This window comes from Eumetopias jubatus, unplaced genomic scaffold, assembly GCF_037043125.1.
Source record: "Eumetopias jubatus isolate StellerSeaLion01/CBP00866 unplaced genomic scaffold, mEumJub1_p1.0 scaffold_7, whole genome shotgun sequence".
In the NCBI taxonomy this organism is placed as follows: Eukaryota; Metazoa; Chordata; class Mammalia; order Carnivora; family Otariidae; genus Eumetopias; species Eumetopias jubatus.
In genome coordinates this window covers 58,951,095-59,194,887 of record NW_028274813.1, presented here as the reverse complement: position 1 = coordinate 59,194,887, position 243,793 = coordinate 58,951,095, and the positions used below count along the sequence as shown (strand labels likewise).

The 243,793-nt window shown below is 37.2% G+C and overlaps 1 protein-coding gene across 2 annotated transcripts; it reads left to right on the top strand.

Moving 5' to 3' along the window:
* Positions 1-4,927: 4,927 nt before the first annotated feature.
* Positions 4,928-197,726, top strand: TTC6 (tetratricopeptide repeat domain 6). 2 transcript variants are annotated; one of them, XM_088025049.1, is made up of 31 exons: positions 4,928-5,875; positions 60,793-60,885; positions 70,134-70,343; positions 76,854-76,987; positions 81,725-81,919; positions 95,134-95,275; positions 107,775-107,879; positions 117,821-117,913; positions 120,032-120,106; positions 127,632-128,002; positions 133,493-133,955; positions 134,288-134,417; positions 135,278-135,450; positions 141,004-141,140; positions 144,044-144,213; positions 146,961-147,081; positions 148,478-148,628; positions 151,570-151,652; positions 154,794-154,870; positions 155,307-155,467; positions 158,442-158,576; positions 159,721-159,870; positions 160,921-161,061; positions 162,309-162,422; positions 166,301-166,420; positions 172,852-172,925; positions 183,376-183,586; positions 186,423-186,575; positions 187,605-187,775; positions 196,915-197,140; positions 197,590-197,726. In XM_088025049.1, the coding sequence occupies exons 1-31, from the start codon at positions 4,928-4,930 to the stop codon at positions 197,724-197,726; spliced, it is 5,664 nt and encodes a 1,887-aa protein (XP_087881175.1). The 2 variants fall into 2 exon arrangements, with proteins under 2 accessions (XP_087881175.1, XP_027959666.1); XM_028103865.1 differs by lacking the exons at positions 4,928-5,875; positions 60,793-60,885; positions 70,134-70,343; ... (15 more) ...; positions 159,721-159,870; positions 160,921-161,061 and having other exon boundaries at positions 154,810-154,870.
* Positions 197,727-243,793: the final 46,067 nt, after the last annotated feature.

The following is a 243,793-nucleotide window of genomic DNA, read 5'->3' as shown; positions in this document are numbered from 1 at the left end:
GGGATTTTCTGTAGGTGTAGATGTGGAACTCAAGCAAATTATTTTGAAATTGAAAGCATGCAACATTTAACATGTCAAAAACATGGTAATAATATAAAAACTTTTATTTTCCTATTTTGGCTATTTAAGTAAATTAGAAGAAGGAAGTTCAAGAAGGAAAGACAGAACATGGGGAGAAGAAAAAGGCAGGGAGATGTTTTGTTGTTCCATTGTCTGTTATGTATTTATGTTTGTATGTATATATGTATATCACAAAGTCTATGGGCGTATTCTAGGTACTGGTTTTAACAGTAGAATAAGTTTTAGAGTCTTGAAATTTCTATGGGCTTCTGAATAGTTTAGAAAAGAGCTTTTTGTGAGTTTGAAAACAGATTTTCTCTATTTTCTATATCATTTTTAACCAGCACAATATAAGTGTGAGTTACTATTATTGATATTATTAAGATTAAAGACAGCAAAACAAATATTACAGAAAGTATCAAAAAATAGAAAAAATACCATTATCTTATTCTTTTAGCAAAGTTGTTAAAATGATTATATACTACCTATTAAGCTTTTTCATAAATTATGATCAGTGTAAAAACAGATCTCACTTGTACCACTGCTATTTCAAAAACAAGTAATTGTTTTCAGAATATTTTTGTTTTTCTTGCAATGTGAAGATTTTACCAGATGTGATAGACTTTCCTTGGACTTAGATATTTCTTTTGGAACTTTTGTGTGCATTGGAAGTTGAGGTTGATATGAAATTTAGGAAGTTAATCAAGATGATATTTGCCCATGGACCCAAGAGAACCTAAATCTTGTCCTTAATGTGTCACTCCTCCCACTGAGGTGCCCATGACTATATATAGAAGAGATCAAGGCCTCCATCTAACCAGCTGGCACTTTGGCCCGATTCTCAGTATAATAATCTGGTGAACTAGGCCTAACATATGAAGGATTCCTTTTCCCGTGTGAGGTGGTTCCACGTAACTTAGAACCGAATTATCTGGTGGTCTGCTCTGTTCATTTCTACCTTAGTTGATGTATAGAGCAGAGTATGGATATTCTGTTCCAATAGGAGGAACAGACACGCCTGCAAGAACCAGAGAGCAACCTGCCCCAGAATCTAGAGAATCCACTAGTTTGCTCTCTTTGGGTTTCTAGCCATTTGTGGTTGGAGAAGTTGATTCTCATGTCTGATCACACCTTGTAGGAGAGGAAAGAAGGCTGGCTCTTGGCCTTTCTGACTACCTCACTGTTCAGGCACTGAACCTCCTGGGAGAGGAAAAAGAAAAAGGCTCAGAATTCCAATAATTGGGAAAGAAGCCAGAGAGTAAAATTACTGCTCAGGTTGTAAAGATTTCAAGCATGTTCTGTCCCATTTTAAAGTGTAAAGTAAACTTAACCTGGATTGTGAGCAGCAGGCTTGACACCGTAAAACTTTTGGGGACAGCTACATTATTTTTCCTTGAGACTCTCCAAACCAGAACTAGTCTCTTTCTTTTAATAAACTGCTAAAAATAAAATAAATTTAAACATGCTAAAAAAGAGAACATGTTATTTTCCCATGAGATTGGATGTTTAAAAGTCATTTTACATATTTTGTAGTGTTGAGGGGTGGGTGGGGGGAAGAAAGGCACCAAGCTTTGATGGACTGCCCCATTAGCTTTGAGATACCACCTGCCTTGAAAACACAAAAGAAGTTCCTGTCAAAGTTAGAAGTTCTATACCCTATTGGTTTATTTTTACATGTGAAGAGCAACTTTCCTTTAAAGAACTCAAGGGAATGTACTGAGAAATGTTGAACAATGAACACTTGATAAACTTCAATAGCAAACCAAGAGCCTGAGAAAAGTTGGGATGGGAATACAAAGCAGGAACTAAGAAACAAAAGGGAAGTGCAGTTGGGAGACTCAAGTCAGATTCTCATCAGGTATTAATGTGCTTCTGTTCTGTGCTCTCTTCCAGTCACAGCCTTTTGTAGGAAGAAATGCAGATGGTGTCAGTGTGAGCATATTACCACCTGTGCAAACAATAATAGCCAAAACCCTATGAGGATGATTATACAGCATGTTTTATAAAAAGGGAAACTTCCTTAAGGGTTTTAGAAATCATTTCTAATATTCATATAGTATGGTGCAAAAAAGAACAAACAGTATATTATTTTCACTTTTTAATATGAAATCTGGTTATGGATAGAACTGAACTCTTCAAGGTCTAGGCATTGATGGGGATGGGTAGAGAAAGAAAGCCTATTGATTCCCAGGTGAGAGCTCTGCCATGTAGCAGGGTCTTCTGTTTGAGAATCACCGGCAGATATTAGAGATTAAAAGCAATATGATTCTATTTAGAGGCTAAATAAGATGTTTTGTTCATATTGACCATACTGCATGGTAAATGAATAAATCTAATTGTGAAGGTAATTTTTTTAATGAATTAATCTTAAATCCAACCAAGAATGTGGATAAGATGATAAGCAAAGAAATGCAAAGTAAAATAAGATTTTTTCCAGTCTTAAATCCATCTTATTTTGGTATATGGCATAAAATTAGGTATAATTCCCTCCCCACCCCCAAATAATCAACCAATTGCCTCAGCACAACTTATTGAATAATTCTTATTGCCAATTTAATGCTGTCTTTACAATATAACTCATAGTGTTTTTAATTCTTTTGCTCAGTCTACATGATGATTCTAGCAGTAGTATATCCGTTTTAATTCTTATATCTGTGTAAGTTTTAATTATCTTGTTAGACAAGTGCTCCCTCATTTCCCTTTTTCAAAATTTTGCCTAATCTATCCTGTTTGTTTATTTTTATTTTTGTTTTTTTTTAAAGATTTTATTTATTTATTTGACACACAGAGAGAGATATAGTGAGAGAGAGAGAGAGAGAGCACAAGCAGGGGGAGCAGCAGGCAGGGGGAGAGGGAGAAGCAAGCTCTCCGCTGAGCAGGGAGCCCGATGTGGGACTTGATCCCAGGACGCTGGGATCATGACTGAGCCTGAAGGCAGCTGCTTAACTGACTGAGCCACCCAGGTGCCCTAATCTATCCTGTTTATTACTTCAAATGAGTCCAGAATTACTTTTCAGAGTTCAAAAATAGAATTTTTAGATTTTGATTATGATGGCATTAAACCAATACAGTATTTTGGAAAGACCTTATATGATTAAAATATTTGATTTTTTTCACCATGGACATTAACTATTTAGTCACATCTTTCCTTTATGTCCGGTAAAATTGTAATAATTTATTCATGCAGTTTCAGTACATTTCTCATTATGTTTATTGCTAGATACTTATTCTTTTAAAAAATTGTAAATGGAATTTTAATCACTGTGTTTTTGAATGGATCATTTTGGTATAAAGGAAGTTATTGGGTTTTGCATAAAATTAAAAAAAAATTAAAGCCTTGCAGAAGTCTATTATAATTCTAAATAGTTCTTTGGTTTAGATCTTCTAGGTAGATAATCATATTTGCAAATAATGATATTCCGGAGGTGTTTCTGCTTTATTATTTTTTTTCAAAGAACCTTGGCCTTGGGTTTCCTAAAAATAAACAAATTGGTTTTTCTAATTCATTATTCTCTACTTTTATTTTCATTGTTTTACTCTTATTTCTTAAAACTCCTCTCTTCTTGGCTTCTGTGGAACTCTTCTCCCCATTTTCCTCTGTGTTGCTCCTGCTCAGCCCACCTCCCAGAGATGAATCTCACCTACCAAAGAATCTGTCATTGGGCCCTTCCTTCTCTATTTATATTTCCTGTTAGCCTGGCTTTTGTTAATGACCTCTGATCTCTCAGGATCTGAAAATCCACTTAATGATCATAGATGAACTGTCCCTGATGAATACCAGTTTTTTAAAAATTATGGTCATAAATACACATTACATAAAATTTACCATTTTAACCATTTTTAAGTGTACAAGTCACTGAATAGCAGAAGCTTTATTGTGTACTTGGCTATGACCAAGACTTCATCAAGATGATTCAAATTCCTATTTTATGAACGATCTTTAATTGCTTCCATTTATTTCTTCTCATTGGCCAGATCCTATCAGTTTTACCTTGTTATGTCTCTGTTTTCACTCTGCTCTGTTACCAAGGCCAGGTCTTATGCTCAAGCTGTGGAGACTCTTACTGGCCTCCTTCCCTTTATTCTTTGTCCCATTCAATATCCCTCAAGCACCAGATCCTATCAAGCCATATTCTGTTAAAAGTTTTTGAATGGTTTTCAGTAGCCAAGAGAAAAAGTACAAATATTTGGCATTCAAGGCCTCATGATCTGGCTGTAGCCTACCTTGTTGCTGATCACCTCTCTCCCTTCATACAGTCTGCTCTAGCTCAGGAGACATATTGAGGGAAGTGGGCTGGGTAAGGGATGGAGACACTCAGGACCAGTTGGAGAAGGAAGAGGAAACTGCCATCTTGCCCCAAGAATAAGGATTTGGCCTTTGCATTGCCAGAGCCTTCATTTTTTTTTTTCTCCCCAGAGAACCTGCTAATCTGGAATTTTATGTGAAAATCTCTCAATTTAAAATTGTTGTTACAAATTAGTATCTTGGAGCAATTGAAAAACCTCTTTGTGGGCTAGATCCATGTCACAGTTGATGGCAGGGTTTCTTTAGATTCTCTGTGTCTGTCTCTCTTGTCTGGAATTGGGACATTACATTATAGTCTAAAGAAATGTTAAATCCAATAAGAGTTTCAAAAATTCCCACTGTAAAAAGGTTACTGCTTTAAAGGTTTTCCATGGTTTCTGTGAAAAGGCCAATAGTCGGATTTAAAATGATAAAAACTAATACCACCCACTTGTGCCTCTGGGAGCACACCGAGCGTTCTACCCTAAGAGGCTTTTTTTTTGAGCTGGATTTGCATTTATTGACATGAGTTTTGTTATAGGTATGTAATATATTGTTATTTCACAGGACAAATTAGTCAAGATGTCCACAGTTTCGAAGCATTTTCGACTGAAATACAAAGAAGAATCGTACATCTTTAAAGAGCTGGGGAAGATGCGACAGGAAACTAAAAAGGATCTTCTTCGATTCAAGCAGAAGTTGGCCTCCAAGCCGGCTGTGGATGAAGCCTCAGTGTGCGGCCTCCAGGCCCCCTGCCCTGCTCCTCCTGGGGAGAAGGTCAGCGCCACCTACGATGGACCCCAAAAGCCATCACGGTCCCCTCGAGCTAAAGGCCCTACGACCCCCGCTGCGGCCCTCCTGCAGCAGGCGCCCCGAGGCGCAGTGCGGCCCTCGGCCCCGAGCGAGGTGGCCGCTCCCGGGAAGACCCGGCCGTTTCGCCCGCACGACTTCTACTTGCGGAGTTCTGCGTTCCTCCGGCACCAGCCCCAGAAAAAGCCGCCGGTCATCGCCTCCAGGGCTGGCACATCGAGACCGTTAGTCCCGATGCCGCCACCTGCGGCAAGGGAGAGGGCCGGGGCGCGCCTGGGCCCAAGGAGCCCGCGGCCCACGGGCCCCAAGCCCGTCCTGTACCCAGGCCGGGAGCGCGCCGCGAAACGGGAGACGGCCGCGCTCGCAGAGGCCCGCCAGGCCAAACCCAGGAAGGGCAGCTCCGTTTCCAGCCAGGAGGGCGACGCGGAGTCGGGCGGCCGGCGGAGGAGAGCCCGGAGTCATGCCCTCTCCGTGAGCTCAGGCTCAGCCAGCCAGCGGCGGGAAGCGCGCGGATCAGTTTCCGAAAGCCATCCGGGGAGCATTCCGCAGGGCGACTCGTGGGAGGCCGCCCCGCAGGCCGCGCAGCCGGTGCGAGTGATCCCGACATCCATAGAGGAGATCATCGCCTCACGGCAGTCGGAGGCCCAGGTGGCCTCCGACCAGACTATCAAAGAGCTCATACAGAGTGTCCTCGGCCAGAACTACGACATTAACATGGAAGTAGGTGAACCAGAAGAAGAGTTAATATTTCTCCTGGGTAAATGCAACTTTAGGAAACATTCATAGCATATTTAAGTGCATATGGTGTGTTACAAGCTAGACAAGCTAGACAAAACACTGGGGTGTTATTCAAGCGCTTTGAATTTGGAATTCGAATTTTTGAATATTCCATCGAGGGGGAGTGTCCACTGTTTCAGTGAAAGAAATTGAGAGGTTATCTCAAAAATTAGCTCAAAGCACATTGGTTGTAGACCTGAGTAAGACATCACTGGTAACCTTTCGTTTCAAAGTCTTTGTGACTATCTAGTATTGAAATAACAGAACAGATGTTTTATATGGAAAACTCAGTCATTTTCTGTTATAACTTAACATTAGCAGTACATTTTTATACTAAGCAGATCAATATATTACTACTAAGAAGTTGAATTTGTAGTTCTGTGACATTTTTAGTGAAAATCACTCTCTTAAAATATATATATTTTTAAGATTTTATTTATTTGACAGAGAGAGAGGTGAGAGAAAGCAGGAGGCAGGGAGGAGGGAGGGGCAGAGAGAAGGGGAGAGGGAGAGGGAGAGGCAGGCTCCACGCTGAGCAGGGAGCCCAGGATCATGACCTGAGCCAAAGGCAGACACTTAACTTACTGAGCCCCCCAGGCGCCCCTCTCTTAAAATGTTTTTTAAAAATTTACTTCCTAGGCCTTCCCAGTTATAGAGATTATAAGTGATTCTTGTGTGCCAAGCAAAATGAGACACAGTTTGTGTGCATTTTGTCCCAAGAACCTCATTAGGTGGATACCTGTAAAAGCCCCATTTTACATAGGATCTTTCCTAGCTTTAGTGATGTTAAAGGATTGGCTCAGTGTCCAAACTAAGGAATGGCAGAGCTGGGATTCTACCCAGGTGGACATACCCCAGAGACTGGACTGGAAACACGCCAGAACTGTCCATTTCTTGATTGTGATATGTCCCCAGGAGGGAGCAAAGCTAGATAGGGTTATAGGTTATGATATTTTGTCCATTACATAGACTGCTGTGGCAGGGACATTCAAAGCAAAAATAGTAACAAGGGAATCTGAGTCCCACAGAAAGAGAGAGGGAGAAGGGAAGGGGGGAGAGTGGAGGGAAGGGGAGGGAAAAAGAAAAAAAGAGACATAGGTTTTTTGAGAATGGCAATGAGGATGACCGTAAGAGGGAAGATTCTGTTACTGTTCTTGGCTGTGGCACCAAACTTCTTGTTAGTACACAGAATCCTGCTGCCACATTTTGTCTTTAAAAAAGTTTCAGCCCCAAAATACACTCTAGGCTGTAAGGAATGTGATCATAAAGCCCATTAGGGAACAAAAACATGTAAGGACAAGAGTCCCCAGTGTCGTCTTTGACCTAATGTTTGTCAGCAGAATAGGACAAATGTTTTCAGTTAAGACCGACATCTCCTCACAGTTACTCAACAGATCAGTGTGGCTGCTTTAGGGCTGTGTCAAAATGAGGATTTCTTTTCTTTTCTTTTTTTATTATCTTCAGTTAGTCACTGTGTAGTACATCATTAGTTTTTGATGTAGTATTCAACCATTCATTAGTTGCTTATAACACCCAGTGCTCATCATAACACGTGCCCTCTTTTTTTTTTTTAAAGATTTTATTTATTTATTTGACAGAGAGGGAGACAGCTAGAGAGGAAACACAAGCAGAGGGAGCAGGAGAGGGAGAAGCAGGCTTCCCGCCGAGCAGGGAGCCCGATGCGGGGCTCGATCCCAGGACCCTGGGATCATGACCTGAGCCGAAGGCAGACGCTTAACGACTGAGCCACCCAGGTGCCCCAACATGTGCCCTCTTTAATACCTATCACCCGGTTACCCCACTCCTCTCGAAAACCTCTGTTTGTTTCCTGGAGTCCAGAGTCTCACATGGTTTGTCTCCCTCTCTGATTTCTCCCCCTTCAGTTTTCCCTCCCTTCCCCTGTGGTCCTCCGTACTGTTCCCTATGTTCCCCATATCAGTGAGACCATATGATAATTGACTTTCTCTGCTTGACTTATTTCACGTAGCATAATCCCTTCCAGTTCCATCCATGTCGCTGCAAATGGTGGGTATTCATCCTTTCTGATGGCTGAGTCATATTCCATTGTATATATGGACCACATCTTGTTTATCCATTCATCTGTTGAAGGGCATCTTAGCTCCTTCCACAGTTTGGCTATTGTGGACATTGCTGCTATGAACATTGGGGTGCATGAGCCCCCTTTTTTCACTACATCTGTATCTTTGGGATAAATACCTAGTAGTGTACTGCTGGGTCGTAGGGTAGCTCTATTTTTAACATCTCGTGGAACCTCTGTACTGTTTTCCAGAGTGGCTGTACCAGCTTGCATTCCCACCAAAAGTTTAAGAAGGTTCTGCTTTCTCCACATCCTCACCAACATTTGTTGTTTGCTGTCTTGTTAATTTTTGCCATTCTAACTGGTGTAAGGTGGTATCTCACTGTGGTTTTGATTTGTATTTCCCTGATGGCTAGTGATGTTTAGCATTTTTTCATGTGTCTGTTAGCCATTTGTATGTCTTCTTTGGAGAAGTGTCTGTTCATGTCTTCTGCCCATTTTTTGACTGTATTATCTGTTTTTGAGTGTTGAGTTTGAGAAGTTCTTTATAGATCTTGGATACAAGCCCTTTATCTGTAATGTCATTTGCAAATATCTTCTCCCATTCCATGGGTTGCCTCTTAGTTTTGTTGACTGTTTCCTTTGCTGTGCAGAAGCTTTTTATCTTGATGAAGTTTCAAAATGGGGATTTCTAATTAGCTTTTGTGTGGGTCTCACAGAAAAAAGGCATTAGGGATGTGCACTGGCGAGCCTTAATAGAGAGAACAGAGGTCTCAGTGCCTGCCCCTGTACGAAATAACTCTGTGACATAGTCAAGGTACTTGACACGGAGAGGGGCCCGTATTAGAAACTGGCTCAGAGTCCTGCACAGTTGGGAAAAGTTACCTTTTCAGAGCAAGGGCCATAAGAGAGGAATGCCCTTGCTCTGAAATCCATTTTGGAGGGTTCAAATAGAGTAAAATGTAAGAAGAAATGAGGAATGAATACCAGGACAGTGAGTTCTGTTCTTTCTGACATTTTATTTGTTTTGTGTATCCATTTGTGGTGCTGCAGCCACCTGAATTGTTCAATGTAGAGGAGGGGCCTGGAGCATTAGAGTCAGGAACCAGGGGCACTAGCGCTGTGTTACAGGACTTAGCCTGTATCAAATGCCTTAGTCCACCCCTCTTTTCCCTTATATTGATTTTTAGTGCTTTCATGGTTTTTAGTGCTTTGGTGATTTCATTCTTCCTTTTTAAATTTTGCCTTTCTCCACCCCAACAATTCCAGAGGACAGAGCTCTGCATTATTTTGAATAAAAGTGCTTTCAAAAGTTTTATTAGGATAAGAAATGGCTGTGGCTGCCTGGGTAGGTGATAGATTGTAATAAAAAATACAGGTGTAAAAGTGGTGTCTAAGTTATGATTTTAAAAAATTCCTAAGATTAGAATAAGGACATTTGTTTGAAACATTTGTAATTTATATAAACAACATCCTTTCCAGGATAAGCAAGGAATATGGCTCTTCACTTTAGATATTTTACCTTGGAATCACACAGCAATTCTCAGAGGGAAAGCCGGAGGTAAAGACAATATTGGCAGGCTGTGTTGTCTTTGTTTAGAGCTTGGGCGAGGCCATTCCAGACCTGACATTCAGAATTTCACAAACAATAGGTCAAAAGTTGCACAGAATACCTGAAGATTGAATTTAGCTGTCAAATGTAGGTCAAACATCTAAACCAAGTTTTCTCATCCTTAACACTACTTACATTTTGGGTTAAATAATTCTTTGTTGTGGGTGGCTGATCTGTGAATTGTAGGTTATGGATGCCAGTAGCATAATCCTCTTGCTCTCCTTCCTCACCCCCTGCCCAAGTCATGACAATCAGAATATATATATGTTGCTAAATGAGACCCTGGAGAGTAGGGCACCCTCCCTCCGCACATTGAGAATCACTGGCCTAAACAGTATGAATACACCATGGCAGGAAGAATAGAAATGTTATATGGTCCTATGTTTGCTTTACCGAGGAATCAGTTACTCACAACATACATTCTGATTATATGAGACTAAAGTTCAGAGACTATCTTCCAGATGTTAACTGAGGTTGAAGGAACCAGCCCATCCTTGCTCCTTTCATGTGTAGCTGCTTTTTGCCGCAAAGCTCAAAAGAAAAATGGCTTTAACGTGACCTAGGTAAGAAAGAATTCATGTTCCAAGATCTTTCATGAACAAATAATATGTAGCCCACAAATGTTATATCACGAAATTTATACCTACTTCCACTTCAGGAAAGATGAAATAGATGTACTTTCCCCTATTTCTTCCATACAACTAAATATGCTATATATAAGACAAATATGAGAGTCCTCCAAAAGGTGGAGAGGGGAAGACAGATTGGCTAGGGACTTTGGGTTCCAAGGAATCACAAGCATCACAAAGAAGTGATGCTTCTTTGGGCTTTCTTTTTTGCTTCATATCCTCTGGACTTGAGATAAAGAAGCTGGCAAACTAGGAATGTCAATGGATGCAGAAAACGCCCCAGCAAAAGCCAGCTCTCTTTAGCCAAGGGATCAAGAAAGGCAAAGACTAGAAAGACAAAATTTTTAGACTTTCTACTACTCAAACCAGAAACAGCAGGAAAAAAAATCTATGGCCCCATCCCCACACCCACCAGCCATTGCTGAATGGGGATCCTGGACTGTCAGTCTCACCAGGCTGTAACAAGTTACCCCAACCTTCTCCCCACTGAGGTGGTGTCAGTGGAAAGTTAAGACTTTCAACAATGCTCAGCAGTAAAGAGGCTGCCCTCTCCACTTTCCCTGTGTCACTGGAGGCCATTTGGGGAACAGTAAGGAGATACCCCTATCCCTTACAACTAGGATGGTGTCAGTAGACGCCTAGTGGGACCCAGAACTCCTACTCCCACTCAGCAATAACAAGGAAGCCCCCACCCCTGGTGTCAACAGAGACAAAGTTGGAACCTGGACTACTACCCCTACCTGGCAGTAATGCCCTCCCCCCAACTACCCCTTTTAGAGTAATGCCATAGGAAGCCAGCTAAAATAGGAAGTTTAAATGAGATCCAGACTCTCATAATACCCAAATGTCTAGGTTTCAGTAGAAAATAATTTGTCATACTAAGAACCAGGAATATCTTGACTTGAAAGAAAAAATGATAATTAATAGATGCCAACACTGAGATGGCAGAGATGTTAGAATTATCTGACAAAGATTTTAAAATGGCCCTCAAAAAAATGCTTCAGTGAGCAATTATGAGCACACTTGAAACAATGAAAAAATAGAGTTAGCAGAGAAATAGAAAGTCACAGTAAAATCAAAGATATAAAGAGGAACCAAAGGAAATTTTTAAAGATTTTATTTATTTATTTGAGAAAGAGAGAGAGAGAGCATGCGAGCACATGAATGCAAGCAGGGGGAGGGGCAGAAGGAGAGGGAGAAGAAGAGGAAAAGGATCCCAAACAGACTCTGTGCTGAGCATGGAGCCCAACGCAGGGCTCAATCCCACAACGCTGAGATCATGACCTGAGCTGAAATCAAGAGTCAGATGCTCAACTGACTCAACCACCCAGGTGCCCAATCAAAGGAAATTTTTAGAACTGAAAATACAATAAGTGAAACAAAACCCCAGTTGATGGCTAAACAGCTGAATGGAGAGGATAGAGGAAAGAAACAGTGAATTTGAAGATGGAATTTGAAGATGGAATACAACTTACTCAATTGGAACAACAGAGAGACAATAGACTGAGAAAAAAAATGCATACAACCTGAGAGACCTATGGGACTATCACAAAAGATCTAACTTTGTGTCATCAAGATCCTGGAAACTAAGTGAACCCCAAACCAAAGAAACCCAAAAGAATCCACAAAATAGTCAAACTATATATAACAGTCAAACTTCTGAAAATTAAAGAAAACAATGAAGCCTTTAAAGCAGTGAAGAGAGAAACAGTGTGTTACCTATGGAGGAAAACAACTTGAATGACAGTGATTTCTCATTAGAAACCATGAAAGCCAGAAGAAATAGGTACAATATTTTTCAAGTGCTGAAAAAAAAGCACTGTATATCCAGAATTCTGTATCCAGTGAAATTATTCTTCAGGAATTGAAGGGGAGATCAAGACATTCTCAGAGAATTTGTCAATAGCAGTCCTACCTTAAAGAATGGCTAAAATAAATTCTCTAAAGAGAAAGGAAATTATTCAAAAAAAGGACACCAAGAAGGAATAACACAATAAACAAAAACTATGGCTAAATACAACAGATTTTCCTTCTCCTCTTGAGCTTTCTAAATTGTGTTTGATGGCTGATGCTAAAATTATAACACTGCCTGATGTGGTTCTAAATGTATGTAGAAGAAATTTAATTTAATTTAAGACAATTATAAAGAGGGGAGGGTAAACAGATATCAAGGGAGAGAATGTTTCTATGCTTCACTCTAATTGGAAAATGACAATACCAGTAGACTGTGTGGTAAGTTATGTATATATAATATAATGCCTCGAGCAGTGACTAAAAAAGCTATACACATTCACTCAAAAAACACTATAGATAAGTCAAAATAGAGTTTTAAAAACTGTTAACTCATAGGAAGGCAGGTAAACAGAAATGAAAAACAGAAAAAAGAAAACAAAAAAATAAAGTGACAGCTTCAAATTCTAACATATCAATAACTACATAAAATATAAATTGTTTAAATACACCAATTGAAAGAGATAGGCAAGTGATTAAATACATAACCCAACTATATATTGTCTACAAGAAACTTCTAATATGATGATATAGGCAGGTTGAAAAAAAAGATGAAAAATATGTCATACACACATTAATTAAAAGAAAGCAGGAGTGGCTATATTAAGTTCAGATAAAGTGGACTTCAGAACAACAAAAATTACCAGAGACATAGAGGGGATTACAATACAGTAAGAGGGTCAATCCACCACGGAAACAAAGCAATCCTAAATATGTACACACCAAATAATAGAGCTGAAAACTATGTGAAATAAAAACTGAAAGGAGAAACAGGAAAATCTACAATTGTTTTTATTTTTATTTTTTTTAAGATTTTATTTATTTATTTGACAGAGAGAGGCACAGCGAGAGAGGAAACACAAGCCAGGAGAGCAGGAGAGGGAGAAGCAGGCTTCCCCTTGAGCAGGGAGCCCGACACGGGGCTTGACGCGGGGCTCGATGCAGGGCTCGATCCCAGGACCCTGGGACCACGACCTGAGCCGAAGGCAGACGCTTAACTACTGAGCCACCCGGGTGCCCCCAAATCTACAATTATAGTTGAAGACTTCAACATCCTTCTTTTAACAGCTGGTAGAAAAGCTAGACAGAAATTCCCCAAGAATATAGAAGAACTCAACAATACCATTACCATCAGGATCTAATCAATATTTATAAAACACTGCACCCAACAATAACAAAATACACATTCTTGTCAACTGTCCATGGAACATATACTAAGACCGTATCTGGATCGTAGAAATGAACTTCAATACATTTAAAAGAACTGACATCACACAGAGTGTCTTCTCTGACCATAATGGAACAAAACTAGAAATTAATACCAAAACGGTAATAGGAAAATCTCCAAACACTTGGAAACTAAACAACACAGTTTTAAATAATACATGGATCAACAAGGAAATCTTAGGGGAAAAAAAGACATTGAACTAAGTTAAAATAAAAATGTAACATGTCAAAATTTGTGGGACAAAATCAAAGCAGTACACTTATCCACTGAAACGAAAACTTACATTCAAATAAAAATCCGAGATGAATGTTCATAGCAGATTTTATTATTTAGTGACCAAAAACTAGGAACAAAGCAGATGTCTTTCATGGAGTAAATGGATATATTAATCAGCAATAAAAAGAAATGAAGTACTGATACCTGTAACAACTTGGATGAATCTCCAGAAAATTATGCTGAGGTAACAAACGAACCAACCAACAAAAAATCAACAAAAAACAACACCCCCTCCCCCAAAAGAAAAACAATCTGTCAACATTAGATACTGTAAAATTCCACTTATATAACATTCTTAGAAGGACAAAATTATAGGAATGGAGAATAGATTTGTGGTTGTCAGGGGCTAAGGACAGGTTTGTGGTAGGGGAGGGTGGGAGGAAAGTGTGTGTGGCTTGAGAAAGGCAACGTGAGAAATCCTTGTGGTGATGGAAATGTGTGTATCTTGACTGTATCAGTGTAAGTGTTCTGGTCATGATATTGTATTAGAGTTTTGCAACATATTACCATTGGGGCAAGGCAGACAAAGAGTACTTAGGATATATCTGTATTATTTGTAACAGTGAATATGAGTCTACAAGGGTCTCAAAATAAAAACTTTAAAATGTTATCAGATTCTTGATAAAAATGTGTTTCTTTTTATAAATTATAAGAAGAAACACAAGGAAACAATATATTCCCTTCTAAACCCTCCTTAGCTCCCCATAGTAACCAATGCTTATTGTTGTTTTTCCTTCTACACTTATTTTAATATTTTAGTGCAAATGTGTATACATATATGCACACAAAGTTTTTTCTTTACAAAAATAAGAACGTAGGGTATACATTATTCTGCAACATACTCTGTGACACATATCAATATGTATAGCTTCTAAGTTGTTCCTTTAAAGAGCTGCTTATTATTTCATAATCCTTAAACATTTCTTTGGCTCTTTGCTTTTAAAATTTCATCTTTCCCTATCCTAGGAATAAATTTTTGCTCATTGGAGGTATAAATTAGGGAACCTACCAGGATCTGGGGCAAGAAAAGCAATTTATATTGTTTGAATGACATAATACAATTGGGAGGGACTAGTTTGGACAAATCTTTTCTATTCAAGATGACAGACACATTTATTACATTTTTCTCTTACACATTCCCTCTGTGCAGTAACTTTTTGTCCTCATAGACATAACAGCTTAAGCTAGTACAAATGAAATAATGATTAAGAAGTTTCTTGATTTACACCTTTTTTTTTCTATGAAGTTTTAAAATCTCAGATAACATTTGGGTACTCTCCATAGGTACCAAATGCTTATGTATTTAATTTACATTCATTTTTAGAAGATGGAAAATATTATATTAGTTTTTGAAGGAAAATTCCTATTCCTTTAGTCAGTTTGATTTGTAGTCATGATCTTGAACCAAGTTAGAAGTTGTGCCTTCAAAATAAGCTTATTCTTTTTGGATATAAGTGCAGTTTATTTTCCATGAGGATTTTCTTTCAAGATTGAATACCAAGTTACTTGAAAAATGAAATGCTAATTTATTGTAGAATTCAGATGTTATTTTCTGATTCTTAGCACAGATGCCGCTCAGCAATAATTTTTTCTTTTGCCTGTTTGTATAATAACGTCCCTTAATTTAGACTGTACAGGACAAATGCATTTGAATCTTGAAAGTGATCCATTTTCGCATATACCAGGGTTTAAAGACATGTGAGGAAAAGTAAAGAAGTTTTAAATGTTGGCAAAATAATTGCTTTTTCTGAACATCTCTCATCCCAAATCAAGGCAGCCTACTAGACTGTGTAGCACATTATCTAGTTGTACTGAATATATATTTCATTTTGGGAGGGTATTACTTTATGAGTACTTGGTTTCCCTAGTCCCCTAAAAAGTGCACCGCATCTTCATCCCACCATAGTGGAAAAGGATGGCTTGACAAAATCTGTCATATTTTTTATCTTTATGAGTTTTTATGAGCACAGTAGAAAAAGGTTAAATTTTTAGCTTATTGCATTGAAACTGAAAATAATATATTCTCACTTAAATAGATTTTCTTTGACATGTTTTACTTTGTGTTTTTATCATATGGAAAAGAACTTTTAGAGTGTTGGTGATAAACTTTTCCATAGTGTTTCCTTACCCTCATTTTTCAGTAAAATATGTCTGGAGCTGGAAGATAACCTAATTAACTATGTATTTAAATAACAAAACTGAGACCAGTTGAGAGCAAGTGACTGTTGCAAGGCCATGTAGCTAACTAGCGTAATGGAGGCTGGATCCCTTTAGTTTTTCTGACAGCCAGACCAGAATTGTTTTTATTCTTATTACATCATGTTGATGGCACTTCCTTTCTCTCTTTCCCCCCCATCGGTCCCTTCCTTTTCTCCTTCACTATCGTAAGACCTAGACCGCAGGTATCCAGAATCTTTTTTCACCATGGTTTCTCCCTTCTCAGATTTCTGTGATGATTGCATTAGTGGGAGGACCATCACACTCTCCTGTTCAGGGATGGTCACCCTGGTGACCTCTGAGCCCAGCACATTTAGGTCAAGAAGCAAGGATCTACTGCTCACAGAGCCCTGTGGTGATGGTAGAGATGGTGACTGTGGGATGGGGCTCAGAATGGACACCTAAGATTCATATTGAGTCAGAACATTAAAGGATAGAGGTGGGATGAATTAACAGGTATTGACGACACTAGTAGTTGATTATATAACACTAGCCAGTTACAGTCAGCCAAGTACCACTGATTCTGCCAACTTAAGTTGTTGTTAATATGAACAAAAGGTAAAATCTCCGTTATCTGCCATCTCTCATGTCAAATAAAGGCAGAGTAACAGATTGACCTACTTCTACTTCATCTTATTAGCTGTACTTTATTTTATTTATTTTATTTTTAAATCTTTGAGCTATTCTCAAAGTGAAAAAAATACCCTCAAACACTTTCTCTTTTTAGCCCAGTGGGTATAGGTAGAGTCCCCGTCCTTTTGGGGAACTTTTTACATACTTGAAATTTTATTATCTGTGGTGGTCTGGGGTCTTGTTGAGAACCCTTGACTTGAGAGAATGAAGTGTGTCAGTGGCCTTACCAGGAATTCCCTTAAAAGCTAGGATGAAGAGCCAGTGCTTTGGATATTATCTAAGGAAGGATGCAGGATTGCCATGATCACGTGGGTAAGTATTAATTGGCATACTGGTCATCAAATTTGGCCAGTCTTGGTAATAAGTAAAATCCCCTGCACCCGCCACCCCTTCTGCACCTTTTAAGTTGGTAGTCTATCTTCTCTGGAGATCTCAGAGATAATGCAGTAAATAAAATTCCTATTCTTTGCTTGGCTTACTGCAAATTTATTAAGCACACAAGAGAAGATTATAATAAAGCTAGACCTCATCATCTCAGCCAGATTTCCCCTCAAGAACATCTCCAGTCTCAAGCTCTTCATCTCTTAATCATTTGAAATAAAGTTCTGAAGAAATGAAAGATTGAGACAGCTGAGACACTTTTCATTGTTCTGATTTCATTATGCTGTTGAGACCTGCCTAGATGTACAGTCTTTGACAATCATTTATTGCTTTGGAAAGTGATTATTAAACAGTTCACTAAATTATGGCTTTTTATGCATGACTATTCTGTTGCTCTTTAGGGTTAAGTGAGAAAGCTTATTAAATATCCATTTACAGTGGAACCTTTGAAAGTGCTAAATAGCATGCATAATTCATATAGGCTGTCACCAGTGCAATGCCAAATTAGTTTAGCCAAATATCAAGTAACAAGGAAATGGGAGTAAGTAGCAGTCCTAATAGAACTTATTCTGGGCAGCTAATGGGTGCAGATAATCAGAAAACCCCAAGTAAAAGTGACTTAGATAAGATGGAAGTTTATTTCTCCCTTGTAAAATGTCATGTAAAAGGTAATATAGGACTGATATAATGTTCTGCAGAGTCAGGAATCCTACCTGCCATCTTATTGCTTCACTGACTGTGACCCTCATTACCAAGGTCATCTCAAGGTCCAGTGTGGCTGCTGCAGCCATCGCATCTGCATTCCAGTCAGCAGGAAGGTGTAAATAAAATAAGAAAAGCATGTGCTTGAATTTGCTCACCACTTCTGCTTATATTTCAATAGCCAGAACATAGCCACATGACCACATCTAGCTACAAAAAAAGGATGACGAATGAAGTCACTATTCTGGGCAGCTGTGTACCATGATTCACATACTATTACTATGGAAGAGGGTAAAAGAGGTATTGGGGCAGTTTCTGTCATAGTCTCTATGTGTGATGCATCTTCTATGGAGACTTACCTTTCCAGCAAAGTTTTATTGAGCACCTGCAGTGTTTAGCATTGTGCTGGGCTGAGAATTTAAAGTTTTTATTTGTGACCCAATTTTTAGCTTTAAGCAGTTAGGTAATACACAAGAGAATTGGCTGACAATGAAAAATGGTGGAAAAAGCCTTGGAATTGCAGTTTGATGACTTTGACAGGGATTCTTGGTTTAATTTATTTGTTTCTTAAAATTATTGGTGTGTGAGTTTTCTCATCCCTGCAGTTAGAGTTTATATTTGCCTTATAATACTGTGAGAGTAAAATGATCTTAAATAAAGCAACACATGTTAAATATACTGCATTTTTAAAAAGGTTTTTAGTATATACTTTCACATTGCCTTTCAGTAAGTTTGAACCACCTACATTCCCGCCAGTAGTGAGTACCAATCTGTTTCCCTACGGCCCACAGCCTTATTGTGTTTTTGAATCTATGCTTATTTGAAAGGCCAATGGCTTTCCAATGCTTTTCAGTTGTGGGAACCTTTCTTCAAATGAAATATTCAATGAACGTTAAATATCCCAAGAATTTAATAGCATGGCAGCAGTGTCTCAGTAGGGAATGAGGGACCTGGAACCTACCTGCTGGATCCAGGCTCACATCAGAACCCTCTGGCCATTAAGACATTTGGCTGTCCATTCAGTTTTATTGGATACCTGTACCAGACATGGGGAAACAACAACGTACAAATGAAGTTCCTGCTTTCTCGGAGTTTACATTCTAGAGAGAGGAGGCAGAGGATAAACAAATTGGTAATGTCTCAGGTGGTGATAAGTGACATAAAAAAGAATAATGCTGGATAGGAGAGATAGACAGTGATGGTGTGGAGAGATATTTAAATCAGATGGTCAGGAATGTACCGTAGAATGTGACATTTAAGCAGAGGTCTTGAAAGAATGGGGCAAGGCACAATTCCTATAAATGGAAAGAACATTCCAAGCAGAGGGAAGAAACATTGCGAATCTCCAAGGCAGGAATGTTCTTGTGCAGCTTGAGGAACAGCAGGAGGGGCTTTGAATGGGGGTATGGTAGGAGATAAAGTCGGAGAGGTAGCCCGGAGCCAGGTCAGCCAGGACAGTTGTTCTCAATACTGTCAGACTCAGTGCTCTTTTCTTATTATATATACGTTGCATGTATTTTGCCCCTTTTACTATCCTGAAATAAAATTCATAGATAATTATCATCTCCCGACTCACATAATGTCAAACATTGATATAATGCCTTATTTGTAACATAAAGGAAAAGTGAGAGTAATTTATAATTGAATCATAATTATAAACAACTACACTGGAAGATATAATGAAGTTGTTAGCTGCTTTTGTCTACCGATAGTGGATAATGAATGTGCTCTTGGTAGGAATATAAGCAGCTATAATGTATAAGAAGGACCAGAAAATGGAAACAGAGTGCGGGTGGCACTAGAATGCGTGTAAGGATAAATAATAGCAGATTAGATTTTTGAGTATATGATAAAAGAAAATGAGAAATGACAAGTGAAATAGGGATGCATGCTAAGACCAATTAAGGACTTTTAAAATGGAGAAAATGAGCTAAGCCTCTTTATAAGGGTAGTGTCAAAATAAATCTGTTTCAACATGGAACAAAGTGAAAAAGTATCAGCCGCACCCCTTCCCCCCATATCTTCCAAGTTGAAATCTCAACATATGTCAGTGTACATCAGTCTCTGGAACTTAAAAGACCTTGGAATCCATCTCCTTTGATAGATTATGAGACTACAGAAAAAAGAGTAATCCAAGAAGGTATGGAGAAATAGGCCTCTGTAAACAATCTGAGAGCAAAACAAAACTAAATAACTTTAATATGTAATTTTCATGACAAATTTATTATTTTGCTAAAATATTTAAAAATCATACAGATTGGCAATACTGTAGTTAAAACTTTTCCTTTATAATTAAATATTCATTATTCCTGTGTTTCACATGTGTCTGCTTTATTGTGTTTAGTTCTAAAGTTAATGGAATGGATTTCATATATCCTCTGTTCATATCTGCATGCAACTGCTACAATGCAGAATGAGGCAGGTGTGTTGCTTTCATGGATAAACTGCTTGTGCAGTTGCCTTGGTTGACCTGATATCTAAGATAGTAAATAACTCTTATTGAATTTCCCAAGAAAACGAAGTATAGTTTGCAACTCTGTTTACACAGTAGTTGCATTCCTGGAAAATATAATGTGGGTTAAATGAGGGGGAATATTTTGTGCTTAAATATATAGAATGGAGTTAGATTCTGGTCTCAGACATTTGTAAAATGTCTTTTACCCATATGAAAGCCTTTTAGGACATTTGACATTCAAGCTAATGTGGGGTGTTTCTTTGTTTTGTGGGACTGTCCCACGAAGTGCCGGCTATCTAATACACCCCATAGTCCTTCCTTGCCCGCTAAATGCCAGTAGCACATTCCCATCCTAACAACCAAAAATGCTGCTCTCCTCCCCCAGGCAATTTCTAAATGTTCCCTAGGGAGCAGTACTGTCCCTGCTGAGAATCACTGATAGGTTGTCTTGTAGCCATGCTAAGAACTTTGGATTTCACCCTGAGTGGTGTGGGAGGACATTGGAGGGTTTTGAACAGAGGCATGACATGATCTGATCTTGTTTTAAAATTATCATCTACCTTCTGTGTGGACAATAGATTTTAGGGGAAGGAAGGAAGACCAGTTAGGCACCTATTATGATAATCCAGGTAAGAGGTGATGGTGGCTTGGGTCAACTATAGTATAAGGAGATGAAAAATAGTCTGATTCAGCATACATTTTGAAGGTTGCTTATGGATTGAGAGAGAGAGAGAGAGAGTGTGTGTGTGTGTGTGTGTGAAGAGAGAGAGAAAGAGAAAGAAATCAAGAATGACTCCATGGTTTTTGGTGGGTGTAGCTAATATAGAATATAGGTATTTTTTTTTCCGAGATGGTGAAGACCATAGGTAAGCCAGGTTGTGGGGTTCATTTTGGACATGTTAAGTTTGAGGTGCCTAATACACTCTCAAGTGGAGATATTGAATAGGCATTTAGTTATAATTCTAGAGTTCAGTGGGGAGGTTAGGGTTAGAAAGATTGGAAGTCATCAGTGACCAGACGGTGTTTAAAATTCATTAAACTGTAAGAGATGATGAAGAGGAAGAGTGTAGCTGGAAAGGAGAATAAATCTAAGGACCAGGAGCCTGGGGGCACACCGTTGTTTAGAGGCAGAGGGAAGAGAGAATGAAAAAGAGGGAAGGAGTGCTAGGTGTAGAAGTACAACTAGGAGAAGGTGTTATGGTTATTTGGAAACCATGCGAAGAAAGTATTTCTAGAAGGATGTGATAACTGTGTAAAATCCTGCTAAATCAAGTAAGATGAGGACTTGTAAGGTTTAACCATAGTGTTATAATATTTAACTACACACACGTACCTATGTTATAGATTTTATTGATTTGGTGAATGAGATTTTTTTCTATTTACATTTTCAAATTGCTTATTACCATATTGGTTTTAACCAGTGTTGACCATTTATCCCATAATCTCTCTGAATTCTCTTCTCTGTTCCAATAGTTTGCCTGTAGAATTTCTTGTTTAATAAAATCTGTGTTGAATAAAAGTGGTGGTAGTGAGCATCCCTATTTTATTCCTGACTTTAAAACAAAGGCTTGGTTCTTAATTTCACCCCTAAGTATGATGTTTATTATAGCTTTTTGAGAGATTTCTTTATTAGGTTCCCTTCTTTTCTCAGCTTGCTAAGAATTTTTAAATCATGAATGAGTGTTGAATTTTGTTGAATACTTCTGCTTCTTAAATCTATTATAATGTTGATCCATCTGAACTGTCTCTGCAATCTGGGAGAAATGTTTTTGGTTATGTTACAGTATGTTTTTATACATTGAGGATTTCCATTAGGGTTTTTGCATTTGTGTCTATACATGAGATTGGTGTATACTATTTTTTTCTTCTAATGTGTTTGTCCATTTTTTTTGGTGCTTGTTCATTTTTGGTATCAAGGTTGTACTAACCACTAAAATTGGATGCTTTCTTTTTCTGTTCTCTAAAAACAGTTTGTATAAACTTGTTTTTGTTCCTTGAAAGTTTGGTAATTTTCATCTGTTATGTTGTTTGGCTGGTTACATGGGTAAAGAGAGATTTAAAAAAATTATCTCAGTATTTTTAATGATTATTAATTTTTTTCAGGCTTTCAATCCCCTCCTTTACCCCTAGGTCAATTTTGTGACATGTATTTCTTAGACAGTAATTCTTTTTATCCAAGTTTTCCCGCATTTATTGGCCTGATGCTATTCATAGATTATTTCTTCTTATTCTTTGCTTAATCTTTTGATTTCATAGCTGTGGAGTTTGTCTCAGTGTGTAGTAGGCATGAATCTTAATCTCCAAACACAGATGTGCAAGAAATATGTTTATTTCTCTAGAATTCAATTTAGTCTTTATTTGGCGTTCCCATTCCATCAGGACCACAGAAATTTGGTCTTAAGCAATTTGGGGATTCCCCTCTCCATCCCTGGGATATTTACAGAGTTCCTTAAGCTCATGTGCCATGCTGACCTCTGCTAAAACATCCATACTTCCATCTGGAGGTCCACTTAGGTCTTGTTGGGAAAGGAAGTCTTGTTCATGCAGTCTTTTGACCCCCCCACTTGGCCCATTAGGCCTGGAACACTTCTTTACCAAGAGATAAAGAATCCCAACAGCTAGTGCTGGGCTGGTAGCCTTTTGTGGGAATATGTTTTCCTGTTTCAGATTCAATGTGTGCTTCTTTGTTTTGCTTAGTATGTGTGTCATATGGCACCTGGCCAGTGCCGTACTATATCTGTCTCCTATAGGGAGGGGATGAGGTCCTTAGTTCTGCATCACAGGAGGGGAGTGTGAAGGCCACTGGTCCTGCACTGGCTGTCAGAGGGACTTTGCTGGCCAGGATGGACTGATGGCCACTACTGAAGCTGACCTTGCTCTGTGTCTTCTTTATGTGACATTCTTCCATCCAGAGCTTGACTGCATTGTTTTCTGCTGTCTTTAGTACCAAAAAACAGGGTTAAAAGTATCTGTACTTCTACTCCTGGTAGATGCCACTTGCTTGATAGGTGTCCCCTCCATTGTCAGTCCACACAGGCCCCTGCTAAGTTGCCTCTTGTTCCCATCTCTGAGGCTCCTTCGGTTTCCCCAGCTGTCCCATCTGTGTTTGCCACTCTTGGGCATACAGAAGTCATTTTGCCATTCTCAAGACTTGCTGGGGCCTGTAAACTCTGCAAGGTTATATAATGCTCCATCTGCTTCAGTACTCCCACATGGCCATGTCTTCTCTGGGATCTTGCTGCTTCTTGGATTCTCCATGGGAAATGGCCCCCCAATTTTTTTTTCTCTCCATTCGGAACACTTTCCGCTTTTGTTTCCTAGGGGCTTAGCCATGGAGAGCTGGGTATGAGACCTCATAGGGACCCAGCAGCATCTATGTTTTCATCACCTCCCCACCAGCTTTCTCTGTCCCAGGAATTCAATTGATTTCTAGCTGCAGAATGAGGATATATTACTCAAATAAACTCATCTTATTTTCTACCAGATCAGTTGTCATTGTTCAGTGTTCTTTGGCTCCAAAAGATTCTCAGGCTTTTGAAACCTGAAAGCCAGAAAAAGACTCTTGTTTTATCATTTTATGTTCTGGGATGGCACTTTTTACCCGAGTCCGTGGGCCCAGAATGGCCAACCTGAGTAAAGGGAGAGAGAATTTTGGGAGTGTGGGTTGGAGCGAAACATTGGTGGATACTTCAAAACTATCTCTCCAGACCCTTCATTTGACAGAGGAGGAGACAGTCTCAGAGAAGTAACTGATTTACCAAGGCCACATACAGTTAGTGGTGGAGCAGAGAGACCAAACTCCAGATACACTAACTACTATTCTTGTGTTCTTTTTTAAAAAATATTTTATTTATTTATTTATTTAAGAGAGAGAGAGAGAGAGAGAGAGAGAGCATGAGCAGAGGAGGAGCAGAGAGAGAGGGACAAGCAGACTCCCAGCTGAGTGAGGAGCCAGATGCAGGGCTTGATCCTGCCACCCTGAGTTCATGACCTGAGCCAAAACCAAGAGTCAGACACTTAACAGACTGAGCCACCCAGGTGCCCCTATTCTTGTGTTCTTTGAAATTATAAGCTGTATAACGGTTATTTGAAACACGTATGGAGTTTAGGTTCTACAAACCAATATATATTTCACCTAGATTTTTTTTTAATTTGGGTATAGTTGACACAGAATGTTACATTACTTTTAGGTGTACAACATAGTGATTTGACAATTTTATACATTATGCTATGTTCACCACAAGTAGAGGTATCCTGGGTCACTATACAACACCACTGACTATATTCTTTATGCTGTGCCTTTTATTCCATGACTTATTCATTCTGTAACCAGAAGCCTGTATCTTCCATTTTGCCCAACCCCTGTCTCTCCTTCCCTGCAGCACCTATCAGTTCGTTCTCTATATTTGTAGGTCAGGTTCTGCTTTTTGCTTGTTTATTTTTATATTTTATTTTATTATGGTATGTTAGTCACCATACAGTACATCATTAGTTTTTGATGTAGTGTTCCATGATTCATTGTTTGCATATAACACCCAGTACTCCATGCAATACGTGCCCTCCTTAATACCAAAATTGTTTCTGATAACAAGACCCTTTAAGTGTTATTTTCTATGCAAATAGCATTTTTTGAGCTTTGTTGGAAATTCTTAGACCAAGATAAGAAGAACGGAAGTGACTTTGCTTAGGGACTTCTTAACTGGTGGTGGCTTAGAAAGAAGGAGCCTAGCAGAAGACTGGGAAAGATGAAGGCCTCAGATCAGAGAACAAAGCCCACCTATTTCTCTTTTCCAGGGCTGTGCTTGTTTATTCATGGTTTTTGTTTTGTTTTATTTTGATCCCACTTATGAGTGAAATCATATGGTATTGTTTTTCTCAGTCTGATTTATTTCACTTAACATAATACCATCTAGGTCCATCCATGTTGTATCAAATGGCATGATCTCATCTTTTTTTATTGCTGTGTAATATTCCATTGTACACACATACACACATGCATGCACGTGCGTGCGCGCGCGCGCGCACACACACACACACTGCACCTTTCTTATCCGTTTGTCTTTTGATGGGCACTTAGGTTGCTTCCATATCTTGGCTTATTGTCAATAATGCTGCAATAAACTTAGGATACATATATCTTTTCAAATTAATGCTTTCATTTTCTTTGGGTAAATACTCAATAGTTATTTCACCTAGATTTTTAGATACATTATAATTGCCATCTAAGGGTCCCTTAGCAAATGAATCATTTTCTTTTTTGTTAAATATTTTATTTATTTTTGAGAGAGAGAGAATGACAGAGAGAGAGAGAATGAGAGGGAGGAGGGTCAGAGGGAGAAGCAAAGTCCCCGCTGAGCAGGGAGCCCAATGTGGGACTCGATCCTGGCACTCCAGGATCATGACCTGAGCCGAAGGCAGTCGCTTAACCGACTGAGCCACCCAGGTGCCCCGTAAATGAATCATTTTCTTAATAATTATGTGTTCAATACCTTAAGGGTAAATATGCCCTTTTTAATTTTTACTCTTTCAGAAGAAACACTTTCTAAAATCTTTTATACTGTTTTCCTTTTGTAAAAGCAGGTGTGATTTGTTCTCCTTGCCTTCTAGTTACCTAGCTCAGGTGCTAAGTTAATCCTTTTCTTGAGGACAAAGGACACCATTTTGGATGTCAGTTCCTTTCACTAGCCTATGATCTAGTGATGTCCAGGGTCTTACTGGGTGAGTGAAGTGTTTGCCCTACACCTTAGATTCAGCTGTGCTTTGAGTTCTTTTGTTTTCTTTTTATAATTTTTGTTTCCTCCTTCCCATTAGGCTGACAGCTGTCTCTGTTTTGCAGTCAGTATTTCAGTGTGTTGTAAGTAGCCCCTCTCCCATAGTTCTCTTCTTAATATCTTATTTCTATTCTGCCCTAGGCTTCAAAACTAGATAAATAAGCCTGGTAATATTGTTTGTAAAGTGAGAGTAAATAGCCTCTGAGGGAGGGCCTCAAAAGCTTTCCTATGGGAAAGTGTGTGAGCTTCCTCTGTGTGGGCCTTTGCTGACATCTCTTTTGCCTGCTCTAAGGCCTTTTTTGCTTATATCCTGCTTCTGGTCTGCTAGATCCGCCAGGTTGCAGGATTTCTGCAAGGTGAACAGTTGAAGAATAACTGCTTTTTTTTTAAATTGATTCAGAGATAATGTAAAAAATATTTTGCATTTGAATGAACCATATTGGTAGAAGAGAGCTATTAACTAGATTCGTTGCAAATCAGAATAAAAAATAACCACCACAGAACCACAGAATTCCTTTGGGCAATTTGATTATTTAAGATGCAAACTATACCCTGACCTTGGGGGCTTTTTGAACCACAGCTGTCAGTTTAAACAAAACTCCAAACCTAATTAAACTTCTGTTGAATGGGGTGCTAGTTTGAGAACTGGTTGGACAGCTTTTAAAACCTAAGGATGCAATTCTTTCACCAGTATTAGTACATAGAAGTACTAATACTTAGTACATATCTTCTTTAAGGCTAACCATACGGCCCTGGTTTTATCACTTTTTGGAAAATGGAGAACAATTTTCTGCATACAGATTAATTGTGATATTTACAAATTTTCTTCATGTAGGTGTTACATTGTAAAATTGAGATGACACATTTTTTCCAGATTCCTCTCCTCTCCTCCCGTTCCCTCTCTGTAACAGTTATTTCACATTTTCTCTTTTCTCCTCAGAACTCCTAGGCACCCTGTCCCCCCTTTTTAAGAGTCCATGCCACTCTTACTGATAACTGATACTCATATCCCATAGAGAAAATGTAGTCAATAAGTAGAAATGCCTACTCGTCAAAGTCTGCCTGTCTGCATTCAACTGTGCCCCAACTCTCTGCCTTCCCTCACGACATAATCCATGGTGTGTCCTGCTCCCTTCAAAGGCCACTCCATCAACTTCCAAACTTTAACCTCAGTTCTCAAAGATTTCCATCCTAATTATTTCTGCCACTTTCTCCTGCCCCAACAATTTCTTCTTTTCTACTACATTTTTTATTAACATAGGAGCATGAATCACTATCCTTCATATTTACAGAATAAAGAGAACTTCTTACCTCACTCTACCTCATTTCACTACTTCTTGTCACAGAACTTCCTGAACCAGTTGAACTGCTCTAATTCTTCAACTCACATTTCCTCCACAACCCTTACCTACTCAAGGCTCTGTCTCACCGCTGCCGCAACAATGTTCTTGCCAAAATCATCAGGGACTTCCTCCAAGCTCCTCTTCCTTGACCTTTCCCAACAGCGTTTGACTCAGGACACTTTTCCCTTCTTAAAGCACATGATTCTCAAGGTGTTATCAGACTCTGCTGTTTTTCTTCCCATCACCCTGGCTGGATGCTCTCTTCTCGGCCTACTCTCTGACATCTCCTCTCTGCTTCACTCTTAAACATTGGTGTTCCCCCAGAGCTTGCTCCTTGAACCCCTTCTCTCCACCCAGGCACTCTCAATCTCTTAGAGTCCCACACATGTGCTCAGACTGATAGAATAATGCTCTTGTGAGACTGTATTTGATGTTCATCACTACTAATATTTTCTTGTTTATTTTCTATTTCTTCCTCCAATAAAAAGTAAGTTCCATCAGAAAAAAAAGCCTTTCTTATCTTGTTTAGCTCCGCATCCTCAGGGTATTATTAATGCCTCATACGTGGCAGGTACATCATAAATATATGGAGATTGAAGGAATGAAGAGCTAAGTGGTATAAGGAAGTATTTGCTGAACTTTTCCAGCAAAATAGAGACAAGAACCATAGCCTCTTGGTACATAAAGATGACCCAATGATCATTTTATTAAGGAATATGGTGGCAGCATTAGGAGGCACAAGAGAACACAGAGGTTACAGGTCTTGGAAAATGCAAGCAATAAAAACAACTTTTTAAAATGAGTACGTCAGGGACGCCTGGGTGGCTCAGTCGGTTAAGCATCTGCCTTCGGCTCAGGTCATGATCCCAGGGTCCTGGGATCGAGTCCTACATTGGGCTCCCTGCTCAGTGGGAAGCCTGCTTCCCCCTCTCTCTCTGCCTCTCCACCCACTTGTGCTCTCTCTCTCTCTCTAATAAATAAAATCTTTAAAATAAATAAATAAATAAAATGAGTACGTCAGGGGCTCCTGGGTGGCTCAGTCAGTTAAGCGTCTGCCTTTGGCTCAGGTCATGATCCTGGGGTCCTGGGATGGAGCCCCAGGTTGGGCTCCCTGCTCTGTGGGAAGCCTGCTTCTCCCTCTCCTTCTGCTGCCCCCCCTGCTTGTGCTCTCTCACTCTCTGTCAAATAAATAAATAAAATCTTAAAAATAAAATACAATGAGTATATCATCTTAGAAGGCAAGGATTGTGAAAAGTTGTGGGAAACACAGAGCTTGTGGTAGAAGCCTTCCCAGACCAGCTAGGCTAGAGAGGACATTTTGTAAAGTCCTTTGCCATAGCATCAAAGGGAGCACAACTTGGACATTTACCATGGCTCATCACCCTGCTTCCCATAAGAATCTCTGCTATTAAGCAAGGAACAAAATTTATCTCCTCCAAATGTGAGAAACGGAAAAGTAATTTGCCTGCCTTCGTTGTAAAAACAAGGATGAAAAATAATAGCTTAATTTTTGGAAAGAGAATAAGAACTCACCAGATAAAAAAGTATTGCTACAACATAGATAAAAATTATAATATAATGTTTCAAAATGAAGTAGAAAAAAATTGCTAAGGGAGCAATTGCATTTAAGAAAAAATAAATCAGAAATGAAGGATCTCAGAAATTAGGTGGGCAGGAAGGTATGACATGAGAATGAGATGAAACTAGAAAAAAAAATTTTTTTTTTAAAAAAACCTAATCTATAAGGTCCACAGGGGACAATAGAGATTTCAGAGAACACAGGAAAGATTTAGAAGAGAAATGCAAAAAAGGCAAAGAAAATGAAAGAAAAACTAAGATAAAAAACATGAGAAAAAATAATTGGTATATAAAAGTCAAAAGGCATCTTATATATAATAATTGGCATTTATTCCCAGTGAAGAGAATAGTGAAACAAAAAAAATTTTATACTGAATTCACCAAGACTTTTCTGAAATCTACATATTAAAAATGCACACTGTCTATTGAGATGTACCTTGGCAAAACTTTTTATTTTACTTAAAAAAAAAGAAATCTTTGGTGATCTTGACAAAAAGTCACGGATGAAAGAATGAAAATCAGGTTTGCATCAAAAAGATAATTTTTTGACACTAACATACAACACCAGAAAATAGTGAAACAACACCTAAAACACTCAAAAGAAAAAGTGAGTCAGATTTTTAAACCCAGACAAGCTGCCTCGAATTGTAAACACCGCAGAATTTGTGGTGGCAATGACAGTAAACCACTAGGTTGAACCATATGAAATGCTCTTTTCATAGGTAAAAAAATGGCCAAATCAACCTTTCATATGGTTCAACTTATTCCATTGCAGCAGATGGAGGAGTGATGGTGAGGACCTGATTAGGGAATAATTTGTAGTAATATTGGCTGTGATGGAAAGAAAAGAAATTGGACTATATTTGGAAGAAGTTATATAAGGATTCTCTTTGAAAGGATGTTTATGTGCTGAGGGGAAGACCTAGGGGAGAGAAAAATTGAAGATGGGAGAAGAAATGGGTTTAATGCTGTTGTTTTGTTTCATTTTTAACTTAATTTTGGTCAAAATGATACATAAATATAGTTTAGAAAGTCATATAGCACCACTAGGCTTATAACAGCAGTTCCTTTGCAAACCTTTCCATACCTCCCATTCCAACTCCCCATAGAAAACCTACGGTCTAACTTTTTAACTGTTTCATCTTCTATATATCTTTATATTTCTAAATCATATTAAATGCTTCTATTTCTAGTTCTTCTTTTTTTAAAAGATTTTATTTATTCATAGAACACTACATCAAAAACTAATGATGAATTGTATGGTGACTAATATAAAATGAAATTAAAAAAAGATTTTATTTATTTATTTGAGAGAGAGAGTGGGAGAGAGAGCACGAACAGGGGTAGCAGCAGGCAGAGGGAGAAGCAGGCTCCCCACTGAGCAGGGAGCCTGATGTGGGACTCGATCCAGGACCCTGAGATCATGATCTGAGCCGAAGGCAGACACTTAATTGACTGAACCACCCAGGCGCCCCCTAATTTTTCTTCATATTAGATAGCATTTATCGATTTCCTTTATGGAACATGACAGTTTAGTGCTTTTACTACTACTTACCCCCTGACCCCATGGTACATACAGTTTCATATCTTCTCAATATATTTAATCATAATTTTTGGTATTTGTAGTATTATATCTAGGAAGATATCACAAGTAACATTTCCTTTATTGAGTAACTGCTTCTTGCTAGAGTTAATGATTGCAAAGGTTTTTTTTTTTTCAGTTAGTTTTCTATGTATACATTACTAATTTATCCCTAAGCTCTTTTTGTTTTCTTTAAGTGAGAGAGAGTAAGTAGAGGGGCAGAAGGAGAGGGAGAGAGAATCTTTTTATTTTTTTATTTATTTTTAAATTTGTTAGAGAGAGAGTGTGTGAGAGAGCTGGAGTGGGGCAGAGGGAGAGGGAGAAGCAGACTCCCTGCTGAGCAAAGAGCCCAATGTGGGGCTCGATACTAGGACCCTGGGATCATGACCTGAGCCAAAGGCAGACGGACGCCTAACCGACTGAGCCACCCAGGAGCGCCAAGGGAGAGAGAATCTTAAGCAGGCCCCATGCCTAGTGCAGAGCTGGATGCCCAGCTCAGTCGTACAACACTGATACCAGGGCCTGAGCTGAAACCAAGAGTTGGGCGGTTAGCTGACTGAGCCACCCAGGCCCCCCAACACCCTAAACTCTTTGATAGAAGCATAAATATCCTCTTAATATGTGTTTACACACATCAAATAATCTTTCATGTTCTTTTTTTTTTTTTTAAATTAGACCCAACACCCAACGTGGAGCTTGAACTCATGACCCTGAAATCGAGTCACATGTTCTACCAACTGAGCCAGCCAGGCGCCCCTCGTGTTCTTTTATTGAGACATTCTTTTTGGAGCTCTTTGCTTTCCTGGTATAGTCAGGATTGATTGCCCTCTGGGCCACTACTTAGCTGTGGCCCTCTCATTTGCCTTCATTGTAGATTGATTGCATCCCATATTTTCCTTTCTTGATTTACTATCAAGAGAGGATAGGTGGGAGGTACTTTTTTTTTTTTTTTAAGATCTCACCTCTGAAAATTTTATTATTTTAATTTCACTTAAAATAATAGTTTGGCTGGTCCCAGGATGCCAGTTTGGAAATTTTTACTCAGAACTTTGGAAGTATTGTTTCATCTTCTAACATCTGTGGTTGCAGGTGAGAAATCCAATGATGTTTTCATTTCTGTTCCTTTTCAGTCACCTTTTCCCCACCTGCTCTCTAAAAGCTTTTTACCCCAAATTTTCTGGAATTTCACAATGACATGATGTGGTTCTTTTATCACTCACTTGTGGTGAGCCCTCAGTAGCCTTTTCAACTCCAGTGATTTATTTCTGTCATTGATGGGAAATTTCTTTTTACTATTTTTAAAAAAATATCTTCCCCTCTGATTTCTCAATTCTCTCCTTCTGAAACTTCTATTATTTGAATGTTGGTCCTCTGGAGTAATTCTTTTAATTTTTTATATTTCTCTCTTATTTTCCTCCTCATTGTCTCCTCTTTCTTCTGGGAGAATTTTCTCAATTTTTGCTTCTTTCTTTGTGTTTGAAGTAAACATTCCTGTCGACATATTTTACTTTCAGCCCTTTTTGTCTTCTGCTCTGGTGTGGGAGAGAGATTTGGCTGCATGGAGGGGAATCTAGGGAGGCATTTTCAGCCTCAATTGCACCCTAACTTTTGGAGATTGTTGCCTCCAACTCCTAAATCATTCTGAGGTTCTACAATATGACTTGTTTTGCTTCTGGGCTTTTATTTTTGTAAAATGTGGTTACATTCCATAGAGAGTTTTTGATGAAATAGTAAAGTATTTACAAGACATCCTTGTGTCAGTTTATCAATTTTATTTATTTTTTTACACACATGCTCACATTTATATACTGGCAACTTAACTATATGCATTATAATAGTGAGATATAATAATAAATAACTGTCTTGTAGAATATATTTTGAGGTTCTTATTGTCTATCAAATCATGTCCAAAGTAAACTTCTTCTACTATATTTGTTCCCAGTTAGAAAAATGTTTATTTAAAAGCAATGTCTTCTTATAGTTAAAGTTTGTCTAAGATAACTTTTTCTATGGATACTTTTTAGAAATCCTCTTTTTATTGAGAAGATAGTGAACATAATTTTAAGAAAATGAAGTTGGAACTGACAGAATTGTCAGGGAGTAAAGCAGCTCAGGGATAAATAGTTTTTCTCCTGTTTTTCTTAGTCTGGAAGAAGATCTATAAGAATTTTCTTTGAAAGGATGGTTGGTACCTAGACAAAAGTTAAATTGGAATAATAGTGCTCCCAGAAATAGGGGTAAGTCAGATACTTGAGTTATTGAAAAATTTTGTTTTCTAATCCACAGAGAATGATGTTAGATGTTATACTTGACTGTAATCTATTAATGTTAATCTGGAGATTATACTTTTTCATTTATCAACTTGTTCCTTAAATAACTTTTGAATCAATACTGAGTATATGATTCAGTTTCATCCTGTGGATGGGTTTGTGAACACTATGAATGAGTTGTTTGGGCTGCTTTTAGGGTGTGTGTTACTGTTACTGCCACTGCCACCCATTGCACCCCCCCAGCTGTTAACCACTTCTTGTCTAGTGTAGCAGGCCTAGAGGTTTTAACATAAAGGTTGGAAAAACAAGAATTATGGCCAAACACCACTGTTGAATTTTGATACTGTTAAAGATGAAAATTTGTGACAAAACACAAACTGAGAAATATGTTTACCTAAAGAGAAAACCTGAATGATACCCAGAAGAGCAAAGGCTAGAAAACAAAAAAATCTGAATATAGAATGGATAATTTATCATATTAATTATATTTTCACTTTAACTTTTTGTATTTTAAGATATTTCCAGCAGTTTTAAAATAAAACCTCCTGTTTTAGTTTCTATATTGCTACTCTGCCACCATGCTATTTATATAAGTCATGATATCTTGAATTTATAGAATATGAATAACCAACCAGGATTGATCTTTCCTTCCAGAACTACTTTTGTGTCAATTTTTGAAGTAACCTGCTTTCCCTTGAACTATTTACTAGCTCAATAAAGAAGGTATGTGATACCCCTGTCTTAGGTTTTTCTTTTTCTAACAATTCTTCTCAGGCTTATTCAGCATGACTCAGCATCATGAAGGGCACCAAATACTTTGAAGAGGGACCAACAAAAGATAATGAAGTAAGACTTTGGATTCCTGGGAAATGCAAAGACAAACAATCCGATAGATCCTACCACCATTCAACATTTTATTTATGGGCATTTATAAGGGACTTCACTACAAAATCACTCTGCTTTGGAGTCTAAAACTGAAGGCTGCCTTTTTAGTTTCCAGTTTACCACATAGTGATTCAACAAGTCTATTTTTATGCTATGCTCACCGTAATTATAGCTACCAACCATCACCACACAAAATTATTACAGTACTATTGACTATATTCCCTATTCTGTGCCTTTTATTCCTGTGACTTATTCATTCCATATGAATAGAGGAGGTTTCCAACTGGAAACCTCTATCTCCTACTTCCCGTCACCCATTTTGCCCATCCTCCCACCCCCACCCGTCTGGCAACTGTCAGGCAACCGTCAGTTTGTTGCCTGCATTTATGGGTCTGTTTCTGCTTTTTGTTTGTTTTGTTTTTTTAGATTTCACATATAAGTGAACTCATTTGTCTTTATTAGTCTGACTTCTTTCACTTAGCATAACACCTTCTAGGTCCATCTATGTTCTTGCAATGGCAAGATCTCATTCTTTTTTTTTATGACTATGTAATATTCTATTGTGTGTATATATACACACCACATCTTTCTTATCCATTCACCTATTGATGGACACTTAGGTTGCTTCTATATCTTGGCTATTGTAAATAATGTTGCAACAAACATCGGGGTGCATGAATCTTTTCAAACTTGTATTTTCATTTTCTTTTGGTAAATAGTAATGGAATTGTTGGATCATATGGTATTTTCTATTTTTAATTTTTTGAGAAACCTCCCTACTGTTTTCCACAGTGTTTGAACTGATTTACATTCCTACCAACAGTGCACGATGGTTCCTTTTCCTCTACATCTTCATCAACACTTATTATTTCTTATCTTTTTTATTCTAGCCATCCTGACAGGTATAAAGTGATAACTCAATGTGGTTTTGATTTGCATTTCCCTAATTATTAGTGATGTTGAGCATATTTTCATGTCTGTTGGTCATCTGTATGTCTTTGGAGAAATATCTATTCAGGTCTTCTGCCCATTTTCTTTGTTGTTGTTTTTTCTTTTTTTGGGGTGTTGACCTGTATGTATCTTTATGTATTTTGGATTTTAACCCCTTATCAGATATATCATTTGCAAATATCTTCTCCAATTCAATAGGTCACCATTTGTTTATTGATGGTTTCCTTTGTTGTGCAAAAACTTTTTATTATGATGTAGTCCCAATAGTTTATTTTTGCTTTAGTTTTGCCTTGCCTTAGGAGACATATCTAGAAAAATATTGCTGTGGCTAATGTCAGAGAAATTATTGCCTGTGCTCTCTTCTAGGATGTTTATGGTCTCAGGGCTCACATTTAGGTCTTTAATCCATTTTGAGTTGATTATTATGTATGGTGTTAAGTAGTGGCCCAGTTCCATTCTTTTGCATGTAGTTAGCTGTACAGCTGTCCAGTTTTCCCAGCACCATTTATTAAAGAGACTCTCTTTTCCTCATTGTAATTTCTTGCCTTCTTTGTCATAGATTAATTGACCTTAAAAGTGTGGGTATAGGGGTACCTGGGTGGCTCAGTTGTTAAGTGTCTGCCTTTGGCTCAGGTCATGATTGCAGTGTCCTGGGATCGAGCCCTGCGTCGGGCTCCCTGCTCCACAGGAGGCCTGCTTCTCCCTCTCCCACTCCCCCTGCTTGTGTTCCCTCTCTTGCTGTGTCTCTCTCTGTCAAATAAATAAATAAAATATTTTTTTAAAAAGTGTGGGTGTATTTCTGGGCTCTCTATTCTGCTCCAATGTGTCTCTTTCTGTGCTGATACCATACTGTTTTGATTACTCCAGCTTTGTAGTTTATCTTAAAATCAGTACATCCCTCCAGCTTTGTTCTTCTTTCTCAAAATTGCTTTGGCCATTTGGGTTTTTTTGTGGTTCCATACAAATTTTAGTTACTTGTTCTAGTTCTATGAAAAATGCTGTTGGTATTTTTGTAGGGATTGCATTAAATCTGTAGATTGCTTTGGGATTATAGTCCATTTACATTCAAAGTAATTATCAATAGAAATATACTTACTGCATTTTGTTACTTGTTTTGTGGTTGTTTTGTAGTTTATTTCTGATCCTTTCTTCTCTTGCTCTTTCATGGTTTGTTGACTTTCTTTAGTGATATACTTGGATTCTTTTCTCTTTATTCTTTGCATATCTATTACTGGTTTTTGATTTGTGGTGACCATTGGGTTTGTATATGACATGTGCATATAGCAGTCTATATTAAGTTGATGGTCACTTAAGTTTGAACCCTTTCTTTACTCCTCTCCCCCACTCCCATGTTTTAGGCATAGAGTCATATTTTGCATCCTTTTATTTTATGAATTCCTTGACTGATTTTTACAGAGATACTTATTTTTACTGCTTTTGCGTTTTTTACTCTTATACTCTCACTTATGGTCTTTCCATTCAAAAAATTTAATATTTCTTGTACGGCTTGTTTAGTGGTCATGAACTCCTTAATTTTTGTTTGTCTGAGAAACTATCTATCCTATTCTGACGATAGCCTTGAATATTCTTGGCTGAAGATTTTTCCCTTTCAGCACTTTGAATGTATCATGCCACTCTCTGCTGGCCTGCAAAATTTCTGCTGAAAAATCCGCTGATACTCTTATGGAGTTTTTCTTGTATGTAACTGTCTTCTTTTCTCTTCTTCCTTTTAAAATTTGTTCTTTATCAGTACTTTTTGTCATTTTAATTACTATGTGTCTTGGTGTGGACCTCCTCAGGGTGATTTTTGGGGGATCTCTGTGCCTTCTGGATCAGGATATCTGTTTTTCTTCCCTAGATTTCCCTAGCTGAAGTTTTCAGCTATTATTTCCTCAAATAAATTTTCTGCCCCCCTTTCTCCCTCTTCTGGGATCCCTCTAATGCAAATGTTATTATGCTTGATGGAGTCAATGAGTTCCCTAAGACTATTCTCAATTTACATAAAATTTTTTCTCTCATTTGCTCAGTTGGTTACTTTCCATTCCTCTGTCTTCTAGGTCATTAATTTGTTCCTCTGTTTCATCTGGCCTGCTATTTATTACATCAAATTATCTAGTTGTAGTCATGGGATGAGATGAGCTTAGGGTCCTTCTAGTCCATGAGCTTCCCAGCCTCTGATCTTTTAAGGGAGTATAGATATTTTAATAATATTAATTCTTCCAATCCATGAGCATGGAATGCCTTTCCATTTGTGTTGTCTTCAGTTTTTTCATCAGTGTTTTCAGAGTACAGGTCTTTCACCTCCTTGGTTAAGTTTATTCCTGGGTATTTTATTATTTTTGGAGCAATTGTAAATGGAATTGTTTTCTTAACTTCTCTTTCTGCTGCTTCATTATTAGTATATACTAACCAACCAATTTCTGTGTATTAGTTTTGTATCTTGCAACTTTAGTGAATTTATGTATTACTTCTAATAGTTTTTTGGTGGGGTTTTAGGGTTTTCTATGTATAGTATCATGTCATCTGCAAACAGTGACAGTTTTACTTCTTCCTTACCAATATGGATATATTTTATTTTATTTTTTTCTGATTGCTGTGGCTAGGACTTCCAATACTATGTTGAATGAAAGTGGCAAGGTGGACATCTTTGTTCTTGATGTTAGAGGATAAGCTCTCAGTTTTTAACCATTGCATCTGATATTAGTTATGGGTTTTTCATTTATGACCTCTCTTATGTTGAGGTATGTTCTCTCTAAATCTACTTTGTTGATTTTTTATCATGAATGGATACTGAATTTTGTCAAATGTTTTTTTCTGCACCTATTGAGGTTATCATATGATTTTCATCCTTCATTTTGTCAATGCGGTGTATCGTGTTGATTGATTTGAGAATGTTGAATCATCCTTGTATCCCTGGAATAAATCCCACTTGATTGTGATGAGTGGTCCTTTTAATGTATTGTTGAATTCAGTCTGTTAATATTTTGTTGAGGATTTTTGTTTCTATGTTCATCAGAGATATTGGCTTATAGTTTTCTTTTTTTGTGGTGTCTTTGTCTGGTTTTGGTATCAGGGTAATATTGACCTTATATATTGTATTTGAAAGCTTTCCTTTCTCTTCTATTTTTTGAAATAATCTGAGGAGAATAGCTTTTAATTGTTCATTGAATGTTTGGTACAGCTTATGTTTTTTTTTTTTAAATCTGTGAAGTTGGAATGATAATAGACATTATCATATGGGTTTTTTGTGAGAACTAAGTGAAATAATATTTGTAAAATATTCACCAATACCTGGCATACTGTGAACATTCAGTAATTGTTAGCATTCATTATCCATGGTACATTCTTTTGCTTATCTTTTGTCAACTATCTAGTCTTCAGGGTTGGGTTGGATTTTTTGAAACAACCAAATGTCAAGCAATGTCTTTTGAATAAAATGGGTGAACACTTTGGAGTAAAACCACTCTGGGTCAAAAATTCAGCTGTAGCAATGAAGAAGAAAGTTTTTCTTTTGTGGATGGTATATAGTCTCTGAAGGCAATTCTAAAAGATATTCCAAAAATCGTAGAATTGAGTGTAGAACTTCCAAAATGGACTCCTTTAAAGTAGTTGGCAACCTGGAGAATACAAAGAATAATAAGATGTTGTGCAGCATTAATTCAATCATGAAACATCTTTGAGCAGCTACACTTATGATCCACTTATGGTGGGAGTACAGGCTTCAAACTCTAATATAATTTTGTAAGCCACATAGGGCTATGATTCCTTGGACTGTGGTTAAATGAACTAGTCAGGGATGTCAGAATATGAGTATATCTGTGACAGTTGATTTGAGAGGACTTCCCGACTGTTTTGTGGGGAATCAATGGCTATAGTGGGAGGTGGTTAGATTGGTTGTGGTTTATAATACTTAAGAGGCTACAGTGGGGGTTCTAGAAATATTGAGGTAGCAATTTAATGATTTGGTGATGAATTGGATTTGGGAGGTGAGGGAAGGAGAAGTGTCAAAGATGGCTCCTCCTATCTGGCATTTGCACTTGACAGTACCATTCCAGAGGTGAAGAACACCAGAAGATAACCAGCTTCTTGAAATCTGTAAAGAACTAGGTGGTTGATTCTAAAATCACATTCCAGTTGGATATAATGGCATAAATAATAAATAGAAATACAAGTAATGAGGAGACAATGAATTCTGAGTGAATGTTCAAGGAGGAGAGACATTTCGGTAAAAAAATAGTTTTCAAAAGGTTTAGAAAGTTTGAAAGCTATCTAATTAAAAAAAGGACCCCTCTCCTTTTCCCCCCATAAACTCCAAAATATCTTGCTTATCTACCTGTGCTACCTAAAGAAAACTACTGCAGGGGGTTATTTGGGAAGAGAATTCATGATGGAGGACAAACATAAGTAAGGATGCTGAGGCAAAAAAGGGCCTAGTATTTTGGGAAACTATTCCGGTATGAATGATTTGAGCAATTTATGAAGAAAAATACAATGTTTATTGGTATGCTTCATGAATTGAAAATTACATAATATATTACCTGTCAGTAAGTAGATTTTTCACAGATACTAATTTTGTAAGATATTATTTTCATTAATAAAAATCTTAAATTGAAGTGGAAGGATAAAATATAGTGGTTGCTGAATTCTTAGGCTTAAACTTTCAATGAACTTAATTTTGAGAGGAGATCCCACTTTATCTTGTTTTTCAGACAATATGGTATGTAATGAGGTGATAAAATCAGTGTAACCCATGTAACTCTACATAAGGAAATAGTTTGATTTCTTTTTGTGATATGTACCAACTCTTAACAGTATTTGCTTTGTCTGAAATTCCAGAGTGAAAAATTCATTCCCTTGGTCTTTTTTAGCAATGCATTTTTCCCACAGAGTTGTGATTTCTTATTACCTATCAGTCATTTACATCAGGGGTTACCAAACTTTTCTGTAAAGGACTAGATAGTAAATAGTTTAAGCTTTGTGAGCCAAGAGGCAAAATCAAGGATAGTATGTAGGTATTTATATAATGAGAGAAGACAAATTTCCACAAATATTTATTGATGAAATTCAAAATGATATAATGAATGTTGAAATTTGAATTTCATATAATTTTCACTTATGAAATATTCTTTTGACCTTTTAGAAAAAAACATTGAAAAATGTAAAAACCATTCTTAGTTCATGGGCCAAACAAAAACAGGTAGCTGGCCAGATTTGGTTGGTAGGCCATCGTTTGCCAACTCTTGATTTATATCATGTTGTGAAAGTATGTCAGTCATTTTATGTGATCATATTTTCCTCTTTTGAATAAAAACGAGAACATGAAGACCGTGGCATTGTTATTTGAAAGTGTATGTGAGGTGGTGGAGCTTCTGGTGGAGGTAATTTTGGTTTGGTTAGTCTTGGCTTTCTGTTTTTATAGAAGCCCTGGATAAAGAAAATGTCTGAAAAGTTCTTATTTCATCTCCACTTTTGAAATGTAGGTAAAATGAAATGATTGTGGAAACTCATGAAATTTCTGAGAATATATCTGTGTTTCCACTCTGAAATTTAGATATTAGTCTCACAAAGCTATAATCATTGTGTGGTGCAGAGTTTGTTTTTCTTTGAAATATAAATTATATGATGATTATTACCAAGATTTACAAGTCGATTTCAAGTGTTAATCTAAATTCTTAATTCTCTTACTCATATTATCGAATCAAAATCTTTTTACTTCATTACTTATGCTAATTACTTCAGACATGATGTCCATGGTATTAACGTAGATAAAGGCTTGAGAAAACAGTGGCATTTGTGACACTACTGAAAACCAAAGAGTTGCCATGATGAAAGTTAATGTGAAGTTTTATCTTATGAGGGGTCCAGTTTCCCAAATCAGCACATAAGCTGAAAATGATGAACAGTCGAAATTATTGTTGAGCATCTCTGAGGCAAAGGGACCATGTGAGGCAGCTACATGATCTCCAAGCAAGCCCAGAGGAGCTAGACTGAGCCCAAGATGACCTGGCTGGTTTATATTTGGGACTGTACAACACCTTAAAACCAGAATCATTTTCCTTAGGTGAGATGCTCATACTCCCAGGCTGTACCAGCAACTGAGACTGACCTAGGCAGCAGCAAGTCAAGCTTGTCATCTCATGGACACGCCAGAGCCTTGGTTTAAATAGATTTATTTTTTTCTTTCCCTTTTCCCCACGTAAAGAGTTGAATCTGTGGGAGCTAAATGAACATTTGATTACAAAGCAGTTTACAAATGAAATGAGTTCCAAATGTAAATTTGTTCTTAGATGAGCCCATCTATATTATTAACTTAGTACAAGAAGTGATTTCTAGTGTTCCAGAGAATCCTGAGGTCCCGTGGAGGGGGGGAGAAGGAATGAGTGGGCAGGACACTGGTCCTCCCATCAGCCCTTACCTTACTGCAACATTTCCTATTGATCCACTTTATAGGATGAAGCTCCAAGTATGAATTTGCTTGACAAAAGGATCCTGCTTTTAAAAAGTTGGAAACCACTGATTTAAAGAGTATTTCTGATAGTGTTAATTCTCCAGTGCCTATCACTCCCACAGCCATTTTCTCAAGCAATGCAGGTGGAGTGCCTGTTCAAGCTCCTAGGCAGATTTCTTCCTTCTCTCAGGTGGTGGCTCTCTTGTCATACTTCTCATGGGATGCCTTGTTGTGGGGCAGAGGCTCCCTTAGGAGAGAAGGGGAGAGGAATTGAGAAAAGATACCCCAAACTCCTTTGCTTTCAATCTGCTAAATTCCCTGTCCACCTCTCACCTTGTGATTTACTACTCATGTCTTCTGCGAGGGTAGGTGGGGGAAGGACAGTTAGCCAACCCCCGTCCTGGTAATCTCCACCACACTTTAGGGCTCTCAGGGCTCCAGAGTTACACTGTGGTGGCGCCAGAGCTGCATTATGACTTTTGTAGGCCCTATGTACTTTTGCCTTTGGGGATGCTTAAGCCATAAAAAATATTAAAGGCTGAATTCATTATTACATATTCATCACTATTACATTTATTTTTTTCTTCTGATTTTAAAGGAATTAAAATGAAAACATCTTTGTAGGTCCTTAAAATATCATGCCCCCCTTCCCAGACCCCCCCCCCCCCGGCACTGAGTCTACTGGATAAGTCAGCCCTGGTTAAGACAAGAGGACTGGGTTGGGGGAGGACGACTCTTCTTCATTCCTTAGTGGAATATGTTAAGTTAGCTAATTCATTGTTTCCTTATAGCATCCATCTTCATTTTCTGGCGTTCCCTCCCGACCCCCGATCACATACCTACTGTGCATCAGACATGAATCCCGCTGGGCTGGACCAGGAGACAAATCTGGGAGGCAGAATTGTCACCTCTCTCAGAAGACCAAGGCTTTCTAATGGGGTTCTGTGCATCATGCCTAACTCTTTCATTCCTTGGGTTTTTTTCTTCATTCCCCAAGGAACTCTCCATATTTATGCAAATGAGATTTTGGGAAGTGTATCCCATTAGACTTTGTCAGACATGTCCAAACATATCCGAATCCCATTTAGACTCAAGGTATGGCTACTTATATTTCAAAAACTTGAGGGTTATTTTTATTAATCTTTTCCTTTGATCTGTAATAATAGCCTTAAGGAATGGAGAATGAGAATTAAGAAGGAATATTCTTTTTTTTTTTTTTTTTTTTTTGAGAGAGAGAGAGAGAGGAAGAGAGAGAATGCCCACATGAGCAGGGGCAGGGGGAGAGAGAGAATCCCAAGCAGGTTCCATGCCTAGTGTGGAGCCCAATGCAGAGCTGAGTCCCATGATTCTGAGATGATGACCTGAGCCAAAATCAAGAGATGCTTAACCAACTGAGCCACTCAGGCACACCAGTAAGGAATATTCTTTTAAACCTTCTCCTTATTTATACTGACTGTACCTTAAATTAAACCCTCATCAACTTTCACTTGGATCCTTTCATCATCTTCAGGAACAACTTCCAGTTCTTACCCCCACAAAAGTTTATTCACCAAACACTTGTAATATGTTATTTTCTCATTAAAAATTTGGTTGGATCCCTACTAATCACAGGATAAAGTCCAACTCCAAAACATAGATAGCATAGAGGGTTTTTCATGATTTGACTTTACTAGCTTGATACTTTTCCCTTGCAATCTAATGGGCATTTACCAGATGTATCAGTCAGCAAATGCTGTGTAACAAACAAAACCCCAAATCCACTGGCTTAAGACAATATTATTATAGCTCTCACATCTGTGGATTGGCCTAAATCAGCTGATTTAGGCTGGGCTTGCACATGTATCTGTGGTTCATTTGGCTTGTTCATGTGTTGTTGGCTCAGCTGGAGACTTCAGGTAGGACAGCTCTGTTTCATGTGTCTCCCCTCTGGAACCAACATATAGACCAGGCACTTCCATGTGTGTTTTCGCCCTGGAACCATTGGTTTGACGAGGCATTTTTTTTTTTTAAGATTTATCTATTTATTTGCGGGGGGAGCACATGAGTGGGGGGAGGGGGCAGAGGGAGTGAATCTCAAGCAGATTCCCCACTGAATGCAGAGCCCAATGAGGTGCTTGATCCCAGGACCCATGGGATCATTACTTGTGCCAAAACTGAGTCAGATGCTCAACTGACTGAGCCACACAGGCACCCCCAGGCATACCTTCCTTATAGTGACAATAGAAGCTCAAGAAAATAACATTCAAGAACTCTTGAGCCCTAAATTCCGAATTGGCATTACTTCTGCCTCATTTTACTGGCCAAAGCAAGTCACATAGATGAATTTAGAGTCAAGAGATAGGAAAATATATTTTGCTTCTTGATGGGAAAACTGAAAGGTTACATAGCAAAGTGTGTGGATAGAGTGAGAGGTAAAGAATTGAGACCATTAGTATGATTTGACACACCAGACATCCACTGCACTTTTAAAACTTCCTGAACATACCACGTCTGCTTGAGAAAGGGATTGCAAAAATTCATTCTGAGCCACTATGTCATGAGGAAGACTGGCAAGTCTATTCTTGCTATAACATTATTATGAGGCTTCCTGCTCCTTAATCTTGTGACTCCTTTGGTTTCTCTCCCACTGGTTCTATGAGTCTTGCCAGCCTTTCAATGCCACCTACATGAAAAGAGTCTGTTTCTGATGCTCCCAACTGAGAACATTGATCGAATCACTTGAAGACCTGGATAAGCTCTTTGCTTCCACCCACAGATGAATTTTATTGCTTTAAAAGTGAGAGGAGGGAAATTAAGGACATAGGTAATGTGGTACAAGTTATCACAACTTCATATAAACCAAATGAATAGAATGATTTCCCCTTTAAATTGGAATCTGGCTGTCAGTACAGCTATTCTAGAGAAGAAAGTATGCACAAACGTAGTGTTCCTCACCACCCCTTGGAAGCAGACCTGGCTGTAGGGAGTGAAGGGGCCAATATGAAGCTACCTCCCGCCCTCATCTTATCTATCTGCAGGAAGTGGCACGTGTGCACCTCCCCCAGGGGAAGAGAAAGGACTTGAAAATATGACCAAGAAGTCTTTCTCCACATGAAATGCCCTTTGCATCCACTGGGAAATTTTAACTACTACATTTCTCTTAAGGCCTATTTTATGGAAATACTGCCTTCTATTTTAAATCTATTTAATCTGCCCTCTCACTCCAACTCCATGGTGCAGATTAAATTACTGTGTCTTTTATGTCATGAATTATTGTTATTTATCTACACACCAATATATATGTTTGTCCAGACTATGAATACCTAAGTGATCAGAATCAAGTCTTACTTGTCTTTCTATTTTTAGTAGGATAGATCAAATGAATGCTGAATCTGTCCTTTCAGATCATAAACAACCCGGAGGCCAGATTATTCATTTTTATTCCTCACATCACCCTGCATAATTCTGAGGACTTTGTAGTCATTCCTTAAATAAATATTTGTTGAATGATATAAATTAAAATATTCTTACTCTTGGAGACCTGAATTTTATTATTGAAATATTTACTTGTTATTAAATCATGTCTGAGATTAGGAGGGTTCAAGAATATTCTTATGGATATTTTTCTTATGGATATATTTCTTCTGAAAATTTATCATTTCTACTCCCAGATCCATACAAGAAAATTTTGGAGGAGCTGGAATTTAGTGTGGAGAAAGGATAACTTAAGGCTGACAATTAATGCTCCTCTATGGGTGATATTAGTTATTCTTCATCTTAACTAATGAAAGTGTATGTGTCTATATTGCCTAAAATATAAACATAGATTAGATGTTATTATTTATAGACTTGTGTTAGGGCACTTACAGAATTTCCTTCATTGGCTTTGTTTAATAATAGGACAAAGAACCATTTCTTGGTGTGGGCTTGTGGCACCTGCTTCTAGTAAGCTCTTTATTTCTCTGTGATTCAGTAGTTTTTATAACTACTGTAGCAATGGTTCATGGGATGTGTTTTTTTTTTTTAAGTTTTAACTTTAATTCCAGTTAGTTAACATACAGTGTTACATTAGTTTCAGGGTTACAATATAATGATTCAACACTTCCATGCATCATCTGTGCTCATCACAAGTACACTCCTTAATCCCCATCACCTATTTCACCCATCCTCTCACCCACCTCCCTCTGGTAACCATCAGATTGTTCTCTATAATTAAGAGTCTGTTTCTTGACTTTTCCCTTTGTTTTGTTTCTTAAATTCCACATATGAATGAAATCATATGGTGTTTGTCGTCTTTTGACTCATTTCACTTAGTATTATACTCTCTAGCTCTAGCCATGTTGCAAATGGCAAGATTTCATTCTTTTTTATGGCTGAATAATATTCCATTATATATATATATATACCATATCTTCTTTATCCATTCATCAATTGGTGGACACTTGGGTTGCTTCCATATCTTGGCTATTGTAAATAATGTTGCCATAAACATAGGGGTGCATGTATCCCTTTGAATTAGTTTTTGTATTCTTTACCCGGTAGTGAGATTGCTGGATGATAGAATAATTCTCTTTTTAACTTTTTGAGAACTCTCCATACTGTTTTTCAGGATGGCTGTACCAGTTTGCATTCCCACCAACAGTGCACAAGTGTTCCTTTTTACTCACATCCTCACCAACACTTGTTTTCTCTTGTGTTGTTGATTTTAGCCATTTTGACAGGTGTGAGTGAAATGGCATATGTCTTTTAAAGTTGCTGACATATGTAATGAAATGTTAGATGATAATATTTCATAATGTTTGTGGAATAATTATGTGGGACAAAGAAGTGTATATTAAATATATGTTGCTAATGCACATATTTTTGTTTTGATTAAAAATCCAGCACAAAATACTTCATGTTTTAATGGATTTTCTTAAACAGAACGGCTAACAAAAATTATGTAATAATAGGTAATAAGGAAGAAAACACAGACTTGCTTAAAAATATGGTAATTGTTATGTGATTTAGAGATCTTAGGTTCTCTAGGAAATGTCATGAAATACCTGAAGAGCTAGAGTTTTACCTTTAGAATGCTTTCAGTTATTTGTTTCTTTGTGACAAATTACCCCAAACCTTAGCAGCTTAAAATAATGAAGACTTGTTATTTCATATAGTTTCTATGGGTCAGGCATCCAGGAGCAGCTTAACTGTGATTCTGGCTTGAGGTTCCTCATGGGGTTGTCATCAAGATCTTGTTGGGGCTGCCATTATTTGAAGACTCGACTGGGGCTGAAGGATCTCAATCACAAGACTGGCAATTTGGTGCTGGTAGTTGGCAGGAGATCTCAATTTCTTACCATGTTGCCTCTTCATTTGCTGCTTGAGTGTTAACGCAACAGTTGGTTTCTCCTAGAATGAGTGATCTAAGAGAGAGCAAGGTGGAAGTTGCAGTATCTTTTATGACATAGCCATATACTATCATTTCTGCTATATCTTACTGATTACACGGGTTAGCCCTATTCACTGAGGGAGAGGACTACTCAGGGGCATGAATACCAGGAGGTGGAAATCACTGGGGACCATCTTGGACACTGGCTACCAGAACTTTTTTGTAATAAGATCTGCATGTATGTTACTACAAATTTTTTGCTGAATATTAAGATAGGTTAGTTGTATGTTAACTTGTTGAGTTTTAAATTTTTTGAATGATTTTACAATAGAAGACATTTAAGAAAATTAATTAAACTTATTATTTGATTTAGGGATAGCAAAAACTGATAGTTTCTCAGATTTAGTGTCATTTGAGAAACAATAAGAAAAATGTTTTCATCCTTCTTCAGATTGTGTCTTGGAATTTTTAGTATTACAAATTCCTGTTGACTAAATAAACTAAAGAGGTACAAGAAATTTCAAAGTCAATTGACACAGGCACATAATTATTCAGGTGGTCTTATGGTAAGATATGAAATGAGAACCACTGTTCTTCCTTCCCTCTTTCTCTGCCTCCAGCTCAAGCATCAGTCCATCTCTTCCCCAAATTTATTTTTCATGGCATAATTGGAACTGGTGCATATTCTCATATTTATACTCTTAACCTCATCTCTCTTTATAAACTGAATGAATCCCTGTTGAACTTGGGTCCTGCCCATAATAATTATGCTTGCTTGAATACATTGCTTTGGATTAAAACAATTATTTCTAGGCTGTTATTTTAATTTTCCTAATTAGATTGTAAACTTCTTGAGGAAAAGAACCTTCCCTCATATTTCTCTTGGATTCCTGGCCCTAAAGCACTGTAGCACAATGGTGGTCACATAGCTGGTCCTAATTCACCAAATAGTCAGTGCTTAATTCAAAGGAAATGTCATATCTGATATGGTAGACACCATAACCTAGAAGCAGGCATATTCACTAAAATTTATCTATAGGTTTCTGAAAAAAAAAAATCCCAGGTATGTGTTGCCTTCCTTGGTATGAGTGTCAAGGAGTAAAGGATAGTGCATTGTTTGACTGCAGGCTTGATCATATTTTGGAAATATTTTTCTGATTGCATCTGTTTTGGACGACCTGGATTAAACAAGCTTTTCATGAATGCTTCAATAATTTTTTTCTAAAAGTTCTGTATAGTTTTATGGCATAGGACACCTATTAGAAAAGTGATATAAAAAGTGGAAATCTACTTGAAACACAGTGATTCTGGAAATATTTGTAGGTTTTGTTTTTGTTTTTTTTTTCGAACAGGCTTAAGGATGGACTATATTCTGTTAGGACTTTGTGGAAAAGATAGCAACATATTTAGTTACAGTGTTTGTAGCAATCTTGATATTTAAATTTATGTGGCAGCCATTCAAATTCTGGTTTTTTAATCCTATTTTTTAGAATTGACAGTTTACTGAATACAGGGTCCAGCCATCCAGAACAATCATATAAAATGTTTTTTAAAAAAGTCAAATATGGTTGAGAATGATTGCAAAGCAGCCCTGACACATTCTTGGGCCTATAAGCAGGACTCTACAGGCCAATGCCGGCAGGGTTTTGCCTGCGGGAAGCAAGAAAAAGTCAATGCAAATCACGGCAGTTTCTCAAGAGAATAACCTGTGTGGACAAGTATTTGTTTAGGGCCATAAAAATGCCTTTTCTTTCCTTCTTTCTGAAACTTGAACTTCATAGTAAAGGCAGGGCACCTTGAATAAGTGCTGATGTAATCATGAAAGGGTATATGTTAAAAACACTGTTTTGGCCCACGTCTTTGCAGCCAGTGTCCTTTGGGAAGAACCTGGATTGCATGAGGAAGAGTGGGGTGGAGGCTGGAAGTTGTTCTCCCCACCTCTCTTCTTTTGAAGATGATTGAAAAAAATACTGGGTAATACTGGCCTGCCTAACAGGCCAAAGGAACACTGCTGCTTCTGTTGCAGGTCCATCTGCTTGAAGCAGTTTAGGGGAAAGGCCATGGACTCTGTTTGTTTTGAATACTACGCAGCACACTTTGGGGCTCAGAGCTCTGGTTTCAGTGGCTGAAATTTGGGCTTCCTTCAGACTTCACTGATCTTTTCAAGTTCCTTCCAGCTCTGACATTCTGGATTCTAAGACACCAGAGGTAGAAACTGCTCTGTGAAACACATGAAACATGTATCCAAGATTGTCAAGTTGGACTGCTCATGGCCTTATAAATTTTCAGGTATTTAAAAATTTACTCAACACTGTGCCAGACCATGTAAGAGATGGAGAAATATGTTACTCATTGTCGTTTCTGACCCAGGGAGACAAGATAGAACTTACCATACATGTTAGGCAAAAGACAAGAGCAGTCCCCCCTTTTCCTGGGGGCTGTTTTCTGCAGTTCCAGGTACCCGCAGTCAACCACAATCTGGAAGCAGATGATCCCTCTTCAGACATATTGTCAGAAGGTCAATAGTAGGCCACTTGGATGGCTCAGTTGGTTGAGCGACTGCCTTCAGCTCAGGTCATGATTCTGGAGTCCCAGGATCGAGCCCCACATCAGGCTCCCAGCTCAGCGAGGAGTCTGCTTCTGCCTCTGACCCTCTCCCCTCTGATGCTCTCTCTCTCTCAAATAAATAAATAGAATCTTTAAAAAAAAAAAAAGGTCAGTAGTAGCCTAATGCCTACGTTGTTCACCTCACTTCACCTTCACATAGACATTTTATCATATCATCACAAGAAGGTGAGTACAGTATAGTAAGGTATTTCAACAGAGACAGGGGCCATATACACATGAATTTTATTACAGTATATTGTTATAATTGCTCTATTTTATTATTAGTTATTGCTGGTAATCTCTTATGGTCCCTACTTTATAAATTAAACCTTATCATAGGTATATCTGTATAGGAAAAAACACTATATATATATATATATATATATATATATATACACTACCCATGGTTTTAGGCATGTTGGATCATATCCCCTATGGATAAGTAGGGACTACTGTAATTGTATTTCTTTTAAAAATTTTCTGTGATTTTTTCTTAGTCCCAAATCCAAGATTTCTCATTCAAGTCCATTTTTGTATCTTGGTAAAGTTTTTTTAGTTTTTCTCACATTTCTTAAGGCACTGTTTTGGTAGTATATTTTTTGTTGCTTCTGTGATTTTGTTCCTTTTCTCATTTTTCTCACTTTTTTTTAAGTAGGCTCCATGCCTAATGTGGGATTTGAACTCATGACCCTGAGATCAAGAGTCACACGCTCCACTGACTGAGACAGCCAGGCACCCCCCCTTTTCTCATTTCCTAAATTTGGTTTTTGGTAATGGATTTACTGCTAAATAACATTATTTCTAATACTTTTGCAATAGATTCTTTTGGGGCCTAAAGTAACAGAGTCAAGACTTGAATCCAAGCAATTGGACTATAGAGCATATGTGCTCAATCAACTTATCAGACTACCTTCCATGTGATTTTCACTTGATGCTAGCATGGAGATGATTTTCTTGACTTATAAATTAATGAATTTCCTGTGGTTAGATGAAGCAACTATTTTATTATATTTTTTTTCATTTGACTTATGAAATCATGTATTTCCTAAAGTTAAATGAAGCATTTTTTTTCTCTTATCTGTTACCTCCACATCCATTCATTGTGTTCATAAGGAAAATGGGCTATCATTTTCTTTTCTTGCAGTGTATTTATCTGGCTTTGGTATTAGAGTTATGCTGGCCTTGTAGAATTAGTTAGGAAGTGCTCCCTCCTCTTTTATATTTTGGAAATTTTGAGAAGGATTGATGTTAATTTTTCTTTATGTTCTGGAAAAGTTTGATAAATGTTAAATGTTTGGTAGAATTCACCAGAGAAGCCATCTGGTCCTGGACTTTTTTTTGTAAGGAGGTTTTTTGATTACTGATTCAATCTCTCTACTTGTTACAGGCCTGATCAAATGTTCACCTTTTTCTTGGGTCAGTTTTGGTAGTTTACTTGTCTTTTTAAAGATAATTACTGACATTCACACTCAGTTTTGTGAGTCATTTTAAAATTATTTGACTATTACTTATGTTTAAATGGTGTCATTGCATACCACCATTACTTATTTATTTTTTATACTTTAACTAACTTTCTAGTTTGGAGCTGTTAATTGCATCTTCAAATAATTTTTTCCAGAAGGTAAGTACATGTGTGGTATGTTTTCTGAGTGGGGTATATATGTGATCCCTACTGCAAAGGAGATATACAGAGTCCTGAGCCAAGAAGGGAGGATGTCCTTGTTCTCTACTTGGTGTAGGCTCATTGTCAAGGAGTCCTAAGAAGTTTCTACAGACAGAAGTTGAAGAAACACTTTTCAGTGAGGCTTAGGACCAGGGGCCAGTGCTTAAGATAGATTCTGCTGTCTTCCTAATCCAACCTATCTTCCCACTGTTTGCCTGAAACACCTTCTTGGATTTTCTGCCCCAATTGACCATTTCTGCTACCAGGTTATTATTTCCAGAATATGTCAGAACACCCTTTTTTTTTTTTGGATACATACTCAGACATCAGCTCTATTTCTAATGAAATATTTTACAGACTATGTTTAGGTATGCTTTTACTTTCACTGATTTTTTCCCCTGGAATATAACATGCAAACCTTTTAATTTACCTTCAGGTTTTGTGTGTGTGTGTGTGTGTGTGTGTGTGTGTGTGTGTATGTGAATCAGTTAAGTCATTTTCTAATAAGCTACAGATTTTTGCTTGTATTTCATTTATTTTTGTGTTCGGAAACATCAGGCATCCCCATATTGTCTCTCTTTGCTTTTATCACTATCTTCCTGCTGCTTCTCCCCTACCCTCTTTGGTCATGTCCCTCTATATTTTGGAAGATTTTATTATTTTTCCTCTACCTTCTGACTTAATTTTCTTGATCAATATATTAGAAACTCTGCTTTTGGGGTGTCTGGCTGGCTCATTTGGTAGAGTACATGACTCTTGATCTTGGGGTCATGAATTTGAGCCCCATGGTGGGTGTAGAGATTACCTAAAAAAATTAATAAAAGCTAGAATTTAGAAAAAAATAAAAACTCTGCCTTTAAAAATATGTTTAAATATTTTAATACTATCACAGTTTATTTTCCTTCATACCTTCCTATTTTATTCAGTTTGTTTCATTTTTACCTTGCTGTTTTTCAACTCATTCTTTTACTCTGCATGAATTTCTAAATGTTTTGATAGAATTCATATCTTCTTGCATCTTTTGAACACATCACACAATTTATTAAAACTTATTACTTTGAAGTTTCAGGGTATTGTCCCCATTCCTTATCCTGTGATGGTTTTTCTTAGGCCTTAAGTTGTCTTCTTCTCTTGGGGCACCTGGGTGGCTCAGTCAGTTAAGTGTCTAACTTTGGCTCAGGTCATGATCTCAGGGTCCTGGTATTGAGCCCCAAGTTGGGCTCCCTGCTCAGTGGAGAGTCTGCTTGTCCCTCTCTCTGCTCCTCCCCTTCTCCCCCACTCACTTTTTCTCTCTTTCTCTCTCAAGTAAATAAATAAAATCTTTAAAAAAAGTTGTTCTTTTCTCTTTACTCATGCACTAAATAAATGTAGATGTTTATGAACTGAATGGGTTTGTGGATAGCTTTTACCCTGCATTCTTTCCCAGAGACCCATCTACCAAGTAGGTTGATGGTACCCATGGTATGGTTTTCTGAAATGTTGAGTAATGAAAAGCATGAAAAACTAGTTTTCTTTTTGCTCTTTTGATTTCCTTATTTATTTTACTGTATTTTTTTTACTTATTTTCTTAGTGGTTACTTTTGGGATTACAATTACCATCTTAATTTATAAAAATCTGATTCAGATTCATACCAACTGAATTTCAATAACATACAAAAATTTTGCTTCTATATAGCTCTGTTGCTTCTCTCTGCAATGCTACTGTCATTTACATGTCATTACATGTTTATACATTATGCATCCATCAAAATATATTTATAATTATTGCTTTATGCATTTGTCCTTTAAATCATATTGGAGAAAAAAAGAATTATGAAAAAACATTCAATATTGTCTTTTATATTTGCCTATCTAGTTACTTTTACCAGTGCCCTTTATTTTTCATTTGAGTTATTATCTAGTGTCCTTTCATTTTGGCCTGAAGACTCCTGTTAGTATTTCTTGTAGGGTAATTATGATAGTGACAAATCCTCTACATTTTGTTTATTTTGGAGTGTTTTTATTCCCCCATCTTTTTTGGAGGATACTTTTGCTGGATTTAGAATTCTTAGTTGACAGTTTTATCTTTTAGCACTCCAAATATGTCATCCTACTGCCTTCTAGCCACAATAATTTCTAATGAGAAATCAGCTGTTAATCATATTGAGGCTCTCTTACACGTGATGAGTTTCTTTTCTCTTGCTGCTTTCAAGATCCTCTCTTTGTCTTAATAATTTAACAGTTTGGTTATGATGCGTCTGGCTTCTTGGATATGTAGGTTAATGTATTTCATCAACTTTGGGAAGTTTTCTGCCATTATTTCTTCCAACATCCTTTCCGCCCTCCCCTCTTCCTCTGGGACTCCCATTTTGTTTGATGATGTCCCACAGGTCTCTAAGGTTCTGCTGAAGTTTCTTCATTCTTTTTTCTTTTTGTTCTTCAAATTGGATAACCACAGTATATCTATTTTCAAGCTCACTGTATTTTTTCTTCTATATCTGTTCAAATTTACTACTGAGCACCTCTATGGAATTTTTCATTTCAGTTAATGAACTTTTCAACTCCAGAATTTTTATTTGATTCATTTCATAACTTCTAGTTCTTTATTGATATTATTTTTTTGATGAGACATTGTCATATTTTCCTTCATTTGTTTTGACATGGTTTCCTTTAGCTCTTTTAACATATTTAAAAAGGTGATTTAAAGTGTTTGTGTAATAGGTCCAATCTCTGGGCTTTCTATTGATTGTCTTGTTTCCTATGTTGAGCCATGTTTTTTTGTTTTTTTGCATGTCTCATATATTTTTTTGGTTGTTGTTATAAACTGGACATTTATTTATTTATTAAAAGATTTTATTTATTTATTTGAGAGAGAGAGAGAGCATGAGCCTGGGGGGGTAGGGGCAGAAGGAGAGGGAGAGGCAGACTCCTTGGTGAGCAGGGAGGCCAATGTAGGGCTCAATCCCAGGACCCTGGGATCATGACCAGAGCTGAAGGCAGACACTTACCTCACTGAGCCACCCAGGTACCCCTAAACTGAACATTTAAAATTATGTAATGTGATAATTGTGGAAATAAGATCCTTCTTTTCCCCCAAGGTTTGTTATTATTGCTGTTTTTTCTTGTTGTTCTTATTTTTATTGTTGTCATTTTAAAAAATTAGTGACTTTCTTGAACTAATTTTGTAAAGCCTGTTTTCTTTGTTGTGTGTGGCCACTGAAGTCTCTGCTTGGTTAGCTTAGTGGCCAGGTAATGACTGAATATAGGTTTTCTTGGATGCCTGGAACCAGTGTCTCTCAAATTTTGCTGAGGGGTTCTTTTGTGTGTTGGGACATACCTTAGTATTCAGGCAGACAATTTACAACCCAGCGTTAGTCCTAACTTCCAGCTTGCCTAGAACCTCAGTGTTGTCAGAGGTGAAAACTTAGGGCTTCTAGTCTTTTCTGAGCATGTGTACAGCCTGTGGTGTGCATATCAATGTAGTATAGGCACCTGACAATTGGTTTTTTTTTATTGTAATTTAAGTACCTGACATTAAGCTTTTGATTGTTGAGGCATTCATTTCAAAGACATCCATCTTGAATAAACACATTGCCAACTACACAACTAAATAAAGAGTGAGGATACCTTCCTCATGAATTTCTTTTTTTTTTTTGGAAAGTTCTGGTTGCCTAGATAACCATTTGACTGATTGCTTGCATTTTCCTTCCTGTGCTTTAATTTCCACACTTATATTTTAAATTCACTGATAAAGAGTGAACCTGCTAAACCTTGGATATCCCACCCTCAACTCCAATAAAGTCAGAACCCCAGGTCCATGCACTCACTCACTCTCCCTCTCTCTCTCTCTTTCCTCACAAACTCACTGTGTGCTCTTGAGCATGCCATGTACCCTTTAGAATTCATAAATAATAAACCTTGTTTTTTTCAAAGTTCCTTGACAGTTGTTGCTGAGGTACATTTTGTAGTCATAATAAGAACTATAGGATTGGTCCTGCCACAACATTTGCTGTGGCTAGGGAAATGTCTGTGGGGGCCCACCACAAATAGTGTGGGCCCAGGTGGTTGCCCACAGGCATTTCCAGTTGATAACATCACTAATGATAGGTTGAGAGTGACCCTAAACAACCAATACACATTCATATGGCTGAAAGTTACTAAAATATTTATTTTGTTATCTTTATTTTTCAAGGCTACTGCTTAGCTGGATAGCAGATTATGGGAATAAGGCAAGTTAAAACACTAAAATACTTACTGTTTTTACTTACATTCATTAGTAATCATTGAATAAGTGCTCCCTGGGTTGCTATAAGTCTTTCAACAATCAATTATGAGACATACAAATAAACAAGGAAGTATGGCCCATAGAAAAGAAGAAACTATTCTTGAAAAAGCCCAGGCATTGGATTTTTTTTTCAGTTTTTATTTATTTTTATTTTTTATTGTTATGTTAATCACCATACATTACATCATTAGTTTTTGATGTAGTGTTCCATGATTCATTATACATAACACCCAGTGCTCCATTCAATACATCCCCTCTTTAATACCCATCACCAGGCTAACCCATCCTCCTACCCCCCTCCCCTCTAGAACCCTCAGGTTGTTTTTCAGAGTCCATCATCTCTCATGGTTCGTCTCCCCCTCCGATTTCCCCCCCTTCATTCTTCCCCTCCTGCTATCTTCTTTTTTTTTTTTCTTAACATATATTGCATTATTTGTTTCAGAGGTACAGATCTGTGATTCAATAGTCTTGCACAATTCACAGCGCTCACCATTGCACATACCCTCCCCAATGTCTATCACCCAGCTACCCCATCCCTCCTACCCCCCACCACTCCAGCAACCCTCAGTTTATTTTCTGAGATTGAGAATTCCTCATATCAGTGAGGCCATATGATACATGTCTTTCTCTAATTGACTTATTTCGCTCAGCATAACACCCTCCAGTTCCATCCACATTGTTGCAAATGACAAGATCTCATTTCTTTTGATGGCTGCATAATATTCCATTGTATATATATACTACATCTTCTTTATCCATTCATCTGTCGATGGACATCTTGGCTCTTTACACAGTTTGGCTATTATGGACATTGCTGCTATACACATCGGGGTGCACACACACCTTCAGATCCCTACATTTGTATCTTTGGGGTAAATACCCAGTAGTGCAATTGCTGGGTCATATAGTAGCTCTATTTTCAACTTTTGAGGACCCTCCATACTGTTTTCCAGAGTGGCTGCACCAGCTTGCATTCCCACCAACAGTGTAGGAGAGTTCCCCTTTCTCTGCATCCCCGCCAACATCTGTCGTTTCCTGACTTATTAATTTTAGCCATTCTGACTGGTGTGAGGTGGTATCTCATTGAGGTTTTGATTTGGATTTCCCTGATGCCGAGTGATGTTGAGCACTTTTTAATGTGTCTGTTGGCCATTTGGATGTCTTCTTTGGAAAAATGTCTGTTCATGTCTTCCAGGCATTGGATTTTAACTAGACAAATACTTTAGGTTTTCATATATTTTTGTCTTTATATTTACTTTATTGGGTGGTTTGGAGATGCTATTTTTGGCTATTCTGATGCCATTTTAACCTGGCTTTTCCTGCTTAGCATAATGTTTTTGATATTCACTCATTTTGTATATTAGTAGCTTGTTTTTAAGAATGGAATCTTAACTGGTTATTGCTAGTATGAAATTTTATTTGTTGAATTTATTAGGTATGCTTTGGCCTGCTAGTTTTTTTCAGTTAATTTTCTTTTTTCCACCAAATATATGATTACATAATCTATTAATTGTAACATTTTGGTCTTCTCCCTTATTTATACATGTACTATTTCTTTTCATGTTGTATTGGGCCTCATCTGTCTAATGTTTTATTATGAAATATATTTTGCAGGAATCTGCAAATATCTCTTGTGGGTTAAGTTTTTTTCTGTTTCTAGTTACTCTTTACTCAGATATAGGTGTTGAATTTTATTGAAGGTTATCCTTAGCAGTTACTGAGTTGATCATATGAATTTCCATGTTAATCTGTTCATTTTATAAACTAGGAATGAATTACCCATGCAGTTTTGGGAAAAAATTTCCTTGGTCCAGATTTATTGTTTCTAAATATGCTGATTAATTTCATTTGCAAATATTTTAATTGGGATTTTTGCATTTTTGTTCACAAGTAAGGTAAACTATAGGTTTCTTTATTAAGATATTTTTAATCCATATTTGATATTGCTACATTACCTACATGAAATGTGTTGAGAAATTTCTTTATTATGAAATATTTTCAATTGTAGAACAAGTGCTCATCACTCAGATTTTTCAAAATTTAATATTTTTGTCATATTCACTTCAGATTGTTTAAACAAATAGAAAATTACAAGTAGAGATCCCCTTTGTACATCTTTCCAATCAATCTCTCCCTCCTCAGATGTGAACAATATCCTGAATTTGGTGTTCATTATTGTTGGATTTTTATACTTTAATGATATATTTATAAACCCAAAATGTTGTAAAGAATTTTTTTTTTGGCAGGATTTCACATTTACTAGTTAGTACATTTATTTTATTTATTTTTTAAAGATTTCTGTATTTATTTGAGGGTGGGAGAAACACAAGTGGGAGGGGCAGAGGGAGAAGGAGAGAGAATCTCAAGCAGACTCCATGCCAAGTGTGGAGCCTGATTCCGGCTCAATTGCAGGACCCTGAGATAATGACCCCAGCTGAAACCAAGAGTCAGACACTTAAATGACTGTGCCACTCAGGTGCCCTGAGTTAGTATATTAATGAAAAGCTAAGTTTCAGGAGCCAGATAGTCTTGGTTTGAAATTCCCAACTATAATAATGAAATTTTCTATTTCTCTTTTCAGTTTTATTATTTTTTTAAAAAATGTCCTTTGAAGCATTGTCATTAGTGCATACTCGTATGTTTTCTGAGGGACTTGACTCTTGTATTATTATGAAATGATCTTGCTAGTATTTCTTGTTTGAAGTGAAGTCTGCCTTTTCTGATATTAATATAGCCACTCCAGTTTTCTTATGATTAATGTTTGTATGTTGTAACAACCTTCATCCTTTTAATTTTGACCTATTTGTGTCTTTATACTTAAAGTAGGTTTCCTATAGCAATCATATTGCAGGATCTTGTCTTTTTCTGCAGTGACAGTCTGTGTCTTTTAACTGGAGTGTCATTCACATGTAATTATTGACAAGGTTGGGTTTACATTTACTATCTTGCTATTTGGTTTCTATTTGTTACATTTGTTTATGTTTTTTTCTCCTCTTTACCTGCCTTCTTTTAATTATATTTTTAAGCATTTTAAGGTATTTTGTACTATTAGCTTATTTACTTCTTTATTGTTTTAGTGGGTGTTATGGAGTTTACACTGTGCATATTTAACATATCCTTATCAGTAATATGCCATTTCACATATGATATAAGAAATTTACAGAAATATATTTCTTTTCCTTTCTCCCATCATTGTGCTATTATTAATGCATGCTTCATATCTATGTATGTTGTAAAACAATGCATTATTAATTTTATTTAAACCATCCATTATATTTTTAAAAATCTTTAAAAAGAGAAAATCTTTTTTTTACACACATTTTAAATCATTCTATTACTTATTTCCATTGTGTGCATTCAAGTTTTGATCTGATATCATTTTGCTTCTACTGAAAGAATTTCCTTTAACATTTCTTATAATGTAGTTTTGATGGCAATGATTTTTTTCACTTTTTGTTTGCTGAAAAAGTATTTCACCATCAGTTTTGAAAGATATTTTTGCTGGGGCACCTGGGTGGTTCAGATGGTTAAGCATCTGCCTTCGGCTCAGGTCATGATCCCAGGGTCCTGGGATCGAGCCCCACATCGGGCTCCTGGCTCAGCAAGGAGCCTGTTTCTTCCTCTCCCTCTGCCTCTCTCCCTGCTCATGCTCTCTTTCTCTATATATATCTCTGTGTCTCAAATGAATAAATAAATAAATAAATAAATAAATAAATAAATAAATAAATAAAAGATATTTTTGCTGGATATAGAATTTTATGTGGACAGTGTTTTTATTCAGTATAGGTACTCTAAATATTTTGCTTCATTGTCTTCTGGCCTACGTAATTCTGATAGGAAGCCTGCAATGTTAGTTTGTGGTAATTAGTTGCCAGGAATTATTAGTTTCTTTGTACTTAATGTTTCTCTGGATGCTTATAAGATTTTTTTCTTTATTATTAGTTTTCTTTATTTGATTATAATGTGCTTGGCATGGTGTTCTTTGTGTGTTTCTGCTTAGAATTCATGGAAATTTTTGGCTCGGGTTTATAGCTGTCATCAAATTTGGAAAAATTTGTCCATTTTTTGGTAGAAATATTTTCTGCTCCCTTCACACTGCCCTTTCTGGGACTCTAATTAAATATTATGTTAGACTGAGTATTAATTTTATTTCAGTTTTTATTTTTCTCTGTGATTCATTTTATGTTGTTTCTATTGCTATGTCTTCTAGTTAACAAATATTTTCTTCTATAATTCTACTCTGTTATTAATGCCACTTAGTGAAATTTTTATTTCAGATAATGTGTTTTATCTAGATATTCCATTTGATTCTCTTTTTATATCTTACATTTGCTTCTCATTATATTTACATCTTTGAACATTTTAATATTTAAATTAGAAATTTCAAGATCCTTATCTGCTAATTCCAATATATCTATCATTTCTGGGTCTTTTTCTAATGATTTTTCTCCTGGTTATGTGCTACATATTTATGCTTCTCCATGTGACTAGTAAAATTTGATTGAGTGCTGAACATTGTGAATTTTACCTTGTGGAATATGGGATTTTGTTATCTTCCTTTAAAAAGTGTTGGAGTTTGTTCAATAGTCTGTTAAACTGCTTGAAGATCAGCTTGATATTTTCAAGTATAATTTTAAAATGTTGTTAAAGTCCTAAGAAGCCTTTACTCTAGAGCTAATTTAGTACCACTATTAATGTCTAACCCTTCTGAGTTTATAATGAATGTACCATGTATTCAGCATGTCTGGTGGGGAGCTAATGATTCCCAGCCTTGTGTGAGCTTTGGGAATTGTGGTTATAGTTGTTTGGTAATTGTCTCCTCCCCCGCCCTGGCAGTCTGCCCTCATGGGTTTCATTATTGTATGAACAGATTAGTATTCAGTCAATAACTCCAATACCTGATGCAAATTTCTGGAGCTCTTTTTCTATGCTATTTCTTCCTCTCCATACTATGTCCTACAAATTCTATCCTCTTTGTCTTCCCCTCACTCTAATTTCTGTTTCTTCAACTTAGTGAGATACTTGGGTTCTATGTTGTTTCTCTCACCTTGTGTTGTGGTCTGGGAATTGTGAAAGGCAGAAATCTGGGTTGATTTGCCTCTTAACCTTTTTTGGTTTCCATTATCTTAGTCATTATCGTTGTACACTGCTTGTTGCCCAGTCCAAAAAGAGTTGTTCTTATATTTTGCCCAATTTTATAGTTATTTGTGTTAGAAAGGCTGAAGTTGAAGCTAACAGCCTCAGTTGGATCTTTTCAATAAAGCAAAGAAAAAGTAGTGTGTTAAAATACAATGAATGTTTATATCTTGCTATTGATGTTATTAAAGTCTAGAGGAGAAAGGGGCTGTCAAAAGTTATGTAGTTGAATCCCCATTTTAAAGATGATAAAACTGAGGTAAAGAGCAAAATAACTTGCCTATTGATACCTGGTCTGTGACTTTACAGTTTGGGCAAGAGCTGGGTCTCTTTATTTCTATTCATTGTTAGATGTTGTGGTGTGCTATCTTCTTACTGCTTCAGCTGAATGAGATTTTATTATAGCAATTAACATTAGTAATGATAAAAATGATATTAACAGTTATACTCATTAGAATTTAAAGTACATTAATATTCCTTCTTGCTTTGGGTTAGATTAAATTTTAGTTTTGATATTATCTTTCTGTGTGGCCATTTAATGGCAGTGTTTTCCAGAATCTGTACCTTTACCTAATTGTCTTATTAAATCTGATGTTATATCTATAGATATCAATAATTTATAAAGCCATGAAATTGGAATAATGGACAAAATATTTTTATTGTATCTTCTGTTTTATATTTCCTATTTACTACATAATATTACCTAGCTTAAATTTCTCTTTTATATATTCCTCACTGATTAAATGCCTGGAATTTTGTTGCATTGACTAATACACCTCTATGATTTTAAAAACTGGCATTATTTTAACTGTTTTCTTTTTCTTCTTCAAGGATATATCTTTAATGGGGAAAGCATACTGGCACAAGCCATCTCAAGTGCAAGCAGAACAAGGATTACAGATAAATCTTGAGGAACCTCAAATGGTAAAGTTTTTAATAAAAATCCTCCTTGCCTATATTGAAGTAGTGGTCTGTCTCTTGTTGCTTGAATGCTTATCTAGATAATTTAAAAAACAAAACCTCCTCTAATTTATTTTAGAAGTGTGTTTAGCTGTAAGATCATCTAATCCAATATCACATCGGGACTCTTGGTTGTTTTCGCTCACCATTGCTGCCTATCATAGACCTTCTGAGCTAAGGCAACAAACTCTTTTCCGAAGGGAAAGATTTTAACAATTCCTCTGGTCTAGGCATTAGATTCAGAAGGTAGTTGGAGAGTTAATTAAAAGTTATTAGCTTGTAAGAAAGCATCACCTTATTTTTTATTTAGCTAGCAAAATTGTTTATAGCATTGATGAGGGAAAGTTTTATAGAGAAACTTTGGGGACTGGTGGACTGTTGGTGACTGAAGTTTGTTTCAGAAATAAAGCTTCCTTTTTGTCCATCATTGGCAAAGTATTTATAGGATTCAAAGCAATCTGGAATATATTCCCTATGGATAGGACATGTCTCCCTGTATATAGAAATCCACATTTACATAAAACAAATCATTGCACCATGATCATTTCCTTTATAAAGGATTTGTAAAATATTGTTAAATAGCAAGCTCCTTTAGTTCCTGAAAATATGAGTCCACACACATAAAAATTCAGATTATACTTCATTTTTATCATCATATGTTATGGTTAGAAAATATATGGAATCTTTTCACAAAAACCATGGATCTTATGATGTTAGAGTTTCTGCAACTGGTTGAACTACCAGAGTTTGAAATGCTTCTGGGTTGAGACCATGGCTTTTTCTGCTTTGTATTCTCATCTCTTACCTCAGGACCCCTGCATGTGTGATGCTAATATGTATGTACATCAATTTTGAAGCCTTCCCACATATGCTTTGGACTTAAAACAGACATGTAGGGTAACTTCCTCTAGGGAACACCATTTACAGGTAGATATCGAAACCTCTGATATGTAAGCTTCTAATAGGTATAGTAAATTGAAAATGAAAGATTAATCAGGTATAGAAAAATAGAAATTCTTCATTAATACCATCTGACTTAAAACTATTCACTACACTTGTGTAAAGTATAAGAAAAGATAACATTTTTCAGGAAAATATGAAAAAGGCCAAATATCAGGTACCTAACTTAGACCTCATCTTGACTATTTAAAATAAGATTTAAACAAAATTATTGATTTCTTTGTAATTCTGTGGGAACCATTCTCTCAGCTTTGACATTTACAAGCAATCACTGGACCTCTTCTGGCCACTGGCTTTTTATTTTTATTTTTTTAAGATTTATTTATTTATTTTAGAGAGGGAGAGAGAGAAAGAGAGAGAATGTGCAAGTGCATGGGGGGAGGGACAGAGGGAGAGAGAGGAGAGGGAGTCTTAAGCAGCCTCTGAACTGAGCATGGAGCCTGATGCAGGACTCGATCTCATGACCCTGAAATCATGACCTGAGCTGAAACCAAGAGTTAAATGCTTAACTGACTGAACCACCCAGGCACTCCTGGCCACTGGCTTTTTAAAAGGTAAAATACCTTTTAACTTACTACCTGGCCATGGTAAAAAGGCTTCTCTGTGATATCTTTCATTCCAGACACTCTGTCAGAGAGCAGAACTCTGTCCGTCCTACCTGTCCCTTAGACTTCTAGAAGTTTCCTGGGTTGAGATTTATCTGGGGAACATTGGCCAACATGCTGTCATCTGGTTGTGCTGGCATCCTACCCTCAGAGCATGGCAGCCTCACTTGTGAACATCTCAGTGCCACAGGTCAGAGGGCTCTTAGTTCTTTGATGCAACTTATTTTCTTTAAGTACCCACCATTTAAATATAATAGTTTTTGAATCATCATGGAGAATGACTGCCTCACATACTTATTAAAAAAATCAAAGAGTTTATTCATTCATTCCTTTTCCTACAATGTGGTAAGCATTGTTTTAGACATGGTTAATACAATGATAGAAAAGACAGTTCTTGACCTTGAAGAACTCATTGTATGGAGTAGACCAATATATAAAGAGACAAAGTATAATACTGTTTAATGATTAGTCTAAATAGAGACTAAGTACCTAGCAGAGAAAAAATTGATATAATTTTCTTTCATTTATTTACTCATTCACTTACTCACAAATAATTGCAGATGGTATAAATGCACTAAGTACTTGAGATATAAAGATGGGTAAGACACAATTACTTTTTTAAGGAATTCTCAGACTTTAAAGTTTTAAAGTACTTAAACTTTCTGGTCTCAGGATGCCTTTTTTTTTAGAGTTTAAATATTCTTTTTTAAAAAATTTAAATTCAATTAATTAACATATAATGTATTATTGGTTTCAGAGGTACAGCTCTGTGATTCATCGGTCTTATATAATACCCAGTACTCATTACATCACATGTTCTTCTTAATGTCTATCATCCAGTTACTGGAGGATGCCTTTAAACTCTTGAAAAATATCTTAAGGACTCAAAGGAGTTTTTGTTTATGTGGATTGTATCAACCAATGTTTACCATAATAGAAATTAAAACTGAGAGAAATATAAAATATTTATTCATTCATTTAAAATAATAATAAGCCAATTACATATAAACATATAATATATTGTTTTAGAAAAAATAGTATCCCCCTGAAATTTAGCAAGAACATTTTTTTGCAAATCTGTATAATACCTGGTTTAATAGAGAGCTAGAGTCTCAGATCTGTTTCTTCATTCAATGTGTTGTGTATGTTCTTTTGGTTGAAATATATTATGTAAGCCTGGTCTCATACATATTAAAAAGGGAATAATATTTTAATAGCTTCTTAACATAATTATGGATACTATTCTTTATTAATACACCAAAACTGTGCAAGTGGTAGTTTCTTAAAGATGAGTTGCAATGAGGACTCTGAAACAAGATAAATTAACTTATTGTATATCATGACAGTAAAGTCCATTGGTCTACCTTGTGCTTTGAATGGTTCTTTAACCTCTGCATGCTTTTGTAATCTCATGTGTTAATCATATGGGAAAAGTATTGGTTCACTGTTTTACCCACTGCTGCTTTTCCATCATCAGTGCAAAGGTCAACACAGTGAAAAAGGCAAATAAGGCTTAGTATTATTATGAAAATAGCCTTGACATTGCAGATCCACTAGAAGGGTCTCAAAGGTTGTCAGGAGTCTGTGGACCACACTTTGAGAAGTGCTAGTTGATTGGAAGTAGGAGAAAGAGGGTAAGAGAGTGCAGTTTGGATTCAGGTTGTCTAGGTTCAAACAGAGCACTGCTACTGCACTCTCAGTGTGACCTTGGGCAGGTTTCTTAACTTTTTGAGCCTCAGTTTCTTCATCCACAGAATGGGGTTGCAAACAGTTCCTGCTTCATGGTGTTGTGGTGAAGATTAAGCTTAAATGAGATAATGCTCATATATGTCGATGATTATGATTATGATAATGATTACTTAGACAATTACAATAGTGTGATGCATGCTGAAACAGAGGCAGGGCACAGAGTAATGACAGGATCAGTAAAGGTTTGGTGGCAGAAGGAAGGCTGGGCAGAGTCCTGAAAAGGGTCAGTTGCAGCTACAGAATTGCCACTGCCCTCTCCTCAAGCTCCTCTTCCTCCATTTTCTGTTTTGGAGGGTGGTACCTTCATCTGTTTACTCTCCCAAAGCAGAGCCCTGGGAGTGTGCATTGAAGCCAGGAGAAGAAGGCAATTGAAAAGAGAGGGAGAGGGAGGAGCAAGATGGGAGAGGAGTAGGAGACCTAAATTTCATCTGGTCCCAGGAATTCAGCTGGGTAGGGATCAAACCATTCTGAACACCTACAAACTCAACAGGAGATCGAAGAAAAGAATAGCAGCAATTCTCTGAACAGAAAAGCGACCACTTTCTGGAAGGTAGGATGTGTGGAGAAGTGAATCTGAGGCAATATTCGGGAGGATAGACGGTGGGGGAGGGGGCCTCGGTCAGCTGCTACCGGCAAGTGATAGAGCAGCAGAGCACAAAATCAGAACTTTTAAGAAATTGGCTCCGTTGAGGGACATCACTCCAGTGACTAAGTGGGGGGTGGAACCCTCGCTGGGACAGTGTGGTCTCAGGACACTCGGGGTCACAGAAAGACTGGGGGGGTGCCTGAGTGCAGCAGAGCTCCCAGGTATTGGAGAGGGGAAACCAGCTGCAGAGACAGAGCCGAGAAATGGGCTCTCAGCTCAGGGTTGCCATAAACTGTGATCCGCGGCATAGTTGGGCCACTGCTCTTCCAGCAGGGACCCAACAAGCGGCAGATCCGGGGAGACTCCCCTTCCTCCCCCAGGAGGAGCGGCACGGGCGCACACCGCAGGGATCTGCTGGGTTTGGAGACTCTACACCCAGTCGGGTGCCAGAGATAGAAACGCTTGGTCACAGGCCGGGTGAGCATGGAGTGCAGCCAGAGACAGGGGAGACAGGAGTGACTGACTGCTTTTCTCTGGGGGCGCACTGAGGAGTGGGGCCCCGAGTTCTTGGCTCCTTCGGGGTGGAGATTGGGAGGTCGCCATTTTCACTCTCGTCCTCCAAAGCTGTACCGAAAGCTTGCAGGGAACAAAAAGCTCTGGAGAGCAAACCTGAGCAGATTACTTACCCGGACTGGCAAGGGCGGGGCAATTCCGCCTCCTGCAAAGACATTTGGGAACCATGGCAACAGGCACCTCCCCCAGAAGATCAGCAAGAACAGCCAGCCAAGACTAAGTTTACCGATCAATGAGAACAGCAGAACTCCAGCGCTAGGGGAATACAGCACATAGAACTCATGGCTTTTTCCCCCTGATTCTTTAGTCTTTCAAAGTTAATTTTTTTAATTTTCTTTTTGAATTATTCTTTTTCCCTTTTCCAACCAACATCTTATCAATCCCTTTTAAAAAAATCTTTTTTATTTTTCATTTTTAGAGTCATATTCTGTCCCTTCATAGTAGTTAACCTTATTTTTGGTATATATATATATATATATATATATATATATATATATATATATATATATATGTTGTTCTTTCTTTAAAATTTGGGATACAGTTTCTTCTCACAGACCAAAATATACCCTAAATCTCTAGTGTATGGCTTTGTTCTAGTCTCCTGCCTGATCACATTCTTCCCCCCCTTTTTTAAATGTCTCTTCTTTCTTTTTTCAACTAACTTCTTATCTTATCAATTCCTTTTATAAAATCTTTTATAATTTTCATCTTTACATTCATATTCCATCCCTTCATCATACTTACCTTTATTTTTGTACGTATATAAGCTTTTCTTTCTTTAAAATTTTGGGAGGCAGTTTCTTCTAACAGACCAAAATACACCCAAAATCTCATGTGTGGCACTGACCTATTTACAGCCTGATCATATTTGATCATATTCTTTTTTTTAAATTTTTTTTTTCTTTCTTTCCCTTTTCCCCCCAGGTTTCAGGTCTCTTCTGATTTGTTTAGTGTATATTTTTCTGGGGTCGTTGTTACTCTGTTAGCATTTTATTCTCTCATTCATCTATTATCCTCTGGACAAAATGACAAGATGAAAAAAATCACCTCAAAAAAAAAGAACAAGAGGCAGTACCAACTGCCAGGGACCTAATCAATATGGACATTAGTAAGATGTTGGAACCAGAGTTCAGAATGACAATTATAAAGATATTAGCTGGGCTTGAATAAAGCATGGAAGATATTAGAGAAACCCTTTCTGGAGAAATAAAAGAACTAAAATCTAACCAAGTCAAAATCAAAAAGGCTATCAATGAGGTGTAGTAAAAAATGGAGGCTCTAACTGCTAGGATAAATGAGGCAGAAGAGAGAATTAGTGATACAGAAGACCAAATGATGGAAAATAAAGAAGCTGAGAAAAAGAGAGATAAACAACTACTGGATCACGAGGGCAGAATTCGAGATATAAGTGATACCATAAGACAAAACAATATTGGAGTACTTGGGATCCCAGAAGAAGAAGAAAGAGAGAGAGGGGCAGAAGGTGTATTGGAGCAAATTATAGCAGAGAACTTCCCAAATTTGGGGAAGGAAACAGGCATCAAAATCCAGGAGGCACAGAGAACCCCCCTCAAAATCAATAAAAATAGGTCAACAGCCCGACATCTAATAGTAAAACTTATGAGTCTCAGAGACAAAGAGAAAATCCTGAAAGCAGCTCGGGAGAAGAGATCTGTAACCTACAATGGTAGAAACATTAGATTGGCAACAGACCTATCCACAGAGACCTGGCAGGCCAGAAAGGACTGGCATGATACCTTCAGAGCACTAAATGAGAAAAATATGCAGCCAAGAATACTATATCCAGCTAGGCTGACAATGAAAATAGAAGGAGAGATAAAAAACTGCCAGGACAAACAAAAACTAAAGGAATTTGCAAATATTTCCTTATACCACACACAAAAATACACTCAAAATCGTTGAAAGACCTAAATGTGAGACAGGAGTCCATCAAAATCCTAAAGGGGAACACAGGCAGCAACCTCTTCACCCTCAGCCACAGCAACTTCTTCCTAGAAACATCGCCAAAGGCAAGGGAAGCAAGGGCAAAAATGAACTATTGGGACTTCATCAAGATAAAAGCTTTTGCACAGCAAGGGAAACAGTCAACAAAACCAAAAGACAACCGACAGAATGGAAGACGATATTTGCAAATGACATATCAGCTAGTATCCAAAATCTAGAAAGAACTTATCAAACTCAACACCCAAAGAACAAATGATCCAATCAAGAAATGGGCAGAAGACATGAACAGACATTTTTCCAAAGAAGACATCCAAATGGCCAACAGACACATGAAAAAGTGCTCAACATTGCTTGGCATCAGGGAAATCCAAATCAAAACCTCAATGAGATACCACCTCACACCAGTCAGAATTTCTAAAATTAACAAGTCAGGAAACGACAGATGTTGGCGGGGATGCGGAGAAAGGGGGACCCTCTTATACTGTTGGTGGGAATGCAAGCTGGTGCAGCCACTCTGGAAAACAGTATGGAGGTTATGGAGGTTCCTCAAAAAGTTGAAAATAGAACTACCATACAACCCAGCAATTGCACTACTGGGTATTTACCACAAAGATACAAATGTAGGGATCCGAAGGGGTACATGCACCCTGATGTTTATAGCAGCAATATCCACAATAGCCAAACTGTGTAAAGAGCTAAGATGTCCATTGACAGATGAATGGATAAAGAAGAGGTGGTATATATACACAAATGAATATTATGCAGCCATCAAAAGGAATGAAATCTTGCCATTGGCAATGACATGGATGGAACCGGAGGGTATTATGCTGAGCGAAATAAGTCAATCAGAGAAAGACATGTATCATATGATCTCACTGATATGAGGAATTCTTAATCTCAAGAAACAAACTGAGGGTTGCTGGAGTGGTGGGGGGTGGGAGGGATGCGGTGGCTGGGTGATAGACGTTGGTGAGGGTATGTGCTATGTTGAGTGCTGTGAATTGTGTAAGACTGTTGAATCACAGACCTGTACCTCTGAAACAAATAATTCATTTTATGTTAAAAAAAGAAGAAGATAGCAGGAAGGGAAAAATGAAGGGGGGGAAAATCGGAGGGGGAGAAGAACCATGAGAGACTATGGACTCTGAGAAACAAACTGAGGGTTCTAGAGGGGAGGGTTTGGGGGGATAGGTTAGTCTGGTGATAGGTATTAAAGAGGGGATGTATTGAATGGTGCACTGGGTGTTATATGCAAACAATGAATCATGGAACACTACATCAAAAACTAATGATGTAATGTATGGTGATTAACATAACATAATAAAATTAAAAAAAAAAAGAAAAGAAAGCGAGAGATTAACAGGGCCAAATCTATGGAGAATGCAATGAATGAGCTTGCCATAGTAAGCACAGGGCCCCTAACACATATTGCCCGAATATATCTATTCTGCTATTATATGAAAAAGGTTTTATTAAGCCCCCTTTTTACTGATGAGGAGAATGAAGCTAAAAAGGGTTAAGTAACTTGACCAAAATCACACTTTTATTAATTGACAGATCCAGGATTTGAATAGTGTCCCATCTAGTTGCAAAGCTTTTACTCTTTTCACAGTACCATCCAATAAGTAGTTTTATAGAAATATGAGCTCTGGATTAAAGTTTCATTTTACAAATGGAAATTTCTTGGTTTAGCCATCCCTTTTTGCATAATAAAGATATATAGTATTTGGTGCTGTATGACATTTTTACCCTTTATTTTACTTATTCACAAATGAATGTATCAAAGAACAAAGAGATGCAATTGCATTTTGAAGTCATTCTCTAGAATCCAGATTTTTATATACATCAGAATGGTTTTATTATCTGTTAATTTGAGACAGTGAAGCTTTAACTGCCAGTACTCCATAATCCCAAATCGTTCTGGTTTAAAATTGGGTAATATCCAAATATGGCTATAAAGATACTTTACCTAAGACTTGGTGAGATTAAGTCAGTGAGACATTTTTAAGGAACACAAAATAGTTTTAAGAGTAATATTTTGTGAGAGTTTTTCATTAGGGCTTGGTATGGAGCAGGGATATCTGGGTGGTCTTCTTGAGGCCTCTTGGTCAGCTCTTCTTTGAGGACTTGGAGTCAGGCTTCTGGAAGAGCATCTGGTTAGCAGAAATCCCATTTCTCAGGACCAAAGAACCTCAGAGGTCAGATGTTTCGGTGGGCCTTGATCTGTGTGAGTATGGGGTGAAGTCAGGGTAAGATTGGTGTCTTATGATTACCTTAGAGTTGGTGCATAGTAACTGTGGGGGAGCCATATTTTCTTTCTTTTTTTAAAAATTTTTTATTGTTATGTTAATCACCATACATTACATCATTAGTTTTTGATGTAGTGTTCCATGATTCATTGTTTGTGCATAACACCCAGTACTCCACGCAGAATGTGACCTCTTTAATACCCATCACCAGGCTAACCCATCCCCCCACCCCCCTCCCCTCTAGAACCCTCAGTTTGTTTTTCAGAGTCCATTGTCTCTCATGGTTCGTCTAGGGGAGCTATATTTTCTGAGACAAGAGCCAGAGAAAATAATTTGCTAGGCTTTACATTGTTCTTAAGTCAATTTGAATTTCTTTCTAAATCTTCAGAGGAAACTTACTACCTTTGCTTAATTTCAGTTATGCATTTTAATCATCATTTTATGGTTAGAAAAAACATTGTGTGACTTAAAACTTTGGAAGGACCAATAAGTAGAACATTCTTGTACATCTGTGTTTTCTCACAGAATGTGCTTGAGGAACTTCCCAAAGCTATCTCAAGTATTTTCCAGCTCGAACAAGAGGATGTATTAGAGTGGGGAGTCTCCGAAGCAGAAAGCACAGTATTTAAATCTCAGGAAACTCTGGAAGCTCGACTAGCAGATGAATCCAGTAAACCTTTGAAAGATGAACAGCCCACAGGTGATTCCAAAGCAGCCAAATGGGCATCCTTACAGGTAAAGCACTATTTGTTTGGAAAGAGTTACGATTGTTGGGGATGTGCAAGTGTGAAGAAATGGACCAGGCAAGGGCCACAGCATGGAGGTGGGTTCACCCTGAAAAAGGGCCTTCTATTTGCAAATTGCTCATTTGCAAAAAGGGGACATCTGTGTGTTGAGGGCTTTTAGTCTCAGCCCTGATTACAACTCTGTGGAGAGAAGACACATTTGTAAGGAGGGAAGGAACCTCAGGGCTTTCAGAAATTGACCAAGAGCCCTCACATTTCCATCTGGAGGGAGTCAGAAATTGTAACCCAGGGACCAGGACTGGGTGAATTTTGTATATTTTATAACTTTGCCCTGTTTAGGTTTATTCTAACCCTAAGTCTTTTCCTATTGTGAGAATGTTTCTCAGATTCATTTTATATATGTATAATTTAAATAATTTTTTACCATATCTGTGTATTGCCTTACTGCTATTCAATTAGTACTTTTCTTTGAGTTACCTTTTGACTTTAATGAATTTATTTAAAATGGATACATTATTATTAGGATTAAAAAAAAGCCACTTTTCCCTGAACCACAAAATATTATCTTGATTATCACCACGGGTCCTCTCTCTAACTGATTCAAATGGTACAACTTCTTGGGTAAACAACCTTCCCTCTCCTGTTGGGTCCCCTCTCCCCATCAAAGACCATGTTCCTGCTAAAATGTTTCACCCATGTCAACTGGCCGTTCTTCAACTTGTGCCCAAAACTCCCAACTCTGAAACCTTTGGGTTTATATGTGACCTCCCCTTCCCTTGCCTTTCACCCACATTGAGTCTCCAAGGTCTAGATTCCTCCTAACATTATTGCTTGTAATTTTTTCATTCTCTTTTCCAGTTGCCTTCATCCTAGTCTGGGTCCTAGTGACCTTATGTTTGGATTAACGCAGTTGCCTCCTGGCTTTTCTTCATTTCTCAAGTCCTACTTTCTTAAATTCATCTTGCATGATGCTAGCATATTGATCTATTGGGAATAATGGGTAATAAGGAAGATGCACAAATAATAATTGACCAGAGAAAATCCACGACTGCTGTGAAGGAGAAGGGACTGTATCTTATGATGGGTTATGGACCCCATCAGAAGTCATGCTGTCTTTCTAAAGCATGCACTTGGGGGTATGAAGTGAATCCTGCCAAGGCTAAGTGAACCCACTCTTTGCTAACTACTCCAGGTGAATCCTCTGTTTCAGCCTGACACCTTCTAGGTGTGGAGCCCTTAGATAGCGTCTTTTTCTTTCTTTCCTTTTTTTTAAAGTGTCGTTTTAAAAAAGATTTTATTCATTTATTTGAGAGAGAGGGAGAGACAGAGATAGCAAGAGAGGGCATGAGTGGGGAGGAGAGGGAGAAGCAGGCTCCCACTGAGCAGGGAGCCCGACTTGGGACTCAATCCCAGGATCCTGAGATCATGACCTGAACTGAAAGCAGACGCTTAACCAACTGAGCCACCTAGGTGTCCCTTAAACAGTATCTTTAAAGACCATGGCATCTTGATGAAAAAGTGTTAGGCTGGTGAGTGTAGACAGTGTTTTCACCCATACTTCTATCTGAACATTGGGACTTTGGAAATAAAATGTGGGCATGAGAGGCAAATAGTTAGCTACTAAATGTGTAAAACAATGACCTGGATTTCTGGACAGTGATTTAACAATGATGGCCTGGCAGGAATTCAAATCTCTCATTAGAAAAGTTTCACATTAATTCTTTTGGATTGTTGTGGCTGCTGTTAAATATTATTAAGAAATTATAGAAATTTATTTATTTTTAGTAAAAAGAGGCAGCCCTTCCCTAAGGTAAGTAGCATTTATTATTTACCACATGCCAACCACTTTGCTAAGTATTTTGCATATATTATCCTACTTTTTCCTAAAAATAGATTTCTTAACAAGACTGTATTTGAAGAAACTATCATAAAGAAGATAAATAACTTGTCCAAGTACAAATATCTAGTTAGGTTGTAAAGGAAGGACCTGAAATGAGATGGTCTAATTCTGGAAACTTTACTCTTTACAACCCTTTGCAACAGTGCTCTTTCATAACAACAATTAACAGGTATGTGGTTAAGTATAAGAACAAACACAAATGACTAGGAATAGAGTGTCCCTCACAAAACTAGAAGGAATGTTGGACAAGAATGACTTGGGAGAATGGATTAAGAGAGCTCTAAACCAGAACCAGAAGTGTTTCAAGAGGAGGAGAAGAGAAGACCATAAAAGACTTTATGGTTTATTGTTTTGCATAGTGTGGGACATATTAGAAATGCCATAGAAAGGCAATAGTCCTGTGACTCATACCACCAAGTGTCTTGTATTTATTTGCATTAACATGTCAAGATCAGTTATAATCCATGAACTTTACTTTGGACACTTGAGGCCCAAAATTAGTCTCTAGAATCTCTGGCACAGGAATGAGGAATAATGTACTCCAGCAAGGCAGGCCAGACTGGGGGTACAAGAAGACCTCTTTTTTTTTTGAGGCCAAAGAATGAGTTTTATTAATGATTGCTGCCTGGTTTTATATACATATCTCAGTTCATATCCTGAGAAATTCTTTTCCACTCAATCTATTTCTATTACAGTCCTGTATTTTGTTACCATCTCATTATCTGTCTGAGAGACTGATTCAAAGTGAGGTTTAACATGCTGAGCATTTGGACAGCAAAGAGCAAGAATTTTTCTTTTCCTTTTTTTAAAATTTAATTTATTATGTTATGTTAATCACCATACAATACATCATTAGTTTTTGATGTAGTGATCCACGATTCATTGTTTTTGTATAACACCCAGTGCTTCATGCAGTACGTGCCCTCTTTAATACCCATCACCAGGCTAACCCATCCCCCCCACCCTCCCCTCTAGAACCCTCAGTTTGTTTCTCAGAGTCCATAGTCTCTCATGGTTCATCTCCCCCTCTGATTTCCCCCCCTTCATTTTTCCCTTCCTTCTCCTAATGTCCTCCATGCTATTCCTATGTTCCACAAATAAGTGAAACCATATGATAATTGACTTTCTCTGCTTGACTTATTTCACTTAGCATAATCTCCTCCAGTCCCATCCATGTTGATGTAAAAGTTGGGTATTCATCCTTTCTGATGGCTGAGTAATACTCCATTGTATATATGGACCACATCTTCTTTTTCCGTTCATCTGTTGAAGGGCATCTCGGCTCTTTCTTAGAAGCTCATTAGTATAATAAAGGTTATTAGGACTCTCTTCTCAATCATGACCAACATGACTTAGATAAATTAAATGGAAAAGAGAAATGAGGAAATGGTGACCGTGAAGAAATGTCTGACACAAGGGCCTGTGAGAGGATTGTTGAGCATTTTAGGAGGGAAAAGGGTAAAAAGTCTGTAAAAATATAGATACCACATGTCTTGAGATTCTAAATGGAAGGAAGTTTAAGAGATGCGGGATGCCCTTAATCCCCTCAGATTCTCACAAAAACAGTTATGAGTGATCTATTGCATTCACAGTTTTAAAAATATACAAAGATGAAAGAAGAAATACACATCCATAGATAAATGTAAAAGTGACATGTGGCTGTAATAATTATATCAAAAATCCTAAGATCCAGAATGGGTTGAGGCCTGTGAATCATGCTAAGAATAAAAAAAGTTTTTTTTTTCATATTAGTTTAAGAGCAAAGAGAGAAAAAAGGAAGGATAACCCCATCATTATGGATGAATAGTGTGATGACAACAGATGACAGAGTTGCCTTAATTTAATTTTGAAAAAAGGTTGAGGTTTTAAGTAAACAGAAATATGACAAAGAGAAAAGGAAGCTGATAAACTTGTACTTTGCTTCTCTTAAATCTGACAAGGAGAATAATCTTTCATTTAGAAAGAAGGGAAAAAGAAGTGATAAAAGAAACTTGAAGCCCCAGATTGGTAAAAGATTGTAAGAGTTAACTTAGATACCTGAGCCTATCAGCTCAGATAGATAGGTTGAAGCCAGTTGCCCCCCTGCCTGCAGCAGCTTTGAGGAGGTGCTGCAATGAGAGGAGAGCTAGAAGCCTGGGGACGGGCAACTGCAAATCTGAGATTTATTTTTTTAAGGATAAGGGTGATAATTTCTGTAATGTATGTACTGATCTTGGACAAAACTCTGGAATGATTAAATGAATCACTAAAAGAATTGTAAAAACTTTAGAAGAACACTTTATATATATGGCTTATAAGGGGAAGCAGTAATCACTTGGAGCCAGCATGGGCTTCCTAAGGATAAGCCACAGAAGACCAACCTTAGTTCTTTTTTAGACTTACTAGACTGAGCATCTGAAAAGTGTCAGACCTGGAGTTCAATGCAAGGCTATCATGGTGAAGAACTTGGCCTACAAGAAAGCTCATTAAACATTAGTTATTTTTATTAGCCTTTGAATTTCAGCAATCCATTTATGCAAGACTCCCAATGACAGTTTTGTAGACAAGACTGCAATCAGGTGAACTGCTAGATGGATTTGTAATTAGTTATGTAAAGGATGCACAGCTAGTCATGAAAGTCCCTAGTGGACTGTGATAGGCCTGTGCCCATTTCAGCATATTTCCCAATAATTTGGATGAGAATATGGAAGATTTACTGATTGTATTTATAGATAACATCCAAGTGTGATTGGTAAGATTTGGTTGGTCAGACCTCAGATAAAATTTAATTGGGATAAATGTGTGTATGGTTCTGCCCTTGGGTCCACAAGCTAAGTGCATAGATATGGGATGACATGACTCAGAGCAAATGTGAAAGACTTCAGAGTTTTAGGCCATGATTTAGTTTTGTGAGAGGAAGACAAGTGCAATCATAGTTTGCACTGATTGACGAATACCATAAAAGAGGATCATCTTTCTCCTGGTTGATCTGATCATATACACCTCACATGTCATGTTCAGATCTGGCTATCCAATCCCAGGAGCAACACTGACAAATTGGAGACCATTTGGAAGAGAGCTTTCAAGATGACAAAGCACAGTATCTCAGAAACATGTCACATAAGGTAGAATTGAAGGGACTGGTGATGTTTATCTGGGGGAAAAGCAGACCCAGGAAAGTCAGCTGTATTCAAATATTTGATTGTCAGTCAGATGGAAGGAGCTAGACCGTACCTGTATGATCCTGAGGTTCGAATTGAGACTGGTGGATGAGAGTTGTTAGGCTCTATAACAAAAAAACAACTGGGAGAGTTTCAGAGAGAAAGTGACTGCTTTTGGATGTATCCAAGTCCTCTGTTCCTCACCATGTTCAAGCCAGGATGGATGACCATTTGGTGGAGAAACTGTAGGGAAAATTCAAACATTAACTGAGTGGTGAGATAGAATGGCCTGTACTCTGAGCTTTCCTTATTCATCATCATTTCTTTACCAAAGAAATCACAATAGCTCTCTCCTTTCTGCTGCTGGGAGCCCAAACCCTCTACCTAATTTACGAGAACCTCCCTTATCTGGCCTCCTTCTATTTATTCAATCATATCTCTCTGCTTTCCCCCAAGGAAAGCTTCCCTGCTTTCCTCCTTAAATCTAGTCTCAAAAAAAAAAAAAAAAAAATACAGAGCATCCCACCAAGAAAAAAATCTTTTGATGACCTATTACCATGAATTCTGCAAATTTTCTAGGAAATCTAGGAAAACAATACTTCTAATACCTATAATGATTAAAAGGCAATTATTTAAGAGACAGAAATGCATTTGATTTTTCCCAAGCAGTAGAAATAGAAAACAGTACAAGTCTAAGAAGTACAAATTGATAAACATTGCTCAAAACAGTTATATGAAACATTAAAATTCATTTTGGCTTGTGCTTGCAACCACCAGTCATGCCAAACTTTTAAGACTAAGGGCAAATTCTATTAAAAATATCAACCAAAAGGAAACTGGCTGGCTCAGTTGGTGGAGCATGTGACTCTTGATCTCAAGGTTTTATGTTTGAGCCCCACGTTGGCTGTAGAGATTACTTAAAAAAATAAAATCTTAGAAAAAAAATCAAGAAGAGTAGATCTACGGAGGGAAAAATCTTATTTTTCTTCTTTAATAGTTTTAAGGCAATAAATAAAATACATTTTTAAAAGATTTTATTTATTTATGAGAGAGAGAGAGAGAGTGGGGTGGAGGGGCAGAGGAAAAGGGAGAAGCAGATTCCCTGCTGAGCAGGAAGCCAGACATGGGGCTCTGGGTCTCGATCCCAGGACCTGGAGATGATGATCTGAGCCAAAGGCAGACGCTTTAACTGACTGAGCTATGCAGGTGCCCCAGGCAATAAATAAAATATTATAGATAAATATGGTACTAATATTTTTATTGCTATGAAGGTGTATATGTAAAAATTTAGAAAAGGATTTAGAGGAAAATACCAACTTACCGTTAGGATTTATATTATGTTATAAAATATACATAGAAATTAGGAGTTTAAATATAAGATAGACCATTAAATATGAGAGAAAGATTTAATTCTCATGTTACAACTTTCGTTAACAGCCTACTTTATATTTTCTTAAAGGTGAAATCATCAGAATTTTTGCAAATCAGAGGAAAAGAAGTTAAGCAAACACAAAAAAGTAAATTAGAAATTCCACAACAGAGACAAGGAAGGTGTCCAAAACCCCAGTGGCATCAAAAACTACCTAAAAACAAGTAACTTCCTTAAGTTTACAAATTTTACTGCCTGAAGAGAAGTTATTTAATAGCACTGATACCTGAAAATGCAATTTTAAAGGAAAATTAAATATTTTAGAAATTCATATATATGAGGTCTAAGTTAAATTTTCCCACAGGAAGGGTTGGTGTCAGATATTATGGTTGGGGTATATGTTCTCTACTTCACCCTTCTTTCTATTACTGTTTTTGGCCAATGTACTTAGTTTAATGATATAACAATGATATAACTAGAATTAAAGATAGCTCTTTGTGAGACTAAGGAAAATTAAATGTTAGATTTGATATTTTTGGTCACAGTAATGACTAATTTGGATTAACTGCTTACTATATTCATTAATTTTGTTATGACGAAATAAAATAAAATTCAACCCAACACAAAATGTTCATAGGCCAATCAGTTTGGTAATTTAGATGACCTTATTTTTCTCTACTGTCATTTCATGTTTTATTTCCCCTCCTCCCAATTTTTAATAGAGATTCTTATGCAGGGATACAACCACAATTTTGAATAATACGTGTGAATGCAATTTAGATTTAGGGGTTTATCTTTTGCCAATCACCTTGTTGAAACTGGTTTTCTCCTTATTTTACCACTAGGTTTTTATGGGTTGGTTTATTCTAGATTCTTCTTCATTTGACTCTTTATTGGGGCTTAAAGAAGCTTTAATTATTAGCTTTTGTTGTTGCTTAGGGCATTGAAAGGTGTGCTGGACATGGAAGACAACCTTTTTATGGCCAGCCTAAACTTTGTAAATGGATATTACTCACAATTTAGTAGCTGAGAATAGACTCATGGGAAAAGAATTCCAAAGTTTATGAAAGAGTCGAATTGGCATTTAAGTGACCCTGTACATGCCATTGCTTATCTGCATTGCTTTAAGCTCATTTAGTTAGCAAGATTATGTATTAAAACAAATAGTGACAGCAGACAACAAGTATTTTACCTTCAATAAATAGTTACTGTCAGATTATCAATGAAGCAGAAACTTCTTGATTTTTTTTCCTAAAAAACCTTGCATTTAGTGCATTAAGCAAAGTAGTGTGGCCACACACAGAGTCAGAGTCTTTTCTTTTTTATGTCTTAGTGTTTCAAAGAATGACAAATAGTCCTGTTGAAGGAGAGTGTGCTATAAAAACATACAGCCTTTCTCGAGCATGCCAAAAATATTTGTAGATCTTTTTGATATATATAGTACTGTGTTAATCCATTAAAATTGAAATGAGAAATTTCCATTAAAGAGAAATAAGAATAAGATGCAGAGGAAGGAAAATGTGAGAGTTAAGAAATTTGTATAATGAAAGAGAATTTTGGAAAAATGTTTCTAAAAATCTTTTAGTCACTGCTCCTTTTTCTTTAAACAATTTTTTTTACCTCACTTTTCTCACCAGTGACTAGCTCCCAAACTAAATTGTTTTCTTGGAAATTCAGCCATCTCTTGGAAATATAATGTTATTTAGCTCAATGACCTAGGGAGATTCACTTGCAAATCTGTTATTAGAGTATGATGGGAGCATAGGAATTCAGATTGGTTGTGGTGCTTTTTCAAGGAAAAAAAATTGGTAATGTAATCTCAAGTACATTCCACTAGCCAGGACCTGTTCTAGACCGAATGATGATGTAGATGAGCTTGACTTCAGAGCTCACCTTTTTCTCTCCTCTTTTTTTTTTTTTCCCCCAGTCCTAAGACTTTCTTAGGATCCCTGGCTTTCTGGACACCCATTCTCACTCCTTTAGTTAGGTTTCTTTGTCTCAGGCATTTCCAAATGCTTTGGTTTTACCTCCTCCCAAACCCCGCCCTACTCAAATGTGTACAGATTTTATGTCCTGTTCTTGTTGAGCCCCATGCTGCTTATATTAGTGATTCAATAATGCCATATTGTGCATAGCGATGGGTTAGGTGCTGCCCAGTACAAATTAATGACAACAGAAATAAAAATAAAACAAGCATTTCTTGAGACTTCCACAGGCCAGGGACTGTTTGTTTATTATTATCCATTTTACAAAGGCAATGGTTAGGGATTGTTTTTAAGAGTTAGGGATTTTTATTTTCATCTTATAGAAGACCTTCAGAGAAGCCAGTGATACAGCTTGCAAGTGTTAGAACTGAGATTCTGATCTAGGCCCAGCCAACTCTAAAGTCTAAATTCTTTATACGATGCTACTATCTAGAATACATGGAGCAGTTGCTGGACAGATCAGCATTAACCCATTAGATAAAGGGTCAGAAGGGGTGGCACAAGAAGAAGGAGATGTATGAAAAGAGATATTTGTAAAAAAAAAAACCCAGCAAATTTTGCAGGGAAGTTTGTGTTGGAAGTATTGTTTGAAGGGTGTTTAAACATGGACAAAAAGATAGGCAGCATTTGATCCATAACTGAAGGAACTGACAGGTATTGCTGTCCCCATGAATTGTCCTGGAGACAGATAATAATAGCTAATACCTGCCATGTGAGAGACACTATTTTAAATGCATTCAATCCTTTCTTTCTTTTCTTTGAATTGAAGTATTGTTGACATACAATGTTATATTAGTTTCAGGTATACAACCTAGTGATTCAACAATTCTATATGTTATGCTGTGCTCACCACAAGTGTAGCTACCATCTGTCACCACACAATGCTATTACAATATTACTGACTATATTCCCTCTCCTGTGCCTTTCATTCCCATGACTTATTCAGTCCATAATTGGAAGTCTGTATATCTCAGTCCCCTTCCCCTATTTTGCCCACCCCTCCACCCTGTCCCCTCTGACAACCATCAGTTTGCTCTCAACTCCTTTCTTTCTTAAAGTAACTTTATCCAGGATGTGCTAATGTTGTTATTTCCAGTTTGCCAAGGTATAAATAAATTAATTGACTTGCTTATTACCTAGTGATAATTTTAAATAGGATTTGAACAGAGGCAGTCTGACCCTAACCCCTGTGTTAGAAGTACAACCAGATATTAAGAGCCTTGAAACTTAGAGAAAGGAAGTTAGATGAATGCAGCAAGCAACAGAGAAGTGTTGTGCCAGGCAAAGGAGAATTTAAAGACCAATGCGATAGAATTTTGCAGGAGGAATAGAAGAGAAGGAGAGACAGAGTGTGCAGTGCTCAATCCAACTCTCAGACCCTTGTGAATGCAAGCTGAAATGATGAGGACCTGGACTTAAGTGTGTTGGAAGTGAGGAGGGAGAAGTAGCAGCCCTGGGCACCAGAGAGGCTCATTTTCTCCTAGGATGTGCAAGTGAAGGGAAGAGGAGTCAAAGATGGCTCAGCGTTTTGTATCTTACAGGCCCAGGGATCTAGGTGAGATAGTGCTACTGAGATGAAATTTGGGAGGTCTCAGCACAAGAGCAAATAGAAACACTGAAACTTACTTTACCCATGTACAAAGGGGAGTTCAACCTTGGAAGTCATCCCCTGTTTGGAAGATGGAGAAAGAAAATCGAGTGACTAAATCAAATCATGATGAATTTGAGAGGTAGATGGAAAGCTAGGACAGCACAGGTTTAAAAAATCTCACAAAGAAAGAGCAATTTCAGGAAGGATCGGCGATATTGTCAGCTGTGTCTTGGAGGTCCTAGAGAACATGATCTAAAGTTCATTGGATTTGATTTGATGAAAAGGTCATCATTTTGTTAATGTAAGAGTATAATTTTAGTTATTTATTTTTAAATTTTTAAAAAAGATTTTATTTATTTATTATGACCGAGAGAGAGGGAGAGAGAGAGAGAGCAAGCACACAAGCAGGGGTATTGGCAGTCAGAGGCAGAGGGAGAGGGAGAAGCAGGCTCCCCGCTGAGCAGGGAACCCAATGCGGGGCTCGATCCCAGGATGCTGGGATCATGACCTGAGCCAAAGGCAGACAAAGGCAGATGCTTAACCGACTGGCCACTCAGGTGCCCCAAGGGATGGAGTGGTACTGGATAGGGGCCACTTCTACCTCAGGGGCCATTAACAGTCAGTAATAGGAAAAAAAAAATGGCTTATAGTCAGCAGCATTGTATTAGATCCTAGTAGTTACTAATTTTATGACCGCTTCAAAATAAGCCTGCTCTAAAATAAGGATTATAATACATCCCATATAATAAGTTCATTGTGGGAGTTAGAATGTGTATAAATCATCTAGCACAGAATAGTATTAGTGGTACATGATAGGTACTTGATACATATTTGTTGATTGGATGGCAAGTGACAATGGGAATTAAGAAAGCTCTTCATGCCTTCTTCTCTACTTTGGAAAGGCAAGAGACAGGCAAGTTCTAGCATAGTGGGAAGGAAGATGCTGCATAAACTTCAGAGACCTGGGTTCCACTGATGCTGGTTAATGGATAATGCACTACATTGTTCTATTTCTTCAGGGACATTAGCATTTGAGCAGAGTAGCAAAGATGTAATGCATGATAGCTGGATATGATGTCACCAACTGAGTTACAGAAATCAGGAGAAAAGAGATGTGGGGTGAGGTGGCAATGAGTTTGCTTTTATACCTGTTGTTTCTTAGGTATCTGTAAGTCATATAGGTTGAGATCTTCAGCAGAAAGTTGGATGTATAACTTTGAAGATCTAGTTAATGGTGATATTAAATTTGTTATAAACCAGCATTATAGTTTTAAATCTTATACATTTAGACACTCCTTTTAGAGCCTCTATTAAACTGTCAATGTATTTTATACCAAAAAGACCGAAAATGATCAAAGAAGCCCACTTTCTTTTCTCTGTTGCAGAATTCTGCAAGACTACCCCTCTCCTACCCTTCATGATCTGTGCACCACTGTCCCAGCCCAGGAGCTGCCTGTTAACTTGCACTTGGCTTCTCGAGTGTACCATACAGCTGACAAGAAAGGTCATAATACTTTGCTTGCGGTATTGGGAACCTCTTTCTTAGATAATCACTTTACAGATGAAGAACGAAGAGACAGGTAAGAGTTCCACTGGTGATTTTCTTTTAAAATAGATTTAAACTGTCAAAGAAATTCTGCCTTTGAGGTTTAGATTTTGAAGACTCAGTTCTGTTTTTAGACACTAGAGAGGAGCCGTTTTCATCCTTTTCCATCTCTTCCCAGTACATACACAGGCTAGGACACCGTCTTCATTTCCTGCTATTAACAGCATGAACCGTGGCCTATCATAGGGTAACGTTAGTTTAGTGGTGTCTAGTTACCAAAGGGTGTCCCATACATTAGCTCATTTGTTCTCTGTAACAACTCTGTGGGGTACAGATGTGAAAATTGAGGCTCATAAAAATCAGGCTGTGTTGCTAGGCTTATACAATTAAGAAAATCACAGATTTGAGATTCAAAGTCAGTCTTTTAGATTTCACACCACCTTTGGGCATACTTGAGTCCATGGATCATGTACAAAAGTCATTGCCTCTGGAGTTTCTTCCATTTCTCTTCATGTCTCACTTTCCTTTGGCATCTGAGTATTCTTTTGTGGAGAGTATGTAATTTATAGCACCCTCAAAAAAGAGGAGAGAAGGGAATGGAGGTCACACTTATTTAGCATTGTGTGGTGTGCTTTGCACCTTTTCTTTTTAAATCTTCAACTATAAGAAGTCATAATTTCCATTTTATTCTTTAAGAAGCTTAGACTCCATAATATCAGGCTGCTTGCCCAAGTTCTCATCTTTGGATAATGATAAAAATCCAGATGTGTCTAACATAGTTTTTCTCAAACTCTTTTTCACTACCATCCCTTTAAGGAAGGCTTTTAGACTTCTCCTCCTAATTGCCTTTCCCCGTTAAATTTGAATAACCTGGATATACGTTGCATCTCTTTATAGTACTATATCTTATTTACACACACATATGTACATATGTATATGTATATGTATCTATATATACATATAGATATATGTATGTATACATATACATATACATATATATGTGTGTGGATATATATGCCATATATATAGGAAGAGTAAGTTTTCATCATCCCCCTCCCCAGGCACCTACTTTCACTCCTTTGGGGGCGATATCACCTGCCCATTGAAACTGCATATTCGTAAGTCTCTTGCCTTTCAGAAGAGCTCATAGGAATCCTGAAAAACCATCTCTGACACATTTGAGAATATTGAAAACATTAAATATTTAAATAGAAATAGAAATATTTTAAGTATTTTAAGTATTTCATTAAAATATGAGAATATTTTAAAAGACCACTTTTAATTACATGAACTATCACAGAATTATTGGTAACTTACCCACTCTTTTCATGGTATATTCTGAGCTCATTTCCTCAAACTTGACTTTTAGTAAAAATTATAACACTTTACTGCATTCTTTCATGATTTAAAATCATCCAGTTTCCCTGAGTTCAGTAATCTCAATGAAATGCAATTTGAATTCCTGTAAGAGGGTCATTCTTACGTTTATTTTCTATTTAGGCAAAAATATTTTTCAAGGATTTATTTGCTATTCATAATCTTATACGTCTAAGTCTTTTAGTTTTGATTTAGCAAGTAAGTGTTTTGAAATTTTTGAAACAAATTGTATATGAAGAATTTCAGAAATTTCAAAACTTCCTGCTTCTCTAGTAGAAAGTAACAGTTCTGTATGACATTCTTTGGAATATCTTTTAAAAGCTAAAGCTGAGAGTGGAAAATAAAGACATAAACATAATCTAGTAATCATGAAACTACTATTTTGAGTAATTTCCGTTAGCACTGTAAGGTAAGCAACATTTTGAGGAGTTATAGCTTCTATTAGTCATGCAAAGTGTTAAAAATACTGGTTTCTTTCCAATTCTGAATTTTTTTTTCTTCAAGTAGATCATTCTTTTTCCAACAGAGTCAATAAATGTTCTATTTGATGATGATAATTCTTGGCAATTTGTTCCTAAGTACCAAATAAGAAGTTAATTTAAGTACTGAATATTTAATTCTCTGGCACCCATCTCTTGAGGATTACCTTGCTAAACATAGCTTAACCTTTTCAAAATATATCTGTCTGCTGAGCCTACAAGTTGGGAGAAATGTATAATTTTTTCTGCACTAATAAGTGTTCTCAAGAAAGGTAATTGTAAACACAAAATGAATACCCTTTCATTTGGTGGTTTTTGGTTTTTCTGTGAGATGAACAGTCAACTACAAAGCATAACAATATTTGTGGTAATATAGTTTTAATGCTTTCCTAATTCTGCATATAGTAATTGTTATTTGTGGCAAACACCAAGGATATTTTAATGGACGAGCATAGGTACATACTTAAGTTTATTTAAAATAGCAATATATTGTTCAAACTTACATTTATCTTGCTAGATAGCAATTTTGATGAGAACTATAAAAATGTTTCATATTGATTATAATTTTGCTTTTAAAGTTTCTATATTCTAAAGAGAAGTTTATAGTTGTTTAGTTAAATAAGGTAAATCATTAAAGGTGTTTAAACCCTTAGATTAAGTTAATAGTTTGGTGAATAGTCTTCTAACATCTCTTGTATGTGCATGTGTTTAAACCATGTATTGCATTCTATAGATTTGATTTTTCACCCAAGGTTATGTGTAAACATTTAAATATTTTCATATTATTCACTAACTTAACCAGGCTGCAATGTAAGAAGACTCCAAATGTGGAATAATTTATTAAACTTTTTGCTCTAAAGTTTTTGATGCATATTGCCAGACTTCTCCCCCCAAAAATTATACAGACTTACACTGCTTTCAACAATTTATGATGCTGTTCATTTCCTTTTACCCTTATCAGACAACTAATTGTCAATCTTCTTGATTTTTTTTTCTAATCTGATGAAGAAACATATCTTTTTATTATCATGTTTTTATTCATTTCTAGTGAAGGTGAACACATTTTTAGATGTCTTTTGGCCATTTTTCTCCTTTTGAGAACTATCAATTCATATTCTCTTGTCATCATTCATTTCTTCCTTATTGATTTATAAATGATCTTTTTATATTAAAGATTTTAATTATATGTCATAGATATTAGACATTTTCTTTTAATTTGTTGTTTGCTTTCTAGTTTTGTTTATGGTATTTTTTGCTATCCAGAAGTCTTAATTTTTATGTAGTAAAAACTATAGCAATTATTCTCCATGTGTCCTAGTCTTGGTATAATTCTTAGAAAGGGCTTTTCTACACTTAAATTTAAATGTATTTTCTCATATTTTCTTCTAGTAATATCATAGCTTTCCTTGATCCATCTGTAATTAATTTGATAAAATAAGCATTATTTTTTCCCAAATGACTGGTCAATTGCATATCATTTATTCAATAAATCCTCTTTCCTTACTAATTTGAAATGCCAACTTCTCATACCTTAAATTCCAGTGTGTTACTGAGTCTATTTATGGACTTATGTTCTATTTCACTGACTTGTCTATGTAAAATTGCTTGTGTATTTTGTTGATCCACCATCAATAAAGAGAGAGCTAGCAAAAAATGCTGTCCTACAAACATTGGCTGACCTTCTCAAGTCAGGTTCACCTTATAGCCAAGCTTCCTCGTGGTAAGCAGCGCTTAGGCTATAGATCCCAGACCTAATCCTCCACTTGGCTTCAGATTACAAGAGAAAATCTTAGTCACATTTTGAAAAAATATGGACAGACTGTTAGTTCTATACATTAAAACAGTGGCAACTGCAACAGTTGGAAAACCAAAGGCTGTCAGAATTTAATGTTTAATTTCATTTATTATTTTGTTACAAATTAATAATAAAAACAGTACTTTAGCAAATATGCAAGAAAATGCAAAAAACCCTTCAATTATTCAAAATCTTGCCATCCAGAGATAGTACTGTTTACATTCTTAAATAGATGATTCCAGACTTTTTAAATTTAATTTAATTTTATTATGTTATGTTGGTCCCCATACAGTACATCATTAGTATTTTTTAAAAATTTTTATTGTTATGTTGATCACCATACATTACATCATTAGTTTCTGATGTAGTGTTCCATGATTCATTGTTTTCGAATAACACCCACTGCTCCATGCAGTTAGTGCCCTCCTTCATACCCATCACCGGTCTAACCCATCCCCCCACCCCCGTCCCCTCTAGAACCCTCAGTTTGTTTCTCAGAGTCCATAGTCTCTCATGGTTCAGATTCCAGACTTTTCTGTATGCAAATAAATTGCATAGAAAAAACTGGGATAATGCTGTGTACCTAATATGTTGTAACCTGATCTTAAACTGTGTTGTAATTATCTTTTCATGTCAAGGAAAACAGATCTGAATAATCACTTAAATCGATCAGCAAATATTTTTTGTGTACCTACTGTGTGGCAGGCATAGAGTTAGGCACTAGGGAAGCATGTGCTAACATAATCCCTGCCCTCAGGGAATGTGGAGATTAGCAGAAAAGAACGGTGGTAAATTACTTATCAGGAATGTAACAATTAATATGCAGATGTGCAGGGTGCTGTGGAAACTTGGAAGATTTCCTGATTATCTTGGAGGTTTGAGGAAATGATAACTTACACTGCAACCTGAAGAGTGAATCAACATCACTTGGGAACTTGTTAGAAATGTAGATGATTTGAATGCATGTTGAAGTTTGAGAGTCCCTGCTGTGGACAGTTGGAACTCATCTAAGAATTGGAAGGAAGTCTAGCGTTGGAGAACAGGAGGAGCAGTGGTGCAATGGAGGCTGAGTGGAGGCATGAATAAGATCATGTAGGATTTCATAGATGCCCTATATGTGTGTGTGAGGGCATGTATATGGAGCCTTGGGGGAGAGATTCTTATTCACAGTGTATTGGGAAGCCATTGATAAGAGTTTTTTGAGGAAGAATGACATGATCAGATTTGCTGTAAAATACACAGTCCTCAACTTGACTTTTTAGTAGGATTTTGCACAGTTGCATTAACTCTTCCTTAAAACACTTTAATCTCTTAACCTTTGGGACTATACTGTTTTATGGTTCTCTTTCTGCCTCCCTGACTATGTCTTCTCAAGTCTCCCTTGCTGGTGTCTCCTCATCTCTTAACTTCAAACTACTGGAGTGCCCAAACTTATACTGGGACCTCTTTTCTCCCCTACTTACCAAGGTGATCTTATCCAAGACCATGGCTTTAAATACTGTCTATATGCTGATGCTATCATTTACTAAGATACATGCAGAAGGATGTTCATTGTCCTTATAATAGTTAAAAACTGGCAACAACTTGGGTATTTATCAATGGAAGATTTTTTTATGGCACATCCAATGATGAGATGCAATGCAACCTCGATTAAGAATAAGGTAGTGTTCTGTGTGCTGAAAGGAGGTAGAACTAAATATATAAACAGATATATGATTATATACAAATTTGTGTGTGTGTGGAAGGAAGAAACTGTTAACTGTGGTCCTTTTGTTTTCATTATAGATTGTATACTAATTCCATAAAAAATGAAACTCTGTCCTATTTTTTGTGTGCTTTATATGGTATATGTTTGCCCTTTTATTTTTAATCTTTTTTAGTTGTGTCCCTTGTAGATTGCATAGACTAGAATAGTTCTTAAGCCAATCAAAAATTTTCTTATAATAGGTTGGATCACTCCTTATTCATTTATTATTATATCAGATATACTTGATATTATTCTTGTCATCTTACTTTATATTCTCTTTCTCTTGCTATTTCCTATAATCTATCATATTAGCCAATATTTATCCATGTGTTTTTTTTTTGTTTGCATCATTATCTGAGATCTAACATTATGAGATAGAAATCTGAAGCCAGCCTATTTTTATTTTATTTGCAAGTAATCTGTTTCCTCTCTACTCCTCCTAGATTCTTCTAGGACTTTAAATTTTGCCTTAAATAATGTCACTAGCACATGTTTGGGAGGGGATTGCTTTTCAATTAATTTTTCCTGATACACAAAAAACCCTTTTAATACGCAAATACACTTCTTCAGTTTAGGACTTTTTCTATTTTATTTTAAGTAGTATTTCCATTCTATTTATCTAATGACTTTCTTCAGATATATCAATTAGCCATATGTTGGATCTTTATTATCTATCCTTTACATTTATCATCACTTTGTGTACATTCATCTCTCAAACTTTTGTTACAAATCAATTGTTTCATTTTCTGTGGTATAAATTTTAAAAATTTCTTCTAACTACCATTTTATTTATTTATTTAAAGATTTTATCTATTTATCTGAGAGAGAGAGATAGCGAGTGGCTCAGTTGGTTGAGCAGTGACTCTTGAGTTTGACTCAGGTCATGATCTCTGGGTGGTGGGATCGAGCCCTGAGTTGGGCTCCCCCCTCAGTGGGGTGTCTGTTTCTCTCACTCTCTCTCTGCTCCTCCCTCTGCTCACATGCTCTCTCTCTCTCTCTCAAATAATAAATCTTAAAAAATACTTTTTGAGTTCTATAATAAATTTTTTTCAAAAGAATGTTCTTCATATAACTTTTGGATGCTATATTTCTTTCTTATACATTTCAGACTCTCTTCATAGAATTTATATTTGATTTTTCTGTGTACTCAGTTTGAATGAAGATAGGTCATTTCTGGTTGCCCAAAGTTAATATCAGATAGATTTACCTGGCATTTCTTGACTGCTCATCTTGGAGGCATTAGAATACTATGTTTAGATCTTAAGTAGGAGCACCAGAAGATGCAGTTTTATATTACTAATTTAGTCATTCAGAATCCTGAAACGTGTTGGGGGGTGGGATGGACCAGGTTCTGAGAATTTTGCCTCTACATATTTTTTCTGTGATTGTTAACTATTATACTAGAGGCCGGCCTTTTCCATTGTTTTTTCTATATGATAAAGATTATTCTAGGCTTTTTTTTTTCTGTGCATGCACATATATTATATATACATACATCTTATGAAAATAATATTAAAGATGTTGTTTTTGCAGTTTATATTCCTTCGAGGATTTTTATTTTAAAACTGAAATACAGACACATGAGTAATGATCTTGATTACTATCTCTACTACTTATAGTTTACAAATGAACTATATAAAGTGTGCTTGCATTTCAAAGATTTTATCTGAATCTTCTAAATATTGTAGTGATATTTGCCTATGAAAACAGAAAATTATCTAATAGAAAACGTGTTGAGATGCATTTATTATATAATTTAGTATTTTTTATAAGATTTATTTGAGAGAGAGTGAGAGAGAACATGAATGGAGGGAGTGGCAGAGGGAGAGGGAGAGAGAGTCCCCAAGCAGATTCCCCACTGAACTTGGATCTTGACATGGGGCTCCATCCCAGGACCCTGAGATCATGACCTGAGCTGAAATCAAGAGGCGGTTGCTTAACCAACTGAGCCACCCAGGCACCCCTTTATTATTTAGTATTAACAACAACTCTATATAGACAGATAAAACCATTCCATTTCCCAAATGAAGAAAATGTAGTTCAGAGATTCGGTGACTAATCCATGTATATAGGGCTGGTAAGCTAAGATTCAGATCTAGATCTCTCTGACTCTAAATGTGATTTCCATTATATCCTACTGTTTTGTGAACTTGTGAAGACCCTCTCACTTTTTCTTTTCATGCTTCATTTTGAATACTTGTTCTTATCTTGTTTTCAGAACCAGTCTTGATATAAGCCAGAAAGAATCTGAGAAGCTCTAGTTGAGTAATTTGAGATATTCTTATTTTATTTAACCCTGCTGTTTTATATTTGATCCATTGCAACCCAACATTGGAAGCAGGGCTTCTGCTTATATTAGGGTGGAGGTTCTTACATTGCTTGTTCCCTCTTGCCAACTGAAATCCTATTTCTGAGTACTGGGCCAAGGCTGGGGCCTTGCTAACTGTGGTAGACTTCTCTGATATTAATTGCTTAATTACTGAAAGCTTTCACTGAATACTGCCTGGCAACCCATTACCGGTTGCCCCCCACTAGAACGTGCCATTGTCCAAAGCCAGAATTTTCTGATGCCACTTCTAGTCCACTACCACCTGTGGTCTGTCCTATGTTTGGAATATTGTGTTCTATCTTCTGCTCTATATTTCCTTCCAATGTGGGTATCTGGAACTGACTTTTCCCCGCTATGCCCCATTTCCTGCATTGTCTTCCATTCCTCAATGGTTAGGTTTAATCTTGGCCCCACCCCCATACCTTAGTTAGCCTTGTTCCTTGCTACATAATCCAGACAATGACCCAAGATACACAAAGCACATAAGACTTAATTCCTGTCTGAGGTCTAGCTGGGGATATGTCACAGAAGCACAAGGATCTTACCCTTCTCCTAGCCTAAACTTCTCATATTTATGGATGAGGAAACTGAGGGTAAATTTCACACTCCAAATCACAGTTGGTGGCAGAGTTAGAAGTAGAATCAATAGTAACCTCAATTAGACTTCTATTATATTCATTTTTTGATAAATAACCCTTATACCTAGGTAAGCCTTAAGCATATTTAAAAAATACAGATTGGGATTACAGAAGTCATTTTATTATGCACTATCAATGTTTCATGAGATATTAGATTAGTGTATTTTTGATTTTATATGGAAGTATAAAAAAAGGAATTATTTGGACATTTATCTGATTTCATAACTCAATATGTGAAAGCCGAAATTTTTTTTAAAGCAAAGCAATGTCATTCCACCAGATGTCACTGTTTGCATGTAACAATGAAGTTACAATGATTAAAAATAAAATCCACTTCCTTAATCATATTTTGTAATAAAAGAAAATCTATATAGTTTTATTCTTATTCTTCTTTAGATTTATTATTTTATTAAGCCTATATTCCCTGAATTTTTAAAAAGTATTCAAAGTGTTCATTACTTCTGCTACAAATTTTGAAGACTATACTAAAGAAAATTATTTGTAATCTTCAAGAAGACAAACCCTTAAAGTTTTTTCTAGATCTAGGAGTTTGCTTTGCCAACAACATTCTTTGTAAGTTACTATTAACTAAATTGTGGATTGTGACCCAATAAGGGGCTGTGAAATCAATTTTGTGGCTTGCTGCAAGCACTTGAAAAAACTGTTGTGTAGAATAGAATACTCTATTGCATGTAAGTATTATTTTGGCAAAACTTTACACATGAACATTCTTAAAATATCCCTGTACACATCTTCTTTGAGTTGTATAAAAGCAACTGTGAGCTCCATCCTGTGAAGCCTCTTCCAGGTTTTGTACCCCAAGGAGAAAGATAAATTCACTAAGGAAGGGATAGCAAAGATGTCGTGGGGGGACTTCTGTGTTAGAGTAACATGGAGGAGGGTAGAAGGGTGCTGGAGGGAGACCCTTTCTCTATGCATCAAAGGATGGAGCTCATGTTCACTTTTATGTAGCTCATAGAGTATGTATGCAGAGATTTTATTTTTATTTTTTAAAGATTTTATTTATTTGACAGAGCGAGAGAGAGACAGCAAGAGAGGGAACACAAGCAAGGGGAGTGGGAGAAGAAGAAGCAGGCTTCTCACTGAGCAGGGAGCCCGATGCAGGGCTCAATGCGGGGCTTGATCCCAGGACCCTGGGATCATGACCTGAGCCGAAGGCAGACGATTAATCACTGAGCCACCCAGGCGCCCCAGTATGCAGAGATTTTAAAAGAGTACTCACAGCTTAGAGCAAATGTTTTCTAAGCTTCTTTGATAGCAATCTACAATAAGAAATACATTTTATATCTCTGGCCCATAGGAGACAAGGAAAGAGGTTTAACTCACTCTGAGAGAGGTGGGCATGTTTCCTTCATTCAATACCCTCAATAAAAGCAATAATAATTATAATATCAACCACTTAGTGAGCATGCACTAAGTGCAAACTCTCACATATGTTATTTAGAAGCATTAGACCCTGAAAGACCTGATCACTGTTGCTGTAGATAGAGGAAGAAACAGACCTAGGAAGGAAAAGTGACCTACCCCACATAGAACACCAAGTGCCCAAAGTGGGGCTAAAATCCTGGTTTTTAGCCTCATTCCAAAAGCTAGCTCTTCTCACTATATCAGTGCATTTTAGGCTCCCCCCCCCCCCCCCGCCGATAAGGACCACTTGGAGTCTATGATAAGTGTATAAATTCCTAGGCTCTATCCCTAACCCACTGAATCAGAATCTCTAGAGGAGGAATCTGGGAGGCCATAGATTTGACAACCTCCCAGAATATTCTTATGATCAGACTGTTTTAGGAAAGACTTTAGTACATCAGTGGTTTTCACACTTAAGTGTACATCAGAATCGCCTGCAGGGCTGGTTAAAACACAGATGAACAGGTCCACCATGAGATTCTGATTCATTGAGTATAATGGGGGTCCAAGAGTTTGCATTTCCTAGCATGTTTCTATGTGATGTTAATGATGCTGGTTAGGGAACACCCTTTGAGAACCACCACAGTACCTGTGATTCTCAGTGCCCCAGGACAGAGTGTGGGACTGGCTTTGGCTGTGAGACTTCTTGTGCTGAGCCAAAATACAACAATTCTTATTCAGTACTTACTACATTTGCCTCCACAGAAGAAAGAAAATGAGTAAGACTCCCTTTTTCTTCAGACCAGTCTATGTCTACTGTGAAAAAGATACACAGAATTAGAAGTAGTATATTCTACAATGAAAGATCAGATCAAATGCAGCAGGAAAACTAGGGAAGGAAGGATGAATTTTGACTGGGTAGAGGGGGATTTATAAAGGTGTCATGAGGGAGTTGTGATCTGAAAGTCTTCTTTTCATCATTTTTTACAGCCACACTGTATTGTCATTTGGTTTGCCTGTCTTCCCTGCCGCCCCTTAGTAATCTTGGCCCCTTAGGCACCTTTTGTATAGTGAATGTAGGTTCAGCCAGGAGTTAGGGAAGGGAAGTGGGATTGGCAAGTAGACGGTGCCCAGACTGTGGAGGAGCCTGAATGTGGGGTTCAGGAACTTGAGTTTATACAGTGTGTGTAGTCATTAAAGTATTTGGAAAGGGGTGACTGGTGACACCTCTGGCAGGGTATATGGCATGGATTGGAGGTGGGAGAGTCTGAGGTAAGGGGCTAGTAACGATGATATCATAGGACTCAGATGAGAGAAAATGCAATGGACAGGACAGACACCATGGAAGGAGAAGGAGCAGAACCAGTGATGACTGCTGGGAGTGAAGGAGACGTTGGTTATGAAGAGATTTTCCATCTGAAATGGTGTTTTCCAAAGGATTAAGTTCTTCTCTCTGGAAATAAAGAAAGAAGTAGGGAAAGTCTGGAGAAAATTTTCAAATAATTCATTTTTGTCATACAGAACCAGTTGCTAATCTTGCATACGCTTTCACTAAGCTTCTCTGCACACATCTACCAGAGCACAGCTATTCATTCTAAAATATCCAATGGCTTCTTTCACTTCTCTTCCTGTCAACCAGAATGTCTGTTTCTTTAGTGAACATTTAGAATGTAAAAAGACAATAAGATGGGAATGACTCTTACTACCTTGTTTTTGGTATAGAGCTAGATAAAATTATAGCAGTATCTCAAGATGGCTTCTTAAGGTCACACCTCTCCTTCCTGATCTTAGAAATACTTTACTGATCTTGACGTATGTGCTTTCTTGGCTCATTATTGCAACCAACAGACTTTGCCCTGTTCTTTGTTTTCCTATATGTATCCTATATGTATCCTATATGTATCAGTCAGGATTCAGTTGAAGAAAACAAATATTTTTAGTTATTTTAAGCAAAAAGGGAGTTATTAATGAGAATTTGATGCTTATAAAATCAATGGAAGGATTGGGAAAATGGGCTCTAGGCAGGAAGGGCTTCCAGAGATTACTCACAAAACATGCTTAACTGGCTGCCAAGGGAGCTGCTCCTTCTAGTATAGTCAGGAAGGTGGTAAATCTGGAAGCCAGTACTGGCAACATACCACCTTAGTTCTGATTCAGGGATCCAGTGGCCTCTACTGTCCCGCTTTTGACTCTGGAACCACAGTATTTCTGTTTGATATGCTCATTGCCCCCCCACCCCCACCAAAAAAGGAAAGGCAACCTACAAAGTACTATTAACTGAAACACTGCTACAGCAGACCTCAATGTTGCCATAACTGTTTGCCAACAAAAACATGGGAACCTTCTGCCTTCCAAATTGTAAGTGAGTGCATCTGATTAGAGGATCCTAAGTCACATCTAGGACACTGGCTGCTGGAGAGTTTTACCTCAGTAGTTCAGGAAAGCACATTAGAAGGAGGATAATTTGGGAGTTGAGGGGCAGTCTACTATATTCACCATAATGGCAGTTGAACTTTATCTTCTCTTTGAATTAAAATATTTGACTAGTTGAGCTAGGAGGCTTTTCTCCATGACTCTACTTTGGCAAGCCCTATCTCCACAAGCCTAGCTTTGGGTGGGCCTGTTTCTTTAAGAGCAGGTATGGTAGGATCTGATAGGATCTGAGGGTTTCAGCATCTTATTAAGTAACTAAGGTCAGTTGGGTGCTTTGTGTACTCTTAGTCTTCACATTTCATGGCTCATAAAGTGATTGTTCATATAATGGTATATCAAAAAGAGGGACCGTTGGCTCTAAATACTTCCACGTGAAATTGATACAGCCATTGTCGGTGCAGGCCCATTTTGTACTCGTTTTATAGTTCTTTTATAGCAAGTGCAAAAATTAGTACAAATTAATACACAATTTAATACACAATTAACGTTATTTTAAAGCAGTTTGTAAGTCAATCATAAATAACACATTTTGCCTTCAAATTTTCACTTAACTCATCTCTTTGGCTTAATTAAGGCCTTTGCTTATAAGTTTTGTATCTCATGTATATCTTAACATATATGTATAGTGTGTAGCCTAGAGGGGAAGACTTAATGCCATAGTTTTTTGGTTCATCCTGGCAAGATATGATTCAAGAAGAGAAAACTTCACTGTGAGAAGGCAGTTCTGCTTGGGCTGACACTTTACCTCACTCTAAGAAATGAGACCATTTCCTGTGGGCCTGGAGTGGGGAATAGGTCAGTGATCAGAAAGTAGAGACCTTTTTACTTCTTTTGTAATTAAGCTTTCACAGTGTGAATTTCTTATTTTAATATAATAAAATCATCATAAAGGTTACTACTAAAATGTATACAGAACCAAAGAGAAATTATTTTGAATTATTTCCCATTTCTAATTATCTGACTTCTGCACTATTTCTGCCTAGTACAGATATCAAATGTTAACGTGTTTATTTCAGCAGAGATATGAAATGAGACTCATCAGTGACCTAAAAAACCAATGTATTGTTTTTATCATACTATAGAATACTGCAAGGAATTCCTGTTATGGATCGCAATCAAGAATGTGTTCCTGTCCTCCCACCACCACCAGTGGTACTACCTCATTTGACCCAAAGACCTAGACAGCTTGCTCACAAACCATACCTACAACTCTTGGGAGAGGAAGTAAGAACTTCCTTTAAATATTACTTTTCTCTATCTTACAGTTCTCAAACTTTTTGGTTTCAGGACCCTTTTTATAATCTTAGGAGTCACTGAGGACCTCAATAATTATTTATGTGGGTTATATCTTTTTAAAAAAGATTTTATTTGTTTATTTGAGAGAGAGAGAGAGAGAGAGAGAACACGTGCATGAGTGGGGGATGGGGGAGAGGGAGAAGCAGGCTCTCTGCTGAGCAGGGAGCTGGGCACAGAGCTCGATGCCAGGACCCGGGGATCATGACCCAAGCCGAAGGCAGAAACTTAATCAACTGAGCCACCCAGGTGCCCCTGTGTGGGTTATATCTATTGACATTTACAAATATTGGGAATTAAAACTGAGAAAATGCTAAGTGTTTATTTTCTAAAAATAACAGTAACAAAATATTAGCATAAAATGTGTTTTTATGAAAAATAATTATATTTTTGAAAACAAAAAATTTAAGGAGAAAACTAGGGTTGTTTCACATGTTTTGCAATCTCTTTAATGTGTGGCTTACTGGAAGATGGCTGTCTGCTTCTGCATTCAATTTTGTGGTAGGTTGTTTTGGTTGAAACATATGAGGAAAATTCTGGTCTCACACAGCTGCGTAGTTGGAAAATATTATTTTAATATATTTTTAATGTAATTATGGATATATTTTTTAGATAATATACCAAAACTTAAGTAGTAGTTTCTTGAAAGTTGTTGCAAGCCTTGTACTTCTGGGGAAGATGGAGAAAAAGTACTTTTACTCCTCCCTGTTCTTCCTGCTAAGTACAACTAAAAATGCTGATTTACAAACATAAAAGGCTCTTGAAAAGTGGAGAACAAAGCACATTAACTAGAAACTTTGGCACCCAAGAAATGACATGGCAGTGAGTTCGTTCCTTGGGTTTTCTTTTTTTGCTACATATATACTAGACTTGGTGCTGAGAAATCTGTTAACCTAGAAACAAAAAATTGGCAAAGGAAAAAAAGCTCCAACAAAAACCTACTCTCTTTAGCCAAAAAAAAAAAACAGGAAAGGGATAGGCAAGCAAGACAGAAAAATTTTTAGACAATAACTGCTCCATTCCAGCTAAATACCACAGAAAAAAGTGGCCCCACCCTCACCATCAAAAGCCTACTGGGAAATTGAAACCTTACTCTTGCCAGAAAATAATGAGGCACTCTTACACCCTGCCAGGGTGGAATCAAAGAAGGCTGAATGTGGAGCTGGGACTTTCATCTTAACAGAGTGTTAATGAGATTCCTCCTCCATATTGTCATTTGCAACCACATGGGGATCTTGGAATTCTATCCTCAAGTAGTGGTAATGACCACATCTCCCCTTCTCCACTGCGATTGTATCAGAGGAAGCCTAGTGGAGTGTCAGCTAAAACAGAAGCATTAAATAAGATCAAGAGTAAAATGGCATTTTTCACGTAAATAGAACAAACAATCCTGAAATATGTGTGGAGCCACAAAAGATACTGAATAGTCAAAGCAGTCTTGAGAAAGAACAAAGCTAGAGGTATCATGCTCCCTGATTTCAAACTATATTATAAAGTTCTAGTAATCAAAACAGTGTGGTATCACCATAAAAACAGACACATAGATCCATGGAGCAGAATAGAGAGCCTAGTAATAAACCCATGCTTACATGGTCAATTAATTGTTGGCAAAGGAGCCAAGAATATACAGTTGGGAAAGGACAGTCTCTTCAATAAATGGTGTTAAAACTGGACAGCAACATGGAAAAGAATGAAATTGTACCACTATCTTACACCATACATAAAAATTAACTCAAAATGGATTAAAGACCTGAGTGTAAAACCTGAAACCATAAAACTCCTAGAAGAAAACAGATGGTAAGCTCCTTGACATTGGTCTCGACAATGATTTCTTGGATTTAACACCAAAAGCAAAGGCAACAGAAGCAAAAGTGAACAAGTAGGATTATGTCAAACTAAAAAGCTTCTGCACAGCAAAGGAAACTATCAATAAAATGTAAAGGCAACTGGGGCACCTGGGTGTCTTAGTCAGTTAAGCCTCTGGGCCTTTGGCTCAGGTCACGATCCGAGGGTCCTGCTCATTCTATTTCTCTTTCTTTCTTTCTCTTTCTCAAGTGAATAAATGAAATCTCAAAAAAAAAATGAAAAGGCAACCTACTAAATGGGAGAAAATATTTATAAATCATATATCTGATAAGGCATTAATATCCAAAATATATAAAGAACTTATACAACTCAATAACAAAAAACAAGAACAAAAACAAAGCCCCCCAAAAAATCCAATTAAAAAATGGGAGGATCTAAGTAGAATTTTTCCAGAAAAGATACAGATGGCCAACAGCTACATGAGAGGATGCTCAACATCACTAATCATCAGGGAAATGCAAACTGAAACCACAATGAGATATCACCTCACACCTGTTAGAATGGCTATCATCAAAAAGACAAGAAATAACAAGTGTCGATGAGGATGTGGAGAATAGGGAATCCTTGTGCTCTGTTGGTGGGAATGTAAATTGGTACAGCCACAATGGAAAACAGTTTCCTTAAAAAATTAAAAATAGAACTACCACATGATTCAACAATCCTACTTCTGGATATTTGCCCAAAGAAAATGAAAACACTAGAAAAGATACATGCAACCCCCTCACGTTCATTGCAACATTATTTACAATAGCCACGATATGGAAACATCTTAAATGTCCACTGATGGATGAATGGATAAAGAAAATGTGACAGCATACACACACACACACATACACACACACACACATATGCATGCACACACTGACAGAGCAATATTATCCAGCCATAAAAATGAAATCTTGCCATCTGTGACAACTTGGACGGACTTTGAAGGCATTATGCTAAGTGAAATAACCATACAGAGAAAGACAAATGATCTCGCTTATATGCAGAATCTAAAAACAACCCACCACCTCCAAAACAAGGTCATAGATACAGAGAACAGAGTGGTGGTTGACAGAGATGAGGGGTGGGGAGGTGGGAGATATGGGTGAAGGGAGTCAAAATGTACAAGCTTCTAGTTATAAAATAAAAAAGTAATGGAGATGTATAACATGGAGACTATAGTTAACAATACTGCATTGCATATTTGAAAGTTGCTTAGACAGTAGATCTTGAAAGTTTCTTTTCATAAGAAAAGAAATTGTGTAACTATATATGGTGATGAATATTGACTAGACTTATTGTGGTGATCATTTTGCAACATATACAAATATCAAATCATTATATTGTACACTTGAAACCAATATAATGTTATATGTCAATTATACTTCAAATAACAAAAATAAACAGAAAAGAAATAGAAAGTCTTAGGAAAGAAATTGAAAACATCGGGAAGAAACACAAACATTTTAGAATTGAAAAATATAATTGAAATAAAAAGCTTAGTGGATGGGCTCAAAAGTAGGGTGGAGGAGAACAGGAATCAGTGAACTTGAAGATAGAAGAATAGAATTTATCCAGTCTGAACAACAAAGAGAGATAGATTAAAAAAATTTTTACAGGCTTGTGGGAACAGGTCCTTAGGGACCTGTGGGCGTAAATAAAAAATCTAGCATATGTGTTATTGAAGTCCTGTAAGGAGAAGAAAAAGAAGAGGAGGTGGTGGTGGCTGAAAATGTGTAGGAGGAAATAATGGCTGAAAACTTTCCAAATTTAGAAAAAGACAAACATACTTAGGAAGCTGAGCAAACCCCAAGCAGGAAAAAATCTAAGGAAATTTGTACTAAGCCACATAATAGTCAAACTTCTGAGAAGTAATGACATAGAAAAAACCTTGAAAGCACCAAGAGAGAAACAACATGTTATCTATAGGAGAAAAACAATTTGAATGGCAGTGGATTTCTCATCAGAAACTAGGGAGGCCAGAAATCAGTCCTATATCCAGAGAAAATATCCTTTGGGAATGAAGGGGAATCAAGACGTTTTCAGATGAAAGGAAAGAGAATTTGTTGCTGGCAGATTTGACCTAAAAGAATGACTAGAGGAAGTTCTCTAAATAGGAGGAAAATGATAAAAAGAAGAAATCTTGGAATATCTAGAAGGAACAAAAACGTGTAAAGCAAAAATATGATTAAAGCATTAGTTTCCTTCACCTTTTGAGTATTCCAAATTATGTTTGTCAGTTGAAGCACAAAATTATCATGTTGTTAAATGTATATAGAGGAAATGTTTAAAATAATTATAAATGGGGAAGGGCATACAGGGAGGTAAGGTTTCATATCACTTGAACTGGTAAAATGATGACATTTGTAGACTTTGACAAATTATGTTTATATAATGTAATTCCTAGAGAAAAACTAAAAAGCTATACAAAGAGATACACTCAAAAACACCATAGATAAATAAAAGTGGAATTTAAAAATATATCCAGGTAACAGGAAGGCAGGAAAAAGAAAACAGAGAAACAAAAGATACCGGAGAGAACAAACAAAACAAAAAATGAAATGTTAGACTAAATCCCCAAGTTAAATATAAATTGTCTGGATACACCAATTAAGTGAATGGAGATTGCAGAGTAGACTGAAAAACATAACCCAAGTAACTGACTTCAAATATAATGATATAGGAGGTTGAAAACAAAGGTGTAAAAAAAAGGTATATCATGCAAACATAAAGAAAAGCAGATTATTAGTTAATATTAATATCATTAATATCAGGTAAAGCAGACTTTCAAGCAAAGAAAATTATCAGAGGGGCATTATATTATGATAAAAGTGTCAATCTGCCAGGAAGACATAGCAGTCTTAAGAAGCATGTGCACCAAAGAACAGACCTGCAAACTATATGAAGCAAAAACTGGAATGAGAAATAGGCAATTCCACAATTACAGTTAGAGATGTCACCACCTCTCTAAATAATTGATGAAAACACTTAGAAAATCAGCAGAGATATAGGAGAACTCAAAAACTCCATTAACCAATAGAATCTAGTTGAAATTATAGAACATTATACCCAATGAAAGCAGGATCACACATTCTTTTCAAGTTCCCAAAGGACATATACCAAGATAGAGCAAATCCATAATGGAATCAAATTAGAGAACAATAACAAAGATAACCAAAAAAATCTCCAAATATTTGGAAGCTAAACAATAAAGTTAAAAGTAACTGCATTAACAAGAAAGTCTCAAGAGATTAAATATATATATATATATATACACATATTTTAAGATTTTATTTATTTGATAGAGAGCAAGCATGAGCAGGGGGGAGGGGCAGAGGGACAAGCATACTCCCCACTGAGTGTGGAGCCCAATGGACACAGGGCTTGATCCCAGGACCCTGAGATAATGACCTGAGCCAAAATCAGACACTTAACCAACTGAGCCACCCGGGTGCTCCCCCCACCTTTTTAAAAAACTGAACATGCACCTACCACTCAGCAATAAAAAGGAAGGAACTCTTAATATGTGCAACTATAAGGATGAATCTTCAGAGAATTACACTGAAAAAGCCAATTTTAAAAGATTACATACTGTATGGTTTCCTTATATAACATTCTTGAAATAACAAAATTATAGAAATGGAAGACAGATTAGTGGTTTCTAGGGTTTCAGGTTGGGGGGCTCAGATGAGTGTGTCTATAAAAGGACAACATGAGGGATCCTTGTGATGAAAATATTTTGTATTTTGACTGTGTTATTGTACTGTAGTTTTGCAAGATGTTACCTTTGAGGGAAACTGGGTAAAGGATAGATGGGATCTCTCTTACTATTTCTTAAAACTGCATGTGAATCTATAATTATCTCAAAATAAAAAAAGTTTAATAAAAAATTGTGATCATTAGAGCAAAAAAAAAGAGCAACTAAACTTAGTTATAAAGGTAATCTTGAGTGATAATTTGTATAGCTAAACGAGAATGTATTAAGTGATAATTCCCACAGCTAAAGGCACATCAATGACTTTCATGCCTTGATACATTAAAATCTATTGTTATAATGTTGGAGAGGTTAGGGAGAAAGGGGAACCCTCTTACACTGTTGGTGGGAATGCAAGTTGGCAACAGCCACTTTGGAAAACAGTGTGGAGGTGCCTCAAAAAATTAAAAATAGAGCTACCCTATGAGCCAGCAATTGCATTCCTGGGTATTTACCCCAAAGACACAGATGTAGTGAAAAGAAGGGCCATATGCACCCCAATGTCCATTGCAGCAATGTCCGCAATAGCCAAACTGTAGAAAGAGCCGAGATGCCCTTCAACAGACGAATGGATAAAGAAGATGTGGTCCATATATACAATGGAGTATTACTCAGCCATCAGAAAGGACGAATACCCAACTTTTACATCAACATGGATGGGACTGGAGGAGATTATGCTAAGTGAAATAACTCCGGCAGAGAAAGTCAATTATCATATGGTTTCACTTATTTGTGGAACATAAGGAAGAGCATGGAGGACACTAGGAGAAGGAAGGGAAGAATGAAGGGGGGGAATCGGAGGGAGGGGGACAAACCATGAGAGACGATAGACTCTGAGAAACAAACTGAGGGTTCTAGAGGGGAGGGGGGGTGGGGATGGGTTAGCCTGGTGATGGGTATTAAGGAGGGCGCGTACTGCGTGGAGCACTGGGTGTTATACGAAAACAATGAAGCATGGATCACTACATCAAGAACTAATGATGTAATGTATGGTGACTAACATAATAAAATAAAATTAAATGAAAAAAACAAAAAAAATCTATTGTTGTTTTGTACTTTGAGTGAATTTTTTACCCATTTATGATTTGTGAATTTTTAAAAAATATTTTATTTATTTATTTGACAGAGAGAGACACAGTGAGAGAGGGAACACAAGCAGGGGGAGTGGGAGAGGGAGAAGCAGGCCTCCCGGTGAGCAGGGAGCCCGATGCGGGGCTTGATGCGGGGCTTGATCCCAGAACGCTGGGATCACCACCCGAGATAAGGCAGACGCTTAACGACTGAGCCACCCAGGCGCCCCGATTTGTAACATTGTACATCGGTTATTTGTTCGAGTTATGTAACTCTTCAAATGTATCAACATTTTACTATATATATAATATCAAAATATCTTATTTTTAATATTATCAGATAAAGATTTTAGCATTGTGTTAGAAGGTGGAGGAGGGACAGTAAAGTATCCTCCAGACTGAGAAGGCACATTGAGACTGAAAAACGAAGCAAACAACTGCATACTATTCACACAGTTTTATTCAGGGTAACTTGCTGACAGGAGGGATAGGGCACACAAATGACTCAGGTACTATGCGGCTACTCTCCGTCCAATCTGGACCTTAACCCTTACCTTTTACAGAGCGAGGGGCATGGTGATAAGGTCAAAGAGTAGTTCTCTAAAGTGACGCCATCTGTGCACCAGTCATCTCTACTGGTTACCTAAAGTGGAGCCTTTCGTGCACCGCTTTACGGAAGATCAGGGTGAGCCTTCCCACATTCCCGTCAGAGTATACATTAACCTCCATGAGGCCTGGAACATGTGGTACTGAGGGAGGTCCTTGCGTGGGCATGAACAAGATGGAGAGCCAAACATGGAGTTGGTGTTCTCCGCACTCCTACACACTGGGAACCTGACAGATTCATGGTGAGAGACACACATTTTCCAAATTTCTCATTTTTGCTAACAGCTTAAATTTTTTCATTGGCACAAATACTCTGAAGGGTTTTATTCGAAATGACAGGATTGCTTCATTCATTTTCAAGATAATGCTTGCCATATACTCATCTGAATGAACAGTTTGATGTTTGTCCTCTCAAATGAAAATGGTGGCTAGTTCAGTTCACAACTCTAACAGTAGCACATGTGTTTTTCCTCAAAACCACCATCCTACTTCACTGTGGCCACAGGAACACTTTATGTGTACTTCTCATTTAGTCGCATTGATGTGTACTTAAAAAAAGATGTGTGCTTAAAAGTTGAGATGTAATAAAATTAACAATTTTTCCTGCTTTCTGGTGGGCACTTTTAAGGAGCAGCTGCCTTGATTCATGCTAAGGTGCCATCAGTTTTGTTCAATTTTTTTGTTTTTTAACCATCAGTGCAAATTTCAACACAGAGGAAAGGCAAATAGCCTCTAAATATTATTGAGTGAATAGTTTTCAATTGTGGAAAGGTATTGCAAAGGTCTTGAAAAGCCCTTTGTAAAGATCTTGAGCTCTTTAGAGTCTCAGACCACATTTTGAAAAGTCTCATTCATCCTTATGTTTCACTTATATGAAGCTTAATTTACCCCTAGGAACTAATTTGCATGTCTCTCTCCCTTATTGAACAGAATATTCTGATTTTGGCTCTTCAATGTGAACGTGAGTTATTGTATTGGCTTGTAATATTACATAGTAACCATAGGGGTTGTGCAGGTGCTATTATACTGAGTCAAGCTTGTTGCTTCATAGTAATTCAGTTTGCTGTGCAATCTCGATTCTCCTGTTAAGTACCAACAGCTACCAACCCTGTCATTTCTGACCGTTTTTCCTTGTTCTTAGAAAGTTCTGAGAATTGCAGGGGAAATCAATTTACCACAATGAGTGTTTCTTCACTAGTTTAATTTGATAAATTCTCTCCTGAAGGTGCACCTGTGCTTTTCCTTAATAGCATAGTTTCTGCTTGCTTAGTGATACATTTTCCTCTCTTCCCACTTGGAGGGTTGTATCTTGCTTACTTCTAGGGAAATCATTTTATTCTGGAGGCTTACGCTGCTGGACATCTATCTACTACATGGAAGGAATTACTGTATTGTATGTGTCCTATCATTTGAAAGTCTGAAATTTTCTTAATTTCTAGGTGATCTTTGGAAGAAGAGTTGTCAGCTGATTTTGGAAAATTTTATTCATCTTTTAGCAATGACTTCCTGGCTCTAGGTCTATACAGCATAAAGTGATACAGTGTGCCCAGCAAAACAGAGGGCAAGTGAGATGGAAACTTAATTTTGAATTCATATGGTGGACAAATTAACCTGGCAACTACAAAATCTGCTTTTCTCTAAATACTCTCTTGGTACTTAGGAAATGTGATCAAGTGTATAGAATGGTTGAAATATACCTGACTAGACATAAAAGTGGTCAAGACTCAATGTCACCTTATAATTGTGGATCTTTATTTACTGTGTTTAGGTCTTTGTATATTACTCTAAAAAGTGTGTAACATCCATACTCCAGGAGATTTCACTCTTAAGGCTTCATAGTTAATGCTATAGTAATGCTTGCAAATTGATGCTTTAAAATTATTTGAGGTCATTTTTCTGGTGAAAAATCTTTTGGGGGAAAATGAATAGTCCAAGTAAGTGTTATTAAAAGTCAATGGAAATATAATTACCAATAATACCATGCTTTCAAGCAGCCATTATTTTTAGAATCTTACCACATTTTCTTGAAGATTTTGTCATGAATGCCTGATTAATTTTTATGCCTCCAACTATTTTTTTAAAGATTTATCCATTCATTTGAGAGAGAAAGAGGGCGCATGCATGCATGTTCAGGGGAAGGGGAGTGGGTAGGGGGAGAGAATCTCCAGCAGAATCCCCACCGAGTGCACAGCCCAACATGGGGCTCGATCCCAAGACCCTAAGATCACCACCTGAGCCATAATCAAGAGTTGGACGCTCAACCGACTGAGCCATCCAGTCACCTGAATGCCTCCGACTATTTTTAAAAATAATTTTGTCTTTTATTGTTTGCTTTATTATTATTTATTGATAATGAACTTTATTTTGTAGAATTGTTTTAGAGTACAGACAAGTTACAAAGGTAGTATAGAGGTTTCCCATATATTATATATCCTGTTTCCCCTGTTATTAATATGATAATATTGGATTGAATAGTGGCCCCAAAGAGATATGTTCAAGTCCTAACCCACAGTACCTGTGAATGTTACCTTATTTGGAAACAGGGTCTTTGCAGATATAATTCAGGGTCTTGGGATGAATCCTGGATTTAGAGTGGGCCCTAAATCCAATAGGACAGGGTCCATATAAGAGGAAAATGCCGCTCGAACACACAGGGAGGAAGACCATGTGACAGCAGAGGCAGAGATTGGAATGATGCAGCTGCAAGCTAAGAAATGCCAAGGACTGATGACAACCACTTGAAGCTAGAAAGAAGCAAGGAAGGATTCTTCCCTAGAAACTTCAAAGGAGCATGGACCTTCCTACAACTTGCTTTTGGACTTCTATCTCCAGAGCAGTGAGAGAATACATTTCTGTTAGTTTAAACCACCCAGTGGTAATTTGTTATGGCAGCCTTAGGAGATTAATACAGCCTACAGTACCATGACCCAATATTTATACAGTATCATTAACTAAGGTCCATACTTCATTCACATTTCTTTAGTTTTTATATAATGTCCATTTTCTTTTCCAGGATCCCATCCAGGATACCACATTATATTTAGTTGTCATATTTAGTTGCCTTAGGTTTCTCCTGGCTGTGACAATTTCTGAGACTTTGAGGGGGTAGTGGTCAGATATTTTGTAGAATGTCCTCCAATTGGGATTTGCCTGATGTGATTTTGGAATTAAGACAACTGAGGTAAAGTGCCATTTTAATCACATCATATCAAAGGTACATATTATCAACATTGTTATCACTGTTGATGTGAACCTTAATCATCTCAGGTAGTGTTTGCCAAGTTTCTTCATTGTGTAGTTTCCCTTTTTCCCCGTTTCCATACTGTAGTCTTTGGAATGTGGAGTTGTGCTCTACCTTCTTAAGAACAGAGTATAACAAAAAAATTAATCTGTATTTGTGCAAATTTGTCTATTCTTATTTATTTATTCATTCAATTATTTATATCAGTATGACTCGTGGATATTTATGTTGTACTTTGAGTTATACTCCAATAATACTTTATTATTATTTTGTTAATATATTTTGAGCTTTGGTTATTAAAAGTTCCTTCGGTTGTCTCCTATGTCCCTTCTACATAACCCATTACTGTGGGATCTTTTTTTTAAAAACAGGCTCATCTTGTATATTTCCTGCCCCAGTCCATAGAATCAGCCATTTATATAAGAAACCCTAGTTGCCTTTATTGGAGAATGTGATTAGAAACCAAGATCTAGGCATTAGGTGTGCCTGGGCATTGTTGCTTCCAGGCCTTATCAACTGACACAGCAAGGAAATATGTATGGTATACTAACTCCTGTAAATATTTCTATATGTGATCATCTATGTTTAAATTAAGCTAAACATGAGTTCATAATGATGTCTTCAACTCTAATCCATTACCACATGATCCTTCTAACCTCCTCTCTTGCTTTTCTTTAAACTCCCAATCAAACAGCGATAACCCTGGCTTCTACCGTCTTCCATCCATTTACTTAACTGTTCAATTCCAGTGTAGAAGTATCAGAATTATTAACCCATATTTCTGTGGTATACAACTTCACCAACTAAAGTACAGTGTTATGTACCATTTCTTTTGCCTTTACTTTTGTAGACTATACTCGTTTCCAAGGCTGCTAAGGTCAGCAACTTCCCCCCCCCCCCCGCCCACTTCAGTGAGGTGGTTTCATATTTTATAATACAGTTAGGTTGTTTTGTTATATTCTGCATTCCATACTGGGATTCCTCTTGATTTCCTAAATGATTTTTTAAAATTTACATACACAAAAATTCACTCTTTGTGCTCTAAAGTTCAGTAGCTTTTGACAAACACATAATGTTATATAGCCACAATTCCAGTATCATATAGAATAATTTCACCTCCCTAAAAAGTCACCTATGCCTGATTAAGTTTTATTTTGAAAAAACAAACAGTTATAGAAACCAAACTAACATACACCTGGGGACACTTTATCAAGAATTGATGCTAATTTTTTTGTCATACTTGTTCCAGATTTTTTAAAGTAAAAGAAATTTAAAAAATAAGAAGTCCTTTTGTACTTTTTTCTAATTCCATTTCCCTTCCTTCTCATTCAAGGGCAGTTACTGTTACAGTTGCAGTCTTTCTAGTCCATGATTTTATACTTTAATAGATGTATTTGTGACACTAAACAATAAATACTATAGTTCTGCATGTTCTAGAGACATTTATATATGGGGCACTATTTTGTATGCATCTTTCTAAAATTTACTTATTATACTGTCAATAGTATGCTTCTAAGATCCATCTGTGGTTTATAATTTTTGGGCTTGAATAACCTTATAGTATTAGTTATATGACTATGCCATATTTTATTCATCTGTTTTTCTATTAATGGACATTTGGATTGGGCTTTGTTTTTTGCTATTTCATATGCTGTATGAACATCCTTGTACATATCTCTTCATGAAATGTGTAAGAATTTTCTTAAAATATATAGCTGGAATTGAAATTCCTGGGTCATAAGGCATGTACATTTTTTCTTTTCCTAGAAATGGCCAGTTTGCCTCCAGTGTGGTTCTAGTAGTTTCAATTAACTCCCTATCTAGGCCACTAGAAACACTTTTGATGGGAGTTGGGGTTTTTACACTAGAGATCATTTGTTAGTTTCTAATAGCTTTTTATTTTCAAAGGTGTCTGCTTATCCAGGATGTACGAAGTTGTTTTGGAATCTAACTCCACCCAAATTCTCTGTTCCAGTATCTGTTATGAAGGAAACGCTATATCCAAAATATGAGGTAACACACAGAATGACTTTTCTCTGTTGTTGTTGTTTAATAATTAAATTGTATAATTGATTATGACATTAAATTGTACTGGACAGTTGCTGTGTAAATTGCCAGACAACTATTGCCATAATTGAGAATGACTGGATGGTACTATAGCATTGCACTTAATCCATATTACTTTAGCCAGTCAAGATTATTCTGTTTTCTTTTTGAAAAAATAGTTCATTTGACTGAAGTTTCAAGATATAGAACTACTCAGGTTGTTTAGAAGATCTTCATGTCATTTTCATTTGCTTTTAAAGTGAACTTTTAGGGGCGCCTGGGTGACTTAGTTGTTAAGTGCCTGCCTTATTTTTTTAAAAAAATGAAGTGAACTTTTAGTTAGTTTAATGTTAAAAAAAGCTTAACATCACCGAATACAGTTATTGCTCTTTTTTCTTCTTCCCTTAAAGCGTGTTTGCTCTCATTTTATGTTATATTGATTATTTTAAAACTTAGAAAAGTCAAGAGAAGAAAACCAAGTTCACTTATTATTCTTCTGCAGACAATTACTGTCCACTTTTTTGGTCCATTTTCTTTCATTGTTAAAAATTTTTCTTCCTCCTCCTTTTCTCTTTTCCCCCCTTTCTTCCTTTTAATTTTTTTCCTCTTAAAACAATTCTGTGATGAACATTATTGTGCATAATTTTTTAATGGTACTTAGGATTATTTTATTTGCACAGGATTTTAGGCAGCTTACTAAAACTCATACCAGAAAACAATAAAACAGAGGCACCTGGGTGGCTCAGTCGTTAGGTGTCTGCCTTCGGCTCAGGTCATGAACCCGGGGTCCTGGGATCGAGCCCCACATCGGGCTCCCTGCTCAGCGGGAAGCCTGCTTCTCCCTCTCCCACTCCCCCTGCTTGTGTTCCCTCTTTCGCTGTGTCTCTCTCTGTCAGATAAATAAATAAAATCTTAAAAAAAAATAAAAAAGGAAAACAATAAAACAAAACGTTGAAGAAATCATAGGGAGAACATAAGAAGGGTAATAGTGTAATTGAGTCAGAGGTAAAATTAAATTAAAAATTTCTGTCCATATATGCTGTTGCTTGAAATGGAATAATCAATTTACCTTTTACTTTCCTTGCAACCAAGGTAGGGATGGAATCACATTCATATTTGACTGATTCTGAATGTTAATGTTGAAACATCTTTACATTTTTTAGATTACTTGGTCATGGTGTATTATGCTTAAATATTATGTTGAATTCTGTTAGGCAATATTTTATTTTTAATATATATTCATGGTGAAATATGTATGTAGTATCTTTTTTTCCTTTGTTGAACTCTCCTATTAGGTTTATTCTTGCTTCATAAAGTTAATTGGGTAACATTTCATTTTTTTTAAATACCCTGAAATTAATATAACATAAAAATAATCTAGAAAATTCAGAAGAACTCAGTGGAAACATTTGAACCTTTTGGGAAGGTAATTGTTTGACAATTAGAATGTTTTCTTTTCTATAATATTACACTGTATGTTAACTAACTGGAATTTAAACAAAAACTTTAAAAAAAGAGTCCTGTGCTTAGCTCTTTGAAACTACACTGAGTATAATATGCTTTCGAGCATATCTTCCTTCATTAAGATGTAAATGTTTGCAAAAATATGTAGAAGAATATCGGAACAAATTTATGCTTAACTCATTGAAAAAAAAGATTGGCTGTTCAGTGTTTTTTATTTGTTTTAATTTATTTTTTATTTTAATTCCAGTATAGTTAACATACAGTGTTATATTGGTTTCAAGTGTACCATATAGTGACTTAACGATTCTATAAATTACTCAGTGCTCATCATGATAAGTGTGCTCTTTAACCCCTGTCACCTGTTTCACACATCCCCCCACCCCCCACCCGGTCCCCAGTAACCATCAGTTTGTTCTCTATAGTTAAGAGTCTGTTTCTTGGTTTGTCTCTCCCTTTTTTTCCTTTGTTCATTTTGTTTCTTAAATTCCACATATGAGTGAAATCATATGGTATTTCTCTGACTGACTTATGTCACTTAGCATAATACTCTCTAGCTCCAGCCACATTGTTGCAAATGGCCACGCTTTCATTCTTTTTCATGGCTGAGTAATATTCCATTGTGTGTGTGTGTGTGTGTGTGTGTGTGTGTGTGTGTGTGTGTGTACACATACACATCTCACCTCTTCTTTATCCATTCATATATCGATGGACACGGGCTGTTTCTATAAACTGGCTATTGTGGATAATGCTGCAATAAACATAGAGGAGCATATATCTTTTTGAATTAGTGTTTCACATTCTTTGAGTAAATACCCAGTAGTGCAATTACTGGATCATATGGTATTCTATTTTTAATTTTTTAAAAAATAGTCCCTATGCCCACTATGGGCCTCAAACTCATCATCCTCAGATCAAGAATTACTTGCTATACTGACTGAACCAGTGAGGCACCCCTCTATTTTCAATTTTTTTATCCACACTTGTTTTCCATAATGGCTGCCTCAGTTTGCATTCCCACCAACAGTGCACGAGGGTTCCTTTTTCTTGGGTTGTTCAATGTTAAGTATTTTTTCTTGAGTCAATTGTTAATGTGTATTCTTATAGAAAGCCACCTATTTGATTGAAATGTATAAATTTTATGCAGTGTTTGTAGTCTCTCTAGTCTTCATCTCCATTTCTAATTTTGCATCATTTTCTTTCCTATTTCTAATCATATTTTTGAGAATTTTTTCTTCCCCAAAAATAATTTTTAGAAATGAGTTTAATTTTTTTGTCTTCTCTTGTTTTCAGTTACAAATGCTTTAGTCTCTAATTGTCAAATTACTATGCTCACCCCAGTATAAAACCATATTTAATTATTTTTAGCAAGATTTATAATGTAGGATCCCCTAGCTATTAGAAATCATGGCCTGTCAGCCAGAAAAACAAATAAGTTCAACCTAGCATCTTTGACCAAAAAAAACTTCTGGATTAATTCATTTTTGCCCCTCTGAATTTTTGTTACTTCTCTTTTTGTAAATTTTTTGGTTGTTGGCTTCCTGCTTTCTATAGACGGTTGACATTTCTATTGGGCATTTTTCTAATTTCTTGCATTGATTTACAATTTAATGAATTTCTTTATTTTTCTTCTTTTTAAGTAATATAAGTACTTCATGAATTTTCTTCTATGTAAGAGTTTGATCTTATTTCATAAATTTTTGTTTATAGTGTGTTCATTTATTTTCTAAATAATTTCTATTAATTATTCATTTTCATTATCTTTATGAGACATGATTTATGTGGGAAAGTGTTTTTAAACACTGTTTTGACTTGGCATTATTTTGTTTTAATTCTTTTCTTTATCCTTATTAACATAAGAAAATATAGTCTTTAGAATACCAGTTTCCCATCCAAGTACTATTGGTATTTGCTTTACAGTTTTCTATATGTTCCAATATTGTCTATTAATTCAATGGTATTCTAAGTTGTAACCATTTTTACATTGTGGCAGCACTAAGCAGAGCATAGACTTTCCATTCCATCTTGGATTTGAATCCCACTTACTTTCTGGATAATCTTTACTAGTATCTTAGTTTCTTGAAGCCTCAGTTTTTTTTTAATGTAAAATAGGTGTTCTGAGAATTTAGTGAGAGACTATATAGCGTATTGCCTAATGAATAATAAGTGGTCAATTAACAATAGATATAGCTGTTATATTGTCATATAATTCCATTCTTCTGTGGCATATTTCTTTCATTTGATCTATAAAACACTGTGTGTATGTGTTGTGGGGAGATGCCTGGCTGGCTCAATTGGAAGAGCATGTGACTCTTGATTTCCAGGTTGTGGGTTCAAGCTCCATGTTGGATGTAGAGATTACTAAAAAAGAAAATAAATAAATAAACTTAAAAAAATAAGAATAAAAAACACTGTTGGGGATTTTTCAGTGGTTGTGTTTTACTTATTTCTCCATGTGTTACCAGTAGTTTTTACTTTAGGTGATTAGAAGCTGTTTTATCTTTATTATGAATTTAGCAATGTTTTACCTTTATTATGAATTCTTTCTCTTATCAATTTTAAATGACCTACTTTAGCTTTTTTAATGCTGGAATTCTACTGTAATAGGGCTAGCCCTGTATTCTTTTCTGTCTGTGTTCAAGAATATTATCATTTTAATCCTCTGTTGTTTTTCTTTGTTTTTGTTTTGTTTCAGATGAACCGTATATGTAGCATATCATTTATTTGGTATTATTATTATTATTATTTTGTGCTTTCTATCTTTTAAAAATTTTCTTTCTATTCTGTCTTTTGTTAAACCACCATTATTTTCTTTAGCAATATTATTGTTTTTGCTGTTTTGAGTAACAAGGCAAAATAAATTACTTAAGAACTTGCATGAGTAGTATATGAATACTTTAGTGTAGAAAAAATTCAAATGATACAGCCATGTATGGCATAAAGAGCACTCCCCACCTTGAATGCTATCCTTTCCCAGTTCTCTTCTCTCTGAAGTTTACTAATATTAAATGTATTGTATGTATCCTTTCAGACATGTTTTTCATTTATGTAATGCAAGTGTTTTTATTTTTTTTTTACATGTGTGGAATCATGTAATCTATATTATTCTGCATCTTGAGTTTTTTGCTTAAAACATACTTCTGTTGATTCTCATTTATTGAATATTTACTATGAGCCAGACACTGCCAGGCACTTCACTTGTATTATTTCATTTGACCCTCCTATGAACCCAGAGAGGTACTAATTATGTCCCCAATCAAAAAAAGTCCCCTTCTCCCCATTTGTTCTGTTACCCTATTCCTTACCTCTTCCTGGTGCTAAAAGTCACTAACCCAGTTTAGAAGGGTATATTATATTTATTGCTGGAGATCAAATTATCCCCAAATTTAGCAGTTTAAAACAAACTATTATTATCTCACACAGTTTCTGAGGATCTGGAATCCACAGTTTCTGGCCTAACGGGGAGGTTCTGGCTCAAGATCTCTCATGTGGTTTTAGTCAGGATCTCAGCTGAGGCTGCATCATAAAAAACAAAAAACGAAACAAAGACAAACCTTCCCACAAACCACACTTGCACATATATCTTTGTATACAGATGTGTATTTTTCTATTTGGAATTCCTGGTCAAAGTATATGTGTAATTTAAATCTTGAAAGATTGTTGTGTATATTTGCATTTCCTTTTCTTAAGTGTAATCTAAACTTTTCATTTACTTAAGAAGATAATATTTTTGGGGGGGAAATATGTAATGAGTTAAAGAAGAAGGTTCATAACATAAAGTATACTTAAGGATTGCCTTAGTGTAAGATTGGTGAATATTAATTTGCATAAGTAGTCATGGTATCCATGAAAATGTGATACTCACATCTCCTTCAAGGGAATCTGTTGACATAAGCTTGACTGCCAGCCTCCAGCTGTTGTCCTGTAGATCTATCATGGCATTCACTCTAAGGCCATTTTTCCTCTGGGCAGCTTCTAGCCAATGACCGCACACAACAGGTTTGCTAGAGGGGACCCATACCTGCTTGCTGTGGGATTGTTTCAACAGGCAGCTTTGGCTCAGGAACTTTCCATCTGCCTGGCTGAATCTCAGAACTACTCTGTGATCTGAAGCTCTTCCTACTCGCTCCTTCCTCTCTTCACCTTTCGCAGGTGTCAGCTGCATCATGGTCTGAAGTTTTCCTACTGCTCCCTCTCTTTGTTGCCTCCACTGGTAGCATCTGCTTCTAACTGAATTGACCCAGCTGGGGGGTAATATGAGTAATATGTAATTGAGTAATCAATATACTGTAGTGAGTACAATATTTTCCAAATTCTATGTTTATAAGTAGGGCATGTATTTTTCTCTCTTTGTATTTAGAAAATGTGAGTATAGAGAATTGAAAGTAGGCAGAAGTTTCTGAACAGAAGTAAGAACTGTAGTAAGACTCAGATTGGTTTCTAACCAGGACTGGTTACAACTGGTGATGATAGAGTAACCCATTAGAAAGATGGTCCAAAAGTCAGTCAGTGCTGGTGGTTGTTCATACCCAATGACTAGAAGAAAAAGGATCCAAAAGGACTTCTGGCATAAAAAGATGGCCCAGGACACTTTTCATGCATCCTAACTGGAATCAGACCTTTGTTCAAAGAATCCTTTGTTCAAAGGTTCCTTTGAATGGGAAATAGTATGTAGATACAAAGGTCTGTATGCCCTATGTTTTAAAGGTAAATTTAGCTGTTTATATATATTGTGATAACTCATATTTTTTGTTTTATCCTGATGTATAATTTATGTTTTTTTATTGGCTCTGCCTTTGTTTGTTTCATTTTCTTCTTTTATTCCTTTTCTTAAATTTATCTTTTTTGTTGTTCCTTTTTAAAAAAAATTCAGTGATCTAGATATAATATATTCTGTTTTTTTTACTTTTTCAACTATTTTGATAAATTGTGTTTTATTAACCCTATTTTGGAAGTATATATACTATTTCTTATTCTTATGGTGGTTTCTCTGGATAGACATCTTTAACTTATCAAAATCTTGTGCTAATCAGTAACTTTATACTCTTCTAGGAAAATACAATGACCTTAAAACCTTTCAATTCCATTTACCCCTTTTGACTTAATATGTTTTTACTTTGTTATATCTTAGATCTTTATCTTTTAAAACCCCCAAAACACTATTATCATTTTATACAATATTTCTTATATTTTACCCATATGTTTATCCTTCTCTTTTTTTCTTTTCTTTTTTTTCCCCCTAGCATCTCAGAACTTTGTCTGGAATCATTTTACCCTTTGCCGGAAATATAGCTTTAGAATTTGCCTTAGGGGAAGTAGGAAGTCTGCAATTAGTGAAAATATTGGTTTTTCTGTTTCAAATGTCTTTATATTAGCTCATTCTTGAGAGAGATTATACCTGGGTATGATGTATATTGCAGGTGTTTTCTTTTAGCACACTAATGATGTTCTAATATTCTCCAGCATCCACTGTTGCTATTGGGAAGTAAGTCTTAAATGTGAATTTTTTTGAGGATAACAGATTCCTTGCTTCCTCCCAAACTGGCTACTTTTAAGTTTTTCTCTTTTCTTCCCTATTTTCATTATGATGTGGCTAGCTGCAGATTTTTTAAAAATTTATGCTGTGGAATCATTGGGATTTTTGAATATGTGATTGGATGTCTTTCATCAACTATGGAGAATTTTTAATCATTATCTCTTCAAATGTTGCCTCTGTTCATTCTCTCTTTCATTTTCTGGGACTTTAATCATAAGGTATTAGCTACCTTTTTTCTCTTGATGCTGGATTCTGGATAATTTCCCTTCTGATCTGTCTTATAGTTCAAGTTTATAAATTCTTTCTTCAGTTGTGTCTAAGATACTGTTAAACTTGTTTATTGTATTTTTAAATTTGCTTTTGTATTTTTCTTTTTAGAATATTTATTTTTTTTCTCCAAATCTATTTTGTTTTGGTGTTTTCTTTCTTTTTTTTTTAAAGATTTTATTTATTTATGTGAGAGAGAGAGAGAATGAGAGACAGAGGGCACAAGAGGGAAGAGGGTCAGAGGGAGAAGCAGACTACCCGCCAAGCGGGGAGCCCGATGCGGGACTCGATCCCAGGACTCCAGGATCATGACCTGAGCAGAAGGCAGTTGCCCAACCAACTGAGCCACCCAGGCGCCCGGTGTTTTATTTTTTTATGTACCTGTCTGTCTTTAAATGTTTACTATTGTATTTAAAACATTATTTTTAGGAAACCTTTGAGACCAAGAATGACAGTTTCTTTCTCCAGAGAAATTTTTTTGTCAAATTTTTTAGTACTCAGAAACAGTCTTAGTCTAAGGTTGAGGCTTGAGTTTCTTTGACCACCCTTGTGATGGAACCCAGTCTACACAAAGGCTGATTTACTCCCCCTCCCTCTTTTTTTCTTTTTTAAAGAGGTTTAAAAAAAATTTTTTTTTTAAAGCAGGCTCCACACCCAACATGGGACTTGAACTCAGGACTTGATCTCTCGAGATCAAGAATCACATGGTCTACTGACTAAGCCAGCCAGGCACCCCTACATCTATTCACTCTTAATCTGTTGGTGTAGCATCCTTGTAGCCTTGGATACTTGCATATTTTGTATATGTATAATATTATACAGTATATGACATATATATAAATATATATAAATAAATCAGTCTCCATGCCACAGGTAAGTTTTGGGCTTTAAATCTATCACCCTTGCCCCAAGAAGTTGTCAGTCTGCAGCTCAGACTTGCAGCTGCTTTGGCAAATATCGTGAGAACAAAAGCTTCTTGAATACTGGGCTTACTTTTCTAGGTTCTTGCCTTTTCTTAGATTTTGGCTCAGTATCTCTTCATCATCATGTTGGCTTTTTGATGCTTTGAAGATTGCAGTTTTTGTATTATAAGTAGCTTTCTTAGTTTTCCTCAGTAGAATTACCTAGCCTGCCATAATTAGAAGCAGAGTCATAATTGACTTTTAAAGTAGCAAAACTGGTTCCATTTCTATCTGCATCCCAGCTTATTGGGTGCATACCAGTTTTAGCAATATCTCTGGAGTAGAGCAGGAGGATTTTTACATCAGATATCATATAAGCAATGGTTGCTCTCTCAAGACACATTAGTTTGGTCAATATCTTGGCAGTTTCCAAGATAAGGTTCCATATGAACCATGTTCTCTTTTAAAAAAGCAACCATTGGGGCACCTGGGTGGCTCAGTCAGTTAAGCATTTGACTCTTGATTTCAGCTCAGGTCATGATCTCAGGGTTGTGAGATTGAGACCCATGTTGGGCTCTGCCCTGGGCATGAAGCCTGCTTGAGATTCTCTCTCCCTCTCTCTCTGCCTCTCCGCATCTCTCTCTCTCTAAAGGAAAAAGAAAATAAAAGAAAAAAAAAGCAACCATTGATAATTAGCAAGTTTCGCTGTTTTGATATCTGTAAAATACAGTAGTAAGGCTTTTGTCCTTGTTATTGTTAAAAGCATTTCCTTATATATACAATAGCTGCCATTCCGTCATATTTGAATATTTTATGTAAACATATGACAAAATAGTTCCATAGTCTCTTGTGTATCACATAGTTTATCTTTGAAGAACAACAGTGACCAATTATCCTTCTGCTATGTTTAGTAATTCTCTTAATTTACACTGTGCTATAGCTGCATTATAAAAATACAATAGAAGATGAATAAAAAGCAATGCTGGTGATTCCTAAATTACCCATAGCCTTTTCCATATCTGTTCCATTTTCAGTGATAATTTCATGGTATTTTTAAAAGCTAATTTTCTATTGAACAAATATTTTTTGAATTTGAAATGTTAGTTGTTTGAGACCTAAACATTTAAGCAAAGTAGCAGCATGATTTAATTCATCATAAATACACCAGGATGTCAAACTTAGATCTTCTAGTTGTTTCTCTATATCCAAATCACTGGTTATAAGATAGATGAATAACACATTTAATAATAATTGTAATGATTGCAGCAGTTCACCCTTACAACAACAAATACACATATATAACTTAATTGATGGAGTTTGAATTATAAGGCATTTAAAGAGAATTTCATTCCAATAAAAATTTAGAGTGCTTACCTGTGTTTGACGGTGAATAGTCCTATATTGACAATAAATCCAAATAAGTCTTATTCATAATTCTGATATTTGTATACTAAATCGATTCAATGCTAACTATGAGATCACAGTATCATTGATTGCTTCTAAGATTAGTGATGCCAAAAAAATGTAGAAGTATCTATTTGGCTGACGGCCAACACGGAAGCCAAATTATGGGCTTGGGCCAAATACTAAGGCTATCCCTGGACTTTCGATGTGTCTGGTAAATGTTGTCTATACTTCTACTTTTCTATTCATTTTTCTTTTGGTAATAATGTGTACTATGAACTAACAGTGATCATAAGCTTTTTAAAGTATAATTTAAAACTGTTATCTTCTTATTACAGAGTATTCAAGCAAGCAAAATTTTAACTGAGAGATTTTCAGCTGAAAGCAAGGAAAGTGTCATTATTTTAAATCAGCATAGCAGAAGTACTAGGGTATGTACAATTTTTATTCTAAATTGTGGGTTCGTTGCTTTATCTGTCTATAGCTCAGATATATTATTTCTAGTAGTTCTGGAAATTGTTTCTTGGTGCTTCTTCAATCAGGGAAATGCCTCAGAACATTCACTTCTGGTGTCTTTGCTGAGGACACATTTCCTCTTTTTCAAATATGTTGCCTTTGTGACACTTAGAAGATGTTATTACTAATTAATAGCAAAATATCTGATTTTCCTAAAATTTTGAAAATTTCTGGTCTTGCACTCATTTATCACTTCTTGCCTAGGTCTTAAATGATTAAAGAAACATGTTTGTGAATGTTTGGACCAAATGGGGGGATTGGTTATGGCCATGAAACAGTAAAACTAAATTCTCTAAACGGTGATTAGACTCATGCTCATGACTTTGTTATCATTGTAGTGTATCCAAGTAAGCTAATTAAATAATAAACATAATTGGAGAGAAAAGAGATAGTGATTGAGAGAAGTTGAAAGAAGAAGAAAAGTTGGAAGTATACATAACTGGTTTAATAGATGTCCTGAACTTTATGGGGGACAAACAAGAAACAGTTTTATTTTTCTCCCATTAGTGCCTTCAGGCCTCTGCTCCCCTTGATGGTATCTTGGGATGCTGAATGGCACATAGTACAAAGTCTTAGGGCAGTGGGACAAATCACATCCTATTCTCGTCAGTTAACTAGGTTAAAGATATGTCTATGCTTCCCCCCTTATCCCCCATACAGTTTAATACTTTTTTTGGGGGGGGGAGGGGATAATGTTTCTAATTAATACAGATCTCTTTTTTTTCTCTTTTCCTTATAGCACTTACTAAATATTTGTCCTTATGTGTGTTTGATCTTTTTATTCCTCACCAGCCTGGGGTCACAGCATTCTTCATCACTGTTTTATCTGTATCACCTAGAGTAGCAGGCATCACATAAAAAATAACTGAACCAATAAATGTCCCTTTCTAGTTTGGAATGCCATTTATACTTTCTGGACTATTGTAGTAGCACTACTTACACCTACCTGTCACATATTCCATTTTTAGTAGCTGCTTCTTCCAATACATCCTCCTACTGCCTTCTGCTATATTCTTAAAACACAGGCATAATTATATCACTCATGTCTCAAACTGGTGAGTAACTCCACCTACCAAATAAAGTCAAAGTACTTCATTGAGCCTCATAACCTGGCCTCAACTATACTTTCTATCTTATCTCCCATTGTACTTCTGCTTTTGTGTCACCCCCACATACCCTGTACTCCACCTGCACCCAGGTCCTTGGGAACTAAAACCCCCTTCATTTTGACGTTTCTCTGGGCTTGTTTAGGCTGTTCCGTTGGCCTGGAATATTCTCAGCTCTATCTCAGTCTACGGAAATGTTACCTTTCACAGGCCCGCCCTGTGTTACCTCTTCCAACCAGTCCATCCAGGTGCCATCTCATTGAGAATTGACCTCTCCCTACCCTATGTTCTCTTCACGCTGCATCCATTTGTGCCATCTTTAGTCAGGGCCACAGCTGCTTTGGATTACAGTTACTTCTTTTCTTTCTGTTTCCACCGTTATATTGGTTGAGGATATGGAACATGTCAATTTTTTCTGTACTTTCTACACTATTTAGTATAGTAGTATTTCCCAGCTCTTTCAGTATAATAGCTCACGTCGTAAGTGATGGTATTTGTATGGTCCGGTGGAGTAAAATGTTGAGGTTGCTTATAATTAGAGGTGATTGTTCAGAGGACAGTAGCTGCTTCGTGTCCCACTTGTGCAGCCCCTGTGCTAAGGAGATTCATGGTCAGGATATTTATGGCACATTTATACATACCTGTGCCACTTGCACCAGCCAGAACACTTTGTTAAGTGGTTGTTGTATCAAGTTGAATTTTAAAATTTAAGATAGTTTCTATTATTAGACAGTTTTCTAAATTAATTGATGGATTTTCAGTAAATCCATCCAATAAGAACGTGTATTTTAATTAGCATTTCACTAAATTTACCTAAGCATTTCATTAATTTACCCAAGCAGCTATCATTAGTCAATTGTCATATGATATTTTACTTTACCAAATAGTATCTATAGTCAATGCATATTTATTATTTGATTATTTCAGTTTATTTTCCTAAGAAAATCTGCATCATTTGAAAATATCCAAAAATGTTTCAGCACATCATCTCCACAATTAAAGGTATGATAATTTTTTAGTTTTTATTATTCAAAGGAAATGTTTATATTTTTAGTAATAATCACTATTGATGCTTTTTTTGTTTGCTTTCCTGAAATAATGTAGTCAGTTGATTCATTCAGAATTGATTAAAAGTTTGGATTCAAGTGTGTACTTGGTAGCTACTGTAAAATTGGTTGGTCGTGCCAATTTAAGATTTTCAATAGCTCTTGGGAGTATCTCATATTCATAGTTTGACTTTACCTGGTATATTATAAGTCAAGTCGTTATAATATTGACCTACATTTGTATTGGGCTCCCAATTTCAAAGCATTTTCATGGACGCTATTCCAGTCTGGTCTTGAGCTTCACAAGATTCCGAGAGAAGGAAGGCGAGCAGATATTATCTTTGTTTTATGTGTGAAAAAGCAAAGGTCAGAAAGTGATAAATGGCAGAGCTAGAACTTCGACCCACACCCCCTCTTACTAAATGCAATGTACCTTCCTCTGCACCAATAATCCATAGGCTTTTTGGAACAGCTAGTTCTTACCTCCATGGCATTGACATCTAGCTTCCAGCTTTTTTCTCCCTGAAATCTTACAAATCTTTCTTGATTCTTTGTTACTTGCTTGTAACTTGCTTTTAACCTGCTTCATGTTAGCCTGCTTCCTGTCATTTCTGAGATTCTCTTTTCTTACTGGCCTTTTGATTCCTCTGTTTTATATCCCTGTACAATCACACTATCCTTAAGATTTTTTATTGGCCTATATGTGACATATAGCATTATATTAGTTTCAAGTGTAAAACATAATGATTCAATATTTGTATGTATTGTAATATGATCACCACAATAAGTCTAGTTAACATCCATCACCACACACAATTACACATTTTTTTTTCTTGTGATGAGAATATTTAAGATCTACTCTCTTGGCAAGTTTCAAATACACAATACAGTATTTTAAGTATAGTCACTATGGTGTATTATATCCCCAGGACTTACTTATTTTATAATTGAATTTGGTACCTTTTGACTATTATTACCCATTTCATCCATCACCCACTCCTTGCCTCTGGCAACCACCAATCTATTTTCTGTATCTATGAGTTGTTGTTGTTGTTGTTGTTGTTTTTAAGATGCCACATACAAGTGAGATCATGTAGTAATTGTCTTTCACTGTCTGACTTATTTATTTTACTTAGCATGATGTCCTCAGAGTCCATCCATGTTATTGCAAATGGCAGAATTTCCTTTTTTTTTAAATGGCTGAATAATATTCCATTGCATATATATATATGTATATATATATATATATATACATATATATATACACACATATATATATATATGACATTTTCTTTACCCATTCATCCATTGATGAGCACTTAGGTTGTTTCTATATCTTAGCTATTGTGACTAATGCTGTAAGGAATAAGGGAGTGAAGATATCTCTTCAAGATCCTGATTTCATTTCCTTTGTGTATATTCCCAGATGTGGGATTAGATCTAGGGTAGTTCTATTTTTAATTCTTTGAAACTCCATACTGTTTTCTGTAGTGGCTGCACCAATTTACATTTGCATCAATAGTGCACAAGTTTCCCTTTTCCCCATAGCTTTGCCAACACTGGATATCTCTTGTCTTTTTTATAATAGCCATTCTACCTCTTTATTTTTTGTGTATCTGTCATAGGTTTTGGGTTTGTGGTTACCTATAGGTTCATATATAACACCCAAAGTAAATAGCAGTCTATACAAATTTGATGGCCATTTAAGTTCAAGGACATTCTGAAAAACAAACAAACAAACAAAAAACAGAAAAAGAAAAATAACTTCTTTCTTTTCCCTTTTTACTCCCTCCTCCACATTTTATGCATACGTTGCCATATTTTACATCTTTTTGTTCATAATTTTCCTATGTCTAATTCTGGCCATTTCTGTTCCACTTAAGGAAGTCACTTTAGCATTTCTCGCAAGGATGGTTTAGTGGTGATAAAGCCCTTTATCTTTCGTTTGTCTAGGAAACTCTTCATCTTTCCTTTAAATCTGAATGATAACTTTGTGGGGGTAGAGTGTTCTTGGTTATAGGTTTTTTCCTTTCAGCACTTTGAATGTATTATGCCACTTTCTTCAGGCCTGCAAAGTTTCTGCTGAAAAATCAGGTGATAGCCATATAGGTTTTCTCCTGTTGGTAACTTTTTGTTTCTGTCTTGCTGCTTTTAAGATTCTCTTTTTATCTTTAACCTTTGACATTTTCATTATTATGGGCTGTGGCATGGGCCTCTTTGGGTTCATCTTGTTTGGAACTCTCTGTGCTTCTTGGACTTGGATGTCTATTTCCCTCCCTAGGTTACGGGAGTTTTCAGTTATTATTTCTTCAAATAAGTTCTCTACACCTTTCTCTCTCTTCTTCTTCTGGGACCCCTATCATGTGAATGTTTGTTTGCTTGAGATCTCTTAATCTATCCTCATTTTAAAAATTCTTTTCTCTTTTTGCTGTTCATCTTCAATGCTTTCCATTACCCTGTCTTCCAGATCACTGATACATTCTTCTGCATCCTCTAATCTACTGTTGATTCCCTCTACTATGTTTTTTATTTCCATTATTGTATTCTTCAACTCTATTGGTTCTTTTTTTATATTTTCTATCTCTTTATTGAATATTTCATTGAGTTCTTCCACTCTTTTGTCCAGCCCAGTGAGTACTCAAGGATCATTACTTTAAATTCTTTATCAAGCATATTGCTTATCTCTCTTTCATTTATTTTTTTTTCTGAGTTTTTTTCTTGTTCTTTCTTTTGGAGCATATTCCTCTGTCTCCACATATTGCTTGACTTTCTGCCTTTGTTTCTATGGACTAGATGGAACAGCTACTTCTCCTAAATTTGAAGGAATGGTCTTGTGTACAGTGTCCCCTGTGTTGACTGTGTGTGCTTGGTGGCTTTTGCTGGCTGGCTGTATCTGTGGCTGTATATGTCAGTTGCTCTTTTAAACAGTGGCTTTTTACAGAAAGAAGAAAATAATAATAAAATAAGAAAGAAAAAAGGAGAAAGAGAAAAGAAGGAAAAAAGAAGAAAAAAGAAAAAACCCCCAAAAGGACAAAAATAAAAGCAAAACAAGACAAATAAAAAGTACTAAAAGAATTAATGAAAGATCAAAAAAAACTAAAACAAACAAACAAAAATCTTGGTTTATTTTCTGTGCCCCAGAACCACAGGGGCTGGTGTGGACTTGTGGACTCTGGGCTTACTGAGGTAATAAGCTCACTGTGATGACTGGACCCACCAGTTATGGTATCCAGACCCTGCTCCTGTCTAGGCTTTTAAGGTGGTGGATGGATGTAAACTGTGTTGTCCTCCTGACTGGAGAGCTTCCCAATGCTCCTCCTCCATTTGGCAGAGTTCCAGTGTTGTCTCTTTTATATGCTAGTTGCTTTTTTAAACCATGGCTTTTTTTCTGTGTCCAAGGATAGATGAATCTGTTTCCAGTTCCTCAGTACTATCCTTCCCCACTGCTGTTTACAAGATCAGGGGTAGAGGTTCCCTCTGTTACCATGTCTCCATCTCTCTTGCTGTTCTTTTTTTGTCATTCTATCTTTGATTGTTCAGAAGCTGTTCAGATGGCCCTCAGTTCTTCAGGAGAAATTGTTCTGTAAAAAGGTATAATTTGGGGGGGGTGCCTGGGTGGCTCAGTTGTTAAGCGTCTGCCTTTGGCTCAGGGTCCTGGGATTGAGCCCCATATCAGGCTCCCTGCTCAGTGGGAAGCCTGCATCTCCCTCTCCCACTCCCTCTGCTTATGTTCCCTCTCTCACTGTCAAGTAAATAAATAAAATCTTTAAAAAAAAAAGGTATAATTTGGTGCGTTCTGTGGAGGAAGTGAGTTCAGGGTCTTGCTATGTTGTCATCTTGGATGGGAAACCCTCCCTATAATAGCCATTGTAACAGGTTTAAGGTGATATCTCATTGTGTGGGTTTTTTTTTTTAATTTTATTTATTTGAGAGAGAGACAGACACAGAGATAGCAAGAGAGAGCAAGAGCAGAGAGCAGAGCAGGTTCATCTTTTTATGAACCCATTGACCATTTGTATGTCTTTGGAAAAAAATCACTATTCAGTTGCTCTGGCCATTTTTTAATTGGATTTTTTGATTTTTTTCCTATTGAGTTATAAGAATTCCTTATATATTTTGGATATTAACCCCTGATCAGATAGATGGTTTGCAAATATTTTTCCCATTTTATAGGTTGCCTTTTCATTTTGCTGATTGTTTATTTTGCTGTGCAGAAGCTTTTTAGTTTGATGTAGTCCCACTTGTTTATTTTTGCTTTTATTGTTTGTACTTTCAGTGTCATAGCCAAAAAAGCATTACTAAGGCCAATATGAAATAGCTTTTCCTTATGTTTTCTTCTAGTAGTTTTATTTTTTAAGAATTAAAATTTAAATCTTTAATTTATTTTGAGTTAATTTTTGTGAGTAGTGTGAGATAGGAAATTTCATTCTTTTGCATATGAATATCTAGTTTTCTCAACATAATTTATTGGAGATGGTCATTTCCTCATTGAGTATTTTGGCTTCTTTGTCAAATATTAGTTGACCATACATGCATGGGATATTTCTGGACTGTTGATTCTGTTCCATTAGTCTATGTGTTTGTTTTTATGCCAGTACCATACAGTTTTGACTACTGTAGTTTTGTAATAAAGTTCAAATTCTGGAATTGTGAAGCCGCCATCTTTGTTCTTCTTTCTCAGGAGTGCTTTGACTATTCAGGGTCTTTCATGGTTCCATATGAAGTTTAGGATTATTTTTGCTATTTCTGTGAAAAGTGACATTGGAATTTTGGTAGGGATTGTATTGAATCTATTAATGGCTTTGGTAGTGTGGACATTTTAAAATACTAATTTTTCTGATTTATGAGCATGAAATATCTTTCATTTATTTGTATCTTCTTCAGTTTCTTTCATCATTGTATTTTAATTTTCTGTATACAAATGCTTCACCTCTTTGAATAAATTTATTCCTAACTAATTTTGCTGTTTTTGATGCTATTATAAATGGAATTACTTTATTTCTTTTTCAGATAATTCATTGTTAGTGTACAGAAATGCAATTGACTTTTGTATGTTGATTTTGTAACCTACAAGTTTACTGAATTCATTAATTCGTTCTAACAGTTTTTTGGTGGAGCCTTTGGAGTTTTGTCTATATAAGATTATGTCATCTGCAAATAAAATTGTCAGAGACAATTTTACTACTTTCTTTCTAATGTGGATGCCTGTTTTCCAGATTGCTTTGGCTAAGACTTCCAGTACTAAGAGCAAGAGTGAGTATTCTTGTCTTGTTCCTGATCTTAGCAGGAAAGTTTTCAGTCTTCTGTTGATCATGATATTAGCTGTGTGTTTTACATGGACTTTATTATGTTGAGGTATGTTCCTTCTATATCGAATCTATTGAGAGTTTTTATCATGAGAGAATGTTGAATTTTGTCAAATGCTTTATCTATGTCTATTGAAACAATCATACATGGTCTTTATCTTTCATTCTGTTAATATGGTATATCACATTTATTGATTTGTGTATGTTGAATCATCTTTGCATCTGAGGGATAAATCCCACATGATCATGTTGTATGATCTTTTTAATGTGCTGTTGAATTCAGTTTGCTGGTATTTTTTTGAGTATTTTCCATTTGTATTAATCAGGGATATTGGGCTGCAGTTTTCTTTTCTTGTAGTGTGTGTGTGTGTGTGTGTGTGTGTGTGTGTGTGTACACATATACATACATATATACACATATATAAATAATGGAATATTAACTATAAAAAAGAAGGAAATTTTACCTTTTGTAAGTACATGGCTGGACCTTGGGACATTATGCAACATGACAGAGGAAGAGAAATACTGTCTGTTCTCATTTATATGAGGAATCCAAAAAAGCAGAACTTATAGAAACATAGAGTAGACAGTGGGGCTACAATGGAGAGGAGAGGACTGAGATGTTGGTCAGAGGGTACAAACTTCCAGTTATAGGATACATAAATTCTAGGGTTCCAATGTACAGCATGGTGACTATAACTAACAATACTGTATATACTTGAAAGTTGTTAAGAGAATAGATCTTAAATGCTATCACCACACAAAAACAATGGTAATTACGTGAGGGGGTGGAAGTGTTAACTAACCTTATTGTAGTAATCATTTCACAATATATACATGTATCATATCATCACACTGTATACCTTAAACTTACATATGTTATGTGTCAGTAATAGTTCAGTAAAAGTGGGAAAGAACCCCAAGCCTGTTCTGGCAGCTCTGCTTTATAATTATAGATTCTGTCAGTGATTCCTTCCTAAGTGTTTGACAGAGCTGCATATGGCCTCTTCGTGTAATTCATATCTAGTCAGCAAGTGGGGAGTATGAGTATCTTATGTTCTACTTTTTTTTCAGGCACATGTTTTCCTGAGATATATATATCACACCTTTTTTTTTCAGGCACATGTTTTCCTGAGCACGCTGTCTCTCTCTCTCTCTATATATATATCTCACACCTACAGACATATGTGCCTATATTTCTTGATATATACCTATATTATACATACATATATTCTACAGTCTATGTATTACCCTATTCTCTATTTTAATTATATAATAAGTTACATATAGTTTCTAGAGATGGGGAAGTATGATAAATTATGGAGGGTCAATATCTCTATTGTACTTTAGTATATCTTAAAGAATACAACTAGCTTGTGTGAAATTGTTATTTTTGGAATTTGAGCCTAACTTCACTATAAAGAAAAACATTTGTATAACAAATGATTATTTATTAACAAACTTAAATGCAGTTAATTTATTGACAATGGCTCAATAAGCTGGAAATGTTATATAAAAGGATTGGAACTAATCTCTTTTATTAATAATGAGTTGTTAGAATTTCAAGTACTAATGCATAGTTATTGCAAATTATTTATAATTATTAGTACATTATAATATTGATATTATTATTAAAAGTTAAGTTGATTCTCTGATGATTGGATAAAAATATTAGGCTGGAATTCTGTTCTTAAGCTTATAAATATTGAATTGAAAATATTGTAGAGGATACTTGAATACTATTGTATAGAAATTCAGTGTTGTTAAAGTGCTTTTGTGAAAATAGACTCACAAATTGGTTTTATAGGATAAGGCATTTTAAGAATTTTTACCCATTTTACCAATTCTTTTCATTAAGAGTAAAAGTAGAGTATGTACTTTATTTGAATATGTAAAAAGCATTGTCTTTTAATTAAGAATACATAAAATCACAGTTAATGCCTATCTACTTTATAGTGTTATTTTTAAGTAGCTAACAAAATGTCACATAACCAAATTATTGTACTTTGCTTTAACCAACTTACTATTAACTTTATAAGCTGACTTTGAAAAACATTAAGAATACAATTTAAAATTTTCAAACTACGTTAATAATAATTGTAACTGAATTAGTTTAAAACATATAGCAACTAGCTTGATTTTAAGTTTTTCTATCTTTGTTTCCTTGCTAATAAGAGAGTAAAATCTGCAGTTGAATTGAAGAAAGAGGAGGCCACAACTCCAATAAAGATTAAGGATGACATGCAAAGCAATATAAAAGACATGATATTTCAGAAAGCAAAGCAGTTGGAGCATTGGATGACTCAGCAAAATGAAACTGAGGAAACTTCTGAGAAAGAAAATATAGATACCATCTTAGATAACATGCAGGAGAGAAGAAGTTTGAGAAATCTGTCTCTCTCTCTCATTGAAGCATCTAAAAAAGCTGGCATTAGTTATATTGTTTATCCCAAGAAAAAGAAGATAAGACTGAAGAAAAGATTGAAGCGCAGTAAACTTACAGCCGTGTATGATGAATTAGCCAAGTCTCCAAAAGTTCTTAAAAGGTCTTGTTTAATCAATAATTGTTACAGTTTATGAAATGTATTGTGGTTTTGGTCTTAATCTTATAATTTCACTAACTGAAGTTGTTATTATTTTATTCAGCATTGAAAATATGTTAAAGTCTCAGCTAAAGGAGAATCCCTTGTTTTTTAATATATGGGTATTCAACAATAAAAAAATTTAAAAAAATATGGGTATTCAATAGTATAAATATATGACTGGTTTAAACTATATTTTAAAGTTGGGGCTGACTTAAGGACATGAAGTAAAACTAAGTCAATTTGATAGTTAAATGAAATCTTTCAATAGAAAGAAATAAAATCTAAGTTATTTTTATGAAGTGATTTAACACCAAAAAAACAACCTCTGCTCCAAACAAATATCACCCATTCAGAAGTTGAAATAGATGGCTGAGATTTAACTGTTTTCAAATTTGGACTTAATGAATTGAGTAATCTAGATAGACAAACTGTTTTTGTATGTTGTGTGAGCCCTTATTCAGGGATCAACATATAGAAATAATTTTTCTCCTTACTTAGAAGTAATAGTATCTAGCATGTTTAAAAATGTGTAAGGACATGGGGCACCTGAGTGCCTCAGTCGATTGAGCATCCAGCTTTTGATTTCTGCTCAGGTCATGATATCAGGGGCGTGAGATGGAGCCCGGCGTTGGACTCCCCACTTAGCAGGGAGTCTGCTTAAGAATCTCTCTCACCCTTTGCCCCTTGCCCTGTTTTCGTGATCTCTCTCTCTCTCTAAAGTAAATAAATAAATCTTAAAAAAATGTGCAAGAACCTAAGATGACAGCAACTGAAGTTCCAGGTATGCTCATATTTAAGTGTCCAGGGTGTAACTTTCTTATAACTGAAGGGTTGTGCAAAATAGTTTGCAAAAAGCTCTGGGCTTTATTTCTCTTTAGATATCCTCAGATGACAAAGAATTCATTAAATTTATTCCTTTTTGAAAAGTAAAGACTTTCCCGTTGATAAGAGAGTCATAAGTGTTTTTGTTTACTTCATTATTATAAAGACTTGCTGGTTCTGAAAAACGGTTAAATTAATGATGTTTTGGTATGGTGGCTTATTGTCCCTGAAAAGACTTGGGAACAGCCTATGTAAGCATGGTGGAACAGAGACCGACCCTAGGGGAGGATGCCATTTGAGTCCTGAGTACCCTACACACTACTTATGCTTGAGTTTTCCCTGCAACAAAAATGTGTTTTTGTTAGCTCATCTTTAGAAGACTTCAGATAGGTTTTTCCTAAGTTGACAAATGTTTTTGATAAGAACCAGAAATTTGCTTATACATTTTTGATATATTTGCTGATTTCAAAGCATATGAATCTTTAATGTCCTAGAGAGGATAAAACACTGCACCATTTTGGCCATGACCTAAGTGACTTCTGTCTCTCTAAAGGATATAAGCAGGTGAAACACTATTTTTGTCTGGAATTTTACTTCATTCTCATTCTTTATCACTTTGACTATAAGGAGATTTATTTGCCTTTTAACAACTGAATTTGATATTTGTATATATTGCCAACAGGTGTAATAGGATGAACCTTTTGGTGGACGCAGTAAAATAAACTATGGGAGTATTTGGCTAGGATAATATATTAGTACAGCTTTCCTAACTTCTTTTTAAAAAATCTTAATCTAAACTAATTTAATGTAAAAGTGTAGCTATGAAAAAACTGTTATTTTAAAACAAGTTTATGTAGAAACTTTAAAAAATAATTTTATTCCTATAGTTTGAGATCTTTTTTCACTAATCTTATTGTGGTTAAAACAGAATTATCCTTCTTACCATTTTATATCTGACCTTTAAGCTTGTTTAATCATCCTCATTCTTGCTGGCTCCCTTAAATGGTTAAAAACAGACTGTGTATGTACTCATATATCAAGTCAAAGCTTGACTGTGGAAAGTAACTCCTGCCAAAGTCTATTTGAGCTAAACCCAGACCCATGCATTTTCTGTCAGTCCCCAGTTCTATAGGTTACCCCTGTTGCCTGGCCCCTCATCTAGGTCTTGATGGGATGCCATGTGTCTGCAGTAACTGTTGCTTTACCATTTCTCTGGAAGTTTCTCTCTGCTTTGGTCTCTGAGCCCAATATTGGTGGACCAGCCAGTCAGTGACTAGCAGAGACCTTCTTCACCAGCTCACTGTTGTGGCAGGTAGCTGTGTTTGTTGATGGGGCTCCTGGCCCACCTTGACTCCCTTGTACTCATTGCCTTCTCTCTGACCTGGACTTCCATGAATTGTTAGCCTCTCAGATCTCTGCAAATGTTCTGTCTTCCAGGATTGAGTAACATACTTGATCTGAGATCCAGGCCAGCCCCTTTGCTACTGGCTCTCCTATTTCTGTGAATGCATTGCCTTCTTCCCTTTCTAGAATAAGTCAGGCCATGGTCCTGACTTCCACTATCAAAACTTCCAAACTTGACTAGCTACTGAAAGTGAATCTGTAGTCTCAGTTCTGATTTTCTTGGCTCATCTTGCCACTGCTACACCCCCAAGAGAGGCAGAATTTATTTCCCCCACAAGCAGAGATGACTTATTTTCCTTGTGCTGTTAATCTGTAATTTCCCTGATGGTCTGGTATTGCTTTTGATATACTACCTTTGTGGATGGTGGTATAGGATGGAATGGGGCAGCTATAGAGATTTCCACTTGATCCTTACTACTATTATCTTCTTCAGTATATAGTTTATGCAGTTATGAAGTTGATTCATTCCTACTACACATTCTAGGACTAGGGAAATTATCTCAGAATGGGTCCATGTCTCACTAGATTCTGTTAGATGGTTTCAGGCCAAGATTTTTTGTATCACTTGACCATCATAATTCCCTAATTTGGAGTGGCATCCACAATGGGTATCTGTGGATCAGCATAAGTTTAGGGTATCTAATAATTCCCAGGAGGTTTGGGTGTTTCCTCTTTCCTAGACCTCTGGAAACTTTTGGGGAAAATTCCTTAAATACATCAAGGCCACATTGCAAGATCCTTTCTCAGCGGAACCTGGTCTGGCCTTCCTGTCAGGTGAGAGGTTTTAGATATGAACTGGCTGAGGTCTGAGAGCTGCATAAGAGGTTGTAAAACCCCACTATAGCTGGTTAGGCTTATGCCCAGAAGACCTAAAAGTTCTTCATCTGTGTAAGTCAAAGAACACCTTAGCAGGCTGCCCATCTACCTCACTTTCTAAGGATTTGCAGTCATTTAGTTATTGCCACAGATCCCTATAACTTCAAATTCTGTCTGGAGCACCTAGGTGGCTCAGTTGGTTAGGTGTCACACTCTTGGTTGTGGCTCAGGTCCTGATCTCATGGGTCTTGAGATCATGCCCCACATTGGGCTCTGCACTCAGGAGTGTGCTTGGATATTCTCTCTCTCTGCCCCTTCCCCTGCTCTCTTTCTTTCTCAAATAAATAAATAAATAAATAAATAAATAAATAAATAAATCTTTAAAACAATTCTGTCCACCAAATCTCACTAGAAATCTATACCAGAAATGTGTATTTAACGAGTCTTCCAGGTGACTGATGCTAAAGTTTGGGGATCGGGGCGCCTGGGTGGCTCAGTTGGTTAAACTGCTGCCTTCAGCTCAGGTCATGATCCCAGGGTCCTGGGATCGAACCCCACATCGGGCTCCCTGCTCATGCAGGAAGCCTGCTTCTCCCTCTGCCTGCCGCTCCCCCTGCTTGTGCTCTCTCCCTCTCTCTCGCTATCTCTCTCTGTGTGTCAAATAAATAAAATAAAAAAAAAATCTTAAAAAAAATAAAGTTTGGGGATCACTCAGAGTATACCTGGAAGTTCTAGCAAGGCTGCACTGGTTAGGGCTAGCAGCCACCGATCCAAGGCCACCTATGTGGAAGAGGTATGCAGGAGGCGGATCGGTGGTAGTTGTAGCTCCATGAAAGGATTCAGGAGGTCACAGCTGAGTGATTTTGGGGAGTGCTTAAATTAGATTTAATATAGCATATGAAGCAATGTCTCAGTGTACTCACTGAAAGATATCTATACAAGAGAGTTTGAGTCTCTCAGACTGGGGAATCTGACAGTCCCTCAACCAATCTCTTCTGTTAAGAGAAGATGAGTGGAATTTGGAGATTCAAAATTGTCAGCCTCATTCATGCTTGCTCAAATATTCACATCTTATATTTCAGTTTCCTACTCCTTTCCTAGTAGCTTCATTACCTTGGTATACAAGGTTTAGGGAATTTGGGTATTTAATAGGTACTGTTCTTCTCTTTTGGTCTGAAGTAAAATGATTCCACAATTTTTATAATCATTATTATTATCCTCATGACTAAGTGGTAGCTATTTGATTTCCTGATACCTTGCCTTCCACCTGAACACCATCCCCTGCTAACACTGATGATAATTTGAGGAGCTTCGATAGTACCACATACCATGGATTATTTGTGTCCTATTTGATCCTGGCAAGAAGTTTATCCTAGGATCCTTCTGTGTATTTCCTGAGTCTACCTCTGGTACCAATTATTTTATCAGTCAGGGTGCCAGTAAAGAGCACTCTCAATTTAGGATAATTCTAGGAAAGTATAATAAAAGGACAATTTACAAAGATGTCAGGGCAGGGAAACCACAAATGATAATGTAGTATCCTAGGGCTAAAAATAACAGAGCCATTTTCTACTCCTAAGGCTGAGAGGACAAAAAGTAGGAGTGATTACCAGAACCTTCAAGAGGAATTGTGTAGAAAGGTTTTCCTTAAAAAAAGTAGTGATCTTTGGTCATTTGATCTTTGGTCAAGGATGATAGCCAGTTTCAGGCAACCCTTCAGGAGGGAACCAGAGGAATAAATACCTTGATTTCACTCTCCAACTTACCTCTTTGGGATTTCTAATTGGACATACCCAATTAGAAGACAGAGAATAAGGGATCTTATGGATGTAATCTGTACAGATTAGTCCCCTGGGCAGAAGGCAAAGTGGAGAGGGTAGAGATGAATGTGGAGGTGGAAATGTCCATTGAAAGCATATTAGGTATTCATTAATTTCATAGTCTGCTAAAGACGGGTGAAGTCTGGGATGTTAATTTAGTAGTTTACTGTCTAGTCAAATCTTCCCTTCTTCCCATTTCCTCAAGTTCCTGTGCTCTCCAACCTCTTGGATGGCATTTCCTTTCTTACATCAGTTTACCTCCTCAATTCCCCACTGTAATTTCTCTGGTTGGGGGTAGGGGTGTAAATTAAATCTGAAAGGAGCATCAGCACCTTATTTCAGTACTGTAAAAAGGCTACATCTTTAGATAACAATCGTCTGCTTTAATAAACTCTATAGAGTTTCTATATAGATTCTTCATATGGTGTTACAGTTTTGATGAACAGGAGGACTTGGTTTGCATAAAAATAGCATGTAATTTTATTTTAATAATAGAGAAATAGTAATTTCATGTGTGGCTGAATTGATTTATTGATTATAAAAATAATTATATTTCTGTAATTTAAAAAATCACTCTTTTAATAACTAGATCAACATCTCATGGAATCCTTCCTGGACAGAAGAAATATTTACTCAAAGTTCCATTATATGAACGTAAAATTCTTTGTCCCAGTCTACCTATGTGTTTAAATTTTGATGAATTTGTCCAAAGTAAGGGAGGAATTCCAGAAAATTGTGACCTTCGAACATGGGCTCTTGATATGTTCTGTTATCATAAACATCAGAAGACAACCACAGAAAAGAAAGTTATTAAAATATCTATCCATGAAAGCTTGTCTGAAAGAATGAAAGAACCACCAAAAATAGAATTGAGTGATTCTTTGAAGTCTAGTCTTTCTCCAGAAGTTATTAAACATTATGAATCCGAAGTGGAGATCTTGACTAAAGAAATAAATGATAAGAAAAAATATCCTGCATTTGCATATTGTAGGCGTGGAGCTATTTATAGGAAACTGGGAAAGTTACAGAGTGCCATGAAAGATTTACAGGAAGTAAGTTTTATTTAATCAGAATAACAATATTAACAATTTAAACTTATATTTATAATTATAATCCTATCTATGTAATAATTTATATAATAATTTCTACTAGAATTTTGAACCATGAATATTTGCAGTATACATGTGGGATTGTGAAATTATAATTATTGGCATTTTCAATAATTGATATTAAAAACACTACATTTTGTCAGATTGGGAGGTATCATTTTATACTATATACATAGAAAGCCACTTGGATCAATAGTGTTTGCAAAATTTATTTGATAGGATATTTTCCTTTAATAAAACAACTTTAATTCAATTTATATACATATATTTTCTAGGCTATATTTTTGGAGCCATTGTTTCTCAATGCCTATTGGCACCGACATTTCATTTATCTTTTCCAAGACAAAATTAATGAAGCTTTGGATGATTTGAATTATATAAATAAACATAATAAAAATAATGCAGGTGGGTTGTCTGCGCATTTATATTACTTATATCTTTACCTAAGCTTTGGTCATTTAGTGGTGTTATAAAGATATATAAGTTAATAGATGTAAGTCTCCAAAAATGGTTGTAGCTTTAAAAGTTAAATTTACTCTTGATATTGTATATATTGGACTAGTATGATCTTATACTATTTCCAAAATACTCACCATGCTTTGAAAGGCTAATGTCCTTGTATACATTATAATAAATTTGTTCCTACTGCTCATCCCACAAGAAGGATATGAACTTAGAAATTTTAGTTATGTACATGATTCATAAAGCTTTTCTTGACCACAAATCTCTGAAGCATTGTAGTGTTCCATGACTTCTTAGTTGGATGGAATCTGTACATTTGCCTTTATGTACCATCCTCTAACCAGCTTGAATGGAACCCAGAAACATAGAGCTTTTTGGGAATGAGAAAATGTCACATTCATCTTTGTATCCCCAGCATACACAACATAGCCCTAGAATATAACTTGAGCTTCATAAATATTTTTTGATCTATGCCTATTTCTGCCAAAGCCCATACATTTTTGTTTTACTATAAACATTAAAAGAGTATGAAACACTTTAGATATGCAAAAAGGTAAAAGGTAATTTTTGTTACCTAGGATTGAAATTGAATATACTTTTAACTATAATGAGTATTTATCAGCCTTTGAGAGCAAGTTCTGCATTGTTGAAGTAGAAAAACAAAACCCTGAGATGAAATGGTTAAGAAAGTATAATAGAGAGACATTATTCTAAGACTACATTTTTAGAGGGCAAGGGATTAAAATTTTCAGAGTTAATAAAAGGACTGTAACACTAAATTTTACCTTTTTAATTTACTTTAGAGGCATACTTGTCAAAGGCGGAAATTTTCAGGAGAAGAAAAGACATTACTTTAGCAATTCTAAACTATACCCAGGCAATTAAGTGCAAGCCCATGGATGCTGATATATATTTCAGGAGGGGTGAGATGTATGAAATATCAAACAAAGTACTGGCCATTGATGACTTTTCTAAAGTAAGCTGTATTACATATAATGCTGACATTTATATATTTTAGATCATGATAGTCTCATCCTGATATTATAGCAAATCATTGAAATTCTTTTATATACGTTATATAATCAAAACTAATTTATTATGTTAGGACCTAGAGCACTCAGTACTGGGATTGATATTAACACTATGTCAATGATTTTTCTAAATTATTAGTGAATGAATGAATTTACGTCAAAGAGTTGGGTGTGGGAGCATTGAGACAACTCTGGGAGGGAGGGGGCATGACTTTTCCAGCTCTCTCCTCTTGAAGCATGAAATAGTGGCTAGAGAAACTTTTGAAAATTGCTTCTTCCCTTCAAACAAGAGAGAAACTTATTTTCTACTTCTTACTCTTGAGACATGGCTGATTCTCTTCTGCAGCAAACCTATCTGCTCTTAAAGAAGCTGTGCTCATTGGCTCTTTCATTCATTCACTCACAAATATTTATCAACTAAGGCGCTATATAATGTAGTGGATAAATGTTGGTGAATAAATTAGGGAATCGATTCCATTTACAATAGCACCAAAAACCATAAGATACCTTGGAATAAACCTAACCAAAGACGTAAAGGATCTATACTCTAGAAACTACAGAACACTTATGAAAGAAATTGAAGAAGACACAAAAATAGGGAAAAATAGTCCATGCTCCTGGATTGGAAGAATAAACATTGTTAAAATGTCTATGCTGCCCAGAGCAATCTATACTTTCAAAGCCATCCTGATCAAAATACCAATGGCATTTTTCAAAGTGCTGGAACAAACAATCCTAAAATTTGTATGAAACCAGAAAAGACCCTGAGTCGCCAAGGAAATGTTAAAAAAGAAAAACAAAGCTGGGGGCATCACGTTGCCTGATCTCAAGCTATATTACAAAGCTGTGATCACCAAGACAGCATGGTACTGGCACAAAAACAGACACATAGATCAGTGGAACAGAATAGAGAGCCCACATATGGACCCTCAACTCCATGGTCAACCAATCTTTGACAAAGCAGGAAAAAATATGCAAGGGAAAAAAAGACAGTCTCTTCAATAAATTGTGCTGGGAAAATTGGACAGCTATATACAGAGGACTGAAACTTGACCATTCTCGTACACCATACACAAAGATAAACTCTAAGTGGATGAAAGACCTCGGTGTGAGACAGGAATCCATCAAAATCCTAGAGGGGAACATAGGCAGTAACCTCTTCGACATTGGCCACAGCAACTTCTTTCAAGACCCGTCTCCAAAGGCAAGGGAAACAAAAGTGAAAATGAACTTTTGGGACTTCAAGATAAAAAGCTTCTGCACAGCAAAGGAAACAGTCAACAAAACAAAGAGGCAACCCATGGAATGGGAGAAGATATTCGCAAATAACACTACAAATAAAGGGCTGGTATCTAAGATCTACAAAGAACTTCTCAAACTCAATACCCAAAAAACAAATAATCAAGTCAAAAAACGGACAGAAGACATGAACAGACACTTCTCCAAAGAACACACAGGAATGGCTAACAGACACATGAAAAAATGTTCAACATCATTAGCCATCAGGGAAATTCAAATCAAAACCACATTGCGATACCACCTTACACCAGTTAGAATGGAAAAAATTGACAAGGCAAGAAACAACAAGTGTTGGAGAGGTTGTGGAGAAAGGGGGACCCTCTTACACTGTTGGTGGGAATGCAAGCTGGTATAGCCACTCTGGAAAACAGTATGGAGGTTCCTCAAAAAGTTAAAAAATGGAGCTACCCTATGACCCAGCAATTGCACTACTGGGTATTTATCCCAAAGATACAGATGTAGTGAAAAGAAGGGCCACATGCACCCCAATGTTCATAGCAGCAATGCCACAATAGCCAAACTGTGGAAGGAGCTGAGATGCCCTTCAACACATGAATGGGTAAAGAAGATGTGGTCCATATATATACAATGGAATATTACTCAGCATTCAGGAAGGATGAATACCCACCATTTGCATTGACATGGATGGAACTGGAGGAGATTATGCTGAGTGAAATAAGCAGAGAAAGACAATTATTGGGGCGCCTGGGTGGCTCAGTCGTTAAGCGTCTGCCTTCGGCTCAGGTCATGGTCCCAGGGTCCTGGGATTGAGCCCCACATCGGGCTCCCTGCTCGGCGGAAAGCCTGCTTCTCCCTCTCCCACTCCCCCTGCTTGCGTTCCCTCTCTTGCTGGGTCTCTCTCTGTCAAATAAATAAATAAATAAAATCTTAAAAAAAAAAAAGAAAGGCAATTATATGGTTTCACTTATTTGTGGAACATAAGGAATAGCACGGAGGGCGTTAGGAGAAGGAAGGGAAAAATGAAAGGGGGTGGGAAATTGGAGGGAGAGATGAACCATGAGAGACTCTGGACCCTGGAACAAACTGAGGGTTTCAGAGGGGAGGGGGTTGGGGATGGGTCAGCCTGGTGATGGGTATGAAGGAGGGCACGTACTGCAGGGAGCACTGGGTGTTATGCACAAACAATGAATCATGGAACACTACATCAAAACTAATGATGTAATGTATGGTGACTAACATAACATAATAAAAAATACATGTTTCTTGCTACATGGAGCCTATAGTTAAAAGGACAGATATTAAAGAAATAAATACATACATAAATGCATAGTTAAAATTTATGATGAGTGCCATGAAGGAAATAAAGATGATGGGGGTGTTAAGAGAATTTAATTATATATTTATATTGGGGAATATCAGGGAATTCCCTTGAAGAAGTAAACTTTTAGCTGAACTGTACTTTGAGGCTAGCGTCAGGCAAAATATTCCCCTCATTGCAGCAGAATTGTAATCTTCATCTCCCGACTTCGCTCTAAATTCTAGTTTGTAGTACAATTGAGTATTTAAAAGTTATTGAAATAATTTAGCTTTTCCATGTTCCCAACTGCCCTGTTTCTTTTTTTTTAACTTTATTATGTTATGTTAGTCACCATACATCATTAGTTTTTTTTTATTGTATTATGTTATGTTAATCACCATACATTACATCATTAGTTTTTGATGTAGTGATCCATGATTCATTGTTTGTGCATAACACCCAGTGCTCCATTCAGTACGTGCCCTCTTTAATACCCATCACCAGGCTGACCCATCCCCCACCCCCCGCCCCTCTAGAACCCTCAGTTTGTTTCTCAGAGTCCATAGTCTCTCATGGTTCATTTCTCCCTCCAATTTCCCCCCCTTCATTTTTCCCTTCCTTCTCCTAATGTTCTCCATGCTATTCCTATGTTCCACAAGTAAGTGAAACCATATGGTAATTGACTTTCTCTGCTTGATTTATTTCACTTAGCATAATCCCCTCCAGTCCCATCCGTGTTGGTGTAAGAGTTGGGTATTCATCCTTTCTGATGGCTGAGTGATATTCCATTGTATATATGGACCACATCTTCTTTATCCATTCATCTGTTGAAGGGAATCTCAGCTCTTTCCAGAGTTTGGCTATTGTGGACATTGCTGCTATGAACATTGGGGTGCATACGGCCATTCTTTTCACTACATCTATGTCTTTGGGGTAAATATCCAGTAGTGCAATTGCTAGGTCATAGGGTAGCTCTATTTTTAATTTTCTGAGGTACCTCCACACTGTGTTCCAAAGGGGCTGTACCAACTTGCATTCCCACCAACAGTGTAAGAGGGTTTCCCTTTCTCCACAAGCTCTCCAACATTTGTTGTTTCTTGCCTTCTCAATTTTAACGGGTGTAAGGTGGTATCTCAGTGCAGTTTTGATTTGAATTTCCCTGATGGCTAATGATGATGAACATTTTTTCATGTGTCTGTTAGCCATTTGTATGTGTTCTTTGGAGAAGTGTCTGTTCATGTCTTCTGCCCATTTTTTGACTTGATTATTTGTTTTTTGGGTGTTGAGCTTGAGAAGTTCTTTATAGATCTTGGATACCGGCCCTTTATCTGTAGTGTCATTTGCAAATATCTTCTCACATTCTGTGGGTTGCCTCTTTGTTTTGCCCAGATATGGACCCTCAACTCTATGGTCAACTAATCTTCGACAAAGCAGGAAAAAATATGCAATGGAAAAAAGACAGTCTCTTCAATAAATGGTGCTGGGAAAATTGGACAGCCACATGCAGAAGTATGAAACTCTACCATTCTCTAACACCATACACAAAGATAAACTCTAAATGGATGTAAGACCTCAATGTGAGACAGGAATCCATTGAAATCCTAGAGGAGACCATAGGCAGTAACTTCTTTGACATCAGCCACAGCAACTTCTTTCAAGATACATATCCAAAGCTAGTGAAACAAAAGCAAAAATGAACTTTAGGACTTCATCAAGATGAAAAGCTTCTGCACAGCAAAGGAAACAGCCAACTGCCCTGTTTCTTAATCCATGATGGTTAACCACATACTTGACATTCTTTTGCTTCAGGAGAAGATCGTAAGTTTTGATCACTTCTAATTTAGAAGTGACCAAAAATCTCTTTTGAAAATATTGAAATCATTAGATTATCTATTCCTGTTCATTTCCTCCATGCATTGACTAATGCAGCCACTTGAGGTCAAACAAGCTTCAAAATCTTTAGTTATTTTTTCCCCTTCCTGTTTTAAAAATACTCAGTAGTCCTTGTGCTTCACTTTTTCACCCCCACTGTCAATAGGCAAGAAGTTTACAACGGAGGACACGATGATTTAGTCTGTTTGCTCTTGCCTTGTATGTCAATGTGAAATGAATAAACCAGTACCAATTCATTTCTTTTCACCATTTTAGGGACTAGATTAATACATATTTGATTTGATTGAATCAGCCTTGATGTGTCTAATATGTGTCATCTTTAATTAGGATAAATGCTGTGATCTATCATATCTTGTTTTTTAAAAGATTTTATTTATTTATTTGAGAGAGAGAGAGAGAGAGAGATAATGCAAGAGAGCAGGGGGAGGGGCAGAGGGAGAGGGAGAGAGAGAATGTTAAGCAGACTCTGTACTGAGTGTGGAGCCCGACTCGGGGCTTGATCCTATGACCCTGAGATCATGACCTGAGCCGAAATCAAGAGTCAGACGCTTAACTGATGGAGTCACCCACGCACTCCAAAGAAGATTAATCAGTAAAAAGTTCAGTGGGCAAAAGCCTTGGCTTCTTATATATGCTGTTTTTTTTTTTTCTCCCTCAGAAAACCTCCCCTTTTTAGAATTTGATGATAAATGTTCTTCCTAAAGACATGGTCTTTAAAAATTTATTTATTTATTTGAGAGAGAGAGAGAGAGTGAGCGAATGAGCGCCCCACTTGGGCTGGATCTCACAACCCTCAGATCATGAGCTGAGCTGAAACCAAGAGTCAAATGCTTAACAGACTGTGCCACCAAGGCACCTCTAAAGACGTGGTCTTTAAATGCAAATTTGAATGTTAGGCATCTTAAAGTAGTTTGCTTTTATGTAATCTGAAGTTTAAAAATGTAGTTGCAGTACATTTAATTTGCTATGAGATTATATACTTTTCTTGTGTTTTTTGTTTTTTTATAATGTGCTATGTTTTTGTGCCTCCCTTCTACCCCCCATGTAGTGTATTTTTTATGATCCCAAAAGAACAGATGCATTATTGAAACGTGGGATGTTTCACTATGAAAATGAAAACTGGATTTCAGCCATACAAGATTTTACAGCTCTGTTAAATATAGATCCCCAAAATTCTCAAGCCAGGTAAGAATTATTTTAGATGTGATTTTTGAAATTATTATTTTTTTAAAAGTTCATTCCCAGGAAAGAAAATTGCTTGAAATACATCAGACAGCTCTTTAGAAATAGTGAAATCAATTTTCACTGCTACCAGTGAATGAAAATCTTTAACTATATCCTAACAGTAGTGGGTAATTTAATTTAATAGGCATAAAGTGGCAATTTAGAGTGGTTTCATTTGTATTTCCTAAATGCTAGTTACATTATCAATTTTTAAAATATTGACCTATATTTTTTTCTTTAAATTTCTTTTCATATTCTTTGTATTCACTGAGCAGAGAGAACTATTTATGTAGACTTCTGTAATATCATATTATAACTTCAATAATAAACTTTGTTTTTCCAACCTTGTGGTGCATAATGCAGTCCTCATTTTGTTGCTTTTCTTTTTTTTCTTAATTTCTTTTAAAAGATTTTATTTATTTATTTGACAGAGAGAAACAGCGAGAGAGGGAACACAAACGGGGAGTGGGAGAGGGAGAAGCAGGGTTCCCGCGGATCAGGAAGCCCAATGTGGGGCTCCATCCCAGGACCCTGGGATCATGACCTGAGCTGAAGGCAGATGCTTAATGACTGACCACCCAGGCACCCCTGTTGCTTTTTTTTAAATCTAAGTTTTGTTTTGAAGAGATTTAAAATGTGTATACAGTCATACCTGCTCATTTTTTCACTCACAATTTGTTCAATATTGGAATTTTTTATACTAAAATGAAACATGCATCCAGAAAAGTGTACAAATGTACAACTTAATGACTTATCACAATGTAAATACCCGTGTAACTATTACCAGGTCAAGAAACATTTCCAGCACCCTAGAGACCCCTTTGTGCCTTTGCCTCCCCCAGAGGGTAACCACGGTCCTGGTTTCTATTTTAATCACTTCCTTGTAGTTCTTTATGGTTTCATCGCGTAAGTATGTGTTTCTAAACACTCTTAGTTTAATTTTGCCCGTTTTTTAAACTTTATTTAAGTAGAATAATATGGTGATATTCTTTTTATGTCTAGTCACCTTGCACTTTGATGTTATGAAGACAGCTTCTTTCCTTAAACCACATGAACTGACCTCTGCTAGCTTTAAATTTTTCTTCTGCAGCTTCCCACCTCTCTCAGCCTTCACAGAATTGAAGAGAGTGAGGGCCCTGCCCTTGATTAGTTTTAGCTTAAGGGAATGTGGCTGGTTTGGTTTTCTATCCAGACCACTCAACTTTCTCCATATCAGCAATAAGGTGTTTCACTTTCTTATCGTTCATAATGTTCACTGGAGTAGCACTTTTAATTTCCTTCAAGAACTTTTCCTTTGTACTCACAACTTGGCTAACTGTGGTGCTAGAACTCTTGCACCAAACAGCATCAAATTAGTTGGAGAAGAACAAGAAGATTAATTCAAGATATTGTAAGATGGTGCTATCTTATGGAAGACTGTATAGAATTTGGCTTCCTTCCATTGTCAAATAGAGGTTTGTTGAAAATTTTTGAGAAAAGAGATCTTTATTACCTGTTGATAAATCTTATTACTCTAGAGCTAGGAATGAAGTAAAATAGCGGCACAGGTGTGAGTTGATGAGGATCTGAAGTATGAGGCAATGGAAACAAAATAAGGAAAGGATGTAAAAGTCAGTGTGTTTGAAGAATTGACATGACTTAATGGCATCTTACAAAAATATTGCTGAAGGTTTATTCTGTAAATTTTAAGTTCAGAATTATGTATATGCTGAAAAATATTAGGATTATTTGTAGCAAACAGAAGTAAAAATAAATATAAAATCCTTGTATTCATTAGAAAATAAATAAGACATCTCTTAAAGATGGGGCAAAAAAACATTTTGCTGCAGGATAAAATATCCTGGGTTTCAGGATGTTTAGTGCCTTTTTTTTTTTTTAAGATTTTGTTTATTTGAGAGAGAGAAAGAGAACATGAGCAAGGGGAGGGGGAGAGGGAGAGGTACAAGCAGACTCCCTGCTGAGCTGGGTGTTGGTTCCCTCTTGAGGCTCAATGGGAGATAGGATCTGAGCTGAAGTCAGACGCTTAACTGACTGAGCCACCCAGGTGCCCCTCTAGATGCTTAGTGCTTTTGAAAGACCTCTGTTAAACCTGTCTGCCAACATACTGGCTGCACTCTTTTCTCCAAATTATCATTGGTTTCATGATATAACTTTCTTGAACATCTCTTTATCTCCTACCCCCCTCCCCCCACCGCACCAAACTGGATTTAACTTCTTCACAGCAGGTAATCTATTTCCTGTTTTTCCTTAATTGTTTATTTGATTTGATTTGCTTTACATTATTAAATGACTGAAAATAGAATTTTCAGGAATTGATTAGGTCAATGATAATTTCAAAATTGGAGTCAGAAGTTAACAGAGATAAAATCCAATCACACAAGTGATGAAATACATTTCATCCATGTAAAGCAGCCTCCTATTTATTTGGGTGTATCTTCAGTGCCAGGGAAAAATCTAACAACTCCACTCACTGATGCCCATTTCCTTCAAAATGGGTTATTTGGTTTTTCTAGAGAACAATGTTATACAAATTAAAGTCTAACATTTTGGTACTCAAATAATAAAAATAAGTAAATCTCATATTTACTTTTTTGACACACCTCTCTGATAGGTGCAAGAAATATTATATAGTTACTAAGCACATTATTAATAAGCATATAATTATATGTACAATAAAGTATAATTGATTATTTATAAAAATTCTTTTTTTTTTGCTATTAGCATCATCACTAAACTTTTTTGGGAAGCAAGTGGAAATAATCACAAATTGTTATTCAAATACAAAATTAGTTGTGAATGTTTACCAAAAAGAGAAAATGTGCATCTTGCAATATATATTAAAGTGATTTTTTTTCTATTTCCAGGACATACAGAGGAAGAGCATATTTTAAACGGCAATTTTATAAGCAAGCAACTCAAGATTTTTCTGTTGCAATTCACTTAGATCCTAATAACTGGTTAGCTTTGTATTATAGAGCCTGCTTATTTAGAAAGAGTAGCCCTTTTAGAGCACTACAGGATTATAGCGTTTCAGGTACTTCACCTCCAGCTGCACATATATAAGAATTTGAAGTTCAGCAGTTCACTTTCATAGAATGTACTATTAATATGCGATGATTAATATACTATGTATATTTTTATGTAGTTATATATAGTTATATATTAATATATATATATTTTCATATATATTTACAAGCTACAATGGTTTAGCTAAAAGTGTTCCTGTATGCCATTTTAGTGAATGTGAATGTGTTTGTACTTAATGTGTGTGTAACTTTGGCAATGGGAGAGTATCATCTCAAAGAAATTTCTTTCTATATATTGAATTCTGAGGTTATTTCTGGAAATCCAGGCCTATTTTCTAGTCAGCGTGCAGTGAATTTTCCTGGTGGGCTGTGTCCTATTCCATAGGTCTAGCCCACTGATTAGTCAATTTCAAAGTTTTTTTAACCCTTACACTAAAAATGAGCTTTGAGAATCCTTAGTGATAGGATGCCAGTAGCTAAAAGTAACCATTTCCACTTTACCCTATAGCAATGTATTCTTGGTATATAAATATGCCCCACAAAATTCTGGGCATAGAGTAAGTTCTCAGTAAACAGTTCCCAGCTGAATAAATTAGCCCATTGTGATTGGATAATTCTAGCCAGAGACCAGCATTCCAAACATGGCTGTGTTCCCCTGGGTACAAAGTGCTAGAATTTCATCATTCTTGATGAGGCAGTATCTAGAGATTAAGAGACAACTAGACTCTTATAAAGAGAATTGCACAGCTCCTCAGGGAAGGCAATATAAGATGATTGCCTTCTGAGGCCACCCTTCCCATGAATATTCAAATAAAATAACTCAAAGCCATTTTATGTGCTGAGAGGAGTCTGGTGCTCTCTCTTCTATTTCTAAGGATTTTTGGAAGGCAGGACTAAGTTAAATTTTTCTTTCTCGTATAATCTTTCCATCTAATTTCTGCTCCCTGATTAATTCTTCATTTTTGCTCATCCACACAATTCTTTTTTTAATCTTATTTTTATTTATTTATTTATTCATTCATTCATTCATTCATTCATTCATGAGAGACAGAGAGAGAGAGAGAGAGAGAAGCGGAGGGAGAAGCAGGCTCCCAAGGAGGAGGGAGCCTGATGCGGGACTCGATCCCAGGACGCTGGGATCATGACCTGAGCCGAAGGCAGACGCTTAACCATCTGAGCCACCCAGGCGCCCTCATCCACACAATTCTTGTGTTTACTGTTCATGAACACCTTGGGGTTCAAAGGATACATTTAGCAGAGACATTTAAATTTGAAGGTCAAGCACACCCCTATTTCTTGAAGTATATTTCTGTCTGTCAGCCCTGTCCATCTGCCATCTGGCCAAGTTCCTTTCTCTTCAGTCATCTCTAAAAGTCTCTTTCTCACACTTCTCTCTTCTCTAAGTTGTTGACTCCTCACCCCCTCTTTTCTAGACTATCACAACAATACAAAATCCCTATTATTTAACTATTCAGAGCAGAGCAGCTTGATTTTTGACTTTAATCCTTTTCTATAAGCTAGCCTAAAGAGTTTTATCTTCCACAATCAAAAAGGACCCTTAAGATATTTTTCCAAGTAATAATAATATATAACATTTACTGGGCATTTTACTACTTGCCAAACACTATTCTAAATGCTGTATATGGAGTGTCTCAATTAATATGCAGAATAATGCTATGAGTTAGGTATTATTTTCATCCCTGATGAAGAAATGGAGGCACAGAGAAGTGAAGTAATTCTAATATTTTTTTTCCTTAGGAAGAACTTTTTTATTTTCCTAGATGAGCCACCAAAACTGCAGCTGACTTGCTCTTTGCTAGCCAATCATACTGTGAATGGAGCAGTCAGATTGCCTTCATGTGATTATTTATTTAATCTATATGATCATTGCTTACACTAGATATACTTCCCAAAGTCTAGAACTGTGAATATTTGTGTCCCAGACTGTGAGCATTATGCTCATTTTTGGCAAAACTTTCCCTTCTTAGCCAGAATGGGCCTGAGAAGCTTAGAAGACATGGATCAAATGTGGAAAACCCATATAATTCACTAACATGCTTTTGAAAGTGAAGGGAAAATTCATAAGTGAAGAGACATGAGATGACCTCTAGACCAGTTACAGATGAGAGACACACACCTGGAGAACGGAGAGAGGATTCTTTTTGCCCCATACTCCTATTATTTGGGACAAGCATAGACGAGTTACCTGCCTTAACTCCAAGTTCTGCTGGCCTTGGAGTAGCCTCTTTGAGCTGCCCTTCCCTCGTTGATGAGTAGTATCCTGATCTCTGCCATCTGCCCCAGTCTGGAGTTGTACCACAGCCTGTTTTGCGGCCAATAGCAATGCCCTCCTGATAATTAACAGGCCATCAAGGGCAAGGGTGCCCTTCTGACTGCCATCCAATGAAGTGAATCAGAGGTTAGATTCCATCTTTGCCATTGACTTGCAACATGCCTGTGTGCCTTTGTACCTTAATCTCTTCATCTACAAAGTGAGTGGACTATCCTAGATTACCACCAGGATTTCTTCCAGTTTTAATGAGTTTTTGAAACTTGATAGTCACATTGTTACTTATAACACATACATTTCTTATGTGAACGCTATTTCTTACTCATCAAATAAGTACACTCATCACAGACCTGTTTTATAAAATATTAAAATTGAAGAATAAGTGATAGGAAGGGTGAAGACTAAAATATAATTCAGATATTTTTGTTCAGAACCTGAATAAACTATATATTTTTTATTTTTAAGTTCTCATAAATGATGGCTATGAGAATCTTGGTTGTTTTCTACATCGGGGCATACTCTATGCAGATCTAAAACTTTGGTTGCTGGCAATCTGTGACTTTGAAACTGTTATTTCTCTAGAAAGGTATGTTTTCCTTATAGTCGTATTGATTTCACTTTTGTATAAAGTAGAGAAAAAAATGAAAGAAAAAGTCCTTTCCCCACATCATTAATAACCTTGTAAAATGAGATAATTGTAAAGCCATCTTAGAAACAGAATACTACTTCTGAAAATAAGACTACTTCTAAAATAAGACCTGTGTCCAACATCGGCTTATTCCTTTTGCAAATTTTAGAGTTTGAATGCATTTGAGAGGAGTCCAATCCGCAGATAACAACATAAAATTATTTACAGCAGTGTGGGGATGCCCAGGTTAGGGCTTTTTGAAGTTAACTTCATGAAAAACTGTCACCAACTTTTAAAATAATGAGAAAATATTCTGCTTGTTTTTGCTATGCACAACACATATGACTCAATAGGAAGAAATTCTCTGTTTAGAACCTCTAACTCCATTTAGCATAGTAAAGCCAAAGAAAAAAACCAATTCCATTAGAACATAGGTTCAGTAAGAAACAAAGACTGAAAGTTGCACACACTAGTCAGAAACCTCAGCTCTAAAACACAGAATTAATTTCCTTTCTTTTCAATGAAGCATTCATTAAAATGAAAGGTGTCAAAAAAGTAACAAAGCATGCCAATTCCATGCCAACCAGCAGACTGTTTACCTAGCTTATATAAGGTAAACTTTAAGCTTGACTCAGGAAAGACATGGAGAATGGCTCCAAAATGGCCACAGTAGTTTTCTTTTGGGTATTTTTGAGCCAGGAAGGGAAGGAAAAGAGTTTCAGTTGCAAAAAAGCCAAAAAATGGGCAGCACGAACTTTGATGTCTTTTAGGCAAAGGGTCCAGGCTTCTAATAAAGCTGGGCTATGGGATATGTAGTCTTTCTCATTTTGAAATAGAGGCATCAGACAAAGTAATTTCTAAGACCATTTCTATATTGAGAATGTTTTGATTGTAAGAGAGGAAAAAATACAGTTATTTGACATAGAAAAGAAGCTGGGTTATACCTACATGGAAAGGATTTTTAACTCCAGGCTTTGGGAATATTACTGTTTCTCTGTTACTCAGGGCAAATGCAACATAGCCTGAAGTGAAAACTTTTAAATTGAGAAAAACTAAGCTTGTAATTCAAGATAAGTCAAGATTAGGTCAAGGAAGAGTAAAGTATTGCCTGGGGACTTCCGGAATTCTGTTCCTAGCATAGACTCTACAAATGTTGATTCTCTACTAAAGGATTTTATGAAAGTGTTTATAATTTTTAATAGAGAATAGTTAATTGATTTACTTTGCTTTAGTAAAACATTAAAAAAAACCCTGATATATATTGATGTATGTATTTCACTAGGTTCATACAAAATTGGAAAACATTTGGAATAATTAAAATGTCTAACAAGATTTTGCTTTCTCATTTTTTTAGAACTGTTATTTTGGCTTACATAAATATTGGCCTCATACATCTGCTGTACTTGGATAACTACTTTGAAGCCACTTGGCATTTTTCTGAGGCTATTAGACTTGATCCTTTATATATTCAAAGCTATATTTGTCGAGCAGAAACCTATCAGAAGGTATTTAAGTCTTGAAAACCTTGATTTTTTTTAAAAAAAAGTTTTAATTTTCTGGATATCCACCTGTTCAATATAATTTTAGTATATTAATGTATTTGTTTTCAGTTAATTATAGAGACTAATGCATTTTCAAGCAATAAATATTAAGTAGGTGTAGCTAACTATAATTACCTATGTATAAAGCCTCTACTTTATAAGGCATGAATTTTTGTCTTTTATTTTTAAAAAAATAATAACCTTTTTCTGTATTCCAAAAACAATATATATTTATTTCATGTAATATATGTATGCAAATAAGTTGAAAACCATCCATAATTTTATTCTCTAGAGACAACTACTGTTAACGTTTGGTTTTGACTGTGCGTGTGTGTATGTTTACAGTGCGCAGGTGGGTTTGTAGAATGGGATCCATGCATATAATGAGATTCTACTCATTCACACTTACCTTTAAATTTTGTTTAAATTTTATAAGTTATTTAAATTAAAAAATGTAATTTATCTTTAGTGTTATGAAGTCAAACAATGCAATAAATAGTAAAAGTCCTCCCTGATTCCAACCAAATCTGACTTTTCAGAGATAAACACTACTGTTGTTTCTACCTTTCAAGATAGATATCCCTGTTTACCACTCCACCACTAATCATCCTGTCCAAGACACTGACATTCCTCACCGGGACTATTGCAGGGAACTCTTGGTCTTCTTGCTTCTGTTCTTTACTACTTTTTGATGGATTTTCAACACAGCAGCTATAATGATCCTGTTAAAACATAAGTCAGATTATTTCACTTTGCCCAACCCTTTAATAGCTTCCCTTGCACTCAGAATCAAAGCCAAATCCGGCAAAAGCCAAAGGCCTACAAGAGCCACAGGAATTGGCTCCTTATTACCTTTCCACTCTTGTCCTCTATTAAGTCCTCTTGTCACACTGGTTTCAGTCAGGATAGTCTAGTCTGTGCTATGGTTAAACACATACATACACTAACACATGCACACACACATCCCCCCAAAACTCCAAAACACTTAAAAAATCACTGTAATAAAATAACAAAGGTTTATTTCTTGCTCACACTGCTTGTCCACTGAGAGTTGGTTGGTTAGAGGGTCCTCTCCATTGTCCACATCTCAGGACCCAGTGTGACTAGAGTCCCACACAAAGTCCTTCCCTCCCTGATAATGGAGGTAGAAGACCCAGGGCAGACTTAGTATTGTCCCCAGGGAAAGTTTGCTCTTGACTACTGTTGGGGAAGGGATGGACATATTTGTGGTGTGTGGTCCTTTTGCTTAACTCCATGTTGATTGAGCTGACAGCTTCTGGGGAAGTTGGAACTCCCTCTGGGCACACTTAAACCCAAAGCACCAGCATGGTATCAGGATATAAGGACATCTATTCAAAGTCTTATTATTCTGAGGAGGAAAAAGTCTCTACGTGGTAATGGTTGAATAAATTGTGCTGTATTCACACCACAGAATATTATTTAGTCAATAAAAATAGTGCTTAGAACAATACCGTCAACTTAGAGGGATTTCCATGAGATATTGTTGAATAAGAAAAGCAAGATTCAGAAAGGAGTGTTAAGTGTGTACAATAACGATCCCATGTAAATAAAACAATTGCAGATCAAACCCTGTGTTTGTATATAGAAGAATGCATATGGCTACTATGTGGGTTCAGCCTCCAGAGTGCATCTAATCTAAGGCTGCCTGGAGAAGTCCCACCCAGGACGGCTTATAAAGATCAGACAGTGAGCCTCCATCTTTTCCAAGTGGGGTTTCCTCAATGTATGGCTATTGGAACAGGTGGAACAATGCAGACATAATAAGGCTAGATGGTTTATTAATTACACCAAGCAGAGCAGGGTCAGCTTGAGAAGCACGGAAGTTCCACAGAACTTCTCAAATTTATTTAAACACATTTCAAACTCCCGATTTTTGGGTTCCTTCTTTTGACTCCACCCACTGTTTCCTCCGACCCGCTTGTACATTTCAACAGCTACTGCCTACTTCTGTGCACATATTAGTTCTGTGCATTCTCCTCTTTGTATCACTGTGTCAGCATTGCGAGAGGAGTTGTTGATGTCCCAGATTCATTTTGCTGGGGTCTCTAGAGTCCTCTTTTTGTGATATTCCCAGTGAGAGTAGGTTTTTGTTCCCACATTTGTACAAATCCTGATTATGCTCCTGTGACCTGTATTAAGGAAAGATTCAATGTTTACTTTGCATTATATATTGATTTTAAACATATGGTTTCCATTATTCTTGTATTTTGTTTTATTCATTCATTTACTTATTAAGTGCAAACTTGTTTTTCCTCCCTTATTTTTTTATAAAGATTTCAATTATTTATTTAGAGGGAGAGAGAGCACACACATGTAAGCATGGGGAGGAGCAGAGGGAGAGAGAGAATCTCAAGCAGATTCTGTGTACTGAGCACAGAGCCTGATAAGGCGCTCAATTTCATGACCCTGAGATCATAACCTGAACTGAAATCAAGAGTCAGTCACTCAACCGAGTCACCCAGGCGCCCCTTACCTCCCTTATTTTTAAGTAGAATTTACTTTTAGTTTTTATTTTACCATCCTTTGCATGCTAGTTTATTAACAGAAGTAAAGTTTAGTGGAAAATGTATTCTGGTTGAAGGAGAAAAACCAAAAAGCTAAATGAGAAGGGAAAACAAACTATAAAGTATGATATAATCACATTTATGTAAAATTTTATACATATACATGTGTAATCACTCTTCGAAATTAAAGATAGATGGTTTTAAAGAACCAAAGACTTTGCATCATAAACTTTTTTTAAACTTCTCTGTATCTTATTTGCTTTGACGATTCTTAAAAAAATGTGTATTAGGAGATGTTCTTGCAAAATTTCTGTGCTGAAGGGTGGGAGGGAAGCAATCAGTATTTATTATAAGCAAAGTTTCTGTTTATCACTCAACAGTTGCATAAACTGAAAAAGGCAGTAAGAGAGTTATCTCGTGCTATCCACCTTCAGCCAGATGGAATCCAATTATATATAATAAGGTATGAACATAGAAATGGAGTTCTTCTTGGGATAACTTGGCACATGAGCTAACTGTTGGGATCTTTACTTCCCTCTTGATCCTTCTAGCCTCCTCTTTTTACATTTAATCTCCCAGCAATGGCCGTCTTCCAACTACCAGGTCAGATAGAGCTATTGTATTTGTTAAATTTTAAGATAATTTATATTATAAAATAACTAAGTCTTTCTCTTTGCTCTCTCCTTGCATCAAAACACAACTGTTTAAGCTATGCTATGATCCAGTCATCCCACTACTGGGTATTTATCCGAAGAACACAGAAACACTAATTCAAAGATATGTGTGCATCTCTGTGTTTATTGCAGCATTATTTACAATAGTCAAACTGTGGAAGCAGCCCAAATGTTCATCAACAGATGAATGGATAAAGAAGGTGTGTGTGTGTGTGTGTGTGTGTGTGTGTGTGTGTGTGTGCGTGCACACACACACAGTAGAATGCTACTCAGCCACAAAAAAGAATGAAATCTTGCCATTTGCAACAACATGGGTGGATCTAGAGGGTATAATGCTAAGCAAAATAAACTAGCCAGTCAGAGTAAGACAAATACCATATGATTTCACTTATATGTGGAATTTAAGAAACAAAACAAAGGGGGGAAAAAGAGACAAACCCAAAGCGACTCTTAACTATAGAGAACAGAGGGTTACCAGAGGGGAGGTGGGTGGAGGGGACGGGTGAGATTTTTATGGCTGAGTAATATTCTGTTGCACATATATACCACATCTTCTTAAAAATTGAAGTGTTGACACACAATGTTACATTAGTTCCAGGTGTGCAACATAGTGATTCAATAACTCTATACCTTCTTCTATGCTTACCACAAGTGTAGCTACCAACCAAATAATACTATTACAATACCATTGACTATATTTCCTATGCTGTACCTTCCATCCCCATGATTTATTCATTTCATAACTGGGAGCCTCTACCTCCCATTCCTCTGCACATGTTTTGCCCACCCCCCCCCACCCTCTCCTCTCTGGCAACTGTTCTTTTTATTTATGGGTCTGTTTCTGCTTTTGTTGTTTGTTCATTTGGTTTTTGGATCGCACATATAAGTGAAATCATACAGTATTTGTCTTTTCCGGTCTGACTGCATCTTCTTTACCTATTCATCTACTGATGGACACTTAGATTGCTTCCATATCTTAGGTATGGTAAATAATGCTCAATGACATAATGGTGCATATATTGTTTTGAATTAGTGTTTCATTTTCCTTGGATAAATATTCAAAAGTAGGATTCCTGGATCGTATGGTATTTCTATTTTTAATTTTCTGAGGAACTTCCATACTGTTTTCCATAGTGGCTGTACCAATTTGCATTCCTATCAACAGTGCACAAGTGTTCCCTTTTCTCCACATCGGTACTTGTTATTTCTTGTCTTTTTGATAACAGCCGTTCTGACAGGTGTAAGGTAATATCTCATTGTGGTTTTGATGTGCATTTCCCTGATGATTAATGATGTTGAGCATCCTTTGGCCATCCACATGTCTTCTTTGGAAAAATACCTATTCAGGTCCTTTGCCCATTTTTAATCAGATTATTTGGTTTTTTCTGGTAATAAGTTGTATGCGTTCTTTATATATTTTGGATATAAGCCCCTTATCAGATATAAAATTTGCAAATATCTTCTCCCATTCAGTAGGTTGACTTTTCATTTTGTTAATGGTTTCCTTTGCTGTGCAAAACTTTTTATTTTTTAGTTAAATGTAGTTAGTCCCATTTGTTTATTATTGCTATTGTTTCCTTTGAGGAGGCAGATCCAAAAAAATATTGCTAAGACCAATAACAGAGGTTTTGGTCTACGTTTTCTTTTAGGAGTTCTATAGTTTCAGGTTTTACATTAAATAAATTCTTTGATCCATTTTGAGTTTATTTTTGTATATGGTGTAAAAAAAGTGGTCCACTTTCATTCTTTTGCATATAGCTGCCTAGTTTTCCCAGCACCGCTTATTAAAGAGACTGTCTTTTCTCTATTTATAATCTTGCCTCCTTTTTCATAGATTGACCGACCATACAAATGTATGTTTATTTCTGGGCTCTCTATTCTCTTCTGTTGTCTGTTGTCTGTTTTTGTGCCAGTACCATACTGCTTTGGTTACTATAGCTTTTTAGTATAATTTGAAATCAGGGAGTATGATACTTCCAGCTTTGTTCTTCTTTCTCAAGATTGCTTAGGCTATTTGGGGTCTTCTGTGGTTTCATACAAATTTTAAGATTATTTGTTCTAGTTTTATGAAAAAGCCATTGGTATTTTGATATGGATTGCATTGAATCTCTAGATTGCTTTGGGTAGCATGGACATTTTAATAATATTAATTTTCCTTCTATAAGCACGGAATATCTTTCCATTTATTTGTGTCATCTTCGGTTTCTTCTATCAGTGCCTTATAATTTTCAGAGTACAGATCTTTCACCTCCTTGCTTAAATTTATTCCTAGGAATTTGATTCTTTTTAAAGCAATTGTAAATGGGATTTTTTAAAAATTTCTCTTTCTGATCTTTCCTTATTTAGTGTATGGAAACAACAGATTTTTGTATATTCATTTTGTATCCTGCAACTTTACTGAATTCATTTATTCTAATAGGTTTTTTTGGAGTACTTAGGGTTTTCTATCTGTAGTATCATATCATCTGCAAATAGGGAGAGTTTTACCTCTTCCTTCCTAATTTGGATGCCTTTTATTTCTTTTTCTTGTCTGATTGCTGTGGGTAGGACTTACGTGTTAAATAAAAGTGGCAAGAATGGGCATTCTTGTCTTACTTCTGATCTTAGTTTGAAGCTTAGTTTCTCACCACTAGGTATTATGTTAGCTGTGGGTTTAGAGTATAAAATTTAAAATACAGGTCACTGGAAAAAAAATTGAATATTTTTCTTTCAGCTTCGCTTTTCCTAAATTTGCATTACATCTGCATGCTAATTGATCTATTTAGACCACATAAAATGTTTATAATTTTTGCATTGTTTTTATCATACATATGTAAGTATGAATAAAAGTATTGTAATTGTAAAAATGTAAGTGACTTGTTATAAGACATTTTATTTTAGAAAAAATTATTTTTAACTGCTTAGAATTAAAAAGGTATTATTTCTTCCAGAGGACAATATCTTCTTATGATGAAATGTTATGATCTCGCAAAGTTTACTATTTATCAAGTAGCAGAAATGAACAAAGGTAAATATAATTAATGCAAAATTATAATTGTCTTAATTAAAAAATAAATACCTCCTAAAAATGCTTTTACTGTTTGCAGTAGTGATATATGGATAACATGAAAGGTTTACTTCTAATCAAATATAGATTTTGAAACTTTATGTCTTCAGTTTCACATGCACATAGTCAACTATTAAATGCTTCATAATGAAGTGAGTTTTGTGAGAGATTATTATAGGAGATGCCAAGGTTATACTTTCATTTTTTGTTGTTGTTGTTGTTGTTTGTAATTGGAATGTCTTATCGTGTGTTGGTGGTAAACAGATTTTAGTACTGTATTGATTTATTAATCCATATTTCAAAGGTAAATTATTGAATTGCTTGACTTCTTTAAAGTAATTATATCTAAATCCTAGATAGTTGGCAAAGGTATTGATAAACTTTCTTTTCCTTTTAGGTCTCATTGAGTTGAGTCCTATACAGCAAGCACTCATTTATTCATTTTGTGAAAACCATGACAAGGCCATCCAGGTCTTGGATGGGATCACTTTGAACAGGCCTGAGCTCACCATGTATACTCTATTAGCAAAAGCCCAAATGAAGGCCAAGAGAAACAAGGTGAAAAGTCTTGTGTAACATTTACTAAATCTATTAATAGAGTTTTTATGTTGTGTTTAGAATGATGGCTTACATACTTTTTTTTTTATAAAACTAAATTGTAACATTTGTTTATTGATTCTTGTGTTAACATTTGGGTTATTTCTTTTCTCTTAAGGGTAGGGCTGCTGTAAATATTCTTTTTCATGTCTTCTGTTAACATGTGGAGTAGTTTTCTAGGATATATTCCTAGGAGTGGAATTGTTGGTATGTAGAAAATGTGAATATCTAACTTTCAAGAAAGTGACACATTATTACATCGGGTTGTACCAATTTATTCTCCTACCTGTCATGTACCTGTATGCCTGCTGATCTCTATCCTCTACTGTAATTGGTTATCAGACTTTATTTTTGTCAGTTTGGTAGATAAAGACTGATGTCTCACTGTGGTCTTAATTCACATTTCTCTGTTTGAGCACAGATTGAACATCTTCTTATATGTTTATTAACCACTCATATTTCCTGTACCGTCAATATCTTAAGCATGTTTTTTGTTTGTTTATCTTGTTCTTATTGATTTGAGGCATTAAAAAATAAATTCTGTATATTAATCCTTGGTTAGTTGTTATGTGTGCCATGTATCTTCTTGCAATTTGTGGCTGGTTTTATAGAGGTTCTTAATTTTAATGTAGTAGAATAAATATATTTTTTGTTTTATTGTCATGGCTTTAAGAAAATTCTCATTTAAGAAGTTTTTTCCCTATCCCAAGGTCCATATTTTCTTCTAAAAGCTTAAAAGTTTTGCTTTTTCCATTTAAGATTTTACTCTAACTTAAATTGATTTCTTTGAGTGTGAGATAAGTGATAAAATATCTATTTTTCCTATATGGATATTCAAATGTTCTAGTATCATTTATTGAGAGGTTCTCTCAACCCAAAGATCTGAAGTGGTCCATCTATCATAAGTATTCCTGTATATGCAGATCTCATTTTGGGCTCTCTATTCTGTTATTTTGGTCAGTTTTTCTATCTCTGGCTCAATAGTGCAATGTCTTTTTTTTTTTTTTAAGATTTATTTATTTATTTTTAGAGGGGGAGAGAGAGAGAGAGAGAGAGAGAGAGAGAGCAGGGGGAGGAGGAACAGAGGGAGAGAGAGAGAGAATCTCAAGCAGACTCCCTGCTGAGCATGGAGCGCCGTGCAGGCTCATGACCTGAGCTGAAATCAAGAGTAGGATGCTCAACCGACTGAACCTCCCAGGTTCCCCTACAATGTCTTAATTATTATGATAGTTAATTATTATAGTTTAATTGTAATTTTTGATATCTGGTAGAGCTAGTCCCTACACCATATTCTTCTCCAGGAAATTCCTGGCTATTTTTGGGCCTTTACTCTTCTATATACATTTTAAATTCAGCTTGTCAAAATCTGTTAAAAACTCTGTCAGAATTTTGATGGAATTGTGTTCAATCTCTAGGTTATTTTAGGGAAAACTGACACCTTTATGATATTGAATTTCTTTTTTGGAATACTCTTATATTTACTTTAACCTCCTCTGCCCCTACCTATTGCTTTGTAGAAACCTGGGGTTATCTTTGATTGCCCTCTTCTATCCAATCAATAGTGATGTTCTCTTGGTTCTTTCTAAATATCTCTCAATTCTACCTCCTTTCTCTATTTCTGTGGTCATTATCCTAGTCCAAAGCCTATTTTTATTTTGCTAGAATGATAGCAACCATGTTGCTCTCTTCTAAGCTTTTATCCACACAACAGGGGCAGTGCTCTATTTAGAATGTAGATATGCTTTATCTCAAGCCCCTCCAGAGCTTTCCCAGGGGTCTTTTTTAGAGTCATGAAGAAGCAACAGGTAGGACATCAGCTACGAGAGGAAGCAGGAGGAAGTGAAGATGTGTTCACTTTAATTTAAAGGGGATGGAAGACTCTATGGACTCCAAGAGATAGTGAAGGGGCAGTAATCCAGAAGAGGAAGGAAATAACTTGTGTTCAGGCAGGGCAGAAGGAGTTGGGATCAAGGACACAACTTGAGGACTTAGCCCAGAAAAGGAGAAGAAAGGAAACCATTCAAAAACAGGAGAGAAAAAAAGATGGAAATGAAGAAAGATATAGATACATTGAAAAATAAAAAGGAGGGGAATGGAGAAAGAAGGTGATGTCTTTTCTTCTATGGCAAGGTCGTGTGCTGACAGTGAGGATGGAATGGTGGACTTTGAGGTGGGCTGTAAATAGAAGAAGTAAAGCTAAGTGGAGGGCACAGAGGACACTTAGCATATCCATGCTAAATCTCATGGTGTCTTTAGTAACTTAATATGATTAAGGAAATGGGCTAAAGAGTCACAAATATTTATGTAACCATATAGATAAATACACCTATTAGTTTACTATAAAAAGTCATTTCTATTGGGAAAATTGAATATTATTTTCATTAATGAATTTCAACTATTTTGACTAAATAGTTTAAATGGGTGATTTTTGGTATTAGTTTATTTCCTGGTGCCAGTGGAATCCCATTAAGAGCGCAGTAGGACAAAATAAAGGTTGATTAAAACCACATCAGATATTATCATTGGAAATCCCTTACTATCTAATAGCTGTCCAATATTTCTTCCAGGAAAATTGCTAAAAAATTGATCATAAACTAGTCTATAAATTTAAGTTGATTTTAGCCTACAAGGAAATAACCTTTAGAATTTAGAAATTATAGTTTCAAAAGTGCACATGTATAAGCCTGCTTAGGTAGCAGATTGTAGGAGAGGCACCTTTGGTGGGATTCCCTGCCGTCAGATTCCCCGCCTGGGTCCTTGTCTGGCAGTACACTGACAAGGCCTGTGTCTTTACCAGGCCTGTGTACCTAGGGTGAAATGAGAGTCGGGCTGTGTGCTCAGGATTCCCTTTAACGTTTAAGGTGTCATGTTTGTCATGTTAAATAAATACTAGAAAGAAATTTTCTCTTCTGTCTTTTTTTAAAAATCATTCTAGGAAGCTGTGAAAATGTTTAAAAAGGCGTTGGATATCTTTTCTCATTCTGATAAAGGACCAAATGCTGTAGCAGCTTCGGCAGACTGTCTGTATAACTTGGGTCTTTGTTACATGGAGGAAGGCAACGTACAAATGGTATTTTGTGCATTTAGGACTGTAGATTATTTGTGATTTTAGAAATTGATTGCTTGCATTCAATTCTGTTTCTGACCTATATAGTGAGTGACTAGACCAAATTTCTTATAAAGGTTGGCTTATTACAATCAGTGTGCACTCTGCAATGCCTACTATATTGTTTTATTTATTCAACATATTTTATTTGAGGCTTGTTTGTCAACAGTATTCCAAAAACTAATGTCTGTTTCCTACCACAACAATAAATCTAACTGTAAGAAAATATTATAGCAGAATACTTTAATCACATTAGCATGAATTTACTTATTAAATTATAGGTACTTTATTTTTTATTTTTTTAAAAGATTTTATTTATTTATTTAGAGAGAGAGTGAGCAGGGGAGGGGCAGAGGGACAGGGAGAGAGAGAATCTCAAGCAGACTCCATTTTAAAATTGTCAATGATGTGATAAATAAAATAATTACTATTTTATAATGGTTAATACTGGATATTTAATAATTTAATCTCTCTACACACAGACATATAGACACAGACACACACCAGCATGCACATGCACACCGTTCCAGACTTTGTATTCATAGGGTCTTGCATCTCCACAAACTTGAAAAAGAGTTGCACTTGATTAGTCGTTCCATTAGGAAATCCCAATAAATGTAAGATTAATTATAAATCTTTTCTGTGTTTTTAGCCCTTTTGGACACCAGAGCAAGCCAACCTTTGCTTTACAATGTTGGGAAAAATTTGAGTTCTATTGTTAAGAAATTTCATAATTATGTATCTTAGGCCCTCATGAAAAATAAATGTACAGGTTGTACTTTCTTTGAATAAAAAAGGCATGAAGAATAACAGTTAAAATTATACTTCTAAAAGTACTGTTATCTAACAACATGGATTATGTTGACATTAGTCTGGGATTAAAGGGACCTATAAATTATAGTAGTAAACCTGACTTGCTTATATTACTTTTATTTTCTTCACAAAGTTCACTAGGAAAAATGTATTTAAAATGACCAAAAATAAGTGAAAACTTTTCAACAATTGTTACACACTATAATTTATTAACATTTTAAATTAATACTCTACTCATTAATATATTCTACTCACTAATATATTCTACTCACTACTTAACTAAATACTTTTCTAGGCTTTTGATTGTTTTACAAAAGCTGTGAAAGCAAATCCTGATTTTGCAGAAGGCTTTTATCAACGTGGGCTTTGTAAAGTAAAACTCCACAAGGATAGTTCGGTTCTGGATTTTAATCGTGCAATTACCCTCAATCCAAAACATTACCAGGTATTTAAATGAACAATTTCAGTGATTTGGAGAGTGTGTCAAATTTGTTAAAACTATTAAATCTTTATATGTCATTGTTATTAGTTAGCAAGAATCGGTTACTTATACCTACTTTTCAGCTGTGTTTTGATAATTTGTATATCTGTATTTCCCCTTGAACTAAAAATTTTGTTTCCAACAGTGATACTTTATGTAAAAGTGCTTCATGAATTGTGATGTTTATAAATATTGTTAATATTTTATTGTACCTATTAACAATTATAATTTTATATAACTATGCTATTAATTTTATTTACTTCGTATTTAGCTATCACATTTATTCCTGCCTTTTAAGAGACTGTAGAGATAACACAAAATTCAGTAGGTGAAGCTTGATCGGATCCTGATTTTAAAAGCCTATGAAATTTAAATATACTAAATATTAGATGATTTTAGAGAATACTATTAATTTTCCTAGATGTATAATGGTAGTGTGGTTATGTAGAAGAATGTTTGCATAATGGAAAACGTAGGAGCAAAGTATTATGATATCTACAACTTATTTTCAAATGGTTCAGAAAAAATAGATACAATAAATATTGTAAAATAATAATTGTTGAATCCAGATGGTAGTCATATGGATGTTCATTGTACTATTTTTTCAATTATTTTATATATTAAAAATATTTTCTTTTTTTAAAAAAAGATTTATTTTTTTTTAATTTGAGAGAGAGTGTGTGCATGAGTAGGAGGAGGGCCAGAGGGAAAGGGAGAGAGAGAGAGAGAATCTCAAGCAGACTCCCCACTGAGCATGGAACCTACATGGGGCTTGGTCCCAATACCCTGACTGAGATCATGACCTGAGCTGAAACCGAGTCGGATGCTCAACTGACTGAGACATCCAGGCACCAGTTTGAAATATTTTCTAATAAAAGAGAGTGGGGAAAAAAGACTTCATTTTATACCATCTTTGGATGGCATGGATTTCTTCAAACTACAGTATATTTTGGGAGAACTGATGTTTTTACTAAAATATCCATTCCTACTTTCCCCTGTTCTTTTTCTGAAAAGGCATACTTAAGCCGAGTAGCCTTCTATGGTTTGAAAGGCAGATACTCCAAAGCAATCTTGAATTGTAATGAGGCCATCAAAATTTATCCTCAGAATGTGCGTGCCTATATCTACAGAGGAGTTCTGAAATACTACAACAAGGTAGGGCTGTTTCTTGCCTTGTTAACTGAGATTTTAGAATGGGCAGATGCTCAGATGCCAAGTTGTGACTTGTTTCCTTTTTTTCTCCGTGAGAGGAGAATCACTGTGGTACAAAGGGCAGAACTGCATAGAACACTTTATACTTTCACAGTACTTCAAAGGGATTTCAATTCATAATTTTGCACAAAATAGTGCTATTTATTTTTGATATTTATATTTTAAATAGCACTTACTATTTACCTTATTAAGAAAGTAGTGTGTATTCATTGCAAAGGATTTGGAAAATACATAGGGGATTAAAGAAGATTAAAATCACCTATTATCCCCACCATCAAATGACAATTCCTGAAGAGCAATTTGGTTTATTTACATTTAGTCTTTTCTTTCCCTGAAAATATGATATGTATTTTCCAAAATTGGGATTATGCTACTTATAAATTTGTTGTGCCTTTCTTCTCATAATATTTAAAGATACTATTTTTAATGACCAAATAATATTCTACCATAGTATATTTTTATTGTTGGACATTTGGGTTGTTTTAAATGTTTTACTATTTTACTGTCTTAAATAATACAGTTACACACACTTAGAATAAAGTCATTGCTTGAGTTTATGATTGATTCCTAAACAGAAACTACTGGATCATATGGTGTGAGCAGCACCATTGATATCTGATACTGATATGGAATACTTTGTTTCTCCCTACTTTTCTTTTCTGACCTTTCTTTGTAACTATTTCATGTGAAATATATGGCAAATAATGCCTTAAAGCAAAGGTTAGACCTCGTATTACATGTCAATTCCATATACTGAATGATCTAAGGTATCAGAGAAGCATCAAAGAGGAAGTGAAAGAGAACATGGGTAGAAAACATGACCATTATGTTATATAACAGTATGAGTGACAGAAGCAAGCAAGGTTTGGCCAATATGGCTTATTTCTCTTTTACTAATAAGAAGTATAATCTTCTTTTTGCTTTATAGCAATATTGGCAATAAGATAATCATCTAAATTATATATTGAATTTTATTTGCAGGTAGGAGAGACATTATTATAATAATTCCTACCAAGAGATCTTAATTAACTCTGTGAAAGATTAGCTTAATTGTCTTAATTTCCCAGATGATGCACAGAATAGGTAAATGAGTGTTCCAAAAATTCTGATAGAATCAAGAATTTATTTTGCAATTAAACTTCAGTCCCTTATGATTAACCCTTCTTATCTAATTATTTTTTTCTTTATAGACTTATAAGCTAGCGATTACAGATTTAACTACATCTATCAATATGGACAAAAACAGTTATGTAGCATTTTATAACAGAGCATTATGTTACACCAAGATAAATGAACTTCGAATGGTAAGATGACCATTTTACTAAACTACACGTTATAGCATTTGTAAACACATGTAAAGCATTTTCTTATTTCTGTTATATAATTTTGAAAAATAATTCCTGTGGAAATACACACACACACAACAAACTTGAGAAACCAAAGAACCATTTCAAAGATGTTTAATGTTTTATTGGTCCTCAGCACATATTTTTACACAATCTTTGCAATGTCACATGAAAATTAATTTTACAATGCTCTTATAAGCATTTAAGGGCATTTATAAATTAAAATATATTATGCAATTCTCATTTGAGTGAATGTTTCTACTGATACACTGCTTGGAGAATTTTTAAGCAGTGATCACTAGCAATATCGTTGCTTCAAAAATCTCAACATTAGCTAGAACAGTTTGTCCAGAGACTTTTTGGTACAGCGCTCAGACCACAGACACAGCAGGGAGTTTTCCATGATGGTTTCCAGCTCCCAGACCAGCGACGAGTGTTGCCTGTGTCTTTTGAAGCCCCAACTGATGGCTGCAGTAAATCTTTCTCTCTGTTTGTCCTGATCCACCTTCTACCTGTGCAAACCCTCTTTTCTGTTTCCTAATCTTACCCTTCTCTTCCCTACCCTTGTAGACTTGGTCCTTTTCCAGTCAAGACCCCACCGGTCAGCTGGTCTCGGTCTCTCAGTGTTCTGTCCCATCCTCGCGCTTCTCTTCCTCTGTCGCCTGCTTGTCTTCTCTTCTTACTTCTCTCTACTTCCATAGTCAATGAAGCTTTCTCCTAAGACACTACGTCGCATTCCTGCTGTTCTCTGTGGACACACTCCTCCAATCTCCTTGAAATTTGGACAGTGAAGTCTGTTTAAAACAGTTGGAGATTTAGAAACGTATTTGCTGTGGAAGGGAAGAGGTTGAGAACCATTGTTTCTACCTAAGAGACTGTAGAATTCCTGGTAGCCAGTCTATCAAGTTTCCTCCAGAAATGTTGACAAATGAATAACTAATTTTTAACAAAGGAGTTAAGATTCTAAGAGCTAATTAAAGGATCATTTATCAAGTAACCTGCACAGCAGGTGTCTTTGATGACTCCCTCCCCACCCCCATTCCTGTCTTTTCTGGGTAACTCTGAAGCCTCAAACAATGGACTGGGTGGGGGCAGGGCACTCCCATTTTTGTTATCGTTGATATATAGCAGAATCAGTGTTCTATGAATAGGGAAAATGAAAGACTACCTAGAGATTTAACTAGAATAATAACATATTGGTTATTTTAGAGCTGCCAGGTACTCAACACATTTCCTCCAACTGAGTAACTTTACAGAGGAGGAAATGAAAGCAGGGAGAAGTTAGAAACACATCCAAGTCACAGAAAGTAGAAGCCTGTATTGGTGTTCACAGGTTTGTTTGCTTCTGGTTAACAGTCTTTATGTGGCTTTGTAAAACCAGTTGACCTCCAGCATGTGGACCGGATGTCATTTAACAGTGTCACCGCCTCCCTTTTTGTCTCCCTCCACCTGTTTCTCAGCATTCCTGCCATCACTGGAGTGAGAAAACCCAAGTACCTTTCTGCAGAAAATGCACTTAGGCATTCTTCCCAAGATATGCTTTCATAAAAAATTAAGAAAAGGTGAAATCTGCTTCCTACCACCTCATTTTAATATAAATAACAGTTACCACTTACTTAGGGCTTATTGGGTGACAAGCACTGAGCTAAATGCTTTACCAACATACAATCAAAATATTTTTAAGTGGACTTTTGCAACGATATGATAAGTTATTAATATTCCAATTTTATAGATGAGGAAACTGAGGCTTAGTGTTAAGTAATTTCCCCAAGATTGAAGAGGTAATAATAATAGCAGAGGCATGATCCAAATCCTGCTCATTGACCTTCACGACATCTCATTTCCCACCTTTTGTTTCCTCTTGAGTCACATATTCAGCTGCTTAGTAGATCTCTAAGGCATCTTACAAGTTTTACATTCTGGGATTCTGTGACAGGAAAATTGCAAACATTCTAGTTTTTTTTTTTTTTAAGATTTAATCCATTTGACAGAGACACAATGAGAGAGGGAACACAAGCAGGGGGAGTGGGAGAGGGAGAAGCAGGCTTCCCACGGAGCAGGGAGCCCGACGTGGGACTCGATCCCAGGACCCTGGGATCATGACCTGAGCTGAAGGCAGAGGCTTAACGACTGAGCCACCGAGGCGCCCCTAGTTTTGTTTTGTTTTATATGTATTATGAATTATTTTTACAGCCCTGGCAGAGGTTTTCTTATAATTATGTCACAATGCACATATAGGATCTTTAATTGTACAGTTCTTTTAGACACTTGAGTGCCTAGTAATGAAACACTAGAGAAGGACCAATGAGCAAATAGTAAAATATTTATTTGCATTTTCAGTTAGTGGGTGGGACAGGCATATAAGATTAGGCCCTTTTCTGATGAAACTGTAAGGCCGCTTTCAGGCAAACAGGCTTGAGCAATGGAATGTAGTAAGGGCCACAGCAACGCCCTGGCTGAATAGACGGGCCCATCAGGTAACCCACCTCAGAATATCCACAGGCCCTAACTAACCGATGGGCTTCTTACAACCAGGTACAGTTACCAAAAAAGGGGAAGATTCCAAACTCGGCATACCCCTTCACCTTCCCCCTTTAAAAACAGCCCCACCCACTGCCTCCTCCCAGACAGCTGTCCTCTGCGGTCCTGCCCTCCACTCCCTTGCGGTGCATTCAATAAACTTCTATCTCCTTTGTTCTGCTTTAGGTGGAATCTATCACTGCCCTTGCCACCAGTTTCCACCCCATCAGTGCCCCACATCTGGGGGTCCCCGTCCAATTGAGAGACACCCCATTTAGACACCACAGAAACCTATATGGCTCTTTTGGACAAAATGTTTAGTAGGAAAATGAGTTAAGAGATTCAGCTCCAACCCAAATTTAGGATAGTCCTAGTACCTGGTACAGAACCAGTGAATTAAAAAAACAAAAAACAAAAAACAAAAACAGATTAAAGTAATGGAGAAAGGTCTTTTGAGTTGATAATTCTTAGTTTAGACTTGTGTATTACAAAACATAAGTATGCTTATCAAAATATATTTTTTTAAAGATTTTAGTTATTTATTTGACAGAGAGAGAGACAGCGAGAGCAGGAACACAAGCAGGGGGAGTGGGAGAGGGAGAAGGAGGCTTCCCGCGAAGCAGGGAGCCTGATGCAGGGCTCCATCCCAGGACCCTGGGATCCCAACCTGAGCTGAAGGCAGACACTCTACGACTGAGCCACCCAGGCGCCCCTCAAAATATTTTGAAGTAATTTTCCAATGACTGTTTATTTGTTAGTGTATTAAAATTCAGTTTAATTGATTCATGATTTATTCATTCAACAAAAATTTATTAATACTGCCTATTATAGGCAGGCACTGAGCTAGTTATTTGCTTTACAATGGTGAACAAAATAGGTAAGCTCTGCCTCCATAAAACTTAGGTTTCAGGGTTTCAGTGGTAAAAACAGTAAAACACTAAAAAGAAATTAAATGTTAAAAGGTAGCAAGTGCTCTGCTTTAATGTCAACAGTCATTTGGTGAAACTACTGAGTGGGGGAAGGGTATTGCACCCCTCCCCTTCCAAACCATATACAATAAAAATGCTTAGGATGATCCAAAGATAACATGTGAAAGGTGAGCACAGTGTGGACCATTTATTAAAACATAATAGTGTTTGTAATATTTAGTTAATGGGACCCTTTAAATCTGATTGATTATTTTTGGCCATAAATATAACTCACATTAAAGAATCCATGTTAGGTCCTAGTTTGGTCATAAACACATTTGTTCATAGTCAATGTGGTAAGGCTCTCAAGAGTTGAATCTAGGTTGTAAGTGATTATTTTATTTTTAGGCATTAATAGATTATGGAATTGTGCTGCTTCTTGATGCTGGAGAAACTGTGACATTAAATACTTTCATTAATCGTGGACTCATCTACGTAGAGCTAGAGCAGTATAGTTTCGCATTGGAGGTAAACCTTCCTGTTTACTTGTAAAAATGAACCCACTTGATTTTGCACATTCTTTTCAGAAAACTAGTGAACAATTTTTTTCTTGGTATCATATGGCCGTATTAATGAGCAATAACAACTTTAGCAGGAATTGTATTGAAGTACTTTGAATGAATAATAGAATCTTTGCCAAGAAATGTGTATTTTTACTTTGTTTTGATTACAGCTAATATATAAAAAAGTGTTTCTGATTTGAAGAAATATCAATACACTCTCCTTCTCCCAGGGAGTATCTTAGCTACACATAAAACTCAATTATTTGGTAAATAAAATGATTTGTGTAATGATTTATTTTGCTGCTCAGTGCTAATTCTTCCTCATTCAAAATTTTCCTCATTCCCCACTGAAAATATATCAAAATAAATCTGTTTTGCATAGGGCAGAAAATGGCTGCTCAAAATAGGCTACTGGGAATAGACTTTTAAATTAGTGGAAACAGGCACTCAGAATTGCAATAAAATAGCATCTGCAGTGTCTTAAAAGAAAAACAGGTTGTTTAAAATGTATTTTAGTAATTAATTGTTATTAATTAAAATTAAACAAAATTCACCATTCTCATTTTTATCTTATTTGTATCGTCTATTTTAAGTTAATTTTGGAATTAAGATTAAGAAATATGAAGCAAAAATCAAATAGCAATTTGAAGTTTGCAGTTAAATAATGGTAATTTTGGTTTTGTGTTTCTGAGGAACGATGACAGAATATTATGTAGTGAGTGTTCCCTCATTTTTTTCACCTTTAGAGATGGCTTTTATTATTTTTCTGTGCCCTGGAGTTATCTTTTGAGATTCTGCCCCCACAGAAATACTTATTATTAAGGAAGTGTCTGAGAAATCTTATTCTAGGCAACTTATGCTATGATGAAATGTAATTTCAAGAGTTGAACTCCTTTAGCTTTTGGTTTTGAGTTATACCATTCAGAACTCCCTCAGTTAGGAGAAGTTAAAGAACTTTGTTTGGAGTGGGCAAGTAAGCTATGGAACTCTGGGCCACAGTGTTGGGGGTGGAACAAGTGAGGAAAACGGGGGTTGGGAGCAAAAGACCTCAGCTGTTGGAGAATTAAATACAGGGCCTGTGTTATCTAACAAGAAAATACCATTTAGTATTTAACAAAATCTTTCAGCTAGGAAGTAGTGGGGCAAGATTTGAACTCAGATCTTTCTTGATTCCAAATCCTATGTTCTTTCTCACAAGGCAAGTACCTGGCATTGGCCGTAAAGTCAGGGAGATCACGAAGACAGAGAAGCTCATGGTCTAGTGGGAATCATTGTCAACCCTTCCCTTTCTTTACCCTACATCTAAATCATGAGCAAGTCCAGTCAGCTCTACCATCAAAGCATATTTTGAATTCATCACTTCTCATTTTTGCCACTGCTATCCTCCTAATTCAAGCCTCAACCATCTTCCCCCGGGACTACTGTAGGAGCTTCTTAACTGGCCTCTCTGCTTTTGCTCTTGTTCCTCTGCATGCTGTTCTTTACACAGCAGCCAGGGAGACCTCTTAAAAACATAAAGAAGATTGAGCTATTCCTTTGCTTAAAATCTTCCATTGGCTTCCCATCACATTTAGAATAAAATCTGAATTCTTGACTATGCCAGCCAAGACCCTATATGATCTGGCTGTTGTCCACTGATCCGCCTTCATTGTCAAATGTTCTTCTTTTCTTCCCTCAGGTCACCCCCCTCTGGCCTTTTGCTATTCCTTGGAAATGCCAGGCTCTCTTCCTGCTTCACAGTCCTCACTCAAGCTATTCCCTAAGCAGAGAACACTCTTCCCACTGATCTGTGTGTGGTTCATGCCCTCCTTTCCTTTCAGATTTCTGCCCAAATGTGGCCTCCTTAGTCAAAAGGACCATAGATTGATTAAAATGGAATTTTTTTTAAATGAAAATAACTCAAAATAAGTCTGGAAAGGGAAAACAGAGGATACCAGCAGAAAACAAAAAATAAAATTTAGATCTAAATCTAACCCTATCAGTATTTACATCAAATAGAAATGGTCAAAATATACCAATTAAAATAATGAGGAGGTCAGATTGGAATTTTTAAAAAGTCCTTACTACAGGTGCTCCTGAGTAGCACAGTTAAGTGTTTGACTCGGTTTCAGCTCAGGTCTTGATCTCAGGATTGTGAAATTGAGCCCCGAGTCAGGTTCCACACTTAGCATGGAGTCTGCTTAAGACTCTCTCTCCCTCTCCCAAAATATTTGCAAATGACATATCAGATAAAGGGCTAGTATCCAAAATCTATAAAGAACTTATCAAACTCAACACCCAAAGAACAAATAATCCAATCAAGAAATGGGCAGAAGACATGAACAGACATTTTTCCAAAGAAGACATCCAAATGGCCAACAGACACATGAAAAAGTGCTCGACATCGCTCGGCATCAGGGAAATCCAAATCAAAACCTCAATGAGATACCACCTCACACCAGTCAGAATGGCTAGAATTAACAAGTCAGGAAACGACAGATGTTGGCGGGGATGCGGAGAAAGGGGAACCCTCCCACACTGTTGGTGGGAATGCAAGCTGGTGCAGCCACTCTGCAAAACAGTATGGAGGTTCCTCAAAAAGTTGAAAATAGAGCTACCATACGATCCAGCCATTGCACTACTGGGTATTTACCACAAAGATACAAATGTAGGGATCTGAAGGGGTACATGCACCCCGATGTTTATAGCAGCAATGTCCACAATAGCCAAACTGTGGAAAGACCCAAGATGTCCATCGACAGATTAATGGATAAAGAAGAGGTGGTATATATACACAATGGAATATTATGCAGCCATCAAAAGGAATGAGATCTTGCCATTTGCAACAACGTGGATGGAACTGGAGGGTGTTATGCTGAGTGAAATAAGTCAATCAGAGAAAGACATGTATCATATGACCTCGCTGATGTGAGGAATTTTTAACCTCAGGAAACAAACTGAGGGTTGCTGGAGTGGTGGGGGGTGGGAGGGATGGGGTGTCTGGGTGACAGACATTGGGGAGGGTATGTGCTATGGTGAGCGCTGTGAATTGTGCAAGACTGTTGAATCACAGATCAGTACTTCTGAAACAAATAATGTAATATATGTTACGAAAAAAAAGAAGAAGAAGATAGCAGGAGGGGAAGAATGAAGGGGAGTAAGTCAGAGGGGGAGACGAACCATGAGAGATGATGGACTCTGAAAAACAAACCGAGGGTTCTAGAGGGGAGGGGGTTGGGGGGATAGGTTAGCCTGGTGATGGGTATTAAAGAGGGCACGTATTGAATGGAGCACTGGGTGTTATACACAAACAATGAACCATGGAACACTACATCAAAAACTAATGATGTATGGTGATTAACATAACAATAAAAAATTAAAAAAAAAGACTCTCTCTCCCTCTCCCTCTACCCCTCCCCACATCCCTCTTTCTCAAATAAATAAATAAGTCTTAAAAAAAAAAGCCCTAGCTATATTCTGGCTGTAGGAAACATACTTTAAATATAATGATATAGATAGGTAAAAGTAAAAGGCTAAGGAAAAAAGCATGCCCTGCAAACACTAATTAAAAATTAAAAAAAGTTTTTTTTCTCAATGTAAAGTAAAAACTATTAATTTGAAGCGTTAAATTAAAAAAAAGATGCAGGTTGAGGGAGAACCAGTGAAAGAATGTAAGACTTAATAATAAGAGGGCTAGATAAACAACCAAGAGAAAGCAGAGTCTTAAAACCTATCTAGGGAAAAATTTTTAGTGGGAGTGATTGATAAATAGTGTGGTTAAGTAGGACAAATACTGAAAACCTATTAGTTAATTGAAAGTTGTATGTCCTACCTTCATAGGAACACGTTGACCAGGAAGTAGAACGCAACATTTAGACTGGCATTGTTTAGGAAGTTAATGGTTAAGCTGGTTGGTGTGAGAACATTTATTTATGTCTTTGTCCTCTTGAAAACCTACCAGGAAAACAGTAAAGGAATAAAAAGGTACTAATTCCACAAAGTTAAAGATGGTGGAGAGGAGCTGTTGAGGGCACCAAAAACTACCACTCAAGATTTTAATACCTCAAACTTAAAAATGAATGGGTAGCCAAGGATCCTACACTTGAGGGAGGTGAAACAGAGACTAAAACAAACAAATGCATTGCCATAGGTGTATGGGATGGTGGCAGAAGAGGAAGCGCATGGAGTGATGGTGTCGGATAGCTAAATATTAGCCTGTGTCGGAAGTCAAACATGATACAATACTCATGTTATTTAGAAATTTGAAGGTAAATAGCAGAACAAAACCCAGCAAGGTGTAAAAACAATTATCCTTGGGGAGTGGACTTGGGTAAGGAGAGGGGGAGCAAGAAGGGAGGCAGGGAGTCACTATAAGCTTTGTACGTTTTCTAGTTTTATTAGACCCTATGCATTGTATATAAAGGTTACTTTGAATAAGAGTAAAAATAGACAACAAATGCCTCTAGAGGCAGTTTACAAATTATAAAATGAAATTGGCCTTATTAAACAAGAATAATGAGTTGAGGGAATATGGGGACATGGCCGCTGTGAGTGTTGACCATACGTTCAAGGAGACTGGTAATGACACGGCAAGGCCATGTGTAGTTTTTGGGGAGGGAGGATTGAGGGAAGGCGCATTAGGGCAGGGCAGTGAGCCAGCGATTAAAGATACAGAAAGCGGCAGGGCTGTGATGCAGCAAGTTTCCAGAGGAGACAGGAAGGAATAAAGTCGAGAGCCCACTCTCTGACACAGAAAGTGAGACAGTGTGAGTGAAGGTCTGCACAAATAAATCCACCAGTGGAGGGAGTGGGAGTTGGGATTTTGCTTTGTATATGAGTGACTGCGTGTGGTTTGTTATTTAGCATCTCCATATTAGAGAAAAGATTCATGCAGATAAGAAAAATCATAAAAATTCTGTTAGCTTTATTCTAAGTAATGCTAAGTCATCATTTATGTCTATTGCTGATAATTAAGGCCTAATTACCATATAGCATAATAATGGTTGTGTATATAAAGTCAAGTTGACATTTGTCAATTGTATCTGATTACAAAATGAAACTTGGCATTCTCAATCTTTTAAGTTTGTGGTCACTCCCCACAACTCTTCGAATTAATAAGAATGTTTGTAACAAATCTCACACTTGTAAATTTGCTTCTATTTTAGCAAAACAATTCTTTTAGGGGAGTTAGCTGGCAGCATATCTGATTAGATTGTATTTGAGTAGACAATAACTTTCTTATTTTCTCCCACATATTTCCACTTAGTATCAAAATATATTCTAGGAATCTAAATGGGGAGTCTGCATTCACAAATTGGTCTACGTGACTAATACCTTCCTCCCGCAGTAGGATCCCAGGGTGCTCATTTGACCCTACTGCTCCCTCTTCCAGCCAGTATTTGCAGAAAACTCATTCTACCCCCACAAGACAGCCAGCTCCCTCCCTGTGGCACAGCCTGGGAAGGTTTGTGGAAGAAAGAGGGGAGAAGAGAAGGAAAGGGGAAGGGAGAAGGAGAAGGAGAGGGAGACCATCTATTAAGGTTAGCTCCTCGGACACCTGGGTGGCTCAGTTGGTTAAGCGACCGCCTTTGGCTCAGGTTATGATCCTGGAGTCCCCGGATCGAGTCCCGCATCGGGCTCCCTGCTCAGCAGGGAGCCTGCTTCTCCCTCTGACCCTCTTCCCTCTCGTGCTCTCTCTCTAATAAGTAAAATCTTAAAAAAAAAAAAAAAAAGGTTAGCTCCTCTCCAGTGCCCAAGGGAGGACAGTGAGTGTTAGGGCCACAAAGTCAGGACATTTTGCAGGCTTAGCACTTGTAATTCTCTTAACAACCTCTTCCCCTGGGCCATTCCAGTCTATCTTAGTTGACTTCTCTAACTCAAAATCTTGGGGTTAGAGTCTACATTGCTTCCTCTCAGGAGCTTCTAGGATCCCTGGACAAACAACACCCTTCCCAGAAGTGTGGACTCCAAAGGTAGGAGCAGCCTTAGCTAATCCACACCAGAAGGCCCAGTTATACACTTTCACTGGGCCTAGGTGCCTATGGGTCCTATGACATGTAATGTCAAAGCTTCTCTCCAAGTGAATTTCCATTTCTATCTAGATGGGGAAGTCTCTGGTGGTGTGCGCTGGGGAAAAAACAATAAAATGAAAGCAAATGAAATATCTCATTACACAGAGCAGGGCAAAGCCACAAGAAGAGGGGAGACCAGTAGCATAAGATTCTGAGTGAGTTTCCAGCTATGCTCCATGCATTCTCACTAACTGTGATACTAAAAGGAAAAATGAAGTTTTAGGAAGATGTATATTTTAATGCTTGTGTTAAATATATTCATGGTAGAATCAAAGTTAGAAGGAAGTTTAAGAAAGCACAAAAGATAATGTTGCAAAATTAACAAAAACTTATAAAACTGTTTCAGGATTTTAAACAAGCTGCACTGATAAGCAAGACTGATGTGAGCCTTTGTCAAGCCACTGCCATGTGCCATCACAGGTATGGAGTGCAATTTATGTTGATGTGAGAGCGGGTAGAACCACAATATTTATAATGATAGAAGAATAGAAGAAACAGAGGAAAATGTTGTGGAACTAACAGAGTACAAAAATGGGGAGAGACACAAAGATTCCCTGTAAAGAAGTGGGGAGCACACCTGAATGTGTCATTAAATATTCAAGAAAATACCTGCATCATGGCATTGGGGTACCCATTTGATACAAGCCCATTTACTGGAAAGGACCTTGGTAATATAGAGAATAAAATCATGCATAGCTTGAAATAGCTAAGAACAAAATCAAATTAATTAATTTTGTGCTTAAAATGGAACTAACTTTTAAAAAGTCTGTTTCCTGGAAGAGAGAGTGATTTCAAAACATAATGTATTTTCAAGAAAATTTTGCATTTAGAAAAACATAGTTCTAAATCTAAAACTAATTACAATACCAGTAAATATCCACAAAGTACAATAAAATCTACAAAAAACATATTACTTAAAATATTATTACCTGTTTCTGGGATTATTATAAAAATAAGTAATGGGGCATCTGGTGGCTCAGTCAGTTAAGCATCCTGACCCTTGATCTCAGGGTTGTAAGTTTGAGCCCTGTGTTGGGCTCCACACCCAACTGGGTGTGGAGCCTACTTAAAAAAGAAAAAAAAGTAAGTTATAGAAGTGGAGAAAAGAATAGGCTCAAATACAGATGACTATCAGTTTAAAATTTACTCAGATAATATTAGAGTAGGTAGATTTTGTTAACTATAGGGTTTACGTTTCTATATATACAGTTGGCGTGAAAAATTAATTTCTGGTCATTTTGTTTTTAAAAGCATAGAGATTCAGCACGTGAAGATTTTAAGGTAGGATAAGATATGTTTGATTAAGTAATAGTTTACAGCATTATTTTTCATGAAACAACAGCAATTAATAGGAGGAGAAATTTGGATGTTCATAAATTATGTAGGCTAGGCTGTGTAAACATCAAATTTAGAGAATAGTACATAATTTGAATTATTTAGGAAATAAGCATTCTTTTTTTCCCTTTTAGGACATAGCTACATTTTCCTATGAGAGTCAGACTTTTTATTTTATGAACATAGTAATATAATAACTGGTACTTGTGAAAGGTGTCATTGAGGTAAAAAACCTAAACAAGTCTCAGACATCTAATTTTATATAGAAAGCAAAACATAGTCACACTGTTGTCTATGTTAATCCAGGAAACTTTGTACAATTCATCTCTTTAGGTAATTGTCATCCTTAAACAGAGATGGAATAATGATGACTGACATGTTTGTTTTGGTGGGAGAGTGCAGACCAAAAATGTCTGAGGTCATTGTATTCTCTTAAAATCAAAAAAAAAAAAAAAAAAAAAGACTGCAAAGTTTCTCTCAACCTCATTCCTATGTTTAGCAACTATTAGAGACAATAAAGTTCTCTCTGTGTCAGTTCCTGATCTCTTTTATGAAATGTAATCACTGGGTCTATATGGCAGAGCCTCCTTAAGCTGATACTGCTTTGCAATTCCAAATAACCCAACTTTCATCAGCCGACTGGAATCTCTATTGTCCTTTAATAAAAGTAGAATTTAAATCAACAGTAAAGCCCTGATAACTCACAATCCCAATTCCATGTGTTTTGAGTTTTACTGAATTTAGCAATCAGGAATGTTTGGTGATTGGTTATATTTATTTCAGGAGAAGTATTTTTGCTTTTCAAGGTAAGCTATAACATACTTATACCACAGCAGCTTGGTTTCTAAGTACTGAGATTCATTATTGATGTCTTATAGTGGGAAAGTAAAAATTCTCCCATTTGGAAAATTCAAAAAAAGGAATAAATCTTTAAATTTTAGGACTTTGATCTTTGAACTCATGGGGTTGCAGACTTTTGAAGTATGCCTTTGTATATCTCTGGCTCTCACTCTTGTGGTTGCTAGGAGACAACATTCCTTAGGCTGAATATCCTACTTGTTGTCCAGTTTGGTCACTAAGAGTGTTATGGTAGAGTTAATTTTTAGATCTCTTTGAGAAAGCCACCTTTAGATTAAAAAAAAAAAATGCCACAGGGAGAGAGCCTGATTTACTCAGAGTTACATGTCCTATCCACTTTTTACCCCCGAATATCTATTTTACTATTCTTATATTTGCATAAAATATTTTTGAATCTTTGACTCTGCAAGCCCCATTCTTTAGTTTTGGGAGGTATTTATGATTTATTTGTACAACTCAGTAGGGCACATCTGGTCACGTATGTGATTAATTTGGAAAATGCAGTGGGCCTTTGTGTCTGTGGCCTCACTGCCACACTTAGCACATGGTCCATAGTTATGGACACTGTAATGAAAATCATGCACCTTCCTCAGTGATCATATTATTTCAGATTTATAAAAACATTTTATTTTAGAAAAACTAATTTAATATACTTTTATATTTGTAATTGATGCTTAACAATTTATGTCTTGCTGAATATGTATCCTGATATAACATAGATACTTTACCAGATTCTTCTGTTGTTTAACTGCCGTATGATTATGAAACAAGAGCTTCAGTCTAGGATATTGTGTGATATATACATTTTCAAATAAATGAGATTGCTATTTCTATAGTGTTATCTGTTTCTTTCTTTTCTTTTTCTTTTTTTTTTTTTTCTATTTGTACAGGGAGCTGGGAAGTCTCTGGTTTTGACAATGTCACCTCCTCTGGGCTTGATTTTTAGTCATTGTCAGCTTTGAAGAGCTTGCTAGGTGTCTTTCAAGGTCTCTTTCTAACTTTAAGGGTTAATAATTACTTAATTAGTCTGAATGGATTAGGTGCTCATTAAACTTTAGTGCTGATAGAGGAGTTAAGATGGCAGAGGAGTAGGGGGACCCTAAGCTTGTCTCTTCCCTTGAACACAGCTAGATAGTGATCAAGTCATTCTGAACACCCAAGAAATCAATCAGCGGTCTACAAAAACAAAAACTGCAAGTCTACAAGTAGAAAAGTGACCACCTTTGGAAGGTAGGAGATGTGGAGTTGACTTGGGGGAGATACAGCTCTGGATACATTGGTGGGGAGGGAGCCTGCTTACGGAGGCTACCACAAAGTATTAGAAGCCATGGAGTGTAAAATCTGAACCTTTAGTGGTCCACTGCCATGGAGGATGTGCCTGGCTTAAAGGTGTTCAGGTGGCAAAGTGGGGCAGAATCCCAGGACTGAAAGCATGGTCTGAAAGAATTCTTTGAAAGAATTAATAAGATCGATAAACTCCTAGCCAGACTTATCAAAAAGAAATGAGAAAGGACCCAAATTAATAAAATCATGAATGAAAGAGGAGAGATCATGACCAATACCAAGGAAATACAAACAATTTTAAGGACATATTGAACAACTATATGCCAACAAATTAGGCAATCTGGAAGAAATGGATGCATTCTTGGAAACTTATAAACTACCAAAACTGTTTGAAAATCTGAACAGACCCATAACAAGCAAGGAAATTGAAGCAGTAATCAAAAACCTCCCAAAAAACAAGAGTCCAGGGCCAGATGGCTTCCCAGGGGAATTCTACCAAACATTTAAAGAAGAGTCAATACCTATTCTTCTGAAGCTGTTTCAAAAAATAGAAATGGAAGGAAAGCATCCAAACTCATTCTATGAGGCCAAAATTACCTTGATCCCAAAACCAGACAAAGACTGCATCAAAAAGGAGAATTACAGACCAATATCCCTGATGAAGATGGATGCCAAAATTTACTCACCAGGATACTGGCCAATAGGATCCAATAGTACATGAAAAGGATTATTCACCATGACCAAGTGGGATTTATTCCTGGGCTGCAAGCGTGGTTCAACATTTGTAAATCAATCAGTGTGATATATCACATTAATAAGAGAAAGGACAAAAGACATATGATCTTCTCAATTGATGCAGAAAAAGCATTTGACAAAATACAGCATCCTCTCTTGATTAAAACTCTCCACAGTGTAGGGATAGAGGGAATATACCCTCTATATTGGAACTATAAAAGCAATATAAAGGAAATGTAAAAGGAAATATAAAATATATAAAAGCCATCTATAAAAAGCCCACAGCGAATATCATTCTCAATGGGGAAAATATGAGAGCTTTCCTCCTAAGATCAGGAACATGACAGCATGCCCACTCTCACCACTGCTGTTCAATGTAGTACTAGAAGTCCTAGCCTCAGCAATCAGAAAAACAAAAAGAAATACAAGGCATTCAAATTGGCAAAGAAGAAGTCAAACTCTCATGGTCTGCAGATGACATGACACTTTATGTGGAAAACCCAAAAGAATCCACCCCAAAATTCCTAGAACTCATACATGAATTCAGCAAAGTTGCAGGATATAAAATCAATGCACAGAAATCAGTTGCATTTCTATACACCAATAATAAAGCAGCAGAAAAAGGAATCAAGGAACCGATCCCACTTTCAATTGCACCAAAACCAATAAGATACCTAGGAATAAACCTAACTGAAGAGGTAAAAGATCTGTACTCTGAAAGCTACAAAGCACTTATGAAGAAATTGAAGAGGACACAAAGAAATGGAAAAGCATTCCGTGCTCATGGATTGGAAGAACAAACATTGTTAAAATGCCTATACTACCCAAAGCAATCTACACATTTAATGCAATCCCTATCAAAATACCACCAACATTTTTCAAAGAGCTAGAACAAACAATCCTAAAATATGTTTGGAACCACAAAAGATTCCAAATAGCCAAAGGAATTTTGAAAAAGAAAAAACTGGAATCATCACAATTCCTGATTTCAAGGTATAGTACAAAGCTGTAGTCATCAAGACAGTATGGTACAGGCACAAAAACAGACACATATCAATGGAACAGAATAGATAACCCAGAAATGTTCCCACAGCTCTATGGTCAACTAATCTGGATAAAGCAGGTAAGAATATCCAGTGGAAAAAGGACAGTCTCTTCAACAAATGGTATTGGGAAAACTGGACAGCAACATGCAGAAGAATAAAACTGGGCCACTTTCTTATACCATACACAAAAATAAATTCAAAATGGAGGAAAGACGTACATGTGAGACAAGAATCCATCAAAATCCTAGAGAAGAACACAGGCAGAAAACTTTCTGACCTTGGCCATAGCAACTTCTTACTAGACATGTCGCTGGAGGCAAGGGAAACAAAAAAGCAAAAATGAACTATTGGGACATCATCAAGATAAAAAGCTTCTGCACAGCAAAGGAAACAATCAACAAAACTAAGAGGCAGCCTATGGAATGGGAGAAGATGTTTGCAAATGACATATCTGATAAAGGGTTACTATCCAAAATCTATAAAGAACTTATTGAACTCAATACCCAAAGAGAAAATAATCCAATCAAGAAATGGGCAGAAGACATGAATAGACACTTTTCCAAAAAAGACATCCAGATGGTTAACAGACACATGAGAAGATGCTCAACATCACTCATCATCAGGGAAATACAAATCAAAACCATGACGAGATACCACCTCACACAGGTCAGAATGGCTAAAATTAACAACACAAGAAACAACAGATTTTTGCAAGGATGTAGAGAAAGGGGAACCCTCTTGAACTGTTGGTGGGAATGCAAACTGGTGTAGCCACTCTGGAGAACAGTATGGAGGTTCCTCAAAAAGTTAAAATAGAACTACCCTATGATCCAGCAATTGCACTACTAGGTATTTACCAAAAGGGTACAAAAATACATATTCGAAGGGGAACATGCACCCCAATGTTTATAGCAGCATTATCAAAAATAGCTAAACTATGGAGAGAGTCCATTTGTCTATCAACTGATGAATGGATAAAGAAGGGGTGGTATATATAAATATACAATGGAATATTACTCAGCCATCAAAAAGATGAAATCTTGCCATTTGCACGACATGTATGAAGCTAGAGTGTATTATGCGAAGCAAAATAAGTCAGTCAGAGAAAGACAAATACCATATGCTCTCACTCATATGTGGAATTTAAGAAACAAACCAGATGAACATATGGGAAGGGGGAAGAAAAGGAGAGAGAGAAACAAACCATAAGAGACTCTTATGATAGAGAACAAAGTGAGGCTTGATGGAGGGAGGTGGGTGGGGGATGGGCTAGATGGGTGATGGGTATTAAGGAGGGCACTTGTTGTGATGAGCAGGGAGTGTTCTATGGAAGTGAGGAACCACTGAATTCTACTCCAGAAACCAATATTGCACTGTATGTTAACTAAAATTAAATAACAACAACAACAAAACTTTAGTGATAATAACTAGATAGGTATAGAAAAGTAGCTTCAAATTATTGCTTCATTTTTTCTTTTAAAATTGGTTGGTTTATACAAAAGGTGAGATTGTATTTTATAATCCATATATTGGTGTATGTTCTCACAAAGGATTTTTAATTTCCTTCTGGGTATGAGTGGGGCAATGTGTATGATGCAAATGGATGTTAATATACTAGAAGTATTTCAATGATTTATGAGCAAACTATGAGAGAACTGAGACTGCTGTGGAAATTTCAGTTTACATAATCACCATAGGTATGCATCATAAGTAAATAGTTTGCTGTTACTCATAGATAGAAATACTGAGCACAACAACCTATCAGCTAAATGCATTTTATACAGAATTACTACTGTCTAATTATTCTTGATTAGGAATTTGTTATGCAAAGCAATCTTGAGAAAGAGGAACAAAGCTGGAGGTATCACAGCCCCATATTTCAAACTATACTACAAAGCTGTAGTCATCAAAACAGTATGGTGCTGGCACAGAAATAGACACATAGATCAATGGAACAGGATAGAGAACCCAGAAAGAAACTTATGTTTGTATGATCAATTAATCTACCATAAAAGAGGCAAGAATATACAATGGGGGGAAAGACAGTCTCTTTTTGAGACAGATTCTCATAAATGCTGTTGGAAAAATCAGACAGCTACATGCAGAAGAATGAAACTGGACCACTTTCTTACACATACACAGAAAGGAACTCCAAATGGATTAAAACCTAAATGCGAGACCTGAAACCATGAAAGTCCCAAAAGAAAACATGGGCAGTAATCTCCTGGACACCAGCCTTAGTGACTTTTTTTTTTTTTTGGATATGTCTCCTCAGGCAAAGGAAACAAAAGCAAAAACAAACTATTGGGACTACACCAAAATAGTCCCCAAAATAGTCTTTGCACAGCAAAAGAAACCACGAACAAAAAGAAAGGGCAACCTATTGAATGGGAGAAGATATTGGCAAATGATATATCTGATAAAGAGTTAATATCTAAAATATATAAAGAATTTATACAACTCAACACCAACCCCCCAATAATTAGATTAAAATGGGCAGAGAACCTGTATAGACATTTTTCCAAAGAAAACATACAGATGGCAACAGGTACATGAAAAGATGCTCAACATCACTGATCATCAGGGAAATGCAAATTAAAACCACAAGGAGAAATCACCTCACACCAGTCAGAATAGCTAGTACCAAAGAGACAGGAAATAACAAGTGTTGGTGAGGATGTGGAGAAAAGGGAACCTTTGTGGTACACTGTTGAGAATATAAATTGGTGCAACCAGTGTGGAAAACATTAAGGAGTGTCCTTAAAAAATTAAAAATAGAAATACTGTGTGATCCAGTAATTCCATTAATTTACCCAAAGAAAACAAAAACACTAATTGGAAAAGATCTGTGCAACTGTGTGTTTATTGTGGCATTATTTATAATAGCCAAGATATGGAAGTAACACAAGTGCCCTTGGATAGATGAATGGATAAAGAGGGTACACACACACACACACACACACACACACACACACACACACACACACACACAAGCGTGCGTGCATGTGCCCGCGCATGCACACAATGGAATTACTCAGCCATAAAAAAGAATGAGATCTTGCCATTTGCAACAACATAATGGACCTAGAGAGTATTATGCTAAGTGCAATAGATCAGAGAAAGGCAAATACTGCCTGATTTCACTTAAATGTGGAAATTGAAAAAGCAAGGCAAATGAGCAAACAAAAACAGAAACAGGCTCATCAATACAGAGAACAGATTGGTGGTTGCCAACGAGGACAGGGGTGGGGAAAGGGGAAAATAGGTGAAAGGGATTGAGAGTTACAGAGGAAAAGATCTCTGTAAACAGAGCACAACCTCAGGCATTATTACCCTTATTTAGCGAACTCTCACCTCTCCAATAGTGCCAGTTATCAGGAGAAAAGCACAATTCCACTCTAAGCTACTGAGGGAAGTAAACCTGTGTTTTCTTAGTAACAATCCACAGCAAACTTAGTAGATAAACTGCCTCGTATATGTGAATGTTCACTTTCCGCCTGTCTGAATTATCAGAAGCCAAGTGTTCCTGGTATTCACTGCGGATTCTTGTACAATCTTCAGGCTGAACACTTGATGCCCCACTTTTGGGTAGTGTTTGCCAAAACACGGAGTAAATATCGTAATCACCTCAATTATTCTTCATGGCTTAGACAGGCATTAAAAAATATTCAATCACATTGCGAGAAACTGAAGTGCTCTTCAATTTCAAACTAAATTCTTTCTCAAGCCTTCTGAATACGTCAAGAAGAAGGTCTCAGCTAAAAGCTAGTCTTTCCCATCTTTCCAACATTTTGTAATAGACGGTCCAGCCCACAGGTTCAGTTTTCTGCAGACTACTGTAGTATCCAACTCCAATAGTTGTTTATTATTATGGTTGCTGTCTGTTTATGGTATGAAATATTAATTTTCTATTTATGGGGTTGAAATTAAGTTGTCTTTTGAAATAAATTGTGTTAAGTAAAACAGTGATTTGACTTAGAGAAAAATATTCAGTAAATGATAGCGTAGGTAGAACATAGGGCAACTGTCACCAAGGAGGGGCCAAAGTTTGGGAAACACTACTTTAAGAGATATTCCTGCATAATATCTAGGAGATGCCAGTCTCTAGAACAGCTGCCCTTGTTTCCATGTATTTTGTGAAGGAAAATTTAGCAAAGTAGTGATGCATCTTGTTAAATTTTGAAACCTTTTTGAGAAGTAATGGCGAGGATGGGAAGAAGATGATAATCTTTATTGAGCGTTTCTTTGCTAAATGGTTTTCACACGTGCTCATTTGTTTCTCATAACAACTTTGAAAAATTAGTATTAATCTGCACATTCAGGTTTAGGTCTGAGCTTCACTCCTTCCTTCTGACTACCCTGCTGAGATAGTAAATCTTGTGTGCCAACTGCAGCAGGTATGGTAAGGGCGAAGAATGTGAGGTAGAGATGACTGTGTGGAAAAGCATGAAGTTTGGAGTTATGGTTTACCTGAGTCTGAATCCTAGATATGTACACTGCTGAGCCTCACTACACCACTTACTGTGTTATTTACTGTGTGCAAACTTTTTCTGAGCCATTTTCTTTTAACCTATAAAATGTAGAAAATTATAACTAGCTTAGGAATTGTTGGAAGGACTGAGTGAAATAAGAGGTAAAGCATTTAGCACAGTACTTGGTAAGTAAGCAGTTACTCAATGTTAGCTCCCTTGTTCTAGTTTTTGGAAAAGATCCTAGATGTTCTCCATGTCAGTTGAGACTGAATGTAGTTATCAGATACACATATAAAATGGAAAAGTGACTCTCTCTGCCTATGAACAAATATCTGATTCATTCTCTAGCCCTCACCCCACCACAAGAGAATAATTAAGGATGAGAGATAGAGTTATCATTCGGTCACATCTATTCACAAGTTAATAAATCAAATGCATTTTACCTTTTCTTTTTTCTCCTTTCCTGTGTCCACAAAAAGTATTTGCCTTTATAAAAGATCTGAAGTAAGGCTTCCCGTGTGATAAAAATTTGGTTCCTTTCATTGTATAAGGAAATATTAAATACATAAATACATTTATTTTAATCTGTTTTACTAGTGTATTTCATCAAAAATAGCATATGTTTTTCTGTATTGGCTACTGATAGCTGTTAAAAACAAGGTCAGGAATGCCATTCAGACATTTATAGTTCTGAAAAAAGAACTCTAAAATATCATCCCAACATATTCTGTTATAAAAATGGCTCTTACCTCCCTTTTCCCTTTCACCCAAATCTTCAAAGATCCTGTCAGACTTTCTTAGGTTATATGAACTTACTTCCTATGATGGATAATAAAAATAAAAAGTTTTTTTTGATAAGGGTCAATGCAAATCTTCATGAATAAATTATCTGAAAAACAAACAGGTTTCTAGAGGGGAGGAGGGTAGGGGGATGGGTTAGCCTGGTGATGGGTATTAAAGAGGGCACGTTCTGCATGGAGCACTGGGTGTTAAACGCAAACAATGAATCATGGAACACTACATCAAAAACTAATGATGTAATGTATGGTGATTAACATAACAATAAAAAGAAAAAAATTATATATAGAAAAGCACTTAGAAAATTCACCAGAAAGGATTAATATTTTCATTTATTTTCAGAAATAAAGAGTTTGAAGAAGCTGTTGATTTCTTCACCTGGGCTCTTAAAATTAATCCCTGTTTTCTGGATGCTTACGTTGGAAGGGGAAATTCTTACATGGAATATGGTCATGAGAAAGCCACCAAACAAGCGCAGAAGGACTTTCTGAAAGCGTTGCACATTAATCCAACATATGTAAAAGCCAGAATTAGCCTAGGCTATAATTTGCAGGTAATGTTATATAACAACATGTTAACCCATAAAAGCATCTTTTGGACAAGGGAAAGAATATATTTAGCCCTTTACTGGTGATTGGGATATATGTTATTTCTTTGGTCATGTATATTTTACCTTTCCCTTACTATCAGTATCCAGAGCAGAGCTTCTGCAGGGGTTTATTAGTTACAGGGAGCTTACCTGTGGACCACACCCAGGGACCTGGCATACTAGTGAGATGTGGACCCTTTGAACCTGAGTTTCCTTAATGTGTGTACCCCGCCTTACCTTACCCCCACTCTTACATACAACTTTTGAAATTTGCCTGATGAGTTTCACATATAAGAACGTGGCTAATGTTTGTTTCACTAACTTATACTTGGGCCCCATAGGTATTGTCCTGTTGAATTAATGACAAGCTAGAGAGAATAAACAGTGTACAAAAGTTTTGAAGTGGACTTTAGTCACGCAGTGGATCAGACAACCACTGTATAGGGATTTAGGTCATCTTCCAAAGGGCAATGAGCCCATACTGGGAAGGCAAGAGACCAGGTGTTTGTCTTTTCAGCAAGATGGGAGAGTGTTACTCTGTCTGTTACCAAGCAGGTCTCTGAGTGATTTCTGGAACACTCTGACATAACCCATGCACTCACCAACCTATTTGTACTAATAAATATGTAGTGACATTCTTGGAATACAGTGCCAAGTATGCTATATTTTCCATGAAGAGGAACTGAATGATTTTAAATTTTCTTCTTTTTTTTTAATATTCAAGATTTTAGAGAATAGGCAAAAAATGTGTTCATATTACCATAATCTGCAGAAATTCTTATTAATAATCTGCAATTAAAGTTGATTTTTAAAAATTTGAAAATGAGTTTGGCTGCTCTAATAATATTAATAACATTGGAGGTGATTGTTAGGATTGGTGGTTATAGTGGGGTATGCCCAAGAACTCATTAATAAGGGAAATAAGATTTCCCTTTGAGACTAAATTAGCCATCATTGGATCACAGTAGAAATTTCCAAAGTCAACTTGAAGAGACAGGATGACTCCCAAGGCAGAGAGAGCTGACTGCAATACAATGAAATGTGTTAGCATCATCATTCATTGCATTCAGTAGGCATTTTACTGAGCCCCTAATATAGGAGAAGAAATGCTCTAGGCCTAGGGATACAGCAGTGAACCAAATATACTTGATTCTTCTATAGAGTTTACTACCTAATAGAGAGATGAGTATCAAGCAACCATAGGAAAAGTTATTTAATTATACTCATGATACAAAGGAAAAGGATGGGTTTTAGGACAGCTTATAACAAGGAAACCTAGATTTGTTTAAGGGGTAAGAGAGGAATTTTTGAGAAATTAACATTTAAATTGAGTGTGAAAGACTAGTAATCAGTCAGAGTTAAGAGCTGAAGCTAGGACATAGTGAACAACACTTTAGGAAGTCTTGTGAAAGAGACAGAGGGCCCAAGTGGATGGAGTGTAATGATAGGAAGTGAGTGTTGTAGGACAGGCTAGAGAATTGGAAAGTGACTGGAGGTGAAGGCCTTGCAGGCCAGTTATAAATGTTAATATAATTAACCAAAGCAACGACATCAGATTTTTGTTTTATGAAGAGCTTACTTGATATGTATCAACCTGAAAGAAGACTGAGAAACACATCAGTAGGAAGAAGGATTGAATCAGGAAAGAAAGGACTGAGAAAAGAGAGAGAGAGCTTCATCCAAGTTCTGCCCAAGGGAAAGAGTAACCATTTGTTCAAAAAATACTTAACAGATTTTCCTACTATGTGCCTCGCACTAGCGATACCGAGGTTAGCTAAAACAGATTTCAGGAACAGATGACAGATAGCCCACTGTGAGGCTGTTTGCAGCTTAATATTCTTATATTCCTTGTTTCTCCAATGAATTTGTTATGCCAGTGTTGATTTTCACATAATTTGCCCAGAGGGAGAAGATTTGCCAGTTAAGGAACAGTGTGTAGTTATCTCATTAGTTTTATGCAAGAGTCACTGGGCTCAGTTTGGTTAGTGTGAGTCAGCTTCTCAGCTTCTGAGATTCTGGCAAGTTGGATTTTTAGCCTATGCAAATAAAGGACAGACTCTGGACTCAGTGGATTTATCAACTCACCACCTTACACTGATGAGGTATTTAGTTGCTAGCTGGTCTTCTCTACGAAATATTCAGATACCTTTCAATTAACAGTGCCCCTCTCCTAACTTTTTTCTTGTTTTCCAGTTGGTGCTAAGGTTTGTATAAACAAAAACTTGGTAGATTTGAATGCATTTTCCGTGGAATATGTATAAATGACCCTAAAATTCCAGATGCCGGTACAATTTATCAAAATAGGTCTCACATTATTAGTTTGTTCTATTTATTCAACACATTTATTTTATTATGTTCATTATATATATATATATATATATATATATATATATATATATATATATATATATTATGTATAACTGAAGATTCATTGCCAGGCAATAAATACAATCTCTGCCTGTGTGTGTGGAGTTCAGTATAAACTTTGTGGTGATGATTGTCAGAAGCATTGGTGTTTCATATGGTGGCCATGATTTTATGTTGTCCAAGACTGGCATAGGAGATGACTCTGACAATTAGATTTATTTTAATTAATTAAAATGTTAGCATAAATACTCAGAGGTAATTGAGTCAATTGAATGCACTTAGAGTACAGTCTATTTCCTTGTTTAAAATAGCTTAGATTTAGCACAATATAAATTTACCCTTACTAAAGGCTTTATTTGATTAAGTTAGAACCATAAACATTTGTCATGTTATGGACAATTTCCTACTTCAAGTAAATGAAAAATTTTTTTAGGCCAGAGGAAAATTCCAGAAAGCTTGGAATCACTTTACCATTGCCACAGAAGTTGATCCAAAATGCTACTTAGCCTATGAGGGAAGAGCTGTGGTCTGTCTTCAGATGGGTGATAATTTTGCTGCAATTCAAGATATTAATGCTGCCATAAAGGTAAAAATCCACTTAGATGATATTATCATTAGCATCAATTAATGAATAGTGTCATGTAACTTCTCTGTAACTTTTTTTTTTTTTTAAGATTTTATTTATTTATTTGACAGAGAGAGGGCACACAAGCAGGGGGAGTGGGAGAGGGAGAAGCAGGCTTCCCGCTGAGCAGGGAGCCCGATGTGGGGCTGAATCCCAGGACCCTGGGATCATAACCTGAGCCGAAGGCAGACGCTTAACGACTGAGCCACCCAGGTGCCCCTCTCTGTAACTTTTTAAAGTAACTTGTAGGGAAAATAATATATATATTTTTTTTTCCTAAGAGATTCCTAAAGAGTTTTTATGGCTTGCCAATTTTATAACTGAAGTACATTTAAAATCCAAAGTACAAACTCATGATAAATGTTGATTCCTTTCAGTAAACGCAATTTATAGTTTCATGGGACATCAATATTATTTTGTCATAAAAAATGAATGCAAAACATAAAAAAATGTTCTGGGTTTAAAGGAACTAAAGAAAGAACAACACAAATCCCCAGATTCTTCTATAGTGAAATGGCAAATAAAACCCTCAGGTTTTGTATACAGTGACAGAAAATGCTCTCTTATAGCTTTTGGATTCTGTTTCTGTAGAAATGGGCAGACTTTGTAAACTTTGAGATGTGAAAAAAGGAAAGAACTGAAAGATAATTGCTACTACCTGGACAAATAAGCATGTTAACTATTTAATTTATTCTCCAGTGTAACGGAGTCAAACAAATAAGCTTCCTGCCAACCATGTCTATCCTTTGGAAAGGAACTGGGTAAAGCACTAAGATTATTTTTTTATTGCGACCAAATCAACGAAGGGTTGACACTGAATCAACTTCATACAGAGTCCTTTCTCAAAATATTTGCTCTAATGGGGTTTCACCTGCACTATAAAATTACTCATTTCCCACAAGTAGATTTCATAACATTCATTTTTACAGACATGAAATTGGAGATACATACTGTTCTCAGATGCTAAATACTCATACTATTATATTGCAGATCAATACTACAGCAGAATTCTTAACAAATCGTGGTGTGATTCACGAGTTTATGGGTCAACAACAGAATGCAATGAAAGACTATCAAGCAGCAATTTCTCTAAACCCCACGTATTCACTGGCTTACTTTAATGCAGGAAATATCTATTTTCACCATCGGCAGTTTTCTCAGGTAATGAGTTTTCCTTAACATTTTATTTTTGACACTAAATGCTTTCTTTGTTATATAGAATTTCAAAAAGCAATCCTTACATCATAGGCTAATCATTCATTAGCTCTCTTCAAAAAAGTTCTTTCATAAGAATCTTTGTAATTATTTATTACATGTTCACATCTCTATGGATTTATTCTCCTCATTATCATCAACCATTCAACACTTGTCCAGTAAACATTGTTCTGGACTTTCCCGAAGTGTGGATCATTGCCTTGCTGTCCATTATTGCCAGCTTCTGGCCTAGAATCCTCTCTCTGCCCCCACTTAGACAAATCTCAGACTTCCTTCAAGACTCTTTTACATTGATGTGATTATCTAACTCATCTTAATTGCTACCTTTCCTAAATTTTAGTCACATGAGCATTTGACTGGGAGTGAGGCGATAAGGATGTCAGTTCTGGTTTTATAACATCTTAATCATTTTAGAATGTCTGAAATGAAAGTATTGGGTTATTAGATGGTATTTTTTTATATTTTGAATTTATTTTATTTGCACTGTAATGCACTTACATAATTCAAACTCAATTTTAACTTTTTATTTATATTCACTCTTTTGTTCTTTATCTTCAACTTATCTTGTTCTTTGCCTGTCTCTGAGTCAGAAGTTTCACTTATTGTCACCCTTTAATTTATACTGTGATGAGTTGTCAAGGTTAGGCCATTTCCCTAAGTACTGCTTCTAGCAGTATCCTATGTATTTCGGTCTGTAATTTTTTTTCTTTCCTAAAACGTTACACCTGAAATGTTATTTCCCCTTGGACTAAAGAATAAATTAATAGGACACTTAAAATGTCCAGGTGGAAGGGCTTTATATTTTCTAATTTTGGAGTTTATTGAGTTTTAATGTGGTCTTGTATATGCCAACTTAAAAAAAAATACTCCAGGAACGTTTTCAAAAAAGAATTTCTGGGCGCCTGGGTGGCTCAGTCATTAAGCGTCTGCCTTCGGCTCAGGTCATGATCCCAGGGTCCTGGGATCGAGCCCCACATCGGGCTCCCTGCTCCGCGGGAGGCCTGCTTCTCCCTCTCCCACTCCTCCTGCTTGTGTTCCTGCTCTCGCTGTGTCTCTCTGTCAAATAAATAAATGAAATCTTAAAAAAAACAAACAAACAACTGTTTTAAAAAAAAGAATTTCTACTATAAGGATATAGAGTTAAAAATATCCATATAAGATCTATCTTATAAGTTATGTTTTTAATTTAGCCTATAGCCGCACTTGTTTTTCATTTGGTTTATTTTGGAGTGAGAAAGGTGTAAGTACCTTAAAATTAGTGTTTTCTTTACATCTCTTGTAATTTCTACTTTATGAAAATTGCTGCCACATTATTATTTTATACAGATATTCATACGCATTACATATGCATTGTGAATGCATTTCAAATTCTCTCTGTTTCTTTAAAATGATCTTAGGAATAAATTCTGATATGAAGATCGTAACCTCTGATTTCATTTGGTTTTCCTTTTGCCTGGTATTCCTTTGCCCTTCTCTTTATTTTCAATGTTCAGAATCCTTTATTTCAGGTTTGTGTCTCTTTTATACAGCATAGAGTTAGATTTTGCTTTAGATAGCAATTTGAAAATACTTTTTAATAATAATGATAATAAAATTTTGGCATGGTTGATCTTAGTTCTGTTATTTAATGTCACATTTCCTTTGTACATGTATTTGGTATATTTTATTCTGTGGCCTACTTTAATTATTTTCAAAGGTAAGTAGGTTTATAGTTTTGCTTTAGTGATTACCTTTATAAAAATACCTTTATACTCTTAGTTCCTTATTTCTTTAGTTTCTCTATTACGAACAACAATAAAATTGCCATTTAATCTCTTCTTCCCTTACTCTTCCCTCTCATCCATTTGTTTTTAGTTAATAGTATTCTTTTTTTAAAAAAATTATATTTTTATTCTTAAATATGTATAAGCTTACAGTGTCAGCTGGTGCCAGCCTTCTACTCTGTCTCTATTCTCCCATTTTGTTGTGAGTTTCATTATTCCTCCCCTGCCAAAGGGCTTAATATTTGCAAACTATTTTGTTACCCTTATTTCACATTTTAGTCTTAGTTCTCCAGTTAAGTATATTCAGTTCTCATCACCAGGCTTTTTGCCAAAGTTTCCCTCCCGACCACTCATTTCTTAGTTGCCTGAAATTGGTCTTCTAGCAGAGTCCTGAGAAAGGGCTCATGAGAACAATATTCCTTGAATTTTTTTTATGTTCATAGCTGTTTGCCTGCAGTGTTTACAACTTAAGGCAGCTTGTCTGGGTTTAAAATTCTGAGTCACTTTTTCTTTCCTTGAGTGTCTTAAGTGTTGTTTCCCTATTTTCTGGATTTGTATGTTGGTGTCAAAAATGATCTTTTTGATGGAAACCTGATTTTCATTATTTTATCAGTGACTTTTTTGGTCAAGATAACCAAAGATTTCTTTTTTTAAGTAAAAAGTTTTGCCAAGATATGTCTCAGAGTTGACCATTTGGAGTCAGTTTTAAAGTACACAGTGTGCATTTTCATTATGTAGATTTCAGAAAAGTTTTGTTGAATTTAGTATAAAAATTTTTTTGTTTCATTATTCATTGGGAATAAATGCCAATTATTATATATAAGATGCCCTTTGACTTCTATATACCAATTATTTTTTCTCATGTTTTATATCTTAGTTTTTGTTTCATTTTCTTTGCCTTTTTCACATTTCTCTTCTAAATCTTTCCTGTGTCCTCTGAAATCTCTATCATCCCCTGTGGACCTTATAGATCAGGTTTTTAAAAAATAAATTTTTTTTTCCTAGTGTCATCTCATTTCCATGTCTTACCTTCCTGGCTGCCTCATTTCTGAGATCCTTCATTTCTGGTTTATTTTTTCTTAAATGCAATTCTCCCTTAGCAATTTTTTTCTAGTTCATTTTGAAATGTTATGTTATAATTTTTATCTGTGTTGTAGCAATACTTTTTTATCTGGTGAGTTTTTGTTATCTTTCTAAAAATTAAGCTATCATTTCTCATCCTTGTTTTTATTACAAAGGCGGGCAAATTACTTTTCTGTTATTCACATTTGGATGAGATAAATTTTGTTCCTTGACTAATAGCAGAGATTCTTATGGGAAGCAGGGTGATGAGCCATGGTAACTATCCAAGTTGCTCTCCCTTTGATGCTATGGCAAAGGACTTTCCAAAATGTCCTTTCTAGCCTAGCTAGTCTGAGAAGGCTTCTACCACAAGCTCTGTGTTTCTCACAAGTTTTCACAACCCTTGCCTTCTAAGATGATATACTCATTGTATTTTATTTTTAAGATTTTATTTATTTATTGGGCAGAGAGAGAGAGAGAGAGAGAGCACAAGCAGGGAGAGCAGCAGAGGGAGAGGGAGAAGCAGGCTCCCCGCTGAGCCCCGATATGGGGCTCAATCCCAGGACCCTGGGATCATGACCGGAGCCGAAGGCAGACGCTTAACCGACTGAGCCACCCAGGAGCCTCTGACATACTCATTTTAAAATGTTTTTATTGCTTGCATTTTCCAAGACCTGTAACCTCTGTGTTCTCTTGTGCCTCCTAATACTGCCACCATATCCCTTAATGAAATGATCATTGGGTCATCTTTATGTACCGAGAGGCTATGGTTCTTGTCTCTATTTTGCCGGAAAAGTTCAGCAAATACTTCCTTATACCACTTAGTTCTTCATTCCTTCAATCTCCATATATTTATGATGTACCTGCCACGTATGAGGCATTAATAATACCCTGAGGATGCGGAGCTAAACAAGATAAGAAAGGCTTTTTTTTCTGATGGAACTTACTTTTTATTGGAGGAAGAAATAGAAAATAAACAAGAAAATATTAGTAGTGATGAACATCGAATACAGTCTCACATAAGCATTATTCTATCAGTCTGAACACATGCGTGGGACTCTAGGAGATTGAGAGTGCCTGGGTAGGTAAGAGAGAAGGGGTTTAAGGAGCAAGCTCTGGGGGAACACCAATGTTTAAGAGTGAAGCAGAGAGGAGATGTCAGAGAGTAGGCCGAGACGAGAGCATCCAGCCAGGGTGATGGGAAGAAAAACAGCAGAGTCTGATAACATCTTGAGAATCATGTGCTTTAAGAAGGGAAAAGTGTCCTGAGTCAAACGCTGTTGGGAAAGGTCAAGGAAGAGGAGCTTGGAGGAAGTCCCTGATGATTTTGGCAAGAACATTGTTGCGGCAGCGGTGAGACAGAGCCTTGAGTAGGTAAGGGTTGTGGAGGAAATGTGAGCTGAAGAATTAGAGCAGTTCAACTGGTTCAGGAAGTTCTGTGACAAGAAGTAGTGAAATGAGAAGTAGTGAAATGAGGTAGAGTGCGGTAAGAAGTTCTCTTTATTTTGTAAATATGAAGGATAGTGATTCATGCTCCTATGTTAATAAAAAATGCAGTAGAAAAGAAGAAATTGTTGGGGCAGGAGAAAGTGGCAGAAATAATTAGGATCGAAACTTTTGAGAACTGAGGTTAAAGTTTGGAAGCTGATGGAGTGGCCTTTGAAGGGAGCAGGACACACCATGGATTATGTCGTGAGGGAAGGCAGAGAGTTGGGGCACAGTTGAATGCAGACAGGCAGACTTTGACAAGTAGGTATTTCTACTTATTGACTATATTTTCTCTATGGGATATGAGTATCAGTTATCAGTAAGAGTGGTGTGGACGCTTAAAAAGGGGGGCGGGGTGGCTAGGAGTTCTGAGGAGAAAAGAGAAAATGTGAAATAACTGTTACAGAGAGTAGGGTGAGCGTACTGGGGAAGTGTAGTAACCAGACAACATTAAGCTCTCATTTTAGGTTCATGGTTATGATATCGGCGGTAACCATATCTTTCTCTTCCTCACTTCTTTCATCCATCAGTCATCTAATCCTGTCAGTTTTGTGTCTTGATTTTTTTCTCAGATACGGCCCTCCATTCTGTACTACTGTCATTGCCTTGGTTTAGTGCTTACTCTTTCCCAGCTTAGATCATGCCCTTAGGCAGCGAGCCCTGTGATGAGCTTAGTTGACCTCAGTAGTGAAGCTAAATGATGGGACAGAGAATTATCAAAGGTACAATTCTATAAGGCATGAATGAGATTGTTGCAGCTCAGACCCTGGTGGACTGTTGGCAGGCTAATGTTTTCCCAGGTGGACAAGCCAGGGTCAATTGCCTTAAACTTCATCAGTCTTAGACCATCTCTGGTTGGGTCCTAGCAATGTTTCTCTGCATTGTGGAGTTAGTTAATGAGATAAAGACAAATAATATTCCCAGGTCAGTTTTTTGTTCCCATAAATGTTTAAAACCCATATGAGAGGGAGACTCTCACCTTTTAAACTTGTCCTTAATAACTCCATGGGCATCATGTATAAAACTGGTTAGATTTAAAGTGTATTTGAATTTTGATCTTTCTTTCTTTTTCTTTCTTTCTTTCTTTCTTTCTTTTTCTTTCTTTCTTTCTTTCTTTCTTTCTTTCTTCTTTCTTTCTTCTTTTTCTTGTGTGGCTCTATTTCCCTGGAACTGGGGACACATTAGCTGGGCAAATATTTCATCTAAAATGTGTTCTGTCCTCTCTGTCTTGATATATACCGGATGCTTGGGCTTCACAGTGCACATGCCCTCCAGAGTTAAGCCGACTTTGCAAGTAGTTATGCAGCTATGCTATATTTTAGTATGCTCGAGGTCTCTTTGTGGAGGAAATGGCTTCTGTTCCCTGCTCCCCACCTCCTCAACCTTTGTTTCTAACTGTCCTGGAAGGAAGATTTAGGGGCAGGAAGAAGGGTCCCTCAATAGATCAAATAATCTCTAGAAGGTTCAAATTTAGATATGTTCTGGTTTCTTTTATCATTAGTTAGTGACTTAATAGTTTTAAATCACTTTTGGATGAGCTACATGCATGCATCATGAACTATGGGTGACTTTAAAAAAATAACTGGATCTGTTTTTTAATTAATTACAGATATTAAGGCATTAGACCAATTGTTAAAAAATCAAGGCCATCATTGTGGTAGGTGTCTTTGGCCTTCAATTGTTTCATAGCCATTACTCCTATACTTCAAGTTACTTCATTAAATGGATAGGATTTTATTTTCTAAGCAATATATTTTAGAAGCCGTAATAGAAAGTTATATTATTCACAGTTAAGCATATTATTGTGTGTTACTGAATTCTTTTATCTTAGCTGAGGTAAGCATTGGCTCCTACCTGATTGAAGTATTCTTTTGTGATACAGAATAGTGTGGCCTTTATTGATCATTTACTGGTTAACTAAAATGAAACCTAAATTACTTTTTGAAGAAAGTCTTGGCCCTGCTTGGAGTCATTTCCTTGCCTCATTTCTGATGATCTGGTGATTCTGATCATCCAGCCTTCTGTTCGGGAGTGAATTCTCTTTAAGCTCTTCACAGAAGGATGTCAATTCTGCCACCCTCTTAACAGATTCTTCTAATTGCACTTAGCTGCCATACAGAATAGTTCCATCCAAAAATGAGATGGGTTATACAATCTTGATCTAATGCCTCTTGAAAGTCAGAGGGAGCAAAATTCATGGAGAATTGCCTTAGGGCTATGTTGTCTCTCTGTTTATAGACACTGGGAAGAAATGATATATCAATAATAATTGAGGTGAAAATAATTGATATTTTGAATATATATGGATATTTTGTATATACTTTACATATTAACCTCACTTAATCCTAAAAGCAGCATTGGAAGTAGAGTTCTGTTTGTTACTTCCATTTTATAGACAGGAAAACTGGGTACAAAAGTTACTCACCCAAAGACATAGAGATAATGAGTGGTGGAGCCAGGATTTGAACGTAGAAATCTGGCTCCGTGGTTTGAGCTCTTGGCCACCATGCTAGCAGTGTTCCATTTCACTCTTGATGGAAGTGAATTGAAATCAAATCCCTGGGAAACATAAGAGAAAAATAATTCAGTGATGGAAACAGAGAAAATGATCCGAGAGGTAAGAGAAAAACCAGAGAGACACCCTTCCCAAGGACAGAGAATTTTACAAAGGAAGGAGAGATCAAAGTGTCCATGCCACAGAAATGTGCCGAAAGTAAAGAACTAAAAAATGTCCATTGGGCTTAAGGACATCTACAGCCTTAGCAAGAGTGGAATTCACAAAATAGGGGGAGATAGAAGCAAGATTGTGGTGTGTTGGGAAACACTGAATAGTAAAAAATCGGAGAACAACCTGGTCTGGCCCCCAAGGCCTGGCTGCAGAGCCCCAGGGACTAGGGACCCCTGAACAATACCAGAGGAGACAGAAGGAAAGTGCGCTATTTGAAACTCCAGCTACCATTCAGAGGAGGAGATCACTGCAATTTCCTTCCGGTGAATCGCCAATTTCAGGAGACTCCTGGCTGCAAAACCTGAGCCTGACATTCATCCTGAACCACAACCTCAACTCCCAGGCCCGGGGCGGGGCACGCCACAGTATTGTTAAAAATGACTTTTCCTTTAAGTGAAGTAAGTTTTAAAGTAGAAGCCAAATTTGTATCCATCATGGAATTAGAGAAGAGATTCCTATCTTGAGTAGTAGGATGTCTAATCAGCATCTGAAGCTATTTGTGGTGAAAGGACATTTAAAAAAATTCTAACTTACTATTCATCAATATGTTACTAAAACACAATATAAACAGGTTACTGGAAATATATTCATGCGCTGGAATGTCATAGCCACGTCAAAGTGCTGTAAATGTTACTAATGGTTTACTCTTAGTTTCTGTACTTAATCTCTTTACAGAGCTGTAGTAAATGATTTCTTGGGCTGAGACCCCAAAACCAGTCTACAGACCACACTTTGAAGGGTCCTTTCAGCTCGATGACGAGTAGAGAATAATCTAGAGTCTTGGATTTTCTTGACAAGTTGATTTTTTCCCTCTCTTCCTTCTTCATAACTTTCATAGTGTCACTAAGTTTTTATCCCTTTTTGTTATGGTTTAGAGTCTTATTTGGAAAATTCATTTACCTTTTTAGCTTAGATACTCTGCTTTTATATGAAAAATGTTAATTTTCTAACATTTTATCTTGTTATGACCTTCCTTTCTAATTTATATTTTACCTTTTCCTGGTGCTGTATAAGGATGTGGGATTTGAGGGGTAAGTAGTGAAGCATTTTGCCTCAGCAAGGAGTAGTATTTTATCACTACATTATCGAGATTTGTCTACACGTGGTGATAACAAAAAGCAAACTGACTTTTGGCTGGTTTATCATTGTTTTTTACATTGTCTACTGACAATGCACCTCTTTTTTAAAAATTTTATTTATTTATTTGACACAGAGAGAGAGAGAGAGATCACAAGTAGGCAGACAGGCAGGCACAGGCAGAGGGAGAAGCAGGCTCCCTGCTTAGCACGGACCTGGATGCGGGGCTCTATCCCAGGACCCTAGGATCATGACCTGAGCCGAAGGCAGCCGCTTAACCAACTGAGCCACCCAGGAGCCCCATGCCCCTCTTTTTCAACTCTATCTAGGATGAAATGCTTTCATTTCCCCCTTGGCATGCCAATGTCCTTATTTTATTTTATTTTACTTATTTATTTTTTTAGCATTTTTTTATTATGTTATGTTAATCACCATATATTACATCATTAGTTTTTGATGTAGTGTTCCATGATTCATTGTTTGCATATAACACCCAGTGCTCCAAGCAGAACGTGCCCTCTTTAATACCCATCACCAGGCTAACCCATCCTCCCAGCCCCCTCCCCTCTAGAACCCTCAGTTTGTTTCTCAGAGTCTATAGTCTCTCCTGGTTCGTCTCCCCCTCCGATTCCCCCCCTTCATTCTTCCCCTCCTGCTATCTTCTTCTTCTTCTTCTTTTTATTTTTTAACATATAATGTATTATTTGTTCCAGGTGTACAGGTCTGTGATTCATCAGTCTTACACAATTCACAGCGCTCACCATAGCACATACCCTCCCCAATGTCCATCACCCAGCCACCCCATCCCTCCCACCCCCCACCACTCCAGCAACCCTCAGTTTGTTTCCTGAGATTAAGAATTCCTTGCCAATGTCCTTATTTTAAATTAAGAGCAAAAGTGCTTCAGATTGCTATATAGCTGCCAATTAAAATATATTCAAATTATCATCATCTTCACATTTTACAGGCCAGTGACTACTTCTCAATGGCTTTAAAGTTTGATCCAGAAAATGAATGTGCTACCATGAATCGAGCTATTGCCAATACAATATTAGGGAAATACAAAGAAGCAAAAGAAGATTTTGCATATGTGGTTGAAAGCTGTCCCTTCTGGGCTGCAGTATATTTTAACAGAGCACACTTATACTGTTGTTTAAAGCAATATGAACTAGCTGAGGAAGACCTAAGTAAAGGTATTTTTGTTTTATAACTTGGGGGTAAAATCACAGTGGTTGATATGTTTGTTTTTAGACAATAAAAAGAAGAAAATCATCAAGTCTATCTGTCTAGGTAAGCTTACATAAGAATTACTGTTTTTATATAGCATATCTTTAATGCCATCAGTATGGATTCCTTCATGGAATAATTTAAAACGTGGATAAGCTGAGATACAGAAAATCATTAGGGAAACCAGACATAAACAATGCCAGCCTTTCAAGGAGAGACATTGTACTGTGTTCCTCAAGTTAGTTTTCTTAGAGAGATTTAATCTTTTTAATTTTACCAAATAATCACTTGCATTTAAAGAAAAATGCTTCCAAATTAGCAATGCTAAAGTTCTTGTACAATTTTTATTTTTAAAACATGAGACCATTTTCCAGGGTTATCATAAAACATATCTTGAAATGATTTTCTTTTACAGCTCTGTCTTTGAAGCCTGATGATGCTCTAGTATATAAGCTTAGAGCAGAGGTTCGTGGTAAAATAGGTCTGATTGAGGAAGCTGTGGCTGACTATATTCAAGCACTCAACCTTCAAGAATATGCCTCAGTGATATGATTACAGAGACTATGGTTTCTGCAGCAGCCTATACAGTTCTTCTTCCCGAAATTGAAACTTATTTGTTGTTTAAAAGGTTGCACTATCTCCTTCATTATTGCATTCATTATGTTTTGTTATCTATATAACCCTTTAATTCATTTTAACAATATATTTATATTATATATTAATTACAAAGCATCTAGATCACTTTCTGCATATTTGAGAAAGCTAATAACAATTTCTTCATAGGGTGCAGCATTTAAATGGGGATGTTTTTAAAGGAATATTAGCATTTAAAATATTTTCTTTAAGGTAAATTAATTCCTTTTGAAATAATATAATCTTCATGATTATAGAAAAAGTGTCATTGACCTTTTCATCAATACGTACTCATAATGTATTCAACAGTATCCAGGTTTAAAAAAATAAATACAGAGTTGATGGCTATAAAGAAATTAAGTACGTTTCTTCTCTCTTCCTGTAAACAATGTCTACACAGGCCCGTATTCTTCCTGGTACTTATATTATTCCACCAGATAAACATGTTTCTCTTTTACATGTTTCCTCCCTTCCAGCACAGCACCTATAAAAATTTTGACCTTTCCGTTTCCTTGATATAGTTTTTTTGACTCTTTGATGGAAATTTTGTAAATATATATAAAAATTTTGTATACACTTATAATCAGTGCTTCAAAGAAGTTAATGAGTAAAAATTAAAGACAGCTAAAAATTTTTCCTTCAAGATTGATTGATTGATTGATTTGACAGAGAGAGAGAGACAGCGAGAGAGGCCATACAAGCAGGGAGAGTGGGAGAGGGAGAAGCAAGCTTCCCGCTGAGCAGGGAACCTGATGCGGGGCTCGATCCCAGGACTCTGGGATCATGACCTGAGCTAAAGGCAGACGCTTAACGACTGAGCCACCCAGATGCCCCAAGACAGCTAAAAATTCTGTATAGAATGTCTATAAAGGATCCTTGAGTGAACCAGAGAACCCCTTTTCTTTATCTTACTGATAGGAATAAGATTTCATTCACATTTGCTTCACTCACTTATTTTCCTCTTCATTTCATTCTTCCGGTATATCTCTAGCTCCTCAGAGACTTGTTTTCACAGAGATGAGACATTTTGGAAAGAATATCTCTATCTACTCAGTTTCCTTTTTTTAAGTTTGATGTACCAGATTTTCACAATAGAAGGTTGATTTTCATTTGTAAGCCACCGTGGAGATGCGTCACACTATTTCAGGATAATTTTCTAGGCATATGTGGGGTCCACCCTGAGGACTGGGTCACCCATAGCGAGTTGTTTTGGTTGGTGAGTCGGACACATTTAATAAGCCACTTTGGATCACTTGCCTTCACCTGTCTCCAGATAATTTTGTCCCAGCCCAGGCCACAGGTGAGATTTAGACGGAGCTCATGCACCCACAGACAAGCCCTTGCCTCAGGCTTCCCATGGCCCCTGCCCCAGGGCATCTGTGTTGGTGCTAAGGTGTTGGATTGCTGCGGGATTCTGCCAGTGCTCGCCCAACTGTACCGTGGATGTGCAGGGGCCTAAATCCCTGTCAAATGAACCTCTGATGATGGGAGAAAGGAACTAGTAGGGAGATTCTTCTCCCTCCCTTCTCTTGGTGGGGTGTCCTGAGACACTCTGTATACAGCCTCCCGGAGGATGCTCCTGGCAGCCAGCTTCAAAACATACCTTGTGTCTCCGCTTCTGCCTTCCCTGCCTCACTCCCTCTTGTCACTGCTCCTATGTTCCCCGGTTTGCATGTCTTGATAAAGTCATAGCACAGAAGCATTTGCCTCTGGCTCTGCTTTCTGGTCTAACCCAGGCTAAGACAATGAGTAATTTAATATTTTTTTTCTGATCACACACAAATACTTATAAGATGAGGCAGGACTGATGCAAACCAAAGGCCATAATAGTATAATGGTGCAAATCATCTCTAACTTGTCAAAATGCTACATGTCCCCCCTGTCCAGATCCCCTTGGCACCCAGCTTCTGTGCACACTGGCAGTATCCTCCTGCACACACCTGCCCTTTCCACCTGAGGCATTTCCTCAGTCCACACATAAGCCAGGTCAGAACGACAGGGGTGTTCACGTCACTAGGAGCCACCTTCAGCAACCATGGATGGAAGGTGGGGAATAAACACTTCAGCTTTCTTGACTTAGGGGGGATACTTCTCCCTGACTTCTCCAATCAGCATGAGCCTCCCCACCCCACCCCATTCCATTGCCCACCATACAACCTCCTCAGTACATACCCTTTGTTGGTTTTCCTCTTTCTTGCCTCCCTCTCTCCTCCCCAACACCAGCTTGCTGACACCTCCTCCCAAATAAACCTCTGGTCCTCAAATCCTGGTCTTGGGGTCAGCTTCTGTAGGAATGAATCTAAGGCAGCATCACCGAGGAAGAGGCACTGAAGCTGGATCCTGACCAGGGGTCAGTGCCCATGGGCAGAGGTGTTGGATTGAAAGGCCCTCCATACAGACTGGATGTCAGGACAGAGATAGAAATGGGAAAATAAAGCATGTTTGGTGAGTGGTTGGAGCAGTCTTTGTGAGGAAATGGTGGCAGGAAACCATGCTTATGTAATCAGAGTCAGACATGAAAAATCCTTAGCGCTAGACAAAGGAGCCAGAATGAGGAGTTAAGACTTAACTATGAGTGGGGTGTAAGGTGGAGGTGGGGTGGGGACAGTGACAGAAAGGTTTCTATCCCCTTCATCTCCCTCCATCCTCACAATAATGGACTGGGGACATTTTATCGTCACCAGATGAAAACTGGACATATGAAAATTGATCCAGTCTCTGCAGAGAGGTTCGCCCTGGTGCTGTATGTGCTCCACTCGGACTCCAAGTGAGTCTGTCTTTCCCGAGAAGATCCGAGGCGAGTAAAGGAGACACAGCAGGATAGAGGCAGGATGGAGAGAGGATGAAGACCAAGGAAGAAAGTGACTTCCAGAAAGCTATGGGAGCTAAATCAGGCACAGAGGACCTCAAGGGAAGAGGAAGGAGATATCTGGATTTTGTCTTTTTCTTACTAGTTTGAGTAATGTTGACCTCTTCAGCAGGTGAACTGAGGCATATCCTTCCCACCATCATAGGACTTAGTGATCACATTTAACTTATTTATAATACATGTGCAAGCCTACACACACAACTTTTACTGATGATAATCCTTGGGAAGTAAAATTGGAGAAAAGAATAAGGAGTTTTTTTTTCCTTTCTTTGTTACATCAAGCTAGAAGAAGAGTAGTAGGATTACAAGTGGCTTTTACTCTCAATTTTATTTTCTGTAATTTCGTGTGTTTTTTTTTTTTCCTCCACTAGAATCTAAGCTCTATGAGGACAGGGACTTTATTTATTTATTTATTTATTGTTTAGTGCTGTATCCCTAATAGTTATACTGACTAAAAAAGAAGAGATGCTCAAGATATATCTGTTAAAATAAAAGAAATTACAAATGCAATGAATCAATATTACTGTGTAGCTATTGTGGTGAATTGTTTGCTTGTCATATGTTCCTTTGCATTTCTCGCATGCCTGCCATAATACAGAGACTGAAAAGCTAAGAGTTATGTCTCCCAAATGTCCTTGCAGCCAGAGTTGCTGATGTGATTTAGTTTCTGCCAATCTGACGTAATCTCATGAGACTGATTTGAAGCAGCATCATGCAAGACACCCTTCTGCTGATATTAAAACAGTAGGCTATGGGTGGCTCTAGAGCAGAACTCGAGATTTAGCAAATAAACACATAGGACACCTGGTTGAATTTTAATTTCAAATAAAGAAGGGGTAATTCAGGACTCCTGCTTAAACACATGACACCCAGTTAAACTTGAATTTCAGATCAACAACAATTTTTTCGTCTAAGTATGTCCTGATTATTGTATAGGACACACACTAAAATTTTTTGTTGTTGATCTGAAATTCAAATTTAAACGGGCATCCTGTGTCTTATCTAGCAACGTTATTCTGCAGCCAACCCTGATGGCTCTGGTTTTCTGATCCTGGGTGAATTGTACATTTTCCTGGAGCCAATAGCTGCTGTGCCCATTTCTTGATTTTCTACCTTTCTCTTTATGGCAGAGCAGACTCCCCAGGCTTGGCCAATTTTGTTTTGCTCTTTTGATGGCTCAGTCTAGAACCTGCTTCATTAGGCCTTCTAACAATAACATGAGCACCACTTTCTTTGTATGAAATCTCTTTCAGTTTAAAATTACGAGAATGGCTTCTGTAACGTAACGTATAGCCAAACTCTGATACAGTTTTGAAGATTTAAAAGAAATGAATGTAGAGCTTTTCTTTTCTCATGAATGGAGTCAGAGTAATAGCATCTTTTCTGCAATGAGGTATTTATATAGTTTGGCTGTGGGTCAAAGTTGAAAATAATAACTGTAATAATCATGATTTTTAGCATTTACTTTAAGCAAAGTGTATACCCCGTCTCTATCAACTCAACAGTCTTGCAAGGTAGTAGGTTTCATTAGATGAGGAAACTGAGGCTCCAAAAGATCAGATTTTATGATCAAGATCACATAGCTGTAAATGGTGGAGCTGAGAGTCAATCTCTATTCTACTTTAAAAGCCACAGCTCCTTGGGGTGGCTTGGTGGCTCAGTTGTTTAAGCACCTGACTCTTGATTTTGGCTAAGGTCATGATCTTAGGATCTTGAGATCTAGCCCCGTGTCAGGCTTCGCGCTGGGCCTGGAGCCTGCTTGAGATTCTCTCTCTCTGCCTCTCTCTATCCCCTCTCAAAAAAAAAAAAAAAAAAAAAGCCACTTCTCCTCCTGGTTCTTTTCACTAGAGAGAAGTAAAACAAGATTAACTCATAGTCTATTAATCTTTATCATACCTACATCAAAGCTTTCCGCCTAATGATCGTTAGTGCAAAAAAAGATTTTCAGTCTTTAACATTTCTTTTGTACTGGCATATATATGGATGTGTTTATATCTATGCCAACGTGTCTATGTATCTGTGTATCTAAATTAGCCCTTGATAAATGCATGATAGTAGTGAGGTTATCTTGAACTTTTAATTTGAAATATAGTCAATGGACAATATCTTACATTTGATCTTTAATATTAAAGCCAGGTAGGAATGACAGTAGAGAGTTCAATATGTAGGTAGTAAGAAAGGTTAGAAAAAGGCAATCATCATTTGTTAAAAACCTATTATGTACCAGAAACTCAGGTATGGCTTAAGGACATTTTTGTTTCACCATTGTCACTGAGGCAGTCTTGTTATTCCCATTTATAGAAGAAAAATATGAGGTACAGAAAGGTTAAAGAATAGCTTAGAGTACCTCTAGTATAATGATGTTACCCAAACTTTGTTTCATTTTTATTTACTCTATATATTTCTTTAAATAGACTTGCTAGTATTAATCGAATTTACTTAACAAGAAGGAATTTGTAGAAATAAATGTGTAACTAATGAAAAGTTTGTCCTTGTTCTACCTAAAAGAATCTCCCTTTATGCCAGTGTTAACTTGTATTACAATGTGGGACATGCTGTAATCCACAGTACTGGTGGTTGATGAGTGCATCTGGAAGAGTGATCAGAGTGAGGGAGGGTAAACAAATAGTGCCTGTTGAGATAGGGGAGGGAAAGAGAAAGAACCAGAAGCAGAAGTTGATTGGTGCCCAGACAGGCCAAGCAGAACCAGAAGCAATAATCATGTGCTTTGAGAGGCTCAGTCTATATTCTGAGCATTTTGTAATAACAAGGTCTTACTCCGAGAGATTCTCTAATGGCATAAAATATGTTAGTCAATGTCTTAGAATCATTGGTCTCCAAAAATAACAGGCATTTTATGACCATCCATGCCAAGCTCCCAATGTCCAACATCTCTTCATCTCCTCACCCACTTTTGCCTGGCTAATTTATTCTCAGGAAGAGACTTTTTTCCCCCTCCCCGGGGGGTGGCTTAGACCCTTTTGCTCTACCCTTCCACAGCACTGCCTCCTACTCTTTGGAACATGCCTCATATCTGTCCATCCTTTTTTAATGGCTGTCTTCCCCACTAGTAAGAAACTCTACACAGGCAAGGATTAGGTCTCCCTTGTTCACTGCTCTATCACCAATGCTTACCACAGTTCCTGGCACACAGCAGGTGCTTCATAAATATTTGATGAGCTTACTTAAATAAAATCCAGGCCTGAACATTGTGTCCTGTGGGACATTATGACCCAACACTCTATGGCTACATTTGATTATTCATTTCTATGATAAAGCAAGAGCATCCCATGAGAGTCTAGGCAAGCCCAGACTCTTCAAAGGTCAAAGCAATGACATCAATGCTCTTCTTACTTAACACTTCCTGTGAGCAGAAAGGTCTTCAGCCTCCACAGCTTTTACAGTGCCTAACTCACACACACATGCACAGCACCCTCAAAATCACAAGAAAAGATGAATAACTTTAGAAGATGATGTTAGAAAATCTCCAGATGTAATCACTGAGATCAACCTTCTGTAAAAATAACAGGTGAAAAACAACTCTGTCAAGGTGATGAGGGCGAAATGTCTGAAATCATAATGTGTCAACATCCCAGGCTGATCATTGTAATTTTTATAATTGGGTGATGCTATGACATAATCAAGTTATAACCCAATCAAGGATAATGAATAAGAGACTATAACAAATTTTTAATTATGATTCTTCTGTGAGAAAGTTTGTGCTAATCAAGGGGGCATGGTGTGCACTGAACCTAACATAGAGGGAGGGAATGGTCCCACTGCAAACATTTACATGTGTGCTCTTAGCTCTGTCTGCCAAACGGGTGCTCTAGAGAGTGGACAGGAATGTTCTGATCTTTTGACCTTTTTTTTTTCCTGAAGATTTTATTTATTTATTTGAGAGAGAGTACGTGAGCATGAGCAGGGGGAGAGGCAGAGGGAGAAAGAAAGGGAGAAGCAGACTCTCCGCTGAGCAGGGAGCCCAACCCTGGGATCATGACCTGAGCCGAAGGCAGACCCTTAACTGACTGAGCCACTCGGGCATCCCTTGACCTTCTTATTAGTTGGTAAAGTGCCATAAAGTAAATGAAGCATACCACTGTTATAGCTTTAATCCACTAAACCACTGAGGCAATTTAACTGCTTCTTTGCAGACTCTATTCTAGCAAAGAAACCTTCTACTGATAATTTGGCTTCCCATGTGGACATATAGAACATTTATAGTATAATTCCATTTTATTGTAAACTTGTACATATACAAAATATATCTGTTGCATTTTCATGAAAGTTGTAAATTATTTTTTACACCAGCCTTTAACAGTGAGTACCTGTGGAGAGCAGATTGCTGGTGTAGGGTTTGTTGGTAGAGGATATGTGGGAGGTTTAAGAGAACCTTGATTTTGCACTTTCCAGGCTTCTGCATTCTTGGATTTATTTTTTAATCGTTGAGCATGTCTAGATTTTATAGTAGGAAAAATATAAAGTTATGTCCCCTCCCCCCTAGGTTAAATAGCTTATTTGAGGCAACAGTTAAGACTAGGAAAGATGCACATTGCTCTTTTTCCCTGGGTGCCCACAGACGACTCTGAGTTAAATCTGGCGGTGTCAGGCACGTCCCCTTTAGAGGTCCCCGTGCGTCAGGCAGGCCCCGCCCACAAAGCGTCTCGGTCCATGTTTGAACCATGACCATCTCTTCGAAAAAACTTAGCCTTAAAAAAAAATCATTTTCTAAAATATATAGTGTAGTGATCATAGTCACTTAAATTTCTAAGAAAAATATAAAATTTGCTTTTTAAACCTATGATTCAGTTGAAGTCTTTTATCTTCCCAGCCCTACAATTTTAATTTATTTGCAAAAGGAGAAAGCATTAGTTTGAATGTACTCGTATGGTGATTTTGCTTTACTTGAGATGCTTCTCTGCAAGTAGAAAGATCTACAAAGCCTCTGATGAAAAGAAAAAAAAAATCACTGAAAACTTTGCCTCAACATATTTGTGTCCATTCATGACACAAATTTTAATAGAGAAAGGAATCTAAACTGACTAGAAGTTTATGCTGATGATACTCGTAATTTTATTTTATTTTATTTATTTTTTTTAAAGATTTTATTTATTTATTTGAGAGAGAGAGAGAGAGAATGAGAGATAGAGAGCATGAGAGGGGGGAGGGTCAGAGGGAGAAGCAGACTCCCTGCCGAGCAGGGAGCCCGATGCGGGACTTGATCCCGGGACTCCAGGATCACGACCTGAGCCGAAGGCAGTCGCTTAACCAACTGAGCCACCCAGGCGCCCGATACTCGTAATTTTATAACCATCACTTACAAGGAATAAATCACTAACTGGAAAAAGCATCGTTTACATTCCAGATAGAAAAGTTCTCCTTAATCTTTCTTCAATTGGTTACTAGGTTAGACAATTCCATTTATTGCCACTATATACATATGTATATATATATATATATATACACACACATATATTTATATTATATATATAATTTGACAGTTTAAATTATGATTTTTATTTATGTGGTTCTAAGGTCTAAGGAATAAATCCCTAGTTGTATTGCATGAAACATTTCTTTTTTTCTCTAACCTTCCCAAAGGAGACCTTCATAAGTCTATGAATCAACTTAGCTTGACATCTGTTTAAAGAAAGAAAAGGTAATTGGGAATTTAACTTCAGAACTTATGGCATTATGACCATTACACAGTTGTAAGTTTTTTAAAACCGTGAATTACAATAAATATAAATTATAATATTGTTATAAATCACAATATTCTGAATTTATTAGACCGGGAGACTGCCATTTTGGTATGTTTGCTTTATAAGCTAGGAACAAATTTCTCTTTTGAATTTGAAGACCAAGGTAAGAATTTTTGTGTCTAAGTTAAGGTGATTTATTACACAAAATCTAGAGATGAGGTCTCCTTTCCTTAAAAATAACAGAACAATGATTTTATTCAAGTCTTGGAGCCCTATTCAGAAAATTTGCAAATTCTGTGGTACAACTCTGTGCCTTTGAAATGTGGGAGACAACTCAACACAATTTTTCTGGATGCAATTGACCCTGAATAATGTATGAGCTGTGTAATAGCTCTGCAGCACATTCTCATCTCCGAGGGACGCTGGCTTCTCTTGTATTGCATCTCCTGCTTTCAATTCCTATGCTGTACGTTTACTATATTGGATCTTTGATGGTGAGTTGTCAAGGCGGAGGAAGAATGTTTGAGAACCGAAAATCCTTGGCAATCCAGAAAATAGCTTAATAGACTAGACTTCTCATTGCAGCTTGATTGTGAATATGTGAGTTTTGAATAGAACTTTCTCCTAGGATTCTGAACCTGGGATGTTTTTACCACAGGGGAAATAAGTGGGTAGCCAAAGAATACCAATTTTACTTGGGGAGTGCTGGAGGGAGAGAGAGAGAAATTAATTTAACAGGAAAGCAATTTAAGCGTTTTCACATGAAAAGATACAGCTATGTCATGGAATAGAACCTTAAAAATTCACATGAATCTTAACAGTGAAACACAGGACTTTGGAGACATTTCTCCCCTTTGAATGGCTGATTGGGGATGTGCCACAGACCCATAGAGGTCAGCATTCACTCTATGTTCTTGGAGGCCACGAGACAACAGCAAACACCGCCACCACCATAACACAGCAACATTGTTCCTGAGAATCCCTCCACAGCAGGTGCCCATTAGCCCATTTTACAGATGGAGAAATTTGGGTCCAGAGATATTAGGTGGTTTATCAAGGTCTCACATTTAAGGAAGGAGCCATAATACAAACCCAGGCAACCTGAGAAATTTGAGAAATGCTGTTTCAGGAATATTTCGGAATGAAGATACCAAGAAAACCAGATAAAAAAGGCTAAGCTCCTCTCTTTGAGGTTTTTTTTGTTTTGTTTTGTTTTGTTTGATTCTGATCGAAAGTATTTTTGACTAGAATAATTCACTTCTCAAAGAAATTTCAGTGATACCTGTATTTTAATATTTTAAGTGCTATCTTCATGTCTCCTTAGATCTGTTATATGCCATATAAAATATGTGTAATAATAACATTTAAGTGTTTACAAACTGTCAAGACCTTTTCTAAATACTGTATATGTATTATCTCTTTTTAATTATTACAAGCACTCCATGAAGTTATTGTGATTAACACGCCCATTCTATAGAGGAGAAAACTGAAATGGAAAAAGATTAGGTAATTTGCTTAAAGTCACACATCACTTAAGGGGTTGAACAATCTGACTCCAGGGCCTTGGCTCTCTACCGGAGTCTAAGCTGCCTACAGGATGACAGACCCTGAGGCTCCGACTAATACAGAGAAGTTACCTGGCAGGGGTCTGCAGGTCTCCGGGAGATCTGTGCTCTGGAAACACTGTCTCTCAACACCTGTGAGGACTTCAGGAATTCCATGTTTTATCTTCTGTTTGGAAAATAAGACCCAGAGTGGCAATACAATTTTGTTTTATTTATTTATTTATTTATTTATTTATTTATTTATTTATTTATTATTTATTGACTTCCCCCCATTTTTTATTTTTTAGAAGATTTCATTTACTTATTTGAGAGAGAGCACGAGAATGAGCAGGGTGAAGGGCAAAAGGAGAAGCAGACTCCCTGCTGAGCAGGGAGCCTGATGTGGGACTTGATCCCGAGACTGCAGAATCATGACCGGAGCTGAAGGCAGACGCTTAACGGCTTAACCGACTGAGCCACCCAGGTGCCCCTCCCCCCCCTTTAAAATTTAAATTAAATTAATTAACATATAATATATTATTAGTTTCAGATGTAGTGTTCAATGATTCATCAGTCTTATATAACACTCAGTGCTCATTACATCACGTGCCCCCTTTAATGTCCATCACCCAGTTACCTGATTCTCCATTCCCTACAGCCCCCTCCCCCAGCAACCCCTCAGTTTGTTTCCTATGATTAAGAGTCTCTCATGGTTTGTCTCCCTCTCTGATTTCATCTTGTTTTATTTTGTTTTAAAATGAGGAAGATTAGAGAGGACAGTTCAACCTTAACACCTACTATCTAACCTCACTAGGTTAGATGCTATAAGGCTGCAGCTTCTACTACACTAGAACTTTATTTTCTAGATACTAAGTCTCTCTGATATTTATCCCTGAAAGTTTATGAGAAAACGAAAGGACGCTCTAAGAAGAAATGGCTAATGCTGACCCAGCTTTCTAAATAGGACAAGGCTTTAAGAATAATTTCTGCCATTCAGCTCTCCTGTGACCCACAAGCAATAAATGACAGTCTTTTAAAAACAGCAATGGCTTATCTTGGGCATCAAGCAGGGAAGAACTGAAGTGATTTCTCTACACTTGTAATGTCAAGAGAAGTCCTACTCAGAGACCTCTGTTATAAAAGAAGAATTGTTTATAGCTATTGAAAAAATCCTCGCAGAACCGTCCATCAAACTTTATGAAATGTGTGAGCTACTTAGGTATCAGCTTTCTGGATCTAATTTTTTTTTCCAGAGCATTCAGTATCAAACCCTTTCCTCACTGGCTGGTTTCATACTGATAAACACAGAGCTGTCTTACTTTGTTTTTCTTTTCTCCCTGTGTGTTGACTCTCTTCACAGCTTTTTTCTTTCCTTTATACCCTGTTCTGAGACTATAACTCTCTGTTTCTCAAAGTGGAGCCTGTGGTCCACGTGGGTCAGAATAGGCTAGAATGCTTATTAAAAATGCACATTAGAGGCCTTACCTCAATTATACTAAATCCGAATCTCTGGAGTGGAGCTCAGGACTCTGCATTTCAATAAGCTCCCGAGAGATTCCTATCTATACTGAATCCCAGTGGTTTTCCAACTTTATTGTAGAAGGCTTGTTTCATCAGAATTCCAGGCCCTGATCCAGAGTTTCTGATTCAGTAGGTCCCATGTGGGGACCGAAAACTTGCATGTCTATGGAGTTCTTGGATATTGCTAATGCTGCTGGTTCAGAAACCCCACTTGGTGAACTCTAGAGCTTTAAAAAGTTCTAGTCTAATCTTTGAAGTCCTGAAAAAACATTTTTAATAAAACATGCTCTAAAATGTCAAATATTTTGGTTGTAGAAATAAAAATGTTAACAAAAACACCCAAATTTCTCTCTGTGCCTTTGTGTGGGACCATTCCTCACTCTCCAACTCTCTGCATGTTCAGCTCAGCTCATCTTTCGGAGGGTGACTCCCACCCCCTTCCGGTAGTCCTGATTCACACAACTGTGCGCTCTCTCTCTCCTCAGCCCCTCCTCAACCCCCCCTCAGCTTTCCACTTGTTGGGGGACACTGATTCCTGTCTATGTGGGGGTATAGTTAACTGTGTTTGGGGGAAGATGTTAAGATGTTTCAACTTTCCTACCATACTGCAAACTCCTTAAATACAAGGTTTGTGCCCTTTTTTATTCTGCCTTTTCTGACAGTGGCACTTTATTGATGTTTGATTAATGGATGAGTAGTTCAGTGTGAGAAGGATATGTTTAATTCCTTTAAATGAGGACTAGACTGTTAGTACTTTATATTTTCTTCTTCTTTTTTTTTTTTTACGATTTTATTTATTTATTTGTCAGAGAAAGAGAGCACAAACAGGGGGAGCGGCAGGCAGAGGGAGAAGCAGGCTCCTGGCTGAGCAGGGAGCCTGATGTGGGACTCAATCTCAGGACCCCAGGATCATTACCTGAGCCAAAAACAGACACTTAACCAACTGAGCCACCCAGGCATCCCAATGCTTTATATTTTCGACGTGAATGATCTGTTGTCACAGCAATGAAAGTTGTTCTTTAACTTAGCTTAACAGGTAGGTAGTGTTTGGGATGAGCATCTTTATAGGAAAATCCAAGACATGCTCCAGTAGGATACGGAGGCTTTTTACTGGTTTCCTAGAAATAATTCTCTGTTCTGGCTACACGCAGTGTGGTTCCTGGACCAGCAGCACTGGCCTCACCTGGGAGCGGTTAAAAACTCCGAATCTTGGGCCTCACCCCAGAATGAGAATGAGAATGAGAATCAGAATGAGAATCAGAATCTGTAGGTGGGGGCATCTGGGTGGCTCAGTTGGTTAAGTGTCTGCCTTCGGCCCAGGTCATGATCTCAGGGTCCTGGGATCAAGTCCCGCATCAGGCTCTCTGCTTGGTGGGGAGCCAGCTTCTCCTTCTCCCTCTGCCTACCGTTCCCCCTGCTTGTGCGCTCTCTCTCTCTCTCTCTGTCAAATAAATAAAATCTTAAAGAAAAAGAAATCTGTAGGTGCTCTGTCTGTGCCTTCAAGTTAGAGAAATACTGCATTACTCAGAAGAGTTTCCTTCTGACTGAAAGAATACCTAAGAATAGTAACAAGTCAGTGTGAAAATCTGTTGTTATTGGTGATTATAAGTTTGTTAAAAGGTGCTTTTTTTTTTTGGAAGATACTCTTGTGGTAACTGGGGGTTCCGCTGGGGGTTTGTAACCATCATCAAAGGTTCTTGTTGTATGGGCATCATACTGTGCTAGATGCTGTTAAAGAAATGTAATGAATCTGAGCTTTACCACAGAGCCAGACATGCTTGATGTGGGTAAGCAGATACTGAGACATAATTAAACATATGAAGCATATAGATCCAGCATCAATACAACAGGAGTGGATTTATTTTTGAAGGTTTTGTTTTATTCATCCCCTATAATCCACATTTCTTTGATTTGAGAATTTTCAAAACAAGATATTTTTAGCTATTTATTTGCATAGAGAAATTTGGTATTCAACAGTAACCCCGGGCAGGTTACATAAAGATTGATATTCCTGAGCACCTCGCCAATCAATCTCAATTTGTCACAAAGAAGTGTAAATATCCTTTGATATGGAAAATTAGTTATGCTGTGTGGAACCCAGATAAAGGTGTCTCTTTGACTTTCATTTATAGTATAACTTGGGTATAAATGGGTCAGGCTCAAAGGCATAATTAACAGTTTTAAATAAATTGCCAAAGATAAGGAAAGTGTTTATGTGCTTTGTATTAAAATGTTTACTCATAATTTAGGGTTTGAAGTGTGTCATTATTATTCAAATATAAAAAACAACATTCACTTAAGCTTATCTAAGATCATCGTACTTAGAATATTGATCTTTACTGCTCCCTAGTGAATGGATTATGCAATATTTAATGTGTGAGGCTTATGTGGAACATGAACTTTCTTGGTTAATAAGATCTCTTTTCTTTTATGACAGTTGTGATTCTCAAAAGATACTCATGAGAAAGGTCAGAGTGACTGCTTTGAAAGCATGCTCGGTAATGGGCAAGGTATCAGCAAGGCTATGGAAGGAATTTGGGAACTTTATATGTCTTGTTCATTCCTGTGGTTTTCTTTCTTTCTTTCTTTCTTTCTTTTTTTTTCCCATTTCTCTTGGAGGTTTTTGTGACATAATTTAACCAAAGAAGAACAATTAAAAAGCTGTTTAGGATATGGATGCTAATACGGGCTATGAATATTCTGCTCTCCTAGGCCCCGGAGTACTGGAACAGGGGAATACAGCAGCTAATTATAGGAATATCTTTTCCATTTTCCACAGTATTATAGTATTTCAATGATTATTTCTTTATCATTGAAGATTTTAAGGGTCTACTTACTAGTTAATATCGTTGCTGTTAAACTTCTAGCACATAATTAATATATTATTCATGACAATTTTGTTTCTCTGAGGTTGTCTTTGAGACTGTGTGATTGAAAACAACCAATGCATGCTACCATTTCAAAATACAAGAGGATGACAATATTCATTATGAGCAGAAACAAAACTATACCCATCTCATCTTAATGGGAGTATTAAAACCTTTCCAAATTCAATATGTACTTTTTCTAAGTTATGTGATTAGCATTGTGAACAGTCAGGTCTCAAAGCTATTTCCCCATGGGAAAGTTCATTTTCTGTCTCTTGCCACGGCATAAAAACCGAGGAGTCTTGAATTCAGTAATGAATTACACAGCAAAGAGTAGGTATTTGATGTGTGTTTGTTGAAATAAATAAATAACATGGGGGGGAATTTAACCTCTCAAAAAAGAAACATTTTAAAATGTGAACATGGATTTTAGTAATTTACAACAAAAAGTCAGTGCTAACTACCAGGATATAGAAGGTATTCACGCATGTTTTGTATTAATCATAATCAACTGACATGCATTTCAGTCTGTATTAATGTGCTTTAATGCTCTGAATAATAAACCTCTTCATAAATGCATATAAGTTCCTTGATCTCTCTGTCAATTTTCTGAATCAAAGGAAATTTAAAGTAAAATAAAGTTGTTCCCAGAGATGTAATAGTTTAAAAGACTAGGGCATTTTTTTTTTCTAAAGTGCATATCTGGACTTAAGGTTTAGAATTGCACGTCTGGAAAAACTTTTCATAATCTGCTTTTCTCCCCTTTTCTTTTCTTTTTGCACGTATTTATTTTGGCCAGCTGGCGAGACAGATCTTTTTCAGGGGCTCAGCCTTCCAGTCTGAGTGTGGTTGTCCAAAACCAATCTTTGGATCAAATTCCTGTCTTACTTGCTCCAGTGTCTGAACAGTGTTGATGTCACAGGGGCATGGTGACCCAGTTGTCTGTTCCAAATGCCTGGTGGCTTGCCAAGTAAAGAGCTTAGCTAGGCGGCCATACATTACACTGCCTCACAAGAGGTAAGGAGGTTGCGATACAATCCTTGGGCAACCTCTCTCACCTTGCGTCTCCCATGTCAGCTGTTCAACATGAAGGTAGACACAGGGGTCTCCTTATAAAAATAAATGGTCCCTCTCCCCCTTCCCAGTTGGGTTGTCACCTTATCTAGTCTTGCCTGCACATCTATGGGCTAACCCAAGGGTTGGTCTGAGGAGGCAGGGGCTGGAAATTTGTCCTTGCTTTGGAACTATCCAATGGCTTGGATTCTGGGGAGAAACTGTACAAGTTGGTTTCCTTCTAGGTGGAATTTGTTCTAATGAGATTTCAAGATTTTGGACTAAAGTTGGAGCCCTATGCAGCACAGTCAGTTTTAGAGACGACCTTCCTTCTCAAAGATTCTGAAATTCCAGACCTAGGCGTTCCCTGAGAAAGCCAGGTGGGATGCATTGACTGGAAACCGATGTTCCCTTGGAGTTGGAGAGTCTGACTGTGGGGCTTTTTGCCGCTGCTTCCTCTAGCACACTGGCACATATACCAGGTATAAGGGGTTCTACACCTCACACGTCCATAACCTTGAATGTGGCAGTCTCAGTTGATGTGCTTATAAGACAGAGACATTCTACTATTTGAAACCCTTGAACACTTTGTTCTTCCTTCCCTTGTGATCATCTGCAGACTAAATGATCCCTTTCAGTTTTCCCTACTTGAAATAGATGTGGGATCATGATGTTACAGAAAAGCAACAGGTCTGGTGGTCGGAATGAGATTTTCTAGTCCCATCTTTACCAGTTGTGCCAACTTGGCTGCTCTGAACGTGTTTTCTTATCTGCAGGATAGATCTTCAAGTCCCTTCTAGCCTTAAGATCCATGGATTTAATGGGAATAATATTACCTGTTCAACCTACCCGACTGGGTTGTTGTGGGAATTAAAAGAGATCATATTTATGAAACTACTTTGTAAATCCTCTACAAAAGATTAAGGAATGTGATACTATTAATTCCCTCTGAAGAACAAAAATAGCTTGCAATTTACTTTTAATCTTCAAGACTGTGTATATATCTTTTGTATTTAGGTCTTTAATGATGTACACCATAATGCAAGACAATTGAATAGACTAATCTCTCTCTCACTAGATGTTACTCCAAGTGTCATTCTAAGGCAATGGGCTGGAGGGAGGAACTTTTTTTTTTCCAAACAGAGGTAAAATTAATCCCAAGTACACAAGGTTCTGGACTTTTTCTCTACTCCTTTCAAAGTTCTGAGAAGCAGGTTAGTTTACTGTTTCATACCAGAGATTGCTTAAACAGAGCTAGGGACTCAACATCTTTGGGGAGGAATCCAGAACAACCCACAGCTGGAGGGCCAGTGAGTGGTGATAGCAGGTGGGACACACTTAGAGCCCACAGGGAAATAATGGCATCCTTCGTACCTGGCTGTCACTCAGGAGATACAACAGCATTAAAGTAGGTCCTCTATCCAATTGTGGTGTTTTCCATTGTTCCAATTCACAGAGTAACGCAGAAACTAAAATACCCCAGATATTTTATATTATCTATTTATCTATCTATCCATCTATTTCTATCATTGAATACTGCTGAGAGTAGTAGTGAAAAATGAGAGACTCTTTAGAAGTACTGAACTGTTCTCTAATTCTCTTTGCACATGAATTCTCTTTGTAGCTGAACTGTAAGCTCCTTGAGGACAGGAAATATGCCTTAGGCTCTTTTCATACTGTCTCCCTTAACCTAGCAGCATTGGGCCCAGCCCTTGGTCCAGAGCAGGAGCTTGATAACCCCTGTTGATGAAGAAGTGGATTCTCACAGAGGTATTGAGGAGCACTGAGGTAGGACAACCCCATCTGTACTCCTACCTTTTCCTGTGTCCTTGAGTTTTGAACATATAGCTAAGGGTTAAACACTGTCCTTACAACTGCTAGTGAAACTTGGTAAGATGTTGCAAGATGGTGCAAAGTGCCCTAGGGAGGAGGGTCCCATGGGAATTGCCTACTCTCTGCTTACTCCTTCACGTGATGAATTCTAGATCATTTCGAGGTTATTAGCCTGCTAGGAGAAGGAACCATTGAAAATGACTTTTTTTTTTTTTTTTTTTTTAAGTAGGGCTCCTGGAGAGTGGGGCAGATCAGATGAAGGGGACCAGCAGTGTTTATAATAGTACTGAAATTTAATTTCAGTGCTGACCTTTTATTTGACATTTTAGATAATGCTATGGATGTGCTCAGCTATTTGTTCTTAACATATTTTCCATCTTTTTGGGGCACTAATCTACTTAAATTCAAAGTCAATAAAAGAATAAAATAAATTTTGACTTTAAACAAACAACTTTTGAAAAAAGTTCATTCACAATAGCAATAAAATATGCAATGCATATGAATTAACTTAAGCAATGGTCACGACTATGAAAAAGTGCAAAACTTTAGAAAGAGGCAAAAGAAAATACTGGAAAGAAAAATCATATTCTGAGATGGGAAGAGTTTCCACTACATATAGAGGTACTACTTTTTCCAAATAAATACAGGAATTATAAATTCTATTAAAAATCACATTGAGCTAGGTATTTTAGAACTCGACAACACAATTCTAAAGTTCATGTGGAAGAAGAAATCGATCAGATTGATGAAAATTTAAAAACTTGAAAACACTAAACTCTGGAAAGGCTGTGGAGCAATGGAAACTCTTGCACACTAATTGTAGCAAAGTAACCATACAGCCACTCTGGAGAGTACCAGGACAATACCCAGTACAAAGTTGAAGAGGTATGCATCCCATAACTCAGTGAGTCTACTCATAAGTATGTATCCTTCCTAGACAAATTCCTACATATCTATACAGAGAGACATGGACAAAAATGTTCATAGCAAAAGAAAGCACATGAAACCTCATTTATAAGGCAATGGATAGATAATTTAAATGATATATTCCATTCATACATTGGAATATTATGAAGCAATGAAAATGAAAGAGCTAGATATATATATCTATCAGTTGCATAAACTTCACAAACATAATATTGAACATCAACAAAAAATGGAAACATAATATTCAAAGCATGATTTTAAACATTTTATAAAAAGATTTTATTTATTTATTTGAGAGAGAGCAAGAGCAAGAGAGAGAGGGAGAGAGAGTGCATGAGCAGTGGGGAGGGGCAGAGGGGGAGAGGGAGAAGCAGGCTTCCCACTGAGCAGGGAGCCTGACATGGGGCTCGATCCCAGGACCCTAGGATCATGACCTGAGCTGAAAGCAGACGCTTAACTGACTGAGCCACCCAGGCGCCCTCAAAGAATGATTTTAATTAAAAGTTAGAAACAAGTGTATATATTTGCACACATACTCAGGATATAAATAAATTCAGAAGAACCTTTAGATGCATGGTGAGCATGTGGGTGTTCATTTTATTATTCTATGTGCCTCTTTAAATGGTTGAAAATTTTCATAACATATTGAAAAATGTTAAATGATAAATGGGTGAGACTAGCTCAATTTCTTTTTGAACATAACAAAACAAACCAGTCGTGAGGATCTCACCACACCATACTAGATATTACAAGGTATTATAAAGCTAAATCATTAAAGTGCATAGTATTGGCTGAGGAATGATTTAAAAAAATAGAAAATCCTTAAACTGGCTCATTCATCTATGAAAATTTTGTATGTAAATAAAGGGGGGACACAGTGAAAAAGAATGGAAATTTTACCAAATAGTGTTGGGATAGCTACTTGCAAAACACATGGGGACAAACCACTACTTTGCCAACACATACCAAAATAAATTCCAAATGGATTAAAGAAATTTAAATGTCAAAAATTCATAAGAATAGTATGAAAAGTTTTGATCACTATCTATAGAATCTTGAGTGTGCTAGACTTTTTAAACCCAGAAGCCATAAAAGGGAAAGGTGGATAGATTTGACCATGTACAGAGTTTAAACTATATCAAAAACAGTATAAAAATGGTCAACTGAAACATATGAAAGATATTTGCAACATAAATATGAAGAGTTGTTAAACATAAGAATTAAGAATTCCAAATAGACAAATTCTAAAATGGGCAAATAACATAACTCAAAAAGAAAGAAATCACATGAATGATATACATTATAAGATATTCAAATGAACGATAAAATATAATTATATTATCCAGTTTTCAAGAAAATAACCACTTTCATTCATTGCAGGAAGAAAATTTAATTGGCCTAAGATTTCTGGAAGATTTGTCAAGTCATCAAAACTTTTAAAAATATGCCTATCTTTTGACGAAGAAATTAGACTTATACAAATTTGTTCTAAGGAAATGATTACAAATGTACGCAAATATTTAGAAAGCATGCCCATAAAAGTTCTGCCTTTAAAGTGGAAAAACTGGAAACAATCAAAACATACAAAACATAGAGGTTAAATAAATTATGGTATATTTATACAATAAAATGTTATTTCTCTATTAATAAGTACTGTATATCACAACTATTTTTCCCTAGAAAGATATTCACAACATATTTTTCAGTATATAACTACAAAGTAATGTGCAAATAGGCTCCTGCTTACATATGTATGTAGAAGAATATATGCAATATTAATAGTCATTGTTTTTGAATGGTGGGATTAAAGGATTAAAGATTTTTATTTATTTTGCTCGTGTATATTTTTTCTAATTTTGCTAAATTAATGATGTATTTTCTACATTTTTTAAAAGAAAAAACTTTGTTTAATTTTTAAGTTCCTATTTTAATTTTAAACTATAAAAGAATTCTGAAATTAAAAGCAAATATCTATGAACTGCTGTAGGTATTGTGGAAGAATTTTCTATAAATAAAGATGATCACATTTGCATATAACTAATAGGTGTCAGCTAGATTTTACAGAGTGATGACCATTGTTCCCATTTCGTATTCTTTTTTTTTTTTTCAAGATTGATTTATTTATCTGAGAGAGAGAGAGACAGTTTGGTGAGGGGAAGGGTCAGAGGGAGAGGGCGAGTCTCAAGCAGACTCCACACTGAGTGCAGAGCCCCATGTGGAGCTGTATCTCATGACCCTGAGATTATGACCTGAACCGAAACCAAGAGTCGGATGCTTAACCAACTGCTCCACCCAGGTGCCTCCCCCATTTCTTATTCTTAAAGTGTGTGAAAATAACATGTATTGAGTTTATCATATATTTAATGCCTAAAAATAAGACTCGCAATGTCTGTGTGCTATTACCATTACTTATATGTAATTAACAAGGAAAATACCCCTGTAGGAAAAGATATTTTCACCAATTTTCAGGAACGAGGTGGTGCATTAATAACTTTATATCATCCGAGTAAAAATTCAGAATATGTACCCGGAAGTTTTGGGCTATGAAAGAAGTCTCGTCAATCCATTTGAGGTGAGGAGATTGTAGGGCATTCAGAAAGGCTTCCCAGAGCTTGGGCCCCTTGTTGGTAATGGTGGGTAAGAATCATTTTAAGTATCATCATTAACTCTTCACTGTGTTCTGCCCTGCCCCTCCCTCCAGCAGGCAGACCTTCCTAATTATAGTTGGCATAGACTTGTTTTCCATGAGTTTTTACACCCTAAGCACACAGAAAGTTTGGTAGCCTGAGAGAGTATTCCGGGCAGCAGGAAGACAGAGTCTGGGATTAAAAACCGATGATCTCCTTGCTTGTTGATGCTACCGAGTATTACTGTAATAGCAGCTACTACAAAGTTTGATCATAAACCTGGTCCGGTGTACAAGAGTTTTCTTGGCTGTTAAAACTACATCTTCCTGAAGTATCCATCTTACCAAGTCACTCTTTTGCTAAGGAATCTTTAGTGACTTCCCCTGACTTTATCCTGAAAATCAGACTCCCGGAGCGGGCACACTCCGCCCTCCATTTCCTAACGACCCCACTTTCCTGATCACCTGTCCAGCTATTTCCTTTCCTATTCACTATTTGCCCAGTCAAATGGACCCATTCGCTTTTATTTTTAAGCCAGTCCACGCTTTCCCTTCTCAATGCCGTCGCTCGCACTGCTTTTCCTTGAGAATACATTCTACATCACCTTTGCCTGCGCTAATTTTACCTCAACCCTTAGCTCCCACGCAGAATCTTTCCTAATTCCCCCAATACGGAGATCATCTCTCTTCACCACCTGAGATAATGCACACTTTATCTGTGACTACATAATGACCCATTCTAACCTGTACCGTAGCTATTTGTGTACTTAGCGTAGGGATTAGTGTAAGCTTTTAGATGCAAGACCTATGTGTAGTTTATTTTTGTTTCACAAGGCCAGTGCCTTGAAATATAAACATTTGTTGAATGAATGAATGAACGAAGGAATGAATGAGCGAATGAATGGAAATGCCGCCCCGAAACCTCTGAGTTCATATTGCTTCCAACTTGCATTTCCCGGGCTACAGCAGCTGGAGGTAAGAGTTGGTGGTCCTATTACCAGTATAGCGCATACTTTGTGCTCTTTCTTGCCTTTATCACTGCTAGGAGGCCTCTGCTGTGCCCCTTCAGGGTCTCACAGTTAAGTTCTGGGGGGCTGCAGGCACCACGTCACAGGGCTTTACCACAAAACCTCGGTGGCTCTTAAGTCGGCAGCCGCCATCCGTTTCTCTAAAGCTCTGCCTTTGGTAATTTCTCAGATGGAGGCCTCTGTTGCTGACTGAAACCACCTGGGGCACCTCGCCAATGCTGTGAGTTTCCTTCAACGACTTGGGCCTGACTCCATAGGGAAGGCGTCACGAATAACGCCCGGAGAAGTCGGGGTGGAGATAAGCCAGGGGCTGGACCCCGGCTCTTTCCCTACCATCAACGCGGCATGGCTTCCTTCAGGTATCTTTTTGGTCTCCCAACTATTTTTGTTGTGAGGTCTTCGTGCTTACCGTGAGGAGTCTTAAAAATTAATAATAATAATAATAATAATAATAATAATAACGTCGGTCATCCATTTCATTAATCCCTACAGCATTTAGGAAGCAACTAAAGAATTCTGGGATGAGCAGTTCCCACGGAAGGAGGCCTATTAAAAACTATGCAAAGCGTTGTTGTCTTCTGACCGACTAAAACCCCGAGCCTCGAGCCTCCAGCCGCCTCACCACCTCCTTTGTAGTTTCCCGAGCATTTTGTGTCCTTCCTGCGCTGCCTGCGGCCGCCCCTGAGCACATGGGCGAACCGGCTTCAGGGCAGACGCAAGACTTCACCGAGGTGAGTACAGAGGGTGTCTCTCCGCCCGGCCGGGCTGAGAAGGCGAACTCGCCCTCGGGGCAGAGCAGCGGCCCTCCGAGGTGGGTGGGGGCCCGGGAAGGGAGCCCTCCGCGGCCCGGCGGCGCCGCCAGGCCCCGTGCTCCTGCGCGCCGGGAAGAGCGGATGCCCTGCCGTTTCGTACTTCCTTTCCTCCGAGCCGCGGCCTCTCTCCGGCTCTGGCAAGGGCGGGAGTTTGGCGGCGAACTTGGCAAGCATTTCACAAGACGGTAAAGGTTAAGGTACGGTAGGGGTTGTTTAGTGCAGGATTGTAAATATTTGTTAAAAGGTTTGTGGAGCTGCTGCTTTTGATATCTCTAATCCACCGAGACAGAAATAACTTCAAAGCCGTGCCTGGTCTGACTTGGTCCTCAACCAAAGGGAAAGATCAGCTCCTGCTAAAATATGTTTTCGCTCACGGCCAGGCAGCCTGCCTTAGCAGGCGTCCTGGAGTATGAATCATAATTTAATTGTCTTTGGGCACTTGCACACCTGCTCGGGGAACGTCAACAGGACAGGAGCGGAGCTGCATGAATAAATGTGAAGGAGCCTTTAGTTTACACCGTTCCATGCTGTCGCCAGCGGAACGAGAAGTGAGGCTTGTGTCTCTTCAAAAGGATGGGCCAAGCCAGCGCCTCTTCCCGGAGAACCCGGAGGCTTCACCACGGTGCCGCTCCGAGCGGTGGGGGAGCAATGACCTGCACCCTCGGGGGCTGCTCTAGAGATTTCACAGTAGGGATTTCCAAATTGTCCTGTGTGTTCTGGGCATCTGAGTTCCGGGGGTGAAGGAGAGGAGAGGGAACTGGAGGCTATTTTACAATTACAGGTGGGTTTTTGGAATTCTGGTAATTTTTTTTCATATTTCAGAGTTCTGTAAGCAATTACTGATGAATCCAACTTCTTAATTTTCTTCCATCTCCAAATCATACTCTTATTTTCATCTCATAGAGTCTCATTCGTTCTCCCAAAGCAATGAAGAACAGACAAGGGTGAATAGTACACATGTTGTCATCGATGGGGAGAAAACATTATATAAACTTTACTGTCTGACTAATGAACACTACAGAAAGTGGACAATTTTACATCTTCTATTCTTCCCCACCTTACTTCCTTAAATGTTTAATTACTACTATTTCTATAGTCTTACCATGGATCATTGGCTACCAACAGGTATAAACTTTATTATGTTCTATGTCTAAATTGTTAACATCATGCAACTCAACAGCTGAAGAGGCTTTAGACACTTTGGAAGATCTCTGAGTGGGGGTCGGCTTCTTTCTCAAAGGAAGCTTCCTGGCTTTGACGTTGAGGTTTGAGGCCTGACCACAACCACAACCTCCCAGCCACTTTCACCAGAGGAATGCTGCTTTGGGAGACTCTCACAGTTATGCAGTGGAAAAAAGAACTGAGCCAGCAATAGAGCTCACTGGGGCAGGAGAAGGTCTAAAATCATGGACATCAATGTAGAGAGGTGTCTCATCAAGATTCATTGATTCTGACGGATTCATTAAATCTGTCAGATTTAAATGTTGCAGAGAGTTTGAGAAGAAAGGGATCTGATAAACATCTTTGTGATTTAACAAAAAGGAGGCTAATGAGTCAAAGGGTAGTATAATCAGTATGTCAGGAGTTCAAGTTTGGAGAATAAGATCATCTGCTAGATTGCTCTAAAAGGATTTCATGAATGAAGTGAGGTCTAAACTGGTCTTTGAAGGATATACCTGGGGAATACATTCTGGGCAATATCCTCTAGTTGTGTATCTGAAGTGGTCGCACAGAGTAGCCGGCTGTCTACCAAATGTGTGTCCTCTTCTTATCGGACACTCCACTCCACCACATTTGATGCTGTTCTGTGACCCAGCTCTGATTTGAGCCCCTTCCAGGCCTGACCCATAAGAACCTCCCCTGTGCGATTCTCCATGTTTTCTTTCCTTTTGGAGTGACCCCGGAAGCCACATGTTAAAGATGGTGGGGCCATAGAAGGATCCTGAATCCCTGAATCATCACTTGGAGGAGAACCACATGCCAAGTGAGAATACCTGTGTTGGATTTTAAATGAGCAAGCAATAAACTGCTCTCATATTAAGGCAATGACATTTTGGTTTATCTATTATAGCAACTAGCATTATCGAGAAGTGAAAGGCACATTTGAAGGACAAGAAACAGAGAGATGAGTCTGGCAGGAGGGCTGGAAATGGGAGTAATTGGAGAAAAGGTTGGAAGAGTGGGTGGTGGCCAGCTTATGGAGGACTTTAGTTCTAAGGGAAGCACTTGAATTTATAACATTATTCTTCACATTTGTAGTTCACATTAAAAAAAAACAACTTCATGTTCATGATTTAATTTTTCTTTTACAATAGACCTATGAAGCACATATTAATATCACATTTTACAGGTGATGAAATTTAGGCTTTACGCAATTACAGTTATGGAAATTATTCAAGCACAGAGAGAAGATTTGAACCCAGGGTGATGGATTCCAAGGCTAGCATTCTCTCCACTGTAACATACTTGATTTGTATGGCCAATCGAAAGTCAGAAACTATAGCAAAAAGTTTATGTGTTTAAGGCAGATTATTGTTTTAGGAGCAGCTTTAGGCTGAATTAGCAGAGCAGTGATTCTAATTAGCGAACTTCTGAGGTAAGCCAGGAGTAAAGAGATAAGAGCTTGAATGAAGATGGTGGCAGAGGAGAAGGAAAGGAAGGGTCAGGGTGAAGATTTGTAAAGGAAAAATTTACAGGACCTGGTGCCTGGGTGTGAGAGACAGAGTAAGGCGGGATGGTAAGGTTCAAATATGTCTTGGCAAGTCTGTAAAATGGGAGGAAAGGCCTCAGGGAATTAATTTGCATGGGTACTTCAATATTTCTGGGAAGGAAGACATCTGGGCCCCATGGAAGAATGGTGTTTACCCGTTCCCCAGGACTTGGTCTCAATCTGAGACAGGTAGAGAAGCAGAAGGCAGAAGTGGGTGAAGATGTCTTCATGAAAGATTTTTGTGAGATGTGGGGCCTCCGTCAGGCTGTTTCAAGGCCCAGGAAACAAAGTGGGACATGGCACTGGAATGAGAGCCCCTCTCACTCTTTTGTTGTAGAACCAGCATGGCACTGACCTATGAGGCCTGAAGCTGATGAGCATCTTTAGGCAGCTGGTGTGTTTTGCAGATTTGGGAGCCTGGGGACACCAACGGGACAAGAATGGCATCCCCATAGAAGGTGCCTGCAGCAGGGCAGTGGCTGTGCTCACGTGTGGGGAGCAGGTGCAGGCTTCTCATCTGCACATGTGACACGGGGCCTAGGCATCTCAGCAACACCTGGTTGGGGTGAGGGGAGGGTCCTGCAGGAGGGGACAATGGGTCAGCAAACTGAATTATAACCATTGATGTAGGTATTTGTCTCCAAAGGTTGGTGAGCCCTGGGGACATTTCGGGTCCCAGTGGGACCCACACTGAGGATATAAATGTATAATTAAATGAGGAGACACCTTCCATGAACAAGATAGGATCATTTAAGGATTGAGACCTGAACAACAAAAAAAGAGCTTATTCATACAAATGTAACTTAATCCGTACCCCTTTTAAGCTTCTTATTGTGCCTTGTTACTTGATGGGACTTGGTCTGGCAGCGTCCTTGGTGTTTTAAGAGGTTATATTTTCAGAAAATAAGGGAATTTTTTTTATTTGAATGTTTCAAAACGCTTTTCATGGTACGCAAAGAAAGCCACTTGATTAAAGCATTTGTAGTTTACATTAAATCCTTTCCTTCTTTCCAAAGAATTCAAGGATCTGGCACAAACTAAAAGGGTTAACCTACACCTGGCCCTTTCACTGTGTCATTTCACCAGTAGTGAATATTGTGGGTAACATCCAAAATATGAGTTTTCATGTAAGCACTTGGTAATTGCCCCCCACGCCCCTCTGCACCCCACCCCCTGCCGCATATACCTCCCGATGTAAATATGTTACTCATCTGTCAAGTACTGTGTGGTGATGAAGCAAATTGATGGTTTTGTCTCCCCTCCATTAGTAAAGAGGGAGACAACCTGCAGAGACTAAGCTTCTCCTCATTAATCTGCTCATTGTGCCCCCCCCACCCCGTTCTTGCAAAACCCACTAACTAGAAGCCACCTGGTGATGGTTCTGCATTTGTCTGCTCCTTCTCTGGAGCGTTTGAGATGCAAATGGAAAGGCTAGCTATTTAAACACACAAAACCCATGTATACTTTGAGTTAGGATGAGCCCATCCTAAGCCACACGCTATTATATTTCTTGCTTTGAGTGTCATTACCGCAGGCTTCTGCCTCGCTCTCATTTGTCATCCTCTGCAAATAAATAACTCCCAGGGGAGAGAGAAGCGGTGCTGCACCTTCTTGTCCCCTCTAAGCAGCCCAGCTTATTTTGACAGATTGCTCCATTAGAGCAAGTCTATTTACTTAAAAACAGACTGCCAGACTTCTCTAAACAACAGCGGGAGAAGGACAATGCTGTTCCTTGTTCTCTGCCCAGCTATTCTCCACATTGTTTCAAATTTTTTATATCTTGGACCAGAGGATGGAGGCATGAAGCCAATGCTGCCACGTTTTCAGCAGTAGATGTTTCTGGCACTCTGGGTGTTGTGGAGTCCCTGTGCTACAGCACGGGGGGTGTGCGTGTGTGCGTGTGTGTGTGTGTGTGTGTGTGTGTGTGTGTGTATTTTTAGGCAAGAATGCAAAGCAAACTAAAATGGTGAAGGAAATGTGTTGGCAGAGCATGTTACACAGTCCTAATTCAACAACAGCTGAAGAATAATGTAATTTTTGCCCATTTGTTTTATCTTTTGCATAATATGCTTTAACGCAAACTTAGCACAAATGATTAGTTTGTTCATCAAGTATTTATTTCTTTTTTATTATGTTCAATTAGTCAGCATATAGCACATCATTAGTTTTTGATGTCATGTTCAGCGATTCATTAGTTGCATATAACACCCAGTGCTCATCACCACACGAGCCCTCCTTAATACCCATTACCTGGTTACTCCATCTCCCCACCCCCTCCCTTCTGTAACCCTCAGTTTGGTTCCCAAAGTCCAGAGTATCTCATGGTTTGTCTCCCTCTCTGATTTCTTCCCATTCAGTTTTCCCTCCCTTCCCCTATAGTCCTCCACACTATTCCTTATGTTCCATATATGAATGAAACCATATGACAAATTGTCTTTTTCTCCTTGACTTATTTCACTTAGCATAATCCCCTCCAGTTCCATCCACATTGATGCAAATGGTGGGTATTATCCTTTCTGATGGCTGAGTAATATTCCATAGTAAATATGAACCACATCTTCTTTATCCATTCATCTGTTGAAGGGCATCTCGGCTCCTTCCACAGTTTGGCTATTGTGGACATTGCTGCTATGAACATTGGGGTGCATGTGGCCCTTCTTTTCACTACATCTGTATCTTTGGGATAAATACCTAGTAGTGCAATTGCTGGGTCGTAGGGTAGCTCTATTTTTAACATCTTGAGGAACCTCCATACCATTTTCCAGAGTGGCTATACCAGCTTGCATTCCCACCAGCAGTGTAAGAGGGCTCCCCTTTCTCCACATCCTCGCCAACACTTGTTTCCTGTTTTGTTAATTTTTGCCATTCTAACTGGTGTAAGGTGGTATCTCATTGTGGTTTTGATTTGTATTTCCCTGATGGCCAGTGATGTGGAGCATTTTTTCATGTGTATGTTAGTCATTTGTATGTCTTCTTTGGAGAAGTGTCTGTTCATGTCTTCTGCCCATTTATTGACTGGATTATTTGTTTTTTGGCTGTTGAGTTGGAGAAGTTCTTTATAGATCTTGGATACCAGCCCTTTAAGTATTTATTGAGTGCCTAAGGTGTGTCAGGCACTGTACTAGGTAGTGAACAAAATTCGATAAAAATCTTTGCTCTTATGAAGCTTTATTTTGGTGGGAAAAGACAGAAATACATAGCATATAAGGTGAAAACAATGCAGTTAAACAAAACCATAGGTTTTCACATATTTCATAAATCCATTTTGAAATAGCTAGCAATGCTGTATCATTTTACAGTTTATAAATAATTTTTTACATAGCAGGTTAAATCACAGTTTCATCTGCTTCAACTTCCACATCACCTCATCTTATCATTTCAATAACTCTGTGGCTATTGTTCTTTATTCTATTCACAAATGGTGAAATAGTGGATTATAGAAGCCCAAGATCACAAACTCCCCTCACACTCAGGTACTCAGATAGAACAACTAGTATAGAAACTCCAAAACTGTGGATACAATGAGTTGCTGAATTTTTGAAATAGTACTGTTAAGAACCTAAAAACTCAAGGTTAAGAGTTGCTCTGTCAGGTTTTATGTGGAGATTCATAAATTATGCTTTTGTTACTTTCCCTTTCAGACGTCACCTCTAAAAGTGACATAGAGCTAAGAAACCCTGGGAGTGGAACAGGATACAGAGGGGAACCAGCACCATGCCTGTCTGACCTACAGGGAAGGGTGGTGAAAAGACACGTTTAGACTTTCCATAGTGGAGTCTGAGCTCCATCTGTGACTTGAGCTGAACTGCAGTTTACAGGAGAGCATCTAGCATAGTCTGGGTTCTACCAGCTCTAGAAACTAAAAACCCAAAGCTCCATACGGAGGCGAAGTTTTACGTTGAGGAGAAACTAATAAGAGTAGAATCCAAATTGAGAATAGAAAGAATGATGGCAAAGGAATGAGAAATTTTGATGAAAATGGGAGAGGGGAGCAGAGGAGGCACATCCCAGAAAGCTCAAGGCGGTGCATTTATTTCTTCTAAAACAACAGAAGAAGGAACTCTACATGAAACTACAAAAGCTACCAACTCATCCCTGCTTCCTAAAAGTTCAGTAAAATTCATCTGTCTGAAAAATGAGCACCAGAAAAAGGCTGTGAGTGAAATAATACAAAGTTATTCAAAGAAGGAGACTAAGAAGTAGAATAATGGCCTCATTCAGTGAAACATTCTAGAAAAATATACCCACAGAGCGGATGACAAATAGAAGCCAACGTTTCAAAACAAGATAAAGAAAATTGATAGAAATTATTAAAGCACAACAGAAATCAGAATAAGAAAAACTCAGGAGTGATATAATTGCAGAAAAGGAACATTACATGGGAAATAGCATAACTTTCAAAAGTACAAAAGTAAAAATAGAAAAATTTCAGAAGTGACAAAATTAGGAGGAAAACAAAAAACAAACAAAAAACAAACACAATGGATACTGTTCTAGAGAAACAGAATAGGGAAAGGGAAAAAAAAATTTGAAGATCAATCAGAAATGAAGAGAGAGGATTTGAGAGCAAGTGGCAGATAAAAGGATAAGTAAAGAAGACCTAATACACATATGATAGGAATCCTCAAAGAAGGAAACCAAGTAAACAAAAAAGTAAACAAAAACTAAAATCTATAACTCAAGAAAACTTCCTTGAAGTAAAAGATGATTTCCAGCCTTAGGTTAAAAGGGAAAATACTTGGGAAAACTGACCCCAAAAAAGACCATCATTGATACATAGTCTAAGAAGCATATTGAATTTGAAAGAATGAAAGACAAATATCCTTGGGGTATCTAGGCTAAAAGATAATTCATGTGTTAGGGAGAGGAAATCGGTTTTCATCAGACTCTTCAAGAGCAATGTATTATGCCAGAAAACAATGGAATAAGATAATTAAGATACTCAAGGAAAGAAAATGTAAGCTAAGGAGTGTTTAATACAGCTAAACTTATCTTCAAATGCAAGAGTGGAGACCTGCTGTCATGACCATAATTTAAGAGGCATTGGCCCTGTGAGTTCTTCCTGAGAAAGCTACTAGAGAATGTGTCTTAGACAACCACAATGTCCAGAGAGGCAGTGGCATGAGGATTGGTGGATGTTACCAGAAGATATATGCTCCACTAAAATAGGAAAAAAACCCAGGAAGAAGGATGGAATTCACAAAACAGGATCCAATACAAAAAAGGTGAGACAGAATAACCTGACAATTCTCCAATGTGGAACACTGTCTTTGAAAGAGACATTTTACAGAGCTGTTGGAGAGTGTGGGAAATGTAGTCAGCTGGTCAAAGGAAACGAAGTGAATAAAAAAAGATAAGACAGTTATTAATTCCAGGAAAAACAGATAGTTGTACAAAAAATCAAGTATAATCACAGTATTTTACTTGACATAGTAGGTTAATTGAATAATATATAGTCATGGGAACAGTGATTAGAGATATAATCTAAAAAGTAGGATATGCTATATTTGGAGAATAGTGAAAGGGAAGAGATGGTATGATTGAATTCATATCCTAATCCACCATAGTAAAAAGTCAAAGGCTACTGAGTCAAGTAATAAGATTATATTGTACATATTATTTGGAAATAGGGAGGTGAATATGGAGAAGAAACAGTAAAATAATTAAAAGACATTGCTTCTGGGGAAAAGGATGAGGAGGATAGGTGGACAAGAGACTCTTGGTTATAAGACTTTTTGTCCTATTTGGCTTTTTTATAAAAGATTTTATTTATTTGAGAGAGAGAGAGCGCACACAAGCGAGCAAGCGAGCGTGAGCAGGGGGAGGGCAAAGGGAGAGGGAAGGAATCTCAAGCCGACTTGTGCTCAGCACCAAGCCCATATGTGGGGCTCGGTCTCACCACCCTGAAACCAAGAGTTGGAGGCTTAACTGACTGAGCCACCCAGGTGCCCCCCTCTTTGGCTTTTTAAAACCAATTTACATATAATCTTTGATAACAAACAAAAAATAAAATAAACAAAAACTGACAAAGAACCCATAGCATCAACAGAGCCTTGGCCTTTAGACCAAACCAATCACTGCCCATCCACGTGCCCTTTGGGCCTTGTCTCCTGGTGACCAGCCATTTCTTCATGGGCTTTGTCCTCACTCTGACTCCCCCATCCTTTGCTTCTAGGATAGGGACCCCTCCAGTTTCCTCAAAGTCTGAATAACAAGCACTCATCACAGAATGTGAGGGTTGGAAATGCCCATTAGAGACCATGCTTCACACTTCTTCCTGTTTTCCTGACGAAGGAATCCAGCTGATGGTGAGTGAATGACTGGCCCAAAGGGGTTCAGCTTCTGCATGAATTGAATCCTGGGTCTCCTGACTCAGTGATGGGTGTTCCTTCCACTGTTACAAAGTGCTCCGTTCTGTGAATTTATTCTGATCCGTGTGAACCTCGCTCCACACTGCTGACGCGCGGTGTCCTGCATCTCCCGCTGCTGGCTCACCTAGGTTCTGTTGGAGCGTTACTGGAATTGCCCTCGAGGTGTTTGGCTTGTTGGGGAGTCCTGTGCACCTTACCCTGCCCTCTGCTTCCCTCTGCTGGTGACAGATGGTCTTTGCCGTTCACCCTTCCAAATGGCCTAACCGGCCTCTAAAATATGTTACATTTGGCACTTTCTGACACTACCTCTCAGTGAGGAGAATCCTTTGCTTCAGGGTGTGATTGTGCCATCTGACCTGTGCCAACCTGTGACCAGTCCTATCTGTTCTAGGCCCTTGCTTGCTGCTTCAACCGTGATCCTTGAACTAACCAGATAGGCTACCTGGGAGCTTGTTAGAAATGCAGAATCTTGGGCCTCACTCCACATTTACTGAATCAGAATCTGCAGTTTTACTAGATTCCCTTTCAAATGCACATGAAAGTTTGAGAAGTGCTGCTCTCGATGAAACTCAACTACACTTTGGGAAAAAAATCAGGATCAATCATATCTACTTGGTAATTATCTTTGATCACTCTGACACCTGTTCTAGCCCTGTCCCTTGGTCATGATGAATTCTGGCCCAAATGCTTTTTTCTGCTCAGTTTCAGCCAGGAGGGCTGCCTACACTAACAAAACAGGAAATAGCACACATGGAATTCTAAATTTTAAAAATCCACTAAGTTAAAATTGACTTAATCCACTAAATTAAATGGTGGAAAGGCATAGCACGTGAATTGTGGGACAGTATTTTAATCCTTCTACATATTTTTCTCTTTGCCTCCCACAATTGTTAATAGAAGTGCTACATTTTGGCTTTGAAGATAGACTAAAATTATTCTATAAGAGATCTATTTTGTTTATAATTTATAAAATCTCTCTATATAATTACAATGGGTATTTAGGAAACATTAATCCAGGGGTTTTACAGAATGCTAGAAATGCATCATGTTACTAACTGAAGTGTCTCCATGTTCTCCTGCACAACTTCATTCATTCTCAGGTATTCACTCAGCAAAGCGCCCCCTGTGACTCAGGCACTGTCTTAGGTGCTGAGAATTCAGGACAGATCTAGTTCCTTCATTCATCCATCTTCCAGTCTAATGCAGGAGACTTAGCCATTAGACAAATTATGATTTAATAGCAATCGTATCAAGTGCCTAAAGAGAAAGTGTAGGGTGATGGAAGATCAGGTTGGCTTCCAGGAAAAAAATGACACAAATGATTTTGGAGTTGGTGAGGGGCTGGGTGGGGGATAGGCATTTTAGGCAGAGGAGGTCCTGAGAGGGGCAGGAACTGAGTGGGAGCACCAGAAAGGTGACCGTGGCTGCAGCACAAAGATGGAGAAGGAGACCCCTTGAGAGGGAGCCTGTGAGCTATGTCAAGGCTAAATCTGCAGGTTCAATAGGATCTGGAACTTCCTGGTGATTTATCATGAGAACAAAGGGAGCCATTGGAGAGATGAACACCAGGGAGTGACATGACATCATTCTTGTCATTCATACAAACATGCTCCTGTTCAAGCAGGTTGAAGCTAACCTGGAATCTCTGGGCCATGGTGCCATTTGGGGAATACCTGTCTTTGATTTAAGTGTAGTCTCTGAGCCTTTGGAATGGTTCATCACTCTCCTTCTCCTCATCACAGTGTGGTGACCTCTTGCAGGGAGCTAAACTGCTTAGGCCAGGGTTCTAGGACAGACCATATCCCACCGCACCCAGTGAGATGAGAAAGGACACCCAGTTCTCCTCTTTCACTTCCCATGAGCACAGGACTATAGCTTCTGGCTACCCATATTTCATCGACTCCCTGAATTAGGTCCTTTGAAGAAAGGACCCACCCCCCCTGCCAGCCCCCTGCTCCAAAGCTTTAGTGAATAGATTAGTGTAACCTCTTTAAAGTTCTTTCCCCATAATGTATTCTGACTCCATATCAAATGATGCTTATTCTGTGAAAATAAGCCTCTGGTTTATAAAAGTTAAGGATAGTTTTCTCTTGGCTTAAAGTAGACACTGGTGCCAGTTCATCCCTGGGTAGAATTCCTGGAAAGGAAGTTCAAAGGGAAAGCTCTGCTTTAACAAGAAGAATCTTGAAAGTATGATTTTGCTGAAAAAAATTTACTGCAGGAGGAAGTACTCATACTATTCTAGAAGGAACAGGTGGATTATTTAGAAACCCTGAAAACTGACTAGCAGGTCAGTCTGATTTTATAACTTTCAGCAGGGTAGAGGAAAGATGACATTAATTTATTATTGGAAATGGAATTTACTTTTAAAATAATTACATGGAGATTGTAAGAAAGAGACATCAAGATAAAGTTGGTACATCAGAAAGATTTTACTCTAAGTTTTATTTTCTTTGGTTCTGTATTGTTATCACTGAATAATTCTTTATTTAGTGAAATACATTATTTAATATTTCTTAACATACATATTTTTCATAAGTAATACCAACATGGAGTACTTAACATCTGTCTTTGTCCTAAGCCCCATTGGACAGCTAAGCTCAGTTTGCAATAGGCCAAACTGATGGGCCACTTGAGCTTGTGGCTGGTGGTAGTAGATCTGGTCTTCAGACATGTCCCAAGAAACCTGGAAGAATCAGTCTCAGAAGGAAAACCAAAGTGGGTGTGTGGTTCCTAAAAGAAATTTCTCCAAATTCACATTTAGCATGACCCTGATCACACCAGTACCTACCAATAATATGATTTTACAATCTTAGTCTGCTACCAGTATTTCAAAGGATGCTGTAAAATCCTCAGACCTGGCTGATTGTACACTGATTTATATATTTCTATTTGCACCAACATAAGCACATGTAGTATAACACACTGAGAGATTTTGGAGTGAAATCAGGCAATCAGTCAGACAAGGTTATAACTCCAAGAATTCTGAGTAACCAGTGAGTGTCCTGGCTCTTTTAGAACTTTCCCTGAGCCATCAATAGAGCAGGAGAGTTTGAGGATGATTTAGCCCTCAGATGAAACCTATTCAAGTCAATTTCTAGAAAAAATATGCTGCTTCTCAGGGAGCTGTCATTTCTGTCCATATTTCCTTTTTACCCACCAATCTTCCTTGAACCAGACCAACAAATATGGGACTAAGAGGGCAGAACCATGTTCTGAGGACCAGCATTTATCAGGTGAAATTCTGGGGGGGGGGCAGTATTTGGGTGCCATCAAAATCAATAAGGGCATTGTCAGTGGAGCAGAAATGTTTTCCCTACAGGCAGATATCTAAGGGATCTCATACTGTTACTTCTTGGAAAAAATAATAAATACAGTAAGATATGTGATTTTCTTTAGATGTTCTTAATGCTTTTTCCTGTGAGAGTTCTCTTTGTGACTTTTTCTGTGTTTGCTGTTTTGTGCTTTTATGTACAAGAGAAAAAAGTGTTTCCATTATGACTAGTGGCAAAAGTCAGCCAGGCTGGAGGTCTGTGCCTTTGCTGTAACGGTCACTTCCTTACAGCAAAGTGCTTATTGGGGGCGGCGGGGGGGCAGGTGTTTGCAGAATGGATCAAATTGGGTGTGGTTAAAAAGAAAACCATGGGCAAAGAAATTGGCTGTATTGAGTGAATTTAAAATGTCCTATTTTCTGCAGGGGCCCATATAAAACACTGACTTCTTAGAGCCATGTTCATAGGCTCATTAAAGCCTGCAGGTGGCAAAAATCTCCAGAATTTATTGTCCTATTTCTCACTCCATCCTTGCCCCTGTTGGGCTTAGGAACTTAGACTACCCTGGTCATGAAGGAGAGAATCACAGTTAGAATGACAGCTTTAACTTTGAAGAGACAAGAGTCAATGAAGTAGAAATAAAGGTTCAAGGGCTAAAATAACATCAGCTTGGGAAAAATAAAGAGATGTAAATTTTTGCATCTCCCAGTCTCAGTACATAATCTATGAAATATGTATCTGCTTAGTCCCTGAACAGGGCACAGCAGGATCTGCACCACAGATCTCCCCAAGAGCTCTTCTATGTGGGTAGCTTCAAAACCATCCTGGTGAGTTTCCCAAAACAAAATGATCGCCGAAGGTCACCAATATTTACCTTCAGAAGTATGAAGGATAGCAGGTCCTCACTGGCTGTTCCTTGGCTAAAAAATGTTCTTCATCTGGCATTGGCCAGTTTTGAAATGCTTAACTCTGACTTGTTAAATGCATATGGCATGCCTGGTTCTATGTAACTCTGGGATACAGCTACACATAGAAATGTGGTCCAGTCCTGCCCAGGAAGAGCTTACATTCTCGTCAGAGAAGTAAGACACATACATATTGAGAAAATAAGGGATAGAAAATCTCATTGTGGTACAACTGAGTAATGATAACATTTATTAAGAACCTACTATCTACCAGCTTCTATACTAATCACTTTATGTCTATTAACTCATTTATCCTGACACAAGTTCTAAAGGGTAGGAGCAATAATCATCTCCATTTACAGAAGACAAAATGGAGACACAGATGGTTAATACCATTACCAGACTCTAAGGGACTGAACTAGCATTCAAAACGGCCAGTCTGGTTCCAGTGCTTGAGCTCTAACCTCCAAGATTTACTATCTGCCAGAATTAGAAGGGAGTAAAACATGGACTGATGTCATTTGGGTGGGTTTTTTTTTAAGAAAAAGCAGGGTTTGAGCTGGGTCCAGAAATATGAGTAGACAGATGTGAAATACCAGAGGCAGGAGCTGGAAGGGCTTTCCAGATAAAGGAACAGCGTGAACATGTGTGGGCTCCAGGCAAAATGATCAGAGGGACAGTAGGGAGACACACCTACTTACAGGCCAGTGTGTTCCTGTGGAAAGAGAAGGGCTTCTGGAATTACACCCATTTTAGTTCAAGTTCTAGCTCAGTCACTCACTTGATCAAATTCCCTGAGCCTTGGTTTCTTCATTTGTCATTTGAGAGGAAATCATGCTCTCATCACAGGGTTATGAGTATTAGAGATTATATATATATATATATATATATATATATATATATAGTCTCTAGTACAGAAACTGTCATAGTGTAGGTGCCCAATAAAAGGAAGCTATCATATTATTTTTAAAGCTGTATTAGAAGTGGGAACTCATATAAAACAGGGAGATAGGACCAGATTGTGGAAGGCCTTGCAACTTGGGAAGTGCAATCACAACCTTTGGGCCAGTGTTTTCCAAACAGGTGTATGACCTATTAAAGGGCAGGGATCAATATAGTGGGCAGCAATGAGTTTGTTTTACTTATTTTTTAATGAAATAGAGCTAGGATTGGAAATTTCAGAGTGTATCAGGTTAAGAAAGTATTGTTTCATGGTTCTCTTGATTCAGTTTGTGAATGTTTTTGTCTATTTTATAAATGTGTGTGCAAGGTCAAGATATAAAAACCATTTTGTACAGTGGGGTCAAGTTAAAAAAAATGTTTAAAAGCCACTGATTTATGTGGTGTCTTCCTCTACTGATTCCCGATGTTCTGATAGATAATAACTTGCCAAAAAGACCCTGGGCAATTTTGAAATGCATGACATTGTAGTACGTGTAGATTATAAACACGGCAGAGACTGCGTGGGGAGTTTATCTTGGCTTCATCCTGTGGGGCTGCAGAGGCACGAATGGTGACCTGTGCCAAACAACATGAGGAGAGAGGAGTTCCTTTGTAAGAGCCACACTTTACTGCTTTTGACCTCAAGAAGCCATGTGGTGAAACTTGTTCCAAACCTGGCTAACAACTTTTACAAGTCCTTCGGAAAATTTGTGTCATTCAAAACTTCCTAAAGAAAAAAAAGCAGGTGGCAAATAATCAATCTTATAGAAATACTATTTTGAATTTTGCTAAATGGAAGGAATTTTTCCCAAGGTGTCTTTTTTTCCCCCATCAGCAGTACCTTCTAATCTAACCATTTGATATGTTGGGTCTGTAGAATTTCCTCATTCTTAGGAGTCAAGAGCTGGTGCTTGAATTTTTGTCAATGGCAACCAGGAAAGAAAAAAAGCAAAAATGAAGGGTGGAGAGCTGGAGAGGGGAATGCAATGGGTATCTTAACAATTACTAGTGAACGATGTCAGCCTATAAGAACCCTGTCCCAAATGGCTTCATAAGCGAGAATCCTCTTTGCTTTACCACATAGGATGTTGTTCTGTTCCCTCTGCCTTCAGTGTCCATCAGCCCCTCTTTTTCACTTATGTGGAAGCAGTCAGCCACAGTTCACATCTGACCTCTCCAAGGACCACAGTGACTTTGACCCAGCTTCTTCCAGGTGCATCCCAGGAGTGATGTTTCTGTTTTGAAGAGAGAAACTATTGCTATTTTCTAATTATTCTTGCCTTCCAGGGAGACGTTCTGGTATCTCCCCTCTAGTTTCATATTCTTACCTTCCTGCTCTGCTTGTCCTTTGAAAACTATTCCCTTTTTCCCCCAGCAGTGATTTGAGAAATTGCTCTTCTGCACCCTGTGTCTTTATTTCATAACATATATTCTTCCCCAGGCTCTCTAGTAATTATTTTGACCTTAGAGTTTTCTGGAGGACAGTGAATTCCTGTATTGCCCAAGCCCCGCTTCTACCTACCAGATTGATTCTGTTCTCTTTTTGCTTAAGGCCAGGAAATTTTCTCTTCACAATTTGTCTCTTGACAATATTTTTTTTAATTAAAATCTACATAAAGAAACTCTCCACTTCCAGAATAACTGCCTACTTCCTGAATGTTTACTCACTTCCCCTTCTTCTGAGACATTTTCTAATACTACTTTTTAATAAGTAAAAATGTGCACTGAATTCCCAAGACCCCAGCTACACCCATGAAGGACCAAAGACAAAAGGACAATGAAGCACATGAGTTGTTAAGTTTAGTAGTGACCTGGGTCCCAAGAAGACTGAACATTTGCAGGTATTTTATTTAACCACTTGACAATAGACACTGTCTTTTACTTATTTTTATTTTTATTTTTTTAAAAGATTTTGTTTATTTATTTGACAGAGAAAGAGAGAGAGAGAGAGAAACAGGCTTCCCACTGAGCAGGGAGCATGATGTGGGGCTCAATCCCAGGACCCTGGGATCATGACCTGAGCCAAAGGCAGACACTCAACCAACTGAGCCACTCAGGCATCCCTAGACACTGTCTTTTAAATTTCTTGATCATGAAATCATTTTGTGTGAGTAATAGTATGAGGTAAAACATTTCTTGGTGAAAGGTATTTATCTTCCAACTTCTCCAAATATTGTTCTGTGGCATATTCAAACTGTTTTAGCTCTTTGATTTGAAGATGATAATGTAACAACATGTGGATTCCTCCAATCTGTATATTTTCATCAAAAGAATACAATCTATTGGAATAAGGTACTTTAAAGTTAGGAAAATTAGGATGAAACATTTCTCTTCTACTATTGTGATTTTAAACCAGGAAAAATGCGAGGCTCTATGTCCCTTCAGATGGGTTTCTCACTCTCACTGCAGTTAGCATTACAGTCCTTCTGGGTACGTTATCAGTACACTGTCACTATTGAATGTCCTCCACAGGCCTATATCGCACATGGTACTCTGCATACGTTCATCCCAACAAACTTGAAAGGTAGAGATTACTCATCAACATTTTCCTGATGAGAAGAGACTCAGCAAGGTTAGATGGCCTTTCTAGTGCCAAGAGCTAACTAATAAGCCATGGAGTAGAAATATAAGCCAGATGCTTTGGTCTACTGAACCAGGACCTTTCCCATTGTTTATTGGTGCTTAATTCATCACTTTTGTATTTTTGGTACCCAGGTTGCACTGTCCAGTATTGTAACCACTAGCCATAGGTGCCTGTTAAGTGCTTGAAATGTGGCCAGTCCAAATTGAGATGTGGATTTCAAAGACTTGGTATATAAAATGGATGTAACATTTTACTCATAATACTTTACATATTAGAAATTGAAATACTAATAGTTTAGGTATATTAGGTTAAATATAGCTTATTGTTATTATTTTAAGCATATTATTTAAAATTAGTGTCACCTGTTTCTTTTTCACTTTTTAATGTGACTACTGGAAATTTTAAAATTACTTTTGCCGCCTGAATTATATTTCTCTCAGACAGTACTATACTGATCTCAGTAGAAGAGAGAATTGATCAACTTTATTATTCCCTGTGTCCTCCAAGTTAGTTGACTTTGTTAATTACTGCTGTGTCCCAGACTGGCGAACATGGCATGGGCCACTCTCCTGTACTCGTGTGGGCCATTCTTTCTCTGCTTAGGGAGCCTGAGCCTTATAAGGATCCTTGCCAGAGGCTCATCCCTTCAGCTTTTGGCTCGCACTCAGACATCCCATTTTCTTGACTGGCTGGATGCCAGCCTGTCAGTCTGTTGCTGTGTTGCTCTGCCTCTCAGCCACTGGCAGATCCTTGTAAGACAGTCCCTGGGGAACTTTTGGCCCTAAAAATCTGGGCTGAAGTCCCTGGAGTCTTTAGAAATGGTGCCAGAAGCCCCAGGTGAGCAGTGTGGAAAAATGGAAATATCTTCTATCACTCATCCAAATTCTGTACACGGACATCTGACTCACTCTACTTCCCATCTCAACACCCACTTGGCTTGACTTAAAATTCACATCATTCATGCTTGTTGTCTTACAAATATTGAGTAAACTTTTCAGATGCCCAACTTTTCAGATCCTGGGTTAGGAGTGCCTTTGGATGATGAGTAAAGCAGAAAATGTAAAAATAATGGGTTATTTCACTGGTCAGAATGGCTACTTCTGTCAAAATTTTTTTTTTAAACCAAATGTAATTCTCATCATATGTACTTAATTTGTTCTATTACACATTTATTTATTCATTCATTAAGGTAGCATTTACCACGCAGTAGGCACTTCAGGGTACCCAAAGGTTATGGGTTCCCTCTCCTTAAAGTACTCTTGCAAGCCACCTGTGCAAATGGACACAATGTTTGGTTAAATGTGAATTTCTATTGGGGGATACCAACAGAGTACTCTTTGGAGCTTAGAGGGGAAAGAATCTCTGCTCTAGGATGACCAGGGGAAACCATTAAAAAGTGAGGTGTAGGGGCGTCTGGGTGGCTCAGTTGTTAAGCGTCTGCCTTCAGCTCAGGTCATGATCCCAGGGTCCTGGGATCGAGCCCTGCATCGGGCTCCCTCCTCCGCGGGAAACATGCTTCTCCCTCTCTCACTCCCCCTATTTGTGTTCCCTCTCTCGCTGCCTCCCTCTCTCTCTGTCAAATAAATAAATAAATACATAAAATCTTTTTAAAAAAAAACAAAAGGGAGGTGTAAATTCTGGGCTGAACTTTGAAAGATCAGAGAGTTCAAGAAAAAAGGAAGAGAATGTTTGGCTAATGGAAAGGGGTCAATAGTTGGGCTAGAATATGCTGTTCATGTATGGGGGCAACAGGAGCTGAGTTCAGGAAGGTAGGTAGGGATCAAATTAAATTTGGTTCTTCAGTGCTAGACTGAAGAGTATCTATCTCTCCATCTTCCCACTTTCTCCATAAATGATATTAAGGAAAGCATAAAGTAAATAAATTTTGAGAAACATATACAATGAAATAATAAAACATAATAAAAACTATCACGCTAGGAGAACTATAAATTAATATAGGAAGACGAGAACAGATGACATAGCAGAGTAAAACCTCTGTGTATGAGCTTCCTTGTGGTCAAAGCAAAAAGGAAGGCAAGCTTGATTTTATAATTATTACTGTCTGTGAGGAAGACACTATCAGCTCTAAAAACTTTTCTTAGCATCAAATTTAAGATATATTTTTGACACGGGCTGAGCAGTGCATAGAAAATTCTTCACCTCCACGGATTTATTTTAATGCCCCTTATAAAAGCAGAGGGAAAACACTGGGGCTTTTCAGAGTGCAGTGTGCATACAATCACCTGAGGAACTAATCAAAATTCAGATCCTGAATCAGTAGGTCTGGGGTGGGCTTGCTGTCCTGCATTGCTAATAAGCTTCCACTGACAGCTACAGAGAGCACTTTGAGTAGGTCAGCTACTAGAGAAGTGTCTTAAAGCAGGGCATCAGAAAAAAAGATGCATATGATATTCATTTTATTCTAACTAAAGGTGCCATCATTTAGCGATTTTTGATGTAGAGCCAGGGGTTTTTCTTTACAATGTGATCTGAATGAGGAAGGATTCTGGACTTCTACATTTTTGGAAATTTCCCAATTTTTTACAGTTGTCTAATATAAACCTAGCATGACAACAAGTTTTAGCACCTAATTTACTGAGCGTACCCAAAGCAATCAACTAAATTTTCACAGAATCAACTGATCTCTTTTCACCCCCATTTTGATCGCTTTATATAATATTTAATCCAATTGTAAATTATAATAACAAAAGTAACTGGTATAAATAGACTTGAGAGAAAACACAACTGAGCCCCGGCAAGCAAATAACTGGGGAGTCGGAAATGCCCAGATTTGCTAGCTGCTAGCATTCAGCTGGTCTTGGGCTTTCCTCGGTGCATTTTCAGGGGGAACAGGGAACATCTGTTAATCAGCAAGCTGGATAAGTGGAGGTCAGCTAGTGTGACTCCAAGAGAGCAGAGGCCAAGAATTCAGCTCTCAGATAATTAGGCCGGATAGAATAGATGAAGGCCTGGATGGGCAGCGTGTCCTCCAACCATATTCTTTAAATGTTTTATCTTGACTTGATGAGAGATGGACAGCAGCTAATTCAACACTGTGCAAGGCCTTGGAAGAGGCACAATCCAGGGAATCTTCTTTATTCAGGGTAGGGCTCAGTGAATGGTAGATACTGACTGAATGATTCTGGAAGGTCCAGGTTATCCAGAACAAGCCAATTTGTGGTGGTGTCAAGTCCTTAGAATTTCAGTCTCCACCTAAGAGCGGGTTTCCCTGGGGAGCCAGCTAAAGCTTTCGTGCCTAACCAGGGATGCACTGGGGCAGAATAGGACTAAATGTTTTCAGCACATAAGAAACAAAAGATCCATGCCTACGTGTATAAAGATCTCCTACATATAAATAAGAAGACATCAAATTCGATTGCTAAAGGAAAAAGGATTTGAACAGGTAATTTACTCAAGAAGTTCTTGGGAATGCGGATTAAAATAAACTCGGATTAACAAAAATTAAAAATCGTATAATGTGCAATGTTAGTTATGTGGATCAATGTGCATGCATACACTCTTGTGGTTATGTAATTTGATAAAGTCTTTTTGAAGGGTAATCTCACAGCATTCATTCAAAAAATATGTCTTGAGTGCTTCCTAGGTGCAGTGCTACTCTATGGGTTGGGGATATAACTGTAAAAACACAAAGTCCTGTTCTCGTAGTGGAGGGAGCTAGAAAATAAATCAATATACATCTTGGCTTAATAAAAGCTGAGAAGAAAACAAAGCAAAGTAAGGGACAAGAATGACAGAGGTGAGTGGGCTGCTATTTTATATAGGATAGACAGTGAGGTGACGTTTGACTCTTTGCATCTCTTAGAAAACGACATATCTATACACAGAGGACTTGAAAGAGCTTCAAGACCTATTGTTTAGTGAAAATAGCAAGTTGCAGAACTGTATCTTGGGTATAATCCTTTTATGTTAAAAAGGTGTGTGTGTGTGTGTGCGCACATTCATGCGTGTATTTAAATAAATAAATACAAATAGTACACAGATACAATATGATAAATACCTAGAAGCGTGCACACAACCTCCCCAAACCTTTAGTCCTGGCTGTCTCTGGGGTTAAGTCTATCTGCATAGGCTGTGGTAGGAAAGAGGGAAATCCTATAGCATACCACATGAGTCTTTTTTTTTTTTAAGTAAAAAAAGAATAAAATACTGGAAAGACAATAACATTTGGGAAAAAGTACAAATTTAGTAGAAGATGACAATGATATTACAACATTTTTTTAACCAAGCATTTGGCGCTATGACCTTAAAACTATCAGCAAGCTTAGGAAAGGAGAGAGAGAAGTCAGACAGATGGTGGCTCGATGTCACAGAGGGAAGTTCAGGTGGAACCACAGTCCACACACAGGCACCCCCCACTCATCTGTGGTGAGGCCTTCAGCCACTTGTCCTCTCTAGGAGTCAGTTTCCTTGTCTGTAAAATGGGATAGCTACCTAGAGTAGTCACGCTAAATGAGTTGATTCACATGCAGTGTTGAGAACACTGTTTGGTACATAGTGAAGGTGCTTCATCAAGGTTAGTTATTAAATGGGTCCTCAGTTCCCCCAGGTTAGGGATGGCTTCACTGGAGGCAGGCAGCCCACCAGCCTCCTGTCAGCAGGAGGAAGGCACGACCCCCTGACTTGCTCTTTAGCTTCTGGGCACTTCTCAAGTATCTGTGAAGTTTGAAAAATAGAGTTCAGTGATTAATCAGAGTACAAAGGACTGACTGATGTGCGGCTTAGAGGTCAGGGAACAAGTGTGGAACCGGAGAGAGTCCCACACAATGGAGCTCAGATGTGGCTCCACCATTTAAGAGCCATCACCTTTGTTGGTTGAAAAGCAAACAGGTCTCCAGACTCCTGCTGGGACGCTATTGGCACTTATGGGTAGAGAGAAAACAACAGACAGGCCCTCCTTGCTTTGCTAACCTCTGCCTTCCTAAGCTGCACTACTGGCCCTCAGAAAATCAAGGAGGTTAGTTGTTTTTCTAGTTTTCTGGGAAATGGAAGTTTGCACACCTCAAAGTGAGCTATTCACTTTAAGATAAATTACGGGACACTTTTAAGTTTCCAGAAAGCAATTTGCAAATCCTGCCTCTTGTATTCTTTTTGTTGCAAATGGCAGGAGTGGGTGACACGTTTTAATTTTGCTGAGGACAGATGTGAAGGGGACCCTGCCTGACCTCCTGTTAAGGGAGAGGAAACCCAGCATTTCCCAATATCCCACTGGACACCCCTTTTCTTACTGCTTCTCTAATACAGGTTCTCCCTTTTCCTTCCAGAATGTTGCCAGGTAAGCTGAGGTGGAGAAGGACCCTGTCAGGGTCACTGCAAGAAGAGCTTTGGGACAAAGCCAGGTACATTCACGGGACACTCAGTCACCCCAAGCCCTGACCTCGCAGGTCCCCTTGCAGAGCAGTAAGTGGTCACGCACCGTTTGTCAAGCCAACCTCAGCAGTTTCTCTCCCCCTTAACCTTTCTCTTCATTTCCGTCTTTCCATTCACATCCCTCTCTGCATTCAGTCAGCTCTTGTCTCCATTCTCCACCTGCCATTTAGTGTATTTCCCATCTTGTTCCGTGGAGCACACTCACCAACATTGTGTCCACAATTTTATGTTTATTTTAATATCCTTATGTGTGCGCAAAGTAGACATATCTACAAATGTTGTCTCAGATGAAAGAAGTTGTCATTTACCAAGTGAGAGCAGGCTTAGTCAGGTCACCACTTCCCCATAAAATTTTATTGACCGCTCTTTTTAAATGCTCCATAGCATCTTGGAGAAACAACATCTTTGGGGAATGAGCCATAATTTATTGGCAGAAATTAGCTTTGGTAAATACTTAAGTAGTCTCATGATGAGGGACCAAGCAAGATTTGTCTCTGTCCCTGAGTGTTTAAGAATTTAAGCATAAAAGCAGTAGAAACGTTCCTGGTGGATGGTGGCCCCAGAGCTTAAGTGTTTCTGACGATTCAGGGGAGTTTCTTTGGAGGGGAGTTTCTTTGGAGGTTTCTTGGCTAATGAGTGTTGTGACAGATGCTCATATATTCTGTTTTTGCCACTTAAATTTGCACATGGGACATGGTGGTCAGGTTATTAAGGGAGCAAAAGAGAGGCAGCTTTATGAAACTCATTTATTCTCCTTATCAGGACTGCTTCATTGTTTGTCAACTCAAAATATTAGTGAGGATTTAGGGAAATCATCTTGCTCTCTAATTAGATGAAATTGGAGGCTGATTGCTGCAGCTATAAATGACTTTGAGGTGTTACTAATTCAACTAAGTCTCAGATGCCCGCTTTTACAGCTAGTTGATATTATTCTAGTGGAGAAGGTTGAGGAGATTGGGGATGATTAAGAAAATTGGTTTTGCTCACAACCTAATGATAATACTTGAGAGTCATGTAAAAACAATAGCAATT

Bases quoted from the DNA above. Each gene is read 5' to 3' on its own strand.
- TTC6 (XM_088025049.1), top strand. From the start codon at position 4,928: ATGTCCACAGTTTCGAAGCATTTTCGACTGAAATACAAAGAAGAATCG. The intron at 60,886-70,133 runs GTAAAGTTTTTA...GTTTTCTCACAG, and splicing joins ATCTTGAGGAACCTCAAATG to AATGTGCTTGAGGAACTTCC. The intron at 197,141-197,589 runs GTATTTTTGTTT...TTTCTTTTACAG, and splicing joins TGAGGAAGACCTAAGTAAAG to CTCTGTCTTTGAAGCCTGAT.